The sequence below is a fragment of the Phacochoerus africanus genome, chromosome X (genome assembly GCF_016906955.1).
Source record: "Phacochoerus africanus isolate WHEZ1 chromosome X, ROS_Pafr_v1, whole genome shotgun sequence".
NCBI classification, from domain to species: Eukaryota; Metazoa; Chordata; class Mammalia; order Artiodactyla; family Suidae; genus Phacochoerus; species Phacochoerus africanus.
Genome location: NC_062560.1, coordinates 129266775 through 129485816, shown reverse-complemented (window position 1 = coordinate 129485816; position 219042 = coordinate 129266775). Strand labels below are relative to the sequence as shown.

The following is a 219042-nucleotide window of genomic DNA, read 5'->3' as shown; positions in this document are numbered from 1 at the left end:
CCAGAATCTTCAACAACGCCCTTAGAGTCTCTTGCCGCTGCTACTAAGAACGAGCTGGAGCGTGCTGGGCACATGGATACGGGTTGGAGGCCCACGTCCTTCCTTTCGTTAAAGGCTTTGGGCACAGCAGCATTCTGCAGAGGTGAACGGGTTAAGCTTTAGCTCAGCCTCCCTTTTCCTACTCGGTTCTTCCTGTGGCCGCTTCTCACCGCCCCAGAGGAAGCCATCCTCTCTGCTACTGCTTCGTGCTAATGCTGCTGTCACATGCAGCCAGGAAAGTTCCCCAAAATCCTTTGTGAAAAACTTGGGGCTTTTCACGAAATCAGGAAAAGTTTGCCTTTTCTCCAGGGAGTCAAAAATAGCTTAGAGAAGAATTCACCTTTCATTTCTCCAGCTGGACATTTTTGATCAGTAAGAGCCATGCAGCTAGAGCTCTCCACCTGTGTCTTTCTGTGTCTCTTGCCACTCAGCTTTAGTGCCGTCAGGAGATACTACCTGGGCGCAGTGGAACTGTCCTGGGACTACCGGCAAAGTGAACTCCTCCGTGAGCTGCACGTGGACACCAGGTAAAGAAAGGTGTGTCTAGAGGGTCTGATCAGGACTGTGGGGGTGAGACTCTGGCTGGAGGAAGGTGCAGACATCAGGTTAGGATGGCTGTGAGGCCACTTAAGCCCCCCCGAAAAGAGCACTTCCAGGTAAGGCACACATGCCAGTCCTTTCCATAGATCTCATCTACTTACCGATTTTTTTTTTCTGTTTTGTCCATTGCTTCTCTTTGTCACGTGCTGTCACTCTGGAAGCTAGAGGGTAGAGAGGAGGCAAGGAGCATAAGAGACAGCTCAAACCTCCTTCAGCCTTGTGATGTGGTGAAATTGTCCCGTCTGCAGTCACATCTCCATTCTTATACTGTGTGTAAGAATGTGTGTCTCTTTACTTCTCTTAAAAATTTATGTCCAAGCAGTTTCTCAATGTTATTGGTTTTGTCAGGAACCATCTTTGGTTGTCGTTTCTGCTTTGGCTTTCATCAATTCACTTCTTCTTCCTAATTTCCTTCTTGGTTCATTTGTTGATTTGATTACCTGGCTCTATAGTATCTTCTGAGGTCTGCTAAGTGAAATCTCAATCCTCACTGCTCTTTCCTGTACCTTTCTCACCATTTTTTTCTTTTTCTTTTTTTTTTTTTTTTGGTCTTTTCTAGGGCTGCACCCGAGGCATATGGAGGTTCCCAGGCTAGGGGTCCACACCGCAGCCACAGCAACATGGGATCCAAGGCACGGCTGCAACCTACACCACAGCTCGAGGCAATGCCAGATCCATAACCCATCGAGTGAGGCCAGGGATCAAACCTGCAACCTCATGGTTCCTAGTCGGATTTGTTAACCACTGAGCCATGACAGGAACTCCCCTTTCTTACCATTTCTTAGGCATTTTATTCTCCCATGTAAAAATGTTAAAATGTTTTTCTGATTAAAAAAAGCCAAACCCAGAATTCCCATTGTGGTTCAGTAGCTTAAGAAGCCGACATAGTGTCTGTGAGGATACATGTTCGGTGCCTGGTCTTGCTCAGCAGGTTAAGTATCCGGCCTTGCCACAAGTGGCACTGTAGGTCATAGATGCAGCTTGGATCTGGTGTTGCTGTGGCTGTGGTGTAGGCCGGCAGCTGCAGCTCCAATCTGGCCCCTAGCCTGGGAACTTCCATATGCTGCAGGTGTGGACATAAAAAGAAAAGAGTTAAAAAAAGAAAAAAAAAAAAAAAGAGCCAAGCCCTGTTGCAATTCTAATTGGAATATCATTAAATTTATACATTAATTGTATTACTATAATAAATGTAACTTCTTTATTCTGACATTTAGCCCTATGCATTTTATAGATGTGTTGCTATTGTTAATCAGATGTTTTCTCCGATGTTCTCGATTTTAAGTACCAGAACTGAGAAAAGCTATTGGTTTGTGTTTATTCATCTTGAATTTAGCTACCTTGCCAAAATCGCATGTAAACTGTAATCATTTTACACAAGAGTCGGTATGAGTACTGAATCATATTCAAAATGAGCAAAATGAGACACATTCTAGCTCTTTCCCAATGTTTATAACCAATTATTTCTTTTCTTATTTTACTTGAAAGAGTCGTGTAATAGTTTGCTTTTTAGAATAACATTTGCTGGGTTGTGTGTTTGTGTGTGTGAATGTGGTTGTTTGGTGTTTTTTGTTTGTTTGTGTGCTCGTTTTGCCGCATCCGAGGCCAGGGGTCAAACCTGTGCCGTAATAGTGACACTGCTGGATCCTTGACTCCTGCTCTTCCTTTCCGATAAGCGGTCTTTGTTCCTTCTACTCCCACTTGCCGAAACAATTGCATTGGAAATGGCTTCGCAGCAATCTGGCAGGCGAGGAGTTTTCTTACTTCATGTGTGGAGGACAAATCAATTGTCAGTAGACTTCCTGACGTCGAACCGCCTTTCATTCTTGGAGTACAGCCTCGCGTCCATACACATTGATTATTGCCGGTGTTTATGTGCTAATGTTTCTTTATATACTGTGTGCCTTTATTATGGGGATTGATCTATAGCTTTATTTTTAATCGAAGTATATTTGATTTGCAATATTGTGTTGGTTTCAAGCGTAAGGCATAGAGTTTCAGTATTTTGCATATTATATTCCATTAAAGATTATTACAAGATAATGGCTCTAACTCCTGGTGCTATACTGTGTAGCCTTGTTGCTTATCTATTTATGTAGAGTAGTTTGTAGCTGTTAATCCCTGATTTGTCCCTCCCCTGCCCTTTGGTAAGTTTGTTTGCTGTGTCTGTGAGTCTGTTTCTGTTTTGTGACTAAGTTCATTTGTATCCATTTTTAAGATTCCGCATAGAAGTGCTATCATACAGTATTTGTCTTTCTCTGACTTATTTCACTAAGTATAATATTCTCGAGGTCCCTTGCTGCAAATGGCATTATTTCGTTCTGTTTTATGGCTGAGCAGTATTCCGTGGTATATATGTACCACATCTTCTGAATCCAGTCGTCCGTCGATGGACATTTAGGTTGTTTCCGTGTCTTGACTGTTGCAAAGAGTGCTCCTATGAACACCGAAGTGCATGTATCTTTTCAAATTAGGGTTTTCATTTTTCTGGATATATGCCTTTATTTTTTCACTATTGTTATTAAATGTTGGTATTAAGGTTTTATTGGCTTTATCAAATGAATTAGTGAGTGCTCTGTCTTTTCCTAGTGCCTAGAATAGTGCAAATAACATTAGATTATCTATTGTTTTATTTTTTCTTGTCTTCTTTTTTTGTCTTTTTGTCTCTTTAGGGCCACAACTGAGGCATATGGAGGTTCCCAGGCTAGGGGTCCAATTGGAGCTGTAGCCGCCGACCCGCACCACAGCCACAGCAACGCGGGATCCAAGCTGCGGCTTCAACTGACACCGCAGCTCAGGGCAACGCCGGATCCTTCACCCACTGATCGAGGCCAGGGATCTGTCTAACCCATGTCCTCATGGATGCTGGTCGGGTTCGTTGACCACTGAGCCACGATGGGAACGCCAAGACCATCTATTGTTTTAAAGTTAGACAAGACTCACCTATGAAGCCATTTGGTCCAAGTGACATATGCAGTCTCTTTTATGTTAATTGGTCAAGTCAGATTTCAACTTATTTTTGGAGTCAGCTTTAATAATTTTATACCTTTCCAGGAAATCATTTCCTTTATTTTTTCAATTTTGTAGCCACTGTGTTTCATATAGTGCTCTGTCATGATTCTTTTACTCCACATTATCTCTAATTATGTGTCCTTTCTCATGCTCTTTTTTGTTTTTAACTTTTTATTTATTTTTTCTTTTTGAAAAATTTATTATAGTTGATTTACAATATTCTGCCAATGTCTGCTGCACGGCAAAGTGACCCAGTTATCTATATCTATGTATACACACCTTCCTTTTCTCACATTATCCTCCGTCATGCTCCATCACAAGTGACTGGATATAGTTCCCGGTGCTGTACAGTGGGACCTCATTGCTTATCCACTGCAAATGCAATAGTTTGCATCTACTAACCCCAAACTCCCAGTCCATCCCACTCCCTCCCACTTCCTCCCACTCCCCCTTGGCCACCACAAGCCTGTTCTCCAAGTCCATGAGTTTCTTTTCTTTGGAAAGTTTCATTTGTGCCGTATTTTATATTGCAAATATAAGTGATATCAGATGGTATTTGTCTTTCTCTTTCTAACTTCCTTCACTTCGTATGAGAGTCTCTAGTTCCATCCATGTTGCTGCAAATGGTATTATTTTGTTCTCTTTGATGGCTGAGTAGTATTCCATTGTGTATATATACCACATCTTCTTAATCCATTCATCTGTTGGTGGACATTTGGGTTGTTTCCCTGTCTTGGCTATTGTGAATAGTGCTGCAGTGAACATACAGGTACATGTGTCCTTTTCTAGGAAAGTTTTGTCTGGATATATGCCCAAGAGTGGGACTGATGGGTCATATGGTAGTTCTATATTTAGTTTTCTGATATACCTCCATACTATGCTCCACAGTGGTTGTACCAATTTACATTCCCACCAGCAGTGTAGGAGGGTTCCCTTTTCTCCACTCCCTCTCCAGCATTTGTTATTTGCTGACTTCTTAATGATGGCCATTCTGCTTTCTCATTCTTAAATTCCTAAATCTTTGCTATGTATCTTGTATCCATGAACAAGTTTACCAGGCATTTGTCTATTTGGCTGTTGGTGGTCTTTTCAAATAATAAGCTTTTGGCTTTTTTGTTCTTCCAAGTGGTTTTTTATACTTATTTTCAGATTTAATCTTTATCAATGATCTCTTCTTAGTTTCTCTTGGCTTGTCCTGCTTTATTTTTCTAATATCTGGGGAAAGCAATATATTCTTTTCTTTGTCTTTTGTCCTTTGCTTTTAATATGAAAGGATTTAAAGCTGTACATTTGTCCCTGAGAACAACTTTTCCATATCCCAAGGGTTATGTTATGAAGAGTTTTCTTTTCATCGTTTTCAGTACAATTTGTAATATCCTCTTCAATTTCATTTAGAAGCCTGATTTTGGAGTTCCCATTGTGGCTTAGCAGGTTAAGAACCTGACAAGTATCCATGAGGGTGAAGGTTTGATCCCTGGCCTCGTTCAGCCAGGGATCAGCATTGTCGTGAGCTGTGGTGTAGGTCACAGATGTGGCTCAGATCCCACGTTGCTGTGGCTGTGGTGTAGGCCAGCAGCTGTAGCTCTGATTTGACTCCTAGCCTGGGAACCTCCATATGCCGTGGATGTGGCCTTAAAAAAAAAAAAAAAAAAAGCCTAATCTTTTTAATCTCACTTGTTATTTGCTTTTCAACTTATATTTTTGATGCTTGGATCAACGTTGACTATCCTATTTGTGTCCTATTGCTGTGTAACAAATTACCTCCAACTTAGCTTGCAACAACACTTACCTAATAGTTCACAGTTTTCGTGGGTCAGAAATCCAGTGCCTTCGACTAGGTGCTCTGCTCAGGATCATACGAGGCCCGAATCAAGGTGCTGGCAGGGCTCCCTGCTGGAGGCTCCGGGCCGGGGCTGGGCGTGGAGGGGTAGTCCACTTCCAGGCTCCTTTGCAGTTTCGTTCCTTCTTTCCGTTTCCACCCTCCATTTTCAAGCCCCTTTCATGCTTCGGGTCTGTTTGACTCCCACTCCCACGGCTCCTTTCCCTTCTGTTCTGCCTCCCTCTTCCACCTTGAGGAACCTTCATGATCACATTCGACCCACTCAGATATTTCAGGAGGCGCTCCCCATCTCAAGATCAGCGGATTAGCAACCTTAATTCCATCTGCTTCTGCAGCCTGTGGAGGTCCCCAGGCCCGGGGTCCAATCGGAGCTGTAGCCGCCGGCCTACACCCCAGCCACAGCAATGCCAGATCTGAGCCGCGTCTGCGACCTACACCACAGCTCAGGGCAACGCCGGATCCTTAGCCCACGGAGCAAGGCCAGGGATCGAACCCGCAACCTCATGGTTCCTAGTCAGATTCATTAACCACTGAGCCATGATGGGATCTCCAGAAACCCACAGATTTTAAATGTACAGTTGGACAAATGCATACAAGTTACATAACACCACCCGAATCAACATGCGGGACCTGTACATCAACGCTCTTTCAGCTTTTCACTGGGTCTCTCTACCCTGACCTGGCACCAGGCAGCAAGATTCTTTCTGGAATTACAGATTTGCTTTTGACTTTTCAAGGTTTTCATATCAGTGGATTCATTCAGTTTCTGGCTTTCCTTTTTTTTTTTTTTTCCCTTTTGGCCATACTGGTGGAATGTGGCAGTTCCTGGGCCAGGGATCAAACTGCAGTGCCAATGCCAGATCCTCAACCCACTGTGCCACAGGGGAACTCCTCAGTATCTGGCTTTTTATCTTCAGCATCATGATTTGGAAATTCACCCAGGTTGTTGCATAAAGTTGTTCTGTCCTTTTTATTGCTGATTACTGCTCCGCTATGGGCATATATCACACTGTGTAATGACCATTGTCTTTTCACCGCCACGGGGACCTTTGGATCGTTTCTAGGGGCTAATATAAATAAGCCTTCCACGAACAGTCCTGGAAAAGTTATTGTGCGGCCATCTGTTTCCACTTATCCTAGCTAAATATCTAGAAGTGAAATTGCTGGGCCATGTGGAAACGCATGTTTAATCTTATAGCACGTATTGTACCATTTTATGCTCTCGCCAACAGTGCATGAAAGTGCCATGTGCAGCACATACTGGACAGCTAAACATGCTGAGCATCCTTCCCTGTGTAATTGGTCATTCCTGTGTCTTCTTTAATGACATGTTTATTCAAATCTGTGGTCCATTTTTGTTTTATTTATTTATTTAATTGGGGGGGGGTGCTTCACCCACTGCATATGCAGAAATTCCCAGGCCAGGCAGGGATCAAACCTGCGCCACAGCAATGACCTCATGAATTCACTGTGCCACAAGGGAACGCCCTCTTTGGCCCTTTTGAAAATTGGGTTATGTTGTTATTGTTGAGTTTTGAGAATTCTTTTTGTATTCTGAATAGAAGTACATTTTCAGATGTACCTGTTTTCAGTAGTTTCCCCCAGAAGAAGTTTTCATTTTGATGAACTCCAATTTATCTATTTTTTTCTGCTAGTTTCTTGTGCTTTTGCTGTCATACCTCAAAAGCCATTGGCAAATCCAAAGTCACAGAGATTTACATCTGTATTTTCTTCTAAGGGTTTTCCAGGTTTTGCTCTTACGTCGAATTCTTTGATCCTAAAGGTGGCCAGTGGCCTGGTAGCTAAATGAACCATTAGCTAATTAGATCACTTAAAAAATAAATGAACAATTGGCCCTTTAACCATTAACATGGCCCTTATTGAAAATTAATGTTGAGATAGTTGTGCTGACTCCATTGCGTGCTTTCTTTGTGTTACGGCGTTCGCCCAGCATGCAGGCTGATGTACATAGGGAACAGTCGTCTGAGTGTAAAGTTGAATTGAATGGAGAAAATGATTTATTTGTTATTTTGCTTTCTGCTGTTTCATAGTCGGTCACATGTACTTACCAGGAAAAGGTTGATAGCATTTTTATTTTGATGATACCATTTTATAGTCTAGATTATTTTGATAGTGATTAACAGGATAAGCTGACTCTGGACACATCCTGACAACCCCTGCCAAGGTTTGAAATAAACATCTGGGAAAATTCAGTTTTATATTATCTATTCCTGCAGCTGCTCAACTTCTAAGCAAGGGTCAGGGAGTATAATAGGTTTCCCCATTGGTTTTAGATAAAATGTGAACGAACAGTTCAGGTCAAGGACTTTGTTGCCAAATATATTTGGCAAGATTTAATCCATCAAATCCCCAGGGAATTACACAAACAAAACCCCCACATAAATTAGGAAGGAGTAAAACCTAGGAACCTAGGAACATTTTGTCACTTACTGCACAGAGTACCCTGAAACTGAGACATGAATCACGTCCCACTTGACGAGGGCCTGGGCTTTCTGCTACTCTGGCTCACAATCTTGTTCTTTTATCTAGCTTTGGGTTTTCACTGTTTCCTCAGCGGGAGAAAAAAGTCTTTCCGGGTGCTCACGTCCTATTCATTCTCTGCTCTTCCGAGCTCTCGAGCTAGTAAACAATTTTCATGTATCTTATATTTTCACTTAAGTCAAAAAGTGAAAGCACTGTGCTAGTGTATATGTCACAACACCTATCTCTGGACATGGGTTTGAGTCTTAGAAACCAGGGGAGGAATTCCCGTCCTAGCTCAGTGGTTAACAAATCCGACTAGGAACCATGAGGCTATGGGTTCGATCCCTGGCCTTGCTCAGTGGGTTAAGGATCCGGTGTTGACGTGAGCTGTGGTGTAGGTCACAGATGCAGCTCAGATCCCACATTGCTGTGGCTCTGGCGTAGGCCGGCAGCTACAGCTCCGATTCAACCCCTAGCCTGGGAACCTCCATATGCCGTGGAAGCCGCCCCAGAAAAGGCAAAAAGACAAAAAAAAAAAAGAGAGAAACCAGTGGACAAGTTCCCTTGTGGCTCAGTGGGTTAAGGATCCCTGATTGTCATTGCTGCAGCTTGGGTTCAGTCCCTGGCCTGGGAACTCACGTGTGCTTGCGGGTTCAGCCAAAATAGGAAAAAAAAAGGTGTCAGTGCCTTAACACAATAAATCTTTATTAAAAAAAGAAAGAAAGAAAGAAACAATGGAAACGTTAGAGAAACTGAGCAGGTGGACTCAGCAGAAACAAGGAGATGAAGTGGGAGGGGGAAGGAAACAAAGCAGGGGCTAGTTGCTGACTGTGGAGGGGCGCGGGTCTCCTGGGAAGGGGGCGGGATCTGCTCCAGGAAGGGGGTGTGGTCTGCGCTGGGAACGGGCGTGGCCTCCCTGGGAAGGGCCAGGGGGCGGCTTTGGGAAGGAGGGGCCAGGCGGCGCCGGGGACCTGACGGAGGGCTGTCCTCCAGCAGCACTTGCCGGGGGCGGGGGGGTCGAGGGCTTTTCGGCACCCCCCACCCCCGCCTCCGTCCCAGCCCCACTCACCCAGCCTCCGCGTCCTCCCCTGTATCGGGGTCACCTTCTCGGGTCCCAGGGGCCGTGGCTCAGGTGTGACCCGTTCTTGGCCCTCTCGCGTAGGACAGCGCCCCCTCCTCCTCGGGTTTATGCCCGGGACCTCCGCTGCCGGCAAGCTGCCCCTTTGGTGCAGTAGCCCGGGGCGTCCGGGGGGCACCCCTAGCCTCTCATTCAGTGACACTCTTGCGTTTCTGCTGCGAGGACCTTCTAGACCGCCGAACTCAGAGCTACAGGGGGGACACCGACTCTCCAAGTGGAATACGCAGAACAGAGGTTCTGTTGCTGCCATTCTCTGGTCCTAAACCCAAAACGTGTTGTTCTTATTGGGGACACAGAACCATCCTTGAATCGATGCATACACAGCACTGTGGAGGTTGGCCCTTTACCCTCATGGAGCCCTACCTCCAAGCTGAGCTTTAGCTGGGCCCTTAAGAGGTTGTTCCACTGCACTCTGTCTGGCAGCTTCTGGATGGAGTGGCATGTGATAAGGCCAATGGATGCCATGGTCATGGGCTCGCTCCAAAGCCTCCTCTGCTGTCCAGTCCTGGTCTGATGTGACGTTACAGGGGCTCATACATCAGTGAATCAGACCCTCTGTACACGTGTCTTCCTATCAGAACGAAGTGCTGTCCTTTCTGGGACAGAAGGGATCGTAGGCAGTCAATTGCCTCCAAATAGCTGGCTGGTCTCCATAATGGATGGTGCCAAACTGGGAGCTCAGCACTGGTTTCTTTTTCTTTCTTTCTTTTTTCTTTTTTTTTTTTTTTAGTGTCTTTTGTCTTTTTAGGGCCACACCTGTGGCATTTGGAGGTTCCCAGGCTGGGGCTCTAATCGGAGCTGTAGCCGCCGGCCTACGCCAGAGCCACAGCAGCGCAGGATCCGAGCCTCGTCTGTGACCTACACCCCAGCTCCCGGCAACGCCAGATCGTTAACCCACTGAGCAAGGCCAGGGACCAAACCCGCAACCTCATGGTTCCTAGTCGGGTTCGTTAACCACTGAGCCACCATGGGAACTCCTCAGAACTGGTTTCTGTTGTTGGCTGTTTGGATGGGGGGGGGGGGCAGGTGGACAACACTAGTTAAAGCTGATGTAGGGAGTTCCCGTTGTGGCTCAGTGGTTGACGAATCCGACTAGGAATCATGAAGTTGCGGGTTCGATCCCTTGCCTCGCTCAGTGGGTTAAGGATCCAGCGTTGCCGTGAGCTGTGGTGTAAGTCACAGAGGCGGCTTGGATCCCGCGTTGCTGTGGCCCTGGCGTAGGCTGGTGGGTACAGCTCCGATTGGACCCCTAACCAGGGAACCTCCATGTGCCGTGGGAGCGGGCCAAGAAATGGCAAAAAAAAAAACAAAAAAACCCAAAAAAACTGATACAATCCCTGCGAACCCTCGCTATGGGGTCCATGCCACCATGGCCACTAACCCACATCTCACCAGCGCCATGTGAGGCTGGCTAATGTCAATTGTCGTTCACTTTGTCTATGCTACTGTTTCGAACATTTTCCACAGTAGATCCTCTCTGGATGACATGAACATATGGCAGAAAGATCTTTTTATTATAACCACTCACTAGTATTCCTTTGCCCCAGACGTCTTCCAGCCGTTTTCCCTCTAGGCCCCAGCCAAGCCATTTTCTGCTGTCCATTAGTCTGTATATATTTGAAACTTGGGCCATTTCTCCTTCTACTCAAAGTGAACAACCAGGAGTTCCCCTCGTGGCTCAGTGGTTAACAAATCAGACCAGGAACCATGAGGTTGGAGGTTCGATCCCTGCCCTTGCTCAGTGGGTGAAGGATCCGGCGTTGCCGTGAGCTGGGGTGTAGGTCACAGACGTGGCTCGGATCCCACGTGGCTGTGACTGTGGTGTAGGCCGGCAGCTGTAGCTCTGATTCGACCCCTAGCCTGGAAACCTCCATATGCCACAGGAGTGGCCCAAGAAATGGCAAAAAGACAAACAAACAAAGTGAACAACCAACATTTGGCCCACTGGGGGATTTGCCTTCAGCATTAAACCCACCACGGGAGGGTGTGTATCAACCTCAACCTGACCCATCTGTCAATAAGGCTCAGGCTTTTTTCTCCCTGAGCAGCTGGCCATCGGGGTCCCCCACGTGGCTGTGGGGTGACTTGAGGTCCAGGGGGCAGGGCAGCAAGAGTGGACGAGAGGGGCCTCTGACCATCTGCTCCTGCAGCCTACTTGTGGCCTGTGGTCGGTGCATGGAGCCCTTTTCCTGGGAGAGCCTCCCGATCGGCCCGCTGGCCGCTGGGCCTCAGCCGGTCCCGAGAGGCCCGTGGCCGGGCCTGGCCTCGCAGGCAGGGCCGCTCCCGCACGTGCTCGCTCGGGCGCCGGGCCGCCCCGGGCCGCAGCGCCCCGCCGCCGGGCGCAGTGGGGAGCTCTCCCCAGGCCGGCCCGGGTTCGCGGCGCGTGTGTCCCTCTACCGCCCGCAGCCTGGGCTGCGCGGGGACCGGTGCCGCGCTCTCCGGGCCCCCCCCCCCCCCGGCCCGACCGCCCCGTGCTGGCGGGCGAGGCCCCGGCCCCCTGCGGGCCGCCTCGGCTGCGGCTCTCGGCCTGGCCCTCGACGCCGGCCGGGGCTCGCAGACCTCCTTCCGCGGGCGCGTCTGCCCGCGGCCTCGGCCTGGGTCCCCGCGGCTCGCTCTCGGGCCGCAGCGGCTCGGATGGACGCACGGGTCTGGGCCCCCGCCTCCCCGGGGCGCCGGGGGCGCAGCTCGGGCGCCGCCCGCCCGGCCGCCCGCCCGGCGGCGTCGCATCTCCAGGCTGCGGAGGACCGGGCCCCCCGCCCCAGCTCCCTTGGCGGCGAAGCCCCGGGCGGGCGCGCCGTTGGCCTCCGGCCGTGGAAGGCGGTGCTGCGCTGAGCACGTCCGCGCCCTCGGGGACGGCGTGTCCGCGAGCGGACCTGTCTGAGAGCAAATGAATGACTTTTCCTTCTCTTCAGATTTCCTGCTACAGAGCCAGGAGCTCTTCCGTTGGGCCCGTCAGTCCTGTACAAAAAGACTGTGTTCGTAGAGTTCACGGATCAACTTTTCAGCGTTGCCAAGCCCAGGCCACCATGGATGGGTAATGTAAACCAAACTTTCATGAGTGCCTAAGCTCCGCTTGTATCGTTTAGATGTGAGGGTTTCTTTTGAAAGCACTTGGGGTGTCAAGCTGTAGCCGCGGAGACTTCAGGAGCGCAGGAGATACTGACTAGTGCCTGATTTTTACCGGGAGCGGCTTTCAAGGTCAGTGTCCTGGTGCATCGCCTGATGGCATCCTAAGGAGGGGAGCTGTTTCAGAAGCTCACTGCACTGCCCCTGTCAGGCGTGCGGCCAGGGCGGTCACAGGACAACACTTGCCTCAAGACCCTGCCTGAGAGAAAAGACCTATGTCATTGTATTTTCAGAAGCAGAATCTGAGAGGAGAGATAAAGTGACAGTTGGAGAGGTATGCCCATGCCAGGAGGATGTCCCCATACTGAGAGGGAGAGTCACTAAGGAACTCATGTGGGTTCTCTAAGAAAGAAAGATCCAGATTTCGGCATGTGCCACATCCAGGGGGGCCAAAGGCGCATGGCCATGGAAAGATCAAGAAAGATCTTGTCCCCACGCCTCTTGTCCCACCAGCTCCAACCTGAGGCAGCTGCAGAGGCAGTGAATTAGGAGAGGAAGCAGAGAAAGCAGTGAAGCTGCAAACTACCTTCTGGAAATGCAGAGCTGCGAGGATCAGGACTGAGCTGGAGAAGGAAGGGCACATCAAAACCGGGTGTTAGACCGCACTGGCCGGACTTATTGCTGCCTAAAAATGGCAGTTAATGTGTGAACGTTACTGGAAGAAACTTGAAATTGTTCAAAATACAAGAAAGGGAAATTCCCTATACGATGAAAAACTACAAAAAATAAACCTGTTTCATATGTTCATCCCATTGAACCCAGCCCACTCAGTAAACCACGTGCAGGCAGCTTATACTGAGTATGCCCATAAGTCGGAAGTCTCGAGTTCCTCTTAATTTTCTGTGCCATGACCTGACTACCACCCACTTGCTCAAACCAAACTCACAGGAGCCATTGCTGACTTCTCTCTCTCTCTCTCTCTCTCTCTCTCTCTCTCTCTCTAATATGCAACTCACCAACAAGTCTTATCGACTTATTGATCTGAAATAAATAGACCACCAGATGGTTCTCAGAAAAGGTGGGCTTATCAGGACCAGCAGGGAGTTGCAGTTTTGGATCTGCATGGCGTGTCTCTGTGGTTGGCCAGATGAGAACAAGTCCGAACGCAGTGAGGGGAGAGGAAGCGGGGAGGGTGCTAGTGAACAAAGAGCTTGTCCTTGGCTGTGTCCTTGGGGGGAAGGTGGGGCGCCCTCTTCCTGTTGGGCTCCACTGTTGTCTCGGGGTGCCAGAGTTCCCTCTTCTAGTCTCTCAGCTGGAGTTAATTGACGGTCCTGTTGATTTATTTATTTTTACATTTTCTCCTTTTGATCAAGATCTTTCTCTGAAAGATCAAGCGTCAGGTTTTCTATTTTCAGCAGCTTTTTGTTTCAGGAGGGACCTTTCCTGGGTGTACCGTCTCACGTTGGAGGGCAAGTACACAGACTGGAGACCTAGGGCGGTCACAGGCGAGTGACAGGGAGGGGTGGGAGGGAGAACTCTCAGGCAGTTTTGATTTCAACACCATATGTCATCAAGATCACAGACAATGGGGAACGTCCGAAGCCCTGTGTCATCACCAAAGGTTTGGCAACAAACTTCCAACAGCCCTGGCTTGGATACCTGGGGAAAACAGTCTCATCAGATGTCGTCTGCTGCAATTCTGGGAAATCTTTACGTTCGATCTCGGAGAGACAGCAGTGAGTGATGGCTTGGAGCGAGATCTTAATTCTCTGCTCAGGAATGGAACCTGGGCAGCCCGGGTGAAAACCAGGAATCCTGGCCCCTAGGCGAGCTGGAGGCTAGAAGCAGACTTGCCCTGATTCTGGCCGCCTGTTGAAAGCAAGAACGTTTCAAGGAGGCAAAGGCTGGACAAACAGGTAAAGTTTCTTGTTAGAGACACAGCACAGCCTGTGGGAGAGCACCCGGAGAAGGGTCTGTTTGTCTAAGGCAGAAGCAAAGCAGGAACACAGACCCAAAGGCGCGGCCTGAGCGGTGCTTTAAGCCACTTGCACGGGGCAGGCCTTCTGGGCCTTTGTTTTCCTTTGGCCAGTTGTCTTGCCTCGTCTTTGGCACCTGACCAGCCCGGGGCCCTCCCCCGTCTGCCTGCGCTTCTTTTGGCCAAGGCGGATTCTAAAGCAAGGCGTGGCGGGAAGCTTATCTGGACCTCTTAGGGCCTGGCGCCCCCTCCCTTTCGGACCCGGAGGGGTCTCTGTGGCCCTGAGCGGGGGGCAGGAGGTGGCCTCTTTGTTCTTCTGCCCGAGCAGGGCTCGGCCCCTCTTTTGATCGTGTCATTACCACCGTTTCACAGGTTCACAGAGGACGAGTACCCGTGCGTGCCTTGCGCGGGTGTTATTTCTCGCCTCAAGTACAGACAGGTGGCTGCTTGTAAGTGTCTGTCCTGGAGCCCACCTGTCTCCTGCCTTGCTTTCAGGTCACCAAGCGATGTGCAGGTGTGTGACCTGAACGTCCAAGTCTAGCCCTTGGAGTTTGGCAGCATAAGGGTTGGTTCGCAGCACCCGATGGGGCCCCTCCGGTGAGGTTAGGGAGGGTGCCTCGGAGCTGCCTTTCCAACAGACGACATGTCCGCTCTGCAGGGTGCGATGCCTCAAGTGTCTCCTGAAAGCACATTGTGCAAAAACCGCTCTACCAAAACATGGTTGTTTTAATAGAAGCCGTTTGGTCTCTGCAATATTGGGACGTTGCCCCTTTTGTCAATTGTGGGTTAAAAGAAGCAGAAGCCAAGTGCATTGGGCTTCCTGTCACTCTCAAAGGGTGAGAGTTTTTGAGTTCCAAAAGGGCTGGGTCTGAGATTCAGAAGAACAAACAGCAATTCTTTTGGCCTAATGCCTCTGCACATTTTTCCAGTTGAATCTTTGGTGGTGGTTGTTGTTGCTGCACCCACGGACGTGGAAGTTCCCGGACCAGGGATAGAACCCGCACCACGGCAGCGACCTGAGCCCCTGCAGTGACGATGCCGGGGCCTTAACTCCCCGAGCCATAAAGGAACTCCTCCAGTTGACTCTGAATAACGCCATCCACGTGTTCGACTAAAGCAGGTGGTGGAGAGAGGTGTGAAGTGTGCGAAAACTGGCCAAACAGCCGGGACTTGGCAGAGCACCTGGCCAGTAGAATGGGTTCCCCAGTGACATTCGAGAGGAGCTACAAAAGACAGCTGCAGTCCAGTGTGCAAGCCTGCAGACCATGACGAGAACATGTTTCTACCCATCCGATGGAAGAGGTTTTATGAAATCCATTTGCCAGCCTTCAAATGGGCCACAAGGTGGTTTCAGACGCCTGGGAGTCGTACAGCCCGCCTTCCCCGAGCCGTATGGCTGTTTCCCTCCCGATATTCATTCGTGGAGACACTCACTTCCTCAGCAACCCGGGCGGTGGTTTCCTGTGTGTACAGCGGTGAAGAGAGGGCGTTTGGGAGCCTCGGGAAGACCGGGCTGTTTTTTGGCTTTCTCTGTTTATCCAGCCAGCAGCGGTTGCATTTCCAATCTTGTCTTTCCTTTCCTGAGGCCAACTGCTGGAGCTGCACAGGAAGAGAGCATCCACCTGCTGAAGCTTTTAGCCTTAAAGGGACATAAGGCGCCAAAGGAAGGTGGCAGTGTGCCCAAGCCCCTTCCATATCTAGGACATCTGAGATCCAAACAAGGGCTACATGTACCTCCGGATGGACTTCCTGCTGCCCCGAGTTTCCCCAAACCCTGACCTTAGCGCCCGCTAAGGGAGGTTTTCACAGGCTGGATGCTTCCTGTCAAAACTGAAGTCCGAATTTCTCTCTTAGGGCCAAACTCTAGATGTTTTCCTAAACGATACCCCATGCCGGGCGGACCTTCAGCAGCGAGCATGTGAACGAGCTGTTCAAAGTCAGAGACACCAGGTTCCGATCGAGTGACCGTATGAAATTGCTCAGCAGATCGGTGAAGACCTTCAGTTGTCCAGAAGCATCTGACTGTGGCTCGCAGTTGAGCTTCAGTCCAGGACTGTTAGAGATGAAGAGGCTTGATATTCAAGGGACAGGTGGTGACGAGTTCGGGGGAAAAGGCAGTGGAGAGAGTGGCAGAGGAAAGGGGAGGTCGTGTGAGAGAGGGAGGGGGGCTGAGGGTGTCGAGGGGGCGGAGGAAGTGGTTCTGGAAGCGGAACCCGACGACCCCGACGACCCCGACGACCCCGTCTAGGGAGAAGAGCCTGAGGCGTCGGGAGCCCTTTATCTGTCTTTCGTCCTCGGTTTGCCGCACTAAATCTCAAAATTCGGTTTTGCCGGGACACGATTGGAGACTCCTGGTAACATTGCGAAGCCTCCAAATACCAAACGACATGAGCATTCCACTCAGGTCTGGAAATGTTTGTGCTGTTGTGGTCCAGCTTGGTTTTAAGGAAATGAAGTGTGGGTACTTCCAAAGTCCTCCATCCTGGCCGGTGACGTTCTAAACTGCTTTTGGTCAGGTTGGCACATTTAGTTAGAAGTGTGCCTAAGAGCAAGGGGGTCACCCTAAGATGCCTCCATAACTGGGACCCATTTCCTCGAGGGCTTTCCTCTCAAGGACAGTTTTCAGTCAGCTCAGACAGCTCATGGCACAAATGGATCAATTCAAACAGCTTACAAGCCAATCCTAGCCAGTCCTGAAACTGAAAACACCTCTGATGCAAACCCAGCCAGAACCCAGACTGGGACTTGAACTCATGGTCTTTTTAATTAGAGTCACTCAGCTGGCACCTGGACTCACGGAGCCTCGGGTTCTTTGTGTCTCAGTACAGACGGAATTCAGCGAGAGACAAAGTGATAGGCAAGGAATACATTTATTAAGCTAGGACGCTCGTGAGAGATGCAAGCGGGCAGGCCAAAAAAAAGAAGCCCTGCCCGGAGAATTAAGTGGGCTAGAGTTTTATAATCCAAGGAAAGTGGAAGAAGGGGGAAGACCGCCTTCTTGCTCGTTGTCCTTCGAGGGGACAGCAGCCTTCATATCCATCCGATAAGAGAGTATTTGACCCTGTGAGGTCAGACTAGGACTGACCTGCGCTTATTCAGATCCGCCGACGGGCAGAGGCTGAAATTTGTGGAAGCATCTCAGGTTTCTGCATAACGCGGGTCTGCACCTCAGGATCATTATCTCGCTGAACTTGAACGCTCGCTTCATTTTATCTTTCCCTTAGTGACCTGAGTGAGGCCCATCTTGTGCTTTGCTTTATGGTTTTGTGGTCAGGCGCGCCTGCTTCATGCGGATGCTGTCTTGAGCGACGGTTCGCTCCCAGGGGTCTCCTAGAGCCCCCTCGCTTTCCCTCGCCCATGGGGACGTCTCCAGCCACCTGGGCGACTAGCCTGCTCCCTCCCTATCCCCCCCAAGGGAACCGCTTGGTCTTGGAGGAGCCAGGCCGAAGGCCTTTTCTTGTAGCCAGGCTGCAGAAGACAGCCCTTTCAAAGGAACGGGCTGCAGCCTGGGCCTGCCCGGGGCGACTGAAGCAGGCCCTCTCGGCTGGCATTTTCAGCCAGACGTTTTCTGCCCGCTTTGGTGCAAGTAATGAAATGTCACGATTGGACCAAAGTGCCGGGCAAATACTCCCGTACAGAACAAGGTCTTTACCAGGACATTGAAACTTGAGGATAGATCCTGAATAAAGCCTGGAGAGCTTCAAACGCGATCCCGGGGAGGCCTCTACCTTCTGCTTGCGGGGTTGGTGAGAAAGCAGAGCAACAATGGCTGGGGCGCCGCCCCCCCCCCCCCCCCCCCCCCCGCTGACCTGCAGCAATGAGACGGGCAGATGCTTCTCTAGCAAAGATGGCTTTATGTGGGATCTGCAACCATGGCGAGCCCACCCCACCCCCCACCCCCTGAAGCCCCTGCAGGGCCAGGGAGGGAGCAGCTTTTACAGGGAAAGGAAGCGGGGAGGGTGCTGGGAAACAGAGGCCAGCGCTTGTCACTGTCTGGTCCTTCCAGGAAAGAACGCAGCCTTTCTTCTTCCTGTCCCACCTGCTATCCCCACAGGGTGGGACAGCGCCCCCTTCTGCTCTCCCAAGTCGATTTAATCGAAGCTTCTCTTTATTAATTTTTTTACACCCTTCCTCCCAAACAAGTCCCAAATCTGCTTGCTTCTTGTAACTTCGCAATTCAGCCAAACTCATGTGGCCTGTGACATCCTAGTGCGCTCTTGCTCATTCACTTTGCTTCAGCCGCATGTGAATTTACCGTATTTAAATTATGCTCTACCTCCTGCCTCATCATTTTCTACCATCTTCATTTACAGCATTTGTAACAAGCTGATTGGTTCTCGTTTATGTATTTACATGTTTAATGTCAACGAGCTCATCTGTAGGACCTGGGACCGTCCCCGGAAAGGAGCAGGAGCTCAACGATAAGCTTAAGAAGGAAATGCCTTGAGTGCATTGCCAGAAATCTAGCCTCAGAACAGTCGTGGGGCTGAGAGGTTGTAGCAGCCTGCGAGTTCACTCAGCAGCTCCTGTGTTTCATGGGTCATCACAGGGGCGGGCGCCTCCCTTTGGTGATGGCGTTCGGGGCCCATCTCATCCTTGCAGGTCTGCTGGGTCCTACCATCCAGGCTGAGGTTTACGACACGGTGGTCGTTACCCTGAAGAACATGGCTTCTCATCCCGTTAGTCTCCACGCTGTCGGCGTCTCCTTCTGGAAATCTTCCGAAGGTGAGTCAGAGGCTCTCCTACTGCCCCAGGGATGGAGGACCACTGGCGATGAGGTCTTACGACGAGGGACTCTTGGAGTCAGGATTCAACGCAAGGCCCATCTCACGCAGCCACGGAGGGGAGGGCGTGTCGCCATAGTCTATGTCGATGCGACAGACTGGGTCGCTGCTGTGGCCAAAAAAGAATAATAAATCAATTACATGCAGTTGCACAGTGCTGACTTGCTGAGTTGCACTTGTGAGGCCGGGAAGACCTGAACTGGCGGAAGGTGACAGGCAGGAGGGGCAGGTGCTGTAGAGGAAAAGCATCCCGAGCACTGACTATCGTCTGGCAGGCTGTTTCCATGAGGCGTATCCACTTGGAAGCTTCTAGAACGAATCTAGGGGTATTTTACAGAGGCCAGGCTTCCCACACTTCTGTAGCTGGGAGCTGGTGACTCTCTTGCACCTTAACCCTGGGGAATCCTGGGAAAATGGACTATCTAATCTCTCACACATACGTCTGCGGTGGTTTTGCCCAGAAACAACACAGTAAGCCCACGGCCTAACCCCCGTGTGAGCTATGGTCCCGTCACGAGCCTGTGTACTTACATGTCATGGTCTGCAAGCTCCCGGCCTTCTTAGACCAGCCTGGGCCCCGGATGTAAGTTAAATCCATGACGACGGTGAGAATCATTTCATAATCCTTGTTGACCTTTCTGATATCCTTTCGTAAAGTGTCTGATCGGATGCTTACATTTTTTCCTGATGAAAAAAATGAGTTATCATCTTTTTCTTATTGATTTGTGGAGGAACTTTATATAATCTTAGTACAAATCCTTTGACAGATATAAATATTTGCATAACAGCAGAAGTTCCCTGGTGGCTCGGCGGGTTAAGGACCTGGCATTGTCACTGCTGTGGCTCACACTGCAGCTATGGTATGGGTTTTATCCCTGGCCTTGGAATTTCCATGTGCCAAAGGCGTGGCCAAAAGGTAAAAAATTAAAGCGTATGATGTATATGCCAAGATATCTAGTTCCCCTGCAGTGTCCGTCACAGGACCCAGAAGAGGAGTGAAAAGCAGGTGGGTGGAAATTTCAGGTTTGGTCATAAGCTGAAAATGGAAACCCATTACTGGAGAAATGGTTTTGATTTCTTCCCTGGACGAGTGGGGTTCTAAAACGCCAGCCTAGCCTGCAAGCAGGTCCATAGAATGAGGCTCTGAGTAGAACTAAGATGATGTTGGCCACGACCTGCAACCCTTTGGGGGAGGCACGGAAGACAGCGTGGGGGAATACGCCGTGAGAGGGGCCGGCCCAAAGCTGCCGAGCAGAGATCCGCAAGAGAAAACCAGCCGAAGGCACCCGAGACGGGCCCGGAGTAGCCTCTGAAGCCCAGGGTCCTTGAGCTGTGGCCTTCAGGACTGAGACCGGCACAAATCCTTGGCATGGGACTCCGAATGGGTGGCCCCACGCCTACTGGACACACAGGAGTTCAGAGTGTCTGAGCAGGCCTGCTTCGGGGGGGGGGGGCTGAGGCGAGGCCCGGGGCAAGGCTGACTCACCAGATGCTTGGGGCGGGGCGGGGGGGGGGGGGGCAGAGGTTGACCAAGGACATTGGAAGCAGACACATTCTGCTTGGATGATTTTAGTTAGTTAGTTAGGCTTTTTTTAGGCCCACACCTGCGACATATGGAGGTTTCCAGGCTAGGGGTCGAATCAGAGCTGCAGCTGCCGACCTTCACCATAGCCCCAGCAGCGCAGGATCCTTAACCCACTCAGTGAGGCCAGGGATCGAACCCGTGTCCTCATGGATACTCATCGGGTTCATCACCACTGAGCCACAGTGGGAGCTCCTGCTTAGAATGTTTGTAGGTGGCTGATGTACAAGCTCAGGTAAGACTCTGATGGAGGCAAAGACCTTGCCAAGGAACTAGGCATGAGTAGCTTCAGGTATAGACCTAACGGCCTGCTGCACTTGGTCCCGACACATCACCTTCGTCTTCACGGAAGGACTGACCTTGTTATTAGCAACCTGAGCAGAAGCCGAAATCTCAGGTTCAACCTTCCGAGCATCACCTGTTTTTCCAGCTGTTTTTCTCTCCCCTCCAACGACTCTCCGTTGTCCCCAGCATCCCCCTTGCCCTGCCCTACAGTTTTTCACCATCGGCCTCGCTTCCTCAGGCCCAGCTTAGATGCCCTGGGCTTTCCACACCCATGGCCTCCTGGATCTCCGTTCTGTGCGCTTGGCTAAACCTCTGTCCCGGTTAAATCTGTTCTCCACCTGTCCTACTGGCAACCAAGCGATTGGTCATACTAGAAATAAAAATAACACAGCCACACGGACTGTATGAGCCCGATGTTTGTAATACCTCGGCTTCCTACTGCTGTTGTTCTACCAATCCGTTCCCTGTCCTTCTCCCCAAGACGGTAGAGCTTTCCCGTGCTCTTAGCCTGTCATCAACCCCCCCCCCCTCCTACCAACCTTAGTATTGGGGAAAAGGGTATTTTCCTCATGAAATATTTCAAGCAAAAACCTGTACAGGAAATAATAGAAGAAGCAAACAAGTACCCATTACCTCACTCTGCTAAATCCTCACATTTTGCCATCTTTACTTACTGCATTTTAAGAAATTAAACGTGGAGTTCCCGTCGTGGCGCAGTGGTTAACGAATCCGACTAGGAACCATGAGGTCGCGGGTTCGGTCCCTGCCCTCGCTCAGTGGGTTAACGATCCGGCGTGGCCGTGAGCTGTGGTGTAGGTTGCAGACGCGGCTCGGATCCTGCGTTGCTGTGGCTCTGGCGTAGGCTGGTGGCTGCGGCTCCGATTCGACCCCTAGCCTGGGAACCTCCATATGCCGTGGGAGCGGCCCCAAAGAAATAGCAAAAAGACAAAAAAAAAAAAAAAAAGAAAGAAAGAAAGAAAAGAAATTAAACGTGATGGTTACGCGGTGAGATGGCTCCTTCTTTACCCCTCCACGATCCCCTGCCTCCCTCTCCAAAGGCGCTCACCATTCAGACTGTGACACCAGCCCACAGCCGCACAGACACCTGAACCACACTCTGCACCCCGGCTGCCACTCAGGTTTTTAACATGCCCACCGGGGGCTGCCAAGCACAGGCGGCGGCCTGCTGTTGCTTCTGGACGCAGCTAATTGTCCCGAGTGTTTAGATGCAATGAAGGGGTTCAGCACTCGGCGGTGCAGAGGTCAGCTTAACCGTCCTGAGGATGTGGGTGGCCCGCAAATCTCTGCCCCTCATAGGGTCTCTGCCCCCGCAGAGAAGACGAACCCAGTTAAAAAGGTTCAGAAAGCTGTGCCTCTCCCCTTCCCTGACCCTCACCAGTGCTTAGGAAAGAGTCTGGGACGAGGTACCCAGGGCGCATCTACTGAATTCAGTTGACTCAAATTAGAGGAAAAGACGCAATAAGGACGCGATATCGTTGGTTCGAATCTGGAGTTCTCGGAGAACCCCTCAGCCGCTCATGTCTGCGTATATGTGAGGCTTCTCCCCATCTGTCCCTGTCGCTTGTCAGTATCCAAGTTAAGTTTCAGAAAGGCCGTTTCTTGTGTAGAGTGTGCTAGCGACGATAAAGTTGGTTCTCGTCGTGGCGCAGCGGTGAATGAACGTGATTAGAATTCATGAGGTTGTGAGTTCGATCCCAGGCCTCGCCCAGTGGGTTCAGGATCTGGCAGTGCCGTGAGCTGTGGTGTAGGTTGCAGACACGGCTCGGATCCCGCGTTGCTGTGGCTGTGGTGGAGGCCGGCAGCTTTCGCTCCAATTCGATCCCTGGCCTGGGACCCTCCAAATGCCGCAGGTACGGCCCTAAAAAGACAACGAGAAAACAAAGAAAGGACCATCTTCTTCCTTCCTGACTTAGGCGCTGAATATGAGGATCACACCAGCCAAAGGGAGAAGGAAGATGATAAAGTCCTTCCTGGTAAAAGCCAAACCTACGTCTGGCAGGTCCTGAAAGAAAATGGTCCAACAGCCTCTGACCCACCATGTCTCACCTACTCATACCTGTCTCACGTGGACCTGGTGAAAGACCTGAATTCGGGCCTCATTGGAGCCCTGCTGGTTTGTAGAGAAGGTGCGTATGAGAAAGGGTAGAGGGAGTCTCTCGTGGCTCAGTGGGTTAAGGATCTGGCGTTGTCACTGCAGTGGCATATGGGGCCGCGTTCCTCGGATGGCCTTTTCAGTAGAAGGTAAATGCTCTCATGTCTTTTTCAGGGAGTCTGACCAGAGAAAGGACCCAGAACCTGCACGAATTTGTACTACTTTTTGCTGTCTTTGATGAAGGTTAGTGCGCGGCAATCTGAATTTTGGTCTCCTGAAAGAAGGGAGATCTCTCCGTTTAATCTGGTACCTAAGCACCAGGGCTGTTACCGTCCAGAGGAAGGGATGCTACGAAGAAAGAGCACAGGCCATTGCTGTCCAGGAATGAAGCCCCGGCCACGTGATGAATTCCAGGAAAAAAATGCCCCCCGTTATCTTCTACACACCCTCTTTTTTGTCTTTTTGTCTTTCTAGGTCCGCACCCGTGGCACATGGAGGTTCCCAGGCTAGGGGTCCAATCAGAGCTGCAGCCGCCGGCCTACGCCAGAGCCACAGCCACGCGGGAGCCCAGCCACTTCTGTGATCTGCACCACAGCTCAGGGCCACGCTCGATCCTTAACCCACTGAGTGAGGCCAGGGATCGAACCCGCGTCCTCATGGTTCCTAGTTGGGTTCGTTAGCCACTGAGCCACGACGGGAACTCCATCTTTTACATACCTTTGTAATAAAAACTATACCTATTTGTGCACAACCTGATTTTAGAGAGAAATGACGGCCACAGTCTAACAAATCCATCTCCTCGCACGGTTACCTTGTGGGTGTGTGTGGTGAGAACCCCTAAAACCTACTCCCTTAGCGTACTTCCACTGTTCAGTACAGCCTGACTATCACGTCGCCTGTGCATTCATTCCATCCCCAGAGCTGATTCATTTTCAAACCGAGCATTGTACCATCTGAGCAGCATCTTCCCATTTCCCGCCGCCGCCGGCAACCACGCTCCTGCTGTGTGTTTCTCTGAGCAAACCTCTCTTTGGAGTAACTTTGGCAAGTTACTAAGCCCTTGGTGTCTCAGGGGCCTCAGGTTTAACATGGAAAGAAAAAGCACGTTTTCACCGGCGGGTTGTGAGGGTTAAGAGAGTCAGTCCTTCCGCGCCTCCTGCATCTTCGTTAGATGCTCCCCCCCTCCCCCCGCCCCCGGCAGCATCACCTCCTCGCCCCTCGTCGCCTCCCGCGCTGCCGTCTTCTGAGATGAGACCCCACCCTCTCTGTCCTGCCCAGGCTCTGGTCTGTTCGTGCCCCTGGCACCTCGGAGGGGCTGCACTGAAACGCAACTCCAGCCTTTACGGTCCTTGGACTTGACACCGAGGCGGATGCAGCCTCGCCACGCTGAACGCTTTGCTCACGCGGTTCCCTCTGCCTGGAAAGCCTGGCCCTGGCTTCACGCCAAGTGTCTTCTTCCCCTTTGACTCTGGGTTGGACGCCTCTTTATGTCTTTCCACAGCCCCTCGAGCTTTGTCTGTATTCGTCCTCTTTAAGCTCCTATTCCTTTCCCTCGCGCACAGCGCTCCCCAAAGCCCTGTTCTCATCCCTCTTTGTTACTGGAATTGTCCCCCCCCCCCTCGGGTCTCTACGAGCTCAGCTCTCAGCACCTTGAAGGCACAGGCTGTGTCTTGGTCTCCGGCATCAGCGCCTAAGGGGCAGCAGCGCTTAGCGAATACGCTCGAGTGAACAGATAAATGCGCTGAGTTCCCCAGGGGCTTGGCGCTTCCGAAAGTTTTGGGCCCTTCCGGCACAAAGGGGCGGCCTCGAGGAGCTGCCCAAGATGATATTTGTAACGCTGCGTTCGCTCCTGTTATATTAGGGAGGAGGTCGGGAAGCTTTGGGTTCCTGGGCTTTCGTTGTACCATCGGATGAAGCAATTACTCAGTGCCAGGTCCTGGCAGCCCTGTGCCTAGGCCCGCTTTCATCACCTTGCTTTTAAAGACGTCAGCGAATGAATAGGACGAAATCATCATAGTGCAAACCAGCCCATATTTACCCAGTCGCCATTTGTCCTTATTTCTTTCTCCCGACCGTCATGGCTAAATGTAGGGAGCGATGATCGGGTTCATTGAGAAAGGCCTGCCTTTTGGCAACTGTCTCTCTCTTTTCCTTACTGGCCGTGGGACCATATGCTTCACGGGAGCTGTCTGTGCCTGACGGGGTGGCCGGGAGGGAAGGATAAAGGGGGTGCCAAGAGACAGGCACTGACCTGGCCCCGGCTTGCCTCCTCTCTCATCAGGGAAAAGTTGGCACTCAGCAAGAAATGACTCCTGGACACGGGCCATGGATCCCGCACCTGCCAGGGCCCAGCCTGCAATGCACACAGTCAATGGCTATGTCAACAGATCTCTGCCAGGTACGCACAGCCTGCCCTGGGAGCCTCGGCACCTTGCGTTCACTGCCGCTTCTCCTCAGACAGTTCCCACCCCAACATTCTGGCCTCCAGGGGCCAGTGGCTGCGGCTTCTTCCAGTCGTTTAGAATTAAGGACTGCCCGTGGACACAGAGCTCACGGATTTCTCTCTTCTTTTGCTGAAATGCAAATGGGCGTCCAAGGCTGGACAGACATTTAGGGAAAACCTGAAACACGAAGGGCATGTGCAAAGATACGGAAAGGAGTCTCCCTGAGCATCTCTTCCATCTGGTTGTTCCTGGCGATGCCTTTATAGTGAACAGGCTCTCTAGTAAGTTACAAAAAAGTAATAATAGGACTGTATGAGAAAAACAATGGAAACAAGACTACGCTCACTGAATTAGGAATATGACTGTCAAAATACGAACTTAGTAGAAAGAAGATAGTATAAAGAAAATCTCCCGGAAAGCGAAACAAAAGAGATTGAGAGCATCTTTTAAAACAGTTTTTTGTTTTTGGCCGTGCCCGCAGAATTCTAAAGCTCCTGGGCCAGGGGTTGAACCTGCACTACCGCAGCAACCTGAGCCACAGCAGTGACAATGCCAGATCCTTAACCCATTGAGCCACACAGGAACTCCTAGAAATGATAGAATAAAGTGTTTAAAATGAAGAGTCGAGTCTTCATATGGAAATTTCCCAGAATTCTCTGGTGACCTAATGGTTAAGGATCCCACACTGTCACTGCTGTGGTGCAAGTTCCATCCCTAGCCCAGGAAATTCTGTATTCCGTGGGAGAGGCCAAAAAAAAAAAAAATTCCCAGGATAAGTTTTAAAAGATCACCACACATGGAGTTCCTGTTGTGGCTCAGTGGGTTATGAACCTGACTAGTATCCATGAGGATGCGAGTTTGATCCCCGGCTTCGATCAGTGAGTTAAGGATTCAGCATTGCTGTGAGCTGTGGCGTAGGCTGCAGGCTGCAGGTCCAATTCCGGTGCTAGCCTAGGAACTTCCATACGCTGCGGGTGCGGTCCTAAAAAGATTAGATGGATAGATAGATAGGTAGATGATAAATAAATGAAAGATCCCCACCCAAAATGAAGACTGTGGAATTCCCAAGAACAAAGAGAAGATATTTAAGCTTCTCCTGGGTGAAATAGGTCACATTACAAAGGCAATACCTTAAAATTGCTAAAGGAAAAGTTATCTTCAATCTAGAATTCATAGACAAATCAGCTTTGGGGGAAGAATAAACACATTTTAGAAATGGTGGCCCTTAGAAGCCACTGGATTTATGGTTTTACCACAGTAAAACTAGAGAGTAATCCAAGAAAGAGAAAGGTGGAAAATTCAAAACCCAAGAGAGTAAGGAAGGACAAGGAAGGATATTTTCTGAACTCTTCTCTGAATTTTTCAATAATTCTATAATTAACATGCCTGATTTCAGAATGAGACAGTACCCTTGTGTCCTTGGAAAGTTTGATTTCAAGCCAAGAAAAGAAAATCCAGGGAGTTCCCATTGTGGTGCATTGGAAACAAATCTGACTAGTATCCCTAAGGATGCAGGTTCAATCCCTGGCCTCGCTCAGTGTGTCAGGGGTCCAGCCCTGCTGTGCCTGTGGTGTAGGCCTGCAACTCTAGCTCTGATTCAACCCCTGGCCTGGGAAATGTCGTATGCCTTGGGTGTGGCCTAAGAAAAGAAAGAAAAGAAAAGCCATAAGAATGATTTGTCCATGGTGTCTAAGAAAGTGTTTTCCATTTCAAATTCTCTACTTCTTCTTCTTCTTCTTTTTTTTTTTTTTTTTTTTTTTTGCCTTTTAGGGCCACATCTGCGGCATATGGAGGTTCCAAGGCTGGGGTCCAATTGCAGCTACAGCTGCCAGCCTACACTAGAGCCACAACTCGGGATCCGAGCCGTGTCTGTGACCTACACCACAGCTCACAGCCAGGCCGTTTCCTGGACCCACTGAGCGAGGCCAGGGATGGAACCCGCCACCTTGTGGTTCCCAGTCGGATTCATTTCCGCTGCGCCACAACAGGAACTCTCCTCAGATTCTCTGCTTCTTGATCACAGCTGTCTTCTTCCCACTTGACAGGTCTGATCGGATGTCATAAGAAATCAGTCTACTGGCACGTGATTGGAATGGGCACCAGCCCGGAAGTGCACTCCATTTTTCTTGAAGGCCACACATTTCTCGTGAGGCACCATCGCCAGGCTTCCTTGGAGATCTCGCCACTAACTTTCCTTACTGCTCAGACATTCCTGATGGACCTTGGCCAGTTCCTACTGTTTTGTCATATCTCTTCCCACCACCATGGTAACGTGCACATCCCAGAAATGAGTGTTGTCAATATCCAGCTCTTCTTTTAATGGGATTTGCTGTCCTCTGTTGTTAGACCTTCTGTGGCATAGAAAGGGTGGGTGTTAGCATTGTCCGCATTTTCTATAGCATGAAGATGAGACCGAGCTTATCTCATAGACTTGCTGGAGGGCTTACCCCTAGGCACGGGCAGACCTGCTCTTAAAACCTTTTAACGTGTGTCCTTGATTCTAAGTTGGACCTTTGCATGTTTTTGTGAACTTGGACTATGTGTTGAACTGTATATCTGTACTAACATTTTTCTTGATAAACTCTTGCTAAAATCAATGGCTTGCATCACCATCCAACGGACTATGTGTAAAGTCGTTAGGGGCCGCTCTGGCCTGGGCTTCCTTCCCAATGACGAAAACAGCCTGTTCCTCGAGCCTCCTCTTCTAAAAGCCAGGGCATGATAAGCGCAGAGCCAGCTCCAGAAGGGAGGTACTCGTGCATAGCATAAGAGCAAATGAGTGCGTCTCGAAAAAGGGGTAAAACACCCAGTGCAGGAGAGTCAGGCACAGCCCGCGGCAAGAGGCCAGAAAGCAGCGGATAGGCGGCGCGAGTGGGCACGGGAACACTCAGGAGAGGCCAGCAAGGCGGAGCAAAGGCACACGCCTTGAGGCGAGAGAGTCCCGTTGGGACCTGACCCTGCTTTGCCCGTCTCCAGGTGGCATGGAGGCTCACGTCAGAGTAGAAAGCTGCGCCGAGGAGCCCCAGCTGCAGAGGAAAGCTGATGAAGAGGAAGATTATGATGACAATTTGTATGACTCGGACATGGACGTGGTCCGGCTCGATGGTGACGACGTGTCTCCCTTTATCCAAATCCGCTCGGTTGCCAAGAAGCATCCCAAAACCTGGGTGCACTACATCTCTGCGGAGGAGGAGGACTGGGACTACGCCCCCGCGGTCCCCAGCCCCAGTGACAGGCGAGCCCCTTTCGACTCTTGGTGCTGTCGCTTCCCCATAAGGCAGAGAATCCCAAGGCAAGGGCAGGAGCTCCCGCTGTGGCAAAACGGGACTGGCGGCTGCTTGGGAGCACTGGGACTCGGGTTTGATCCCCAGCCCAGCACAGTGGCTTGAGGATTCGGCGCTGCGGCTTGGGTCACAACTGCAGCTCAGATCTGATCCTTGGCCTGGGAGCTCCATATGCTGGGGGGGGGGGGTGCAAAATGAAAAAAAAAAAAGAAAAAAAAAGGCAAGGAAATGCATCTGCTTGGAAATTAACGTATCTGAGCCTTAAGAATGCCTGTCCTTTTCTCGCTCCTTTCCTTGATGAAATTGTATCAGCCATTTTCGAGTTGGATTTGAGCCATCTGTCCTCTACGGAGAATTCTCCCCTCCAACCTCTCATCTTTTTGTGTCTCATCCAGAAGTTATAAAAGTCTCTACTTGAACAGTGGTCCTCAGCGGATTGGGAGGAAATACAAAAAAGCTCGATTCGTCGCTTACACGGATGTAACATTTAAGACTCGGAAAGCTATTCCGTATGAATCAGGAATCCTGGGACCTTTACTTTATGGAGAAGTTGGAGACACACTTTTGGTAGGTTGAGGGTTTTGAGTTTTTTAAAACTTCATAATTCAGCCTTGTCTCTAATGGGCATGGTCTTTTGAAAATCATGAAAGTCACGCAAATAAAGGTAGATTCTAATTTTGTTTTAAAATATGAGTATGTAGCAAACAAACTTAGTGCCACCCATGCAGCTGCCACTCCTTTGAAATACCCATTGCTTACACGTTCCCACACATCCTACAACTTTCCCCACTAGTTATGCAGGACAGGAATCAGCAGAATAAGGGTTGGGAGCCAAATTTATCTCTCTTTGGAGAGCCTGGGAACTTAGAAGGATTTTACATTTTTTAAGAGTTGTAAAGAAAAGAAGAAAAAGAATATGTGACGGGACTGAATGTCACTCCCAAAGCCGAGAGCGTTTACTGTTCGCCCCTTTCCAGAAAGTGGTTCCTGACCCCTGATGTAAGGTGTGAACAATGCTTGTGCTGCAAAGAACAGAAGACTCAGTGAACAGAGGTTTTAGAAAATAGGTGGGTATTTTTTTTACAATCAGGGCGGTCACGGCGTGTCAGGCAGAACTACACAGAGGGCAGCCGAGACCCACACTGCGCCGGCACCCAGGAGCGGAGGTCCAGACACTGCTGCCTACGGCACCGTGGTGCCAAAGCCACCCAGGAAGACCCAAGACTGTCGAACACTGTCCGGGCCAATGCTCTTATTCTCAGGGAAGAGACAGAGCAAGCGGGGCTCCGGCAGCGCGGGCGGGGGGCCGATGCGCCCCCGCCTCCCGCGGCAGCAGAGGCGGCCCAGCACCTGCCGCGCTCGACTCCTGGAGACCGAAACGGGGAAAGGCGTGGGCCTCCGCTCCTGGTAAAGAGCTACTGCAGACCAGGGCGCACCCGCACGTGGCAGAGCAGGGTCAAGGGACTGCGCCCGCGAGCCGCCTCTCCGGACACGGGGTCTGACCAGCCATTGCCAAAGTGCCTTTCCACAACTGGGTACCAATTCCTCCCCCACCGAGAGTATGTGGGTACCTTTTCCTCCACATCATTGATGACCACGTATATTATAACCCTTCAGAAAATGTTGCCGTTGGATGAGCAAAAGGTTAATATGTTGTCTTCATTTGCATTTCCCTGGTTAGGTGTGAAACTGCACTGGGTTTCATGTTTGTAGACCATTTATACGACACCCTCTGTGATTGCCTGCTTGTAAATTTTGTCGTTTTCTATCAAGGTGGCCGTCTCTTGCTTATATATTTATAGAAGGCTTTGTGCATGACAGATATAAGCCCATTGTTAGTCATCTTTCAAATATTTTTCCCAGTCTGTCCCTCGTACGTTACTCCTTTACGATGGCTTTTGTCCTGTAAGGATTTTCAGTCTTTATGTAGCCAGGATCCTTCATCAGTCTTTACATTTTGGGGGGATATCTTCATTTATGTTTTCTGCCTTGGAACCTCCTCCTTACCCACAAGACATTATAAACATAGGCCATTGTATTTTATTCCTTTACATTTACAGTTTTACTTTTACAGTAAGCATTTTAATTGCTCTGGAAGTTACTTTTGGGTATAGAGCATGGTGTCAAATAGGGATTTTTCCCAAGCAACAGCCAATTGGCCCAACCAATCCTTTTTTCACTCATTTAAAAATACCTTTCTTATTATATATTAAAATGTTAAAATCTGTTCTCTTTAACGGATCTGTTACCATACTGTTTTAATGACCGCTACCTTATAATGTGTTTTGATATTTTTAAGGCAAGCTTTCCTCATTTTACTTCTTAAAACATTTTTTTCTCTTTATTTTCTTTAGGGCCGCACTCATGGCATACGGAGGTTCCCAGGCTAGGGGTTGAATCGGAGCCACAGCTGCTGGCCTACACCACAGCCACGGCAATGCTGGATCCTCAACCCACGGAGCAAGGCCAGGGCTCGAACCTGAAACCTCATGGTTCCTAGTCAGACTCATTTCCGCTGTGCCATGACGGGAACTCCGATAGGAGCTGATTTTAACAGGAGAAAACATGGCCAGATATGCATATAGGTTGGTCAAGTTGATGGTGGGAGGATGAGGAATTTCTTCTCTCATTGAAAAAAGAAGCACCTGAGACTGAGGATCAGGAAGCAAATATTAGTCAGCTAAGCGCGTGGGAAAGTGATTTTGTAGGCAAACATAGCAGGATAGCTGGGTAGCTGGCGTGTCTGCTTGTGATCTGTGGTCATGAATCTAAAGAGGCTCATTGCAGACATTTCATTCTGCTGCTTAGGTGCAGGCAAGGAATAGGCTGGCAGTGGGTTTTACCAAACGAGCGGGTTGAAGACCAGACTGCAAGTAGAAGTTGATTTTTTTTATCCTCATATCATGCAACCTCAGATAAGAGGCCGGTTGATATACTCAGATTTCTTAAGTGCTGCTTCCATGTTATGACTCTTCTAGCCTTTCTCTCTTTCTCGGGCCCCTGCCGTCATGCCCCTGCCATCACGCCCCTGCCACGCTTGCTTAATGTCGTTGTCAACCGTCCTCCTGGTCATGCCTGCTCCTCCATGCAAGATTCTTTCTTTCTGTCTGTCTGTCTGTCTGTCTGTCTGTCTTTCTTTCTTTCTTTCTTTCTTTCCCTTTTATGGCCACACCGTGGCATATGGAGGGTCCCAGGCTAGGGATCAGATCAGAGCTGCAGCTGCCGGCCTACACCACAGCCACAGCAACACCAGATCCTTAACTCACTGAGCAATCCCTAACCCAGGGATCGAACCCACATCCTCATGGATACCAGTTGGGTTGGTTTTGTGGCTGAGCCACAGTGGGAACTCCAGTTTTATTTTGGTTTTTTATTCTCCCCACTGTTGGGAATTCTGTGCCCTAAAGGTGGGAAAGGCTGAGGGAAGCAGCGTCCTGAGCAGACGGCCAAATTGCAACTCCTAGGGTGAGAAGATGCAAGGAATTCTTCCCGAAGCAGGTAAAATACTTGCTTTTCTTTTTGGTTTTGCCTGCAGCATGTGGAAGTTCCTGGGCCAGGGACTGAACTTGCACCACATTAGCGACTCAGGCCACAGAAGTGACAACGCTGGATCCTTAACCCACGAGGCCACTAGGAAACTCCCTAAAATAATCTCATATAAATGGGAAGGAGCCTTTCGTGAGAAACCTAAGTAGCTGTCTGAGCAATTTTATGAAAGGAACAAGAATTTGAGCTTTATTATCTAGGCTCAACCCCCTCTACCATGGATACAAATCAGCTCTTATTTTCTGGAATTGGCCACACTTTTCTTGTTGCTCCTAGTTGTCTTGGTCCTTTATCTCACGTTGCATTTATACTTTCAGATTATATTTAAGAATAAAGCGAGCCGACCATATAACATCTACCCTCATGGAATCACTGATGTCAGCGCTTTGCACCCAGGGAGACTTCTAAAAGGTCAGTCTGACCTCGATTGCATAGACCTTACTTACCTGTGGATACAGATGTGGCCACAGCCTCAGTAACAACTCAAATTATGCACAGTTATCACCCCACCATCCTTATTCTCCTAAGTTTTATTTTATTTGAAAATGGCTTTATTTTGCTTTCACTGTTTTTATTTTGTTTTGTTTTGTTTTGCTTTTTAGGGCTGCACCCGCAGCATATGAAGGTTCCCAGGCTAGGGCTCTAATTGGAGCTGTGGCCACCGGCCTACACCACAGCCACAGCCACTGCCACTTGGGGTCCGAGCCGCGTCTGCAGGTCACGCCACAGCTCAGGGCCATGCTGGGTCCTTCACCCACTGAGCGAGGCCAGGGATCAAACCCGCAACTTCATGGTTCCTAGCTGGGTTCGTTACTGCTGAGCCACGATGGGAACTCCTAATTTTACTTTCACTTTTGAAACATCTTTATGCTTTTATCAATACGGGAAAATAAGAGCACTCAAAAGGTAAACTAGCTAAATATATATGGCAATACTGTAATTTGCCTATAACAGCACTTAGATTAAGGAGCATAAAGAGAACCAAGAATTCTGGGTTGAGAGGGGTTCCTTTTTCATTTAGCACCTTTGAAATATTGTCTTACTGTCTTCTAACCTTTTCTAACAGCCACATATTCTCAGCTAGTTTACCTGTTCTGTGCCATTATTTTCATATATCTATATATATTTGGCCACGCAGGAAGCATGTGGAAGTTCCTGGGCCAGGGATCAAACCCATGCCACGGCAGCGACTCAAGCCGCTGCAGTGGCAACACTGGATCCCCAACGCACTGCACCACAAGAGAACTCCTATTTTCCTGTACTTTTGTTTATTTCGTGTTAGGGCTGGCTTGTGTAAACAGCCTGTATTGGTTTTGTTTTTGTGCCCAATCTCTGCCTTCCAATAGGAGATTTTATCTTAGTCACGCTTGTGTCACTGCTGATATATTCGTGTTACTACTGATGAATGTACATGCTTTACAGTCATTTTGTATTTTTACTTACAATTATTTTACTCTTTTATTCTTTTAGCAAGTAGTTTTATTTGATATATATTTTTCCTTTTGGTAGATTGGATGTTATAAATCTTCTTTCTATTCTTTAATTTGGGGTGAATATTTATTTTATCAAAACAATACATGCTGAAAACTATGGAAAGGCTGTAAGCTCCATTCCCTAGAGGCATCCATTTTTAAGCCTTTCTGTTTTAGACTTTTGGGGATTATCTCTATACCTTGAAAAAATCATTTATATGCTACTCCTTTGCTTTTCAGATTTAGACTTTATATGTTGATTTTGTGTGAAATGAGGATTAGGCATTGTGCTCCTTCCCACTCCAATCGTTTTAGACTTTATCAGTGTTTGTAGTGCCTCGACTGGCTATTATTAGAATTTAAGAAATATGCTGAACACCCACTTTTTATATCTTTACGATATTAGGTGTCAGTTAAAGGTACTAACAACACAGCCCTTTCCCGTTTCCCTCCTCTCTGCTTCCATTTCTCAGCTGCTGCCAGCCATGCCTTTACTTTTATAAAACTAAGGTTGAAAACATTTACGGGGAGTTCCCGTCATGGCGCAGTGGATAATGAATCTGACTAGGAACCATGAGGTTGAGGGTTCGATCCCTGGCCTCGCTCACTGGGTTAACGATCCGGCGTTGCCGTGAGCTGTGGTGTAGGGCGCAGATGGGGCTCGGATCCCGTGTTGCTGTGGCTCTGGTGTAGGCCGGTGGCTATAGCTCTGATTGGACCCCTAGCCTGGGAACCTCCAAGTGCCGCAAGAGTGGCCCCCAAAAAGGCAAAAAGACCAAAAAAAATTTACATTTTGTACTATTATTTTAAATAAATTCTTGCTTTTACTATGTATCTATTCTGAACTTTAAAAAATGAAAACCCAGCATTTACAGTATTTTATTTTTTTGCCTTTTGTTTTCTTAAGGCCGCACCCGCGGCATATGTAGGTTCCCAGACTAGGGGTCTAATCTGAGCTGTAGCCACCGGCCTATGCCACAGCCGCAGCAATGCCAGATCCTTCACCCACTGAGCAAGGCCAGGGATCGAACCGGCAACCTCATGGTTCCTAGTCAGATTCATTAACCACTGTGCCACGATGGGAACTCCCGGCTTGTTACACTTCTAATCAAGCTCTTCTGGGGTTTGGCTGCGGGTAGGTTGGAAACATTTGAAAGACATGCCAATTCTGCCAGGAGAGACTTTCAAGTACAAATGGACAGTGACTGTGGAAGATGGGCCAACCAAGTCCGATCCTCGGTGCCTGACCCGCTACTACTCGAGCTCCATTAATCTAGAGAAAGATCTGGCTTCGGGACTCATTGGCCCTCTCCTCATTTGCTACAAAGAATCTGTAGACCAAAGAGGAAACCAGGTGAGCTTACCTCTTTCCCAGTGCTGGGTCTGAAGCTAAGAAGGAATGACGATGCATGTGAGCTTCAGACAACACGTCCTACGCACTCTTGGTGTGTGTCTCCCTGTAGCCTGCAGAAAACATGGGAGTGTACAACATTCGCCACTGAAAGAAGTGAGCTGGGTTTCTCACTGCGCCACAGCAGTGACAACACTGCATCCCCAACCGCTGGGCCACCAGGGAACTCACAGCTTTTATCGAATTTAAGTTTGGTGTAATAAACTTGCCTGCTGGATGGATAGGAGCGCCTGGGCCCTAGATATTTCTATATAATATTCATTCTTAGTCTGAAATTACTCTCTGTAGGTGATCTTGCCCCCCCCTTTTCTTTGTAGGACCGCACCTGCAGCATATGGATGTATGTTCCCAGGCTGGGGGTCGAATCAGAGCTACAGCCGCCGGCCTACACCACAGCCACAGCAACGCAGGATCCGAGCCTCGTCTGCTACCTACACCACAGCTCATGGCAACAACGGATCCTTAACCCACTGAGTGAGGCCAGGGATGGAACACGCATCCTCCTGGATAATTGTCAGGTTCGTTACTGCTGAGCCACAATGAGAGCTCCCAGATAGTGCCCCCCCCTTTTTTTTGTCTTTTTGTCTTTTTAGGGCCGCACCCATAGCATGTGGAGGTTCCCAGGCTAGGGGTCTAATTGGAGCTGTAGCCACCGGCCTCCACCACAGTCACAGCCACGCAGGATCCGAGCCCCATCTGCGCCCTACACCACAGCTCACGGCAACGCCGGATCCTTCACCCACTGAGCAATCTCATGGTTCCTAGTCGGATCGTTTCCAGTGCCCGTTTTCACATGATCAATTACCACCTATTTTTCGATGACCCACAAATCTGTATGCCAGCCTGGAATCTCCCCTAGATGTCTCACTGTGGGTGACTCAGACACCTCAAGATGAACATATCTGCAGCATCTAGCACAGCAGTAGGAGTGCAATAAATATATGTTGAGGAAAATACAGGGAAGTATATCAATATTTCAGAATATGGTCAGAATGTGGACCCCTTCTGTTTTAGAAAAATAAAGTTAAGTACTCTGATTTTTTTTAAAAAGCTTCATTCTTCACAAAACTCATGGCTTGGCTCCAGAATAACTCATTGCCATATTGCTGAGGCTTGAGTACATGTCCATTTGGTTACTTAGGATACATAGGATTCCTACTGGTCTGAAAACATTTTGTGACTTTAATGCAGGGAAAACACGAGGCGCACAAACCCAGAGAGGCATAAGTACTTGTCCTGACTAATTTTTCTGAATTATGCTTTTCCCGTCAGTTTTTTTGAAGAGGACTGAGATGTACCTGTGTTCTGCAATCTCCTGCCCTCAGCATTTTGGTTTCTGCAGTCATAGGTCATACAGTAAATCTTAGCAGCTTCAACTAGCAAGTGACTAACTCATAACCTTGCTTCCTGTGAAAACTCCTCCTCTGAAAAAAACTTGAAAGTCTGTAAACAGAAAACTCAAGAAGTATTAGACTTAGTTAACATTTTATCATCCATCTTAGCTTGGTCATTTGATTTCTGTTTGGTATTTTTAGTTTTTTATGGATTGACAGCCTTGCGAAAGGGCATTTGGTAGCTGAAAGTTCAGGGAAAGCATTACTCTTCCTTGACTAAATTGTTTAAGAAAGACATTGAATAGTCACTTGAATCTTTAGAAAGTGAAAATTCTATAATCTGAATACGGAAAGAATGAAGAAAATCAGCCAGCATGTGGCCTTGGATCCAGAAGGAACAAATTTAATGGGTCCGGTCACCCTCTTGCCCTCCTCACTGCTCTCGGCACCCGCCCCCACTCCCAGGTCCTGACAGCAATGGAATTGAACCAGAGGCTTATAGGTGTGTTGCATGTGTGCCATCATAGATCACTCATTTCCCAGGACAGGGATTGAAGCCAAGCCACAGGGACTGACCTACGCCAACTTCTGACACACGCATAAGATTCTTGGCCAAGTTTGAGACAATATGGGCCTGCCTCTGACCTCAGCAATATAACCAGGGCTTTCAGTGAACTAATTAATTTTTTAGGCTGATACTCAATCCTGGAACTAGTTCCTATCAAAGCGACCCAGAGAGACAGAGCCCAGCTGATCACAAGTGGGTAGGGGCACACCTCAGGCTTCAACAGACAAAAGCTCTTTAGTAATCTGAGGCTAATGTCATATTCCTGGCATGTTTTTCTTTCTCTCAATGCCCATAATTAATAGATGATGTCAGACAAGAGAAATGTCATCCTGTTTTCTGTATTCGATGAGAATCAAAGCTGGTACCTCGCAGAGAATATTCAGCGCTTCCTCCCCAACCCGGATGGATTACAGCCCCAGGATCCAGAGTTCCAAGCTTCTAACATCATGCACAGTAAGTAAAGCAGCCCTTGAGTCCAGTGGGCAATGGATCAAGGGAAACTTAAGCCATAAATCGATTTACAGTGAATGCATTCATTCGTATGCCATGCAAGAGTCATATTTCCTTAAAGACTGTTACATATGAATATATGCAATTTTATATAAATGCATAAATATGATCATATAATGAATATATTTTCTTTAGAAGGCATCTTCAAATATTCAGAGACGTTTATTTTTAAAGGATAAATCAAAAAAGACACACAGTTTTCATTTACTCAAACAAACATAAGTCATCCTTAATGCAAAATACACTCAGTTGGTAAATTACACGCGAAATAAAAGGGGATGCATTTGTCCCTTGATAAAACAATTGCCAGCTATAACAATTCAGCAGTCAAATTAACATATTGTACATTGTTTAAAAACTGACCTCTTTTTTCCGGCTTTATTGAGGTACAGTTGACAAATTAAAACTACATATATTTGTGGCTCGGCGGTAATGAACCCAACTAGTATCCATGAAGTTGCTGGTTCGATCCGTGGCCTCGCTCAGTGGGTTAAGGATCCAGCGTGGCGGTGAGCTGGGGTGTCGGTTGGCAGCTGCAGCTTCGATTTGACCCCCTAGCCTGGGAACCTCCATATGCCACAGGTGTGGCCCTACAAAGCAAAAAACAAAAACAAGCTCTACCTATTTGAAGTGGACAACGTGATCTGCTTGATATTTACTTGGCTTCCCATTTTGTATCCAGGTAGCCCGTGTTAAAACACATTCTTCCATGATTATATATCCATGTATGAACACATACGTTGTATTAGTCCCCTAGGCTTTGCCATAACGAAGTACCACTGACTGAGGGGCTTCCACTGTAGACATTTCTTGCCTCATGATTCTAGAAGTCAGCGGTCAAGGCGTCTCCTTGGCTTGTAGATGGCCATCTTGCTGTGTCCTCACAAGGTTGTCCCTCTGTATGTGTCTCTGTCTAGATGAACACACAAATCGGAATGGTCAAAAATGTGACAAAAGTTTTCAGTCTCACTACAGAGGGATGCAAAGTAGAAAACCACTGCGATGGCACTGTATATCTATCAGCCGGCCCAAATCAGAAGGCAATTACTGGTGGGCTTGTGAGTAAAAGATTATTCTACGGAGGCAGGATAGGGGGGCGCAGGACAGACATTTACAAGCAGCCGCCTGTCTGTACTTGAGGCAAGAAATAACACCCGCGCAAGGCACGCACGGGGTACTCGTCCTCTGTGAACCTGTGAAACGGTGGTAATGACACGATCAAAAGAGGGGCCGAGCCCTGCTCGGGCAGAAGAACAAAGAGGCCACCTCCTGCCCCCCGCTCAGGGCCACAGAGACCCCTCCGGGTCCGAAAGGGAGGGGGCGCCAGGCCCTAAGAGGTCCAGATAAGCTTCCCGCCACGCCTTGCTTTAGAATCCGCCTTGGCCAAAAGAAGCGCAGGCAGACGGGGGAGGGCCTCGGGCTGGTCAGGTGCCAAAGACGAGGCAAGACAACTGGCCAAAGGAAAACAAAGGCCCAGAAGGCCTGCCCCGTGCAAGTGGCTTAAAGCACCGCTCAGGCCGCGCCTTTGGGTCTGTGTTCCTGCTTTGCTTCTGCCTTAGACAAACAGACCCTTCTCCGGGTGCTCTCCCACAGGCTGTGCTGTGTCTCTAACAAGAAACTTTACCTGTTTGTCCAGCCTTTGCCTCCTTGAAACGTTCTTGCTTTCAACAGGCGGCCAGAATCAGGGCAAGTCTGCTTCTAGCCTCCAGCTCGCCTAGGGGCCAGGATTCCTGGTTTTCACCCGGGCTGCCCAGGTTCCATTCCTGAGCAGAGAATTAAGATCTCGCTCCAAGCCATCACTCAGTAATGTCTCTCTGAGATCATTACAACGCTACTGGCTAACTAGCACGCCTTTAACATCAAAAATGTATATGCCTTCTGGAGTTCTGGTTCTGGTTACGACGGAAGAACACGTCACCCTGTCTGTCCCACTGAACACAACCGTTTTTAGTTGCACGTTCAGTAGGACAGTTAATGCTTTTTTTCCCTAACAGAATGCATGGAGGAGCTGTTTAAGAACCCCGAAAATTAGTTGGCAGCAGGCAAATTGGGGAAGGAAATGAGAAAGATTTAAAAGCATGCAGGTTGGAAGTAAAGAAATAAAACTGAATGTGACCTGAATATCTACATAGAAAATCTCATGAACTCCACAAAAAAAGCACCTAGAAGTAATTTAAGTGAGTTTAGTATGGCTGCAGAATGCAAAACCCACATATAAAAAAAGTCAATCATGGAGTTCCCATTGTGGCTCAGTGGGTTAAGAACTCAACTAGTATCCAGGAGGATGTGGGTTGATCCCCGACCTCGCTCAGTGGGTTAAGGATCTGGCGCTGCCACAAGCTGCCGTGGAGGTCACAGACACGGCTAGGATCTAGCATCGCTGTGGCTATGGCTGTGGTGCAGTCCACAGCTGCAGCTTCGATTTGACCCCTAGCTCAGGAAATTTTGTACGCTACAGATGCAGCCCTAAAAAGAAGAATAAGTAAACAAACATTTAAAAAATAAAAAATAAAACATCAGTCATGCATCTATATAACAACAGCCAACTACTGGAGATCTAAATTACAAAAATAATACCATTTATAATAGCCTCAAAAAAAGAAATACTTAGGCATAAATCTAACAAAACACATGCAGGATGTGCACACTGAAAATTACAAAATGATGCAAGAAATTTGAAAAAACGCAGACAAGTGGGGAGACACACGACGTTCACAGATTGGAAGACTCAATGGAGTGAAGGCGTCGCTCTCCCCAAACAGACCTATAGATTGAAAGCAATTCCTATTACAATCCCAGCAGGATGTTTTAGATGGTAGGTAAAAGTATTTTATAAAATTTATATGGAAAAGCAAAGGAACTAGCATAGCCACAACAATTTTGAAAAAGGAAAATTGGAGTTCTCATCATGGCTTAGTGGTTCACAAACTCGACTGGTATCCATGAGGACTCGGGTTCGATTCCCTGGCCTTGCTCAGTGGGTTGAGGATCCAGCGTGGCCGTGAGCTGTGGTGGAGGTCACAGATGCAGCTCGGATCTGGTCTTGCTGTGGCTGTGGTGTAGGCTGGCGGCTACAGCTCGGATTGGACCCCCAGCCTGGGAACCTCCATGTGCCACAGGTGCGGCCCTAAAATGACAAAAGACAAAAAAAAAAAAAACAGAAAAAGAAAAATTAAGTTGGAGGACTCATACTACCTGATTTTAAGACTTACTCTAAAGCTACAGTAACCAAGATAGCCTTGTATTCACCAAGATGCATGGCACAGTGCAGAAACAGACCCACACACACACAGCTGACTGATTTTTTTCTAAGTTGAGAGTTATGCTTTATTTGGTGGACAAAACCAAGGACTTAAGCCCAGGAGGCAGCATCTCAGGTAACCCTGAGAAAAGTGCTCTGAGGAGGTGCGGGGGAAGCTGGGATGTCTGGGAGTTTTGCAACAAAGGGCAGGTAGAACAAAAGAAAATAACAGAAAACTAGATCTCTCAGCTGTCTGGGGCCAGAATCCTCAGTGGGTTAAGATCCCAACATAGTGTCTATAAGGATCCAGAGTTGCTGTGAGCTGCAGTGTGGGTTGCAGATGTGGCTCGGATCCTGGGTGGCTGTGGCTGTGGTATAGCTCTGATTCGACCCCTAGCCTGGGAGCTCCCATATGCCACAGGGGTGGCCCTGAAAAAACAAAAACCAAAAAGCCAAAAACAAAACAGTGAGGTAGCTGTCCATGTCTATTTTAATAGCCCAAATAAAACAGAACAGACGATATTAACTATGCTGGTGAATGCAGAGCAACAGGCACCCTCATTGTGGAAGATGGTTTGGCAGCTATAACATTGTACTTACCGTATGATCCAGCAATCCCACTCCTGGGATTCCATTTCACCCTAGAGAATGAAAACTTATGCTCACATAAAAACTTGTCTCTCTATATACATATATATGTATATATACACACAGCCCCTCTGGCCATAACTGCTAAAACTTGGAAATAATCAGAGCTCCTAGAGCCAGCTCCTGACCCCTGCGCCTCGAGCCAGGGGCTCCCTGCCAAGGGGCTGGAAGAAGGCGCCACAGGAGTGGGGGGAGAAAAGCCCCGAGCAGGAATCTGCCGCTTAGGAGGAGCCAGCGTGGATCTGTGCGGAGACCCTGGCCTCGGGGCGGCCCTCTTCTTTGGCGACCAGTTGGCAGGCTCGCCTCTCTAGCCGGCTCCAGCCCCTGGAGACCATGAACCGGGAGCTCCTGGAGGAGGCGAAGAAGAGCAGAACGTTAGGAGGAAAAAATGAAAGCCTTTGTCCAGGAGCTGAGGAAGTGAGGTTGCCCCGACGCCAGGGACCCAGGAGGTCCGTTTCTCTGTTCTGCACACCCGGACTGCCTGTCGCTCAGCTTTCCCAGCCGCCACTGGCTTGGAAAACGCTTTCTCTTTAGCTTTTGGTAAAACTGAGTGTGAAGCGTTTTTTAAGCGCTATAGCCCCGGGCTTGGGCCATTTGGGGCAGATATTTAAGGGAGACCGCCTTTCCCTCTGGGTCTTTCCTTTTCATGAGGAATTACGGAGCTGTGAGTTTTGGAAACTCAGCTTGTGGGGTTTTGTTTTCATTTGTTTGTTTTTTTAGGGCCGAACCAGGGGCATATGGAAGTTCCCAGGCCAGGGGGGTCGAATCCAAGCTACAGTTGCCGGCCTACACCACAGCTACAGCAACGCGGGATCCAAGCCGCATCTGCAGCCTACACCGCAGCATACGGCAACGCCGGATCCTTAACCCACTGAGCAAGGCCAGGAATCCAGCCCACTTCCTCATGGATACCAGTTGGGTTCCTTACCACTGAACCACCAAGGGCACTCCTAGTTCGTGGTTTTTATTCGGGCAGGTTTTGGACTCCAAATCATTTTTATCCCGTGGAGAAAACGCAATGAGGTAGAAAAGAAAAGGGGGGGGGGACTTTATCTCCCATCTTCATCTTTAGCTTCTTGCAAATGGGACCCCGCGGAATAAATCTGACAATGTTTTACAGCAACGGAGGCTTAGAAATAATCAAACATCCTCCAATAGGACAATGGTTAAACCAGCTGTGCTGCGTCCATACAATGGAGCCCAGTCAGCGGAAGAACAGCAGCTCTCCGAAGCGGGAGAAGCCGGGCCGCGGGCGGGAAGCTCGGCGGGGACCCAGCAAATGAGACGCGAACCTTGGCGGCGGCGGGCGGGGAGGTGCCCCGGTGGAGGCCCCGCCCCCGGTGGAGGCCCCGCGCCCGGTGGAGGCCCCGCGCCCGGTGGAGGCCCCGCGCCCGGTGGAGGCCCCGCCCCCGGTGGAGGCCCCGCCCCCGGTGGAGGCCCCGCCCCCGGTGGAGGCCCCGCCCCCGGTGGAGGCCCCGCCCCCGGTGGAGGCCCCGCCCCCGGGCGCCTGCGCGGACCCGCCGTGGTCGCCATTGGAGACGGCGGCGGCGTCAGGGTCGGCTGTTTGTGCCTGCGGGGAGACCTCCGCGCTGTGAATGACCCAGTGACGGGCTTCTGTGAGTCTTATGCTTTTCTGTAAACTTTTCCTCAAAAGTGTTTCATAAACGGAAAAGCATTTTTGTATTTAGAGAAAGAAAATAAATTAACGGGCAATAAGAAAAGAATTTTGGGAAGAATAGACTTTTCTAAAAGTTGACGATTTTTTTTTAACCTTTTTAGGGCCGCACCCATGGCACATGGAGGTTCCCAGGCTAGGGGTCGAATCGGAGCTGTAGCCGCCAGCCTACACCACAGCCACAGCAACTCAGCATCCGAGCCACGTCTGCGACTTACACCACAGCTCACGGCAACGCCGGATCCTTAACCCACTGTGTGAGGTCAGGGATCGAACCTGTGTCCTCAAGGATGGTGGTCAGATTCGTTTCCACTGAGCCACGACAGGAACTCTGAAAAGTTTAATGTAATTTAATTTTATCTGCACAAGCACATATCCTTGACATTTATCCAAAAGCAAACTCCTAAGAGTTTTGGGTTTTAGGGGGGTTTTTTGTTTGTTTGTTTTTGGTCCCACGCCAGCATGTGGACGTTCCCAGGCCTGGGATCAAACCCACACCACAGCAGTGACCAGAGCTGCTGCAGTGACAGCACCAGAACCTTAATCTGCCGTGCCACAAGAGACCTGCCACTTAAGGGTTTATCGGCCTCTTCTAATGAGATGATTTCACAAAAAGAGGAAAACCTTACAAAGAGCTGCCATTAGGTAAAGGGATGGTGTGAACAGAAAGGACAAGAAGCCTTTTTTTTTTTTTTTTCAGTTGCTACTGGGTGCAAAGTCTGTCCTAACCCCCTGGACTGAAATCTGATTTTTTTTGGAGGTTTTTCCAACTAGATATGTTAGATTCAAAATTAAGATTAGTAGAAAAGATAAGCAAAAATGAGTTAAGAAAGAATCTTTAGGGAGTTCCTGTTGTGGCTCAGCAGGTTAAGAACCCAACATAGTATCCATAAGGATGCATGTTCGATCCCTGGCCTCGCTCTATGGGTTAAGGAGTCCGTGTTGCCCTGAGCTGTGGTGTAGGTGGCAGATGCGGCTTGGATCGGGCGTTGCTGTGGCTGTAGTGTAGGCTGGCAGCTACAGCTCCAATTAGACCCCTAGCCTGGGAACCTCCATATGGCTCGGGTGAGGACCTAGAAAAGGCAAAAAGACAAAGAAAAAAAAAGGAGTTTTGGAGGAAATATTGCTACATATGAAAATGTAATGGACTACATTAATTTTAAACAATTATAGAAATATATGGACATGTGATAACCTCTAACACAAGCCAAATATTTTAAAATAATAATAACAAGCTGGAGAGCAACTGTGAAGTTTCTTAAATGTCTTATCTTTTAATAAATGTCAGGCTAAAAACTTTTTTTAGATGCATTGGTAGATATTCATTTTGATCACTCAATCAAGGAGATTTGCTTCTGTTTTTTCCTCTGTGTAGTTATATTTTTCTCCTTGCAACTAATAAACAGTCTGTAGGGAGATGGTGTGAGACCATATGCTCCTCAGCAAACTGCCGTCACCCTATCACCTCTAAATCTCTCACTACCACAGTGGTCGGTGAGGCCCCTCACCTCGAGATCGTAACCTAGCTGCTCCAGTACTGACCATTTACTTTTTTGGAAGGTATAGTGTCATTTCTTCTTGGGAATAAGGTAACAGATGCAACACATAATCATGTCTTATCGTATCACGACAAGCCGAAAGAACGCACCCAGCTACTGCTAAAACCTTGTGTTGGCTCCTTCTTTCGCAGGCATCAATGGCTATGTTTTTGATAGCTTGCAGCTGTCGGTTTGTTTGCACGAGGTGGCATACTGGTACATTCTAAGTGTTGGAGCACAGACGGACTTCCTCTCCGTCTTCTTCTCTGGCTACACCTTCAAACACAAAATGGTCTATGAAGACACACTCACCCTGTTCCCCTTCTCAGGAGAAACGGTCTTCATGTCAATGGAAAACCCAGGTTAGTTACTTATACTATTCTTTTTTTTTTTTTTGGTCTGTTTTGCCTTTTCTTGGGCCGCTCCCACAGCATATGGAGGTTCCCAGGCGAGGGGCCGAATGGGAGCTGCAGCCACCGGCCCACACCAGAGCCACAGCAACGTGGGATCCGAGCCGCGTCTGCAACCCACACCACAGCTCACGGCAACGCCGGATCCTTCACCCACGGAGCAAGGCCAGGGGCCGAACTGGCGTCCTCATGGTTCGTAGTCAGATTCGTTAACCACTGCGCCACGACGGGAACTCTGCTTATATTATTCTTATACTGATTCACATGCCTTGTGAACATAGATAGTATTGGATAAATACCACCTAGAAGCCTTTGGAAATTGCATAATGATCTCCTTCTGCACGCACACCTTGAAACCACTGCGAAGCCTTCAGAACGAGGTGGCCGGCAGCTTCTCCTCCTCCCCTTCCCTCCTAACTATGGCCTCAGTCTCACCAGATTGTTGCTGTGTCCATTCAGCTTAGCAGCCGGTGCTCGGCCACTCCACGCTCCTGCCCCCCCCCCCAACATCTGTGGAGGGAAGTAGCTGAAACTACCCACAGATGTGGTTACTCTCTAACACCCGTGGCTTTTCTGGAGCTAAATTCTCATGGGGAAATTTCTACAGAATGAAAACCAGTCTCGTCATATACAAATATGTATTCACTTTCACACCTAGAAACTTATTTCAAGTAGTGTATTTTTGTGGGAAGCGAGTGAAGAAGAACTTGACAGAACTCCAGTAACACCTCTGGAAGTCTCTTGTTTGTTCATGTTTATGTTTTTGTTATCTGTTTCCAACTAAGTTGGAAGGTCAGAGCACAACTTGTTCGTTGCTGTATCCCCGGTGGTTACGGTGCCTGACCTATAATAGATGCTTAATAAATATTTTTTCAATGAATGAATTCATTAAATATGTGCAAAAATATTATAAAATAGTATACATAATATGGTTATAATTGTCTAAACCAAACAGAATGTGTACGTGTGTGCAGGCAGAGAAAAAAATATCAATATTTTGAGAAGCTTTTGAACTTTGTTGGTGATAACTTAAATTCTACAGACAAATTAAAACTCTGCTTCATGTGTCTTGAGGGAAAATTTCCTAATATTGTATCACTGATTACAAAGCTCAAGCTAAATAAAGCCCCCAGGCAAGACTTCTTGTGGTCAGTACTGTAAAGCTGATCCCTTTTATTTTATTGAGGTAAAATTCACATAACATAAAATTCACGTTTTAACCATCTAAAACTGTACAATTTAGTGGCTTCTAGAACCTTCAATATGTTGTACAACCATCACCATTATCTAACTCCAGAAAATGTTTATCACCATGTAAGAAACCCTTTACCATTAAGCAGTCAGTGCGCAGCTCCCTTCCCCCAGACCCTGGCACCCACTGATCTACTTTCTGTCTCTATGGATTTGCCTGTTCTGAATATTTCATATAAATGGAATCATACTATTTGTCCTTTTATGTGTGGTTTATTTCATGCAATATAATTTTCACTCAGCAGGACTCATCCGTGTTGTAACACATGTGTCAGCACACCATTCACTTCACACTCTGCTTGAACCACATACGTGATAATGATTTGTTGTGATAAGGGCGCGTGGCTACCACTGATCACAGGGCCATAGAAAAATGTATCGCATCAACACATGGGAGTTCCCGCTGTGGTTCAGCAGAAACAAATCTGACTACCATCCATGAGGGCGCAGGTTTGATCCCTGGCCTTGCTCAGTGGGTTAAGGATCCAGCATTGCCATGAGCTGTGGTGTAGGTCGCAGACACAGCTCGGATCCAGTGTTGCCGTGGCTGTGGCGCAGGCCGGGAGTTACTGCTCTGATTAGACCCCTAGCCTGGGAACCTCCGTATGCTGTGGGTGCGGCCCTAAAATGTACCGCCCCCCAAATCAGCACATTGTACATTAAACATAATGGTATCTGTCAATTATATCTCAATTAAAAAAAGAAATTAGCAGTTTGGTAGACTGCTTTTGTAAATAAAGTTTTATTGGGATACACACACAAAAGTAATGAAATTAATTTTTGTGTGTTCACTTTCTTGAAACCTTGCTAAATTCACTTCTAAAATCTAGCAGTTATTTTATAGATTCCCATAAGGTTTTCTTGTACACAAATTGTTGCAAATACTGAGTTTTGGTTTTTCCTATCCAACACTTACGCCTTTTATTTCTTTTTTTTTTCCTTTGACTCAATTTTGAATAAAACTGGTCAGAGCAGAAAAACCCCTACATATACAAGTTTTGATGAGTCATTTTTACAATTCGTATTTATTGGTTTATTTATTTTCTTTCTTGGCCTCCCTGTGGCATGGAGCTCCCAGGCCAGGGATCAGACCTGAGCCACACGTGTGATCTATGCCTCACCTGCAGCAATGCCAAATCCTCTAACCCACTGTGCTGGGCCAGGGAATTGAACCTGCATCCTGGTGCTGCAGAGACGCCATGGATCCCATGGCACTACATTGGGAACTCCTATTTATTTATTTTTTGATGAGTCACTTTTATTATCATTGAGTTTGAAATATTTTCTAATATCCATTGTGATTTCTTTTAATCATAGTTGTTTATTTTTTTGCTTTTTTATTTAGGGCCGCACTGTAGCATATGGAAGTTCCCAGGCGAGGGATTGAATCAGAGCTACAGCGACCAGCTTACACCACAGCCACAGTGACACCAGATTGGAGCCATGTCTGTGACGTATACCATGGCTCATGGCAGTGCCGGATCCTTAACCCATTGAGAAAGGCCAGGGATCAAACCCGCATCCTCATGGATACTAGTTGGGTTCATTTCCACTGAGCCACAATAGGAATTCCTACTCATGGTTATTTATGAGTGGCTTACTAGATTCCTAAACATACGGGTATTTTCTAGTTCTCTGCTGCTGATTTCTTATTACTGCTTCCCTGTGGTCATATAAGGCACTCTGATTTCAGTTCGTTGAATTGTGGTGAGACTTGCTGTATGCCCAGCATATGGGTTACTTTGGCTAATGGCCCATTTGTACTTAAAATGAATGTGTCTTCTGCAGTTTTTAGGTGAAATGTTCCATATTTGTCAAGTATGTCAAGTTGTTTTATCATTTTGTTGAGATATGTTTACTTATATTTTGTCTGCTTTGTACGATTACTGAGAGAACTGTGTTAAGTGCTCTACCTATAATTGTTGAGTTTGTTGTTTCAAAATAAATGAGACATGGAGTTCTCCTGTGGTGCAGCAGGTTAAGGATCTGGTGTTGTCCCTGCCGTGGCCACCCCTGGCCTAGGAACTTCCAATGCCATGGGTATGGCCAAAAAAAAAAAAATTAGGCAAAATAAAATTAGGTGCTTACAAATTTAGGATTGCTGTGTACGCTTGTGAAATTAACCATTTTATTATTGTGAAGTGTCCTTTACCTGAAGTAGCGCTTGTTGCCTTGCCTCCGAACCTGCTTTGTCTGCTTGAAATTTATGTGCCTCAACCACCTTTATTTTGGTTAATGTTTGTATAGTGTATATTTTTTCCATTCTTGTTCTTTTAGTCTATCTATGCACTTATATTTATAGTGTATCTCTTTAACATGTGTAAGTCTGCTGGTTAATTAATTCTATCAGTTTTTGCTTGTCTAAAAAGTCTTCGTTGCTTTTGAAATTTTGAATATATTTTCATTGCACACACACCAATGAAAATAGCTCTCAGACAACTCTAGAGCACAACGAAGAAGCATAAGAAACACTGTGAAGCACAAAAAATGAGGACGGCCCCAGAGAGAAGCATAGCAAGGCGTGGCTTGCTTCATTCCATCCCCCCGTCTGAAGCAGCTTGGTGCCAAGGGGGATCCCTTCTGAGGGATGGCCTCCCAGAGGGGCAGGACGGCAGGAGGCCCCTAGCGCCTCTTGTCAATAGGAATCACTTGCAACCTTCACCACCCGAGGACTCCCACAGTCTTCACAGGTACTCGGGCCGCTGCATCCTCTCCCCAGCACCCATCTGTGCTTCAGCTCATCCCTGGGTCCCATGATGCTGCTGTAGCCTGCCCCCCAGCACCCAGCCACCACTGTAGCCCACTAACCAGGACCTGAAACCTGTACCCCAACTCCGTAAGCAACCTGTGCATGTCTGCGCCTTTGCCACTGGCACCACTACAGCAGGTGTGCTCACGCTCCAAACTCAGGACTCATGAACCCCACTGCCACTCTGAGCACCTGCAGCCCCAACATTGGCACCACGACCAATGCTTGCACATCCTGCCCTAGAACCCAGCACTGCCACCAAGGCCTGTGTGCTCCTTCCAGACCCAGCTCCAAGAAGAATCCCCTCGGCTAGGACTTCACTCTGTGGGTGGAAAGAAGAACAAGAGGAACCTAGCAGCCTTCACCCCCTACGAGTCCAACAACTCTCATCACCACTGCCACCGCAGACGTTCCCTCCACAGTCTATGCCGACCTTGACCTCGCTGACAGAGCTGCATGGCGACTATGCTGCTGTGCCCTCCCTGAAACTGCAGCTGTTGACCTCTACCCAGCCAGCACACTCATAGCCACTCAGAGGTGAAGTCCTTCCCCACCAAAGTCAATGAATTCATAAAGACTGGAAGAGGTGTTTGCTCCCTCAAATGTGTAGCCATCAATATAAGGCCACAAGAAACAAACAGGCAAAACAAGGAAATACGACACCACCAATGGAATGCAAAAATTCTCCAGTAACTGATCCCACAGAAATGGCCTAAAAGGGGGTTCGAAATAATTATTTTAATAAGGAAGCTCAGGAGTTCCCATCATGGTGCAGTGGAAACAAATCTGACTAGGAACCATGAGGTTGAGGGTTTGATCCCTGGCCTCGCTCAGGTGGGTTAAGGATCCGGCATTGCCTTGAACTGTGGTGTAGGTAGCAAACGAGGCTCGGATCTGGCGTTGCTGTGGCTCTGGGGTAGGCCAACGGCTACAGCTCTGATTTGACCCCTAGCCTGGGAACCTCCATATGCCACGGGAGCGGCCCTAAAAAAAAAAAAAAAAAAAAAAAAAGAAGCAGCAGCAGCTCAGCAAGATACGAGAGAACACAGACAACTCAACAAAATTAGGAAAATATTACATGAGAAGTTCAAAACAGAGATAGAAATCATTAAAAAAAATTATACACAGAAATCCTGGAGCTAAAGAATATAATGAATGAGGAGTTGCTGCTGTGGTGCAGTGGGTTAATGATCTGGCTTGTCTCTGTGGAGGTTCTGGTTCAATCCCCGGTCTGGCATAGTACATTAAGGATCTGGCATAGGTCACAGAACCAGCTCGGATTTGATCCCTGGCCTGGCACCTTCCATGTGCCATGGGTGTGACCAAAAAAGAAAAAAAAAAGAATATAATGAATGAAATAAGTAGAGAGCTTCAATAATATACTTCATTAAGCAGAAGAATCTGTGAACTCAAAGACAAGTATTTTGAAATTATCCATTCAAAAAGGGGGAAAAAAGAATGAAGAAAGCCTGTAAGACTTATGGAATAGGAGTTCCCGTCGTGGCTCAGTGGTTAACGAATCCGACTAGGAACCATGAGGTTGCGGGTTCGGTCCCTGCCCTTGCTCAGTGGGTTGACGATCCGGCATTGCCGTGACCTGTGGTATAGGTTGCAGATGCGGCTCGGATCCCGCATGGCTGTGGCTCTGGCGTAGGCTGGTGGCTGCAGCTCCGATTCGAACCCTAGCCTGGGAACCTCCAGATGCCATGGGAGTGGCCCAAGAAATAGCTAAAAAAGACAAAAAAAAAAAAAAGACTTATGAAATAGCAGTAAATTTTTCCAAAGACATACAAATGACCGACAGGTACCTGAAGATGTTCTCAGCGCCACTAATCATCCGGGAAATGCAGATCAAAACCACAGGGAGGGATCGGCTCATACCTGTAAGAATGGCTGTTTTCAAAAAGGCTGATGATAAAGTGGCGAGGACGTGGAGGAAAGGGACCCTTGTACACTGTTGGTGGGAGTGTAAATTGGTACAACCACTATGGAAAACACTATGGAGGTTCCTCAGAAAACTAAATATAGAACTGCCATATGACCCAGCAGCCCCACTCCTGGGTATATATAGAAAGGAAATGAAATCAGGATCTTTTTTTTTGTCTTTTTAGGGCCATGCCCACAGCAGATGGAAGTTCCCAGGCTAGGAGTCGAATTGGAGCTGCAGCTGCCAGCCTACACCACAGCCACAGCAATGCAGGATGTGAGCCACATCTGCAACCTACACCTCAGCTCACAGCGATGCCGGATCCTTAACCCTCTGACTGAGGCCAGGGATCAAACCCATATCCTCATGGGTACTAGTCAGTTTCATTACCACTAAGGCACAATGGGAACTCCTAAAGTCAGGATCTTTAGATATCTGCACTCCCGTGCTTATTGCTGTATTAGTGACAGTAGCCAAAACATGGATACAACCTAAGTGTCCACTGATGGATGAATGGACTAAAAAATGTGACATAGGAGACTGGCCAAGTATATTAGGAGTACTTGGTGGAGTAGGAAGACCCTGAGCTCACCTCCTCTCACAGGCACACCAAAATCACTATTTGCAGAGCAACCATTGATGAAAAAGACCAGAACCTACCAGAAAAGATATTCTACAATTAAAGACATAAAGAAGGAACCACAATAACATGAGTGGGAGAGGCAGGCAGTCATGATACAGTCAAATCCCATACCCCTGGGTGGGCAGTTCACAAACAGGAGAATAATCACAATTGCAGAGGTTCTTTCCAAGGATTGAGAGTTCTGAGCCCCACATTGGGTACCTGAGCCTGGGGGTCTTTCACTGAAAAGATGAGCCCCCAGAGCGTTTGGTTTTGAAGACCAGCAGGGCTTACTTTCAGGAGTGCCAGGAGGGCTTGGAGAAATAGACTCTACTCTGGGTGCTCACACAATCTCACACCCTAGGACCCAGGGCAGAAGCAGTAATTTGATACATGCCTGGATCAGACCCACCTGCTGATTGATCTTGGAGAGACTCCCAGGGAGACAGGAGGCAACTGTAGCTCACCCTGGGGATATAGACACTAATGGTAGCCATTTGGGGGAGCTCCTCCTACCATGTGGACGCTAGTGCTGGCATGCACCATTTTGGAGTCCTTCCTGTAGCCTAGCTCATGACCCTTCCCCACCTAGGTCTGCATGTGCCAGTGCCCAGATGTCTCAGCCTATCAACTGACTGGGCATGGACACAGCTCCACCCATCAGCAGACAAGTGTCTTAAAATCCCTTGAGTCCACAGCGGCCCCTGGAAAGGGCCTAGCCCTCGAGAAGGCCCAGGACCCAGCTCTACCCACCAGTGCACAGGCACTAGACTCAAGGCCATCCAGTCAGAGATCCCAGGACACAGCTCCACCCACCAGCAGGCAGACACCAGCTCCAGAATCCCCTGCAAGGCCCTCCTCCAGTGAGTCTGCTCTAGCCTTGGGACCAGCTTTACCCACCAATGGGTGTCACTGTTTGCTGTCACTATCTGCAGATGACATGACACTCTACATAGAAAATCCTAAAGATACCACGCACAAACTACTAGACCTCATCAGTGAATTTGGGAAACTTACATGGCACAAAATCAATATACAGAAAATCTGTTGCATTTCTATACACTAACAATGAACTATCAGAAAGAAAATTAAGGAAACATCCCATTTACAACTGTATCATTAAGAATAAAATACCTAGGAATAAACATAACTTAGAAGGTAAAAGACCTGTACTCCAAAAACTCTAAGACACGGATGAAGGAAATTCGAAGAGGACACAAACAGGTGGAAAAATATACTGTGTTCCTGGACTGGAAGAATTAACATTGTTACAATGATCATACTAACTAAGGCAACCTGCAGATTCAATGCAATCCCTACAAATTACTAATGGCATTTTTTTATAGAACTAGAAGAAACCTAAAATTTGTTTGGAATAACAAAAGACCCTGAATACCGAGAGCAATCTTGAGAAAAACGAACAGAGTTGGAGGAATCAGGTTCCCTGACTTCAGACTATATTACAAAGCTACAGTCATCCAAACAGTATGATACTGGCACAAAAACAGAAATATAGATCAATGGAACAGGATAGAAAGCCCAGAAACAAGCCCAAGCACCCATGGTCAACTAATCCATGACAAAGGAGGCAGGAGCATACAGTGGAGGAAAGACAGTCTCTTCAATAAGTGGTGCTGGGGAAACTGGACAGCTACATGGAAAAGAATGAAATCAGAACACTCTCGAACACCATACACAAAAATAAGCTCAAAGTGGATTAAAGACCTAAACATAAGGCCAGAAACTATAAAACTCCTAGAGGAAAACGTAGGCGGAACACTTCTTAACATAAATGGCATCAATATCTTTTTGAAACCATCTACTACAGTAATGAAAATAAAAGCAAAAATAAACAAATGAGGAATTCCCATATGGTGCAGCAGCGTAAGTACCCAGCATTGTCACTGCAGTAGCCTGAGTCACTGCTGTAGCATAGGTTTAAACTCTAGCCCAGGAACTTCCATATGCCTCGGGCACAGCCAATAAAATAAAATAAAAATAAACAAATGAGACTGAATTAAACTTAAAAAGCTTTTGCATAGCAAAGGAAACCACTAAAATAGCTGAAAATACAACCCACAGAATGGGAGAAAATCTTTGCAAATGATGTGACCAACAAGGGGTTAATCTCCAAAATATGCAAACACCATATACAGCTTTATATAAAAACAGGCAAACAACCCAGTCGAAAAATGGACAGAAGACCTAAATAGACATTTATGTAAAGAAGACATATGGATGGTCAACAGGCACATGAAAAAGTGCTCAATATCACTAATTATTAGAGAAATGCACATCAGAACTACAGGGAGGTACCACCTCACATCCGTGGGACTGGCCATGATTTAAAAGTCTACAAATAACAAGTGCTGGAGAGGGTGTGGAGAAAAGGGAACCCTCCTACACTGCTGGTGGGAATGTAAACTGGCGCAGCCACCATGGAAAACAGTATGGAATTAACAGAACACTGTAAATAAACTATAATGGAAAAAATAAAAATCATAAATTACAATTGCCAACCTAGGTGTCCATCAACAGATGAATGGATCAAGATCAAGAACGTTTGGTACACACACACACAATTGAATACTATCCATAAAAAAAGAATGAAATTTTGTCATTTGCAGCAACATGGATGGACTTGGAGGGCATCATACTAAGTGAAATATGGCGGACAGGTAAAGACAAATACTGTATGATTTCACTAATAGGTAGAATCTAGAAAATACAACAAACTAGTGAATATAATAATAAAAAAAAAAAAACAGACTCAGAGATGTCGAGAACAAACTAGTGGTTACCAGTGGGGAATATGTACTATGACACTAGGAGTATAGCTAATATATTATAGTAACTATATATAGATTATAATCTCTAGAAATTGTTAATTACTTGGTTGTGCATCAACCATGTCTCAATAAAAATTTTTAAATGTTTTAAATTGGAGTTCCAAAAATAAATAAGTAAATAAATAAATTGGCGTCCCCTTGTGCCTATAAATGTAATAAAATTCATTAGGTAATTAAAAAAATAAAGCTGCCAAGTGATTTGAACTTGCAAAAAAAAAAAAAGTCAACTGATTAGTAACCTAAAAAAAATAATAATAAAATAAATTGGAGTTCCCGTCGTGGCTCATTGGAAATGAATCCAACTAGGAACCATGAGGTTGCCAGTTCAATCCCTGGCCTTGCTCAGTGGGTGAAGGATCCAGCATTGCCCTGAGCTGTGGTGTAGGTCACAGACATGTCTCGGATCCTACGTTGCTGTGACTGTGGTGTAGGCCGGCAGCTGTAGCTCTGATTTGACCCCTAGCCTGAGAACCTCCATATGCTGCAGGTGAGGCCCTAAAAAAGCAAAAAAAAAAAGCTTTAAAGTATTTAATTAAAAAAACTCTTCAAAAAAGAAAAATGTGATATATACGTTTATATAAATGTGTGTGCATACATATATGTAAATGTGTGTCTGATGGTATATTATTCATCCATCAAAAAGAAGGAAAAATTGCCATTTGTGACAATATGGATAAATGTGGAAGGCATTATGCTAAGTGATATAAGCCAGACAAAGACAAATATGGGAACTCTTAAGAGAAAAAAAAAGAAAAATTGAACTCAGAAACAGGCAGTGAAATGGTGGTTATAGTATGTTTTGTAATGTGCTTTTCCCCCTCACTTAATAATATATTTGATGTTTTTCTATATCCCAGTTAATAAAAGATTGGTTCATATTCTATGCCAGGAATATGACACTAGCCTCAGATTACTAAAGAGCTTTTGTCTGTTGAAGCCTGAGGTGTGCCCCTACCCACTTGTGATCAGCTGGGCTCTGTCTCTCTGGGTCGCTTTGATAGGAACTAGTTCCAGGATTGAGTATCAGCCTAAAAAATTAATTAGTTCACTGAAAGCCCTGGTTATATTGCTGAGGTCAGAGGCAGGCCCATATTGTCTCAAACTTGGCCAAGAATCTTATGCGTGTGTCAGAAGTTGGCGTAGGTCAATCCCTGTGGCATGGATTCAATCCCTGTCCTGGGAATTTCCTTATACTGTGGGTGAGGCCAAAAAGGAAATAAATAAATGTATAAACAAATAAGTTCTTTTGTATCGGGTTTTTTTTTAGATTTCACCTAAAGAAATATCATGTAATGTTTCTCTTTCTATGTCAGACTTACTTCATTCAATATGAGAATCTCTAGGTCCATCATGTTGCTAAAAATGCCATTATTTCATTCCTTTTCATGGCTGAATAATATTCCATTGTATATGTGTACCACATCTCCATTCCTCTGTTGGTGGACATTTGTGTTGTTTCTCTGTCTTGGCTATTGTGAATAGTGCTGCAATGAACATAGGGGTGCATGTCTTTTTTATTTGGTTATTTTATTGATTTTTCATCATAGAATCAACTCTTTAAGCCTTTGGATTGAGATTTATTAATTAATTACTATAACATTTTAATTTTATTTTTATTCACACATGTAATATAAAAAGATGTTCTTATTAAAAAATTCAACCAGGAGTCCTGGCTCAGTGGAAATGAATCCGACTAGTATCCATGAGGATTTAGGTTCGATTCCTGGCCCCACTCATTGGGTTAAGGATCTGGTGTTGCCATGAGCTGTGGTGTAGGTTGCAGACATGGCTCAGATCCCGAGTTGCTGTGGCTGTGGTGTAGGCCGGCAGCTGTAGCTCTGATTCGACCCCTAGCCTGAGAACCTCCATATGCCACGGGTGCAGCCCTAAAAAAAAAAAAAGAAAAAGAAAAATTAACCAGTAGAGATATAACTGAAGTTCCTTTTGGTTACTGTTCCCAGTCCCAGGCTGTGTTTCAGGAGTTTCATTTCCCCTTTTATCACCCATTTGTTGTCTTCTTTAGGAACAGGAAGTATTAGATTTATCTAAGTTGTAACAGTGGAATTTTTAGAGTCAAAAACTTTATTTAAATTCCTCATTTCAGAAAAAGAATGTATATATGTATGTATGACTGGGTCACTTTGCTGTACAGTAGAAATTGACAGAACACTGTAAGCCAACTATAATGGAAAAAATAAAAATCATAAAAAAAATTTTTAATTCCTCATTTCAGCTCCTTGTCCTGGTCTACTTTGACCCAGCATGGTTTATACCATCCAAAAACATGCTTTAAATATCATAAAATCAGGTTCTTGTATCCCATGTTTTCCTGTTTTTAAAATATACTCCTTTATTTTGGCAGAAAATATTTTTTTTCTTTTTTTTTGTCTTTTTGTATTTTTTTTTTTTTTGTCTTTTTGCTATTTCTTTGGGCTGCTCCCGCGGCATATGGAGTTTCCCAGGCTAGGGGTCGAATTGGAGCTGTAGCCACAGGCCTACGCCAGAGCCACAGCAACGCTGGATCTGAGCCGCATCTGCGACCTACACCACAGCTCACGGATCCTTAACCCACTGAGCAAGGGCAGGGACCGAACCCGCAACCTCATGGTTCCTAGTCGGATTCGTTAACCACTGCGCCACGACGGGAACTCCAGAAAATATTTTCTAATCACTTCCTGAGAATGGCTCAATTAGAGGTAGATTTTATGAATCATTATATATTAGAAAATGCCTTTATTCTCATTTCCCATTTGATTGATTATCTGGCTATATACAGAATGCAGTGTGCATTAATTCCAAAATGTGTTTGACCTCAGGAACATTTTTCAAGGGCATTCCTTGGGCTTACAGGGCTCTGTGGAAATATACTTTGGAGAAAGTTCTCCCTTTGAGGGAAAAGCTGTATTCAGTTAAGATTTTGCTTGCAGGAGTTCCTGTTGTGGCTCAGGGATAACAAACCTGATTTGTATCCAGGAGGACAAGGGTTCGATCCCTGGCCTTGCCCAGTGGGTGAAGGACCCGGCATTGCCGTGAGCGGTGTAGGTGGCAGATGCGGCTCAGATCCCGAGTTGCTGTGGCTGTGGTGGAGGCCAGCAGCTGTAGCTCCGATTTGATCCCTAGCCTGGGAACTTCCGTATGCTGCAGGTGCAGTCCTAAAAAGAAAGGAACAAAAAAGTTGCTTGCAAATGTTGTGTGAGTTGAGGAGGCTGCTCAGGTGTTTTGTTTTCATTGATACTTGTATATGTATATACTTTTACCACCATGGAATTCCTTCACTCAGATTCTCCGTTCACAGTAGAAATTCAGTATTGTTAGCACTCTTTTAGTTACCTGTATCCTAAACCTAAGTCCTGCTCCCTTATATATAGGCTGAATTAAGTCACGATCTATCATCACCAAAGAGTCTGTGTGACTAAGAGTCTCAGCTATTGTATGTCAATTATATTTCTCCATTTTTATCCCAATATATATTCATTTAAATCACAGCCCAGGAGTTCCCGTCGTGGCGCAGTGGTTAACGAATCTGACTAGGAACCATGAGGTTGCAGGTTCGATCCCTGGCCTTGCTCAGTGGGTTAAGGATCCGGCGTTGCCGTGAGCTGTGGTGTAGGTTGCAGACGCGGCTTGGATCCCGCGTTGCTGTGGCTCTGGCGTAGGCTGGCAGCTCAGCTCCGATTCGACCCCTAGCCTGGGAACCTCCATATGCCGAGGGAGCGGCCCAAGAAATGGCAAAAAGGACAAAAACAAACAAACAAACAAAATCACAGCCCTTTCTTGTGGTCACAAACAGGTACACTAGAGCCATGGTTGGGCTGCAGTCCATGGTGTACATTTAACCCAACGACCTCGATATAATGGTACCGACTAGTGTTTTGTTTTTGTTTTTGTTTCACTTTTCTGGGAATAGAAGAGAACCTCTAACACAGATCTTGCTTGAGACCTGGGCTGTGAGTAACCAGAGTTTTATTCTTCCTTATCTCCAGGTCTCTGGGTCCTAGGGTGCCACAACTCAGACTTGCGGAACAGAGGCATGACAGCTTTACTGAAGGTGTATAGTTGTGACAGGGACATTGGTGATTATTATGACAACACATATGAAGATATTCCAGGCTTCTTGCTGAGTGGAAAGAATGTCATTGAACCCAGAAGCTTTGCCCAGAATTCAAGACCCCCTAGTGCGAGCCAAAAGCAATTCCAAACCATCCCAAGTCCAGAAGATGACGTGGAGCTTGACCCGCAGTCTGGAGAGAGAACCCAGGCACTGAAAAAACTAAGCGTCCCCTCCGGTGATGGGTCGATGCTCTTGGGACGGAATCCTGCTCCACATGGCTCATCCTCATCTGATCTTCAAGAAGCCAGGAATGAGGCTGATGATTATTTACCTGGAGCAAGAGAAAGAAACACGGCCCCATCCGCAGCGGCACGTCTCAGACCAGAGCTGCATCACAGTGCCGAAAGAGTACTTACTCCCGAGTTGAAGAAACTTGATTCAAAAATTTCTAGTTCATCAGACCTTCTAAAGACTTCACCAACAATTCCATCAGACACGTTGTCAGCGGAGACTGAAAGGACACATTCCTTAGGCCCCCCAAACCCACAGGTTAATTTCAGGAGTCAATTAGGTGCCATTGTACTTGGCAAAAATTCATCTCACTCTATTGGGGCTGGTGTCCCTTTGGGCTCGAGTGAGGAGGATCATGAAAGCTCCCTGGGAGAAAATGTATCACCAGTGGAGAGTGACGGGATATTTGAAGAGGAAAGAGCTCATGGACCTGCTTCACTGACCAAAGACGATGTTTTATTTAAAGTTAATACCTCTTTGGTAAAGACAAACAAGGCACGAGTTTACTTAAAAACTAATAGAAAGATTCACATTGATGACGCAGCTTTATTAACTGAGAATAGGGCATCTGCAACGTTTATGGACAAAAATACTACAGCTTCGGGATTAAATCATGTGTCAAATTGGATAAAAGGGCCCCTTGGCAAGAATCCCCTAAGCTCGGGGCGGAGGCCCAGTCCAGAGCTTCTGACATCTTCAGGATCAGGAAAATCTGTGAAAGGTCAGAGTTTCTGGGCAGGGGAGAACACGGTGGCAGTGGAAGAGGATGAATTGAGCAAAGGCAAAGAGATGATGCTTCCCAACAGCGAGCTCACCTTTCTGATTAACTCGGCTGGTGTCCAAGGAAACGATACACACAGTCAAGGAAAAAAGTCTCGGGAAGAGATGGAAAGGAGAGAAAAATTAGTCCAAGAAAAAGTCGACTTGCCTCAAGTGTATACAGCGACTGGAACTAAGAATTTCCTGAGAAACATTTTTTCACCAAAAAGCACTGAGCCAAGTGTAGAAGGGTTCGATGGGGGGTCACATGCGCCGGTGCCTCAAGACAGCAGGTCATTAAATGATTCGGCAGAGAGAGCAGGGACTCACATGGCCCATTTCTCAGCGATTAGGGAGGAGGCACCCTTGGAAGCCCCGGGAAATCGAACAGGTCCAGGTCCGCGGAGTGCGGTTCCCGCCCGCGTTAAGCGAGACTTGAAACAGTTCAGACTCCCGCTAGAAGAAATAAAGCCTGAAAGGGGGGTGGTTCTGAATGCCACCTCAACCAGGTGGTCTGAAAGCAGTCCTATCTTACAAGGAGCCAAAAGAAATAACCTTTCTTTACCTTTCCTGACCTTGGAAATGGCCGGAGGTCAAGGAAAGATCAGCGCCCTAGGGAAAAGTGCCGCAGGCCCGCTGGCGTCCGGGAAGCTGGAGAAGGTTGTTCTCTCTTCAGCAGGCTTGTCTGAAGCATCTGGCAAAGTTGAGTTTCTTCCTAAAGTTCGAGTTCATCGGGAAGACCTGTTGCCTCAAAAAACCAGCAATGTTTCTCGCGCACACGCGGATCTTGGCCCGAAGATCTTCCTGCAGAAAACACGGGGACCTGTTAACCTGAACAAAGTAAATAGACCTGGAAGGACTCCCTCCAAGCTTCTGGGTCCCCCGATGCCCAAAGAGTGGGAATCCCTAGAGAAGTCACCAAAAAGCACAGCTCTCAGGACGAAAGACATCATCAATTTACCCCTGGACTGTCACGAAAGCAATGATTCAATAGCAGCAAAAGATGAAGGACAAGCCGAGACCCAAAGAGAAGCCGCCTGGGCGAAGCAGGGAGGGCCTGGAAGGCTGTGCGCTCCAAAGCCTCCGGTCCTGCGACGGCATCAGAGGGACATAAGCCTTCCTACTTTTCAGCCGGAGGAAGACAAAATGGACTATGATTATATCTTCTCAGCTGAAACGAAGGGAGAAGATTTTGACATTTACGGCGAGGATGAAAATCAGGACCCTCGCAGCTTTCAGAAGAGAACCCGACACTATTTCATCGCTGCGGTGGAGCAGCTCTGGGATTACGGGATGAGCGAATCCCCCCGGGCGCTAAGAAACAGGTACGGCTACATTGGCTACTCCTCTGTCCTACCCTGGGGACCTTTGCCTTGAGCAGGTGCCGAAGCCATGGGAAAGGCACAAGCAGTCTGGGGGCGGAGAGGCCACAGTGGGAGGATGTGCTTGTTGGGGAGCACAGCGCGGTCGGGCAGGGAAGAGCAGACAGACCTGAGGAGACTCAATCAGTCCACCAGTGTTTGCTGAGCACCTACTATATTGCCAGACACGTTCATAGACCCTGGAGTGCGGCCAAGTAGAAGCATGAGATAATAAATTAATAGAAAAAGAAATAAGGGAGCCTTTTCTTAAAGACCGTTATTTTTTTTTTTTTTTTTAATTATTAAAGTATGGTGGAGGCGTTCCTGTCATTGCTCAGCAGAGACAAATCCGATTAGAAACCGTGAGGTTGCGGGTTCGATCCCTGGCCTCACTCAGCGGGTTGGGGGTCTGGCATTGCCATGAGTTGTGGTGTAGGTCACAGACGCAGCTTGGATCCCATGTTGCTGTGGCTGTGGTGTAGGCTGGCAGCTGCAGCTCCGATTAGACCCCTAGCCTGGGAACCTCCATATGCTGCGGGTGCGGCCCTAAAAAGACAAAAAAAAAAAAATTGCAGGGAGTTCCTGTCATGGCTCAGTAGACTAAGAACCCAACTAGTATCCGTAAGGACACAGGTTCCATCCCTGGCCTCGCTCAGTGGGGTGAGGATCCAGCGTTGCTCTGAGCTGTGGTGTAGGTTGCAGAAGTGGCTCGGATCCCACGTTGCTGTGGCTGTGGTATAGGCTGGCAGCTATAGCTCCGATTCGACCCCTAGCTTGGGAACCTCCTTGTGCTGCGGGTGTGGCCCTAAAAAGACAAAAAAAAAAAAAAAAAAGAGAGAGAGGAGCTATTGCAATTGTCCAGGTAAGAAAAAAAAAAAAAAGAGAGAGAAGCTATTGCAATTGTCCAGGTAAGAGAAGGCAGTTGTTTCGAGCAGGGTAGGGTGGTGAATGTCTGAAGAAATGTAGGGGTGTTGGGTGTGATTTGAAGATGAGCAGAGAAGGCTTTGCTGTCAGATTGAGTATGGGGTGCTGGGACGGGCAATGGTGAGAAAAGACTCCAAGAAGATTTTCAGTTTTTGTCCTGAGCAACTAGGTGGATGATGGCGACATTTAATGAGATGGGAAAGGCTTGAGGCAGAACAGATGTGTTTGAGGAGACACTCGAAGGTCTGTTTTGTACATGTTTATTTTTTTTTTATTTTTAATTTTTCTTCTTTTAGAGTTTATTTTTGGGGGGGTTCTTTTTATCTTTTCTAGGGCCACACCCATGGCATATGGAGGTTCCCAGGCTAGGGGTCGAATCACAGCTGTAGCTGCCGGCCTACACCACAGCTCACGGCCACGCTGGATCCTTAACCCACTGAGCGAGGCCAGGGATCGAACCCACAACTTCATGGTTCCTAGTCGGATTCGTTGACCACTACACCACAACCAGAACTCTTGTGCATGTTTATTTGGCGATGCCTATTAGACATCCAAACTGAGATGCTGAGTAGGCAACTGGATATATATGAGTCTGGAATCCAAGGGAGAGGTCTGTTATGGACATAAATTTGGGAGTGATAAGCATATTAGTAGCATTCAAAGAACACGTGATGGGATGAAGAAGGAGTAAAAGTAGATGGAACCCAGTGTTCCGCCAGGGAACTCCTACAGCGTTGTGTTAAGTTCTGATGTACAGCAAAGCGCTTCCGGTGTATATATATATATTTTTCATATTCTTTCCATTATGGTTTATCATAAGATACTGGGAATGGTAGGACCTTGTTGTTTATCCATTCCTCATACACTAGTTTGCCTCTGCTTATCCCTAAATCAAAATCTCTGTTCTTGATCATAATTTAAGCAATCTCGGACTGGCCGTGCCTGCAGATATCTGACAGAAGAATACATAAAACCTCTCTAGTGGAAGAAGCCAACGTTAAATTGGGTCCCTAATTCACACCATACACAAAAATCCACTCACCGTGGGTTACAAGTCTAAACATAAAACCACTAATCTCTTAGAAGAAACAAATAAGAGAATATCTCAGTAACTTTGGGGTAGGAGAAGAAAGAGAATTGGTATCAAAATGCACTAACCGTGAAGAATTTTTTAATAAATTTCACTACATTAAAATTTTGAATTTATGCTCCTCAAAACATAACAAAGAAAGAATGAAAAATTAGCCACGGAAGGGGAGATGTCCGCGAAAAGCCAGGACTTCACATCAGAATATATTGGAGTTGCCATTGTGGTTCAGTGAGTTAGGAACCCAACACTGTCTCTGTGAGGATTCGGATTCGATCTCTGGCCTCGCTCGGTGGGTTAAGGATCCAGTGTTGCCGCAGGCTGTAGCATAGGTCCCAGATGTGGCTCAGATCCACTTTGGCTATGGTGTAGGCCGGCAGCTGCAGCTCTGATTCGACCCCTAGACTGGGAACTTCCATATGCCCTAGGTTTGGCACTAAAAAGACAAAAAAAAAAAAGGATATGTAGAGTACTCCTTTGAGTCAATAAGGACAAAAGCCAGTTTATCCAATAGAAAAATTGGCACAGGAGTTCCTGCTATGGCACGGTGGATTGAGGATCCAGTGTTGCCACGGTTGTGGTGTAGGATACAGCTGTGGCTCGGATTCAGTCCGTGGCCTGGGAATTTCCATATGCCATGGGTGCCACCATAAAAAGAAAGGAAGAAACTATAGCTACAGACAACAACATAGATGAATCACAACTATCATGCTGAGTAAAAGAAGCCAGAAACCAAAGCACGCATGCAATATGGTTCCATTTGCACGCTCTAAAAACAGGCAAAACTAAACTACATCCTTTAGGTGTGTGTATGTAAGTGGTACAATTATGAGCAAGATCAATTGACTGTGGGCTTTGATAAGCCACTCGCATGATCTGGATACCACCTAATGTGGCCGATCTTCAGCTAGACTTCTTTGGTGAACCCCCAGTCTCCGTGTGGTTGCCAGTATAATCCACATAGGTATCCCGTGTGTCCAGAACCGCGCAGGCAGCCTCCTCCTCCAGTGGATTGCATCACCACCCCTCCCTCTGCCCAAAGCAGAGAGCTGGCAGTTATCTTTACTGCTTCCGGCTCCTCTCCCTTCCCCATGACGCTTCCAGCTCATCATCAAATACAGAGAAGACAAGCACATGAGGCATTTCTACCCACCTGCTCCATGAGGATACTGCTTGCCCTCTGCATTTTCCTCCAGGGCTCAGAACGGAGAGGTGCCTCGGTTCAAGAAGGTGGTCTTCCGGGAATTTGCTGACGGCTCCTTCACGCAGCCGTCGTACCGCGGGGAACTCAACAAACACTTGGGGCTCTTGGGACCCTATATCAGAGCAGAAGTTGAAGACAACATCATGGTAAGTTGAGGACAAGGGAATGACAAGACACTTATTCCTGTGTATGTTTTTTGGTGTGTTTCTGATCCTAAAAATAACGTACTCTCACTTTCGAAAAAGTTTTAAGTATAGAAAATAAGGCGGTTGAAAAACAATGCCATAATTATCATTTTGGTCTATGTTCTTATCTTCCTCTACGTCCTCTTCTCTTTATGTGCCCAAAGATACAGCCCATCATTCTACTTCTCCCTTTCTTTTTTCTCTTTCTTTTTCTTTTTTTACCAAGCAAAGGTTTATTAGAAGAAAGCAAATAGCTCCCAGGACTGCTGGGAGGGGGGAGAAGAGCCCCCTTCATTCTACTTCTTTTAAAACAAATATTATCTGATAAACATTTTTATGTCATTAAAATCACTTCATATGTGTCTTTTTTAAATTATGGAATATTGGTTTCATGATTTTATGGTTTACTTAACAATTTACTTAAAACAGTCTTTTAGATAATTTTTTCATCACTATTTAAGGAATGCTAGAACCACAACACTTCCTGGAAAATTTTTTTTTTTGTCTTTTTGCCATTTCTTGGGCCACTCCCTCGGCATATGGAGGTTCCCAGGCTAGGGGTCAACGCCAGAGCCACAGCAACACGGGATCCGAGCCGAGTCTGCGACCTACACCACAGCTCACGGCAACGCCGGATCCTTAACCCACTGAGCGAGGGCAGGGACCGAATCCGCAACCTCATGGTTCCTAGTCGAGTTCGTTAACCACTGTGCCACAACGGGAACGCCTGGAATGATTTCTTTTGCACAGTTGGTGTTTCTGGAGGGAATGCTTTTCTTTTTAAATTACCTTATATATTATAAATCACTGATGTATGAATGATCATGGATTATTTTAGTGAATAATATTTTTCCAAGTTTGTTTTCTCTTAATTTTATATATAGTGATTTCTTAAATAAAACATGTTTGAAATTTTAGGTAATAATTCATGAATCTTTTGTTTATGACACTTTCATAGCTTTTATGTTTATAAAAATCCTTCCCTATTCAGGGATTTTTTTTCCTTAAAATCACCTATACTTTCTTCAACTGTCTTTTACATTTTAAGTTTTTAACAGTCAACTTTTTTTGTCTTTTTTTTTTTCCTGCTTTTTAGGGCTGCACTCGTGGCATATGAAGGTTCCCAGGCTAGGGGTGGAATCAGAGCTGCAGCTGCCGGCCTACACCACAGCCACAGCAATGCCAGATCCGAGCTGTGTCTGTGACCTACACCCCAGCTCACGGCAATGCCGGATCCTTAACCCACTGAGCGAGGCCAGGGATCGAACCTGTGTCTTCATGGATGCTAGTCAGATTTGTTTCCACTGAGCCACAGTGGGAACGCCCACAGTCAACTTTTGAATCCATCAATAACTCCTGTAGACTAGAACTTGTTTTGGTTCTTTGTGTGAGCCAAAGATCAAGGTAGTTTTATTTTTTCCAGAAACAATCATCCATTGTCCCAAATGACTGTTGACATTAAGGATATAGAAGGATGTAAAATTATGGGATTCTGAGTGAATTTTTTTCTGACTTGAATTTTATTTTACTTTCCATATGTCCCATGAAAACATATAATCTTTTTTAAATCTGAAAAACCAGTCTTCTTTAACAATCATATGCATCAATCCTGGAATTTGTCATGAAGAATCGTAAGAGTATCAATTTGTGGAGTGAAGACTATCACCCCTGTGGTGACATTTTTCCTTTTTCCTTTGGAATTCCTTTTAAGTATTTCAAAATTTTCTCCTCTGCAACTTTCAGTTTATGCCTTAAAGATTTTGGAATTCAAAAATTTCTTGTTTCTCTCATAGATCTTTAGGTTTCTAACAACGTCCATACTTTGTACCATTCCTTCTGGGTATTAAAACCTGGACAGGAGTTCCCATGGTGGCGCAGTGGTTAACGCATCCGACTAGGAACCATGAGGTTTCGGGTTCGATCCCTGGCCTGGCTCAGCGGGTGCAGGATCCGGCGTGGCCGCGAGCTGTGGTGTAGGTGGCAGATGCGGCTCGGGTCCCGTGTTGCTGTGGCTTTGGTGTAGGCCGGCGGCTGCAGCTTCGATTCAACCCCTAGCCTGGGAACCTCCATGTGCCTCGGGTGTGGCCCTAAAAAAGCAAAAACAACAACAACAACAACCAAAAAAAAAAAAAAGAAAAAACCTGGATAAAACCCCCCAAATAGGCATTGCTATTGGGGACATAAACCCCAACCTAAGAATTTTACAAGATCCTAAAACACAGTCCTTGCTTTTTTCCCTCCTTGCTCTACAGGTAACTTTCAAAAACCAGGCATCTCGTCCCTACTCCTTCTACTCGAGCCTTATTTCTTATCCGGATGATCAGGAGCAAGGGGCAGAACCTCGACAAAACTTCGTCCAGCCAAATGAAACCAGAACTTACTTTTGGAAAGTGCAGCATCACATGGCACCCACGGAAGACGAGTTTGACTGCAAAGCCTGGGCCTACTTTTCTGATGTTGACCTGGTGAGCGGGTCCACAGTGTCCTGGTCTGCGTGTTGTCTGCTGCATAGTGGGCAGCTTTAAGCAGGGGAGGTGCCATCGTCTTTAGAAACGGGGCTCAGGAGTCCACCAAGGAGGAGGAAGCACGCCGTGGGGAGATGGGGAGTGGGTCGGAGGACTTGTGCTCACGGGAGGGCTGTCTTTCAGGAAAAAGATGTGCACTCAGGCTTGATCGGCCCCCTTCTGATCTGCCGCGCCAACACCCTGAACGCTGCTCACGGTAGACAAGTGACCGTGCAAGAATTTGCTCTGTTTTTCACTATTTTTGATGAGACTAAGAGCTGGTACTTCACTGAAAATGTGGAAAGGAACTGCCGGGCCCCCTGCCATCTGCAGATGGAGGACCCCACTCTGAAAGAAAACTATCGCTTCCATGGTAATACATCCCACGGGCGAAGCGCAGTCCCTGTGCCCCGGGAGGGGTGGGCCTCGAGCCCGTGCAGCACTGTTGACCCCAGGGATGAATGTTTTTGACTGGCGTGGAGGGAAGGAAACTTCTACTGTAGATTTTAACAGCTTCCTCTGGTTGTCTTTCTGCAGCAATCAATGGCTATGTGATGGATACACTCCCTGGCTTAGTAATGGCTCAGAACCAAAGGATCCGATGGTATCTGCTCAGCATGGGCAGCAATGAAAATATCCATTCGATTCATTTTAGCGGACACGTGTTCAGTGTACGGAAAAAGGAGGAGTATAAAATGGCCGTGTACAACCTCTATCCGGGTACGAGCTGCCTGGTGCTGGTCGCGAACGCACCTCCCGGGTCCGGGCCCAGGCGCACAGCCAGCGAGCAGAGCAGACAGAGTCCCTGCTCTCGCGTGGCGTACTTTTCCGAGTAGCTTCACCTACAGAGAGCTCATCAGTAGATGACCTCGGTAATCACGGTCCCTGCTCGTCCGGACGATGCGTGCTAGCATTCCAGCACACGTGACGTGTATAAAGTAAATGGAATAATTGAACAGTAAATGGATAACTGATGTCACAGGCTTTCCTGGGCAAAAGGGATTTTTTCCCCCACGTCCAGTCCCACATGGCACCAGTAGTTTCCCGAAGAGTGATTTGTGTGATGTCTGAGACCAGCGTCCTGGTTAAGCGCTGCTCACAGTGTTGACCAAAGTATCATTTCCTTTTAGTTCTCCACCGTCCCTTTAAAATAGGTTGAATGGTGGAAGGGAAGGGCCCCTGTTTCTGTGTAAAATTTTGGATAAGCCCAGTGACTTCTCTGCTTACTCTGAAGTGATAAACAGTCCTGCAGTCACTGTGTGTCACAAGTATAGTTCAAGTCAAAATTTTGAACTTGGTTTAACGTCCGTCCCCTCCTCCAGCTTGAGGCTGAGCCAGGCGGGCAGCCTGCCTTGAGCAAGGGCGGCCTGGTGGAGTCCGTGTCTCTGTCTTGTGCTTAGTCCTGTGCTTCTGCCTGCACCTGGCACCGCGGTCTGCACTTGGCAGACATTTAAGTGTATCTTATGCTCAGTTTTGTGAAAAGAAATAATTTTTGTTCCTTTGGGTTTTGAGAAGGTGTCTTTGAGACAGTGGAAATGCTACCATCCAAAGTTGGAATTTGGCGAATAGAATGCCTGATTGGCGAGCACCTGCAAGCTGGGATGAGCACGACTTTCCTGGTGTACAGCAAGGGTGAGTAGCTCGTGGTCATTACCAAACCCCAAATGAAGATTGCTGGTAGAAATCCCGAGTCCTCAGAAGAGGGCCGAGGTGCTCTGAGATCTCCAAGAGCAAACCTTGAAACTTCATTTTGGTTCAGACGTCACTTGGAAGACTCTCCCCCAAACAAGTGGGAGAACCACTGGTCTGCCTATAGAGGGACCCTAGTTTCCTCAGCTGCAAAAGGCGAGTAGTTGTGGCAGCAGCCTGTTGGAATGAGCTCAGTGAGGTAGTACACTGAAAGCCTTAGCACAGTTCTCGGCACAGAGTAAACACTGCAAACGATGAGCATTTGTTGGCGCTCTTCATGACTTGCACTTGCGAAGCTGTGTTTTCTGCACGTCTAACTATTGTGATTTCAGAGTGTCAGGCTCCACTGGGAATGGCTTCTGGACGCATTAGAGATTTTCAGATCACAGCTTCAGGACAGTATGGTAAATACTAGTCTTTTCTCTCGAAGCTCTGGGCCCATCATGTCTTTTTTCTTCTTTTGGAGAGATTCAGATAACCAGTCCATCTCCATGCTTCTGTTAATTCTACTCTAAACGTGCCTCTCCAGTCCCTTGCCTCTCCTCCATGTCCCATTGTGACCGGTGTCACTTCTCACCCAAGTAATGCCACGGCCTCCTCTGTGCCTGCAGCATTGCTTCATCTGAGTCCGTTCTCTTCACTGGAGCGAGCGGCCACAGTGTCCTCTGAACGGCAATATCCAAGCAAGAGTTCCCCAGCATTGTTTTAGAGCAGGGGTCAGCAAAGTTCTGATTGGGTGCGGCCTTCAAGCTAAGAGTCATTTTGCTATTTTTCAATGATTGAGAAAAAACAAAAGAAGAATAATATTACATGGTGTGAAAATTATATGAAATTCTAATTTCAGTGTCCATAAAGAAGCCACACCCATTTATTTACAATCACCTATGGCTGCTTTCATTCTGCAACAGCATTTAAATAGCTGCGACAGAGACAGATGACCTGCAAAGGTTAAATGATTTACTGTCTGGCCCTTTCCAGAGAAAAGTTTGCCCAACGCTGTTTTAGAGGGGGAAAAAATCCATTGGAGAAAGCGGCTTGAGCGTTAAATACCAAAACAGTGGTATTTTTCTCTGGGTGGAAGGATGATTTTTTTTGTTTGTCTCTTTCATTTTTATATTCACTTATGTCTTATTTTTATTTTCTAATTTTTCTCCAGTGAACACACATTATTTAATAAAGAAATATTAATATCATTTGATGATGCTGGTAACACCTTCCAGTATCAGCTAATTAGAGGTGCTAACATCAACATCTTAGAAAATAAAATGGGCAAGCATTGATACTGCTGTGCTTTGTGCCTTTATCTTTTCCACAGCTAGGATTAACCTTTCTCCTAAGCGTGTAGGACCAGCCCAGCTAATCTAACCTCTCTCCCCTTTCTCGGGCAAAGGACAGTGGGCCCCAAAGCTGGCCAGACTTCATTATTCCGGATCAATCAATGCCTGGAGCACCAAGGATCCCCACTCCTGGATCAAGGTTAGAAAATGCATCACTTTCAATCCCATCACACCTGCCTCTTGGAAGCTCAAAGCATTATCTCTCTCCTTTATACCAAAGGCACATTCACCAAACTGCAGGTAATAGATGAGGCAACAGCTGAAGCATAGAACAGCTTATGATTTGTGCCCAGACAGTCGGGGATGAAAGAGTCACAGAACTGATCTGGTTTTAATCTTTTTTCCGCTGGGATTCGAATGGCTGAATACTTTCCCTAACACTGAGTCTGCCGCCTCCAAGGCAGTGGTGGAGGGTTATCAGATGCCTTCCACTGCCTGGGTGTCCGTAAGTCCTCCCGTCCCTTCATTCTTTCTCTGTTTTGGCTGCCCCACTGCAGTGGAGTTCCGGGGCCAGGGGTCAGCTCCGAGCTGCAGCTGTGGCAACAGCGGATCCTTAACCCACTGTGCTGGCCGGGTGTCGAACCTGCGTCCCAGTGTGCCAGAGACACACCAATCCCATGGTGCCACAGTGGGAGCTCCTCCAATCCCTTCACTTTAACAGAAAACAAATGGCTCGATCCCCCACCCCACAGCCAAGAAAATGAATGTGTCTTCTTTACAAAGTCTACACCACTGGGTAGGAAGAAACCCCTGCTGACGTTAGTCCAATCTGGTAAACAACCTGGAGCCAAAAACAGAAATGGTGTCCTCATATTAACTCAGTTTCTTTTAAAATGACTCAGTCTTGGAGTGCCCATTGGGGCTGAGCAGGTTAAGAACCCCACTCGTGTCCACGAAGAGGAGGGTTCGATCCCTGGCCCTGCTCAGTAGGGCGGGTTAAGGATCTGGCATTGCCGTGAGCTGTGGTGGAGGTCGCAGACACGGCTCAGATCTGGCATGGCTGTGGCTGTGGCGGAGGCCAGCAGTTGCAACTCTGATTTGACCCCTCGCCCTCGCCTGGGAACTTCCATATGCCATCCGTGCGGCTCCAGAAAGACAACAAACAACATAAAACACCACACTCAGTCTTGCATCTTTCCACACTGCCCCGTGAAGCACAAAGGCAAACACGGGTGTCGTGTCACCTTTCCCAGTGGCCACACGAAAAAAAAGGAACATGTGAAATTCGTCTTAATGATACATTTTCTTTCACGCAACACATCGAAAAAGACTGTCCTGTGCACACGTGGTCAGGCCTGAGGTACCCGTCTTACCACGTGCACCCTCTTCTCCGAGCACATCAGCTTCCTTCGCCCCCTTTTCTGTCGACCCAGGAAGTCCCCACGCCTTTCCCTCCTCTGCAAGACTGCCTCTGCGCCCCCGCGTTTGCTGAGGTTCAGGTCATAAACGGGGATCGGGAAAGGAGCTTCCCGGTAAGCAGACACGATCTGAGCTGAATGTTCACGGATTCCCAAGTGTTTTTTATTTGCGAGGCTCTGCCGAACCCCATGCTCTCTGCTTCTGCTTCTGTCAGCCTCCCTCTCAGGTTGAGCTGTGCCACTGTGTAGGGAACATTTTAATCTGTTCGGCTGCCCTGCATCTGTTCTGTGGACTTCTTTTTGGTCACAGCTTCCCCGTTTCTATGTGAGGACAGTCTGATGAAACCAGTAGAGAGAGTGCCTTTTCCAAAGAACCCTGAGCGACACCGCCCGTTCAATTTCTGCTTCTTCGATTTGGCCCTTGTTTCGGCTTGCCAAGCTTCTGCCTCCCAGTCTCACAGACTTCACTGACTGGATCAGTAAACTTTTCTATACTTTAGCAAGGTCGTGGTCAAAATACGCAAGTATACAGCGCTTCCTTACCGCGTACTTAAAGCACAGCCAGCTAGTAAATCCTTCGCACAACCTTTAGCGGGAGATGTGCTTGCCTTCTCCGTTTCAGATAAGGAAGTTGAAGCCAGAAAACTTAATGACTTGCCCCTTGTCACACAGCCAATAAGCAACTGAGCCAAAATTCAAATGCAGAGCGCTGGGCTCCAGTGCTGCCTTGAGGCTGATAACCACCCAGGACCTCCCGCCAGGGTACTGCCAGGCTGCCCCGGGCCAGGGTAGGGGCTCCTGAAACCCGTAAAGCATTTAGAAGGCGCTGTAGAATGCATGTAGAATAAAGTGTTGTGGAGTTCCCGTCGTGGCGCAGTGGTTAGCGAATCCGACGAGGAACCATGAGGTTGCGGGTTCGGTCCCTGCCCTTGCTCAGTGGGTTGACGATCCGGCGTTGCCGTGAGCTGTGGTGTAGGTCGCAGACGCGGCTCAGATCCCGCGTTGCTGTGGCTCTGGCGTAGGCTGGCGGCTACAGCTCCGATTCGACCCCTAGCCTGGGAACCTCCATATGCCGCGGGAGCGGCCCAAGAAATAGCAACAACAACAACAACAAAAGACAAAAAAAAAAAAAAAGAATAAAGTGTTGTTTTAATTGGCAGGTGGATCTGTTGGCACCAATGATCATTCACGGCATCATGACCCAGGGTGCCCGTCAGAAGTTTTCCAGCCTCTACATCTCCCAGTTTATCATCATGTACAGTCTTGACGGGAGGAACTGGCAGAGTTACCGAGGGAATTCCACGGGCACCTTAATGGTATGTAACGAGCCCTTTCGAGAGAACGCGTGGATCTGTGCAAGAGCCTTTGACAGATCTCAGATATGACGCAAGCACTCCTCGCTTCCACGAATGCAACCCGCCCCACCCCAAAGAATGCTCCACTCATGGGCAACAGAGCGCTAGCGCCGGGGCCTCACCGGTGATGGAAGTGAGGAGACTGCGCCCTGATGGGAGGAAGCGGCTCGGCCGCCTGGGGTGGATGTTGGCGCCCACCCCGCCCGCATTCTTGGGCCCCCGATGGGTGGCCACAAATCCGGCCAGCTCTTGCTTCATTAATGCCTCTCTCCTCCCTTCTGTCTTGCTCGTGTGGTGACTGCAGCCCCAGGCCCCTCACCTCACACTTTCGGCATCGTCTCATCCGTCCACTGCCTAAAACCTGGCAGTGTCTCTGTCTTGTCTCCAGAATAAAGGTCTCCGTCCTTGGCTGGCCCGGGGCCAGCTGGCTTCTGTTTGCCCCTTTGGGTCCATCTTCCCACCTGTGTTCTGTGAGCCTGGCCTGTGCGGAGTGTGTCAGCAGCTGCCTCTCCTCAGGCCTTTGGTTCGTTTTCACCAAAAAGGACCATTGGCCAGAGATCCGAGGAAGGGAGGGTATTTATTCTCCCGGCCCCTCCTTGTAGAGGATTTGGCTGTGACTCTGCAGTTAGCGCCATTTAAAAAACAAAGAAACTATTTTGTTTGGTTCTTGGATGCTGTGAGTCAGAACTTTGAACAGGGCACAGTGGGGACGGCTCGGCTCTCTGCTCCATCATATGTGGAGCCTCAGCTGGGACGATTTGGCAGCTGGGGGCTGGAATCCTCTGGAAGCATCTTTGCTTGCATGTCTGGAGGTTGGCGCTGACTGGCCTAGCCGGGACGGCCCGGGGCCGAGGCCCAGGCTGCTCAGGGCTCCAGGCAGTCGGCCGCCTTGGGGGGGAGGAGTGGAAGGGGGGTGTGTGCTCACCTTTGCCGGTGCCTTTGTTAAACCTTCATGGAAAATGACAGATCATCAAAATGCAGTGGGGGTGCGACTCAGCAGGTTAAGAACCCTACTAGCGTGCAGGGAACACAGCCCCAGGCACCTGATAGGCTCTTCCTTCCCACTGATGACACAGATCAGAGTAGATTTGCATTTGCAAAGTAGGAACAAGGGCAGCTCCTGTTGTGGCTCAGCAGAAAACGAATCTGACTAGCATCCTGGACAGGAGTTCCCATCGTGGCGCAGTGGTTAACGAACCCGACTAGGAACCATGAGGTTGCGGGTTTGATCCCTGGCCTCGCTTGGTGGGTTAAGGATCCGGCGTTGCCGTGAGCTGTGGTGGCAGACGTGGCTCAGATCCCGCGTTGCTGAGACTGTGGTGCAGGCCGGGGGCTACAGCTCCAATTCGACCCCTGGCCTGGGAACCTCCATATACTAGGGTTGCGGCTCTAAAAAGACCAAAAAAAAAAAAAAGTAGGAATAAGAGTATTTACTTTTCATGCGTCAAGGCAGTGCCAGTCCCCTTGTTCCTTATCACAGACCCAAGGGACCCCGAACATCTCGGCGTCCCGCAGAACACACCGCACTGGTCCACCGTGTGCAGACACCATGCCGACCGGGCCTGGTAAACAGGAGCGAGCGGTGGCTCTGAATGCCGTAGGGATCAATATACGCGCGCACCGACCCTTAAATAGCATAGCTGCATATTGTGTTGTCAGCTAAATGAGGAATGTACAACGTGAGAGTTGGGAGTTACATTTTATTCAGGGCCTTCCTGAGGCCCATAGCCCCAGGGGCCAGGCTCTCAGCGCCCAGGAGCTGCTCGGAAGGGTCGGGGGAGGCTAGTTTACGTAGGATTTTCTCGTTAAGGAATTCGTGCAGTCAGGCAGAAATCTTGGTAAAAGATTACTGCGGGTCACAGAGAAGAGACGTTTCAAGTTCGTGGTTGCAGTGCTTTTCCATGTACGGGAAGGTGCGAGAAGCAAGGTTCATGACAATTCTTCCCGAGATGCTTACGGACTACTAAGGGCCTGTTTGGCCCAGGCTCACAGCGTCCTGCTGTCCCCCCAGCTTGCTGTCTGCGGCACACCGGCCTCATCCCGTCCCCTCCCTCCTCTGAAGCAGCGACTTTTTTCTGTTGAATGGGAATGGATCTTAAATTCCACTGTTTGATATAACGTTTACTGTTAGTTTCAAATATTTCTATCGCGTTTGAAAAGTTTCTTGCTATCCCTGCTTTATTTGGAACGGCTGTAGCATTTCATCAAATGGTCTTTGGTATGATTCCCTTTCTCCTCTCTGCTATGGTCAAATTATACTTATGCTCAGTGGGGAGCCGACACATGTTCCACAGCTGGCTTTGGGGCAAAGTGGGGAGCACTTAGGGGACAAGCCTTTATTTGTAGCGCTGGCTCATTTCCACAATGTAAATACTTCCATCACACCTGCGGCTCCCCGGTGGCACAGTGGGTTGAGGATACGGCATTGTCACTGCTGTGGCTCTGGTTACATCTGTGGTGTGGGTTCAATCCCTGGCCCAGGAACTGCTGCATGCCGTGGCTGTGGCCAAAAAAAGAATCAACTCTTGGTCTTAAAATCAAAGACATATTTGAAGATTTGTTTTCTAATTAAGTAATTTCTGTTTAAAAATTTAAAAATGCTTTTCTACTCTCTTTTGGTTTCTTCTCTTTTTAGTCTCTTAGAATCTAGAGTTGAATGATTGATTATTTTCAGTCCTTCTTGTTCGGTGACAAAGATAAAATAATTAACTACCCTCATGGTGTTCATTCCTCGAAGAGTCACCGAGCAACTACCGAGTTCTTGATTCGAGTACAGGGGCGCCGGCTGGAGCCCGCACACGTGCACCACGCCCTGCTTGGGTGCGGGCTGTGAGTTAAGCATGGGCTTCACATGTTTAAAGTTTCAAAAACAGAGAACTTGATGTGCCAGAGATCATCTTTGACATGAAAAGACTGAAATAATTCCATCTTCTCCCTTATGGAACACTGGTGAACTGGTGCTCGAGTCTAATGGCAGTGGCGACGCCTGGACAGTTGGATATAACCAGAACCCTGCCATCCCAGAGCTCTGCTACTTTACAGGCTTTCGTCTTAGTCATCGTCCTCCAGTACCGTGGTTCTCAAGTGTTCTCTTATCTTTTACAACATATTTCTTCATTGGCAAAAATTTTTTTTTTTTTTTTTTTTGCTTTTCAGGGCCAGACCCACAGCATATGGAGGTTCCCAGGCCAGGGGTCAAATCCAAGCTACAGCCACCGGCCTACTCTACAGCCGCAGCAATGCAGGATCCGAGCCACGTCTGCGACCCACACCACAGCTCATGGCAATGCCGAATCCTTCACCCACGGAGCAAGGCCAGGGGTCGAACCCACAACCTCATGGTTCCCAGTCAGATTGTTTCCGCTGCAGCACGACGGGAACTCCTCATTGGCAAGACTTCCCATAGCAGAAGTCCCTCACAAAGGGGCTTCATGCCACTATTTTCAATATTTTATAGTATCTGAATGTTAATTTTGGATTGCCAGTGAACATTGCCATGATGCAGATCTTTCCATGTGGTTTTCAAGTTAAAAAGAACACTGCCCATGTCATTTGAAAATATTTAGGAGTTCCCATCGTGGCTCAGTGGTTGACGAATCCGACTAAGAACATTGAGGTTACAGGTTCGATCCCTGGCCTCGCTCCGTGGGTTAAGGATCTGGTGTTGCCCTGAGCTGTGGTGTAGGTTGCAGACAGGCTCGGATCCCGCGTGACTGTGGCTGTGGTGTAGGCCGGCGGCTACGGCTCCGATTGGACCCCTAGCCTGGGAACCTCCATATGCCGCGGGAGCGGCCCTAGAAAAGGCAAAAAGACCAAAAAATTTTAAAAAATTAAAAATTAAAATATCTATGGTCATGTTAGAAATCAGTGTTAATTTTGACATAAATTGAAATATAGGAAGAGAATACTGTCAAAGCCACTGAAATCTGCTGTTGACCCAGCTCTCTGGGTACACGCTTTCTGAGAGAGACATGAATGAGCCAATGGCAAACGGGAAACCACCTTCAGGGTTTTGAAGGTTCTCCTTGTAAACCCAATACCAGGCTCTCTGGTGATCCCTCCCCACCTCCTGAATGCAAGGAGTTCAGACCAGAGGTCTCAGCAGGCTTGTCCTTGAGCCCAAACCCAGATGCCATCACCAGTCACATTTCCTAATTCCGAAGCGTTCTTGTCACGGGGCAGTGGGGCAGCCGGCCAGGCCCGCAGCCCAGGTTGAGCAGAGTGTGCCAGAAAAAGCAGAGGCACAAAGGAGCACCACCCTCACCACTTGGGCAGTAAGTCGGCCGAGACTCTTAAGGGCTCAGAAGGACCCTTCCTGGCAGCTAAGTGAGAGCACGGGCGCCGTGGCAGAATCTGTCTCAACGGGGCCTCTCGCCTGTTCCATCAGCCGGGGCTTCCACGGTGTGGAAGCACAAGTGGAGACTCCCCTGGAAGTCCCACCCGTGTGGGGACACGTAACCCAGGGAGACCACTCCCCACCTATTCCTCCTCCCCCACGAAGCGTGCAAATCCCAAATCTACTGTGTCCTTCAGTCTCAGCCCTGAAGATGAGTGCTGCTTGCAACTTCAGCCTAAAGGAGGCATTTTCCCCAGGGCGAATGACTGAGAACGAGATTATATTCTGAAGCGTTCTCATTATCAGAAAACGAATTCGAGAAAACGGCTCCGGCGCTTCGCACACAGCGCTTGGCCCAAAAAAGCCTTGGAAATGTCGTCTCTAAAAGCGGACGGCCGTCCCGCTTTGGGGGAACAAGGTCACGGTCTGGCACATACAGGACCACACAGTCCCAAAGGCCATGCTGACGTTACGTGTGTGACTAAAGCGTCGCAGAAGGACCCGTGCTACCGGTAAAAGCCGGCATGTGGATCACTCGTACCTCTCAGAACCGAACAGGGACCTGAGAATGTGAAGGCACACCTGACACCTTTGCCCTGGAGCCCATCCCACCTCCACCCCGCTTTGCACGGAAGCATTTGCGTTGCATCTGAGTAAGGACCACGCGGCAAAGGATCTCTGTAGATTCCTGGCCCACATGCCAGGCACACTGCCAGTTTCAAAGGAACAAATGCATCTTGGCGCTAAAAGGGAACGACCTGTTTCTGCTTTCTGTCTCCTGACAGGTAGATAAGCGACTCCCGCTTTACAGTTGAAGTAAATCGAAAACCACAAGTTAGGAGTGCCAGCATGGCTTTATCGTGGATTCAGGGCACCAGTGACAGCAGCGTGGTACCGAATCAAATGATTCCCGCGAGATCGCCAAGTGATCGCATATGGGGCGCAGGAAAGAAGGGAGGAATTGCGGCCTGACACAGGCAGACGTCGAAATACGCTAAGGAATCAGAGTCCGCTGAAGTACTGAGCCAGCGCTGTGCAAACGAGTCCTCACTAAGAAACAGGGATGCGGGGGCCGGCGGGGGCGGGCGGGGGGGGGGGTGGACACACAGATGGGTGAGAAGGGAAGACGGAAGCGACAGAAGGGACTGTCATTTTTATGCTGCAGTTTGGGGGGGAAGAGAGCCGCGTTCTCTGCCCCATTCTATCACGGTGGTTTTGTCGGCCACTCTTACGGAAACAAGGTCCCTTTTCGTCAACTAAATTCCCGTGGTGGCCAGAGGAATAAGCAGCTACACAGGCCGGAGCGCCGGGTCAACGTCTTTATTTCCCCCTAAACGCAGAGGCGGGTGCGTGAGGTTGGCTAACAGGGAACCAGTCCCTTGGTGGAGACTGGCGGCGCTTCAGATCCCCTGTCCCGAGGGCCAGATGGTTTCCTGCAGAACGAGGTGAAGGAGGTGGTTCTGCTCGGCACTCAACAGGGGCCACATCTCCACCTGCAGCGACTTGACCGCTTCCGTGTCCTTTTCGTGGGTGGCCATGACCAAGGACTGCAGCAGCAGGAAGAGCTCCTCGGGCAGCTGGCCACTGCTCTCCTGCCCGTGGCTGTCGAAAGCCTCCCAGGAGTACTTCTCCAGGGTGTGCGCGTGTTCCGGCAGGAGCTTGGCGGGCGGTGGCTGCAGGAGCAGCAGCAGCAGCACGCGCGACACCTCGCAGCGGACCAGCACGTCCGAGAAGGCGCCCAGCGCGGCGGGAGAGGGCGCGGCCGCAGAACCCGCGCTGGCGGGGGGCAGCGCCAGCGGCAGGGCGGCGGCCGCGCGGGACCCGGGCTGGGGCCCCGGCGGCCTCGGCTGGTGCTGCGGCTGCGACAGGGCCGCCGGCGGCGGCGGCGGTAGCGGCGGCGGCACCTGCACCGGGTGGCTGCCGTGCTCCCACGCCAGGCGCTGCATGCGCGTGAAGACCGCCAAGGCGCCGCTGTAGTCGCGCGCCAGCAGCTGGCAGGAGGCGGCGTCGCCGAGCGCCTGCAGGGCGGCCAGGGGCAGCTGGGGCAGCAGCAGCTGGGCGGCGCGCTGGAAGTGGCCGGCGGCGGCGGCCGGCTGGCCCAGGTCGCGCAGGGCGGCCGCCAGCTCCAGGCACAGGGCGGCGGCGGCGGCCGGCTGGCCCAGCTCCAGGTGCAGGCGCACGGCGGCGCCCAGGGCGCTGGCGGCGGCCTGCAGGGGCTCCCCGTAGGCGGCGGGGCAGGCCAGGCGCTGGCGCGCGTCGCGCTCCTGCCGCAGGAAGAGGCGCGCGGCCTCGGTGAGCGCCAGCGCCTCCCCGGGCCCGTGGAAGAGCGCCTGCTGGCAGCGCGCCACCGCCAGCTGGCACCAGGCCGCGTACGGCAGGCACTCCTGGGCGCGCAGCTCGCGGCCCAGCTGGCCGAACTGCTCGCCGGCCTCCGCCACGTTCGGCTTCCGCAGGAACCGCTTCTTCAGCTTGTTCGACACCTGGCGGTACCGGGCCAGGAAGTCTCCGGACTCGGGCCCCGGGCCCGCTCCGCCGCCCAGGCCGGCCGCGGACGCCGCCATGTTCGCCAGGCCAGCGCTTCCGGGCGCGCTGACGCAGCCGGGCGCACGGGCTCCGCGACGGCCTCGGGCTGCGACGTGCCCTGCGTCGAGCGCAGCGCCCCCCCCCCCCCCCCCCCCCCGCGCGCGGGGCGGGCTCGGCCGCCCCAGCCGCCCCAGCGTTCCTCGTCGCCCTGGTGATATGCAAACTAGCAACTTCGGAGCCCGGGCCGGAACTGGCTGCGGCGGCGTATGCCAATCAGGACTCCTAAAGTCCCGGCCTGGACGGGCGCTCGCTGTTGCTAGGTGACCGCTCGCTCACTCAGGTTGCTACGCAGGGCACCTCCTGGCATCTCCACGGGAAGGTGGCCCAAAACGAAACGCTTCTTTCTTTTTGAGGTGTACAGCACACGTGCGCTGGCATCCCTATGTTGCGAAATACTTACCGCGATGAACTTAGTTAATATCCATCACCTCGTGCAGCAGCAACTAACCTCGATCCCGCTCGACCCTCGCTGCGACTTGCCTAGTTCCTGACGGTGTCCCGCCCAACCCGCCCCCCATCCCGACCCAATCATCCCGCCAAAGCCCCGGCCCCGCTGGCGTCCACGCCAGCCCCTCTGGGCAGCCACCCCTCCACCCCGCACCGCCGTCGTCGGTGGCCCTGGCAGGTTCGCCCCATGACCACGCCCCGCACGGTCCTGAGCTGCACCACGAGGAACCCGGCCCGTCCGGGGACGTCGCCTGGCTCCGCCTTGCTCAGGGCCAACCGAGGAGCTCGTCGCAGCCCAGCCTCACCCCAGACCCCACCCTGGCCAGCCTCACACCCAGGGCCACCCCAGGCCCTGTCACCCTCTGCCCCCGCCCGACTCCGACCCCTCGCCCACCCCCGGCCCGACTCTCGCCCCCTGTCCCTCCAGGAAGCGACGTCCCAGCCCCGCCGCCTCCCACCCCCCACGCCGAGTGACCGAAGCACGCACGAGGGTTTCTTTAAACACGTGTATTGCCTGGCAACGAGTCTGCCCAAGGAGGCAGGCAGGGAGGCAGGCCGGGCCTTCCGGGGCTGTGAGGGGCTGGGGCCAGGACATCCAGGGCGCGTCGGGCAGCTACTTCTGGGTCGGGGCCACTTGCGAGATGGTGATGGTTCCGAAGAAGGCGCTGAGCAGGGCGTTGTTGTGGACCGCCATGGCCACCAGCTCTGGGGTGATGCACCTCCTACCCACAATCTGGGCTTCGTCGCCCGCCAGCTCCAGGACCCTGGCCGTCAGGTACTCGATGGTGGCCGCTAGGAAGACAGGGGCGGACGAGCTCAGGCGCTTGGCGTAGCGGCCCTCTCGCAGGAGGCGCTCCATGTGGCTCACGGAGAAGGACAGCCCGGCTCGGGTGGTGCGGGCGCAGGCCCGCCCCTGGCGACCGGGCGACTTTCGACGGCTCCTTTTCCCGGGCATGCGGCAGCTGGGCGTTGGGGTCGCCCTCTCCGACGGACAGACCGACGGGCCTAGCTCTGCGGTGGGGTGCAGCGCGATGAGGTCCAAGAGGTGCCACGAGGTGCGCTGAGGTGCCCAGGGAGGTGCCAGCTGGTCGCAACGTCTCAAGACAACCGCTCCCCTCGGGCCTCCACTGCGTAGCCTAGCGACCACGGGTCGGGGCGGCCCCTCATTGGTCGGGGTGCTAGCTCTCTGACACGTACATCCGGGGAGGTCACTGCTCGCCCGGAACCCACCCTCACCCCGCACCCCCGCACCCCGCACCCCGACCCCCCGCAGGCCTGGGCCTGCCCCGAAATGGCGCTGGCAGGACCCTGCCGCCCCTGCTCCCGGGACCCTCTCTTTCCGAGGGAACTCTCACGTTCCCCGGGATGGGAGCTTGGTCCCGAGAAGACGACCAATGGCGGACCATCCAGGGGCACCAAGAATACACTGGTGGGGCCGGGCCACCGTCACGACGATCTACTTCCCAAACCTTGGCACCCACCCACCCCCGCAAAGAAACCCTGTACCCTCCAAGCCGTCTGTCCCCCCGCCCCCTCCTGAGTGCCCTCCACCCCCACACACCTCGCCCCCCCCCCCCGCCCCCCGACCGCCCCTGGAGTACCCAGGCAACAGCTCACCGGCTTCCTGGGACCCTTGTTCCTAGAGAGGCACCCCTCCAATAAGCAGGTGGTCTTCTGTGTCTGGCAGCTTTCCCTTCGCATAACGTTGGCATCAGCGTTCCTCCCCTGATGGCACGAAGCGGCACCACGGTCCTTTCCTGGCTGAATGGCGGTCCGCTGCCCGACTCTCGTCATCGCTTAGGCGGCGGATGCCATCGTCCCTCGGGGGACGTTTGGGGGACTCGCGCCTTGTGCCTGTTGGGAAGAGGCTGTGGTGAACCCTCCGTCCAGGCTCCTCTTTGAACACCTCTTTTCCGTTCTCCTGGGCCTATACCCGCGAATGGCTTCTCGGGGTTTAGTTCTGGACCCTTACCTCTCTCTCGTTGGCAAACGGGTCTCCCCTTAGGCTGGTACCACCCAGCTTTGGTAACTGGAGCTTTATCCTAAGGTTTGAAATAGGGACGTGCGAGTCCTCCAGCTGTTTCCTTCTCTTCCAGGATGATGTGGGCTAGTCAAGGTCCCTGGAAACTCCGGATGCACTCAGCGTTGGCTGTGACACTTCTGTAAAGCAGGGCACTGGGGATTTGATAGGCCTTGAATGAATTCTGTAGACAATTTGGGGTGGGATTTCTACCTTAACAATGCTACGTCTTCCAGTCCACGAATCCTGCTGTCTTCCCACCGTCCAGCTTTTTTAGGTCATCTTTCATTTCTTTCCACAACGATTTGTCGTTTTCAGTGCAAAATTCTTCCCCTCCTTGGCGAAACGTCTTCCTGTGTATTTTCTTCCTTTTGATCCTATCTGAAATGGAACTGTCGTCACTGTCATTATGGATTTTTCTTCACTGCTGGTCCATGGAAATTCAACTGATTTTTGTGTGCCGATCGCGTATGCTGCGCCTCGATTGAATTTGCTTATTAAGGCTAAGGGTGTTTTGTGGATTCTTCAGGGTGTTCTATACAGAAGATCCTGTCCTCTGAGAATAGAGATAGTTTTACTTCTTCCTTTCCAATAAGAATGTCTTTCATTTCTTTTTTTGCCTCACTGCTCTGGCTAGGACTTCCACTGCAGTCTGGAGTAGAGGCACTGAAAGCAAGCATTCTTCTCTTGTTCCTGATGTTAGTGGAAATGCTTCCAGTCTTGGAGCACCACTGAGTATGTTGTTCTCTATGCGTATCTCATCCATGCCTTTTGGAGTTCCCGTGGTTGCACAGCAGAGACGAATCTTACTAGGAACCATGAGGTTGTGGGTTCGATCCCTGCGCTTGCTCAGTGGGTTAAGGATCTGTGGCTCTGGTGTAGGCCGGCAGCTACAGCTCTGATTCGACCCCTAGCCTGGGAACCTCCATGTGCCGCTGGTGCGACCCTAAAAGGACAGTGACAAATACAAATTTAAAAAAAAAATGCCTTTTACTGTGTTGAGGAATTTTCCCTCTGTTCCTGGTTTGCTGGGCGTTTTTGGTCATGTAAGGCTGTTGGACCGTTTCAAGTGCTGTTTCTGCACCGACGGACCCGATCATCTGGGTGTCCTCCTCCTCCATTGTATCCATGTGGTGTTGATTCTTCAGTTTTCTTGTGTTGAGCCATCCTTTCCTTCCTGGGATTGTTCCCGTTGGACATGGAATGTAATATTTATAATATGCTGCTTGATTCAGTTTGCTGGAATTCTCTTGGGGGTTTTGCATCCATATTCATGATGGCCACTGGGCTGTAATTTTGTTTCTTCTGGTGTATATGTCTGGCTTTGGTATCAAGGTAATGCTGGACCTATAGTATGAATTAAGATGTTTTTCTTCTTGGAGTTCCTGTCGCGGCTCAGTGGTTAACGAATCCGACTAGGAACCATGAGGTTGCAGGTTCCATCCCTGCGCTTGCTCAGTGGGTTAAGGATCCTGCGTTGCCGTGAGCTAGGGTGTAGGTTGCAGACGCGGCTCGGATCCCGCATTGCTGTGGCTGTGGTGTAGGCCGATGGCTACAACTCCGATTGGACCCCTAGCCTGGGAGCCTCCATATGCCTCGGGAGCGGCCCAAGAAATGGCAAAAAGACAAAAAAAAAAAAAAAAGATATTTTTCTTCCTTTTCTATCTGTTGGAAGATTTTGGGAAAGGACTGACATTAATTCTTCCTTCCTTCCGTCCGTCCTTCCTTTCTTTTGCTTTTTAGGCCTGAACCTGTGGCATATGGAAGTTCCCAAGCTAGGGGTCTCTTTGGAGCTGCAGCCACCGGCCTGCGCCACAGCCACAGCAACATGGGATCCAAGCTGTGTCTGTGACCTACACCACAGCTCACGGCAATGCCGGATCCTTGACCCACTAATGCAGGCCAGGGATGGAACCGTATTTCCTGGATACTAGGTCAGGTTCATTACCACTGAGTCACTGCCATAACTCCTTTTCTTCTGTATTTAGAATTCACCAGTGAAGCCATGTAGTACAGTTTCTGGCGCATAATACATGGGATCCAGGATTTGTGTAGTCGTTAATTGCTTGTTTGTTTGTTTGTTTTGTCTTTTGTCTTTTTAGGGCCGCACCTGCAGCATATGGAGGTTCCCAGGCTAGGGGTCGAATCGGAGCTGTAGCCTCCAGCCTAAGCCAGAGCCACAGCAATGCGGGATCCGAGCCGCGTCTGCAACCTACACCACAGCTCACAGTAACGCCGGATCCTTAAGCCACTGAGCAAGGGCAGGGATGGAACCCACAACTTCATGGTTCCTAGTCGGATTCGTTAACCACTGTGCCATGACGGGATCTCCTGTTTAGTTATTAGTCGTTTGTTGAATTAATACCTTGTCTCCCTAAGAAACTTCCAATCAAGATGCAAGAACTGGGTTAAAAATGAAGCAGATTTCGGAGTTCCCGTCGCGGCTCAGTGGTTAACGAATCCGACTAGGAACCATGAGGTTTTGGGTTCGACCTCTGGCCTTGCTTAGCGGGTTAAGGATCCGGCATTGCCGTGAGCTGTGGTGTAGGTTGCAGACGCAGCTCAGATCCCGAGTTGCTGTGGCTCTGGTGCAGGTTGGTGGCTACGGCTCCGATTCGACCCCTAGGCTGGGAACCTCCATATGCCACGGGAAGTGGCCCTAGAAATGGCAACAACAACAAAAAAAAATGAAGCAGATCTCTTTATCAAAAAATAATGCTGTGATTTCTGGGGCAATGCTATACATTTGTCAATATATTTTATCCCTAGGAAGAAAAAATTATTACATGGCAGAACAATTTTTAAATTCCCCATAATATTATAACTCTGATGTCTGATTATATCGGATCACATTGATTCCTGTTCTAGTATATTCAAGCCGAAACCCAGCCGTTTTTCAAGAGATGATTTTCAACTTTTACTACATGCCACGATTTAAATCTTGGCCTTTTGAATTGGCATTCCTAGTACATTTCTCAAACGGCCTTCCTTTTCCCTTAAATATGACATGTACTTTTCTGTAGAGCCTCGACGTGTCAATCATTACACACACACACACACACACACACACACACACACACCCGCATACTCTCGCAAGATCATTGTGAGACCACTGTGGTCAGCGTCCTGCTCCTGGTTCCCTTTCGCATCTGCCTCTGTCCTCGGCTGGCACTTCCAGGCTTCACGGTCTGATTCAGTAGATCTGGACGAGGGCTCAAGATCCCGCATATCTAAGTGCCCGCAGGCGATTCTAGCGCTGTGGCCCGACTGGCTTAGCCAGGGCCCGAATGGCCTCCTCGACTTTGAGGAGCCTTCTGCAGGACCCCCGGTAGACCACTTCGCCTGCCCAGCCTACTCTCCCTCGTTGCAGCCTTCCTCCTGAGGCTCTCCTTCACGCCCCGCATTCGAACGCCTGTCTGGCTGGAATCGTTGTATTTGGTGCTGGGCGCTGCTGAGACATGCGAAAGCCAAAGCGGAAGAAGGGTATGGTTGGGAGGAATTGCTTCTTACTCCGCCTTCATTTTACATGGATCTGCCCTAATAACTCCCTGCAGGTCTTCTTTGGCAATGTGGACGCATCTGGGATTAAACAGAATATTTTTAACCCTCCGATTGTGGCTCGGTACATCCGTTTGCACCCAACACATTACAGCATCCGCAGCACTCTTCGCATGGAGTTGATGGGCTGTGATTTAAACAGTAAGTGTCAAGTCATCCCGTGTCCCTCCAGCTCCCGCGGTGGTAGGACGGCTAACTGTCCTGTCTTCCCGAGACTGGGGGGTTTCTCAGGACACCGGACTATCATTGCGAAAACCAGTACAGTCCTGGGCGAACCCAGGCCTCAGGTATCCTAACCATGGGATGCCCTGGGAGCAGCCACCTCCTGCACTACTGTTCACGAGGCAGACCAAACTCAAGTAGGGCCAGAGCTCCCGTCGTGGCTCAATGGTAACAAACCTGACTGGTATCCATGAGGACTCAGGTTCGATCCCTGGCCTCGTTCAGTGCGTGAAGGATCCAGCGTTGCCGTGAGCTGTGGTGTAGGTTGCAGACGCAGCTCAGATCCTGGGTTGCTGTGGCTGTGGCGTAGGCCGGTGGCTACAGCTCCGATTGGACCCCTAGCCTGGGAGCCTCCATAGGCCGTGGGTGCGGCCCTAAAAGGCAAAAAAAAAAAAAAAAAAAAAGTCAGGCAGAGCAGAGCTGACCAGAAAGTAGGGGCCATGTTAACAATAAGGTGTCCAAATTACTGCCGGGGAAACGGCGTCATGATGACAGTAGGCCTAGAATGTCAGTGGAAGCCAAGGCCGGCAGAGCCTCAGCTGCATCTTGGCCTGTGACTGCGCTCTTGTCTCGTTTCTTTGAGGTTGCAGCATGCCCCTGGGAATGCAGAATAAAGCGATATCAGACTCACAGATCACAGCCTCCTCCCACCTAAGCAATATATTTGCCACCTGGTCTCCTTCACAAGCCCGACTTCACCTCCAGGGGCGGACGAATGCCTGGCGACCCCGGGTAAGAGGCGTGGTTGGGAAACGACAGCGAGGTCGCGTGCTTCCCTCACCTGCTCATTCCCCCAAATGTGTCACGGAAGGCTGACTGTGCACAGAAAGCCCCACGGATGTCTAGTGGATGTGCCTTGCACGTCTACACAGCATTCATGGCCGGAAAAGACCCCCAGTTGAACCTCCTGGAAGCAGGATCCCCATATGCAGGACTGGGCCAAGGTTTGTGAAGGATCAGTAGCGGCCAAGGTCCAGTTTTACAGAGAAATAGCCCTCTTTGCACCTTTCTCGGTGCCTCAAAGGAACGGGTCAGAGCTATGTGTGGCACACAGGCACTGTGCTTTTCTAGAAGCCCTCAGTTTGTAACTTTAATCACGGGACAGCTTTGGAGCATGAATGGAGGTCATGGGCTCTGCCCCTCTGGGGGCGTTTTTCTGTTTTGTTTTGTCTTTTTGCCTTTTCCGGGGCTGCTTTCGGGGCACATGGAGGTTCCCGGGCTAGGGGTCTAATCGGAGCTGTAGCTGCCAGCCTACGCCACAGCCACAGCAACGCGTGATCTTAGCCGTGTATGTGACCCACAGCACAGCTCACGGCCACGCCGGATCCTTAATCCGCTGAGCAAGGCCGGGGGTCAAACCCGCACCCTCATGGTTCCTAGTTGGATTTGTTAACCACTGCGCCACAGCGGGAAGTCCTGGGGGCGTATTTTTAAGACCAGCGGCTGTGTAACCCATTGCCTCGCTGTAACCCTGCAGTCCGCACATGTTTACTGGGCGCCTATTAAGTGGCTAAGCCCGGGATACAGAGATAAATGCTGACAAATTCTGGCCCTCGAGTTGCTTCGCATCTAAGAGGGAGACTGCCACACAGAGCCCCAGTGTACAGAGGGATGAGAGCAGCGATCCGATGGAGGAGAAGGGTCTGGGGGGTCCTGGGAGCCAGCGGACACCAACCCGCTCCCGCTCTGCCTTCCCCAGGTGAGCAGCGCAGAGGAGTGGCTGCAGGTGGACCTACAGAAGACAGTGAAGGTCACAGGCATCGCCACCCAGGGCGTGAAGTCCCTGCTCAGCAGCATGTATGTGAAGGAGTTCCTCGTGTCCAGTAGTCAGGACGGCCGCCGCTGGACCCTGTTTCTCCAGGACGGCCATGCGAAGGTAGGCGGCCTCCTGGGCCGGCGCCGCTCTTGGGCTCCGCGCTCCGCTCGGCGATGCAGCGAGGTTGCGGGACCAGGCTTCCGGATAACCTTCCCTGAGCAGCTGTAGTAACAAGACCCTCTGAGAGGCGAGGACCCAGGCCCCCCGGGCCAGAAAAGGGCAGAGCAGAGCCCACAGCTGACGGTCCTCGCAGTGTTGCTGCCCCTCGGGACAGTGGCAACAATCAGGAGGATGGAAACAAATAAGAGTGACGCGCCAAATGCCTCACGACGTCCACACCCCACCAGCGGCGCCCACTTCCCGAGGCTTCGCCGCTGGGGGCCCTTACTGTCTCCTGTGCTCTCTAAACTCCACTTGCACTGAGAAACCCTCAAGGTTTTCTTTTATCTTTTTTTGTTTTGTTTTGTTTTGTTTTGTTTTTGCTTTTTAGGGCCACACCTGCAGCTATGGAAGTTCTCAGGCTAGGGTTAGAATTGAGGCTACAGCTGCCGGCCACAGCCAGAGCCACAGCCACGCCAGATCCGAGCCACGTCTGCAGCCTACACCACAGCTCTCGGCAACGCTGGATCCTTCACCCACGGAGCGAGGCCAGGGATGGAACCTGCAACCTCATGGTTCCTAGTTGGATTCATTTCCACTGTGCCACCATGGGAACTCCCTCAGCTCTCTCTCACACTGGCCTCTTAGACATACTGTTACTTCTACCTGCATCCTAAGGTCCTTCCTACTGCCCCTTCAAGCCTCAGATAAACATCCTCTCCCGCAAGAATTTCCTATTCCTTCAAGGTTGGATTAAATTCTTCTGCTTCTGGCGGTTTAGTGGAATAGGGTATTAATAAGATATGTTCTGAGGACATTTCCGTTTGAAAACGGGTGTGTCTCTGATACATGCGACCGTATGGATGAACCTGGAAAACGTGCTAAATGACACAGGGCAGACCTGAAAGGGTAAATATTAGTCAGAGTTCTCCGGAGAAACAGAACCAATAGGATGTGTGTGTGTGTGTGTGTGTGTGTGTGTGTGTGTGTGTCTCACATGATTATGGAGCGGGACAGGTCCCAGGATCTGCAGGGTGAGCCAGCAAGCTGAACTCCCAGGAGAGCCAATGACGTCATCTCAGTCCAAGTCCAAAGGCCTGAGAACCAAGCGAGCTGATGGAGTAAGTTCCAGGCTGAAGACCAACAAGAGCCGATATTTGAGTTTGAGCCCACAGGCTGGAAAAAAGCAAACTCCCAGTCCCAACGTAGTCAGGCAGAAAGAATTCTCTCTTCCTCGGGGACCGGGTGGGGGCTCAGCCTTTCTGTTCTCTTCAGGCCTTCAGCTGATTACCACTCAGCTACAGGAGGGAGGGCTTTGTTCACGCTGCCCTTTCAGTGCTGATCTCATCCAAAGACACGCTCCCTGACACGCCCAGACTGGCTGACCAGATAGCTGCACGTCAAGTTAGCAAAAATCACCACGAGGTCTCTGGAGTACGAGCACAGATACAGAGACCGAACCTACGTTCAGTCGATGTCACCGGAGGCTGCGCAGAGGGGAGGATGGAGAGGCACTGTTCGAGGGGCCAGAGTTTCAGTTTGGCACGATGGAAATGGGTGGGGTGATGGTTACACAACATTGCGAATGGGCTTCATGCCCCTGAACCACACGCTTCAGCACGGTGAAAATGGTGAGTTGCAGGTTACGTATATAGTAGCACAATAAAAAAGGCTGTACCAGTTCCCAGTGGCTCAGCAGGTTAAGGATATGGTAGTGTCACTGCTGTGGAGTGAGCTCGGTCCCTGGCCCAGAAACTTCCACATGCTGCAGGTGCAGCCAAAAAAAAAAAAAAAAAAAAAAGCTCTGTCCCTGCTACTACAAACTTCTTACTGCACTGCTGCACTGCTCAGTGAGGGACTCTGCACTTCCTCACTGCCGACAGCAAAAAGAAAACCCCAAAAGAACCCACATGAGCTTTTATTTTAAAATAATGAACTTTAAAATCAATCAAAAAATCATGAACTTGAATCAGAGTAAAGAGAAGTGAAAAACGAGAAACTGCAACATGGAGGCAAGTGTTGGGGTTGGGGTTGTTCCCAGGAGACCGAGCTTTGAGCCAAAGGCGAGAACTCAGTGTGAGACTCTTCTGCACTAAGATGAGCCCCGAAAGGAGCTGAACTATGACATCGTCCACGTAGGTCAGCAGACATGCAAGATAACGAGCCACCGTCTGGAAGAGTGAGCAAAACCAATCAATACAAATTCAGAACCTGAAGGATATCAGATACTGACATTATCAGATATATACCGTAAAATGACAAATTATCCAAAACTATTGGGCACTTTGGGGAAAAACTGTGCTTTTATAAATAAAAACATAATTTTTGAAGTTTAAAAGCCAAATAGTGATTGGGCACAGCCAAAGAGAATTTCGTCAACTGTAAAAAAAAAAAAAAAAAAATCTGAAGAAATAACTCACGATGGAGCACAGAAGGTGAAATATGTGAAAAAGACACTGAGACAGGCTATCCAGAGAAGGCCTCACAGGTATCCAGTTGGAATCCAGAATGAATGAAAGAAATAGTGGCAAAATGGCAAACAAAACAAGGGTGATCACTTTTGCCACTTTTTTTTTTTTTCATTTTGGCCCGGACAGCATATGCAGAAGTGCCTGGACCAGGGATCGAACATGCGCCACAGCAGTGATAAGGCCAGATATTAACCCACTGAGCCACCAGGGAACTCCTGCCACTTCTTTTTTTTTTTTTTTTGTCTTTTTGCCATTTCTGGGGCCGCTCCCGCGGCATATGGAGGTTCCCAGGCTAGGGGTTGAATCGGAGCTGGAGCCACCGGCCTACACCACAGCCACAGCAACGCGAGATCCGAGCCGCGTCTGCAACCTACACCGCAGCTCACAGCAACGCCGGATCGTCAACCCACTGAGCAAGGGCAGGGACCGAACCTGCAACCTCATGGTTCCTGGTCGGATTCATTAACCGCTGCGCCACAACGGGAACTCCTCCTGCCACTTCTATTCAACATTGTAGTGAAAGTTATAGCCAGAGAAATTATGTAATAAAAAGAAATAAAAGCCATTAAGATTGGAAAGAGGGAAGTAAAATTCTCTTCACCAGTGATCTGATTTTATACGTAGAAAATCCTAGGAGTCCCCGTCGTGGCGTGGCAGTTAACGAACCCGACTAGCATCCATGACGATGTGGGTTCGATCCCTGGCATCACTCGGTGGGCTAAGGATCTGGCATTGCCATGAGCTGTGGTGTAGGTTGCAGATGTGGCTCAGATCCCACACTGCTGTGGCTGTGGCATGGGCTGGCAGCTGTAGCTCTGATTGGACCCCTGGACTGGGAACCTACATATGCCCGGGTGGGGCCCTAAAAAGACAAAAAGCCAAAAAAAGAAAGAAAGAAAGAAAGAAAGAAAGAAAGAAAGAAAGAAAATCCTAAAGAACCTACACAAAATGATTAGAGCTCATAAATGAATTCGGCAAAGTCGCAGTCTACATGATCAACAGTCAAAAATGAGTTGTAGGAGTTCCCGTCGTGGCGCAGTGGTTAACGCATCCGACGAGGAACCATGAGGTTGCGGGTTCGGTCCCTGCCCTTGCTCAGTGGGCTAACGATCTGGTATTGCCGTGAGCTGAGGTGTAGGTTGCAGACGCGGCTCGGATCCCGCGTTGCTGTGGCTGTGGCTGTGGCCGGCGGCTACAGCTCTGATTCAACCCCTAGCCTGGGAACCTCCATATGCCACGGGAGCTGCCCAAGAAATAGCAAAAAGACAAAAAAAAAAAGAGTTGTATTTCCATATACTAGCAATGAAAAATCTGAAAAGAAAATTAAGAAAATTTCATTTACAATAGTATAAAAAAGAATAAAATATTTAGGAGTAAATTCAATGAAAGATGTACACTGAAAGCTATCCAACATTGCTGAAAAAATTAAAGCCCTAAGTAAATGGGAAGCTATCCTGGGTTAATGGGTTGGAAGATATTATCAAGATGGCACTACTGCCCAGAGCTTTCATTTAAAAAAAAAAAAAAAAAGGAACCAGAAGACACATACATAATCACAAGAAGAGTGGCAAACTGACTGGTGATTTCTAAACAATAATGAAAATCAGAAGATAATTCATGATATCCATATGAAGGAAAATTCTGAAACCTCCTCTGAAAAGGAAATTCTAGTGAAATTTTTCTCTGCATCCAAGCAAAAACAAAGAAATATTTCTAGGAGTCCCTGTTGCAGCTCAGTGGCAACAAACCTGACTAATGTCCATGAGGACACAGGTTCGATCAGTGGAACCTGTGCGCAGTGGATTAAGGATCCAGCGTTGCCCTGAGCTATGGTGTAAGTTGCACATGCAGCTGGGATGTGGCGTTGCTGCGGCTGTGGTGTAGGCCGGCGGCTGCAGCTCCTAGTAGACCCCTAGCCTGGGAACCTCCATCGGCTGCAGATACAGCCCTAAAAAGCAAGCACACACACACACACACATATTTCTAACATGGAGTGATTTTACTCTCCACAGCTAGCTTTGCTACCGAATTTTCAAGGGAGTAATAATGCCATTATTACAAAGATTCTTCCACAAAAAGAGTAAGTAGAGAGAAGAGTCCAGAACACAGGTAAAATCATTTCTGGAAAGAGAAAGGCCAACCCCGGGATGAAATCCTAGCATTTGAGGCCTTCTGGACCATGAGCTGAAAGGAAAGCGAGGGAGCATAAATGCAGCGCCGTTTCCCACGGAGGCGACTCCATCTCTTGGAGGCGTGGTGATGAACAAGAGGAGAAGTCAGGCGGCGGAAATGAAGTGTTCTTTTTCTAAAAGCCAGAACAAATCACAAAATCCCAAGACAAATCTTCCTGTCCCATCTATTAGAGAAATCACTCTTTCTCAACAGTAGAGGGTGCTCCTGGACTGCCCAGCCTCCCCAGCCTCTTCCCTCTGCCGTAAAGGAATCGAAAATAGCAGATGAGGTAACAGGTGTTGTCCTTGACTGTTCGCCTCCTCGTCTTTGAAAGGTCCCGTGACTTTGGGCCTGACAATAGGACTCGTGCCTCTGCCGTGAGATCCAGACGGCTGGCCTGAGCCGAAATACAGACAGCACGCAGGAGTCCGGAGTCCCGCTGAAACGTGTAAAGGGAGAGGACGGCCTCTTCCCCACAGAGACAGTCCAACGAATAAATGCAGACGTGAGGACAAAACTAGCAGATCACCTTGTAAGCACCAATAGTCTTTTTACGCCTTGTAAGGAACTTCTTTTGTGACCGCCGGGTGCAGTGGCTTTGCTCTGGAATCTCGGTTCCCAGACCAGGGGTGGTCGAAGCCAGGCCACAGTGGTGAACGCACCGAGTCCTAAGCACTAGACCACCAGGGAACTCCCCAGTAAGGAACTTGAATGGATACTAAAAGCACTGGACGCAAACTTAACGCGGCACAAAATATTCCCACAGTCGCAAAGGGTCACCCCACAGGTTGTGAGCAAAAGGAAATGACTGCCTTTATGACAGAGCGGTGCGGGGACAGCACCTCGACTGAGCGGGCCAGCCTTCCATTGTCAGTCACGGGACAAGCCTGTGCCGTGTGTCCTCCGATGTGATACAGCAGGAGAGACACATTGTGTGGGACGGTCACTAAACGGGTCAAAGTTAGACTGTGGGACGCTGTGCCGCACGGCGGTCCTCGGCTTTGTAAAATGTCCACGTCGGAGGTCCCGTCGTGGCGCAGCAGGTTATGAGCCTGACTAGGAACCATGAGGTTGCGGGTTCCATCCCTGCGCTTGCTCAGTGGGTTAAGGGTCCGGCGTTGCCGTGAGCTGTGGTGTGGGTCGCAGACGCGGCTCGGATCCCGCGTGGCTGTGGCTGTGGCTGTGGCGTAGGTCGGCAGCTGTAGCTCCGATGGGACCCCTGGCCTGGGAACCTCCATATGCCACAGGGGTGGCCATGACTTTAAAAAATAAAATAAAATGTCATGAGGAACAGCAACAAAAAAGACCAGAGACTAGGCGTCCGTTCTAGATTAAAGAAGATTTAGGAATTCATTGTATTCTTTTTTCAGTTTGAGGAACAAGAAGCAGCTAATCGAGCAGGTGTACAGGTCTCCAAATAAACCACCATTGTTTATCCCAGCAGCTTTTGTTTCTCCAAAGCGTTACAGAACAGTCTTTGATACGCGTGGGTCGTATCTTTGCCGCTGTCTATGATGCGATCTATATCGTGCTGCATGTTCGCTGCGGGGCCGAGAGCCCCGACTAAGGTCTCTGCTGTCTTGGAAGGGACATTCGGGGGTGGCCGCGCGGGGCGCCATCAGGAAGCGAGGAAAGGGCGGCAAGCGAGCAGGGTGAGCCACGGAGGCGCCAAGAAGGACGTTTGCAAGGAGGCCGGCGTGGCTGCTGAAGTGTCTGGGGGGAGGGTGCGGACGGCTCCCGGGAGCAGTGCAGAGGGGGGATGACAAGCCAGGGACCGCGGGCGCAGGCACTGTCCCAGGCCCTCCCGGGCGGCCGTCCTGGGCTCCTGGGGGCCTGAGACACTCGGCTGTGCTTTGCAGTGGCCTTGGGGGGGAAGTCAGCGGGGCCCACGGGGGGGGGGGTGCGGACAAGCGGGGGGCATCTTCCTGGCACCAACGAACCAACTCTTTGGCCCTCCCTCAGGTTTTTCAGGGCAATCAGGACTCCTCCACCCCCGTGGTGAACGCTCTGGACCCTCCGCTGTTCACGCGCTACCTGAGGATCCACCCCACTAGCTGGGCGCAGCACATCGCCCTGAGGCTCGAGCTGCTGGGCTGCGAGGCGCAGCAGCACGTCTGACGTCCCCCGTGCCCCCCGCCAGGGCCCCGCCAGCCTCCCTCGCCTCCTCCGCGAGCCCCACAGCGGCCAAGGCGCACCCTCCTCCCAGTGTAATCAGGCCACAGCCACGAGGACAACCCGCTGGACCCAGCATCCTCCACCAGGGAAAAGCCAAGTGCGGCCAGTCAGCAGAAGATCGTCCTGCTGTGAGTGGTTCGGACTGGGCTTCAGAGCTTTGAAACCACAGCCACCCCTGCCCACCATGCGCATCAGGGACCACATGAGCACAGGCCTGAGACCACCGGCAAGACAGACATAATCTGAGAACTCAACCAGCAAAGGAGACAAACACGGCCAGGTTTCATCATCTGGGCCCCGTGGGGCCTTGGTGTTGGTGCCCCGAGGCTCGCAGACAGGATTCAAGAGCGCCCCCCGCCCCCCGCAAATCACACGCAGCGTGGTGTGTGGATGCGGCGCAGGTGTCCCAAGAATTGGTGGGACTTTTAAAGGGTCAAAAGACTGTAAAAGAGTTCAGGTCAGTCTGAGAAGGATGGAGACATGCAGCCATCTGGTCTGAATCCTGAACAACCACCAGTGAGACTAGGTTAGGCTCACAGAACTCTCGGGAACCTTGGAATGAAATGATAACATCCCCTCGCAGCTTGTGCTCACCAGGAAAGGCCGCTGCCTTTCCCGAGAGGCTGCCAGAGGCCGTGTTTTCCGTCCTTCTGCAGAAAGCTGACGAAAGCCCGTGGCTGTCTGGGACAGGAGACACAACACCCCGATTCTCATCATGCCCTCGTTTCCCGCTCTCCCTCAGCTAATTTTCTGCTGAAACAGCATAGCAAAAATGTAACAGGAAATTCTACACCGAGACTGAAAACGGCAGTCCGACTCACACGGAGTCAGAAGACAACTGAGCGGGTGAAAGCCGAGAAAATCCTCCCGGCAGCCAGTCTGCAGGCGGCGGCGGGAGGGGAGCCCCCGCTGCCCCCCCCCCCCCCACAGGGTTGTGCAAGGCTTCCTGCCCTCCGCCTGCCTGCCGCCTTCCTCGGCCTGGACGGCGCGCACACGCCACGCCCCGAGCTGGACGGAGCATCCCAACTCGGCGATGCAAAGCGACTTCCTAGAGGACGAGGAAAATGCGTTGCAGCGTCGGAAAAACATTGCAGGGTCGGAAAAGCAAGAGGAGAGTGCTTTTCTCATACGAGGCTGTTTGCTAATCATCCTGCTTGACCCTGGTCTGACCTTTCTGGGGACCGTCGCCCGCTGTCACGGTATAATCACGATCCGCAACGGACGAAGGTGCAAATGGTTTCTGGTCCCGTAAAGTCGGCTAAGGTTAGAGGTGAATGACAGAAATCAGTAAGTTGTTTTGCTTTATAGCCTCCGAGAGAAGTTAACCCCACGCTGATACGGTTTTACTCCCTGTAAAAGGTTAACCACCTTGATGTCGAACTTAATCATCTGGTCTCGGCTTTCGTTCCCCATTAACTCCGTACATCCCTGCTCCTCAAATGCTCTCGCCAGCGGCTCCTTGGCTTCCTCCTGGTTTCCACAATAATCCAATAAAATACAAAAACCAATGCCTTTGAGGGTTGTGTTTTTATACTAAAAATTAAAATGTGAACAATGATATGGAAAAAACAAAACAAATCGAAGCACCGAATAGTAGGATGGACAGTTTAGAAAAACAAAATTTTTAAAAAATTTTTAGATGGTGTTCCCGTCGTGGCTCAGCACTTAGTGAATCCAACTAGCATCCATGAGGTTGCAGGTTCGATCCCTGGCCTCGCTCAGTGGGTTAAGGATCCGGTGTTGCCGTGAGCTGTGGCGTAGATCACAGACGCGGCTCAGATCTGGCGTTGCTGTGGCTCTGGCGTAGGCTGGTGGCTGCAGCTCCGATTCGACCCCTGACCTGGGAACCTCCAGATGCCGAGGATGTGGCCCTAAAAAGGACAAGACAAAAAAAAAAGACAAAAGAAAAAGAAATCAGTGAATTAGAAAACTAGATTAAATTGAACTCAGGTAAAAAGTGATATAATTTATGAGAGGTGAAGTAACATTTTAAAAATTAGAAATGGAACCTTCATCCAGGAGCAAGCGGCTGGAGAAAGAGAGGCTGAGAGCGAAAGGGACGGCGAGCGGCTATTCAGCAGATGGGGGAGTTTCAGTTATGCCAGACGCCTCAGTCCCTGAGAGCTGCTACACATCAGGGAGTCTGGAGCTAACAATGCTTGTTTTGTGTGCACATAAAAATTGGAGGCTAGCGGAGTTCCCCATAGCTCAGGAGCTTAAAGATCCAGCGTTGTCCCTGCAGAAGCTCGGGTCACTGCTGTGGCTTGGGTTCGATCCCTGGCCCGGGAACGTCCGTGTTCTGCAGGCTCGGCCAAAAAACATTTGTTTAAGAGGACAGGTACATTAAGTGTTCTTACCACAGGACAAAGGGAAAGATCCTAAAGGAAACGTCAGCGTGGACGAGGCCAAATAAAACAATAGGAGAACATTTCTGAAATGTTAATGAAATAATGAAATAATACTAGCAGTGAAACCAAGTTTGAATCTTTCGATCAGAGTGTCTTAATGCAAGGCAGAATTTAAGAAAGACTGGAAAAAAATGCAACCCGGAGCCAATGTTAAATTCCAGGGATCGTGTAGAAGAATGACATTGGCCAGCAACTTGGTCAGGTAGGAAAACAGACGCTCTGCTTAACCCCATTTTACGACGCCAGTAGGCTTTTTTTTTTTTTTTAATTTTTTAAAAATTTTTTGGCTTTCTTTTTAGGGCCGCACCCGCGGCATGTGTAAGTTCCCAGGCTAGGGGTCTGAGAGCTACAGCTGCCGCCTACGCCGCAGCCACAGCCACACCAGATCCGAGCTGCATCTGCAACGTACACCACATCCACAGCAACGCAGGATCCTGAACCCACTGAGCGAGGCCAGGGATCAAACCCACGACCTCATGGTTCCTAGTTGGATTCGTTTCCGCTGCACCATGACGGGAACTCTGACTGTTTGCAACTTTAAGTGAACAGACAAATATGCTTTTCTGTGACACACCCTATCAAACTAATCATAAGATTACAAGTCAACAATTTTTGGAAGATATGTATTAAAACAAGTTTGTCTGTCAATGTTATAAAAAAGCTCGGTAGCCGCTTTGGTAAACAGACTGTACAGAAACCCGCTTTAGGATAAGATATGGACGACGTATAAGCTTTTTTTGTTTTTGTTCGTTGGGGGTTTTTTGGCCCTGCCCATGGCATGTGGAAGGTCCCAGGCCGGGGATTGAACCTGCCCCACAGCAACGACCCAGGCTACAGCCAAGGCAATGCCGGATCCTTAACTTGCTGAACTCCATGGGAAGTCCAGCATAAGCTTAGCCTTGATGTTTACAAACCGACTAGCTATTTCGAAACATCTCCCTCGCTGTCCCAGCCAAGGGGGGTGACTGACATAGGACTCCCAGGCACTTGTGGGTTTGATTTCACCCCATGGCCAACCGAGACTGAGACGTGCAGTTGCATATGCTCTTCTATAAGTAAGGATAAAATTTTTCAAACATCCTGTCAGGGAGTTCGTGCTGTGCGACAGCAGGGACAGCGGTTTGATCCCTGGCCTAGGACAGTGGGTTAAGGATCCGGCATTGCAGCAGCTGTGGCTCCGATTCAGCCCCTCGCCTGGGAACTTCCATAGGCAGTGGGTGTGGCCAAAACAAACCCCCAAACATCCTGTCGGAATAGACCATGAACAAAGAAGATACATTTAGGATGGTAGGGATGGTGACCCCAGTTCTTTGTCTGCCCTTACTTTGGGAAAATGACCTCTCCTCTTTGCTCCTAATCCAGACTGCCTTGGGTTTCTGTCACTTGCAACCCAAGAGTACTTTCTTTTTTTTTTTTTGTCTTTGTTGTTGTTGTTGTTGTTGCTATTTCTTGGGCCGCTCCCGCGGCATATGGAGGATCCCGGGCTAGGGGTCGAATCGGAGCTGTAGCCACTGGCCTACGCCAGAGCCACAGCAACGCGGGATCCGAGCCGCGTCTGTGACCTACACCACAGCTCACGGCAACACCGGATCCGTAACCCACTGAGCAAGGGTAGGGACCGAACCCGCAACCTCATGGTTCCTAGTCGGATTCGTTAACCACTGCGCCACGACGGGAACTCCCAAGAGTACTTTCTAAACAAGACAGTGAGGACACATTTACAGAGATGCAAAGAAAATGTTTCCTCAATACAATCCAAGAATATTTCAAGCCAAAGTATCTATATTCCCATGTGTCTAGTTTATAATAACCTTTCTCCTGGGCTCAACATCGCAATATTCAAACGCCTCCTTTTCCGGCTGGGGCTCCAGTGTTCCCACCCAGAATTTGACATGACGACTCACCACACCAGAAACTCAAGCATGGTCCTCTGCATCACTGCGGCTTTTCCTAGAATTTAATTGTCCCTCAAATATTTCTCGGCTCACATCCAGCGTGGTCATTTGGCCATCGCTGACTTGTCACATCCTCTCTTGCCTCTGGCACTTCATGCCACTGTTCCTTCCACGTGCCTCTCCATAACGGCCCCAAGCTGTAAACTCTCCTTAGTGTTAATTGCCATAGAGTAATCCATTATATGAGATTTATACAGCAAATAATACATACAATAACGATCACAATTTATTTATCCATTGCTTTTCTGACTGATACATTGTTTACAGCAGTTCTTCTATGGAGTTGATTGCCTTTTTTAAAAAACTGATTTGTAAGAATTCTTTATATGGTAAGGATATTATGTATTATGTCATATATGTTATGGAATTTTTCAGCTAATTTGTCATTAATCTTTTTCTTTACCATGTTTTGCTATATGAAAGCTGCATGGGTTTTTTGTTTGTTTGTTTTTTGTCTTTTTGCCTTCTCTAGGGCCACACCCGCAGCATATGGAGGTTCCCAGGCTAGGGGTCCAATCAGAGCTGGAGCCACCGGCCTACACCACAGCCACAGCAACTCGGGATCCGAGCCGCGTCTGTGACCTACACCCCAGCTCACGGCAACGCCGGATCCTTAACCCACTAAGCAAGGCCGGGGACCGAACCCGCAACCTCATGGTTCCTAGTCAGATTCGTTAACCACTGCGCCACGACAGGAACTCCGAAAGCTACATGTTTTTATGCAATAAATTTATCGGTATTTTTATCTATGGCTCTTGGATTTCATGACATGCTTCAAGTAGTTTTTTCTATGCCAAGATTACAAAAACATCCACTCATATTTTATTCCAACATGTATGTGGTTTTATTTTTGTTTAGTACTTGACCCACCTAGAATTTATTTTGTGTGTCATGCTCTCACTTCAGTGCCTGCAAATGAACAAGCAATCATCATGTTAAACCGTCAAAGTCCCAGGTATACACTATTGTATGGTGTACCAGATAGGATGTGGCAGACAAAATATCGTACAATTCTTCAGGCCCAAGAAGATACAGCTCCCGTGAGGGTGGGTTTCAGCGTCAACACGGATGTTTAAGGTGTCTGCAGGTTGAGGTGTCAAATAGAGACTCGGGGGGGGGGTCAAAGGCAGTACATGATATCACAAGGGGAAGGAAAATTCTATTTGGAACTTCAGAGACACGAAAGGAAGACTCTGGCCAGCTGCTTCTGAAGACCGAGGCCCAGTTCACTGGCGCCCTTGGCTCCCTGGGTGCCAGGTCAATTTCCAGGCCAGTGGCTTTCCACCCAACACCAGTCTCTCTAAGTCCTCTCCAACAGCGGGTGAGTGTGTCTCGTATAAATGTCTTCAGTAATGAAAAGTTCAAATAGGACTTCTTTTTTTCTCCTAGCAAGCAGCTGACAGGAGGGCAGATAGAGGTGTTGGTTTAATGGCTTAAAATTATCAGAGTCAGAAGACCTGTGGTTTCTTGGCCTTTGCCTCATGGACTTTGCCTCATGGTCGCAAGACGGCTCCTCATGCTTCAGGTAACACTTCGAGAACGTTCATGGAAGCACAAAGGGAAACTTGTAGCACCATCGCTTTTATCAATACGGCCAAAGGTCTTCCCAGAAGCTACGCATCAGATCTCCAGGATGCCTCGTTGCTCCAAACCGTGGCACATGCTAGCAGCAGCGTGGACGGAAGAGGCGGGTTCAGCTTTTTAGTCTCTCTCGTTGTTTGCAATCAGTGAAAATGAGGTGGAGATGACAGGCCATGAACCACATCCGCCAACATCCACCACCCATTCAGTCATTAAAAATATTTATCAGGAGTTCCCGTCATGGCGCAGTGGTTAACTAATCCGACTAGGAACCATGAGATTGCGGGTTTGATCCCCGCCCTTGCTCAGGGGGTTAAGGATCCGGGGTTACCGTGAGCTGTGGTGTAGGTCGCAGACGAGGCTCGGAACTGGCCTGGCTGTGGCTGTGGCGTAGGCTGGCGGCTACAGCTCCGATTGGACCCCTAGCCTGGGAACCTCCATATGCCGCGGGAGCGGTCCTAGAAAAGGCAAAAAGACAAAAATATATATATATATATATATATATATCAAGTGCCTGCACAGCCTGGGAGACCAGAACAGGAGGAGCAGAGGGATATGAGGCCCAGGAAGTACACGGGCCCCAATCCGACTTACACCAAAGTGAGAGCTCTTTTGGTGAGTGAGCGACAAGAGGCTGAGGGAGGCCAGGATGGAGACAGAGGTGCTGGTGGCCAGTTTATGGACCCACCTTAGAGATGAAGCTGACCTGATTCTTCTGATAGATAAGCTGGGGGACCCCAACAATACCATTCCTCCAAGTGGCCTCAGCCAAGCCAACTCTGACACAGAAGCAGGCAGTGGGACCTAATCATAAAAGTGGCAGAAAGCAGGAAGCGAGGCAGCCGGCACGTGGTGCCCACGTATCCACTTAAATCAGACTCGTGTCAACCTTTTATACCGCTTGTTTGCTGATTCAGTAATAAGCCCAAGTAAAAACAAAACAAAACAAAATAGATGAGGGAGCGAAAAAGAGAAGTCAAAGATGACACGGCTTAAAGAGTCTCCACTAACTGAGACCCCCAGAGGGGGTGGGGTTTGGAAGGAAGAGTGGGGGCGTCTGAGCTGCTAGAGCAGCACGCCTTGCGGCCTGCTGTTTGCTTTGCAGGGTTTTTTTTGGGGGGGGGGCGGATATTTTGCTTTGGACCCCGCCTGCATTCAGGATCCAACAGTGTCGGTGAGTGAATTATTTGCTGTGCTCATGACAACTGTGGTGTTGCAATAAAAACGAAACCACCGCTTTCTAACTTTTCAGACGGAGACACCTCCCCGTGGGCCTGGGCCTCGGGCATGGAGCCCCCGAGGCCGCTGATCGGTGGCCTTCTGCTGTGCTCTCTGTCCTGCCTCCTGCTGGAAACCGGAGCATCCTCGCTGTCACCTTTATCTGCCTTCGGGATTAAGGACGGAGCAGGACTGAAACCACGCTCGAGGGGTGTGTTTGCTGTTAGGGCGCATTGTCCCCTCTTCATAGGACTTTAGGTTCCTGTCTCCGGTCAGGTAAACTTGATTTTGTATTTTGTTAAAAAAAGGTTCCCAGGAGTTCCCGTCGTGGCGCAGCAGAAACAAATCCGACTAGGAACCGTGAGGTCGTGGGTTCAATCCCTGGCCTCGCTCAGCGGGTTAAGGATCCAGCGTTGCCGTGAGCTGTGGTGTAGATGCAGACACGGCTCCAATCCCGCGTGGCTGTGGCTGTGGTGTAGGCCGGCGGCTGCAGCTCCGATTAGACCCCTAGCCTGGGAACCCCCATGTGAGGCGGGTGCAGCCCTAGAAAGCCCAAAGACGAAAAAACTAAACTGTCCCCGGGAAAGCCAGTTATTCTGGTTTGGTTCATTTTAGTTTAATGAGCACCAAGCCGCCTACTGCACACCAGGCTGTTTGCAGATTGTCGCAGACTAGGCGTCCCCAGAGCCGTAGATGCCAGGCCTCCATGAAAGACGACAAGAGCTGGGGGGAGGGGCAGGGAGGACCTGACCAAGGAAGTGACACCTCAGCTCTGGCCCCGAGGAGCGTGCGGCTCGGCTGTTATGCTGCGGAGGGGGAGCCCCCGGACGGCAGGCCGCAGACGCCGGGGCTTCCCGAGCCCTGCCCCTGGCCTGCAACACTCCTGCCTCACCAGGGACCCGTGTATTCACACTCAGACCTCCGAACAAGCTCGAAGACTCTGGGCCGAGGTTTTCGCTCCTGTCCGACACACAAGGAGGCAACAATGACACATCCATCTCCGGATACCTGTTTTTTTGGGGGGGGAGGGGGAAGGTGTGTCCCTTTAACCTGTTCCCACAGCAAAGCAGTCCAGAATATGGGCTCTGGGCAACGCCAAGGGCCTGATATCGGGGACAGCTCTTGGAACTTGCCCCAGGATGCAGACCCGCCGCCGCCCACGCCTTGGCCTTTCCTCCGCGAACGTCTGTGTTCTCCCTGCAGAGAAGCCCAGGTCTGGGCTGAGCCCCTTCGCGGATTACCTGGGGGACCTCATCCGGAGCTCCATCCCCCCAGCAGCCGTTTTTGCGTTTCTTATCAGCTCAGCAATAATGGGGAGCCTCTGCTGCCTCACGTAAGCTCTGCTGGGATGAGGCGGTGGGGAGACGGGCGCCTGCGGGGAGACGGGAGGAGGCGAGCCGCTGCCGCGAAGGGCAACTCGGAAGGAAGGCGATTCTGAACGACACTCTGAGAGTGCATTTAACACCCTTTCAAAAAGTCTCCTCCGCGTTCTCTTTCTTTTCTACAATCCGCTCCATCCATTATCAACCACCTATAGGTGACATTTAAAAAGCAGAGTTTAGAGTTCCCACTGTGGCTCAGCGGTAATGAACCCGACTGGTATCCATGAAGATGCAGGTTCCATCCCTGGCCTCACTCAGTGGGTTAAAGACGCAGCGTTGCCGTGGCTGCGGTGCAGGCCGCAGCCGTGGCTCGGATCCTGCCTTGCTGTGGCTGTGTGGTGTAGACCAGCAGCTGTAGCTCCTATTTGACCCCTACCCCGGGAACTTCCATGTGCCAAGGTGCGGCCCTAAACAGGCAAAAAAGGTGGGGGGCAATGTTTGCAGAGTTCCCCAGAGGCTCAGCAGGTTAAGGATCTGTCTTTGTCACTGCAGCGGCTCAGGTCACTGCCTTGGCATGGGTTCGATCCCTGGCCTGGGAACTTCCACATGCGTAGGGGCAGCCAAAAAAAAAAAAAAAAAAAGCCCCCAAAGACTGTGTTGCTGATCTTTTTCCCCTAACTTCACTAATTCCTAATTACCTTTCCCTTTGGTTTACAAATATTGATTTATATAAATGGTTATGAAGCCAACGAAATTTCTGAAATAGCTAACAAAATACTCAAGCTTGGCTAGAGAAGCCTAGATTTCATTATTTCAAGCAGTATTTACCAAGAGATGGCTACTTCCCTATCTCTGTCCTGGTTACTGGAGACAGAGAAATAAGAAAACCGAATCACTTCAAACCGGTGGGTCAGTGCTATGACGTGTGAAGGATTTCACAAGAGTGTAGGGAAGGGCTGTTCAAACTTCATCATCTAATAACCTGCTGAGGGCAGAGATTGGAGTAAGGGTGTGGCAACCCCACCCAAGGCTCCTGAGAACCTCAAAATCACCGCAGGCCAAGAACCATGTCTAGGAGTTCCCAGCTGTGGCTCAGCCGGTTGAGGACGTGTCTCTGTGAAGATGGGGCCTCGCTCACTGGGTTCAGGATCTGGCCTTGCCCTAGGCTGCGCCGCAGGACGCAGATGCAGCTCAGATTTGACCCCTGGTCCGGGAACCCCACATGCCACCTGTTCAGCGGGAAAAAGAAGAATCATGTCCAGGAAACAAGCTTGGATGTGGTTACTGGCACATGGAGCCATCTGGCGCCAAACAGAACTCAGGGAGCTATTCACTGCTGGGGCATTTTTCAGAGTGGTTGGCCCTCTGACCTTCTAGGACAAGGAGGTGGCCTTTGGAGGCTCCAGCACTTGCTTCAGAGGCGGCCACATAGAATAACGACCAGGCAGAGCCTCCCCTAGAGGATCCGGGCCTAATCAATGTCTGCCTAGCAAGGTTCCAGAATGACTGCTCTTTTCAAACTGAGTGTTTCCGGCGCCCACCCTCTTCCCGCTCCATCGTGGCTCTGGGGAGGGGGGGGGCGGCTGGCGGGCAGAGAGTCTGTTTCAGTTCATGGGTCCCTTAAGCAAGAGGGAACCAGAAACTCTGGACTTGTCCTCAAGTCAGATGTCCTGGAGACAGAACGCCTGCGGCGTCCTATCCGGGATTGAGGCCTGCGGTGGTGGCGGGGGAGGAGCTCGACTGCCCGCAGAGCCTCGGTGACGCTCGCGGGAGTTGCCCCACCTCGACAGTTGTTGGCTGTGTGTTCACCAGCCCTGTTCCTTCTTCCCAATTAAAGACGCCAGGGCTCCGGTCAAGACACAAGGGATTGGGTGTCTTTTAAGTCATTGTCACCCAAGGTATGGCTAGCAGGCCAGCCGCATCCGAAAGATCTGAAGAATGGGCCAAGCATGCGCATCCACAGGGACCTCTGTGAAGATAAAGCAGACAAGCTGCCAAGACAAAGGCTTCTTTCTTTGAAGCACAGGGCTCAGCCTGAGGAGAAAAACCAGCAGAGCCTTGCTGGGAACGAGTGCGGGCAGTGAAGGCAGGAGGGCAGGAGGGCAAGAGGGCCGTGAGGGCAGCGAGGGCAGGAGGGCAGGCCAGACGGAGCAAAAGCCAAGGAGACCTTGATGGAGAAACAGGACAGGAGAGACGGGAGAGCAACAAGACAGGGAAAGCGGAGAAAAAAGGATAGATGCAGGAGCCCTAAGATTAAATTTTTAGTAGAAAAGACCCCAAATAATACAACAACAACAAAGTATTTCAAGGTATAATTTTTTAAATGTTGCCGAAATCACGGGAGTCTCAAATCTATAAAAGGCACGGGGGCCAGGAAAAACAGGCACTTGGAACCGGGCACATAGTACCTGCTCACTAATACTTGATTTCGAAAATAACTCTCTCTCGCAGTAAGGATTGCAAACACTTTCTCTGCGCCTGATTATTCATTTCCTCTCTCCACCACCAGCTGCAGCTGTAACAAGGCTTAAGCTAGCGGCTCGTGGCCGGGGCGAGTGCACAGAAATACATGCATAAGGCATTTTCAGTACGGCGTATAATAGTGAAAAAATAGAGCCAACTTAAATGCTTATCGGCTGCTTAAAGGAAGCGTTGAACACTCATGCAATGAGTGTATACAGCCACCCGAACACTGCTGTAGCTGGATGATTGTGTGAAATCATGTTCATGAAATACTGTTGAGTGGAAAAAAGCAGATAAGAATTTAACCCGATTTGCTATGTTGGTTTTTTGGGTTTTTTTTTTTTTTTTTGGTCTTTTTAGGGCCACACCCGCGGCATATGGAAGTTCCCAGGCTAGGGATCCGATCGGAGCTACAGTTGCCGGCCTACACCACAGGCACAGCAATGCCAGACCCGAGCCTGTCTGCGACCTACCCCACAGCTCGTGGCAACGCCAGATCCTTAACTCACTGAGCGAGGCCAGGGATCGAACCCACATCCTCATGGACACTAGTCGGGTTTGTTGCTGCTTTGCCACAACGGGAACTCCAAACCCGGTTTGCTGTTAAAAATTATATGTACAGGAAAGAAGTCTTTAAGGCTCTAACTAAAGTATTGGATCCTTTAAAAAGAAAAGAAAAAAAACCAGTTGACTGTAATTCACTCTGACTCTACCTCTACCTCCAATCCCAACTGTTGTAGCAACATTCTTACTCTTGCTTTCTCAAGCCATCAAAACATTTCCTCCACATGAAATCACTTGGTTCCGATTAAGAGAAGAAGCGGTCTAAAACCCTGTCTTGGAAAAGGCGATGTAACTACGTGTGACTCTGGACAGACCAAGAGACTGTGCTGGAATTTAAACTCGGTTGGGCATTCATCATTTTCTCCTCCTTTCCCAGGATTCTCATAGGTGAACCAGTGCAATGACGTCTAGAAGATGCAGTTGGGCAAGCAGAGGGTTTGGCTTGCTGGATTGCAAGAGAGTGGAGAGTGGCTTACATGGAGGAAGCACCTATCAGTTAAAATTAAATTGTCTTCCTGCTTAAACTACCTTTCTCTTTATTTTCGCCTTTAAAACATGCAATTGCAAAGGTGATAATACACTTATTGCTGCTTTCACTACAAAATAATACTTATGAATTGCAAAACAATTCATAAAATATAGAAGAAAGAAAAAGTACCCATAATTCGTACAACGAGAAATAAACATTGATTACATCTTGGTGTATCTCCTTTCAAGCTTTTTCCTATGCTTACACTACCAGCTTCCCCAAATTTGTTCTCCGAAACAATAGTGCTGTTCTAATAAATGTTATGAAATAATAGGGCTTTGGGGCCAATTAAGTTGGAGAGATGCTGAATTAAACAAATTTAAGCATGTTTCTTTGCTCCAGGCTAATATGAATCTGCACAAAAGGGTGTGATACGAAGCTTTTCCCAAATAAATTTGAACATGAGGTTTGAAGGAGTAGAGTACACCCTTTCAGAAACACCGATGTGCTGCTACTCCGCCACGGAGACTTACACGCGGAGTCTAAAACACGGCACAAATGACCATCTGCAAAGCAGGAAAGATCGTGGACACGGGGGACAGACTCGTGTGTTTGCTGGGGGAAGTGGGAGGGCGTGGGATGGATTGGGAGTCGGGTTACAGATGAAAACGCTCGCCTTGGGAGTGCATGGGCAATGACAGGGAATGTGAGAAAAAGAAGGTATGTGCATGCAGGGTGGGGTCACTCTGTTGGACAGCAGACACGGACACAACAGTGTAAATCAATCACAGTAAACATTTTTAAAAATAACAATAGGAGTTCCCGTCGTGGCGCAGTGGTTAACAAATCCGACTAGGAACCATGAAGTGGCGGGTTCCATCCCTGGCCTTGCTCAGTGGGTGAAGGATGCGGCGTTGCCGTGAGCTGGGGTGTAGGGCGCAGACACGGCTCGGATCCCGAGTGGCTGTGGCTGTGGCGTAGGCTGGCGGCTACAGCTCCGACTGGACCCCCAGCCTGGGAACCTCCATGTGCCTCGGGTGCAGCCCTGAAAAGACAGAAAGCAAAAAAAAATAAATAAATAAAATAAAAATAAAACATCTCACTTAAAAAAGAGAAAGAAACACTGATGTGGAGTTCCCTTTGTGGCTCAGTGGTAAAGACCCTGACTAGTACCCATGAAGACTCGTGTTCCATCCCTGGCCTCGCCCAGTGAGTTAAGGATCCAGTGTCGCCGCGAGCTGTGGTGTAGCTCCGATTCGACCCCTAACCTGGGAACCTCCATATGCCTCGGGTGCAGCCCTGAAAAGACAAAAAAATGAAAAAGTCAACAGAGTTATCCCAAAGTGAACAAATTCATGGTCCTTTTACCCGCAGTGACGTCGTCATCCTGTCTCCTCACACCTCAGCCCTGCCTGCTGCTTTTTTCTTGTTCGACCCCACCCAGGCCATAGGGAAGTTTCCAGGCCAGGGATCGAATCCGCACAGGAGCTGCAGCCCACACTACAGCTGCTCAGACAACACCGCACCATTAACCTGCTGCGCCACAGAGGGAACGACCAAAAATTGTCTCTTATTGTTTGCTGACTTTTCATTTCCCTGATGACCGATACGATGGCAGACTTTTCACGTGTTTATAGACGTTTATGTTTCCCTTCTCTTCAATTCCTATTGATCAATTCTGTCAATTTTGCTCATTTTATTTTTTTATTTTATTTATTTATTTATTTATTTTTTTGTCTTTTTGCTATTTCTTTGGACCGCTCCCGCGGCATATGGAGGATCCCAGGCTAGGGGTTGAATCGGAGCTGTAGCCACCGGCCTACGCCAGAGCCACAGCAACGCGGGATCCGAGCCGCATCTGCAACCTACACCACAGCTCACAGCAACGCCGGATCCCGAACCCACTGAGCAAGGCCAGGGATCGAACCCGCAACCTCATGGTGCCTAGTCGGATTCGTTAACCACTGTGCCACGACGGGAACTCCAATTTTGCTCATTTTAGTTTCATTTATTCCTTATGGATCAGTAGGAATCCTTTGTATATTCTTTTTTTTTTTTTTTTGTCTTTTTGCCATTTCTTGGGCCGCTCCTGCGGCATATGGAGGTTCCCAGGCTAGGGGTCCAATCGGAGCTGGAGCCACCGGCCTACACCAGAGCCACAGCAACGCGGGATCCGATCCGCGTCTGCAACCTACACCCCAGCTCACGGCAACGCCGGATCCCCAACCCACTGGGCAAGGGCAGGGATCGAACCCGCAACCTCATGTTTCTTAGTTGGATTCGTTAACCACTGCGCCACGACGGGAACTCCTGTATGTTCTGTATACTAACGTTTTGTAGGTTCTGATGTGGCAAATACTTTCTCCCAGTTTGAGGGCTGTATCTTCACTCACGATATGATGTGTTTTGATGAGCAGAAGTACTGATTTTGCTGTCGTCAGATTGGCAATTATTATCCTCTAGCTTCGGGTTTTTGCTGTGTGCTTAAGGAGTCCTTTACGCCTCCTGAAGCCATAAAGGAAGTCGCCTATCTTGTCTTCTGAAGGTTTTATAGTTTCGCCTTTCACATTTCAGACCTTCAGCTACTCAGAATACATTTTTGTATCGCGTGAGGTAAAGTGTAATTTCGCTTTTTAAAAATATTACGAGAAACTATATTTTTCCACTCAGGAGCTTTGAACTGACTTTCTGTGCCTAAAGGCAGTTCTAGGAATTGAGAAAAGCAGATAGTTGCAGTAAATTCGAAGAAGCCATAAATTCCGAGGAGAAAACCTGATTCTAAGCAATGAGCACCCTGAACTGGAACCAGCCGACCAGAAAAAGGCGAGCATCCACTGAGTCAGCCGACTCCCTCTCCCAGTGCTCTTCCACCCTGAGCTTTGCCGCAATGAAAACTTTAAACTTTGCTCAAGGAGTCATTCCCTCTGAAGCTCTTCCAAGTGTGAGAGTTGAGATAAAGTGTTTGCCTTCACCTGTCACCGGTCTGGGTTTCTGTTTGGATGCGCCCTGGAGCACTTAGTGCAAGGCTACACTTCCCCTGCTGCTCAGCCGTGTCGCCTGTTGCCATTTCTGCTGTGTCTCCTGTCCCTTTGGTCTATGTGCCGATTCTGTGTCTATCGCTCACGCTCTGCATTAACACAGCTTTATTCTAGCTCTTGTGGTCCAGAAGGCGGGTCCCCCCGCATTGTTCTTCTAGAGTGCTTTGGCCATTCTTGTTCTTTACAAGTCCTTTAAAATTAGATTATGAAGCTTCACAAAACGTATCTGTGGAGATTTTTAATTGGAATGGGCGTTTATATCTACCCCCAGGATGGAACTGCGGGCTCAGAGGGTAGATGCATGTTCAACTTTAGAAGATAATGAAAAACCATTCTCCCAAACAGTATTACCAACTTAGACTCCCAGCGGCGATGTTCAAGAACTCACATGGATTCACATCTTCTCCAGCGCTTGATATTGTTAGACTTGGAAAGTTTTGATAATGGAATGGATGTACAGTGGTATTTCACTGTGGTCTGATCACTAATGAGGTTGATATGTTTATGGTTCATATATGTTCCTCCATCGGTGAAATGTTTGTCTTTTTTACTCATCTTTCTGCTGAGTTGGTTCAGTTTTTCTTATTAGTTTGTAGTCCTTCATATATTCACCATAGGAATTCTTCATCACGTGCATGTATTGAAAATATTTTCTTCCGATGCACATCTGGACTTTTTTTTTTTGCTTTTTACTTTGTCTTTTTTTTTTTTTTTTTTTTTTTTTTTTTTGGCCATGGCTTATGGTGGCTTGATGTGGGGTCTCAGTTCCCAGATCAGGGATTGAACCTGGGCCACAGGGGTGAGAGCATGGAATCCTAACCAGTAGACCACCAGGGAACTCCCTTTAGTTTGTCCTTTGTTGAGTAAAATTTCTTAAAGTCAAATTGGTCAGTATTATCTTATAGAAAATGGTTTATTTGCATTGTTTAAGAAATCTTTCTTTATCCCACAGTCTAAAAGTTCTTTGCTGATGTTTTCTGTCAAGAGCTTTAAAGTTGTGTTTTCGACATATTCTTAATTGATGTGGAATAGATTTTTTTTTCCATGCGGCATGGAGGAGAGTTCCCATTTCATGTCTTCCATACAAATAACCATTTCCAGCTTCAGTTAATGACAACGTACTTTCTTAGCTAACATGGAACCTGCATCATTTACAGTTACACACATGCCAGTGTGTGTTTCTTCATTTTCTAACCCATCTTGTTGCTCAATTATTCTATCCCTCCACCAACATCCCACTCTCTTAATTTCAATAGCTCTCTTCCGTCTCTCCCCCCCCCTCCCCGTGTGGGCGCGTGTGAGTGTGGGTGTGTGTTCCTCTTATAGTTCCTTAAGGGTAATATTGGTGAAGGGGGCCATCAATCACGTGAGCTCAGGCTTTTAGCAGAAAACACTGGGCAATCTGGCTCCAAACTCTTGCCCTTGGATTTTCTCCTCTTGGCCCTGAGCTCCTGGAAGGCCCGACTAAGACTGCATAGAGTAACGAACTGCTTCTACTGGGAATTTACTCCCTTGGGGTCAAGGTGTGTACAGATGGTGAACAGCCCTGAGTTCTGGAAGCTCAGTAAAGGTTCTGTTCAGAATGTCTTTCGTCCTTCAGGCTGTTGTTTTAAGCCACGAAGGTGTCAGGATACGAAGGAATTCTGCTCTAGGATTTGTAAGAAGTGTTGGCTCACTTTGCTTCCACTGATCCCTCAATTTTTTCGTGGCGGGAACAGTAGGAGACGCAGCCTAAGTAAGAACAGTTTGCCCTTGGAGGCAAGCAGGTCTTCCTTCCATCGCTGAACTACAGGCGAAACGTAGATGACAGTGTACCCGCCGCACGGGAGCCTGAAAACGCGTTTCCTCAACGTCCTGTGCCGGCGTCGATTTCCGGGTAGAGCCTGGAGTTGGAGCGGCCGCCGGCACAGCCCGCGGACGCTTCCGCGCCGCCCCCACGAGCTCGGGGAGACGCGGAGCCCGAGCTCCAGCGGCCGGGGTCGGGGAGGCCCCGCCCAGTCCGGGCCCGGGAGGCGGGCTCGGGGGCGGGGCGGGAGGCGGGCTCGGGGGCGGGGCGGGGCGGGGCTCCTCCCACGCCCGCCCGGCGCGCCGCCCGCGGGGTGGTGACGGGCCCAGCCGCGCCGCGTTCCCTCGGTCTCCGCCGCCTCCACCGCCTCCGCGCCGCAGGCCCGGGGCGCTCGCACTCCAGGCTCTGCCCGGCCCCGAGTCTCTGCGTCCCCGCGTCCCCGCGCCCCGGCTCCCGCAGGATGACGCTCAAGGCGAGCGAGAGCGAGGGCGGGGGCAGCATGCGCACGGCGCTCTCCGACCTCTACCTGGAGCACTTGCTGCAGAAGCGCAGCCGGCCCGAGGTGAGCGGCCCCCGGGTCCCCCGGGCGCGGCAGGAGGGGCCGGCCCGCGTCTCTAGGCCGCGCCGCCCGCCGCGGCCCTGTCCTCGGGGGTCCTGCCCCCCGGGCGGAGGTCCCGCCCCCGGGGTTCCGTGCGGGACCTCGGGCGCGATGGGTCGTTGCCCCCAACGGAACCTCTGGGCGGGAAGCGGAGAGGCCGCGGCCTGGCCAGGGAGCGTCTTAAGGTCAAGGAAAACTTCTCTGTGGACGGAAGTCTGGGTAACGGAGAGACACGAAGGAGCAGATCTGGGAGTAGGTCCGCTCGGTGTTGTTGAGATGCTTGTTTTTGTGTCAGCAAAAAGGCTGTGAAAGCCAACCCCGGCTCTAAAGTGCTCGCTCACCGGCCTCTGCATTTCGGCAGGGCCCCTGGTGCCGGCCGGCAGAGGATCCTTTCGGAGGTGATTCTGCCCTCCAGACTCCCGGGGTGGCCGGGACAGAGCCCCCAACCCCTGTCCCCAAAGACGCCCAGAGGGGAGGCTGGTCGTTTTCTTCTTATCTCATACTCGTAGATGCGGCTCGCACCCAGCACGTAGGTCTCTCCCGCGGGCGCATCTCTCATTGCAGCCACCAGCCGGCACAGGCCAGCGCCCCTCCGCGCAGCCTGGTGGCCAGGTACCAAGAGAGAGCGGCCGCAGGGACAGAGAAACAGAGAGCGCGCCGGGCAGAAGCAGGGTGGCCTTTGAGAACCCAGGGTCCGAACTCACAGTGGGAATCTCTTTCCTGCAACACAGGGCAGGGCTGTTTCACACTCGCTTTTTACATGTTAAATGCCTAGTAAGTGCGCCTTCCGAAATGTTTGCTGGATGAATTGGTGACGGGAGAGCTGGCCGTGAGCGTCGGCCTCGCCTTCTCCTTGCGCAGATGAAGGACCGAAGATCCTCAGGGAAAGCAGACTGGGGCTGTGGGGAACGATTTTGTATCTGCAGAGCTGAGGCACAGCGCACATCCTGCCTGTGGTTTAGACTCTGCACCAGAGTGCAGTGTTCGCACCTGCCTGTCCTTTCAAGTCAAGACCTCGATAGTCGAGGCTGAAATGCGTGCCAGGCTGAGCAGGACACTGCAGTTATTCCGATGAGGGCACAGAATTAGAAGTTAGGCACTAGGAGGAAATCACAGTCTCAAACCACTTGGTTCCCCATAAGCTCGGACATGTGATTTTTTTTTTCTTCCTCACCGTCAGCTCACTTGGCTGAGGCTTCACAACCACCGCCCTACACCCCCCCCCCGGGGGGGGAGGGCAAAAAACTCCTTTAAATTTACTTCCAGCAATTGTATTGAGGTATAGTCGGTGTACACATAATGCACGGATTTGTGCGGTTCAGTGGTATTTGCCGGATGCGTACGTACAACCGTGTAACTCGCCCCATAAGCGTTATGTAGAGGGTCGTGGTCCTTTCGGGTCGTTGGGAACACACTCACTTTGCCTCACCCGGGACTCCTTGCCCAGACCTCGTGCACGGCTGTCTGCGAGGGCGTTCCCGTGTGGCTCCGAGGTTAAGGAACCCGACTAGCATCCACGAGGACGTGGGTTCAATCCCTGGCCACGCTCAGGGGTTAAGGATCTGGCGTTGCCATGAGCTGTGGTGTGGGTGGTGGACGCCGCTCAGATCCGGCGTGGCTGTGGCTGTGGCTGTGCTGCAGGCCGGCAGCTGCAGCTCCGGTTAGACCCCTAGCCTGGGAACCTCCATATGCTGCGGGTGTGGCCCTAAAAAGACAAAAAAGACAGCAACAAAAAAATGCTGTCCGCGCTTGTGGCTGCGCTTGAGAGGCTGTGTGCATTTTTGAAAAAGAGGCCCCGTTGCTACCCTCTGAGTGTTGGTGGAGCTGTGAGTTTATCCTGAAACACTGGACACGGGGTCCTGGTAGCTGGTTTGTTTCAGCGTATGAGAGGATCTGAAGAAGCTGAAACAGGAAGACTGGGTAAAGCCAGGAATGAGAAGCACCCCGCTCGGGCAAGATGTGGCCACGGGAGACTGCACGTGATGAACATGGCTTTGACCCCGTGAACCTGCTGATTCTTATTTCTTGAGGTTCACCATCCCTGTGGGCTCTTTGCCAGGCTTTGCTGCCAACATGAGGCTCTGCCTCTCGCTCAGGTTTCTCAGCTCTGGAAAATGGACCTGCTCGAAGGGCTCTGGTGATGTTTACCTGACGTAATGCTTTCAAGGAATTCATAAACTTGTGTTGGTGAAGGCTTCATTAAGGGGGATTGCTTTCCAGAAAAGTTTTAAAGTCTCAAAACCCAAAGTTTCACTCCTGATCATAACCCATATTTAATATTGGAAAAGTATGGTCTGAAGCTAATTTTGCAAGAGGTTTGAACTGTAGCCTATCTCCCATGTTTAAGTACGTTTCCTTCCTTAGAAACTCGAAACTAATTTTATAAGCTCTCTTTGGCTTGTTCTTTTTTTTCTTTTTTTCTTTCTCTTTTTAGGGCCACACCTGCAGCATATGTGGAGGTTCCCAGGCTAGGGGTCGAATTGGAGCTGTAGCCACCCAGCCTACACCACAGCCACAGCCACACGGGATCTGAGCAGCGTCTGCGACCTACACCACAGCGCATGGCAACGCTAGATCCTTAACCCACTGAGCGAGGCCAGGGATCGAACCTGCATCCTCATGGATCCTAGTTGGATTCATTTCCGCTGCTCCACAACGGGAACTTGTGTCCTTGTTCTTTACCGCAATCCTTCCGTGCACCTAAAATTGGTTGCAAAATGCCTAAGACTACATTTCTCTTCAGTCCTGTTTGAAGTAGCATTTTCCCCATGACCTGAAGCAATAGGTTGAAAGTCCTGAAACATTCACCTGGGCCTAAAGCCACATTGAAGATGACCCAAGATGGACTTCCTGTTGCGGCTCAGCAGTAATGAACCCGACCAGGATCCATGAGGATGCGGGTTTGATCCCTGCCCTCGCTCGGTGGGTTAAGGATCCGGTGCTGCTGTGAGTGGTGGTGTAGGCCAGCAGCTACAGCTCTGATTTGACCCCTCACCTGGGAACTTCCATACACCTCGGGTGTGGCCACAAAAGCAAAAAAAAAAAAAAAGAAAAGAAAAGAAAAGAAAATGACCTAAGAAATTCCCTCAGGCTCCAGGTGTTTCGTGGAGGAAACCTGTCTGCTGGCGGCACCCTCTGCACTGGGGCGGCTGAGTCGCCGCGCTGGCAGCAGCCCACATGGCCTGCTGTGCCCCCTGCCTGTGCGGGGCCAGTGGAGGAGCCAGGGTGCCCAGGCGTGGCTGGGGGCTGAGAAGGTGCTGGAGCCGGGGTCTGGAGGATGGACTTGGCAAAGAGCACTCCAGGCAGGGCACAGGCTAGGCTGACGGGGTCTTGAGACGTTTGCCCAATGTCCCTGGGGCAGGAGAGATGAAATCAGTTGACATTTCATTGATTGCAGACATTTTTCCCCTAAGCAGTGAGTTGCTCAAATCTTTCCCTGTTGCTAAAACAGGAGGGCTCGGTGGGGGGGGAAGTGGCCCTGGGGCTGGGAAAGGGGAAGAAAACTCTGAATTAGCAAGCAGAATACAACTCTTGTAACATGGAATTTTCTTTCCAGATTCTTTATTTTCCCTTTTCTCCTTCATGTAGAGAAATATACATGAGCAAAAGCCGTAGACAGGTGACCCTGGAACTACGTAGGGACTGGAGAGGCCAAACCTCCAGGCAGTTAAAAATTGGTTCTAGGGAGTTCCCGTTGTGGCTCAGCGGGTTAAGAATCCACCTAGGATCCATGAGGTTGCGGGTTTGATCCCTGGCCTCGCTCCGTGGGTGAAGGATCCGGCGTTGCCGTGGGCTGGGGTGTGGGTCGCAGATGCGGCTCCGATCCCACGTGGCTGTGGCTGTGCTGTAGGCTGGCAGCTGCAGCTCTGATTCGACCCCTACCCTGGGAACCTCCATGTGCCGCTGGGTGCGGCCCTAAAAAGCAAAACAGGTTTCGTTAACTTCTAGTTGGCCTTTCTTTATAACCATCATTCCGGCCGAAGAACCAACCCAGCGCGGATCGTGTCGTGCTGTGGTATTTACTGCAGAAAAGAGTCCGCTTGGAAGTGGACCTGTGCCGATCGAAGCCGTCACGTGCTAGGGTCCACTGTGCAGGTTTTCGCTGCGCAGCCCCCTGCCCGGCAAGGCCGCTGGGCTGTGCCCCGTCCCCCATCCGCCTCTGCCGCAGGTGCCTGGAGCGTCGCGATCTGGAGAGAGCGGGCGCCCCAAACCCCGGCCCCGCTCGTCGCCGCAGCTCTTGCAGTGGGTGCTTTCAGACACCCTGAGGGGCTTGGTTTTCTGTTTCCCGTGCTTCCCCCGAGGCGAAGGCCTCTGCCCTCTTTGCCCAGTGCTTGGCTCCTGGGCCTGGGCCTCCCCCCGAGTCTCCCTGTGGAGACGGTTGGCAAAGAGCCGGACTGTAGGCTGAACAAATGTTTGTTCTCTCCTCCGGTCGCTGTCCCTGGCCCCCCTCTGACTGTGGGGATGAGAAAACGGCCGTTTAGGTGCCCCCCCCCGCCAAGCTCCTTTGTGGTCGGGTCGTGATCGCAGCTCCCTTGGAGCCTCTGCCCTTTGCACCCGCCGCGGCTGTGGCCTCGAGGCCCAGAGCCCGCCCATCCCACGCCCCGGGCCATCGCTGCCCCCGAGGGGGGCGGGTTGGAAGCTGTGAAGTGACCTCTGCAGGAGGCAGCCTGGCACCTCTGACCGCCAGCAGGACGTCGGGCGCCTCGGGTCCCTCACCAGCCATGTGGCCGTGCTGGTCCTGCTGGCGGGCAGGACTCAGAAAGCCCGGGGAGGACGAGCAGGTGGAATACAGAAGACGGGTGTGTGGCACATGGCAGCGGGTTCCCAGCTGGGGCGACAGGGGCAGGACGGAGTTAGAGCTGGAACGTGGCAGGTGACGTGTCCACCGGACGAGCCAGTGCTCCCGATTGCAGGCTCTCTCTGGGCCTGCTGTGTGGTCGGAAGGCTGGGGCGACTTGTGTCTGAGCCCCCGCTCTTCTGTCGTCGCCACACCCGCCACCGAAGGGCACACGTGCCCCTTCCCCGCTCCCCCGGGTCAGGCTCCACTCTTGCTCTGTGCTCTTTGAGGGCTCAGAGTCAAGGGCCGCGTTTCTCATTTCTGTGTGCTGAGTGACCGAGTGCTTTCTCCTCAGAGCGGTGGACTGCTGGAGGCTGGAGAGCAGGACGATGCTGGATCCTGGAGTTCCCTGGTGGCTCAGCAGGTTAAGGATCTGGCATTGTCACTCCAGTGGCTCAGGTCGCTGCTGTGACACGGGTTCGATCCCTGACCCGGGAACTTCCACGTGCCGAGCTCTCTGGCCCTGCAGTCTCAGACCCGCGGGTCACAGCACGGCGCCACCTTGGCCCTGTGCACACGCACACACTTGGATCGGGTGTGACTGGACACCCTTAGCCTTCTTTCTGTAAGGTGAGGGTGATGAGAAGCCAGGCCCCGAGGAGGCCTTTGCGGGCTGTGTAGACAGGGGGCTCGGGGACGAGCCGGTGGTGGAGAGGACGGTACTTTGTAAGTTCATTCCTGACCCACCGCGTTGGAGGTTTCCGTGTATCTTACTCATCGCTCGCAACTTCTGAGTCATCGCCAAGGGGAATGTCTCGACAGATAAGCACATGTAAAAGACCAGCCTCTGGGATATTAGCGACTCTTGAACCTTTCTCCCTCGAGAAAGCTCTGCTGAGTCCTTAATTTAAAGGCTGACATGTTAAAAGCAATCTTGGTAATAAAGCTGAATAAGAAGCATATGACGCACGTTTGTCTGCCTGTTCTTGGAACACTGCTGTGGAGGGTTCTACCCCTTACAAAGGTCATCTTACAGTCTGTGGACCGACTTGCTAATCTGTCATTGTTGAGAAGCACAGGTCAGTCGTCATAAATGCTTTACTGAGGGTAATTGCCTTGGACCTGCTGTACTTCCTGACGCCCGTAAATGGTACTTGCTGATAAATCCATACAAGTAATTCCTTTTTTTTTTTTTTTTATCTTTTTGTCTTTTTAGGGCCGCTCCCACAGCACATGGAGGTTTCCAGGCTAGGGGTCGAATCGGAGCTGCAGCCGCCGGTCTCCACCCCAGCCACAGCAACTCGGGATCCGAGCCGCATCTGCAACCTACACCACAGCTCACAGCAACGCCGGATCCCGAACCCACTGAGCAAGGCCAGGGATCGAACCCGCAACCTCATGGTGCCTAGTCGGATTCCTTAACCACTGTGCCATGATGGGAGCTCCCCCGTAGAAGTAATTTCGAAGTTGGGTTTTCAGCTTTCCCAACCACAACTACTGTGAAAAGAGACTTTTTAAGTCATCGTCAAGGAAACTGCCAAGTTTTATTTCATGTTCTGAGGCCAGAAATTTGAGATTTGAGCTCGCCATTGATTCATAGTCAGTGAGCCTTGAATTCGTCATTCTACACATTCAATCTGTAACACATGCCCTGGGTGAAAGCGTACACGTAGTACAGATGCTTAATTTGCAAAAAGGAATTTTCTTCCCGCTTGATGCTGCTTTTCTTCCAGTCTTCTCGAGTCCACTTATAGAGATATTTGATCTCATTCTCTTTTTGCATTTTTTTTTCATACAGTCTTCTATCATGGGTCTGTCCTGAGACTGGATAGAGTTCCCTGTGCTGTGCAGCAGGACCTCGTTCTTTGTCCATTCTCAGTGTCACGCTTTGCATCTACCGACCCCAAACTCCCCCTCCACCGTGGCAACCGCAAGTCTCTTCTCCACATCTGAGTCTGTTTCTATTTTGTAGATAGCTTCATCTCTGCCATATTTTAGACTCCACATATAAGTGATATCATAGGATGGCTTTCTTTTTCTGACTTACTTCACTTAGTATGAGAGTCTCTAGTTGCGTCCATGTTGCTGCAAATGATATTATTTTCTCCTTCTTTGTGGCTGAGTAGTATTCTATTGTGTATGTCTATCACACCTTCTTCATCCATTCATCTGGCGATGGACATCTGGGTTGCTTCCATGCCTTGGCTCTTATGGATAATGGTGTTGTGCCCCTTGGGGTGCGTGTATCTTTTGGAATTATACTTTTGTCAGAATATATGCCTAGGAGTGGGACTGCTGGATTATATATGGCAGTTGTATATGTCGTTTTCTGAGGACCCTCCATACTGTTCTCCATAGTGGTTGTATCGGTTTATATTCCCACCGACAGCGAAGTCTCTTTAAATGGATCTGTGGCAGTAGCTCTACCTACTTGGAAGAGGTTTGTTTTTTTTTTTTTTAAATGGTTATTTCCCCGATAGATTCTTTTTTTTCCTACTGTGCAGCACGGTGACCCCGTCACACATACATGTCCACATTCTATTTTCGCACAAGACCGGGCTCCATCATAAGTGACCAGACATAGTTCCCAGTGCGACACAGCAGGACTTCATGGCTCATCCATTCCAAAGGCAATAGTCCGCATCTCTGAACCCCAAGCTCCCAACCACCCCACTCCCTCCCCCTCCCCCTTGGCCACCACACGTCTGTTCTCCAAGCCCATGATTTTCTGTTCTGTGCCTTATATTAGACTCCAGGCATAACCTCCTGGGAAGAGTTTTAACCGCATGGTTCCAGGGGAATCTCGGAGTCTGAAAGCCAGCCTGGCTACTGTGTGTTTCTCAAGGATCTGCTACTAGGCTCTCAGTTCTACCTGCCAGCCGTTTTGCTTGCTATTTTATGCAGTACCTTCAGCTCTTATCTGCTACAAGGTCACAGATAGTACCGGGTCAGATTGTACTGTTGACATGAGCTTGATGTGTGAGTGTAGTTCGGTGCCATTTTGTCATATGTGTAAAAATATGTGACCGCCGCCACGGTGACGCTACGGAGCTGCTCCATCACCACGAAGACCTCCCTGGTGCCACCCTTTTATAGCCACATCTGCCCTCATCACCTTGGCAACCACTAATCCGTTCTCCAGCTCTATAATTTCGTCATCTCAGAATGTTCTTTATTGCTGGGAAATGCTCTGCGATCTGGATGGACCACAGTCTGTTGAGCTGCTCACCCATTCTAGGCCATTCTAGGCCATTCTGGTTGTTTCCAGGTTTTCGTTATTCTGAATAAAGCGGTTCTGAACCTTTGACTTGTGCTGTTGCTGGCGTGCAGAATAACTTCAGTTTTTAAAGAAAGGACCGCGACCTCTTCGCGAGCGGCTGTACCCTCGTGCATTCGCAGCAGCAGTGGATGGGGGCCGTTTCTTTGCATGCTCACCAGCATTTGCTGTCGGCACTCGTTTTGGGCGTAGCAGTTTGACAGGTGGCATTTCCTTATGGTTTGAACGTGCCCTTTGCCCTGCGTGATAATGATGGGACTGGACGTCTTTTCACACATGCCCATTGGCTCGCCTTCCTTTTATGGATGGCGCCCCGCACAGCAACTGTGTGTTTAGGGAGCTCCGAGCTGGGCTGGTGCTTGGGATTCGGCGCTTTCACCCCTGCAGCCTAGGTTCGGTCTCCAGTCCGGGAACCGAGATCCCCCATGAAGCCACTGCACACCCCTCCCCCCTCAAGAAAAGCCACAAAAAAACGAAACCCCGCAACAACGAAAAAGAACTTTCTGTCTAGCCCTCAATCCTGATGATGGTGTCCTGTGGTTTTTTCCCTAAACCATCTTGGGCTTCGTATATTTCGGTCCATGACCCGTTTGCAGAGGTCTGAGGTCTAGTTCAGTGCTGCTTGCTTTGCCTGCAGGTCTCCCACTGCTGCCGCACCGCCTGCTGGTTGTCGCTGAACGCAGGGAAAGTTATGTCGCTAAAATCCAGCAGAACTTGAGGATACAGCCCCCAGCCCCTCCTGCCTTTCGTGTCTTTGCTCCACTCGACGTCTGGTCTTTAGCTACAGTTGTCTCATGACTCGTTCTGGGAGGTTCTAGAACAGGAGAGTCAGTACATGGGGTTTGCGATTGTGGCTGGCTGCCGACCCGCCGCTCTGCCCTCTCGCTTCTCCCACTTGAGGTGGCAGGGTGCCCGCATCACTTCTCATCGTCGCAGCCCCTCGGGCAGCCTGGGCGGCTGTGCGGTGTCCTGCAGTCCTGCTGGTGACACATGAACAGAGCCCACCGGCCTGGGCCTTCTTCCTGCCTTGGAAGCGGAGGTTGGATTGGCAGCTTCTGGGGAGAGGTTCTCGAAGTCTGAGCCCCAGGCTGCTGCGTCCACCTTCCAGGCTCTGCTGTCTTCTCGAACGTCTCGGAACTCTCTCATCCCTTCATTCTCCCTCCTCTCTTTGCTCTCATTGAAACAGGGTCCCCTCCGCCTTGAACCCAAAGCACAGGGACTCAGGCAGGTTCTGTCGCGACAGCATAGAAAGCATGGTACTTTGTAGAGCCTGTGGGAGTGGCAGGTGTTCTCGAAATGACCTGGAAATGCAGGGCCTGAGTGGCGGCCCCAGCCGGGGTTTGCTGCTCCTCCTCGGGCTGCACGTGCTGCTGTCTGTGTGCTGCTCTCCCGTCCTCTTTGCTGCGCCCTGAACGATGCACCTTCACGCGTGGGCCCCGAGCCTCCTTCCACAGCCCTGTTTGTTCGGTGCAGCCCGTGGCATGTGCAAGTTCCTGGGTAAGCGGAGCCTCCCTAGGGACAGGGCCAGACCCTTAACCCGCCGCACCACCAGGGGAGCTCCTAGACCTTCTGTGCGGCCCTGAAAAACACGATGAGGAAGACCCAGGGAAGGGGGCTGCCCCCTCCAGACCCCTCGTGTTCTCAGGCCTGGGATCAGGGTGCCTGGGCCTCGGGCTGAACGTGTGTTTCACCTCACGTGCGACATCGCCCGCCTGCTTCCCGCTGGCAGCCCTTTTTCCGGAGCCAATGGGCTCCTCGGGGTCTTGATGGAGACGCTTCCGAGCTTGCGTCCGCCTTCTCGTGGCCCGTCATTCTGCGCCTGGAGCCGCGGGAGTTCTCTGCGCGTCCGGCCTCATTGTCTTTTCCGGAGAACTTTTCATTCTTGGTCGTTGGTTTTCTGGCCCCGCCCACGGCATGTGCAGAACTTCCTGGGACTTTGTCGTGGGGATGAAATAATCCTTTGCTTGCAGGCTGGTGACTCGTCTACGAAATCGCCGCCTCTCTCAGGGCGGGTTCTCGATGCTCACACGTTCCGAACCGGATGGGGGGGGGGTTCACGGGTTCCGTTTCGTTGGCCGCCTTCTCCCAGGTGACGCAGCTCGTCCACGCTCGCTTCTCAGCCCTTGGTCCTTTGACCTGTCACGTTGGGAGCCGGGTTTGGAATATAAAATGACACTCTTTTGCCAGTGATCGCAGGCCCCGGCACTCTGTCCTCCGCCTCAGCGCCTTCAGGCTGCTAGTGAAGGCGTCCTTCTGGCTTTGCCGTTGTCATGGTCAGGTGGCCTTGGGGTTTCCGAAGCGCCGCTTACTTCGTCGTTTGCCCTGACAGGCCCTGTCGCAGCAGGCCAGCGCCGTGGCCGAGGACATGTACACCAACGGCTCCGCCGCCCCGGGCAGCCCTGCGCCGGCCAAGGGGCAGGAAGTGCGGAAGGTGCGGCTCATCCAGTTTGAGAAGGTCACCGAGGAGCCCATGGTAAAGGCTGCCTGTCCCCGCCGGCCCGGCAGCGCCAACGCGCGCTCGAGTTGGGGCCCCCCCGGGGGTAGGAGGGGAGTCTGTGCCCCAAGAAATCACCTGCGACAAAGCTCACGGTGCCCTCGTCTCTGTTTCAGGGCATCACGCTGAAGCTGAATGAGAAGCAGTCCTGCACGGTGGCCAGGATTCTCCACGGCGGCATGGTTCACAGACAAGGTGGCCTGGGCTGGGGGTCGTAGGTCAGGTGTCCCTCGGGGGTCGAGGGACATAGAGCATAGAATCTTCCAGACCGGGAGCATCTTTGTGTTTGTGCCAAGAGATGTTTTGGTGGCGTAAGAGCGGGCTCTTTAGCATAATTTTATGACAAGCTCTTCCTCTGACTTGCCCAGAGCCGGCGTCTCTCCCTCTGAGCATCCAGTACACGTGGTCACGGCGGTATTTTTCCACGCGGTTAACACTCGAGCCATTACTTTATGCAGCCCCTGCGTTCAACTTTGAATACATGACAATGGGGAAAACAGGCCATGTCTACCTCCCGGGGCCAGGAGTGAAACTGAGAAAATAGTAAAGAAGTAACTGACACTGACCGTTGTACCTCTTATTTTTTTGTCTTTTTGTCTTTTTAGGGCCGCACACACGCGGCATATGGAGGTTCCCGGGCTAGGGGTGGAATTGGAGCCATAGCCACCAGCCTATGTCACAGCCACAGCAACGCGGGATCCGAGCCGCGTCTTCGACCTGCACCACAGCTCACGGCAACACCGGACCCTTCACCCACTGATGGAGGCCAAGGATCGAACCCGCAACCTCATGGTTCCTAGTCGGATGCGTTAACCACTGCGCCACGACGGGAACTCCCTGTTGTACTCTTTTTTTTTTTTGTCTTTTGTCTTTTTTGTTGTTGTTGTTGTTGCTATTTCTTGGGCCGCACCTGCGGCATCTGGAGGTTCCCAGGCTAGGGGTCGAATCGGAGCTGGAGCCGCCGGCCTACGCCAGAGCCACAGCAACGCGGGATCCGAGCCACATCTGCAACCTACACCACAGCTCACAGCAACGCCGGATCGTTAACCCACTGAGCAAGGGCAGGGACCGAACCCGCAACCTCATGGTTCCTAGTCAGATTCGTTAACCACTGCGCCACGATGGGAACTCCATTTTTTTTTTTGTCTTTTGTTGTTGTTGTTGTTGTTGTTGCTATTTCTTGGCCTGTTGTACTCTTTAATGTGAAGCTGCCATCAGCCATCAGATGCATGGTTTGGGACCTGCGCGTTGTTCTCTTGTCTAGGGTAGCACACGTGTTGACAGCCACTCTTCCGTGGCCCCTAGGCAGGAACTTCGGCGGTCGGTAGCATTCGGAGCTCTTGGATGAACAGCAGAGAAACATCGACCTTGCTAGTGTCTGTGCAGCCGGGCCACAGCCTCTGGACATCAGTAGGGCCTCTGGTGCCGGGAACTGAGGCCAAAGTGCTTTTACTCTGCTGTTGGGGCCCTGAGGCCAGGGAGGCTGGGCGTCACGTGGTGGCTGGATACCATGCTCCGAGCATCGCCGCCGCTTTTCTGTGCCGACTGCTACTTGAGCTTCTCTTCTTCTGCAATAGGTTCCCTCCACGTCGGGGATGAGATCCTAGAAATCAATGGCACCAATGTGACGGATCACTCGGTGGATCAGCTGCAGAAGGCGATGGTGCGTATCTTGACCTCGCGAAGGGGCAGTCGACCTCATTTTTCTGTCGGTGTTTATACCTCGTTGCAGGGACTCTTACCACTGCTAATCTTGACCGTGTGCGAGAAGTGACAGCTCTCTGCTTTCATTCAGTAAATGTCTAAAGCGAGGCAAACAACCCAGAGTGTCTATCCGGAAGGAACATTGGGAGCTCCCGTCATGGCTCAGCAGTGACCAACCTGACTGGCATCCATGAGGACACAGGTTCAATACCCAGCCTCGCTCAGGGGGTTAAAGGATCCGGCGTTGCCGGGAGCTGGGGTGTAGGTCGCAGACGCGGCTCGGATACCGCATGGCTGTGGCTGTGGTGTAGGCCGGCAGCTACAGCTCCGATTAGACCCCTAGCCTGGGAACCTCCATATGCCGTGGGTGCAGACCTAAAAAGGCAAAAAAAAAAAAAAAAAATTGGGCGGGGTGTCACAACGCCTCAGTCTTTAATGGCAGGTCAATTAGCTTCTCTAAGTCATCTGTAAAATGAGGTTGGTAGTAATTGCCTTTTTTTTTTGGCTTCTTAGGGGCTGCCTTTGTGGCATATGGAAGTTCTCAGGCTAGGCGTCGAATTAGAGTGACAGCCACTGGCCTGCACCACAGCCACACCAGATCTGAACCACATATGCACCCTACCCCACAGCTCATGGCAACACCAGATCTTTAATTAAGCCACCGAGCGAGGCCAGGGATGGAACCTGCATCCTCATGGATCCTCGTCAGGTTCATAACCTGCTGAGCCACACCGGGAACTCCCAGTAGTTGCTCTTATGTAATCGATTGGTTATGAACAGTGAACGGGATATAATAGCTGAAAGCCGAATGTGCTTTTTCGATTCAGTTGATAGTTGTCAGGCAGCGCCTATGAGCCCGGATCGTGCTTGGTGTCTGCCCCCAAATTGGACATGAATCTGATCCAACCTTTTTCTCGGTTCAGCTGATGATATCTAGGACCTGTAGAGGGACAAGCATGTCCCTACCCCGTGCTGAAGTCTAGGGCCAACCGCCCAGTCCCTTCCACGCAACAAAAGACTAGAAAAGGAGGCAGCGTGGGGGGTACGGGCAGAGGAAGCGGCTTGCGAGGCCCATCAGCCAGGCACACGGTGCGGCGGTTTCTTTGGATCCTGATGCAAAGACGGTGCCGAGCTCCATGCCCGAGATCCATGCAGTGGTCAGAGTTTCAGCCACGTCCTTGCCCTGCTCCTTTGTAAACAGCCCCGCCAGTCACCTGTCCTCCCCACCCTCTGGAGCGGCCACAAACCCTGATTATAGATGTTCGTTTTGAGCCGATCCCTTCGTCCTGTGTAGACAACTTTTCAAATGTGTGAACATTTGCACTGTGTGCTTCTTTTTGATTGACGCAAATATAATCAACTGCCTGAAAGTTAATATGTGTCATGTGGCAAAAGACACCATAAACAATAGGCTGAGAAAAATATTAGCTGTGCATACAATAGGTAGATAGTTAATAACTCTAATTATTTTTGTCTTTTTAGGGCTGCACCCGCGGCATATGGAGGTTCCCAGGCTGGGGGTCAAATCAGAGCTGCAGCTGCCGGCCTGCGCCAGAGCCACAGCAAGACCACATCCCAGCCGCATTTGCGACCTACACCCCAGCTCACAGCAACGCCGGATCCTTGACCCCCTGAGCGAGGCCAGGGATCGAACCCGTGTCCTCATGGATCCTAGTTGGTTTCGTTCCCACTGCGCCATGACAGGAACTCCAACTCTAAAATTTAAAGTACTCCTAAACTTTATTATGAAAAGAAAAACAACCACATAAAGAACCAGACAAAGGATATAAGAATAAAAAGCGTATAGCCAATAAGCTTTTGAAAAGATGGTCAATTTTGTTTACGGTAATACAATTACAAAATAAAGCAACCATGCAATACTCTCCGCCCATCATATTTGCGGAGATTTAAAAGGAATGTTAGAGTTCCCTAGTGGTTCAGTGGGTTAAGGATCTGGCATCGTCACTGCTGTGGCTTGGGTCGCTGCTAGGACACAGGTTTGATCCCTGGCCCAGGAACTTTCGCGTGTGGTGGTGGGCACAGCCAAAAAATAGTAAATACATCAAAGGAATGTTAATATGTAATTCTGGTGAGTTTCAAGGGAAAGGGCCTCTCATATACTCCTGGTCATAGTAGAATTTCTTTGGTCTTTTAGAAAAGTCATTCGAGGACAGCCATTAATATATTTTTACCCTTCGATTCAGCATTTCCATCATGGGTTTCTATATAAATCAAATGCAAATATATAAAGACATATGTTCAAGGATGTCTGTTCTAGCAGATTGTAGATTTTAAAAAAACTGGAAACATGAAGTTCCCGTCGTGGCTCAGTGGTAACAAACCCGACTAGGAACCATGAGGATGTGGGTTCGATCCCTGGCCTCACTCAGTGGGTTAAGGATCCGGCGTTGCCCTGAGCTGTGGTGTAGGTCGCAGACTCGGCTCGGATCCCGTGTGGCTGTGGCTGTGGCGCAGGCCGGGTGGCTACAGCTCCGATTCGACCCCTCGCCTGGGAACCTCCAGATGCCGCAGGTGCGGCCCAAAAAACCAAAAAAAAACGAAACACACCTGCCAACCATGGACCTGGCCAATGATGGCGATGATGGCAGAGCCATTGAAGCGGATGCGCGGGATCTTCGCGCATCAACTAGTGAAGTAAAGCAAGCTCGACAGGAACGCGTGCAGCATAATCCCGTTTTTGTGATAAACAGCAACACATGCATGTGAATATGTACATGTGTGTGTAAATATGTGTGATGTTTTTATTGGTGCAGATATGTGTGCTAGGGTTCATTTTAGGTACTGCTGGAACTTTGGGGGTCGACTCGGGACATTCTTCTTTGTACGTCTCCGTGTCATCGTGCTGGGTTATGGGGCACATGACACTTGCGTTGAAGGAGGGGTCATCCTGCAAGATGGCTCTTGGGACTTGGAGAGACTGGAAACCTGGCTTAATGCAATTCATTCAAGTTAGTTTTACTTCACGATGTTTTTTCACCTTTCTTCTTGAATAGAAAGAAACCAAAGGAACCATCTCCTTAAAAGTGATTCCCAACCAGCAAAATCGGCTGCCTGCGCTGCAGGTGGGTGGCAACTTTGTGTCTGTTGCGACGATGGCAGGATTCAGGCCCAGTGGTGTGAGTCTCAGTATCTCAGTGACGCTTGCTGAACAAAACTAGCCCGTGTTATAACCGGCAGGGCTTCTTTTTGGGGAGTTGGCTATGTTCGCAATTCACACACAGCTTATCATGGGTGGAAGAGGAATTTTTCAGAAAATCACCTGAAGTTTGTCACAGGTTACTTATAGTATGATGGTATAATTTCATTTTTAAGTAAACGTTCTTTTTTTTTTTTTTCTTTGCTTTTTAGGGCTGCACTCTCGGCATATGGAGCTTCCCAGGCTAGGGGTGGAATCGGAGCTCTAGCCGCTGGCCTCCACCCCAGCCACAGCAACTCGGGATCCGAGCCACATCTGCGACCGACACCACAGCTCACAGCAACGCCGGATCCTTAACCCCCTGAGTGAAGCCAGGGATTGAACTGGCAACCTCATGGTTCCTAGTCGGATTCGCTAACCACTGAGCCACGACGGGAACTCCCAGATTGATTTTTACAGTGGCATGGAAATATATTTAATTAATTCCCCATCCTTGGAAAACTAGGAGGTTTGCATGTGTCGCCACTGACGGCCTCTGCGGATCAGAGGGTATCCACATTCCCAGACTTGGCTCTCATTCCTGCTGTTTACGTCACACGCTCAGGACAGGATTTGTCACGGGAACAGACGCATTTCCCGGAGTCGCTGCTTTGTCCTGAGAGGCCGGCTGCGCCCTGGTGGCCGCCCACACGTGAACAGAGAGGCGGTTCGGCTGACCTGGGCCTGGCTCGCGGCCCTGCCCTCCCTGAAGTCCGGCCGGGCCCGGCCCGGACCCCCCCCCCCCACCTTGTTTTCAGCAGCACGTTCTCCTTCCAGGCGCTGAGGCCGACCCCGTGCCTTCTCTTCCAGATGTTCATGCGGGCCCAGTTCGACTACGACCCCAGAAAGGACAACCTGATCCCTTGCAAGGAGGCCGGCCTGAAGTTTGCTACCGGGGACGTCATCCAGATCATCAACAAGGACGACAGCAACTGGTGGCAGGGCCGAGTGGAAGGCTCCGCCAGGGAGTCCGCGGGCTTGATCCCTTCTCCGGAGCTGCAGGAGTGGTGAGTGGCTTTGCTGCGCTGCAGAACGACCCCGGGGCCAAGAGGCCAGCCCGGCGGGCTCTTCACGCACCCGGCTTCCCGGTCGGAGCCAGGGTGGGCACAGCGGAAGCCCCCGAGCCCGGGACGTGTTGTTCGGAAGTCCGCTTGTGCAGGCAGTGCTGAGGCCCAAGTGTGTGGGCGGCCGATGCCGACCCAGAGAGGAGAGGGAGATCCTGCTAGATGCCAGGAGCAACGTGGGCTCCAGCCGCCCCCGGAGCGTATTAATGAGACGTGGAATCCGCGCCATAGGCGTATTTCCTTTAAAAAAGGACATCAGGAGTTCCCGTCGTGGCACAGATGAAGTGAATCCGACTAGGAACCCGGAGCGTGTGGGTTCAAGAGGCCCTGGGTCAGAGAGGGAAGGGGAGCGGGGGTGAGAGAGGGCCACATGCGGGCCGTGAGGGGCGCAGAGAGAGCCGGGGGCAGGTCCAGGGAAGGAGGCGGGTGACCCGGGCCGTCTCTCCCACCAGGCGAGTGGCGAGCACGGCGCAGTCGGCCCCGAGCGAGGCTCCGAGCTGCAGTCCCTTCGGGAAGAAGAAGAAGTACAAGGACAAGTACCTGGCCAAGCACAGCGCGAGTAAGAGTCCGGCTGCGGCTCCCGGGACCCACGGGGCGCGCAAGGCGGGCCGCATCCCCTCTGCTGCCCCCGGGCCCGGCCCACGGCCCGCACGGCCGCCGCGTGTCCGTGTCCGCCGCCTTCCAGACCTTTCGGCCCGAGCGCGACCCAGTGCAGGGTCTGAGCAGCCCCGCGCCAGGCAGGCGTCCCCGAGGGCTGGGTCTGCCTGTGTTCCTGGCCTGCTGAGCTTGGAAACACCCGAAAACGCGCGCCGGTCCGAGCGGACTGCAGGAAACGTGGGACTGTGCCAGTTAGACGCCGCCCTCGCGCTCCTGCCCGCGCGCTTCTGGATCAAAACAGGAAGGCGAGCAGCTCCCGGAACCTGGAATCCCTGCGCCGGCAGGAGGCCTCGCCGCCCGGGGGCGGGGGGGGGGGGGGGGACAGAGCCAGGCCCGGGCCGGGGGGGCCCCGTCCGCGCCCCCGACGTCGGCGCGGCTGCTGGCGGCTGAGGGGCGGGACGCGGGCGACAGACTGGGTGGGGGGGGGACGGGGAGGCGGGTGGGCGGTGGCCACCCGGACGCGCCGCCGTCCCCCGCGCCCCCTGCTTGTCCCGGACACTGTCCCGGCTCCGGAGGGAACTTTGCTGGGTTTCTTCGTCTCTAGTTTTTGACCAGTTGGATGTCGTCTCCTACGAGGAGGTGGTTCGGCTGCCCGCGTTCAAGAGGAAGACGCTGGTGCTGATTGGTATCTGCCCGCAGCCTGGGGCCCCCTCCCCTCCCTCCGAAAAGGGCAGTGAGGGGCAGAAGGAAAAAGGCACATCCGAGGACTCTGCAGGGCCATGACCGGGACACCCCCCACCCCCGGGGTTCACCTTAGAAGCGAAAGGAAACCCGGCAGGAGTCCGAGCAGCTAATTCTCTCAGGTGCTCCGTGCACCTGCCGGCGCTCGGGTTCCCCCCCCCCCCACGCGGCTTTAACCCGCACAGCAGGGGACCCGAGAGAGCGGGTGGGGCCCCCTGACATGCCGCGTGCGTCCGGGCTCCGGCTGCTGGCTCCCCTCCCTGTCTTTAGAATGAAGAGATTAGCCGGGTTAGAGGATCTGCATCCGGGTTCTGTTTAAAGTTCCAGCACAAACTCTGGCTTCAGTTCAGTTCCCTTAGCTTTGGAGAGCGCCCAGCAGAGCGCGTATGCCTAGAAAATAAACAGCACATCCCGAGAGTGAGCTGGCTCCTCCGTGCAGATGACGGGCTCCGAATCCTGATCCTTAACCTGTGGGAAGGGCCTCGAATCCTCCTCCACTTAAAGCAGTGCTCGTCCCTGACCCCAGCCCGGAAGCTGTGCCAACTCACTGTCACCTGTTGGTGATGTCAGGCTCTGCCCATTCATGTTCCAAGCCCCACCTTTGCTTGGGGGAAGAGACGGGAGCCCCCATCTGCCTCACAGCGGCCTCCGCGTTCTCCCTTCTCCACGCAGGAGCCAGCGGGGTGGGCCGGAGCCACGTCAAGAGTGCCCTGCTCAGCCGGAACCCGGAGAAGTTCGCCTACCCCGCGCCCTGTGAGTAGCTGGCTCAGGGTCAAGAGTGGCTTTTTGCTCTGTGATTCTACCTTAAATGTTTGATTACAGAAACAGACGAGTGGTTCCCGCCGTGCTGCAGCGGGATCGGTGGTGTCTCTGCAATGCCAGGACGCAGGCTGGCTCCCTGGCCCAGCGCTGTGGGTCAAAGGACCCGGTGTTGCCGCAGCTGTGGTTACTGCTGCAGCTCGGATCTGATCCCTGGCCCGGGAACTCCACATGCCCCGGGGTGGCCAAACTGAAAAAGAAAGCAAGAGAAACATGAACATTTGGGTCTAAGATCCACCTTTGTACCCGTGATTGCTCCACGTAACAAAGGAGCAATGCTGTTTGTCTCCTTAGCAGAAGCTGTGCTAGCCGTTTTTATCCTGCTCTTAAAAATGAAGTGAATAATGTTCTTAAAAACTTACATTACTTTTTCCATTTTATTTGTGGTATCAACATCTTCCCATATGCCCGCATCACTCTGCGCGCTCTTCCAGGCCCACTCGTTTTCATGGACTATTTTCCCAGTCGCAGCAGTGCTCAGGCAGACCCCCGAGTGGCAGCGGCTGCCCAGAGGGAAGAAGCGGGCTGGGGGTCAGGTGGATGCTGAGATCCGTTCCAGCTCCAGAAGTGAATCTGTGGAGAAAGCTGGATGCTGAACCTGCTAGTGTTTTTTTCCTTGCCTCTCCACGTTTGCCTTTAGGGACATTCTGGGGTCAGAAAGCAGAAGGCCGTGGAGGTAGAACTGCCTGACGGCTGTTCCGACGAGTACCAATATGAGTTAGTTGTGTTCCTTCCAAGGGATGAGAAGGAGCCTTGACCTTAAGGAAATCCTGCCTGTAGCCTGTAGATCTGTCTGGAAAACATTTCCCGCCGTCACGCCTTCATTTCTGAGCTCCAGCGTCCCCAGGGCAAGGGTGATAAGGCGAGCTGTCAGCTGGGCCTCGGGGGCAGGCCCCTCCTGGATCGATGGGTCAGGGCTCTGGGGTCTCCCGCAGACACCACGCGGCCGCCCAGGAAGAGCGAGGAGGACGGCGGGGCTTATCACTTCATCTCCACGGAGGAGATGACGCGCAGCATCTCTGCCAACGAGTTCTTGGAGTTCGGCAGCTACCAGGGCAACATGTTTGGCACCAAGTTTGAAACCGTGCATCAGATTCATCAGCAGGACAAGATCGCCATCCTTGACATTGAGCCACAGGTGGGTGGGAAAGGGGCGCCCGTGGGAATCCTGGGGAACAAGGGCCGGGCTTGGGGCGGACGCTGGTTGGCAGGAGTGCATCGCGGCTGCCAACTCCGGTCTTTGCGCTTCTTCCTTCCTCCACCTCCTCTTTCCCAGACCCTGAAGATCGTTCGGACAGCAGAACTTTCGCCTTTCATTGTGTTCATCGCACCTACTGACCAGGGTGCTCAGGTGGGCATGAAGCTCTGGCGCGAGGCCCGGGAAGGGGACAGCTGTTCCCGCGCGAGGGAGGCCAGTGGCCACGCTCTGCAGCGGGACGGACACGTCGGTCACTGCCGGCCGCGCAGAGGTGGACCATGGGATGGGGCAGGTCCTGACACGGCCGCCGTGCGGGCTTGAGAGGGACGAGCAGGGGTCAGGGAGGAACAGAGGGACCCCGCCTGCTGCACACCCACCCTCCAGCAAGGTCCGTCTCCCGGGGCGCTGGCTGTTCATACGTCATATACTCTGGTCGTCAGCCGCCCGGTGCCTGTGGCATCTCACGGGTGCAGATGGACCTACAGGAAACTCCAGGTGGCATGGCCGGGTCAACGAACGTGTGGCCCGGGCAGTGGGCACGTGCCCCCACTGGCAGTCTTGGCCACAGCGGCAGCCCTGCGCTTGCAGCTTTTTTTCGCTGGAAGGGCCTGAGTGGTGGGTCAGGCTGCTGAGGGCTGCGAACCGCCTGGTCAGGTCCTTAGCGTATTGCTTGGGGTACCAGCCTTTGTCTGTTCATTTCTCGGGAATTCCGTGGGGGTAACCGGCCCCTTGTGACGTCAGCTGTGCGTCCCCCCCATCCCCCCGGGGCGGCCTGTCCTTCAGTGTTTATTGCGGCCCCGACGCGGTTCCTTTTGCAGAGTTGAGTTCTCAGGCATGTCCTCCAGAGTTTAAGGGCATAGGCATGTGATTTAGAGCCAGGCGACGGGCACAGCCATCAGTGGCCACTGCAGATCTGTCACTGGCCTGTCCGGCGGGGCGCGGACAGCCTGCTCATCCGTGCTCTCTCCTTTGCAGACGGAGGCCCTGCAGCAGCTGCAGAAGGACTCGGAGGCCATCCGCAGCCAGTACGCTCACTACTTCGACCTGTCGCTGGTCAACAATGGTGTCGACGAAACGCTGAAGCAGCTGCAGGAAGCCTTCGACCAGGCGTGCACTTCTCCGCAGTGGGTGCCCGTGTCCTGGGTTTACTAACTCGCGCTGCCCTTTGCTTTAAGGCCGCCGGGTCGCCCCGGCTCGTTTTCTGTCAGCTTCCAGCTCTCTACAGCTGTCCTCATGAGGCAAGTGGGTTTGTCTGGCTCCAGCTGCTGATCAGGATTTCCAAAGGCTCTCTGGAAATCAGGGGCCGGAGGCCCTGCGCCAAGGCAGCTGCTCACCGGAGATGGCACGCGAGGGGAGCAGAGCGAAGGAGCCCGTCCCTCTAAAGCCTGCACTCCCTCCGCTGCTGTCCCGCTGGGCTTCTCCTTTGTCTCTGCTTTCAAAAAAGCGTTGCCTGCAACTTTCTAAATGCCACCCTGAACCAGCTGTGCAATAGGACGCCGTGTGCACTAGGCAAACCCTCAAAAGCAATAAACGTGTCGCTGTGTTTAAACGCCAATGACCTGGCAACTCTCTGGGTTTCCACCTGCGGCCCCAGCCTCGGGGAGGGGCTTTATCTCCTGCCCCCAGAAGAGGGCACGCAGCGGGCTCTCTCCGGGGTCAGGCTTGGAGGCGGCGGCGGAAGCTGGAGGGGAGGGCGTGCAGAGGCTGGTGACCAGGTCCCGCCCCAGCAGGGAGCGTGGCCGGAGGTCCTTGGCGGGCCCTTGCCGCCCAAGCTGCCATCGCCACCTAACAGCCAGTCCTCTGAGCGTTTCGCTCTACTCTCCAGACGTGGCTTCACGGCACCCACCGCGACGTCCCAGCTTAAACTAACTTGTCCACACACAGCCGGGACGCACAGCAGCCCCAAGGCACTCACCCCAGATGGGACCCCATCCAGGGCACACGCCGAACTTGCTGCTGACACTTAGCCGAGGCCTACACCGTGGTGGCGCTTGGAGCAGGGAGGACCAGCCTCCTGACCTCCGCACTCTTCACAGTGATTTTGGTACCGAAGGAGGCGGCGTCTCAGAGCTCTGCTCTCACCAAAGGCTCCAGATTCCCAACAGCCACGGCCCCTCCCCGCAGACCACCTCCTGGCAATTCATCCAGCCGCCAGCCAGCACGGGAGCCTGCCGATCCCTCTGGCCCTGCTGGCCGCCCCCGAGCGCTTACTAGCGGTTCTCGAGTGGTTGGTTGATCACTGAGTTTGTTAAGAGCCCCTCGTACCTAGTCAATGTCTTGAATGAAGGTTCCAGAATATCTGATCCCATGCCAAATGAAAGGCCCAAAGGCAGAGAAAGGGAAGGCATCAAATTGCAAGTAGGCCATGAAGGTCCTACCTTTTTTTAATGAAAATACATTTCTTGTTCTACTAGCTTGAGGTCAGCAGTTAGTTAGAAAATCCAACAGGAATACTTAGAAACTTCGTAAGTAAACTTTAATAAGTAAAAATTACAACCTTCTCCCAGCAATGAAAGTAAATGAAGGTTAAAGTGAAAAATAGAGGAATGCTTTGTTGGCTTCTCTCACGAACACAAGCAGCCAGATGGGTTTAGGTGCATGAAGTGGGTACAAGCTCTGAACAAGGGCCAGAGGGGCTGGAAAGAGCTGACAAGATGCAACACCAAGGCGCTTGGCCAGGCTTCTATCCGGAAGGAAACGGGGTGACAGAGGTGGCTCCGACACTAGCATAGACCGCTGTCCTCAAAGGACACTGGAAAGACGGTTTGTCCCCTCAATCCACAACCCAGCTCTACAGCATTTCGTGGAGCTGACTGAATGCTTCCGAACTTTCTAGACAAGGGAAGGGGCGGGGGAGCAAAGCAGGAGAGGCCCGTGACGCTACAAGGGTTCCTGGGCGGCGCGGGGCCTGAGGAGGAGGCCCCCCAACTCTCTCAGGCAGAGAAGGGACGAGGCTAGGTCTGCCCGCTTCAGCGGATCCTTAGAACAGGACGAGGTGTGGGAAGGCTGCCCCAGGCCCGTCACCAGCTGAGCCGCGCGGGAACTCTCCGCCCTTTCTGGGCCTTAAGTTCCATTCCCTCGAGAACAAACGGAACGAAGTTTTCTCAATAAGGCTTTAATGTCTCCATCCACTACTCAGAAACCACTTCCACTTTTATTTTCTTCTTTTTCTTTTTCTTTTTCGTGGTGTCACTGTCCTGGGAAAAAGAGAAAGCAAGCCTGTGTTCACCACGGCCAATCCGCTCGCAGGGCAGTGCCACGCAACCAGGCGGCCGGCCCTCGCAGCGCCTGCCTGCAGCCCAGCTTAACCTCGACTCTGCCCCGAACGCCCAAGCCCTTTAACGACGGGGCGCACGTGGGTCCCCGGCCGCACACCCGCACGGCTACGCACCCCATCTCCCGGCTCGGCCGCGCCCTCGGGAGCGGCCTTGGGCTTCTTGTCCTTCTTCTTCTTCTTCTCCTTCTTCGGCAGCTGAGCAGCCGCTGGGGACGTTTCATCGCTTTCGCTCTCCCGCTTCCGCTACGGTGGAGACGGGACACGGGCGTTAGGGCTCAGGCAAGAACGGACGCGCACATTTCAGGTCAAAGGCACGCAGGACGGGCTCCAAGTGTCGCACCTCACTTGCAAGACACTTGCGCCACCACCGCCCGACCCGACGCTGTCCCGACGCTGTCGCGCAGCAGAGGTGGCGGTCAAGGGCAGGCTGGTTCCCGAGCCTCGGCCCCCAAAGGACATTCCAAACAGGTCACAGCGCCGCTCACCTTTGGGGTTTTTGCTGCTTCAGCCACCAGCTGTGGGGCTTTTGCTGCTTCAGCCCCTGCCGGTGGGGCTTTCGTGGCTTTGGCCGCCGCCTCCTTCTTCGCAGGATCACTGCAAGAGATGGCACCGTAAGCCACGTGCGCTGAGCGGCTGGCCGGTCGTAGCCGGCTGCCAACCACTGTCCCGCAGGCCAGACTCGAAAGGGGTGACTGCGTGTGGTGCGGGCCCAAGGCCCTCCCGGACCGGGGCGGCCAGGGGAAGCACCTGCAAGGCCCCACGGGCCAGTGCCCTAGTGCCCGCCACGGTGCGCTGAGCAAGCCGCGCCCCCCCACAGCCCAGGTGGCACCGCGTGTGGCCAAGCGCCCCCACCTGTAGTCCACGTAGTCCTGCGTCCAGGCGGCGGGCGTGCTGTCGGTGGGCTTGCCGTGCTTGTCCAAAAGGCCCTGCTTGATCATCAGCCTCTTCTGACTCGCCTGGGACCGGCGGGGGATCAAGGTTAGAGCAGCGCCAGCCCGAGATAAGGAGCACGCGCAGGTCACACCAGAACTTGCCCTCCCCGGAGGAGCCGAGCTGGGGCTGGGCCCGGGCTGGGCAGAGGCTGCATGGCCGACCGTCCTGGTGGGAGCCACGTCACTCGGACCACAGGGCCTTCGCACCTGCCATTCCTGCTGTCCGGGATGCTGCATGCGCGCGCGCACACACACACCCGCCCCCCCCCCCTCCGCTCTCCCTCAACATCTAGCACCAGGAACCTGGCACAGCGCACCTCAAGTCCAGACCTGTCACCCAGAGTCCCTCACTGGGGGCTCCGGAGGGGCCAGGCACCTCTGCCCCCACCAGGCTGAGATCTCCGAGGCCTGAGGCAGGCCCATTTCTACCTACCGCGGACTCTCCAGGGCCCAGGGCAAGGACACAAGCTGCCGCGTGAGCGCTCAATGAGGCAAGACACGAGTTCCCATCACGGCTCAGCAGTAACCCAACTAGGATCCATGAGGAAGTGGGTTCGACCCCTGCCCTTGCTCAGTGGGTTAAGGATCCGGCGTTGCCGTGAGCTGTGGTGTAGGTTGCAGACGCGGCTCGGATCCCGCGTTGCTGTGGCTGTGGTGTAGGCGGACGGCTACAGCTCCGATTCGACCCCTAGCCTGGGACCCTCCATATGCCGCGGGTGCGGCCCTAAAAAGACAAAAAATAAAGTTCCCCTAACCCCGACTGAGAACCACTTTTTGAAAAGCACAGAAAGAGCCCGCCCCTGTCTCTAGACCCGACTTCCAATCAGCAAACATCACATCATTCAACACCGCTGCTAAAGAAGAAAAGCACAAGGCGAGACAAGTCCGAGCGCTTACTTTGGGGCCTAAGCCCCACTTCCGAGGGTACGTGTCCCTCTCCATGATCACCCTCTTGATCTTGGCGACCACGCCGTGGTCGCAGGTGGAGATCACCGCCGTGGTCATTAACGCGACAGCTGCGGGCGGGGGAAGAGAGAAGAGAAGGCTGCCAAGGGGAACACTGGGGACTCACGGACCCCAGGCCCATCTCAGAGCCTGAGCCCTACGGCCTCGGCCTCGAGGGGCCCTCTGCCGAGGACCGCGCAGAGAAAAGCCACTATCAGGGGAAGCAAGCCCGGGAAGTCACGTCCAACTTATCTTAGCAAGTTGAAAAAAGACCCCACCCACGGGTGCTACTCCGTCCAAGAAAAATGGATGCTTCCTCGACCCTTAGGCGAGGCCTCTCAATAAGTTAAGTCAGAGGCCCGTGTTTCACCCCCGTCACTTGCACCAGAAAAGCAGCACGTCTTCAGGATCCCTTCCAGGTCTGAGCAAGACCAGCGCGAAGGCGCCCTCCCGGCGGACAGCAGCCCCGGACCAGCCCTGAACACACGCGTCATGCTTGCAGCTCCGGCCACACACACGGCCCCTGCGACGGCCTTTGTCAGCGGCGCTCACCGACCGGGAGTGGACGAGGGGCTGTCCCCTCACCGCGGACGTGCACCCGTCCCCGGCAGGCCAATTCGCGGCGCCACGGCCCCCAACAGCAGCCAGCGGGACACGCGGCAGCGCACCACCCTCCCCGCCGCCTGTGCCTGTGGGACGCGGCCCTTGGCCGTGCCCACCCCTGCAGAGCCCCCTCGGTGGGCCCGCTGGGCCGCCCCTCGTACCCATGCAGATGGCCTCCCCTTTGGTGGTGATGACCACGATCTCCTGGTTGACCTCGATGCCGTCCTCGTACCGGAGGACGCCCGGCAGCATGATCTTCGCCCCGTAGCAGATGGCATTGACCTGCGGGGATGGCCCCACCGTGAGAGGCCGGCCCGGCGCCCAGCCGGCTCGGCAGCGCTTTCGCTGGAAAGCAGGACCCGGCCCGCGTTTCCTGCAGCGGCTCCTCCCCACCCCTCACGGCCGAGCGGGCGGAAGCCCTGGCAGAGCCGGGACACCTGAGAACAGGCTCCCACGTAGCCGACCAGCCAGCCTGCCTGCCTGCCTGCCTCGCAGGGACCGTCGAGCCCCGGGGACCGAGGTCAAGGCCACCCGCCCCTGAGCTCTCGCTCACGCACCGTGCTCCACCCTCCCCGGGACTCTCCCAGAAGCCACCGTCTGACCCCGGCTGCGGGGGGGTGGGGGGGGCACGCTCACGCGCTTCTGTCCGGCGTGATTAAGCTGCTCGGTGACTGTTAGTACCTACACAGTTGAGGTCATCGAACTGTAACTGAAGACCCGCATGTGAATGAGGAAGCTCAAATTATTGGACGTATGCAAAAATGTACCTTTTTATGGCTACATGATCCTCAACAATAACTGACTGTGCACTTGGCCGCAAAGAATCTCACCTTCTGAAAGGCCCCCTTCTCTGATCGTAATATGCCATCAGAAATACAAAGGCCACTCAGCAATGATTTGAAAAGGAAAAAACTCATCCTTAAATCACTACTAAAGAGAAAACCCAAACCAACACAATTAACTGTGTGTTTCCTTTCATCATGAGATGAATTACTCTAACTTTACTTAGTAAACATGCTTAGAAAAAAAGGCTTGACAAGCCCAGGGACATTTGGGTTTTACAGCCTCAAACTAGGACTTAAACAAAGACTTGAACTGAGATTCCTAAAGGAGAAATAATTTATCTCTGAAACTCTCTAGTCTCAACCTTTTTTTTTTTTTTTTGTCTTTTTGCCATTTCTTGGGCTGCTCCTGTGGCATGTGGAGGTTCCCAGGCTAGGGGTCCAATCGGAGCTGTAGCCACCGGCCTACGCCAGATCCACAGCAACGCGGGATCCGAGCCACGTCTGCAACCTACACCACAGCTCACGGCAACACCGGATCGTTAACCCACTGAGCAAGGGCAGGGACCGAACCCGCAACCTCATGGTTCCTACTCGGATTCGTTAACCACTGCGCCGCGACGGGAACTCCTCAACCTTTTTTTTTTTCCTCCTCTTGAGGGCTGTGCCCACAGCATAGGTTAAGTTCCCAGGCCAGGGGTCAAATCGGAGGTGTAGCTGCTGGCCTACACCACAGCCACAGCCACGCCAGGTCCGAGCTGTTTCTGCGACCTACACCACAGCTCACAGCAAGGCCTGATTCCCGACCCACTGAGCAAGGCCCGGGATGGAACCCGCATCCTCATGGATACTAGTTAGATTGGTTTCCACTATACCACAGTGGGAACTCCCTAGCCTGAAACTTTCATCCCCATCAAAACAACCCTTGCCAGCAATAATTTAAATAAACCAAGGTTTCTCAGTCACATTTCCCGAAGGGCAAATTTTCTGCACCACAAATTGCCTATTTCTTGAACCAAGTTACTTACTTTGGGCGAATTCTGAAAGGAGTTAACTTGCCTGACTTCAAAATGGAATTAGGCCTAATTTATATTTGGCTTTGACTTAATGAAAAATTCATCATAAATGCTTCCATTAACAAAAATAAAAGAATCCAGTGTCCAATCTACAAAATCAGAAAAAAAGAAAGTACACCCAAAATGAAAACAATTACTAAGTTCAAAAAGTTGTATTTCATGCCTTTAAACAGAATGAAGTTCTCAGAACACTGAGCACAGCCGGTTTTTTTTTTGGGGGGGGGGGCACGCCCTTAGCATGCAGGAGTTCCAAGACCCAGGATCAAACCCCTGCTACAGGAGTTACCCATTGTGGCTCGGCAGAAACGAATCTGACCAGCATCCATGAAGACGCAGGTTCGATCCCTGGCCTTGCTCAGTGGGCTAAGGATCCAGTGTTGCCGTGAGCTGTGGTGTACGGAGGCTGGTGGCTACAGCTCCGAATGGACCCCTAGCCTGGGAACCTCCATATGCCACAGGTACGGCAGCCCTAAAAAGACAAAAAAAGAAAAAAAAAACACCAAAAAAACCATGCTACAACAGTAACCTGAGCCACTGTACTTACAACGCCAGATCCTTAACCCACTGTACCACCAGGGAACTCCCCACATGTCATTTTTTGAAATCACATTTTGGCCGACTGTGGACTCAAAATCCAGAACTTACCGCACTGTCTTTCATGACCAGCCGCTTATGAGATGTCAATAGCTTTTCCAAAGGGTAGACAACTCGCCGCAGGTAACTCTCATCCTTGTGGTTGTCGTACAGCCACTGGGCGTCAAGCACATCATGCATCGTCACCATGTGGTCCTGAAAAGCAGCCACAGGTGAAAACGACTCCGCTGCCCCTCGGCCTCCAGTAGCCAGAGGCTCTCAAGGGTCCAAGCTCTTTACATTTATGCCTCCTTCCCGAAGGCCTCCAACTGGGGACACGTAACCCTAAGCAGGCATCTGTCGGCCGAGGAGGCAATGAACAGAGTCACGCTCTCTGGTCAATCAATCACCTCCCCGAGCCTGCGTTTCAATGTCCCAAAGTTTAATTAACAGAACAGGGGAGCAGCCCCGAACTGAACTCAACGCTTTGGAAATTGCCTTCGCCAGGAGGGGGAGCAGGGAGAGTTCTATCACGGGCTGAAGGTCCAGGCACCAGCCAGCGCGGCCACTCGAGCCACAGCACGTACCTTTTCACTCATGACTCCAGACCGAACTCGCCGAAGTTCCTGCATCTGCCCGCCAACGCCCAGCAGCAAACCAAGGTGTACGCACAGCGTCCGGATGTAAGTGCCGGCCTCACAACTCACCCAGAAGATGCCTAAGACACACACACCAGGGCAGCACATGTTTCTTTCCCTAAGTAAACCCAGCCCCAGCTGCGAAGCCCCGAGTCACTGCATCTGCCCCAGCGAGATCTAAGGCCACGGCCGGAGGCCGCGCCCGCACCAGACTCCCGCGCGGCCCCCGCGGCCCCCACCTAGTCTCCTCTCGGGGTCGAACTCGATCATCTTGCTCTCGTAGACCGTCCGCACCCGCAGCTGCCTCTTCACTGCAGCAATGAGTGGGGGGCGCTGGAACAGGGCACCCGTCAGGGTTTCCAGGGCCTGAGAAGGGGCACAAACCACAACAGACACTTGCTGCATGGACGCTAAATGAGACGCAGGGGCCGACGTGGGGAGACAAGCGAAACTCGAAGTGCCTCTCCCGAGCCCTCGGGCCCTAACAGGTGCTCTGCATTGCCGAGGCTCTCGTCGGCTCCCCAGGGGCGGCTCAGGCCCTCTCCTCCGAAGGGACATGACCGCCTGTGCCTCTGCCACCTGCAGTCACGGGTCCCAGGCGGCTGCGGCACCCATGGAAAAGGGCGCAAGACAGGCCAGCCAGGAAAACCGACCTGCCTCCAGAGGCCCGGGGACTCGGAGACCCAAGCTGCTACCTGCAAGGCGCCGGCCCTCCAGTCACAGACTTACCCTAGAGAGCTGAGTCCCCCCTTCGATAGCATTGTGCAGCCGGACAATCCCCACGTACTCTTTGCCTGGAAGATGACAAAAGAGTAGTCAGGCGTGGCCGCTGAGTTTTCTGTATCTTTCATATGCTTCTACCACTCCCACTCTGTGCAACCAGAAAAGGCAGGCAGTTTGACCTGCTTGCTGTTTCTATAAAATTTGCCTCAAGAGCGGGTTCACGGTGCCGATGGGAGAAACGCATGAGGACACTGTCTCATGCGGAGGTCAAAGGCCACAGACTTTCCCAGATGCAGATGAGGGGCGGGGGCTTCAGGCAGAAGCAGCAGCATGGAGTTACAGGTGACAGAGGCCTAGAGCCGGATGCAGCGTGCAGAACTCATACCTCAAACTACAAGAAAGGCAGACCCGCCAAGACCTGGCAGAGGAGAGGCGGTACGCAGAAACCAACAGAACCCCTGCTTATGTTCTGGGGATTTTCGGGGGTCATGCCTGCGCCACAGTAGTGACCCAAGCTGCTGCAATGACCCCCAGGTCCTTAGCCCACTGCACCACCAGGGAACTCCCCTTGTCTGCTTTTACTAATGCAGAGATCACTTCCGAGAGCCAAGATGTCATCGAATGGAAAGGAAATGCAGAACGCATTCCAGCCTCAAAGTGGCCCCCTCGCCCCCTCCACATACCTGCGCTCTGCTGGGACTTCACCAAGCGGGTGGCTCGTTCAATGCACACTATTAAACAGCCGGTCACCTTGGGATCCAGGGTCCCGCTGTGGCCCGTCTTCTCCACCCGCAGGATCCGTCGAATCCAGGCTACCACCTCATGTGAGGAGGGGTTGGAGGGCTTGTCAAGGTTGATGAAGCCTGTCCTGGAACACGGGAAAGACAGCATGGCGTCATGGGCTCTGGTCCTCTAGTGAGAACGCAGTCTGAAGAGGGAAAGAGAAGAGCCCGCCTCGGGAACGGTTACCCGGCGCTTCGGGCAACGCCACCGTGAGACACGCCCACACCTTCCGTAACTGAGGCGCAGGGGTCGTTTCGAGACGTTTCAACAGTCCTGCTCCCAACACCCTACCTGATATAGTCCCCGATCTCCCTCTTCAGGGGATTCGAACCACAAGGAAGAGGAGTGTAATGTGTCGTCCTTACATTTAGCTTGTCAAAATTCTAGAAAGCAACACAAAATAAACAAATCACTAACACGTTGAAAACAAGAGTCAGAACCACCAACCGAGACATGCCTGCTCGTGGGGGCCTCCTTTTGGAGCCTGCTCCTGTGTTTTCATTACCCGCCGTGACAGACTGCTTAGCCTCTTTACATGCTGCAAAGACCAACTTCCATCGTGATGAATAAGAACGAGACCAACGTGACCCGTCCTCCAGAAAGATTTCTTGGGCTTCTACGGAACCAACTCGGCTACGCGTGCAGGCTTATGCATAAAACATGGCCTGGCCTTGACCCACCAAAGAGGCCCAAAATGAGGAGGACTGGCAACAGTTTGGGCAAAACCCGACCAGCCTGTTTCTGCCACGTGCTCCGATCGCGCTTGTCTCAAGTCGGCCACCTTTTTTTCACCCTTTCCCAAGGCTCCATCTGCAAGCACTCCCTTCAACCAAAAGCCAGCTTTCGTGTGACCCCGTTTCATTTCGTCTTGGTCCTATCGCCACCTCCCACCCCTAGATTTTAATTTTCGCGACAGTAGGGACAGCACCCCCCTGGTTCACTCGCAGGTCACGACAGAGAACCGCATGCTCTTGAATGACACACGCCGGCCAAGCCGAAGCTCGACTGCATGGACTCACACGAGCAAATCCCAGCCTCTTGCCTCGCTCACATATACTGCTTTATCCGAACGCTTCGTCGAGGGGTCTTTTACTAACTTTACTCCCCATGTCAGAGCTGCTGCCCGTTACATCGTTTGTGAAAACTGTAATTCGACTCCTTGCTCGACTACGCCATTTACACCCAACCCAAGAGTCCACAAAGTCCAGGGAACACCAGGCGTAGCGTGCAGCTAGACACACTTCAGGGGTCAGGTCCTGCAGCCATCAGCCCGCCTACCTCTGAGAGAAGATACGATTTGCCAACAGCCTTAGAGGTTAAATGACTGGCCTAGGGTCACACACTGCCTGATGCGAGCAGTCTGGTGTCAGAGCACACACACTTTCAAGCACGGCCTGCTCCACAAACTGGTTCAGGTCCGTACCGGGAAGCTAAGTACGAAACTGAGAATGGTTTAGAAGTGAGGCACCGACCTGACAGCATACGCACCTTTAGCAACAGGGGCCACTGAGATGTGTCCAACTGAGCCACTTTGGATTCAGGTTTGATAAGAAACTCTTCAGCATGCTGTATTTCCTGCCACAGGACAGAAACACAGCCTGTTAGACTTCCCACTTGATTCTGAACAATTCCATTCCTACCACACAAGTCTGTGCCTTTAAAATAAAAACCAAAGTAGCCTGTGCCTTCTCACCGGGACCTCCAAGGGAAAGCGGCTCAACAACTCAGAAGGGTGAGTAAAGTGCCACCAAGTTATGTGGCACAGGGTATGTGGGTGGGAATTTCAGGCAGAGCAGTTGGTGTGGCCAACACCCTTTAGCAAAGGCTACCTCTTTAGACAAAACGCTTAGGTTGGCCAGGGTTGTGCAGTTTCTACCCAACCACCACCCAATTCCAGCCCATTGTGCAGAAACCTCTAAAAGAGTTACCTTCTGTAACTGCTGTCTCAGTAACCTTTCTTTTTAGTAAAAGCGAAGTAAAAGAAATTCCTACTCACAGCCACATCTTCTTCTGGTAATGATTTCCGCTCCTTTTTCTTCTTATGCTTCTTCGGTAAAATAAGTACTTCTACAGAACACGCCAGAATTGGAGTTTTCCCAGAAAATAAAGGCGACCAAGTTTAAGTCAGAGAAGGCCACTAGGGCAGGTAGGAAATGCACCGCAGGGGAGACGACGTGGGGGACCACATGCGCGGGCTGAACGCTCGGGTGACGACAGCACTGCACGTGTCGCCTCCCGGCCCGGCTCACCACGTGGCTGCGGCGGGGCTTAAACACGCCAGGGTGCTCGGCCCGCGGGCCCGTAACTTTCCTAAGTGACCGCGGATAATCCCCGAAGGCTAGTGGCTCCCAGAACTTCCTTTCGACTTAGGGCTACGCGCTCGCCCGAGCCCCTCCGGCCTCTTGTCGGTCCGCGGCGTCCGACCTGGTGGCAGCGGACGCCTTTTGACGGCGACCCAGGGCCCTAAGGGGCCCTGGATCGCCGGCGGGAGAGCCGGGCCGTGTGGCGTCAGTCACCGAGGGGCCTCTCGCTCTCCCGCCCTCACCCGTGGAGCCAAGGCCAAGAGACAAGGTCGGCAGGAGGCCCGGCGGCTAGAGCTAGCAGAGCTCGGGCCTCGACGTTGTTCCCCGCACCACCGGCTCTCCCAGCGACGGACCTGGCCCCGGCCGGGGGGATTCAACCCGATCGCCCGGGGAGGAACGACACTTACCTTCCGCGTCCGCCATGTTGCCCGGCAGAGCGTATGAGCCGCGTGGGCCACCCCCGAGGAAGCGACTACAGACTCCCGCCGCCGTCAGGCCGCGCCGCCAGGGCCCGCCCACCTGTGCGCCGCCCCGTGCGTGTCGTGCAGCGGGGCGGGGTGGGGCGGGCTCGGGCTGGCGGGGCGGAGCCCGAAGCGCGCGCGAGACGGCCGCACGACCTCATTGGCGGAAACCCCGGGCCGCGGCTCTTGCGCGCGTGCGCCTTGGGCCTCCCCCACCCCCGTCCCGCCCTCGGCGGCTGGGTCTGGGAGCGCCTGCGCCGCCAGGCCCCGAGGCTGGGATCCTGTGGGCGTGGCCCCGGCGGCCAGTGGGCGTGGCCCCAGCGGCCAGTGGGCGTGGTCCCGGCCGCCGCCCGCTCGCCTCCTGGGCCGGGACCTCAGCCGAGCTCCTAGGCTCCCCGCTGAGCGCTCCTTGCGTCCTCTCGCAGGCCCTTTAAGGTTGGTGCCGAATCAGCCTGGGTTAAGAAACGAAGACGTTGAGGCACCGAGAGCTGGAAAGTCACCCCGTCCAGCTAGAGCGGCACTAGCCAATAGAAGTGGAGTGCGAGCCACTTGTGGACTTTTAAATTTTCCAGCCGCCACTTGGAACAAAAGGAAAAGGAAAAAGGTTAAATTGGTTTTAATAGCAAACTTTTTTGAACTCAGTGATCTAAAATATTATCATGTGCTTTTAGAAGGACCAAACTTGACTTCTGCAGTATTCGTTTAAGAAAGGCATAGCCCAGCTAATCATGAGGAAACATCATGAATAATGCAACATTAGGCAAACCCAAACTGAGGGACATTCTGTATAACTGGCCTGCATTCTTACAAAATATGTAGAGCATGAAAGACAAAGGTTCTAGATCTGTTCCAGATTAAAGAATAATAAAGAGGCATTGACAAATAAAAAAATATATATATTATCATGTCTGTAAACCAGCTATAATGGAAAAATAGAAATCATTAAAATAAAACTTAAAAAAAGGAAAAAAAATTATCGTGTCAACTTATGAGCAACACACAACATTATGAATGGAATATTTTATAGGGCTTCTTTTCTGTACCAAGTCTTTCCCGCGTGTGTTTTACGCGTCTGGCAAGCCTCAGTTTGGACTCCACGACTGGGCTCCATGCGAAGTGCTCTAGAGGCACAGCTTGCTTGCGGCTGTGGAATCAGACAGCCAAGGAAGACGCGCCCCCAGGTTCAAGTGCTCTTCCCGTATCACTGCTGCTCTTCTCACTGCTGTGTCTCTTAACTGGGAGTCCTTAACGGAGCCTGCGTAGACACGATTGATCCCCAATTCTTTATTGTGATCGTAAATGGAATATGTACCATCTTTTCTAATTCCTCGCTGCTGATAAAACAGGACAGCTATTGCTTTTCTTCCATTTCCTCCTCTGCCATCCAAGGATTAGATTTTTTTCCACTTTATTTTACTCTGACTTAAAAATATAAAAATATATATGATTGGTTTTTCTCACTTTTATTCAATCTACACTTTATTTTGGTATATAGCAAGATAAGAATACTAATGCTCTAACTAGACTCTTTTTTCCCTGTGGCTGCACCTGCCGCATGTGGAAGTTCCAGGGCCGGGGCTAGAACCTGCACCACAGGAGAGACAACTCCAGATCCTTAACCTGCTGCACCACAGCAGGAACTCCCTAACTTGACTTTTTATAGCTATCCAAAGTCCTCAATATCCGCCAATCCGTGTAACCAATTCCTTACTCCCCCCATTATTTTATAATGCTTAACTGATACAGACTTGGCAAAATTTGAGGTACTCATGCCTGGTTCTCCAACACTTCTCATCTGATCTACTAGCAAAGCCTGTCACTCTTGCTTTCAAGGGATCCAGAATCTGAGGGTTTTTCAGCACCGCAGTGCTGTCACTGTAAGTCATACCACCACGATGGCTCTCCTAGATTTTTCCACTGGTCTCCTGCAGTTCCCTGCTGCTCCTGCTTTTCCTCCTATACTGTCTCCTCAACACAGCAAGTGGAAAGAACCATTAAACCGTAAGTCACGTCATGTCCTTCCTCTGCTCAAAGCCCTTCGGTGGCTTTGCATCTGGAGTAGGGTGAAGGGTGGCCCCCACAAGATGTAGCCTAGCCCCTCGGACCTGTGAATATGAAAGAGGGGTCTTTGCAGAAGTAATGAAGGCAAGGGTCTAGAGATGAGGCCATCCCGGGTTACTCAGGTGGGTCTCAAATCCAATGGCAAGTGTCCTTAGAAGAGGAGAAGGCCAGGCAAAGACGGGGGCAGAGACCGCAGTGGTTTGGGGCTGTCAGCCTCTAGATCTGTGAGAGAACGAATGCCTGTTGTTTAAAGCCATCCGGTTGGCAGGACTCTGTCATGGCAGCCCAAGCAAACTAATGAACTGTCTCAATTAAGAGGAGAAGCTGGAGTTCCCATTGTGGCTCAGCGGGTCACGAACCCAACATAGTGTCTGTGAGGATGCGGGTTTGATCCCTGGCCTTACTCAGTGGGTGAAGGAGCCGGTGTTGCCGCAAACCGGGGTGTGAGTTGGCAGCTGCAGCTCCGATGGGACCCCGGGCCTGGAAACCTCCACGTGCTGCGGGGGCGGCCCTAAAAAGCACAAAAAAAAGCAAAGAGGCAAAGCCAGATTGATTATGACGGCTGTCAGTTTCTGCTACCAGTGCTCCCTCTGAGTCCACTTCCTTGCACGCACACCCTTGCTCACTCACACCCATCCGCCACGCTGCTTGGCTGCTTAGGACCATTCCGCAGGCACACTGCCTCCTCTTGGGGCTTTCGCATCTGCCTTAAATGCACCTCACCGAGGGTCTCTACACTAGCGTGTTAGCCTTACGAAGCCAGGACATTCTCGTCTACTTTGTCCGCTGCTGGATAACCAGCTCCTGGGAGAGGCTCAGTATTTGTCGTGAATCTTCTGAACCCGGGAACCCTTCGGGCCCCTCCCTCACCAGCAGAAGCAGCTCGTCCCGCCAGTCTGATGAGCCTGCCCCTGCCTTTCTTGGAGATCTTGTGAGGAAATCACTGGGTCAGCTACCAATTCTCCTGCAACCCACGCCTCCCGTCCCTCGTTGTTTCCAAGCCCAAGACTGGGCGAGGGGGGCGGCGGAGTGAGTTGCCACGTGCACCCCACTGGCTCGCCCCTTAACTGCATCCCCTGAGAGGACATTCCTGTCGCCGAAACACTGAGACTACTCTGGTGGACATTCTGGAAAACTACTCTGGAAAAGGAGGTGGGAGGGGGCGCCAGGGACTCGGTGGGACTCTGATGGGACCCTAGGGCAGCAGAAGCTAAATCTCACAGAAACAGGACGGCTATCACGTAGGCAGCTGGAGCCCGAAGGGCTTCTCCCCAAGGAGCCTTGCTGGTGGCTGACTGATCCCAGCGTCCTGTTAGGAGGCCACCTGTAGGAGGTCATGGCCTGCAAAACCCCGACAGTGAGAACTCTGGGGCCAGTGAACGGCGGCCTGCCGTGAATCACCCCAGTGGAAAATCATGGCCCCTCATCTAATTCCCAGACCCAGTCAATGCACAGACTCAGCCCTCCAGTGGGGGCGCCGCCGGGTACACATGACACCACAAGTGTGGGCTCTCAGCCTGCCTCCTGCTTTCCCCTGGGACCACAGGATGCCACAATGGGCGCCTGGTCAGACTCAGCAGGCGGCTCTCTCACTGTGGACCCCTGATGGCAAAACTGGAATAAACACAGCGGACAGCTGGAGAAGGCCCCACAGGGGCTTCCTGACTAAAGGACTGCAGACAACTATGGAAAGAATGGCCAAAAGGAAGCTCCGGGCACCGTCCCTTCAATTATCTGGCACCTCACGATCATAAGAAGTCCTCTGGGACTGGCTTGATCATCTCGTGGTCCCCCAGCACCGGACCTGATGCCTAGGAAGTAGCAAATAGTTCACCACGGAGCGGAGGATAAGCCCCAGGAACATCCAGGGACCCAAAACCTTCATCAAGTTTCTGGGCATCTCGGATGGAGGCAGACTGAGCTGGGTCCTCCAGAGAGCGGTTTCACTATGCCTCAAACCCACTATCACTGAGAAAGACGCACAGGGCTTGGGCCTCTTTCCGGAGGTGGCATATACCTTGTTAGGACGCTTGGTCAAAAAACAGTCGGAGAAATCAAGTCTACTTTAATACTAACAAGAAAAAGAAAACCCAGTTGGGTAAATTTACGTGGGTCTGTTTCTGGCTTCTGTATCCCATTCCATTTATCTGAGTGTCTATTCCTCTGTCAATCCCACAGACATGACCGCAGCCATGTTAGCTCCCAAAGCTTATTAGCCTTGAAATTGTGTCCTGCAAACTCGTAAAACTCACTTCTGGGAGTTTGTCCTGTAGATGCCTTTGGCTGTTCCGTGAAAACAGCTATATCTTCAGCAAACTAAGACAGTTTTATTTCTTCTTCCCAACTCGTGTGCCTTTTGTTTCTCTTTTGTCCTTATCCCCTTGGCCAGAATCTCCGACAATATATTGAGAAGGCGTCGTTAGCGTGGCTCTCCTCGCCAGGTTCTCAGTCGTCGGGGAGAGTGCCCCGAGGTTCACCACTGAGTATGACGCCACTTGTGCGATGGCAGCCGAGGCGTCCACAGATATTCTTTAACAGGTTGAGGGAACTCTGCCCCGCCCATTCCTGGTGTTATCAGAGTTTTTGCCATGAATCGACATTGGGATTGTCAAATGCTCGTTTTGCATCAGTTGATATACTCATGTGACTTTTCTTCTTTTGCTTGTTAAGACTGTGGACATCGTTAATGGAGCTGCATGGACTGAAGGAGCCTTGCATCTCTGGGATAAACCCCACCTGGTCATGGCGTAGAAGTCTTTGTGTGAATTTGTGGATTTACTTGCGAATTTTACTTTATCGGCTCTTGACACACATGTATAGCTATAGCCTCATGTCTGCTCCTTGTCCAGAAATTGGAGGAGCATTTTCCTTTCAAATTTTCTCTCTTCTCCCAGAGAATAAGTTAGATGCATGGCCGCTTTGCCCCTCGTAGCATAATGAAAATAGAACCTGTTCCTTAATAGCGGAAATTTATTTTCAAAAATCCTTCTAGTTACAAGATGTGCAGTACTTAAAGAACTGCCAAACTAAACCTATTTTAAATAAATAAGAAATGAGGAAGCCACAAAGGGAATCCGAGTTCTAAAAAAAACACTTGTCGGGGAGTTCCTGTCATGGCTCTGTGGTTAATGAATCTGACTAGCATCCGTGAGGACACGGGTTCGATCCCTGGCCTTGCTCAGTGGGTTAAGGATCCAGTGTTGCTGTGAGCGGCGGGTATAGGCTGCAGATGGATGCGGCTCGGATCCTACATTGCTATGGCTGTGGTGTAGGCCGGCAGCTGTAGCTCTGATTCAACCCCTAGCCTGGGAACCTCCGTATGCTGCGGGTGTGGTCAGAGAAAGCAAAAAACAAACAAAAAAACACTTGTCGGGAATTACTTGGTGGCTCAGCCCATTTAGGAGCCAGCATTGTCACCACAGTGGCTCCGGTCACTGCTGTTTCTTGGGTTCAATCCCTGGCCCCGGAACTTCCACATGCTGTGGGCGCAGCCAAAAAATAAATACATTAATTAATTAATAATAACAATAAAAAAGCACTTTCTATTCATTTTATCTACTCTCCCCAGGCTGGAGAGTGCAAACAATCTAGGAAAGCTTGACTTTAAAATAGAGAAAGGAGTTCCCGTCATGGCTCAGTGGTTAACGAATCTGACTAGGAACCATGAGGTTTTGGGTTCGATCCCTGGCCACCCCCAGTGGGTTGGGGATCAGGCATTGCTGTGAGCTGTGGTGTAGGTCGCAGATGCGGCTCGGATCCCAAGTTGCTGTGGCTGTGGTGTCATAGGCCGGTGGCTACAGCTCCGATTAGACCCCTAGCCTGGGAATCTCCATATGCCACAGGTGCAGCCATAGAAAAGACAAACAAATAAAAAAATAAAAAATAAAATAAAATAAAGAAAAAAGAAAGTTACAATACAAAGAGGTCATCTCTCCCTAGAAACTTAGCTGGAGATGAACAGTGGGTAACTGTGAAATTAATCAGGTTGCGACTTGAATTGTAGCTGCTATTCCAGATGACATTGCTTTCCTAGAGCAAATCCGCACAGCCCCTGGTGCCTGGGGAGCAGCTCTTTTTTTTTTTTGCCTCTTGTCTTTTTAGGGCCGCACTCTCAGCATATGGAGGTTCCCAGGCTAGGGGTCTAATCGGAGCTGTAGCCTCCAGTCTATACCATAGACACGGTAACGTGGGATCCAAGCCGCGTCTGTGACCTACCCCTACCCCACAGTTCATGGCAATGCCGGATCCTTAACCCACTGGGCGAGGCCAGGGATCGAACCCACAACCTCCTGGTTCGGGTTTGCTTCGCTGCGCCTCTACGGGAACTCCTGGGGAGCGGCTTTTAGTCTGACAAATGCTCTTTTCTGCCTCCCAATCGGCACAGGTTATCAGAAACAGTTTGCAGAGTTCCTGTCATGGCACAACGGTAAGGAACCCAACTAGCATCCAGGAGGATGCAGGTTCGATCCCTGCCCTCGCTCAGTGGGTTAAGGATACGGCGTGGCTGTGGCTGTGGCGTAGGCTGGCGGCTACAGCTCTGATTGGACCCCTAGCCTGGGAACCTCCAGATGCCGCAGGTGCAGCCTTAAAACAAACAAACAAAAAAAAGCAAAGTAAAGAAACAGCTTGCTTCCATCTGGCAGGAACAAGAGTGTGCCTTTCAGTGCCTTACTTCAGGGAAGTGTCTGTCCTCTGGCTCTGTCATAATCTAGGGTGAATGAAACTTGCTTCTTTCGACAATCGTGGCGAGCATCGTGCTGGTCCGTCACACCGAAGACGTTTTATCAAGACGCCTACATGCCGGAGTGTGGGAGATAAAGCCCCTGAAAACTCCAGAGACTCCCCCTCGGTGACCTTTTGGTGGCTCTTCAGATCCTGGAGGAACACAGACTATGTGTCATTGCACCACCGGCGCATTCAGCCAGCAGCGCGTGAGGTTCCCTGTTTTCAGCGGCCCCGGGGTAAGTGCGCACACCCTTCCCCTGAACTCACATGTGCAACCTCATAGGTGTGCCGGTCCAGGTCTCGGGTGGAGGCAAATGGTAGCCTCAGTGTGATTTTCACAGCAGTGAGGGGTCAGGCTCCCAGGGGCTGCCGACACTTGACGTGATCACAGCCACCGCCACTGCCACTGCTATGGGCTCAACCTGTCCCCGGCTGAGACCGACACGGAGCCCCCGGTCAGGCAGCCTGCGGATGGGTTTGCCATTTGTCCTCACCCGAATGCGTGCTTCTCGTCACCCACCTTCCTGCTGGCACCCCACCCATGGGCTCACTGCGCTTATTCGTGTTCACGGTATTTCACCAAAGGGCTACCCTTACCGCCTGCCGGAGAGGATGGGGCTGTCCGTCTGGTGACGACGCAGCTACCCTGCTAGTCGGGGGCACGCACTTCCAACCAGGAAGCCCTGCACGGGGCTGCTTGTCCTGGGCCAGAATCCGTGGGGCCAGGCGTCAGGAAGTGGACGGGGGAACGGCTCGCTCAGGTCTCCCTTCCCTTGCTCGCAGGTTGGAGCTCTGTCAGTTCCCCGGGGAGGAAGGCTTCGGCCGGGACCAAAACACCACTTCCATCGCACTGCTCGAGGTGAGATCGCTGCCGGCCACTGAACCGGCAGGCCCAGCGCTGGGCTCCTGAGCCGGCTTGGATGGTGGGTGGCGACGATCGCGTGGAAACGGGGTCACCGTTGAACAAGGCGATTGGGAAGAACGAGGTCTGGCACCCCCGCAACCCTCCGGGGCACCTCCTGCCGCTGCCACGATCGCGTTCGGGCAGGACCACTAAGGATTCAGACTCGGTGTGAATAAAGGTTTGGGTCACTCAGCAGGTAGAGACGTCTGGCCAGCGGAGGCTGGAGCGCAAAGGAGGGCAGGGCCGGTCATGGCAGGAGGGCGTTCTAACGGCCAGTGATGGTCTCAAGAGCAGTTAGAGCAATGACACTTGTAGCGAAACCGTGTACCAGACCCTAAATCTTTGCGTTTTGAAGTAAAAGGCATTTCCTCGAGCCTCCCAGGCCTCCCCTCCGTCGCAAAAGGCTGACTCAAGAGTTCATGATTAGGAAATATTGTTACAGCTAAAAACTGGTTAAAACAGTCTCCAAGACGTTATGTCCTGCCTTGGCCCAGGAACTTATTACTACAGTTTACTTTCTAGTTAGAGCTGTATTGCAATTAGTGTCTGGCTTTTCACAAACGGTCTCTTCCTGGTCTAATGGCTGTCGCAGTTCTGTCGCACTCATGTTTTCTTCATTCCAGAGAGAAGGCCAAGGAACAATAGCCCCAGCGACAGCCAGGAGCCATCGCCAGACCCGCTGACACCAGCCTTGATGACTCTGAATGGACCTGTGGATGAAGAATAGTAGGGACGCTTTAATCAACAACCCTGTCTTCTGAGCTAAACCCATACAACCTTTTGCTGCCCCCTCTCAGGACAGCATATGGTTTTGAGGCACTAGCCTGCTGTGTCCTCCTTTGCCTGGCGAAGCAGTAAGCTGTTCTTTCTCTTCCTCGAAACTCTTTCTCTGAGGCTTAGTTGGTGCCAGTGTACAGAGGCTGCATTTTCGGCTACAGTAGCTCTGTGTGTGTGTGTGTGTGTGTGTGTGTGTGTGTGTGTGTGTACATATTACCTCTCCCAATATTCCTTCTCTCTGTATTTGTTGTATGTCAAATAAAGGCTGACGGAGGTGAGCTTTGTGCTATTCTATAGGTTTTAGGAGAGTGAGGTGAGATGCTGCCTGAACCAGAAGACGGAGGGAACAGAACTGGTCCTAGGTGTTTCTAGGGGCAGAGAGGGAACCCGTAATGAAATCCCTAGAGACACCTAGAGCAAATTCCGTTCCCTCCATGGACTCCTGACTGCTTCTAGAAGAGCAGACGAATCAGCTGTCTGTGGAAATTCCAGCTGTATGGTAGGAGGGTGAGAAGTCTTTCTGTAAGTCAAAGAAATGACGCGGCATTTGGGTCTTCCAAGTGTCACTTTCCCCAGGGAGCCGGTCAGACGGCAGGGACATTACCCAGATTGGCATGCTGGGTGCTGCCCGCGAGGTTGATACCAGTGCTTTTCTATTCACAAGGTGTGTTTCCAAAGGGCTGCGTGTGCTTGGAAGAGGGGCACCAGCCGCGCCTTGGATGGGTGTGTGAGACGCCGCCGCCGCCTGCCAAGTGCTGAGCACAGACACCAGCGCCTACGACGGTCACAGCCTAGGTCGCCCCCAGCGCTGTTAATGCCGCTGCCGGAGGTGGTGGGCTCGGGGCGGGCACAGTCCTTCCCGGCTCCGTCTGGTCAAACCTTAGCGTCTCAGAGACTGCGAAGGCCGTTTCCATTGCTGAACCTTTGCAGTGTGGACCATTCGCTTCCCCGAGGACTGGAGAGGTTTGCAGCAGAGCTTAGCACCGAATACAATCGGCCGCCGGGAGGGCCGGAGCCACCACTTGGCAGGCACTCGGCTCAAAGGGCCGCGGGGCTTTCCTCGGCCCTCGGGACCTCCGCGCAGGTGTGCGTTCTCCTGCTCGGCGCCCGTGACCCCGAGGCTTGGGGACCGGCCCTCGTGACGTGGCCGCTGGGGATGGGGGTGAGGGCGGCGGCGGCCGGGGCGGCGGCGCCGGGACGCGGGCTCGGCCCGGGCCGGGGGCTCTGCCCCCGGGGGCTTCCCGCGCCCGGGGCGGCGGGCGGTGGCGCGCGCGCCCCTCCGCGGGGGTCGCCCGCCGCTGGGGCGGCGCCGGGCGGCGCTGGGCCCGCCCCGCCGGCATCCCGGGTCGACTTCCTCCCGCCGCGGGCGCCGACCCAGCTGGAGGAAGCGGCGGCAGCGGCCACGATGAGCGCGGGCGACGCCGTGTGCACGGGCTGGCTGGTCAAGTCGCCCCCCGAGAGGAAGCTGCAGCGCTACGTGAGTGCGGCCGCGCGGGGCCGGGGGCCGGGGGCCGGGGCCGAGGCGGCTGGACCCGGGCGAACGCGCACGTCGAGCCGGGAGGGGACGCGGCTGGGGCGGCCCGAGCCCGCGCCCGGCGGCGGCCGCGGCGGGCGGAGGGCGACGCGACGCGGGACGGGGCGCCCGCGCTGGCGCGCGCCCGGCGTCGGACCCCGGCTCGTCGCGCGGGCGCCGCGCCGCGCTTCCTGCCCGCGGACGCCGCTCGTTCCTGGCCCCGAGGGGAAGCGCGCCGCGCGCCGGCGGCCGGGCAACCGGGGGCCCCGGCGGCTCCGGGAAGAGCAGCTCTTCCTGCGCGGTCCGCGACCGTCCAGACTCCTGCCGACCGCTGGGCGTCAGCACGGCCGCCAAGGCCCCGGAGCGCGGCTCCGAGCCCGCGTCCCCCGCCCGGGCCTGGACTCGTGTCGCGGTCGTAGGAATCTCCGGGAAGTTTCCTGCTGTTTGTTCTGCCCGGCACCATTTTAGAGGAGTGTTCCGCTTCGTGTGCAGATGCCCTCGATCTGCAGGTCCCTAGATTTTTCGGTTGAACTGCCAGTGTACACCTGCATTGCTCTTTTGGCCTCTGCAAGTCGACGCGCACAAGGTCCACTGTTTCTCAGCCTCGGGATCCCTCGGCGACTCTCAAAGGAGGCAAAAGGAGAACCCCTTCCCCCCCACCTCCCGCGAGCTGCGTGGGTGGCAGAGGTTTTGTCACAGACCAGTGCTTGCAAAGCCAGCTCGAGGTAGGGTGCCTTCTGCCCTTTGGAATGGGAGCGAGTTTAAATGTTCCCTAGATATCGTCAGGTGGTGACGCTGGAGGGCAATTTCCTGGCAGACTTTCAGTCCCATTTGGTATCTTGTCCTGACCAGAGCGCCTTGCGAAGCTTATTAGTACTTCATCTGTTTTGGGAAGCCGTGCGTGTGTGTACCTGTTACCGCACGGGCTCCGTTCTTTCGAGGTGCAGTGGACGTGCGCCAAGAGTGGACTTTGCACAGCTCGTCCACGTCTGGAGGCTGTGATGGTGCCGGGACTGTGGAGGAGACATGAGCCTTCACCTCTCAGCCCAGGGCTGGGCGCTTTTTCCAGGGAGGGCCATAGTCTTTTAGACCCTCAGGGCCGTTTTGTGGAAAGCGTCCCTGGAGCACACCTCAAAGTCGGTTTTCTGCGGTCTCTACGCTCTGCAGGAATCCCTTGTTGCCACTAGATGGCGGTCACTTGTCAGCTGGGCGGCGCCTGGACAGCGCTCCTAACGCCCAGCCGCCTTTAACGCAGATCCAGTCGGGAGTATTATTTATTTATTCCTTCTAACGTGTGTAACACCCTCGCTTAACAGAGGTGGTTAGTGGCACAGCCGTGGCACGAACTCAGTTCTTGGCCCTGCCAGGCACTCTGTTATCGTTTGTTAAATTGCAAATGGAAGCTGAGTCTGTCTTTAAGCTCAGCTTGTGTTTCATCCTCTTGCATCTAAGGAGCCAAAGCAATCAGAACATTAGTTTTACCATTGCTCTTTTAAATGTAAGTTTTTTGTTTATTTTTTATTATAGTTGATTTACAGTGGTCTGTCAATTTCTGCTGTACAGCAAAGTGACCCGGCTGTACATGTGTATACTGTATTTTTCTCACTTTATCCTCTATCACGTTGCATCACAAGTGGTTAGATAGAGTTCCCTGCGCTGTACAGCAGGATCTCATTGCTTATCCATTCGAAATGCAATAGCTTGCATCTCCTAACCCCAAACTCCCAGTCCATCCCACTCCCTCCCCCTGCGCCTTGGCAAGCACAAGTCTATTCTCCAAGTCCATGACTTTGTTTCTTTTCTGCAGAGGGGTTCGTTTATGTCATATAGTAGATTCCAGATATGTGATATCTCGTGGTATTTGTCTTTCTCTTTGACTCACTTCAAAGTGAGTATGAGAGTCTCCAGTTCTATCCAAGTCGCTGCCAATGGCATTATTTTATTATTTTTTAATGGCTGAGTAGTATTCCCTTGTGTATATATACCACATCTTCCTAATCCTTTCGTCTGTCAATGGACACTTAGGTTGTTTCCTGTCTTGGCTATTGTGAATAGTGCTACAGTGAACACAGGGGTGCATGTATCTTTTTCAAGGAAAGTTTTGTCCAGATAAATGCCCAGGAGTGGGAGTTCAATGGTAGTTCGGTATTTACTTTTCCGCGGTACCTCCATACTGTTTTCCATAGTGGTTGCTAAATCTAAACTTCTAAATTTAACTGTAGTTGATTTACAATATTGTGTTACCTTTAGGTGTATGGCTTCAGGTTGTTTTCCATTTTAGGGTGTTACAAGACACTGAATAGCATTCCCTGTGCTATGCAGCAGGCCTTCTTGTTCATCTATTTTGTATACAGTGGTGTGTATCTGCTAGTCCCAAACTCCCAGTTTATCCCCTCCCCCCTTCCCCTTTGGTAACCATAAGTTTGTTTTCTGTGTGAGTCTATTTCTGTTTTTTATTTTTTCTTTCTTGCTTTTTTGGACGCTCTGCAACATATGGAGTTCCCCGGCCAGGGATCAGATCTGAGCCACAGTTGTGACCTACGCCACAGCTGCAGCAACACCGGATCCTTTAACCCCCTGTGCCCTGCCACGGCTGGAACTCCTGTTTCTGTTTGATAAACAAGTTTTTTTTTACTGCCACACCTGCAGGATATTGAATTTCCCAGGCTCGGGAGTTGAATCAGAGTTGCAGCTGCAGGCCTACGCCACAGCCACAGCCACGCCAGATCCTTAACCCACTGAGCAAGACCAGGGAGCCAATCTGACTCCTCATGGAGACTTGTCAGGTCCTTAACCCTCAGAGCCACAATGGGAACGCCATAAATAAGTTAGGGCCACACCCAGGCCATAGGGAGGATCCCAGGCTAGGGGCTGAATTGGAGCTACAGCTGCCAGCCTACGCCCCAGCCACACAGGATCTGAGCCGCGTCTGCGACCTACACCACAGCTCAGGGCCGTGCTGTGATCCTTAAGCCACTGAGCAAGGGCAGGGATCAAACCCGCATCCTCCTGGATCCTAGTCGGATTCGGTTCCGCTGTGCCACCACGGGAACTCCCTGTCTTGGCTATGGTGAATAGTGCTGCCATGAACCTTGGGCTGCATGTGTCTTTTCAAAGTAGAGCTTTCACCTTTTTCGAGATGTCTGCCCAGCAGCGCAGTTTCCGGCTCCGTGGGGGCTCCGCGTTTGGTCTGTGCGGCGGCGGCGGCGGCGGTGCCAACTCCCACGCGCCCACAGGGCGGGCTCGGCTCCCTTTCCTCCCCGCCCCCTCCAGCATTTGCTATTGGAATGGCCGCGCTTGTAAGGAGTCGATTCTTTTCCTTTGTATTTTTTGTTTCACAAATAAACAAACTTTTTGTACACAGTCAATCCACCTAGGGATAAATACCTTTTTTTTGTGTGTGGTCTTTTGGCCACTTCTTGGGCCGCTCCCGTGGCATCTGGAGGTTCCCAGGCTAGGGGTCCAATCGGAGCTGCAGCTGCCCGTCTACGCCACAGCCACAGCCATGCCAGATCCAAGCCGTATCTGCCACCTACACCACAGCTCACGGCAACACCGGATCCGCAACCCCCTGAGCAAGGCCAGGGATCGAACCCGCAACCTCACGGTTCCTAGTCGGATTCGTTAACCACCGAGCCACGCCGGGAACTCCTAAATACCCTCTTTGATTCTCCCCGCGTCCTACCTTCCGCCGTGCCCCGCCCGCCCTAGGGGGGACAGTCGTAGCGATTTGTTGAGCATCATTCGCAGAAAATTTCTGGAAAGATACAATTTTCTTTTGGCACAAGTGAGATCCTATCATACAAACTGTCCTGCAGTTTTCTTTTTTCACAGCAATCCTGGATGGCTTTCCAAGTTAGGACAGATCAATTCGCTTCATTGTTTTAAACCGATGCTTAGCATACTTTGTAACAGATGTAATATAATTGAACAATTTCCCTATTGATGAACATTCTTCTTGCTTTCAATGCCATAGCAACAATGATAAAAAATAATGATAATTCACGTTTATCGAGTGGCTGTGTGTGCCAGGCACTACACCGAGGACTTTGCCAGAATTATCACATTTAGGCTTCAAAACAATGCTAAGACCCAAGTACTGCTTTTATCTCTGGATACAAGTTCTTTGTCGGATATATAATTTGCGAATATTTTCTACCAGTCTATGGTTTTGTCTTTTTTTCTCTTTAGCATCTTTTATAGAACAAAGAATTTAAAATAATTTTGATTACGTTCAATTTGTCGGTTTTTCTTTCATGGATCATACTTTCACTGTTAAATCTTGGAACTCTGGCTTCACCCTAGATCCTGAAGATTTTCCCCTTTTTTTTTTTTTTTTTTGCCCATGTGGAAGTTCCCAGGCCAGGGATGAAGCACAGCTGCAGCAACGCCGGAACTTTAACCTGCTGTGGCACAAGGGAACTACCAACTCCTGTGGGTTTTTTTCCCCTAAAAATTTTATATTTAGATCAATGCTTCATTTGAGTTAAATTCTGTAACAGGTGTGAGGTTCACGTTATGGTTCATTTTCTCGCAAACCCGTTCCGTTTATTGAGTAGACTCTACTCCGTTGAAGTACTTTGTTCAAATCAATTGATCATATTTCTGTCTCCGTTTTCTCTCGTCTGTTTCGTTGAGCTCTTTGTTTGTCTTGATGCTAATACCGTGCTGTTTTGACGGCAATAACTTCCTAATACTTGAACTTGGGAAGTTTTTCTTTTCAGAGTTGTTTTGGCTACTTTAGATCTTTTGCTCTTCCCACGTCAGTTTTAGAATTCATTTGTCAATTGATTTTTTAAAATTACCCTTGTATCCTGCAACCTTGCTAACCTCGCTTGCTTATAGTTAGAACTTTCGGTACTTACTGTCAATATGATATAGAAATGATAACAGACATCCTTGAGTTTTCCTAATCTAAGGGGGAAAGCATTGAGTCCTTCACCTTCTAAGCGCGGTAGCTGTAGGCTTTTTGTAGATGCCTTTTATCAAGCCGAAGTTCCCTTGTATTGCTAGTTTGCTGAGACTTTTTACTGTGAATTGGATTTTGTTAAATGCCTTTCTTGCATCTGTAAAAATAAGTACATGCTCTTTCTTTTTTAGTCTGTTACTATGATGAATTACTCTGGTTGATTTTTGTATTTTGAGTCAGCTTTGAACTCCTAGGATAAACTTCCCTGGGTTGTAATATGTGATCCTTTGCATGTATTGCTGGATTTAATTTATAATATTTTGCTGAGGATATTTGTGTCTTTGTTCATGAGGGATATTAGTCTGTAGTTTTCCTTTTTTGTACTATTTTTTCGATTAGTGTAATGCTGGTACCCATCACTCTGTTCTCTGTATCTCTTTGGTTTTGTATGTTTTGTTTATTTTATTACACATATGAGTAAAATCATATGATGCTTGCTTTTCTTCGCCTGATTTATTTCACTTAGCATGACACTCTGTAGGTCCATCCATAGTGTTGCAAATGGCAAGATTTCTTTCTTTCTTTCTTTCTTTTTTTTTATTTTTTGATTTTAGGGCTGCACCTGCAGCATATGGAGGTTCCCCGGCTAGGGGTCCAATTGGACCTGTAGCTGCCCGCCTACACCACAGCCACAGCAACGCCAGATCCGAGCCACGTCTGCAACCCACACCAATGCCAGATCCTTAACTCACTGAGGGAGGCCAGGGATCGAACTCACAGCCTCACGGTTCCTAGTTGGGTTCGTTAACCACTGAGCCACAAAGGGAACTCCAAGATTTCTTTCTTTTTTATGGCTGAGTAATATTGTGTTGTGTCTGTACAGCACATTTTTATCCATTCATCTGTCGGTGGGCACTACGGTTGCTTCCATGTCTTGACCCTTGTAAATAATGCTGCACTGACCATGGGGGTGCACATGCCTTTTCACGTGTTCTTCACTTAGTGTTGACATGAGTGCAGGGTGAGGCATAACGGTATTTTCCAATAGGTGGCCAACTGATTGAGCACCGTTTGTTGGCGAGTCCTTCCTTTATACATATTTTCTTTATATGTCACCAGAGAGAGTGTATTTTTAAGTAATACATGCGTATGATTCAAAATCCAAGCATATTAAAGCGTATACAGTGTAAAATCCGTTTCCCTTTCTTGCCTTTCTCCTGGCTACTCAGTCTCTCCCTCCGGCTGCGAGCATTGCGGATTTTCCTTCCAGATATATTCCGTGTGTATACAAGTGTATTTCTTTTGGACACTTTTTTTTTTTTTTTTGGTCTCTTGTCTTTTTAGGGCCACATCCGCATCATATGGACGCTGCCAGGCTAGGGGTCGAGTTGGAGCTGCAGCTGCCAGGCTACACCACAGCCATAGCAACATGGAATCTGAGCTATGTCTGCAGCCTACACCACAGCTCGTGGCAACGCCGGATCCTGACCCCACCGATGGGAACTCCACAAGTGTATTTCTTTTTAGCTGCATCTGCGCATGCAGAAACTCCCAGGCCAGGGAGTGAACCCACGCCACGGCAGCAGCCTGAGCCACAGCGGTGATAATGCCAGATACTTAACCTGCTGAGCCCCCAGGGAACTCCTACAAGTACATTTTTTGAACAACTGGTAGCAAACTACGTTCCCCTTTCTCAACAATACATTTTGGAGACTGTTCCATATCAGCACATATAGATGTTTCTCGATGTTTTTAACAACTTCGTAACATTTCACTGTATGGAGATTCCGTGATAGACATTTTCTCGTTTGCACTCTTGTGCAATGCTGTCGGGAATCTCTTTGCACATTGGCTTAGGTAGTCAGGTGCAATTACGCTTACAAAAAATTCTTAGAAGTGGAATTTCTGAGTCCAAGTTATACAAATGTCAAAGACGGGTAGAGGTCAAATTGTTGTCTTGATGCCAGTTTCCCCTTCCAGCAACAGAGCACCCAAGTGCTTGTCTCTGCAGCCCTCCCCCCCAAATACAGTGTCTCGTCGCGTCACTGTATCAATGCAGAGTCAGTGGTTCATGAGCGGTATTTCGCTTTCATTGAATTTCTTTATGAGTGAAGCTGAGCATCTTCTCCTATATAAAAGCCATTTGTATTTGTTTCTACAACATGATTGAAATTGCGACCTATATCTTAAATCCTTACACGGGCTGGCTTGTTCAGTTGGTCTTTCTATCAATTCTTATGTTTTTTTCTCAGTTTTTAAGCATTATTATATTAACAGGCAGTATATTTCAAAACTAAAAAAAATATGTTTTAAACATACATCGAGACTTTCCCCCTCACTCCTGTGTCCATGCATCTGAACTGCTCTGCACACCATGCTGTACCTTAGTGTGTTCCTTTAAGGCCTGCAGGCAGCTGACAGGGACGGGAACAGAGGCTCAGCATCGCTCCGCATCAGGGAAATGCAAATCGAAACCACAGTGGCATGTCACCGCACATGACACAATGGCTGGCATCAAAAAGGCAAGAGATAACAAGGGTTGGTGAGGATGTGGAGAAAAGGGGCCCCTCTGTGCTGTTGGTGGGAATGTCACTTGGTGCAGCCACGGTGGAAAAGAGTACGGAGCTTCCTCGGCACATTAACAATGGCACAACCACATGATCCAGCAATTCCGGTTCTGGTTACTTATCCAAAGGAAACGAAAACACTGACCTGAAAGGTATATGCACCCCCATGTTCCCAGCAGCTTTATTTGCAGCAGCCACCGGATGGAAGCAGCCTAAGTGGGCATCGGTAGATGAAAGGATACAGCGGCGGTGTGTGTGTGTGTGTATCTCCACACAAGGGGACTCATTCAGCCATAAAAATGGCATCTGGCCATTTGCAGTGACATGGATGGAACTTGAGGGCATTATGCTAAGTGAAGGAAGTCACGCAGAGGAAGGCAAATGCCAAGGCAAAGGCCGTCTGATCTCACTTTTGTGGAGAATCTTAAAAACAGAAGCTGAGCACTGAACTCAAAGATACAGGGGACAGCATGGGGTTGCCCGAGGCAGGGGCTGGGGGGGGGGTGTGGAATGGGCCGAGGTGGCCCAAAGGCACAGCCTTGTGGTTATCAAATCGACAGCTCCTGGCGACTGTAGGCAGTAACATTGAATTGTCTGTTTGTTAAGAGAGGAGATACTGAAGATTCTCCCCGAATATATATATATATTTTGTCTTTTTGCCATTTCTTGGGCCGCTCCCATGGCATGTGGAGGGTCCCAGGCTAGGGGTCCAATTGGAGCTGTAGCCCCCGGCCTACGCCAGAGCCCCAGCCACGCGGGATCCGAGCCGCGTCTGCGACCCACACCACAGCTCAAGGCCACGCCAGATCCTTCACCCACTGAGCAAGGCCAGGGGTCGAACCCGCATCCTCATGGATGCTTGTTGGGTTTGTCAGCGCTGAGCCACAACGGGAACTCCCTGCCTTTATCATATGTGAAATTTCCGTATTTATTTCTAGTTCAGTTTCTAGGTTTTTTTGTTATCTTCCGCTGATCTCTCTGCCAATTCATATGTCAGCCTTTTGCTTTTGCTTCCTTCGAGCTGCTCCCAGGGCACACGGAAGTTCCCAGGCCAAGGACTGACTCCAAGCTGCAGCTGCAGTTCATGCTACAGCTGTGGCAACGCTGGAGTCTTTAACCCACTGTGCTAGACTGGGGATCAAACCCGTGTCTCTACAGTGACCCAATCCGCTGCAGACAAATTCTTAACCCGCTGCGCCACAGCAGGGACTCCTCCTATGCCATTACCACACTGTGTTAATTATGGACGTTTTACAGTTGCCTTTAATACCAGCATGGCCAGTCCCCTTTGATTGTTCTATTTTCAGAGCTTTTTGCCTTTTCTTTTCCCACTTGAGCTTTAGCATCGGCTTGCATACTTTCAGAAGAAAACCTGTCTTTATTGCGGGGGGGGGGGGGGGAGGTTATGTTAGATTTTTAAAATAACTTAAAACTGACCTTATGACGTTGACCCTTTCAATCCAAGAACAGGATATGTCTTTCCAGCTGCTCGAGCTGGCTTTTCTGTCTTGCAGGAGTACTTCCAGTTTTTTTCACGTTGGTCTTTACACAATTCCTGTTAGGCTTGTGCCTGTGTGGTTTTTTTTAAGTGTTGCTATGGTAACTGTTGTTGTTTGTGCACCTAGGGCTACCACCTGACTTCCTCAGAAAACAGAACTTGAGCCATAAAGCTTCTTGGCCAGTGCTTTGCTGGGGTTGCAGTCGCAGGGCAGTGCGAGCGATGGAAAAAGGGAAGGAAGGAAGGGACATGCAAATCGGTGTGTTTCTGAGAAAATACAGGTCGTTTGAATGCAGGACGGGCTCTAAAGGACCCTGGGCACTGCAACAGCCTTGTGCACCAAAGAAGGGAGATCATTTCTCTGCTGGTTCCCTGTGGCTCTTGTCTCTCGCTGTCTTTCTGGGCAGCCGCCGGGAAAGTCCGTGTTTTGTGGTGCAGCCTCTCCTCTGAATCCAGAAGCGGTGGGAGGAACTGGCGTATTTGAGGGTTGACCGGGGCTGGGGGGCCTCGCAGGATGGGAGGGACTCACGGCAGAGGCCCTGGCTCCCCGCTCAGCCAGCAGCCAAGGCCTGCAAAGCAGGTGGGGCCAAACTGATATGGAGATGCACAAAACCGGGTCCAGTAGCAACATATTGATATTCTGTATCCTCTTACCTTCAAATTCTCTTACTTTCTGTTGTAGTTTTTCAGTTGATTCTTTGAGGATTTCCTGTGTACAATCATTTCATGTAAAATAGAGAGAGTTGCACTGCTTCTTTTTTCAATTTTTAGGTATCTCATTTTTTTCTTCTTCTCCCAGTGTGTTGGTTAATACCCTGTGGGAAGCAGTAGTATGGACGATGGGCAAGCTTATTTTGATGTTGACTTTTATAGGCAGGCCTTCAATATTTTCTCATTAAGAAAGATATTAGAGGTTTATATCCATTGAACAACAAATCCCCATTTCCTCCCCCGCCCCCAGCCCCCAGCAAGCACCATCCTGCCACCTGCTTCTATAAGTTTGATGTGTTAGAGGCGTCATAGAAGTGCAATCAGGCAGTATTTGTCCTTTTGTGTCTTCCAGATTCATCCATTTTGTGACAAATGGCAGGGCTCTTCCTGTGGCATCTGGAAGTTCCCAGGCCGGGAATTGAACTGGCACCACAGCAGCAACCCGAGTTGCAACAGTGACAACACCTGATCCTTAAGCCATTGAGCTGCAGGGGAACTCCTGCTTCCTCTTTCTTTTTTTTTTTTTTTTTTGCTTTTTAGGGTCTCACCTGCGGCACATGGAGGTTCCCAGGCTAGGGGTCGAATTGGACCTACAGCTGCTGGCCTACACCACAGCCACAGCCACTGCCACGCCAGGTCCGAGCCATGTCTGTGACCTACACCGCAGCGCACGGCAACACCGGATCCTCAACCCACTGAGCGAGGCCAGGTATTGAACCTGCAACCTCATGGATCCTAGTAGGATTCGTTTCCGCTGTGCCACAATGGGAACTCCTCTTTCCTTCCTTTTTTAATGCTTAATAATGTTCCATTGTATGGACATAGCACATTTTCTTTGTTCAGTCAGTTGTCGGTGAACACTCGGCTTGTTTCTGGGTCTCGGCTATTGTGCACGATGCTGTCGTGATCATGGGAGTGCAGGTATCTCTTTGAGATCCTGATTTAAATTATTTTGAGTCTATACCTGGAAGGGGCATTGCTGGCCCATGTTCGTATAAGGTTCGGTTATGCAACATAAATTATTTCTAGAGAGCTGCTGTACAGCAGGGTGCCTCAGAGAATGTTACTGAATGTGAGTGAAATATTCCATGATTCCTGTATTACCGAGTAGTTTTTTTTTGTCAGAAATCATTGTTGAATTTTATTGTTTTTCAGCATTTCTAGTGATGCTCGTGTGACTTTTTCATTAAATCTAGCAAAGCAATGAATTCTTTTTATATATATAATGATTTTATTTTCATTATAGCTGGTTTACAGTGTTCTGTCAATTTCTACTGTGCAGCACGGTGACCCCGTCACACATACATGTCCACATTCTATTTTCGCACAAGACCGGGCTCCATCATAAGTGACCAGACATAGTTCCCAGTGCGACACAGCAGGACTTCATGGCTCATCCATTCCAAAGGCAATAGTCCGCATCTCTGAACCCCAAGCTCCCAACCACCCCACTCCCTCCCCCTCCCCCTTGGCCACCACACGTCTGTTCTCCAAGCCCATGATTTTCTGTTCTGTGGAAAGGTTCGTTTGTGCCCTATATTAGATTCCAGGTATAAGTGATATCCTGTGGTATTTGTCTCTCTCTTTCGGACTGACTTCACTCAGGATGAGAGTCTCTCGTTCCATCCATGCTGCTGCAAATGGCATTATGTCCTTCTTTTGTGCGGCTGAGTCGTATTCCATTGTGTGTATATGTACCACATCTTCCGAATCCAATCATCCATCGATGGACATTCGGCTTGTTTCCATGTCTCGGCTGTTGTGAATGAACATGCGGGCGCACGTGTCTCTTTTAAGTAGAGTTTTGTCCGGATAGATATGCCCAGGAGTGGCATTGCGGGGTCATATGGAAGTTCCAGGTATAGATTTCTAAGGAACCTCCATACTGTTCTGCATAGTGGCTGTACCAGCTTCCATTCCCACCAACAGTGCAGGAGGGGTCCCTTTTCTCCACACCCCCTCCAGCACTTGTTATGTGTGGACTTCTTAATGAGGGCCATTCTGACGGGTGTGAGGTGGTATCTCCCGGTAGTTTTGATTTGCATTTCTCTAATCATCAGGGATGCGGAGCCTTTCTTCATGTGCTTGTTGGCCATCTGTATACCTTCCTTGAAGAAATGTCTATTCAGGTCTTTTGCCCATTTTTCCATTGGGTGGTTGGCTGTTTTGCTCTTGAGTCGGATAAGTCGTTTGTATATTTTAGAGATTAAGCCCTTGTCAGTCGCGTCATTTGAAATGATTTTCTCCCATGCTGTAAGTTGTCTTTTTTTTAATGGTTATTTCCCCAATACAATTTTTTTTCTACTGTGCAGCGTGGTGACCCAGTTACACATACAGGTATGCCCTCGCCAAGGGGGAGGGAGTGGGATGGACTGTAAGTTGTCTTTTTGTTTCCTTTCTGGTTTCCTTTGCTGTGCAAAAGCTTGTCCGTTTGATGAGGTCCCATTGGTTTATTTTTGCTTTTATTTCTGTTGCTTCGGGAGACTGACCTGAGAAAACACTCGTAAGGTGGATGTCAGAGGCTGTTTTGCCTGAGTTCTTTTCCAGGGGTTTGATGGTGTCTTGTCTTACGTTTAAGTCTTTAAGCCATTTGAGTTTATTTTTGTGAAAGCGATGAATTCTGTTAATAGCTTATCTAATATTAAACCACCTTTACATTTCTAGAATAAGCCCCAGCTGGAGAAGGTATATTTTTTATTGTGTGGTTGCAGTATGTATACTAATATTTTATATTGGCTATTTCCATCGATATTCATAAGTGAGATTGGTTTTTGGCTTTAAATTGGGCTTTGTTTATTTCTGTACAATCTTCAGCAGATTTTGGCACAAATGTTATACTTGGCTCACATAAAAAATTGGAAGTTTGCCATCTTCTAGAATATTTTAAGTAGAGTTGGAATTAACAGCACTTTAAAATTTTGGCAGAATTCCCCTCTAAACTGTATCTCGTGCTTTTTGTGTGTGTTTAGATCTTTGTCAACTGTATTTCTTTTGTGGAAATTGATCTGTTTAGTCTATCTTTCCCTAAGTCAGTTTTCTAAATTATACTCTTCCTGGAAAAGTGTCTGTTTCATCGTGGCTATCAAATTCATTCCATGTAATTTCATGAAATCGTCTTACGATTTTTAAAAATTCATTTTCATTCCTCTGCTCCTTTTCCCCTGTTGGTTAGGCTAGTTGGTGTTTTCTATTTTATCGATTTTCGGTTTTGCAGCGAGCCAGCTTTTTGATTCTTAACTAGGGCTCCTTTGTAGCTTTTCTCTTTAATTTTCCCTTTCTATTTATTGATTCCTTCATTTGATTTTGGTATATTGTAGACGTTGGAAACTTGGACTGACTGCATGCTCCTTGTAGGGTTTTAATTTGCAAGCAACACACATGTTGAGAGGGCTGGAGAACCAGCTTTGAGGTTAAACAGCCAGGAAAAAACACCCCAAACCACAACTCAAAACTGGTTCTGGTGAGAAATCCGCTGTCACTACTGCGTACCTGCAAAGCACAACGTATGGCTGGTTACTCTAGTTCTTGATTTAGGTCTTGGAGCTCGTCGTCCTTGTCCCTGGAGGGCTGCGGCACATGCCGAGGCCACGTGCCCTTCATCCGCTGCTGCGACCGCTGAGCCCCTCCCCCACCCCAAGCCCCGGCCCGGGTAACTAGATGGTTATTTCATTAGGTGGCATCTGCTGAAGCCATCTCCAGGCTTCGGCGTCAGCAAAGACTGGAAGGGAGCCTGGGAAAGAGGAGAGACATGAGAAGGAGCTAGGGAAATAGGCTGCCCGCATTTTGGAACCAATCATTTGTTGGGACACTTTCAGGGGCAGGAAACCGGCTACTGAACAGGCCGCCCGAGTAACTGCGAGGACGCCGAGTGTCCCCCGAGAGTGTCCCCCGAGAGTGCCCTGCGCAGCCCAGGGCGGAGCCGGGCGCCCCTCGTCCTCCGGACGCTGGGCCAGGAGGCAGCCGTGCCCTTCCCGTCTAGTCCGCTCTCGTGCCCTTGAGGCGTCCTTTAAGCCTGGCAGCTGGACCTTAGAGGGGTCACCTTTTTGTTTGCAGCGGATCCTCTGTGCCAGTCTGTCAGGACCCTTTCGCGCCCTGGTTATGCCCTGGAGGGAGCGTGGGAGCGAAGACCCTGGTTTGGGACGAGTGTGCAGAGCCCAGGGTGGGGCCTGGGCCCAAGCAGAGTTGGGTGGTCCCTGGAGTATGGAGTCTGCGGGGGTGGCGCTGAGACCGTGCAAGGCGAGTGTGATGAGTCAGAAGGAAAAGGAGCTAAGACAGAGCTTGAGGACGTGCCGTCGTCGGAGAGCGACAGGAAGGAGCTTTTGCACAGACGGAGCGGAGCGTGAGAGCAGGTGGCTGGATGCAGAGCGGCAGCAGCGGGGGACGGGGCGGACACGCGGGCAGGTGGGACACGAAGGGCCACATGGCCGCAAAGCGCTTGAGTGGTTTGCAAAGGAAGGCCACCCAAAATCAAGGGACGCTGCTCCCGGACCCAGGCAAGTGACAAGGTGGAGCTACAGTGTGTGCGGTAGATGCGCTGGTCAGCAGCGTCCGGGGAAAGCCGCCGAGGTCTCCCCGGGCCGCCAGCACCTCCTGCTCGGAGCCCGGAGGTGGACGGCAGCTCTGCGTCGGGTGCCCGAGGAACTGGAAGCTGGCGGCTTCTAGCGCCACCACCATGTCCGCGGACCCCCTGCCTCTAGACTATACGGGCCACCCTCAAGAGCGTCTTCGGGGTCTTTTTCTTTTTTGGCCACAGCCACGGTAGGTGGCCGTTCCCCAGCCAGGGCTGGAACCCGGGACACAGCAGCCACCCGAGCCGCTGCCGTGACAACACCGGATCCCGAAGCGCTGCGGGTCGCCAGGGAGCTCCAGCCGTGTGGTTATGTTGGAAGAGCCTCAGGCGAGGGGCCCGCGGCCCCACAGGGGCCATTCCTGTGCTTCCACGAGGAAGACATCGGGTCTGCCGGTCGTTTTGGGACTTCATGCCTGCCTGTCTGTTGGCGGGGTTTTGCCTGGCCCGCTGGGGACGTCTTTGCTGGTACCAGGACAGGGAGCAGCCAAGGCAGCGCCCCGCAAGCAGGCACGCACCGGGAGCGAGGAGGGAGTGGACGCGGCCAAGCAGGTGACGGAGGAAGACCCTGCCCAGCTCCGAGCAGAGACGGGACCGGGTTTGAAGCGAATCGAACAGGTTCCCTCGGCAGCTGGGTTGAGACTAGGCTGTAAGGACAGACAGAGCCGAAGCGGTGACCGGGGAGAGACGACGATGCTGCGACGGGCCGAGAGAAAGGCCTCAGGAACGCCAGCGAGTCCGGGCCCGGCCCCGGAGGCCGGCGCTGCGCGCCCGAGGCCTGGAAGCCTGCGGCAGGGGCGCTGTCAAAAGATGCCTTGTGAACGGCCTCTGCTCACTTTTGCTTTTGCAAGTTCGCTCTAGAGAATCGTAAACCCATTTTCGGCCACCATAAATGATAGCATTAACGTCTACGAATATACATCACGTTTTGTGCACATGTTTGAAAATTTTTTGCCAATCCGAGGGGCAAATGTATCACATTTTTAATTTGTGATTTCCGGTCATGTGATTTGGGGCCATTTGTTTCTTCTGTGAAATGCTTTCGTATCTTTGGCCCGTTTTTCCTAGTAGATCATTTACATTTAGCTAGTTTTTCACAGGAGCTCTCTTTTTTGGCTGCACCTGCGGCATACGGAAGTTCCCAGGCCAGGGATCAAACCTGTGCCACCACCGTGACAACACTAGATCCTTAACTGCTAGGCCACGAGGGAACTCCCATAGCAGCTCTTGAGGTATTTTGTTTATTAAGTTGTAACTCCCTTCAAAGGAATGATCTCAGCTATGTTCAAGGGGTCTCTCGCCATGTAGATATTGCTGAATTTTTGTAAGCACATCCCGAAATTGGTTCCTTTATAGTTTCTGTGGCCTGTTGGGCATTTCGCAAGCATACTCATGTCATGATTAAATGTAAAAGATTAAAGGGAAATGGAGAAAATATTTTTATTCTCCTGTGTCGGGCCGGCCTGCCCCCGCGTCTGCTGTCCCGGGGCTAAGGGTGGCGTCGAGGGGAGATGGGGAGCAGAGCTGGCTTCCCTCTGCGGGGAGCACCTGTCTCTTGCCTCATCTGCCTTCCTCCAAGCACCGTGAGCCACGGTGACTGGCTCTGGGTCACCGCGCCAGGGCCTGCAGGGGAGCCTCATCAAAGTGGGGCCTCCTTCCCTTGCGGAGTAGAGCTTCACAGGTCCACCCCACCGACCTGGGACGTGCGTAGCCCAGGCCTGTTGGCCGGAGACTTTCCCTCTGGGTAACTCGGCTTCCATATCACAATTTGCCTGGCTTTATAGGGACATGCCAGCTGGCTCCCCTCAAGGGCTGCTCTGCTGTCCCCTCCCAGCCTCTTTTTTGGTGGTTGTTTCGGTTCATCACCAGCAGTTCCTATTTCACAAGAAGCAAGTCTGTTACACTGTGGCTTTTAGTGTTGACAAGTCAGTGGTTTGGGGTCTTTGGCCACGAGCATGGTGTAACTAGAAACTAAACCGAAGTTTAAGTTGTAATGTAACCCCACCCAAATTTTCACACCAAGTGAGAAGTACACTCCTCAAAGTCTTAGACCCTAAAATGTTATTCGGATCAATATGACAGAGTAAATAGGAAAGAAAATCAATGTATTGCCAGATAATTCACCTCCAAGACAGATGCTTGATGCAAAATGTTTTTATTTTTGAGACTGCTTGAACTTTTAAGAATGGATACCTTTCATATTTTTTTAACTAGTTAGGCACAGGAAGGAGAGGCAAACTGCTTCAATAGCCTTGATACCAAATTCATAAGGCGATTACCATACAACAAAGAAAACTATAGATCAATCTTACTAGAGACATGAGAAACTAATTCCAGATGTGTCGTATTTAAATAGAAGAAAACGAAATATAATTTCTAGAAGCAAATGTGGTAGCATCTCCATCTAATCTAAACAGGACAGCAGAGCAAAAACTAGAATGGGAAAGGCAGATTTTTGACATGTCAAAGTAAAACACTCTGGCCGGTCCTGCTGTGGCTCAGCAGTAGCGAACCCAACTAATATACAGGAGGACGCGGGTTCGATCTCTGGTCTCACTCAGTGGTTTAAGGACCCAGCGTTGCCGTGTGCTATGGTGTAGGTTGCAGAGGCGGCGCCGATCTGGCGTTGCTGTGGCTCTGCTGTAGGCTGGCACCTGCAGCTCCGGTTCGACCCCTAGCCTGGGAACCTCCATATGCCGCGGGTGTGGCCCTAAAAAGACCAAAAAAAAAGGCAAGACAAGACAGGTCCTTTATTGATTCATTAGGTTAGTCCTCAACCAATGTTTATTTAGTGAACAACTCCTGAGTAGCAAGCATTCTTTTAGACATTAGCACTTCAAAAACCACATAAACTTATTAGGCACATGACAAAATACTAAAGTGTTTGCAGCACATGTGGCTGAATCACTCTTATCAATCGTGAGCAAAAGGTCAGCAGCCGAGTTAAAAACTGGGCGAAGTATTTGCAGAACGGTTTACAGGTGCTCTTTTTGCTTTGGCCTGTGTGACTGCTGGAGCTTTAAAAGAGGTTTTTTCTGAGAAAGAAAGTCACATATTTCTGACTACGTGTTTATATAATTCCCCTCTGTGAAACTCATCAAGAAGAATGAAAAGAATCCAAAATAGAGCAGGAAGATCCAACCAAGTCATGGAAAGACCCAGATCACTTATACGTCTCATCTGCCCCCCCCCCCCGCCCCCCGCCGCCCGCCTCGGGCAGAGTGCAGTTTTGACAAAATGGGAGAAAGCTTTCCAGAGGATTCCAGTGAAAAATCCCTGACTTGGAGATGATGAGCCAGTGACATGGGCTGATCCTCCATCTGGATTCTCAGAAGTCAGGAGCGGAACAGGAGGGGGATTCAAGCGTGGGCAGGTGGGCAGCGGGGCAGGGCGTGGGGCCTAGGCGAGCACGAAGGGCGCCCCTGCTCGAGAGCGCCCACACTCAGCTGCAGGGAGACTTGCTGGCGGCCGGGCTGGTTCTAGACCCGTGCTCATCGAGTCACTCAGCAAACCTTTCTGCATCCCGATGTGCACATGTGTTCCGCATCAGCAGGAAGGAGGCCATGGGAATTCGCCTTGAACTGTGAGCAATAAAAAGAGTCTTCCTTCTGACAGATGGATTTGCTTTGAGCCAAGCTGGTAATGACACCAAGGTCCAGCTGAGGCTGTTCTCCTCTCTGGGCACCTGGGGAGACGTGCGCGGGCAGGTGCCCCCTGGGCCTCGGCTTCTCCCAGGCCAAGACAGGAGCTGAAATCCACGCCGTGGGCCCCTGGGCCGAGCAGCTTCTATTGATTCACAGTTCTGTGCCGGCCAGAGGCCGGGAGGTGGTTTTGGCAACTTCCTGTCTTCGAAGCGCCGTTTAGAGCTGATGAACCAGCCCAGAAACATCCCTCCGGGGCCGTGAGCACCGAGGCCCAGGGGCCGGCCGGCGCAAGCTGGTCCCCGTTTCCCTGCGGGTCCTGTTCGGAGAAGGCCTTTCTAGGCGGCATCGTTAGGTCAGTGGCCGCCCCGGTCTTTTCAGGGCGGGTGGAGGTTGCGCGTGTAAGTGGGAGTCTGCGGTTCAGGCACGATCCATTTGGATCGCATGCGGAACGAGGCCGAGCTTGCCCTGGACACCATTTTAGCGATGTGTCCTCAGTGCAAAAAGCTCCCACAGCTCGAACCTCAGCGCCCGAGGGACCAGGTTTTCCGAGGGCTTTTTCCAAATCCGCGTCTTTCGGGAGACAGCGAGGGCAGGCAGGCATCTTGGAGAAACCGGTTGCTTCGTCTCACTCCTTTCTTCCTGCCTCTCGTGCCAGGCGTCACTCGCTCGGGGTCACGAGCCAGGCCGCCGAGTGACACTCGGAGGAGCGCGTACTCGCTGCTGGGCGCCTCGGCGCCGCCGCCGCCACCTGCTGCGCGCAGGTGCGCAGCAGCGAGTGTAGACCTCGCGGGACCTGCGGGCAGGTTGGAGGAGGTTTCATTGAATCCACCCCAGGCGCTCAGACCAGTTCCGGGCACACGTTAGTGCTCTTGGATATTCTGGAGGGTCTGTGTCACCGCGTCAGTCTTTCGCTCTTCTCGTCAACGGACTCCCTCGGGGATGCGGGTACTATTTTTTCCTTTTTCATCGTAGTGCAAATGTACACACACCGCTCCTGAAATCATCAGTGTCCAGTTCAGAAATCACGAGAAGCCACCCCGGACACGCCGTGGAAGCAGATCCTGTGGGCCCGGCCATCTCCGGGACAATGACGGGAAGTCATTCCACGCCTGGGACAGGCCCAGCTCTATCTGGTAGCAAGCACGAGGTTACCGGCCATCAGGCTGAAGGGTCATGGGCCATCCCAGGACGAGTGGCTCTGGGCCAGGACAGAGACGGGGGGTATAACCTGCTGCTGGAAATTCCCGGCCCTGCCCTTGGGCCCCGGGCCTCTGGGGTCCCGGCAGGGAAGCAGGAGGCAGAGTAGAGCGCGCGGAAAGCAGAGCATTCACCAGAATTTCGTTTCTTCCGTGATCCTTACCCTCTGCAGCACCTCACAACCCCCAACTGCTGAGTGTTGGCAGGTGAGGCCACCGGGAAGGCGACGGCGCTCAGGCTTAAAGGGTCCTGGCAAATCACCGACAATCTCCGAGTTGTCACCCTTTGGTCACCTCTTGTTCCGGGACCGCGTCCAGGATGCCCGGGGGCCTCACTCGGCCGTCAGTGATTGAGCTGTTGCTGGGCTGTCTGAACACCAATTTTTACGAAGTGCATGTCAGTAGCAAGACAACAACGGCTGCAGCTTGAGTTAAAGCACCAGCTCCACACCTTGGCTGCCTGCAGGGCCTTCGCAGCACGTTGCCCTCGTGGCCCCTCTAATCCGAAGCACCTCTCGCGGCCTGACAGCCCTGGGCAGAGCAGTGCAGAAGAGTGACCCGGGCAAAGCCATCAGGCGGCCGGAGTCTGAGCACCAGACCCTGGGGGTCCGGCCACTGGGCCAGGCCCGCGTGGAGCACGGCACGGGTCCGAGGGCAAGAGGCCCGCTGTCCCACCGGCAGCTTACGTCCAAAACTGCCATTGCCAACATGACAGCAGCCTGGAAGGACCGAGTCCGAGGGCTTCAAGTGCAGCTCCACATCGGCTCCGTCCCGCCCAGGCCGGCTGTGGAGGCAGGTTGCTGACCCGTCCTGTGCACACGCGAAGGAAATGACTTCATAGCTTTGGGATTTTGCGCTCCGGAGGGGGCAGGGGGCCGACTCCGCTGAAACAAAGGGACAGGAATCACTCTTGCCAGAAAAGCAGTTGAAGTCAGAGGTGTCTCTTTACAGCCGCAGAGACTTTCAGGATGTTTCTCAGCTCATTTCAGTGTCTTTCGACAGTGGCTGCAATCCAGACGGGCCACTTCAATGTTATTGCCGTGAATTCTGGAGCCCAAAAAGTGAGGCCTGCTCTAACCTTTCTTGCGCGAATGGAACTGAGGGCAGGAATGAAGTGCACAAACTTCTTTCTCCACTGTAATCTTCTTTCTTTTCTTTTCTTTTTTTTTTTTTCTTGTCTTTTTGGGGCTGCACCCGTGGCATATGGAGGTTCCCAGGCGAGGGATTGAATTGGAGCTGCAGCTGCAGCTGCCGGCCTACACCAGAGCCACAGCAACACCAGATCCGAGCCGCGTCTGCAACCTACACCACAGCTCACAGCAACACCGGATCCTTAACCCACTGAGCGAGGCCAGGGATCGAACCCCCATCCTTGTGGATACTAGTCGGATTCCTTTCCACTGCACCACAACGGGAAGTCCCCATTGCAATCTTCAGCCTTGATAAGCTGCCTGATTAATTGACAAAAGCTCATTTTAGCTGTGTTTAGCCGGCGGCCCAGTTTCATCCCGAACAACATGCTGCAACATCTGGAAACAGCATTTGCTTTGTCTGAGTTCAAAGGTCCTGCTTAGAGACGCCGTCTGTGGGGTCACCATCGCACCCCGTCCCAAGCCCCTGGATCTGTGAGGAACAAATCCTGGTCATGAGGTTTGTTGTAAACCCACAACACTTGTCATGTTTCTCAAGAGTGGTGTTTTCAACCTATAGGTCTAGGACGCCACGAACTTGTGTGTGAATTCATTTATTCGCAGAGCCTTTACTGAGCAAATATTGTGTTCTGGGCACCCGAGAACAAGCAGTGATCAAGACACCAGGAGGGGGCAGGGGTGGGCGTGGGGGCCAGACGTTACTCCCCCAACACACAGACCAGAAAGAAAAACTCTAGGTATTGAGAGTGGTTTGTGCTGGGGGGTCCGAGGAGGCGACAGTTACGTTATGGGCTTGGTGACAGGAAGCTGAGATCTGGCGAAGGGATATATCAGCAGAAGGAGCAAGGGGGGCAAGGGCCCCGATTCAGCGTGAGGCGCCTCGGGGTGGGGTGGGGTGGCAGAGGCGGCCGCGTGCAAGACACTGGGAAGCCTCTGGAAGGGGCTCATCAAGCCAGCACCGTGGATGGGTCCTCTGCTGAGAATGAGTTTCTGGGAGGACTCGGGCTGGGGCGGCTCCCTCGGGGGCCCCTCGGGGGTACATGGAATGTTTCGCAAGAGGAGTCAGCAGAGCTTGGCTCACGACTTGGACTTGAGAGTAGAGCAAGGTCGGCAGGCAGAATGACCGAGTGGGTTTGGGGCACGTGAAAGTGAGGGCTTCGCTGGGGGCACGGTGACACTGAGAGGCGAGGTGTAGGTTGGCCGCGGCTGCCTTGGCAAAGCTCTGGCGGCTGGAAGGTCAAGGCCTGGGCGTCTGGCGCGTTACATGAATGACCTTGTTGTGGCTCGATGACCTCTGTCTGCAAACGAGCGGACATTCTGAGGTATTGAGGACTAGTTGGGGCGTGAACTTGTGAATTTTGGAGGCGCAAACACGTCACTCCGTAGGCCCGAGGCCACGCTCTCTCTGGAAACAAACTGCGGAGTCAGCAAGTTGCGCTGGTTCAGAGGCACTGCGCCCCGGGGCTCCTGCTGGCGAAGGAGGAGGTGCAATGAGCCTCTAACACCGCCGGCCCTGGGATCTGGACACAGCTTTGTGTTCGAGAAAGGAGCACAGATGTTTTCCCACAAGGTTACAGGATGTTGCAGGGGTCTGGCGCTGGAGATGATACTGGTGCGGTGTTCATGAGTCACCTTAGTGGCCGTGGCAGGAAAAGCCGATCTTTTGATGGTCAGACCCCATCCGTGCGCAGTGGGACACCACTGCCATTCTCACTTCTAAGTGGCTTTCAAACCCATACTGTTTTTCTGTCCATTTCTCATTGGCTCACTGCAGTCACACCACAAGGGCGGTTTCTTAAATTCTCCATTTAACGGATGTCACGACTGAGGTTCTTTAATGGCTCAAGGCCACCCAGAAAGTCTGTCCTGAACTGCTGACCTTAGCCTGCTCCATGACCTGCCCAGCTGAGGAGCCCAAAGACAGAAGCGGGGGTCCGAGGCAGCCGTGTGAACATGACCCCGCACGCGGGCTGTCAGACAGGCCACGTTTTCACATGGACGACTGGTAGGCGAGCCCCCAGTGACCACCCCTGCAACCGCCTCTCCCCTGACATGTATCGAACTCACTTCTCTGCATTGTAAATGTTGTTGATGGAGTTCCCGTCGTGGCGCAGCAGAAACAAATCCGACTAGGAACCAGGAGGTGGAGGGTTCCATCCCTGGCCTCACTCAGTGGGTGAAGGATCCGGCGTGGCCGTGAGCTGTGGTGCAGGCCGGCAGCTGTAGCTCTGATTCGACCCTTGCCTGGGAACCTCCATATGCCACAGGTGTGGCCCCAAAAAGCTAAATAAATAAATAAATACATATATATAATTAAAATTAAACATCGTGGCAATTCTCACTTAAACAAATAAAAATAAATGTTCCTGTCACTTGAAGGACATCCCTAGACAGTATCATACGTGGAGTGCTTACTACTCAGCCCCGCAAAGCATGAAACCATAGGCCATTGGCAGCAAACGTGGATGCACCTACACCTTATCATGCGAAGTAAGTCGAAGGGAAACAGCATCTGAGATCACTTATATGCGGAATCCAAAATATGACAAAAATCAACATATCTATGGAACAGAAACAGAGCCCCAGACACAGGAAACAAACTCAGGGTTACCAAAGGGGAAAGGGGCTGGGGACGGATGAAGTAGGAGTTGGGCCTTAGCAGATGCACGCCGCTGTATGTGACAGAGAGAAACGAGAAGCACGGGGAACTATATTCGCTGTCCTGTGAAAAGCCATGATGGAAAAGAGTCGGCAAAGAACTTGCATGGGTATGTGCACAAGCGAACGGCTTTGCTGTAGCCGGAACCTCGCACGGCTTTGGAGCACAGCCTGGGTGGGTGCAGGCTTAGAACACGCGGACGAAAAGAGGTTTCCCTTCCTGCGTTGTCCCGGGGAGGCGGGATGAGGCTCTTCTGGTCCTTCCCTTTCCCCTTCGCCCATCATGAAGTGCGTCTCTCGCACCCTCTGGGGCTGACGTATTCTTGTTTCTTGTGTGACATCATGAGGAAGGCATGGCTTTCAGTGCAGTGGATGGATGCCAGGCCCCTGTCATGACTGTGTTTAGTGAAGCTCAAATTGTTCCATCTTCAGCTTGGCTCCTGGGTCCTTTTGCCAACGGGCCTGCGGAGGTGTTTCGCTGTGGAGAGGGTCACTGTGGCGCGGGCCGATGGCTTCCGGGGTCTCTGTCGCTTGTCCCTCTCCAGAAGTCCAGAGGCCTGCTTCCACCTGCTTAGCCAGGGCTCCATCACGGCTGCTTTGGGAGGACCCCACCTCTCAGGCGGAGATGGAAAACGAGATGGGGGCCGGCCCGCCCGCTCCCGCGATCTCGCCCGCAGGCCGCGCTGGAAGCCGCGGCGGCCCAGGGGGCGGCGTACCCGCCTGCCTTCGGCCCCAGCCCCGGGTCCCGCTGGGCCTGCGACTCGCGGATGCCCGCGGCGTTTTGGTTCTCCCTCGGTTTTTCCGTCTGCCCGCTTTCCTGCTGCCTGGGAGGACATCAGCAGATCCGTGTTGAACGAATGGCCGTGTCATTGTCTGCCTAGCGGCGGGCACACCCCGGGGCTGGAAACCCAGTCCCTGCAGCTCTCTGCCCCTCTCGGCAGGACCCCTCCTCCATGTGCATCATCTGTTTTTGAAGGATGAGAAATCGGCTTCTGTAAAACTAAGAGCAGTTGAGTTGAAACTCGTTTCGGCGTCCAATGCGACTTCCTCTTTTCAAATCATTTTTGGGAAGTACAGCAAAGTTCCTCTTCACATTTCCCTACCCAAGTGGCCTTGGGAAAGTTTGGGGCGCCCCAGGGCCACAGGGCCGCCTCTCTCGTCCGCACGGGCTCCTGCTCGGGTTTAGTGGCTCCGCCCCGTCCAGTACCTCGTCCCTCAGCCCAGAAGGACACAGACCCGCTGTTATTCCGCCCGTCTTAAAAACAAGGACCGACATACCCCCCTCCGCCCCTGAGAGTTGGGCAGTGTCGCTCAAGGCAGAACCAAGCCAGGGCTCACCTGCCGGGCCCCGGCCCCTCCTGACAGCTGCCCTGAGCGTGGTTCTTCTGTTTGAATCATCAGTGGGGCTTGTGTAGAAAGACAATCATGCCTCTCTCCTCGCCAGCGTGTCTGATGTTTCTTTTCTCGCCGAGCAGTTCTCTACAAGGTAAATAGCCGTTCACACGGGCTATGGCACAAGGGCCGACAAGGCCTCTGATTGGAATGTATGATACTGGCTTTTAGATTAGAGGTAAGAAAGCGTCCTTCCCGTTCCTCATCACTATGATGTTTTTGAAGCCTGAAGTGCACACGCCTGGGCTGCATCGGTATGATGTGCTTGGGCTGCATTAGTTGTGCTGACCGTATACCTCTCGCCCACCCGTTGGCACGAACCCCATCCCCGCACGCCCCAGGAATGGCCAAGCCTTAAAACCACCGACTCGAAGATGGTGCGCTGGCCCTTTGCTCAAGAGCCGGGTGGGCTTTGCCTGTCACCGCGAAGGTGGCTGGTGGACTCTTCAGCTGTGCTGGGCATGCAATAGGGTCTTGGCAGAGTGCGGGCAGCAGGAGCCACGGGCCCGGTAACTCCCCGTTGAACTGCCTCTCCGCAGGCCTGGCGCAAGCGCTGGTTCGTGCTCCGGCGGGGCCGGCTGAGCGGCGACCCAGACGTGCTGGAGTACTACCGGAGCAAGCACTCGAGCAAGCCGCTGCGCGTCATCGACCTCAGCGAGTGCGCCGTGTGGCAGCACGCGGGCCCCGGCTTCGTGCGCAAGGAGTTTCAGAACCATTTCGTCTTCATTGTCAAGACCACTTCCCGAACCTTCTATCTGGTGGCCAAGACCGAGGAAGAAATGCAGGTGTGGGTGCACAGCATCAGCCAGGTCTGCAACCTTGGCCGCCTGGAGGACAGGGCAGGTGAGAGTGGAGCGGGCGGCGCTGGAGGGCTCCGGGAGCAGAAGGGCCGGGATGCTCCCCGGCGCTGCTGCTGCTGCTGCTGCTCTGTCCCCATCGTTAAGCCGTGCTGGGAGCTCCGGCTTGTCTGCTGTGTATTGGGCTGTTCGGTACTCGCTGGCGGAAAGACTGAGCGGGGCGGCTTGTCACAGGCAGGGAAGACGTCCTCTTAGCGCCAGGTGGCTCGAGCTCTCTGCAAGGGGAGTCAGCTCTAAGTTTGGTCTGAGCTGTTTCTGGGCAGTGAGAGCAAGTGACTCACGACGCTGGCTCTTTTCTTCTCACTCTCGTTCTCTCTTTTACACACACGTGCAGACACACACACACACACACACACACACACACACACTGCCTGTTCTATAGGATATGCTGGCTGTAACGCACTTGGGGTTACAGTTACCTCCCCTTTATGCATTTTGTCATTGGGCCCCTGGCACCAAGGCCTGATGCTCAAACTACAGGACCTCAAATCTAGTTGCTGTTAGCCTCTTAGTCTAGTAGACAGAACCCTCGCCCTAACGCCGTCCCGGCCAAGGTTGCTCCAACATTACGGCCGGGCCTGTTCTCTGATCATCTGCCGCGGAAATAGCCACCTTCTAACACTAGGTGGCGCGGAAGAGTCAGACTTGCCTCCCTCTGTGGGTCGGGGCGACTGCATCGTTTCACTTGGTTAGCAGGAAGCACACACACCCGCACATGAGTGTCCCATGAAAGAATGGCACATGCATTACCCTTGCCACAACAGATCAGGTTCACTTGCAGAGCAGCAGTGAAGCCGTCCTGGCCTGGAGTCCGACGCTGTGCAAACCAGCAGAGGCTCCCTGACCGCCTTCCAGCCTTGCCGCTCACTCTTGGCCCCCAGTCCCTGCCTTCAGCCCCGCCTAGATCCTATCCGTGTGGCATGTCGTCGCCTCTGTTTCTGTCCTCATCTGCGAGTTACGCTAAAACACAGATACGTGATGGGAGATGGAAATGAGTAAGGCACAGGGCAGAAGCCAGAAAGCTCTCGCGCGGGGCTGGAGGAAGCCAGAAACCCTCCTCTGGCCTCTTTCATCCCCTTGTAGGCTCCCGAGGTTTTAGGAGGATGTCAGAGCTGGGCTCTCTTCAGCTGAGAACCCAGAAGCGTGAAGGGCTCGTCTCTGCGGCCCTTCACATACAGTAGTTGGCTCTGTCTCCACCAACCACAGGTGTGTGTCCTGGCCGGGAGCTCCGTTAACGCTTTTGTGTCCTAGCTCATCCTATCCCTGACGGATTCTGTGGCATGCGTGCCATTGGCACATCGGCTTTACGGATAAGGAGACGTGCAGCAAGCGGATCACTTGCCCAAGATCACAACAGCTAGATATGAGAGCCTCGGACTTGAACCCAGGCAGCCCTGGGCCACTCTAACTCAGGAATCCTAAACTCCTGCCAGCTTGGTTCAAAAGGGAAATAAAGTCAGGCTTTTCGTGGGCAGTCAGTCTGAGAGTGTGACTTTTCGTGGGGAGTCTTTTCCGCCTCTGCCTTAGACATGCTAACGGCGGAGGCGTGTTACCTGTCTGTCCCCTCCAGGCTCTGAGTCCAGTCTGGGCAGGGTCTTTGTATCGGCTGTCTTGGCAGACTTGGAACGGTTCCAGGCACATAGTAGGTGCCATTGTGGGCGTCTAGAGAGACATAAATATTTTTATACGCATACATGCATGTGTGCACACACGCATCCGTGGGTATGTGTGCATGTATCTGCTACGCATTGAGTATTCGTTGAGCGAATAAACAGTGACGCAGGGCCGCGGCTGAGGGCCGTAAGGAAGCCGTGCATAGACTGTCTAAGGGCAGGTTCGTAGGGCCAGAACGCTTGGGCTTTTGCTCCTAATCGAGTCAACACTTCACCCGGGAACACAGGCCTTCTGTCGCTGACGCTGTTTCTAGCTGGGGGAAATGGCCTCCTCCTTCAGGACAAATGCCTACGGGGATTTGCCTCTTCTCTTGGGCCTCTGCCACGCTGTTGGGGACACGGCGTTGCAGCCGGGACCTGGTTTCTCACGCAGGTTCCGCGGAGAGCCCCCCGCCGCCGGCGGGCGCGCAGCCCTCTCCCGCCAGCCCCCTGCACGCCGCCCGTGCCGTCAGCTCCTCCTCGCCGGGGGGGGACCCGAGCACTGGTACCGTTGCCACTGAGGAAACCAGAAGTGAGTCAGAGTTGCTCTTCCTTCCTGATTATCTGATTCTGTCCAGCTGTGAGACGGGGCGGCTGCACCACGCCAGGTACGCTCTGCGCCCCACCGCGCTCGCCTGCCTCTTGCACACGTGCTCGCGGCGCCTGCCGAGGGCGGGTCGCTTCGCTCCAGCATCTTCTCGTGGCTGTGTCTGCAGGGACAGAGATCCCTATCAGCCACTACAAAGGCTGAAGCATGTGGCACACCAGACAAAATGAGTCATGTGTTCGGCCTGGTGGTTTTCGTTTCTAACCTTGCATTTTCATATGCATCTGACACTTAGAGGATGAAAAAATCCACAAACCCTTTCGTGCCTGCATCAAGGGGTTGGTGTGACCGAGGGTGGTAGCTGTCACTCTAGAGGTGAAAAGGAAGGCGGCACAAGAGGCATGGCGATGATGCCAGCGTGGGTTTTAGGGCGGATCGCTGGTGTCGCTGTGGGACCAGCTACAGCTGCCGGGGCCTTGCCGCATTTCCGCCCAATCCCTGTGCTTTGCTTCCTCCAGTCTACCCACCAGATGCGACAGCTGGTCGAACTCAGACCGCTCACTGGAGCAGACTTCATCCGATGACGTTTTTGTGGACTGCCTGCAGCCCCCGCCCTCCGGTAACTTGAGGTGCCCCTCGCGCCTCGGCAACGGGTCTCAGGAGGCGCCTTCCACGAGGTCCCAGGCTGCCCTGATCTGGGGGAGAGACCACTTTTCTCTCCCGTCGCCAGAAACTTCCTTGAATCCCACCATCCAGATTGATAAAAACCAAGGCTCCTTGCCCTACGGGGCGCAAGAACTAGATGCTCTGGCCAGCACGCCACCTCCCCGGCCCCCCAAGCCAAGCCACCTCTCTGAACGGCGCCGAGAGGAGCAGGTCCCGCGCAGCCCGGCCCGCAGCATCAGGAGGCCCGAGTGCGCTGCGGTGCCGCGAAGAGTCTCTCTGTCTGGCTTAGACAACGTGCGAGCCGAGAAAGGTAAGTAGTCAGGTCCCGGATATTTGTTTGGAGCCACCCAAGCACCCGCGTGGTACCCAGGGGTGTCTTTGGCCTCACCCGGACCCAGCTGCAGTTGCTCCCTCCTGCGTGCCAGCTGCGTCCCGGCGCTGGACCATAGCGCTTCTGTGTTTCAACAACCCCGCCAGCCTCATTTGTCACATCCCAGCTGACGGGTCCTTCCCGAGTCAGCCCCGTCCAGGCCCTGCTAAGGGGGCCCTGACGGTCTGGCGGGAGCCGTCTTTTGCCTTTTCCTTGGTTTATTTTTAGGGGTTGCCTCTCGCGCCCCCTCCCTTTCTCTCTGTCTCTCTCCATCCAAATGGAATCACGCCCAGACCGCAGCCTATTAAAGCCATGTTTTAAAGGAATTCGGGAAATTTAAGGAATGCAAACGCGAATTGGCTAAGTCTCTCATTGTGACTGAGCAACTACGTCACACCGACAGCCCCCCATGTCCCTAGTGATGGAACCATTGCACGCGTTATTCCCTGATGAGATGAGTGTATGCTGATGACAGAGAATGTCTTTATGTGATAACGTGTGCCCAGCGGACCAAAAGGGAAAACTGAAAGAATGGTAAGCAGGTTTGGAAAGTGAAGGGAGTAAAACCAGTGAAATACTCGAGTGTGAAAAGGCATCAAAAGTCTTGTGTCGGGGTTTCCGCTGTGGCTCCGTGGATCACGACCTGACTGGTGTCCATGAGCATTTGGGTTCGATCCCCGGCCTCGCTCAGTGGGCATCCACTGTGTGTATCGCTCAGCAGGATCCGGCGTTGCCGTGAGCTGTGGATGCCTCGTTGCTGGGGCCGTGGCGTAGGCTGGGGGCTACCGCTCCGATGTGCTCCCTAGCCGGGGAACTTCGGTGTGCCTCGGGTGCAGCCCTAAAAAAGGGGAAAAAAAGGCTCATATCGGGAGTCCCCTGTGGCGCAGCAGGTTAAGGATCAGGCGTTGTCACTGCTGTGGCTCAGGTGTGACTCCCGGCCTGGGAACTTGCACATGCCGCTGGTAGGGCCAAAACAATGTTTTTTAATGTCTCATAGCAAAGAACAAAAAGGGAAAATATGAAAGTTAGGTGGTCATCTTTTACACAAACTGCAACGAAGACTCCGGCCTTTGGTAGGTTCTTGACGCCTTTGGGTGTCCTCCCACGGCGTTCCTGTCGGGGAGTCGGGTTGTTCCAGGACCCGGTGGGGAAAGTCTACGACCAGCGACCAGCGACCAGCGGTTGATCTCACGCTCAAACGTCTCCCGCCCAGTGCGTGCGATCCTGGATTCAGGACCTTGCGCTCACCTTCCCTTTGAGAAGCTGTGAGAGGGGAGGGTGTGACATCTCCCCGCTGGTTCGAAGCTTCCCTCCACCTGCTCCCGCGGGGAAGGCGTAGCTCCCTGCGGCCCATCGCGCCTCGGCCCAGCAGGCTGGGTCCCTCCCGCGGCCGGGACACAGCGCACTCCCATCTGGTTCATCCTGACGCTAGTGTTTCTCCATGGTCTCTGTGCACACGTCTCGCTCTGCATGATGGATGCACAATCTGTTCTATTTGGGAGCGGGACCTGTGATGTGTACGGCTCTAGGGATGAATGTGGGAGATTATCTTTTGCAAATCAAAATGAACTATCTTGAACTGTTTGAATTTCCCGCCCCCTGATCCCTTAAAGGCAGTTAACATAAACCTTGAATTATAGGACTTCTCCTCGTGGCTCAGCAGTAACGAACCTGACTAGTATGCACGAGGATGTAGCTTCGATCCCTGGCCTCGCTCAGTGGGTTAAGGATCCGGCGTGGCTGTGAGCTGTGGTGTGGGCCGCACACGCGGCTTGGATCCTGTGCGGCTGTGGCTGTGGCTGTGGTGCAGGCCGGCAGCTGTCACTCTGATTCGACCCCTAGCCTGAGAACTCCCATGTGCCAGAGGAGCAGCCCTAAAAAGACAAACAAAACAAAACAACAAAAACCCCCTTGAATTACAGAAAGTTTCACACACATTTCCAAAAGGGGGGCAGGGTTTAACAGCCCCCGCGTTCCCCTCTCCATTGACCGATGACTGATCTTACTGCATCTATACCATTGTACTTGCCATCATTTCATTCACAAATACTTTAGCGTATATAAAATATAAGAACTGTTTTAAATTCCAGCATGTATATCACCTGTATTCCTTGAAGCATCTTTCCTGACTTAATGTCTATAGTGTTTATATTCCTTAAGGTTTTCAATTGCAAGTGATTATTTAATCAGCAACATCTTTAACGCAACACGTTCCTCACTTGCTTTGTTTTTATTGTATAAGTGGCGCGTGGGTACATTCTTTTTTTTTTTTTTTCCATGGCCACACCCACACCACATGGCAGTTCCCCGGCCAGGGATCGGCCAGGGATCGAATCCAAGCTGCAAGTGCGGCAGCTGTGGCAATGCCAGATCCTCTAACCCACTACGCCAGGCTGAGCTGCTGCAGCCAGATTCTTAACCCACCGTGCCCCAGCGGGAACGCCCACGAACATGTGAAATCTGAGGATAGTTACTGTAATGAAATTTGCTACCGTTAGATCACACCATCACCAGTCTCGCCAGCCTCTAATCTGTCTTCCAGACCACAGTCAAGTGATCTCTTAAAAATGTAAATCAGATAGTTCCTGCTAAAAAGCAATTTCATGACCTCGCTTTGCACTTGGAATAAAATCGGAAGTTCTTACCCTGGCCTGTAAGGCCCACTGTGATCCGTCTTGCCTACATTCTTTAGCCTTCTTTCGTCTGCCAGTGTTACCGAGACGTTACTGACACACAGCACCGTGGAAGTTGAAGGTGTACAGTGTAATGATTGGCTTAAACAACGAGGGCCACAGTAGGTTCAGGGAGCACCCATCATCTCGTGTAGGTACAAATCAAAGAAATAGAAGACCAGTTTGCCTGGTGAGCAGCACTCTCGGGGCTTCATCCTTCCGACAACCTTCGTGTAGAACGAGCACCATCCCGAGGCGTTTCTTTTCCGAACACCGCAAGTTAGTCCTTTTTGACGCTGCCATCCGCCAGTTCCCCCTTCCTCCAAGGCCACTAGACCATTGTCCCTTTCTGTCTTGACTCCCAGTGAAAGAAGTCCGCCCACGTGTTCTTCAGAAGCGCCGAATGCTTGTTCCAGGCCAGTTTCAGACGCAGCTGCTCAGGGTCCAGACAGGCATTCGCAGCAGATATAACGTGACGATTTGGCATCCTTATAGTACATCCTTCTATTTACATAGGACTTATTTTATTTCTGTCTATAATTTTTACGGTTTTTAGTGAAGTCTTGTGTATCTCGATGTATTTCTAAGTATCTGTTATTTTTTTATGTGGTTCTCAATGGTTTTTTACTTTAAACAATTTCTTTGCTGTTGCATACAAATAAATTAGGTTTGTTTTCTTTTTTTGTCTTTTTGTTGTTGTTGTTGTTGCTGCTATTTCTTTGGGCCGCTCCCGCGGCATATGGAGGTTCCCAGGCTAGGGGTCGAATCGGAGCTGTAGCCGCCGGCCTACGCCAGAGCCACAGCAACGCGGGATCCGAGCCGCGTCTTCGACCTACACCACAGCTCACGGCAACGCCGGATCGTCAACCCACTGAGCGAGGGCAGGGACCGAACCCGCCACCTCATGGTTCCTAGTCGGATTCGTTAATCACTGCGCCACGACGGGAACTCCCCAAATTAGTTTTATACTTGGATTTCGTAGCTACCTTTTCTAAGCTATACACTTATTTGCATTGTCTTTGTATACAATCACATCACAGAAAATATTAATAACTATTTATTCTTTTATAAATACTTATATCTTTCATCCTTTTTTTCCTTTTGTCACTGCTTGGGCTAGGAAGTCCAGGACGTCTTTGAAGAGTAGTGGTGATAACCAGGGCCCTTGTCTTATTCCTGTTCTCAGATGGAGGCTTCCAGTGTTTCACTCATTAGATTAAGGACATTCTCTGATATTCCTACTTTGCCAAGTGTTATTTTTTTATTTTATTTTTCTTTTTGGGGCCGCACCCTTGGCATATGGAGGTTCCCAGGGTAGGGGTCCAATCAGAGCTGCAGCTGCCAGCCTACACCACAGCCCCAGCAACCCGGAATCCGAGCCTCGTCTGCAACCTACACCACCGCTCACAGCAGTGCCGGATCCTTCACCCACTGAGTGAGGCCAGGGATTGAACCTGCGTCCTCATGGATATTAGTCTTTGGTTCATTAACCACTGAGCCACGAAGGGAACTCCAGTTAATGCGAAGAAGTTCGATAGCTGATTTCTTGAAGTATAGTTGATTCACAATATTGGTTCCAGATGTATAGCATAGCAATTCAGTATCTTTACAGATTATACTCCGTTAAAAGTCATTACAAAATAATGGCTATAATTCTCTCTGCCGTACCTTATATCCTTGTAGCCTATTTACTTGATACACAGTCATTTGTGTCTCTTAATCTCATCCCCATCCTGCTCTGACCCCTTTCGCTCTTCCCACCGATAAACGCTAGTTGGTTCTCTGTATCTGTGAGTCCGCTTCTTTTGTGCTATAATACATTCCTTTGTTTTGCTTTTTAGATTCCACATGCAAATGATATCACACAGCATTTGTCTTTTTCTGTCTTTTTTTTTTTTTTTTTTTTTTTTGGTCTTCCTGTCTTTTTAGGATCGCACCCGTGGCATGTGGAGGTTCCCAGGCTAGGGGTCCAGTCGGACCTGTAGCCTCCAGCCTACACCACAGCCACAGCCACACGGGATCCGAGCCGCGTCTGCGAACTGTACCACAGCTCACGGCAACGCCAGATCCTAAACCCACTGAACAAGGCCAGGGATCGAACCTGCGTCCTCATGGATACCAGTCGGTTTTGTTCAGTGCTGAGCCACAACGGGAACTCCTATCTTTTCCTGTCTTATTTCACTAAGCATAATATTCTTGAGATCCAACCACATTTTTGCAAATGACAGAATTTCATTCTTTTTTATGGCTAATACGCACATGCACGCCCCCCCCCCCCATCTTCTTTAGCTTTTACCCGTCCATCTGCTGATGGGCACTTAGGTTGCTCCCATGTCTTGGCTGTTGTAAGTAACACGCTATGAACGCTGGAGTGCATGTGTCTTTTTGGATTAGAGTTTTCCTCTCTTTTCCTGATAGATGCCCAGGAATGGAATTGCTAGATCATAGACTAGTTATGTCTTTAGTTTTTTGAAGAACCTCCATAATATTTTCCTACAGTGGCTACACCAATTTACATTCCCGCCAACAATGAACCAGGGCTCCTTTCTGGCCACATCCTTGCCAATTTTATTTTTGTCTTTTTGATGATGGCCATTCTGACTGGTGTGAGGTGACACCTCATTGTAGTTTTGATTTGCATTTTTCTAATAGTTGGAAATATGCTGTGCTGCTTTTCATGGGCCTGTTGCCCATCCATATGTCTCCTTTGAAGACATGTCTATTCAGGTCCTCTGCCCATTTTTTCATCAGGTTTTTGATAAATGAGTTGTATGAGCTGTTTAAATATTTCTCCCAGTCCGTAAGTTGTCTTTTCATTCTGTCAGTGGTTTCCTTTGCCGTGCAAAGCTTTTAAATTTAATTAGGCCCCATTTGTTTATTTTTGCTTTTATTTCTTTTCCTCAGGGGATATATCCCAAACATTAATGCTGCGATTTATGACAAAGAGTTTCTGCCTTTATTTTCCTCTAGGAGTTTTATAGTATCCAGTCTTATATTTAGGTCTTAATCCACTTTGAGTTTATTTTTGCGTGTGCTGTTCCAGAGTGTTCTGATTTCATTCTTTTCCATGTAGCTGTCCAGTTTTTACAGCACCACTTATTGGAGAGACTGTCTCTTCTCCACTGTATGTTCTTGCCTCCTTTGTCATGGATTAGTTGGCCGTAGGGGCTTGGGTTTATCTTTGGGCTTTCTATCCCGTTCCATTGATCTATATTTCTCTTGTTGTGCCTGTACCATGCTGTTTTGAATACTGTACCTTTGTAGTACAGTCTGAAGTCTGGGAGTGTGATACCTCCAGCTTTGTTCTTTTTTCGCAATATTGCTGTGGCAACTGGGGGGTCTTTTGTGGTTCCACATAAATTTTAGGATTATTTGTTCTACTTCTTTGAAAAATTGTCATGGCCATTTTGATAGGCATTGCATTAAATCTCTGGATTGCTTTGGACCCTTTAAGAATATTAATTCTTCCGATCCAAGCACAGGGCATCTTTCCATTATTTTGTATCTTCTTCAGTTTCCTTCATCCATTTTGTACAGTTTTCAGAGCATAGGTCTTTCACGTCTTCGGCTAGGTTTTTTCTTGGGTATATTATTCTTTTTGATGTGATTTTAAATGAGATCATTTTCTTACTTTCTCTTTTGGACAGTTTGTTATTGGCATGTAGAAATGTGGCAGGCTTCTGTATATTAATCTTGTATCCTGTAGCCTTGCTGAATTCATTCAGTAGTTCTAAAAGCTTTCGTGGAGACTTTCGGGTTTTCTATATAGAGTATCGCTCCTTCCATTCTAAATAATAATCTTGCAGGGTACAGTATCCCGGGTTGCGGGTTTTTACTTTTAGGGACTTGGAATATATCTGGCCACTCTCCCCTGACCTGCAGCATTTCTGTAGAGAAACCAGCTGAAGCCTTATGGGGGTCCCCTGGTAAATGAATCTTTGTTTTTCTCCTGCTGCTTTTCGAATCCTCTCTTGAACTTTTGCCATGGAATTGTGCTACACCTTGGTGTGGGTCTGTTTGTGTTCATCTTCTTTGGGACCCTCTGTGCTTCCTGTACCTGGACATCTGTTTTCTTCCTTGGGTTTGGGACGTTTTCAGCCACGAGTTCTTCAAATCCATTTTTTTTTTTTTTGGTCTTTTTTGCCATTTCTTGGGCTGCTCCCGCGGCATATGGAGGTTCCCAGGCTAGGGGTCGAATCGGAGCTGTAGCTGCCAGCCTACACCAGAGCCACAGCAACGCGGGATCCGAGCCGCGTCTGCGACCTACACCACAGCTCACGGCAACGCCGGGTCCTTAACCCACTGAGCAAGGGCAGGGACCGAACCCGCCACCTCATGGTTCCTAGTCGGATTCGTTAATCACTGCGCCACGACGGGAACTCCTCAAATCCATTTTTGATCCCCTTTGCTTTGGTCTGCTTTTGCTAGCACCTAGAAGAATGGAGTTTTTTCGTATGCTTTGATACAAATTAAATGAGTCCCTTTTGGCAGAAAAGCTGCTGGTCTTCATGGCTCCCCTTCCCTTGGGAAAACTACTGCTGAGTGAGCTGATCTTACCTGGTGTCTGGTAATCTTTTTTTTTTTCGATAAATGCTTCTCAATACAATATACAATCATTTTGTTGTATGCTTTTGGTAAATTTTCAGAGTCTCCAAGTAGCTGTGCTTTTACAATAATTTTATACAGTTTTGTCATTGCCTTTTGGGGAGTGGCTTTTCTGAGCGCCTCACTCAGCCATTCCAGTAGCACCACCTTCGTCTGCTAATATTATATTTAGGATTTTTGTATTGATAATCAAAAGCGATATTGGTCTGGAGTTCCCATCATGGCTCGGTGGAAATGAATCTGACTAGCAGCCACGGGTGCAGCCCTCAAAAGACAAAAAAAGAAAAGTGCCACGAGAGCTACACTTGCTTCGTAAAAAGAATTAGAAATATTCCTTAAATTTCTACACCCTTTTTTTTTTTTTTTTTTCGTTTTTGGCCGCCTTGAAGCACATGGAGCTCCTGGGCCAGGGATCAGATCTGAGCCGCAACTGTGACCTAAGCTGCAGCTGTGGCAACACCAGATTCTTGAACCCACTGTGCCGGGCTGGAGATCAAACCCAGGTCCCAGCACTGCCAGGAAGCTGCTGACCCCATTGTGCCACAGTGGGAACTCCAACCTTCTGAACCCTGGAAGCTCAGGAATCCATGTAACAAGGAGCATTTGTTAGTAACTTTCTCCCCCTCCCCCGGTCACAGCAACAGCTGAAGCCACGCAGAAACCTCTTCAGAGTCTGCTCCGGCCTCTGTGTGCCGCCAGGGGCCCGGCTAGACGGTCGCCAGCCCGCAGGAGCAGAGCTTGGGGCCCGCGGCGCGTGGCCGGGAGCCTCGTGGGGCTGGTGCTGTTCGCATGTTCACCACCCTGGCTTGTCTCTTGCAGCCGACGTGGAAGGCCAGGCCTTGAGACACCGAGACAAGCGGCTCAGTTTAAATTTGGTAAGTTTGGTGCTGGAGTTTCTTTAAGCCTTGGTTTTACCAAAAGATAGCCTGGCCTGTGTGTACCTCGATGTCCTGTGAGACTCGGCACGCGGAACCCCGAGGAGCCTGCCGGGCGCCCATGAAGGCTTGAGCCTGCCTGGGAACCAGTGGCTTTAATGTTCTAGAAGGACCCTGCCGGCTCTCATGGGCCAGATTCCTGCCCCACTCAGGGTAGCTCCCGAAGCCGGCACATCAGACCTAAAGACGTGGCATCCGTTCAGCAGCCTGCCTTCCAGCAGGAGGCCCGGACAAGGGTCCCTGCCTCCGGCGCTGAGTCCAGAGGCAGAGCTTGAGTTAGGGGCCTTCCTGAGGAAGCTGAGTTATTCCGGGACCTGTCGCACCCGCGCCCCAGCCTGCGGCCGAGCTGCCCGCTGGCCACGATGCTTTGCAACCCGACCCGTGCTCTTGCAGCCGTGCAGGTTCTTCCCGGCGGCTCAGCCTGTGGCCTCAGCGGGGGCCGAAGACAGCTACGTGCCCATGGGCCCCGGGGCTGTCGCCCAGCGCGGGCCTGCTGACTACATCCCGATGAGCTCCGGAGGCGGCTCAAGCCGGTGGCCCGAGCTCCCCGCAGACCTGGAGCCCCCGCCGGTGAACAGGGATCTCAAGCCTCGGAGGAAGCGTAAGCCATCGCAGCAGGCCTGCTGGGCGCAGGGGGCGAGGTCCCCGCGGCCACCCACACGGGGCAGTTGCCTGGCGGAGCCAGAGCAGAGGGGAGGGACAGGGATGGGGTGGCAGGGGCTGGGGAACCTGGCGGCCCTAGACGGTGGCGAGGGACGGAGTCAGGGCGCGAACTCTCCCGGCGGCCCTGCACACGCGGGCTCCGGCCACGTGCATTCCAGGGCTGCTCCTCGGGCGACGAGGGGCGGGGCGGCAGCACTGACACGTGGTCCCAGTGGGCGCCTGGGCACACGAGCCTCTACTCCCGCCGGTGCCCAGCCACAGGCGTTTGGGGCCGCCGGGGACAGAGGAGGGGGGGGGACGCTGCGGCGCCTTTCCTGTGTGTCCCTGGCATCCCTGGCGTCCCTCCTGCTGGGCTGGGCTGGGCGCTGGGGGCCGGGAGGCGGCAGAGGGGGACAGAGAGCCCCAGATGCCCCCGGGGAGAGGAAGAGGAATCGGCACTAAACAGGAGAACAGACCACGCCATGGGGAATTTAGAGGAAAGAACAATTCATTCTGGTCAGAGCTGATTTCTCAGGGCCTGCGACTTGAGGTAGATGCTCTTGTTTGCTCAGTGATTCTCTGCCCGGCTGCCGAACACTAGAAGCGGCCAGTGCAGCCGAGGGACCGCACGTTATGTTTTATCTCCCTGTGATGCGCTTGCATGTGGACAGACTCGCGTGCTGGTGGCTCCCATGCTGGGCGCTGTGAGGGCTGCTCATCGGAGGGTAGAGGTCCTGGGCGGACTTGGGTCCCGGGCTCATCGGGCAGGGGAACCTGGTGCCGGGAGAGACCTTCTCCCCGGCGGCTGCACGATCCTGTGTCCTTGTGCAGCCTGGGGCTCCTGGTCGGTCCCAGGTAGTCCCATGGAGGAGAGACACGAAGGCAGCTGGGCAGGGCCATGGTAGTGGGATGCGGGCATGGGCAGCTCAAGGGACATGGAGCTGAGATCCAAAGGTGACTGTCACCCGGCAGAGATGGGGAAGAATGTTCCAGGCAGAAGGACCTCAAGTCGGCAGTGGACCGGAGGGGTGGGGGAGATTAGAACCTGGTAAGAAGACAGGCAGCCCAGCCAGGGTGAGACAGGTGCCTCCGAAGCCTAGAGCCCGGCCGGACCGAGAGCGCACTGGCGGTAAACGTGTGCTGGCTGCCCATGACCCTGGCTGCTGCTATGAGCCCTTGCTCAGAGTCGCCCTGTCTGCTCCCCATGCTGCTGCTGAGGAAGCGTGGGTTTGATGTGCTGGGCAGGTGGCAGGTCACAGTTGGACAGCCCGGAGGACCTGGCCTTGCCCCTGAGAAGTGACCGCGCTGGGTCCTTTGTGCTGTCTTGCAGCACGGCCGCCTCCCCTGGACCTGAGGAGCCTCTCGACCATCCGGGAGCACGCGTGCCTGACCCGGACCCGCACGGCGCCCTGGTAAGGCTGAGGCCGCTCCCGCTCTTGGGCCTCTTGGTTAAATGTAGCGGACGCCCACCGGCTCCAGCTTAAGCCAAGGGACGGCCGGGTTCCTGTCCTGAGCCCCCAGCATCTTCTGGATCACAGAGAATGCTGTTTCTTTTTGCCTTTTTTGGTTATTTACCGCATCTCACATCTCCTTCTCCACGTCTGCTCGCTGCTCTTGCTTTTGACAACTCTCTGCTCGGTCGCACAGTCCTCAGGGCCTCTGCGTGCTGCCCCTGGGTGAGCAGGCTCAGCGACAGCCACAGCAGGAGGGCCCGTAGTGCCCACGGGGCTTCCAGAAGCCCAGCTTTGTGAAGGGAGTGGGGAAGGGAGTCTCGGAGGAGGAGGGTGGTTCATGGGCTCGGCAGACAAGCCCCTTAAGTGTGTCTGCACGCGCTCCTCTCGCCTCGTAGCAGCGGCGACTTCAGAGCCATCTGTTCTCGTTCTCACGCTTCCTTTCTTTTCGTTCTGACTTCATCTGGAGACAGGAGCGCCTCAAAGGAGCGTTTTTCTTTCGTTCTGCTTTGGTTTTCCCTAGAGGATGCGATGCCGAGGTCTCAGCTTTCTAGAAAGCTCCCGAGGCATGTCCCATGGCGGGGCTTTGAGCGTTGGACGGGAGGCGCTGGGCGTCTCCGCAGCCTCAGGGGTGGCTTCGGCCGGGAGGAAGTCGGATCTGGAGGGGGAGGGCTGAACGCCGCAGGGGCCCTGGCAGGTCTTGGCTGCCTTTCAGAGCAGCTGTAAGACATGGCTTTGACCTCCTCTATATTTTTGTTCCCAGCAATCGAACCAGCTTTCTCTCTCCGGAAAGAAACGGTCTTAATTCTGCGAGATTTTTTGCCAGTTCTGTTTCCACAGAAGAGGAAGAAAGCTACATCCAAATGGTACTCCCATAGTTTCACACTCCTTTTATGCTTCGCTCTGATCTATGCTTTTAGGAGTTCACCTCAAGGGAAACATATCTTTCAGGGAGTCCTGAGCAATCTCAAGACAATTACTTGATGGTAATAGCAGGTTACAGTGTCCGCCAGGCTGGGAACCAACTGATTGCTTTCCTGCACTTCTCAGCTCCGCCCACTCGTTTGAGTCCGTGTGTCCCGAGTACCCAGGGCTGAGACGTGTCGTGGCAACCGGAAGGGTCAGCCGTGCTTGTCACCAGGGCTGGGATATTGTGTTGGACCCCGGTAGGTTTGCAGCCGCCGGACTGTCCAGAGTCTAGGCTGTGAAAACTGCACCTTGGACGTTCCTTTTCTACTGCCCCCCCCCACCCCGCCCCCGGCAGCCCCGCCTGACTGCCTCGGAACCGCCCCAGAAGACAAAGCGCTTCGAGGCCCATGGGACGGGCCCAGTGTCCTGGGTCGTGGGTGTGCCGTGGTCTCGGGAAACTGCTGTTACAGGGGCTTCCCTTTGACCTGAGTGGATAGAGACCCGCCCTGTCCCCCGCCCTCCGTGGCCCCTTCTCGTCTCTTTACCACGGACTCTGCTGAGAACGGGCTCCTGAGGAGAGACGGGGGCCTTTCCTACCTCTGGCAGTGATCAGGCCCTTTAGCCAGAACCGTGGCCATTCTGCAGTTTCGAGATGTAGGAGGCTATAGAGAGAATCTCGGTTTGAACTGTTTTGAAAAGGGGTGTCAGGCGGACCAAGTTCAAGGCCCTCCAAGTGCTTTGGAGGAGATGGTTCCGCCTTCCGGCACCCGACGGCCGCAGGCGGCCGCAGCTCTGAAAACACTGGCCGTGGCGCAGCCGTCGGTCGGTCGGTCGGTCGGTCGGTGCCTCTCTGCTGACAGCGCTGGGAGTACACGCGGCCACCTGCAGGTGGAAGGTGACTCATGGACAAATCCGCTGTGCTATTCCCAATATTTTTCACACTTTGTAATGGCCCTTGGGAAGCTTCTAGAAGAAAACACTCATAAAAGATACTGACCAGCTGTGCTTTGTCTCTGGAGAACAGAAAAGGGAAGTGAGTCTAACCTCCTGGAAGGGAGCGCCCAGTCAGTCCGGACACCAGCCGCTCACTGATGATCTCGGAGGCTGTGAGAGAGCCCGGGGTTTCACTGGCGATGTGGGGAAGGATGGCTGTCTTGCCTAAATTTATAGTCGCGGCTCACGGCGGTGTCCGTACATTTCTAGGCAATTCGCTGCAGTAGATTCAGAGCCCAGAATACTGGCCGGAGGAAGGTACCCCCGAGGCAGCCAGCACGTAGACGCGTGTAACGCCACCTCATCTCATTCCATCGTGTGCTTTAACCGCAGCAACGCGATACTTTCAACTGACTTTGATTTACATGATTTCATCTGTTCCACAATATGACTATTCAGTAGATAGAATGAATAGGATTCAATTTTGATTTTGCGCATCATCACAGGCATTCATTTTTTTTCTCCTTGAGGACAAGTTCTTAGCCGAACGTAAAAATTAAGGCTAGGGGAGTTCGCATCGTGGCTCAGTGGTTAACGAACCCAACTAGGAACCATGAGGTTGCAGGTTCGATCCTTGGCCTCGCTCAGTGGGTTAAGGATCCGGCATTGCCGTGAGCTGTGGTGTAAGTCACAGAGGAGGCTGGGATCTGCTGTGGCTGTGGCTGTGGTGGAGGCCGGCAGCTATAGCTCCAATTGGACCCCTAGCCTGGGAACCTCCACAGACTGTGGATTCAGCCCTAAAAAGCAAAAAAAAAAAAAAAAAGACTAGGGACTGAAATACAAGTTTGGTTTGATTAAAGTCATGTATCCTTCTAGAGCTACTTTATTTTTTTTTTCCCGACTAAAATTTGCTTTGTAGGGTTTTTTTTTGTTGTTGTTGTTGTTTACTTTTTAAAAAGTTTTTAAATTTTTTTTGTCTTTTGTCTTTTTAGGGCGGAACCCGAGGCATATGGAGGTTCCCAGGCTAGGGGTCAAATCGGAGCTGTAGCTGCTGGCCTACACCACAGCCACAGCAACACCAGATGCGAGCCACATCTGCGAGCTACACCACAGCTCTTGGCAACGCTGGATCTTTAACCCACTGAGCAAGGCCAGGGATCGAACCCAAAACCTCATGGTTCCTAGTTGGATTCGCTTCTGCTGTGCCATGATGGGAACTTCTTTTTTTTACTTTTTAAATTGAAGTATAGTTAATTGACAGTGGTGTGTTCCATGCGTGTGCATGTGTGTGTGTGTACTTTTTCACTCTTTTCCATTCTACACTATTAGTGGGGTTATTCCACATCCCTTAGTTCCTCTGCAGTTTCATCTTGCTCTTGGTCTAAAACATATTGCTCTGACAGCTCATTTTGTCTAAATGGCTATTTGTATTTTTATGTATGTGGTCGGTTAGTTCTGTTAGGATGTGTCCTACGCATCCCACTTGCGCAGTCCCCTCTCATCACTCAAGGGCCCAGGGCCAGCTGGTGCCAGAGTAGTGCCTGGCCTGCATTTGCAGACCTGGTCTGTAGGCTGCAGGACTGTAGTTTTATTTCTGGTGTGTGGTGGCTGGAGCTGGGTCTTGGCCGCCTGGTGGGCAGGGCAGTGTCTCGGGGCGGATCTAGGGGTGGCTCTGGGCTCAGGAGGTCTTTAGGCAGCCTGTCTGCTGATGCGTGGGGCTGTGTTCCTGCCCAGGCTGTTGTTTGGCTGTTGGGTGGGGCCAGGTCTTGGTGCTAATGACCCACGCAAGATGCCAGCCTCCAGGTGCACTGTAGACCTAAATGTGAAAGGGAAAACTATAAAGCTTCTGGTAAATAACCAAAAAAGGAAAAAAGAAACAGTATTCTCGGTAGGAAGTGTGGGCAAAGTTACTTGATCTAAAATTACTGGAAGTGGAACCACATCTGTTCCATTTTTTTGTAATTTGTTGAAGCACTTCAGGAGGCAAGGTACCATGAAAACCATGTCACCACATCCAAAATAACCTTCAAATGGTAGAGAGAATATTTCTAAAATCCAAAATGCAACTGCCAAGAAAGGAAAGAGGGTCTCACCTGCCAAAAATATTGAGAAATTACAAATCCTGAGAATCAGTAGGAATCACAAACAATAACATCAAACATAGAAGTAAGCCATTATTGGAAATATTGGATTTTAAATATAAACTCATTATGTCTTATATATTTAAAAAACAAGATGAGGAGTTGAAAATTGCACTGAGTAACAAGATACTATTTAGACATTAGAAAGGGCCATTTAGAACTTCCGACATAAAAATAGGGATGAAAGTAGAAACTCAGCAGGTGCATTAAACATACTAAAGCCAAAGAGTGAAGAAGTTATTGACAAGTCAGGACCAGGAGATAAACACATAAAGCCTTGATGTCCGAGGCAGAATGGAAACGGCGGGTATGTGGTCTTCGTAGCGTATTTTCTTCACTTTGACTGATGATCAGAATTTTTTGTAATAACAAGTTGAAGAAATACACCCCACAGAAGGAAAATGAACAAAGGTGAGAACAGAAGTTAACCAAATAAACAATAAAATTACGAGTTCCCATTGTGGCTCAGCAGGTTACAAACCCGACTAGTATCCATGCGGACGCAGGTTTGACCCCTGGCCTCACTCCGTGGGTGAAGGATCCGGCGCTGCCGTGAGCTGGGGTGTAGGTCGCACAGGTGGCTCCTACCCTGCGTTGCTTTGGCTGTGGTGGAGGCCGGCGGCTACAGGTCTGATTGGACCCCTAGCCTGGGAACTACCGTGTGCGGCAGGTGCGGTACTAAAAAGAAAAATAGAAACTAAGGATGAACACCGACCTAATCTACTCTTTGAAAAGACTAAAATTGAACATCACCCATCAAGAAAAAGCAGTGGCTACAAATAAACAATGTCACAAACATAAAGGAGGTAATATTTGCACACACATCCGAGATAAGTGCCGCAAGCGGATATTATGAACGAGGTCATACTAGTGAATTTGAAAACCTGAGTGAAAACAGGCAGATGCTCAGAAAAAAGTATCCAAAACTGAACCAAGTAGAAATAGAAAACCAGAATGACTATATAATTAGAGAAACTGAATACGCAGGGAAATTTTTACAGCAAAGGATCATGAGGCCCTAAAAACTTTACAGACTTGCTACCAAAAGGAAGAGATTATTTTGCAACCTTACATGAATACTTGCAGGGAATGGAAAAAAGAGGAACCATTACCCAGCTTCTTGTATAAAGCAAAAATAACCTGATACCAAAACAGATAGCGTTCATATGAGGAGAAAACCATATCCCCATCTTATTCGTGCAGGTTAAGAAATCCTAAACAGAAGAAGTGCAACCGAATCGTGCACAGGCACGTTCATTAGCCCCCGAGGGAAAGCGGCGGAAACGCTCGTGGGCTGATGAGGGCGCAGAAAGGCAGCGAGAGAGCCAGGGGGCGGCGGGGACGGACCCGGAACACAGCGCTGAGGGACAGAAGCCGGTCGCAACCGCCCTCTCCCCGCTTCCCCTTCCGGGGCCGACTGCAAGCCTAGACTGGGCAGCCGTGGCCGCGGGGACCCGCCACCCCGTCCGAGGGCTGGGCTGACTGGCTAGAGCGGCGCCGAGCCTCGGGGCAACACAGCTTACGGGCTCCTGGGCTTCTCACGAGAGGATGCAACTGAAAGGCCACGTGTATCTTTCTTCTAAATCACAAGGTCACCACCCCCTACCGAATGTTTACTTTTTTTTTCCTTTTCTTTTTACGGCCACATCCGCAGCATACGGAGGTTCCCAGGCTAGGGGGAGCTACAGCTGCCGGCCTACGCGGGATCCAAGCTGTGTCTGCGACCTACCCCACAGCTCACCGCATCGCCAGATCTTTCACCCACCGAGCGAGGCCAGGGATCAAACCTGCATCCTCATGGATGCTAGTCAGGTTTGCTAACCGCTGAGCCATGATGGGAACTCCCATCGAAAGTTTACATTTTGTTGTTGTTGTTGTCTTAGGGCCACACCCGCAGCATCTGGAGGTTCCCAGGCTAGGGGTCGAATCGGAGCTGCAGCCGCCGGCCTACACCACAGCCACAGTAATGCCAGACCTGGGCCGTGTCTGCGACCTACACCACGGCTCACGGCAACGCCAGATCCTTCACCCACTGAGCGAGGCCAGGGATCGAACCTGCATCCTCATGGATGCTGGCGAGATTCATTTCTGCTAAGCCGAGATAGGAACTCCTGGAATGTTTGCATTTGTATGAAATGTCTAGAATAACACATCTCTACAGACAGGAATTAGACTACTGGTGGTTGCCTAGAGCTTGGGGAATTGTATGGTGTGGGTTTATCTCAACAAGGCTGTTTACAAAAGGAATTCCAAAGATGTTAGCAAACCAAGGTCAGTATTTTATAAAGCTGAAAATATGTATGCACAAACAAGTTGGATTTATTCCAGGTATGCAAAGTGGGTTTACCATTTGAGAATCTGTTCCTGAACCTCTCAGTAAAGAAGGCAGATCGACCACAGGCTTCTGTTTTCCCTGCAGCCCAAAACATCCTCTAAAATCGTAGTAAAAGGATTTGTTAAAGGCATAAAGCCACCAAAACGTGAGGAATCGAAGAAGACAACAGCAGTGACGTGTTGGAAACTGGAAAGCAGAGGCATTTGTAATAAATGACTTATCAGGCCCAGGAAAGTTAAACAAATGTTGATCTTAGTAGCATAAGAAGAATTCCTTAAGCAAAATATAAGAACAAGCTACTTGGGAAAATACTGATACATGATGTTAAAAGTGAGAATTATTCATTTAGAAAAATACCATAGTAGTTCCTGCAGTGGCACAGCAGGTTAAGGATGTGGTATTGTCTCTGCGGCAACTTGGGTCACTGATGAGGCACAGGTTTGATCCCCAGCCCAGAACAAGGGATGAAGGATCTGGCATCAGGTTCAATTCCTGGTCTAGAAACTGCCATATGCCATGGCTGCGGCCAAAAAGGGGGAAAAAAAAATAAAAAGAAAGAGCAATACAGACTCTGCTGGGTTATTAGCCTGGGTGTACAAGGAGCACTTCAGTATTAAAATGAGCAAAATGCAAACAAACCTGAACAGATAGTTTACAGAAGAGAAAACAGAAATGATGCTTAGATAGCTGGAAGGATGGCCAACTAATTAAATCACCAAGGGCATGGCCAATCAAACAGCAGTAAGATGGCGCTTCCCCGTGTCAGGCCCGCGACAGTGAAATCGAAGGTGCACGTCCCAGGGATGCAGTAGAGATTCCCCTCCTGGTGCATGACTGCCTGCAGCAGCATTGCTTCTAACAGCCTCCAAATTGAAGCAACTCAAATATTCGCTGTCGGTGGCACAGTTAAATGATGCAATGGTCACATCTATTTTTATGGAGAATGAATGAAATCGGGTTGGTGCGTGGACATGGATGAATGTGAAGTATGTAATATGGAGCAAAAATCAAGGCCACCAGGGAGTTCCCGTTGTGGCTCAGCAGTTAATGAACCCGACTAGGATCCATGAGGTTGCGGGTTTGGTCCCTGCCCTTGCTCAGTGGGTTAAGGATCCGGCGTTGCCATGAGCTGTGGGATAGGTCGCAGACGCAGCTCAGATCCCGAGTTACTGTGGCTGTGGTGTAGGCCGGCAGCTGTTGCTCTGATTCGATCCCTAGCCCAGGAACCTTCATATGCTGAGGGTGCAGCCCCCCAAAAAAACTGAGGTCACCAAAAAATGCATACAATGTGGTTCTATTGGTAAAAGTTCCAACCAGGCCATACTAAACTATTGGTCACCTTAGGCTGCTCACACACTCATAAAACTATTTAAAAAGACTCGTGATAAAGGCACGGTTCAGCTGGCGCTCAGCTGCTTGAGGGGGAGAGGCAGGCACGCCTCGTAAGGTTCCACTTCTGACGCTGGAAGGTGCGGCCATGGGTGGCTGTTGCCCATGTGTTATTGCTGTTTTATTGTATAAAGTATCTTTAAATGCAGTTGGAATGCCTGTACTAGAGCTTTCATAAGTGATTGATTGTTTCAGGATTTAATTTCCAAGGTTCCAAGGGCCTATCAGATCCCTGAAACACGTTCTTCTTGGGGGAGACGTCGGCCAATTTCCATGGTCAATAAAATACAGCATCGCGTGAAGGCCAGATTGGCTCGCTTGTCTTTCTGAGCCCTTCAGACACACAGGCTGATCGGCTCAGGACTCGCCGGCTCGCTGTTCCCATCCGACAGCAGCTGCTCAAGTGGGCATTCGACTCACCGCCAGGCTGCGCCGGGCGGCCCTGCCCAAAGCTAAGCCGCTCTCTGTGCTGTTGCTTTTCCAGGGGGAGAACAGAGCAGCCAGCTCCCCGGGCAGTGGCGTTCTGACGTGGGCGAAGAACTTCAGCCTGGATTATTTAGCCCTGGACTTCAACTCCGCATCGCCGGCCCCGGCACAGCAGGTACCTTTCGTGTCTGAGAATTCCCGGGGGGGACGCCGTTTCCGTTTAGGTTTGGTTTTAATGCTTCAACCCTGCGTGCTCTTTTTGAAAGGTCTTAAGCATACAAAGTGTACACTGAAGAATCTTAAAATCAGCCCTAATTCTGCCTCCCGGAAACCCTGCTGAGTTAATCCGTGTAAGGGACTCTAGGAATTGGTCGCTCACTGCACAGTGTGAGCCGTGGAATGCATGCGTGGTCATGAGTGGATGGCCCGCGAGGACCACAGACGAAACCGAGCCTCACAGGAGTTCTCTTGCGGTGCATGCAGGTCATTAAGGATCCAGCACCGTCACTTCAGCAGCTTGGGTCGCTGTTGTGGCGCAGGTTCGCTCCCTGGTCCGGGAACTTCCGGGTGCCATGGGTACGGCAAAAAGAAACAAATTAACCTGTGCCCAACAATGTATTGTTTGATGAGAAAACAACCTGCTGAACAGGATATACAGTGTGATTCCATTTTGGGGGTAGAGAGAAAAAAAGTCTGGAAGACTTCCCTTGCCTTCGGCTGAATGCATTCCCACTTGCCCTTTACCTTTCATTTCATTCCAAAGCCGTAAAATGATCCTCCAGAGAAGCTGGTCAGAAGGACGAGACAGATGGTACAAAAGGCGCATCAGTCGGTTTGGGCAGGTCTGCAGTGAAGACAGCCCCACATCTCAATGGCCTTTCCAGTTGTTGCTCCGGGGATAGTCCATCGCAGGCCAGGGCCCTGGTGTTTCAGGTCATCTTCAATCCAGGGCCCACGTCAGAGGAGCAGCCGCCATCCGAGACGCGCTGGTGCCCTGGCAGAGGAAAGAGAGCTCGCAGGATTCTGCGGCCGCCTCTTCTCCCTGTGGGATGGACCCATGTCCCTTAAACTCACACCGTATTGGTCAGGGCAAGGCACGTGGCTGGGGCAGAGGTGAGGCGCGATCTCCACGCAGACAGACTCTAACTCTTCCGCAGCTACAGCCTAGGAGGCGGCGGCAGCAGGTGCCTAACGACGCTGGCATCTCCCATACATGCCCTGACACCTTCCTGATTTTTCCTCTTGTCTTTTTTTGCCATTTCTTGGGCCGCTCCCATGGCATATGGAGGTTCCCATGCTAGGGGGCGAATCGGAGCTGCAGCTGCCGGTCTACACCACAGCCACAGCCACGCAGGATCCAATCCGCGTCTGCGACCTACACCCCAGCTCACGGCAACGCCGGATCCTTAACCCCCTGAGCACGGCCAGAGGTCGAACCTGCGTCCTCAGGGAAGCTAGTCAGGTTCATTACCACTGAGCCACCATGGCACTCCCTGGATTTCGCAATTAAATGCACTGCAAACCTTCTTGTTCTCCCCCCACAGAAAGTGTTCCTTTCGGACGAGCAAAGGGTGGACTACGTCCAGGTGGATGAGCAGAAGACGCAGGCGCTGCAGAGCACGCGGCAGGAGTGGACGGATGAGAGGCAGTCCAAGGTGTGAGGCCGCCCCGCCGGCCGCGGGCGGGAAGCTCGGCGCCCGCTCGGGGCTGCGAGTCCCGCCGGGCGAGATGCGCGGAGTCACACCCGCGCTTGGCCGGAACCTCTGGAAGGAAGGCGGAGCGGGAGGAGGCCGCCCCCGCCGGAGCCCGGGGCCGCGGGCCCCACGGTCAGGAGAGGCAGCGCGGAGGCCGCCGCGGCCGTGGACCGCGGCCGGCCGGCACAAGGCCGTGCGGGCGGCGTGGGAACGAGCCGGGCGAGACCTGGGAGAGCGCGTTCCGGGCGCTGGGCGAACGGCCCTCGGGGCAGCATTCGCCCCTCGCGGGGAGGCGCCTGGAGGCCACCTCGCCCCCACGCCTCAAGCCCAGGGGCGGCGGCAGAGGCGGCAGCCCTGCCTCCCAATCGTCTCCACCCCGAAGGCAGACGAGTCGCCGGCCGGGCCCCCGGGCCCCCGACGCCGTGATGAGCACGTCAGGCCGCACCTCGTCTCTCCTCTTCGAGACCTCGGGAGCTGGACCTGCCCACGCCGTTGCCCCCGCTTCGAAGGGAAGAAGACCAAGGGCCGGGCAGGCAGCACTTGCCCGAGGCCACTCCCGGGCCTCCGCGGACCCCGGTGGGTCCGGCAGCCCGGGCAGCGCCGAGTTGTGCGGGAAACACAGGCAGACTCGGGCGGGGCGCGCCTTCGTCTCCTCCCGCTTGGGCAGGATTTTGAGCGAGTGCTTTTAGACTTGAAAGGCATGCGGGTCCAGCCAGGGCTCCTTTGTGTGGTGTTCAAACCGGACGCTGACCGAGTCGGTCGTTCCCGTTAGAAATACCTCCTGACCGTCAGGGCGAAGGCCTCTGTGGGCTCCCGCGGTCCCCGAGCTTCCCGGGAGCTGCCAGGGCCGGCAGGCTTCGGGCCGCCTTGAGGAAGGCCATCGCCGGCCATCCGAGCAGGACGGCGGGTTTTGAGTGACCGTTCTGATCTGGGAAAAAAAGCCCAACCCCAAACCAGCGACCTCCCTTCTCAGGATTCCTGGCTCGCGTTGCCCTTGTGCCTCCGTGGGGACGAGGCCCGGAGGCCATCTCATCAGCCCTTCCTGGGCTCAGAGGACCCAGACGGAAGGCCCGCTCAGGCTCCGACTTGTACTCAACTCCCCCTCCTGACCCTCTGAGCCCCTGCCGCCAGCACACACATGTGAATGAATGGCTGGGTGCTAGGCAGACACTGGCCCTCGATTCTGTCACTCTCTGCCAGGCGACCGCAGGCTTTGCTGCAGGTTTCAGTGTTTCAAACTGCTCCAAAGGTAAGTGCCAAAGTCTTGCTTTTTCAGACCATACAAAAGTAATTTTCGTGTCCAAAGCAGCAGGATCTGGTGACATCATTTTCTTCTCAGAGCAAGATGGAGGAGAGTTGCCAAGTGCTTTAACTAAATTAAGAGTCCTTGATGAGCCCGAGTGCACCAACGAGAGGGCTCCTGCACCCTGGGGCCCGCTCCACGTGTGCCACACGGGCCCGAATCCAGGGCTCCAGACTGCTGGTCCCGTCGGTGGCAGCTTCCTCCTGGGTGCGCCCCCTGTGCTTAGATCTTGGATTGCCTGACACAGGCCGGTGCAGAAAAGCTGCCCAAGTGTCAAGAACCAGATGGAAAAGAGAACACAGCTGAAGTTATGACACTAATGAAATGTCGTCCAATCGACCAAAAAAGTCTGTCTGTACAAAACATTTCCCGGGACGTATTTACAGCACAGAGCAGTAGACACTTGAGTGACTTGTTTGGAAGTCATTAGGGATTAAAAAAAATACCTGACTTCACCCTCATTTCCTGGGTGTGTGAGATTATGTGTTGCTTTGATAAAACTGCTAAGGAATGGCTACCCAAAAGCATGACAATTCAGGGACACAAGATGATACAGAGAGCTTTCCGGCTGCCAGCAGCATATGCTACTGAGAAAGGCACCCTTAATCAAAACGATGCTGGCCAAGTCTTGTTTTCTGGCAGATAATCCATCTGTAACCAAGAGATACCATTCTGGTGGGGTCTGAGGCTTGTTTTTTTTTTCATAACAGTAACGATCCCAGATACCACCCCAAGTCAAGTGCGTGTCCGTACACCGTGCAGAATACACCTTTCTGGAAAATTTGGGAATCAACATAACAGGACAATGCAGCGATTAATCACACATTGTTTTCTGTAGTTCCCTTTTGCTTCATTTCCTTCCGACTCGTTTCGTTAGGAAATACCTCCAGATGGCAGGTTGGGTCATGCATAAAGAACAGAAGGGGCTCGAGCCTTCAAGTCCCTGGGTCCACAAGCCAGCACCCAGCCTGGCTGCAAGTGCGTGCGGTGACCCTGAGGAGGCAGTGTGCAGGCCCTTCACCCTGCAGCAAGCGGCAGCTGAACTGTCACCCCGTGGGTCCAGGTCAAGACTGAAGGCTCCTCTCCGGCCTGGTTTGCCCCTCTCGAGGCCTCCTCCTCGGCCCCCTGCATACCACCTTTGTATACACAGGCATGCTGATTTTTGAAAATTCACTGTTTCCACTATTTCATTTCTGGCATTAATAATAAAAGTCTTATAAGAAGGAATCGTGACCTAAGTGCCCTCTTCTTTGCTTTAAGTGATGACCTCTGATAAAAATACAGATAACCTTTTAAAAGATGAGACCTCATTGCCATTTTCTTTTTTCTTTTTTTTTTTTCTGGTTCTAGCAGCATTTTATTTATTTTTTTTATTTCCCCAATAGATTCTTTTTTTTTCTACTGTGCAGCACGGTGACCCCGTCACACATACATGTCCACATTCTATTTTCGCACAAGACCGGGCTCCATCATAAGTGACCAGACATAGTTCCCAGTGCGACACAGCAGGACTTCATGGCTCATCCATTCCAAAGGCAATAGTCCGCATCTCTGAGCCCCAAGCTCCCAACCACCCCACTCCCTCCCCCTCCCCCTTGGCCACCACACGTCTGTTCTCCAAGCCCATGATTTTCTGTTCTGTGGAAAGGTTCGTTTGTGCCCTATATTAGATTCCAGGTATAAGTGATATCCTGTGGTATTTGTCTCTCTCTTTCGGACTGACTTCACTCAGGATGAGAGTCTCTCGTTCCATCCATGCTGCTGCAAATGGCATTATGTCCTTCTTTTGTGCGGCTGAGTCGTATTCCATTGTGTGTATATGTACCACATCTTCCGAATCCAATCATCCATCGATGGACATTCGGCTTGTTTCCATGTCTCGGCTGTTGTGAATGAACATGCGGGCGCACGTGTCTCTTTTAAGTAGAGTTTTGTCCGGATAGATATGCCCAGGAGTGGCATTGCGGGGTCATATGGAAGTTCCAGGTATAGATTTCTAAGGAACCTCCATACTGTTCTGCATAGTGGCTGTACCAGCTTCCATTCCCACCAACAGTGCAGGAGGGGTCCCTTTTCTCCACACCCCCTCCAGCACTTGTTATGTGTGGACTTCTTAATGAGGGCCATTCTGACGGGTGTGAGGTGGTATCTCCCGGTAGTTTTGATTTGCATTTCTCTAATCATCAGGGATGCGGAGCCTTTCTTCATGTGCTTGTTGGCCATCTGTATACCTTCCTTGAAGAAATGTCTATTCAGGTCTTTTGCCCATTTTTCTTTTTTTTTTCTTTTTTTTTCTTTTTATTTATTTATTTATTTATTTATTGCTTTTTAGGGCCACACCCATGGCATATGGAGGTTCCCAGGCTAGGAGTCAAATTGGAGGTATAGCCGCCACAGCAATGCAGGATCCGAGCCGTGTCTGCAACCTACACCCCAGCTCACGGCAACGCCGGATCCTTAACCCACTGAACGAGGCCAGGGATCAATCCAGCAACCTCATGGTTCCTAGTTGGGTTTGTTAACCACTGAGCCACGACGAGAACTCCCTCTTTTGCCCATTTTTCCATTGGGTTGTTGGCTTTTTTGCTGTTGAGTTGTATAAGTTGCTTGTATATTCTAGAGATTAAGCCCTTGTCCGTTGCGTCATTTGAAACTATTTTCTCCCATTCTGCAAGTTGTCTTTTTGTTTTCTTTCTGGTTTCCTTTGCTGTGCAAAAGCTTGTCAGCTTGATTAGGTCCCATTGGTTTATTTTTGCTTTTATTTCTGTTGCTTCGGGAGACTGACCTGAGAAAACATTTGTAAGGCTGATGTCAGAGAATGTTTTGCCTGAGTTCTTTCCCAGGGGTTTGATGGTGTCTTGTCTTAGATTTAAGTCTTTAAGCCATTGCGAGTTTATTTTCGTGCATGGTGTGAGGGTGTGTTCTGGCTTCACTGATATGCATGCAGCTGTCCGGGTTTCCCAGCAAAACTTGCTGAAAGACTGTCTTTTTCGCATTTTATGTTCTTGCCTCCTTTGTCAAAGATGAATTGACGGTAGGTGTCTGGGTTTATTTCTGGGTTCTCTATTCTGTTCCATTGGTCTGTCTGTCGGTTTTGGTACCAGGACCACACTGTGGCTGATGATGACTGCAGCTTCGTAATATTGCCTGAAGTCTGGGAGAGTGATGCCTCCTGCTTGGTTTGTGTTTCTTGGGATTGCTTTGGCAATTCTGGGTCTTTTGTGGTTCCCTATAAATGTTTGGATTGTTTGTTTTCAAATACAACAAACTTAACCTGACTCCCATGGAACATGGCCTCCATCCGGCCGAGAGCTGAGCAGGTAGCTGTCCTGAGCACCGTTTCTGCTCAGCAGACCACATCTTGACATCTTTTTTCTAGGTCAGAAACAAGCTTCGCTAGCTGGCAGTAAAGTTAATCGCATAAAGTTGATCACATAACCTTCACCATTACTGACATTAAAAAGCGACAGCTCCCAGCCTCTTGCCCCCGGCAGGGGTCTCCTGTGCTACCACCTCCCTTTCCTGCGTGGCCGAGACTCACAGCCGCCCCAGCTGCTGGGTCAGCGGCATCTCTAGGCCACCATGCAAGGAAGACACAGCCGGCGTAGCAGGGCTCGGGCCCGGTGGAAACAGGCCAAAGGCAGAGATGCTGCAGCCCAGGGGAGTCCTGGTGCTGAGAGAAAGGAGGAGAGGCCACGGCAAGTCCTCACGGGGCCGGGCTGTGGCCGGGTCCCGTGAAGGCTCTTTGCTGACACGCCCCAGACCAAGGCCCTGGCGGGAGGAGGTGGGCCCACGAGGCTGAGCTAAGAGGCAGGGGCCGGGGAAGCTCGGGCCCCTCATCTCCGACCCCTTTACTCCCCCGACACCTCCTGAGATCTCCCACTTTCTTCTTCTTTATTTCCTGGGTCTTAAATTGCATTTCTTGTTATCATTTCCTTATTGTAATTGGGCCATTTGTTTTTGTAAATTCAGTTTTTATCTTCTGCAATTCAGAGAGAGTGTCATTGGTGCAGGCCGGCACAGGGGACTCGGTGGGGAGAGAGCAGAGCTGAGACGTGACTCCCCCCAACCCAGGAGAGCCTCGGGGACAGGACAGTCACTGGAGATTCAGGGGGACGATAGTGAATCTTGAGCCCACTCGGCCGCCACGCACCCAGCGGTTCCTGTTGAGCCTCAGTGGGGAAGGCATGATAGTCCATCTGCTGTCCCCCCGCCTGATCGGAGCCCTTTTGCTCCTGTCACCACTGCTATTTTGGTCTTTGCTTTATGGACAAAGCCCGGATTTTCCTGAGTTTGGGCCTTTGTTTACCTTCTTGTGAAAGAATGCAACCTAACTGTGTATCTGCTTGAAATTTTAAATCATTTCCATTTTTTTATTCTTCAATATGAGACAATTCATTTGCATACTCGATGGTGACAAGTGAGAAGAGTGGTCACCTCTATTGGGATGATTATTATTATTTAGAAAGGGGGCACAAGAGAATTTTCTGGAATGGTGGAAATGTTTGTATTTGAATCCGAGTTGTGGTTATATGAGTGTATACATTGTATACACGTGTGGCATATGGAAGTTCCCAGGCTAGGTGTCAAATTGGAGCTGCAGCTGCCGGCTTGAGGCAACAAAGGATCTGTAGCCCAATGAGCAGGGCCAGGGATCGAGCCCACACCATCTCCAACACGACATCAGGGTCCTGACCTGCTGAGCCCCAACGGGAACTCCAGAAATGACTTGTTTGTTTGGCTTTTTAGGGCCGCACCCATGGCATATGGAAGTTCCCAGGCTAGGGGTCGAATGGGAGCTGCAGCTGCCAGCCTACACCAGAGCCACAGCCACACGAGATCCGGGCTGTGTCTGCGCCCTACACCACAGCTCACGGCAACAATGCCAGATCCTTAACCCACTGAGCGAGGCCAGGGATCGAACCCGCAACCTCATGGTTCCTAGTCGGGTTCATAACCCACTGAGCCACAACGGGAACTCCCTAGAAATGATTTTTTTAAAAAGGAGGAAAAGGGGTTCCCTGGTGGCCTAGCGATTAAGGCTTCAGCGGTGTCACTGCTGTGGCTCAGGTCTGATCCCCGGCCTTCCAGCGTCCGCGAGCCTTGGGCAGAGACAAAAAAAAAAAGAGAGAGAAAGCAAGAGGCCCTCGCTGTAGCCACTCGGGCCGCCGCTGCACGCTGCCCGGGGGAGTCGCCGCGTCCTCGCCGCGACCCCGGCCGGCAGCCCCCGCACCTCCGTCCCCCGCACACGGCACGGCTCGCCGGCTCCACGAGGGCGGGCGGTTCACACGCGGCCCCCGTGGGGACGGGCTCTGCCCTGCCGCTTGCCTGGAAGAAGCCCCTCACACCCGGCCACGCGGACGACACCCAGGCTGCGACGGAGCCGGGCACCAGGCGGGGCGGCCGGTCAGGGACGCGATCGGAGGGGAAGCCGGGCAACCGCCCCCGGCCGCCGTCTGGGGAGACCGAGTCCCGCCGCTGCGGGGCCCCGGGGGCGGGAGGGGGTCCTGCTGGAGACCTGACGGAAACATTCCAGTTCAGGTCACAACATGTACAGTCCTCAGAGGGATCTCGTCTCAATAGCGTAAAATATCTACTCCACACTAAAAGCTGCTCTGCTCTCATGGATCAAATCTTAAGGCAAGATCAAACTGTTTCTAAGTTAACAAAATTCGATTTTAAAAGTTCTGAACTATGTTTAGGGAAAAAATACCCAGCACCCAAGAAAAAGGGTATGCCAAGGATCAGAAAAATCCAACCCATCATGAGGAGATAAATGCATCAATAAAAGGCATCCCGATTGGAAAGGAAGACAAAACTGTCTGTAGACCACACGACTGTCTGTGTAGAAAGGCGAATGCAATCTACAAGAGTGACTAGAAGGAATCAGTGAGCTTAGCAAGATTGCAAGAGAAAAGATACATTCAAGGGCCTGTAACTCCTGGTGCCCAAACATTCCTCCCTCCATCAGTGACAAAAGGCTTATTTTAGTGTGCCTAGGTTTTTTTTTTCATGCAAACTAAGTTTTTGTAGTAGGAAAGCAATCCACTGAAGGCAAGGATGTTGGGAAACCAGAAAGCCGGTGGTAGGTGTGTTTTCTGAAGAGCAACTGTCATCAAGATTCTTCAGAAAGAAATAGAAAAGTAAACATTAGGTCGGTATTTCTACCTTTGGAATCTACTTCAAGGAAATAACCCACTCACGGAAGAATTATATACATGCATTCCACTGAATCATTAACCACAGTAATGAAAAAACTGGAAACAACTTAAATGTTCAGTAATTACATTATGCTGTATCTTATATGCATCCACTCGGTAATTTTTTTTTTTTTTTTTTGGTCTATTTAGGGCCGCACCCACAGCATAAGGAAGTTCCCAGGCTAGGGGCTGAATCAGAGCTGTAGCTGCACCACAGCCACAGCAACGCCAGATCCAAGCCGCATCTGCAACCTACACCACAGCTCACAGTGACACCAGATCCTTAACAAACCGAGTGAGGACAGGGATCAAACCTGCGTTCTCATGGATACCAGTCAGATTCTCGTTTCCACTGAGCCAGGACGGGAACTCCCACTCAGTAATATTTTTGAAGAGTTTTTAGAAAGTGGATTTATGCTAAATGAAAAAATATTCAGGAAAAAATTTAATGCTAAACTTGTTAACTTTTTTTTTTTTTGTCTTTTTGCCATTTCTTGGGCTACACCCTTGGCATATGGAGGTTCCCAGGCTAGAGGTCGAATCAGAGATGTAGCTGCCAGCCTACACCAGAGCCACAGCAACTCGGGATCCAAGCCGCGTCTGTGACCTACACCACAGCTCACGGCAACGCCAGATCGTTAACCCACTGAGCAAGGGCAGGGATCGAACCCACAACCTCATGGTTCCTGGTCAGATTCGTTAACCACTGCGCCACGATGGGAACTCCTAAACTTGTTAACTTCTATATCATATGTTGTTATACATTTAATGTACAAGTACAACTAAGGGGTTTTTTTTGTTGTTTTTGTTTGTTTGTTTGCCTTTTAGGGCTGCACCTGGGGCATATGGAAGTTCCCAGGCTAGGGGTCAGATTGGCGTTACAGCTAATGGCCTACACCACAGCTCAGGGCAACACCGGATCCTTAACCCACTGAGCGAGGCCAGGGATCAAACCCGCATCCTCACGGATACTAGTTGGCTTCATTACCACCAAGCCGGCCTCGATGGTAACTCCTAGAAAATATTCTAAAATGTTGACAGTATTTCGTGCTTACATAGGGTTTCATGTTCATTTTCCTAAACTGTATTCAATTACCTTGTACTACTGGAATACTTGAATTCCAGCACATTCCTTCCAACACGGAGGGCAAGGATAGAAAAAAGCCAGAAGTGCATCAGCTGAAAAGAAACTGAGACACCAAAGAGTAGCTGTTTTATTTTCTGCAGGAGTAAGCCTTTAAGCATCCCACTCCTCAAGCAACTGGGAAGCAAAGCAAGTGACAAAAGATACCGAGGGCCAAATAACCAAGTGGTAATTACTCTAAGTTTGAATTCCCTATGCACTGCCTAGTAGGAGACACAAAGTCAGGCCTCAGCCCCCTTTCCTCCCTCAGGCTTTTGGCAGGTGGGGGCACAAAGCGCCGAATGTTCCGAATCACCAGGCAAAGCTGATCGAGGGAGGAGTTGATGGAGCTTCGGAAGAGAGCAAGGTCTGCAGCAGTCCATCTGCTAAAAGTGAGGGAAAGGAGCATCAGGTTTAAGGGGACAGGCTCCTGGAGGTCCAGGGCCCCAGCCGCCCCATGCCAAGCCCACCTCTTAAGACTGAGGTTGGACCCCAGGACCTGTCGCCACCCCTGCCCCTACTGCGGACTCTACTAGAACTGACATAGCCAGGGCACTGCCATTCACTGTAAATTCTCTCTGAATGCCGTGTTCATGGCGCTGGGCATCTGGGATCAGAGATCTGCGGGCCATGTCTGCCTCCAAGGGGGATCGGAAAGTCACAGTGAGTGTGCTGGGGGAGCCTTAGTTAAGGCACCATCTGCTACTAAAGTAGCCGGTATCTCAGGCTTCCTTACAGCTCAGACCCGCCTGTACCGGGGGATGACCAGACGCTCCCTGCCACAGGCTCAGACCGCCCTGAGCTGCGGCTCGAAGTCTTCAGTCCTTCCCGACCCTCCAGGCTCTTCAGACACGGACCGTCAAGCCCCTTTCCTGCCAGGCTGCCTACTCTTGCTGCCCAATTGTCCCCTGCGCACCCACTGTCTCCTCCCCAGGCTGCCGCCATGTTTCCCACCACCCTACCGCTGCCCCTGCCCAGGGAGGCTCCATGGAAAGGATACAACTCCAGCGGTCCGCTTCCAGGCCCTACAGCCATGCGCACTGCATCTCCACCAGGCCCTTGGGCAGGCGGTGCCTGATCAGGCCTGGGAGTAGCCAAAGCTGCCTTGATCACTGCTCCTTCATTCCCAGGGCCACCCACGCCTTCAGGGCTGCCTGAACTACTATGGCAATCTGGAAGCTGGGAGCTGTGCTGGCCACTGGGCGTCCCTGCGCCGCCCTCGCCATCGTCCGGGGCCTGCATGGTGGCCGTCCTCTCCTCCTCCCCGCCAGCGACCAACTGAACAGAAGCCCAGGTCCTCCCGAAGCCCCGCCCCTTCAGCCCCCAGGCGACCCAGTGCGCCTGGGCAGGCCCCCTCGCGGCGCCTCCTGGCCTCTGATTGGTGGCCACCAAGCCCGCCCTGCCACGCCCAGGAGACCCCGTGGCGCCGGACGGACTCTGCTCCCGCTCGAAGCCCCGCTGCTCCGGTGGCCGCCCCCGCCCGGCGGCCTCCTCCCCCACCCCCGCCCCCACCCCCACCCCCACCCCGGTGCGCCTGCGCACACAGGCCCTCCCGTCCTGGACCAGAGGGCTGGGCGTGCAGGCACCCGGGTAGGGCGGGCCCGCCCCAGAGTCCAGCCCGAGGAGGGGAGCCGCAGAGCGGGCTCCCGACGGGGCCGACGGCCTGCGGGGGACGGTGGCCCCCCTGCTCAGGACGTGCAGTGCCCCAGGGGCACGAACTCCTTGTCCCTGCGCCTGTGTCCCTCGCGCGTGTGGCAGCGGGCCCGTGGGCACACGGTGACGGGAGGGTGGCACACGGTGACGGGCGGGGAGCTGCGCCAGGGAAAGGCCCTGCCCGGCCCCAGCCCGGACCTAAGCACGACGAGCTTCTGAGAGACGGGCCAGTGAGCCCCGGGCCCCGGGCAGCCCCCCTCCTCGGGCCGCCCCGGAAGCACGTCGTCCCTTGAAGACGGGCTGCGAGGGCGCCCACGTGCCCACGGACGCGCCGCCAAGACGGTGACGACAGCCTCCCTCCCCCAGGCCTCGACGGCAGCTCCCGAGCCAGCTACTCCAGCTACTCGGGGCCGGCCCCCATGGCGGCCGTCGCGCCCCCTGCGGGGACCGATGGTCCTCCTCCTTCCTCCCGACGTCCTCCGGCCGCTTGTGCCCGCTCCCTGTGCCCCCTGCCTGGGCGCCAGCGCGGCCCCTGCCGGCCTGGCCGGTGCTGCTGACGGCTCCTGCCCCTGGGCCGGGCGCCCCTCACAGCTCAGGCCCGAGAGGCCGCACGGGCCTCGTCTGGGCTCCTCTCGGCTGCTTGCAGGCCACTTGCTACCTGCTGGACTGGTGACCCGCCCGCCCCAGCCGTCCCCACCTTCCCCTCCCTGTTCCCTTCCCCCACAGCGGTCTAGGAGGTGCTCCCCCCGGTTCTGGGGGGGTCTCGGGGCCAGACTTTCCCAGCCCCGCTCCGGAGCCGAACCTCCGCCTCCCCCTGACCCTCAGGACCCGGGCCCCCAACCAGCGCCATCAGCCTCCTCTGGCTCGTGGGGTCGGTCGCAGGAGGAGCCCCAGTGGCCGGGGAAACGCCCAGCTCCAGTTCTGGGGAGCCTGGGTGTGCACCTTGCGGTGGCGAGGAAGTCCTTAGTGGGTCCCTGGGTGGTGCTTTGCCAGGCTGGCAAAGGCACGCGGGAGGGTGGGCAGGTACACGTGCCGAAGCCGCGCTGAGGCTGCCCCCGCCCCGCGTGGGGCAAGGGGCCAGGGTAACCAGCCTTCTGGCAGGTCGCTGGCCGGTCCCCTGCAGGGCAAGCCCTGGGGCTCGGCTGGACTGAGGCCTGGCACCGGCGCAGAGGTGCCAGATGGGCCTTGGCGAGCTGAGGACCGGCCGGCAGCCCCCTGCCCACAGGCCTGGCTCCAGGTGGTCGCGCTGCGGCGCCCCCTCCCTCAGGTCCAGCCCGCGAGTTCTTCCCACCCAGCGGAAGGCGAGGCTGCCCCCGGCCTTACCCTGAGCCGCGCGCTCCCCTCCCCGCTGGCATCTCAACCAGCAGCTGTGGGGAGACCGAAGGCAGCGGCGGGGACAGCGGGGGCCTGGGCCCCCCGCCCCCGCTGCGCTCCGTCCCCGTCCCCGTCCCCGTCCCCGAGGGCCCGCGCCTCTGCCCTGGCGGGGCGCTCTCTCGCAGCATCCTTCCCCGAAGGCTTTTTTCTCCCCGGTGTTATTATTATGATCTCGCCTCCGCCCCGCCGCTGCCCCGCGTGCTGTCCTGAGGTCCCCGGGGGCCTGGAGGACCCCGGGGGGGCGGGGGAGGAGGGGGCTTCCCTGAGCGGGAGCAGGGATGACGAGGCCCCGACGACGCAGCAGCAGAGCAGCGAGGACGCGGCATGGGCCAGGTGAGTCCCTGAGTCGGAGAGGGCGGGACCAGGCCGGGCCCGAGGGACCCAGGCAGGGAGCCCGAGCTGTTAGCGTGTGTGGGGGGGGGGGGCTCTGCGTTTCCGAGACGTCTCTGCCTGCGAGTCTACAGGGAGGGCTGCCTGCGGGCGTCAGGAGGGGCCGGGCGAACCTCGCTTCTCTGTGACCGAGGTGTGACCGGCGCCTAGAACGGCTCGTGGCTTGAGGAAGCATCTCACGGTCTCCCTGATCAAAGTCACCCAGGAACCCCTGGGGCTCGGACTGTCTCTGCCAGTCCTGTGCATTGTCACTTTCTCCTGCGCAGGCGGCTCTAGCCTCTCAGGCAAGTGCAGGCCTTCCTCTCTGGAGCCCGAGTACAAGGATGCTTCAACATATGCAAATCTCTCTGTGTGGTACACCACATTAATAGAATGAAAGATAAAAATCACACAACTGTCTCAATAAATGCAGAAAAAAAACATTTGACAAAATACATCTTTCCATGATTAAAAACAAACAAAAAAAAAGCTCAACCAATTGGGTATAGAAGTAATATGCCTCCATAGAATAAAGGCTGCATATGGCAAAACCCACAGCTAATGTCACAACCAACAGGAACAAGACAAGGGTAGTCAGAATGTATACTCTGCAAGTTTTCAATCTGTAAAGTTTTTGTTTTTTGTTTTTTGTTTTTTGTTTTTTGTTTTTTTGGTCTTTTTGTCTTTTTAGGGCCGCACCTGCAGCACATGGAGGTTCCCAGGCTAGGGGAAATCGGAGCTGTAGCCGCTGCCCTATGCCACAGCCACAGCCACGCCAGATCCGAGCCATATCTGGGACCTTCACCACAGCTCATGGCAACACCGGATCCTTAACCCACTGAGCGAGGCCAGGGATCGAACCTGCAGTCTCACGATCCCTAGTCAGATTCGTTTCCGCTGCACCACGATGGGAACTCCCAATCTGTAAACTTTTAAGTTTACCGAGAATTGGTTTTAGGCCTAGCAAATGCGTTCTCTTGGTAAACACAGCATTTGTACTTGAAAGGGACATGCAGACTATACACATCTAAAATTTATATTTCTGATTTTGTGTCCTAAAAATATCAATTCAATCATGGCAGCTGATAGATGGCTCAGGTCTTTTATGTCAGAGGCCAACAAACTCTTAATGTAGAAGAACAGATAGTCAAATTTGCGAGTCTTTAAGCCACACAGGGTCACCGTTGCTGCTGCTGCTCCTTCCACTCCTCCCAGCCCCTCCCCCCCAGCTACTGCAGGGAAACACCATTCTTAGCTCAGGGGCTATTAAAAACCAGGCCCTTGGAGTTCCCATCGTGGCGCAGTGGTTAACGATCCGACTAGGAACCATGAGGTTGCGGGTTCGGTCCCTGCCCTTGCTCAGTGGGTTAAGGATCCGGCGTTGCCGTGAGCTGTGGTATAGGTTGCAGACGCGGCTCGGATCCCGCGTTGCTGTGGCTCTGGTGTAGGCCAGTGGCTACAGCTCCGATTCGACCCCTAGCCTGGGAACCTCCATATGCCGAGGGAGCGGCCCAAGAAATAGCAACAACAACAACAACAACAACAACAAAAGACCAAAAAAAAAAAAAAAAAAAAACCAGGCCCAGGGCTGGATTTGTCCAGGGGGCTGTAGGTGGCCTATCCCTGTTCTGTGCTTTAATAGATTGTTTTGTCTTGTGTTCTCACTTGTTGAGAGAGGATGTTAAAATCTCCAGCTGTGATTTTGGATTTGTGCCTTTCTCCTATTAATCCTATCAGCTCTTGCTCTGTGTGTTTTTGAGGGTATGTTATTATTCACAAACATATCTATAATTGTTTTATCTTCCAGATGGATTAACTGCTACTTTTAAACAGATTTTGATTAGAGTATACCTGACCTGCAATGTTGTGCCAATTGTTGCCATACGGCAAAGGAACACAGTCACACATATACATACGTTCCCTTTCCGATACCATCTTCCATCCTGGTCTATCCCAAGAGACTGGATAGCGTTTCTCGGGCTACACAGCAGGACCTCATTGCTTCTCCATTCTCGATGTCAGAGTTTGCATCTACCAACCCCAAGCTCCCCGTCCATCCCCCTCCCTCCGCCTCCCCCTTGGCAATCACAAGTCTGTTCTGTGTGTCTGCGAGTCTGTTTCTGTTTTGTAGATAGGTTCATTTGTACCGTATTTTAGAGTCCACATAGAAGTGATATCGTTTAGTATCTGTCTTTCTGACTTACTTTGCTTGGTATGATAACCTCTAGTTGCATCCATGTTGCTGCCAATGGCATTATTTTGTTCTTTTTATGCACATATTCCACTGTGCATATGTACCACCTCTTCTTGATCCACTCCTCTGTCGATGGACATTTAGGTTGTTTCCATGTCTTGGCTGTGGTGAGTAGTGCTGCATTGAACATACAGGTGCATGTCTCTTTTTGAATGAAAGTTTTGTCTGGATAGATGCCCAGAAGTGGGATTGCTGGATCATATGAGAGTTCTGTTTTTAGTTTTCTGAGGAACCGCCATACTGTTCTCCACAGTGGCTGTACCAATTTCCATTCCCACCAACAGTGTAGGAGGGGTCCCTTTTGTCCACACCCCCCTCGGGCATTTGCTATTTGTACATTTATGAATGACGGCCACTCCGACCGGTGTGAGGTGGTACCTCATGGTCATTTTGATTTTCAGTTCTCTAATACTTAGTGCTGTGGAGCATTTTTGCATGTGCCTGCTGGCCATGCACATGTCTTCTTTGGAGAAACATCTGTTTAGGTCTTCTGCCCATTTTTCAATTGGGTTGTTTTGTTGTTGCTGTTGTGGAGTTGTGTGAGTTGTTTGTATATTTTGGAGATTGAACCCTTGTCAGTTGCATCATTTGCAACTCGTTTTTCCCATATTCCCTAGGTTGTCTTTCATTTTTAAAATGATTTTCTTCACTGTGCAAAAACTTGTAAGTTTGATGAGGCCCCAATTGCTACTTATACTATGAGCTATATCCCTTTATCTGTGGAAATTCAGTTTTCCTTGAGGTCTAATTTCTCTATTATTGATGTGACTACATCAGTCTTTATTGCTTACTGTATCCTTTCATGCCTTTTTCCAATCTCTTACTTCCAACCTGTCGCTGTCTTCATGTTTTTAATGTGGCTCATGTAGACAGTATATAGTTTAGTGTTTTAAAAATTCTAACAATGTCTGCTTTTAAGGTGGATAATTTGGCAGAGTCACAGTTCATATAATTACTAATGTGATTGGATTGAAGTCTACTGTTCGCTATTCCTTTTTTGTTTGCCCCTTCTCTTTTTTGTTTTCACTCTACTTAGTTGAGGTGAAATATACATATACAAAATGCAAGCATTTTTTGGCCACTCCCATGGCACGTGGAAGTTCCGGGGCCAGGGATCAAACCCAAGCCGCAGCTATAACCACAGCCACAGCAGTGACGATGCTGGATCCTTAAGCTGCCGAGCCACCAGGGAACTCCCACACACGTTTTAGGTGTACAGTTTTATGCGTTATGACAAAGGTATACACGACAAAAGCCAAAATGCACATTTCCACCACTGTCACAATTCCCCTTGTGCCTGTTTACCAGTCAATGCTCTTCGCTACATTCTGCCCCCAGACAACAAATACAGATTAGATTTGCTTTTCTAGAACTTCATTTGAATGAAATCACGCGGTTATGTAGTCTTTGAGTCCACTTCTTTTACTTAGCATGATAATTTTGAGATTCATCCACGGTGTTGGGTGTATCAGTAGTTCATTCCTCTTTGTTGCTGAGTGGGAGTCC

General features: G+C 51.4%; 7 protein-coding genes and 1 non-coding gene across 11 annotated transcripts; 4 read left to right on the top strand and 4 right to left on the bottom strand.

Moving 5' to 3' along the window:
* Positions 1-220: 220 nt before the first annotated feature.
* F8 (coagulation factor VIII) lies at positions 221-95906 on the top strand. The gene is made up of 26 exons (XM_047763994.1): positions 221-566; positions 12023-12144; positions 18754-18876; positions 22737-22949; positions 23090-23158; positions 25197-25313; positions 27405-27626; positions 28336-28594; positions 29039-29210; positions 32507-32600; positions 34801-35015; positions 37277-37427; positions 44739-44948; positions 58378-60820; positions 64064-64217; positions 66509-66721; positions 66905-67133; positions 67298-67480; positions 68276-68392; positions 68782-68853; positions 69840-69925; positions 72305-72460; positions 85440-85584; positions 86249-86397; positions 87365-87541; positions 94186-95906. The coding sequence occupies exons 1-26, from the start codon at positions 421-423 to the stop codon at positions 94339-94341; spliced, it is 6393 nt and encodes a 2130-aa protein (XP_047619950.1). The 5' UTR covers positions 221-420; the 3' UTR covers positions 94342-95906.
* On the bottom strand, positions 77671-79443 carry F8A1 (coagulation factor VIII associated 1). Its single transcript, XM_047763995.1, has one exon. It carries the CDS (start codon positions 79394-79396, stop codon positions 78236-78238), a length of 1161 nt encoding a protein of 386 aa, XP_047619951.1. The 5' UTR covers positions 79397-79443; the 3' UTR covers positions 77671-78235.
* LOC125117891 (histone H2A-Bbd type 2/3) lies at positions 80364-80820 on the bottom strand. Its single transcript, XM_047763996.1, has one exon. The coding sequence runs from the start codon at positions 80818-80820 to the stop codon at positions 80479-80481; it is 342 nt and encodes a 113-aa protein (XP_047619952.1). The 3' UTR covers positions 80364-80478.
* Positions 95907-101503: 5597 nt separating the features above from the next.
* On the top strand, positions 101504-106445 carry SMIM9 (small integral membrane protein 9). 2 transcript variants are annotated; one of them, XR_007132840.1, is made up of 3 exons: positions 101504-101836; positions 102764-102893; positions 106286-106445. XR_007132840.1 is itself a non-coding variant. In XM_047765101.1 (3 exons), the coding sequence occupies exons 1-3, from the start codon at positions 101630-101632 to the stop codon at positions 106311-106313; spliced, it is 300 nt and encodes a 99-aa protein (XP_047621057.1). In that variant the 5' UTR covers positions 101504-101629; the 3' UTR covers positions 106314-106445. The 2 variants fall into 2 exon arrangements, 1 of the variants encoding a protein (XP_047621057.1); XM_047765101.1 differs by having other exon boundaries at positions 101504-101773; positions 102766-102893.
* Positions 106446-111515: 5070 nt separating this feature from the next.
* Positions 111516-133222, top strand: MPP1 (MAGUK p55 scaffold protein 1). The gene is made up of 12 exons (XM_047765889.1): positions 111516-111764; positions 122184-122327; positions 122465-122543; positions 123926-124011; positions 127067-127135; positions 128059-128255; positions 128765-128871; positions 129514-129594; positions 130323-130403; positions 131405-131607; positions 131746-131820; positions 132643-133222. Exons 1-12 carry the CDS (start codon positions 111663-111665, stop codon positions 132817-132819), a joined length of 1401 nt encoding a protein of 466 aa, XP_047621845.1. The 5' UTR covers positions 111516-111662; the 3' UTR covers positions 132820-133222.
* A 903-nt stretch (positions 133223-134125) lies between these two features.
* DKC1 (dyskerin pseudouridine synthase 1) lies at positions 134126-144828 on the bottom strand. The gene is made up of 15 exons (XM_047765888.1): positions 144710-144828; positions 143996-144066; positions 143488-143574; positions 142291-142382; positions 141900-142084; positions 141223-141287; positions 140733-140859; positions 140443-140573; positions 139928-140071; positions 137586-137706; positions 136774-136892; positions 135797-135900; positions 135430-135538; positions 135059-135187; positions 134126-134864 (listed from the first exon to the last, which is right to left on the bottom strand). Exons 1-15 carry the CDS (start codon positions 144723-144725, stop codon positions 134799-134801), a joined length of 1566 nt encoding a protein of 521 aa, XP_047621844.1. The 5' UTR covers positions 144726-144828; the 3' UTR covers positions 134126-134798.
* LOC125119008 (small nucleolar RNA SNORA36 family) lies at positions 140211-140348 on the bottom strand. The gene has a single exon (XR_007132972.1). It is a non-coding gene; the product is annotated as a small nucleolar RNA SNORA36 family (small nucleolar RNA).
* A 9738-nt stretch (positions 144829-154566) lies between the features above and the next one.
* GAB3 (GRB2 associated binding protein 3) lies at positions 154567-205790 on the top strand. 3 transcript variants are annotated; one of them, XM_047764490.1, is made up of 11 exons: positions 154569-154707; positions 179576-179879; positions 181940-182153; positions 182611-183068; positions 191225-191280; positions 191734-191941; positions 193313-193394; positions 194197-194299; positions 201625-201741; positions 203111-204509; positions 205274-205790. In XM_047764490.1, exons 1-10 carry the CDS (start codon positions 154636-154638, stop codon positions 203225-203227), a joined length of 1731 nt encoding a protein of 576 aa, XP_047620446.1. In that variant the 5' UTR covers positions 154569-154635; the 3' UTR covers positions 203228-204509; positions 205274-205790. The 3 variants fall into 3 exon arrangements, with proteins under 3 accessions (XP_047620448.1, XP_047620446.1, XP_047620449.1); XM_047764492.1 differs by lacking the exons at positions 203111-204509; positions 205274-205790 and adding an exon at positions 202330-202843 and having other exon boundaries at positions 154567-154707; XM_047764493.1 differs by lacking the exons at positions 154569-154707; positions 205274-205790 and adding an exon at positions 154865-155468 and having other exon boundaries at positions 203111-203228.
* The last annotated feature ends 13252 nt before the right edge of the window (positions 205791-219042 follow it).

Coding starts and splice junctions, on each gene's coding strand:
- F8A1 (XM_047763995.1), bottom strand. CDS start 79,396: ATGGCGGCGTCCGCGGCCGGCCTGGGCGGCGGAGCGGGCCCGGGGCCC.
- F8 (XM_047763994.1), top strand. CDS start 421: ATGCAGCTAGAGCTCTCCACCTGTGTCTTTCTGTGTCTCTTGCCACTC. Junction 25,314..27,404: donor TGTCAACAGATCTCTGCCAG/GTACGCACAGCC, acceptor CCCACTTGACAG/GTCTGATCGGATGTCATAAG. Junction 44,949..58,377: donor CATGTCAATGGAAAACCCAG/GTTAGTTACTTA, acceptor CCTTATCTCCAG/GTCTCTGGGTCCTAGGGTGC.
- GAB3 (XM_047764490.1), top strand. CDS start 154,636: ATGAGCGCGGGCGACGCCGTGTGCACGGGCTGGCTGGTCAAGTCGCCC. Junction 193,395..194,196: donor CGGACCCGCACGGCGCCCTG/GTAAGGCTGAGG, acceptor TTTTGTTCCCAG/CAATCGAACCAGCTTTCTCT. Junction 201,742..203,110: donor CGCCGGCCCCGGCACAGCAG/GTACCTTTCGTG, acceptor CTCCCCCCACAG/AAAGTGTTCCTTTCGGACGA.
- DKC1 (XM_047765888.1), bottom strand. Junction 140,072..140,442: donor CTGGAGTCATGAGTGAAAAG/GTACGTGCTGTG, acceptor GCTGCTTTTCAG/GACCACATGGTGACGATGCA. Junction 135,539..135,796: donor CAGGACTACGTGGACTACAG/GTGGGGGCGCTT, acceptor CATCTCTTGCAG/TGATCCTGCGAAGAAGGAGG.
- LOC125117891 (XM_047763996.1), bottom strand. CDS start 80,820: ATGCCCGGGAAAAGGAGCCGTCGAAAGTCGCCCGGTCGCCAGGGGCGG.
- SMIM9 (XM_047765101.1), top strand. CDS start 101,630: ATGGAGCCCCCGAGGCCGCTGATCGGTGGCCTTCTGCTGTGCTCTCTG. Junction 101,774..102,765: donor TGAAACCACGCTCGAGGGGT/GTGTTTGCTGTT, acceptor CTCCCTGCAGAG/AAGCCCAGGTCTGGGCTGAG. Junction 102,894..106,285: donor GGGAGCCTCTGCTGCCTCAC/GTAAGCTCTGCT, acceptor CTCCTTTCCCAG/GATTCTCATAGGTGAACCAG.
- MPP1 (XM_047765889.1), top strand. CDS start 111,663: ATGACGCTCAAGGCGAGCGAGAGCGAGGGCGGGGGCAGCATGCGCACG. Junction 111,765..122,183: donor AGAAGCGCAGCCGGCCCGAG/GTGAGCGGCCCC, acceptor TTGCCCTGACAG/GCCCTGTCGCAGCAGGCCAG. Junction 128,256..128,764: donor TCTCCGGAGCTGCAGGAGTG/GTGAGTGGCTTT, acceptor CTCTCCCACCAG/GCGAGTGGCGAGCACGGCGC.